The 268,283-nt window shown below is 57.8% G+C and overlaps 8 protein-coding genes, 1 long non-coding RNA gene and 1 other non-coding gene across 25 annotated transcripts; 6 read left to right on the top strand and 4 right to left on the bottom strand.

Moving 5' to 3' along the window:
* The first annotated feature begins 671 nt into the window (after window positions 1-671).
* Window positions 672-7,300, top strand: LOC135281706 (hexosaminidase D-like). 2 transcript variants are annotated; one of them, XM_064390806.1, is made up of 15 exons: window positions 672-828; window positions 3,374-3,578; window positions 3,773-3,878; window positions 4,003-4,234; window positions 4,344-4,453; window positions 4,762-4,849; window positions 4,923-5,087; window positions 5,171-5,354; window positions 5,556-5,627; window positions 5,735-5,939; window positions 6,039-6,121; window positions 6,316-6,394; window positions 6,559-6,660; window positions 6,783-6,872; window positions 6,981-7,300. In XM_064390806.1, the coding sequence occupies exons 3-15, from the start codon at window positions 3,784-3,786 to the stop codon at window positions 7,162-7,164; spliced, it is 1,689 nt and encodes a 562-aa protein (XP_064246876.1). In that variant the 5' UTR covers window positions 672-828; window positions 3,374-3,578; window positions 3,773-3,783; the 3' UTR covers window positions 7,165-7,300. The 2 variants fall into 2 exon arrangements, with proteins under 2 accessions (XP_064246876.1, XP_064246877.1); XM_064390807.1 differs by having other exon boundaries at window positions 6,783-6,864; window positions 6,981-7,154.
* A 2,219-nt stretch (window positions 7,301-9,519) lies between these two features.
* On the top strand, window positions 9,520-41,221 carry CASKIN1 (CASK interacting protein 1). 2 transcript variants are annotated; one of them, XM_064390799.1, is made up of 21 exons: window positions 9,520-9,793; window positions 23,948-23,999; window positions 26,309-26,406; window positions 26,504-26,649; window positions 26,734-26,829; window positions 27,654-27,784; window positions 27,856-27,964; window positions 28,275-28,383; window positions 28,485-28,579; window positions 28,660-28,777; window positions 30,418-30,633; window positions 32,435-32,542; window positions 32,700-32,818; window positions 33,842-33,929; window positions 35,165-35,262; window positions 35,371-35,481; window positions 35,553-35,654; window positions 36,057-36,195; window positions 36,266-38,380; window positions 38,484-38,877; window positions 39,337-41,221. In XM_064390799.1, the coding sequence occupies exons 1-21, from the start codon at window positions 9,700-9,702 to the stop codon at window positions 39,431-39,433; spliced, it is 4,635 nt and encodes a 1,544-aa protein (XP_064246869.1). In that variant the 5' UTR covers window positions 9,520-9,699; the 3' UTR covers window positions 39,434-41,221. The 2 variants fall into 2 exon arrangements, with proteins under 2 accessions (XP_064246869.1, XP_064246871.1); XM_064390801.1 differs by lacking the exon at window positions 30,418-30,633 and having other exon boundaries at window positions 9,522-9,793.
* A 224-nt stretch (window positions 41,222-41,445) lies between these two features.
* On the bottom strand, window positions 41,446-70,991 carry TRAF7 (TNF receptor associated factor 7). Of its 4 annotated transcripts, none has more exons than XM_064390802.1 (21): window positions 70,854-70,991; window positions 61,360-61,478; window positions 61,109-61,166; window positions 59,992-60,083; window positions 55,932-56,048; window positions 54,618-54,710; window positions 52,983-53,016; window positions 51,611-51,794; window positions 50,866-51,000; window positions 49,595-49,812; window positions 49,325-49,398; window positions 48,798-48,846; window positions 48,556-48,683; window positions 47,001-47,083; window positions 45,847-45,886; window positions 45,472-45,588; window positions 44,372-44,494; window positions 43,544-43,663; window positions 42,999-43,130; window positions 42,654-42,773; window positions 41,446-42,144 (listed from the first exon to the last, which is right to left on the bottom strand). In XM_064390802.1, the coding sequence occupies exons 2-21, from the start codon at window positions 61,438-61,440 to the stop codon at window positions 42,130-42,132; spliced, it is 2,013 nt and encodes a 670-aa protein (XP_064246872.1). In that variant the 5' UTR covers window positions 61,441-61,478; window positions 70,854-70,991; the 3' UTR covers window positions 41,446-42,129. The 4 variants fall into 4 exon arrangements, with proteins under 4 accessions (XP_064246872.1, XP_064246873.1, XP_064246874.1 ...); XM_064390803.1 differs by lacking the exon at window positions 70,854-70,991 and adding an exon at window positions 67,702-67,808; XM_064390804.1 differs by lacking the exon at window positions 70,854-70,991 and adding an exon at window positions 66,721-66,741.
* A 275-nt stretch (window positions 70,992-71,266) lies between these two features.
* On the top strand, window positions 71,267-72,057 carry LOC135281299 (uncharacterized). Its single transcript, XR_010347988.1, has 2 exons — window positions 71,267-71,316; window positions 71,537-72,057. It is a non-coding gene; the product is annotated as an uncharacterized LOC135281299 (long non-coding RNA).
* On the top strand, window positions 71,380-71,471 carry LOC135281800 (small nucleolar RNA SNORD60). Its single transcript, XR_010348291.1, has one exon. It is a non-coding gene; the product is annotated as a small nucleolar RNA SNORD60 (small nucleolar RNA).
* Window positions 72,058-72,397: 340 nt separating the features above from the next.
* On the bottom strand, window positions 72,398-100,774 carry RAB26 (RAB26, member RAS oncogene family). The gene is made up of 9 exons (XM_064390035.1): window positions 100,534-100,774; window positions 97,474-97,584; window positions 77,629-77,670; window positions 76,921-76,987; window positions 76,266-76,318; window positions 75,450-75,515; window positions 75,242-75,298; window positions 74,950-75,026; window positions 72,398-74,488 (listed from the first exon to the last, which is right to left on the bottom strand). The coding sequence occupies exons 1-9, from the start codon at window positions 100,750-100,752 to the stop codon at window positions 74,386-74,388; spliced, it is 795 nt and encodes a 264-aa protein (XP_064246105.1). The 5' UTR covers window positions 100,753-100,774; the 3' UTR covers window positions 72,398-74,385.
* Window positions 100,775-109,906: 9,132 nt separating this feature from the next.
* Window positions 109,907-192,505, top strand: PKD1 (polycystin 1, transient receptor potential channel interacting). 3 transcript variants are annotated; one of them, XM_064390079.1, is made up of 47 exons: window positions 109,907-110,296; window positions 143,404-143,475; window positions 143,943-144,014; window positions 145,353-145,522; window positions 147,589-148,257; window positions 148,509-148,689; window positions 151,551-151,765; window positions 152,654-152,766; window positions 152,856-152,982; window positions 153,819-154,096; window positions 154,606-154,806; window positions 155,458-155,982; window positions 156,986-157,117; window positions 158,566-158,741; window positions 159,113-159,246; window positions 159,790-163,412; window positions 164,355-164,501; window positions 165,905-166,048; window positions 166,871-167,150; window positions 169,031-169,247; window positions 170,509-170,659; window positions 171,118-171,276; window positions 173,666-173,810; window positions 174,624-175,226; window positions 175,664-175,820; window positions 176,088-176,340; window positions 176,852-177,047; window positions 177,659-177,829; window positions 178,118-178,261; window positions 178,667-178,877; window positions 179,517-179,643; window positions 180,248-180,364; window positions 180,506-180,555; window positions 180,694-180,896; window positions 181,353-181,452; window positions 181,939-182,057; window positions 182,434-182,636; window positions 183,138-183,332; window positions 183,550-183,689; window positions 184,268-184,395; window positions 185,037-185,202; window positions 185,747-185,872; window positions 186,011-186,185; window positions 186,639-186,926; window positions 187,231-187,365; window positions 187,636-187,950; window positions 188,690-192,505. In XM_064390079.1, the coding sequence occupies exons 1-47, from the start codon at window positions 110,058-110,060 to the stop codon at window positions 189,224-189,226; spliced, it is 13,029 nt and encodes a 4,342-aa protein (XP_064246149.1). In that variant the 5' UTR covers window positions 109,907-110,057; the 3' UTR covers window positions 189,227-192,505. The 3 variants fall into 3 exon arrangements, with proteins under 3 accessions (XP_064246149.1, XP_064246148.1, XP_064246150.1); XM_064390078.1 differs by having other exon boundaries at window positions 148,506-148,689; XM_064390080.1 differs by lacking the exons at window positions 109,907-110,296; window positions 143,404-143,475; window positions 143,943-144,014; ... (5 more) ...; window positions 152,856-152,982; window positions 153,819-154,096 and adding an exon at window positions 155,143-155,248 and having other exon boundaries at window positions 154,609-154,806.
* A 357-nt stretch (window positions 192,506-192,862) lies between these two features.
* On the bottom strand, window positions 192,863-226,124 carry TSC2 (TSC complex subunit 2). 6 transcript variants are annotated; one of them, XM_064390081.1, is made up of 42 exons: window positions 226,038-226,124; window positions 224,255-224,412; window positions 223,644-223,730; window positions 222,931-223,041; window positions 222,194-222,338; window positions 221,948-222,065; window positions 221,440-221,488; window positions 220,954-221,079; window positions 220,557-220,630; window positions 220,086-220,212; window positions 219,312-219,455; window positions 218,957-219,094; window positions 218,662-218,765; window positions 217,765-217,846; window positions 216,766-216,921; window positions 216,517-216,633; window positions 215,922-216,044; window positions 215,554-215,660; window positions 214,677-214,830; window positions 213,803-213,925; window positions 213,370-213,504; window positions 212,717-212,906; window positions 212,246-212,339; window positions 211,671-211,773; window positions 211,395-211,489; window positions 208,861-208,992; window positions 206,854-207,018; window positions 205,941-206,093; window positions 205,670-205,782; window positions 204,939-205,160; window positions 204,043-204,258; window positions 202,457-202,525; window positions 200,243-200,403; window positions 198,575-199,059; window positions 197,587-197,662; window positions 197,252-197,338; window positions 196,813-196,999; window positions 195,849-195,988; window positions 195,579-195,657; window positions 195,027-195,118; window positions 194,667-194,765; window positions 192,863-194,126 (listed from the first exon to the last, which is right to left on the bottom strand). In XM_064390081.1, the coding sequence occupies exons 2-42, from the start codon at window positions 224,390-224,392 to the stop codon at window positions 193,959-193,961; spliced, it is 5,484 nt and encodes a 1,827-aa protein (XP_064246151.1). In that variant the 5' UTR covers window positions 224,393-224,412; window positions 226,038-226,124; the 3' UTR covers window positions 192,863-193,958. The 6 variants fall into 6 exon arrangements, with proteins under 6 accessions (XP_064246151.1, XP_064246152.1, XP_064246153.1 ...); XM_064390082.1 differs by having other exon boundaries at window positions 208,861-208,989; XM_064390083.1 differs by lacking the exon at window positions 202,457-202,525.
* A 1-nt stretch (window position 226,125) lies between these two features.
* Window positions 226,126-232,868, top strand: NTHL1 (nth like DNA glycosylase 1). Of its 3 annotated transcripts, none has more exons than XM_064390089.1 (6): window positions 226,126-226,248; window positions 227,481-227,710; window positions 229,753-229,923; window positions 230,514-230,673; window positions 231,716-231,821; window positions 232,403-232,868. In XM_064390089.1, the coding sequence occupies exons 1-6, from the start codon at window positions 226,188-226,190 to the stop codon at window positions 232,524-232,526; spliced, it is 852 nt and encodes a 283-aa protein (XP_064246159.1). In that variant the 5' UTR covers window positions 226,126-226,187; the 3' UTR covers window positions 232,527-232,868. The 3 variants fall into 3 exon arrangements, with proteins under 3 accessions (XP_064246159.1, XP_064246160.1, XP_064246161.1); XM_064390090.1 differs by lacking the exon at window positions 226,126-226,248 and adding an exon at window positions 227,291-227,306; XM_064390091.1 differs by lacking the exons at window positions 226,126-226,248; window positions 227,481-227,710 and adding an exon at window positions 228,287-229,227.
* A 723-nt stretch (window positions 232,869-233,591) lies between these two features.
* NHERF2 (NHERF family PDZ scaffold protein 2) lies at window positions 233,592-266,222 on the bottom strand. Of its 2 annotated transcripts, none has more exons than XM_064390087.1 (7): window positions 265,901-266,222; window positions 261,751-262,002; window positions 242,716-242,892; window positions 240,179-240,332; window positions 238,176-238,219; window positions 237,681-237,743; window positions 233,592-236,021 (listed from the first exon to the last, which is right to left on the bottom strand). In XM_064390087.1, the coding sequence occupies exons 1-7, from the start codon at window positions 266,108-266,110 to the stop codon at window positions 235,863-235,865; spliced, it is 1,059 nt and encodes a 352-aa protein (XP_064246157.1). In that variant the 5' UTR covers window positions 266,111-266,222; the 3' UTR covers window positions 233,592-235,862. The 2 variants fall into 2 exon arrangements, with proteins under 2 accessions (XP_064246157.1, XP_064246158.1); XM_064390088.1 differs by lacking the exon at window positions 265,901-266,222 and adding an exon at window positions 263,697-263,726.
* Window positions 266,223-268,283: the final 2,061 nt, after the last annotated feature.

Genomic DNA, 268,283 nt, shown 5'->3' with positions numbered 1-268,283 from the left:
ATGGGATATGGAGTATGGGATATATGGGATATACGGGATATATGGGATATATGGGATATATGGGATATGGGATTGGGATATGGGGTATGGGATATGGGATATATGGGATATATGGGATATGGGATTGGGATTGGGATATGGGATATGGGATTGGAATATGGGGTATGGGATATGGGATATGGGATATGGGATTGGGATACGGGATTGGGATTGGGATATAGGATTGATATTGAGATTGGGATTGGGATTGGGATATGGGATATATGGGATATATGGGATATATGGGATATATGGGATATATGGGATATGGGATTGGGATATGGGGTATGGGATATATGGGATATATGGGATATATGGCATATGGGATTGGGATTGGGATATGGAACAAACACTGGGCACAGGGCACACACCGGGTGCCAAGTATGGGGCATGGGACACAGTACACGGGACTGACACTGGGCACAGGACCTGGGGCACGGGACACGCACCGGGCTCCGGGCACAGAGCTGGGCACCGGGCATTGCTGGGCGGGGCGGGCACCGGGCACACACCGAGCCTGACCGGGAACCGACACCGGGCACCGGGCACCGACACCGGGCACGGCGGAGCCGCCCCGGGGCCGCCCTGGTGCCGGTGCCGCCCGGTCAGGATGGCACCGGGGCGCCGGGCACGGTGCCCGCTGTGCGCGGCGGGTGCGGGGCCCGGCGCTCCCTCCGCGCTCGCCGCACCGGCGGCTCCGGGCCCTTTAAGAGCGGCGGCGGCCGTGCCCGTGCCCGTGCCCGTGCCCGTGCCCGCTCCCGGCGGTGCCGCGCCCGCCCCGCGCTGCCGGTAAGGGCCGGGGAGCGGGGGATGCTCGGGGCCGGGGGTGCCGGAGCCGCGGGGGGACCGGCGCCGGGAGGATGCGGGGATGCGCGGGGGGATGCGGGGGCCGGGGCCGCGGGGAGCCCGGGGAGGATGCGGGGGTGCCAGGCAGGATGCAGGGGTGCCAGGCAGGATGCAGGGATGCCAGGCAGGATGCAGGGCTGCCTGGCAGGATGCAGGGGTGCCAGGCAGGATGCAGGGGTGCCTGCGAGGATGCAGGGGTGCCTGGCAGGATGCAGGGGTGTGGTGCAGGGATGCCAGGCAGGAGTCAGGGATGCCTGGCAGGATACAGGGATGCCAGGCAGGATACAGGGATGCCCGCAGAGGCACAGGGGTGCCCGGGGCTGCAGGGGTGCCCAGCCGAGCCCGGAGCGTGCCCTGCAGAGCGGGGCTGCCCGGGGGATGTCCTTGGCGCGGGGCGTTGTGGGGTGTGCCGGGTTTGCGGGGTGCGGGGGGTGCCCCGCAGCACAGAGGGACGGGTGGGGGGTGCAAAGGGTCCCTTGTGCCCAGGGGCTGCTCTGTGTGTGCTGCAGGGCCCTGGCATGGGGTAGGCACCGGTTCTGCCCGGGGATGAGGGAACAGCCCCCTCCCGCTGCCCTGGGGCGCGGCCCCACAGGGACCTGCAGCGGGACTCCCCGGCTGCGGGGCTGCAGCCCCGTGGCCCTGGCGAGGGTCCTGGCGGTGGCACGGGCTGGCAGCACGGGCTGGTGGCGGCCAGGCTGCCCGTGGAACGCTCTGGAAGCACGTGAGCGTGTGCACGTGTGTGTGAGCGTGTTCCCGACGTGTGCAGGGCTCCCCAGGGCTGCCCTGCCGGGGGTGCCGGGACACGGCATGGGGACACCGGGAGCACCGGAGCGGGGCTGGGGGCAGCCGGCTGGCACCCGAAACCCCCGCTGCCAGCCCGGGGAGCGCAGTGGCACTGCCACCCCCGGGCACTGGGCTCCCTCCCCGCACGGCCGTGCCATCTCCAGGCGCAGCTTTGGGCTGATTTCCTTCCATCCTCCTCCTCGGGGCTCTGGGGGTAAGCGGGGAGCGGGGCTGGCTGCGGGGCTGGCAGCAAAGCCCCGGTGGCGCAGGGAGGGGTCGGGGGCCGCGGGCCCTGCTCGCCCCCCGCCGGTGCAGCGCTGTCGGTCCGGACATCCCCGCGGCAGCAGCAGTGATGTTCAGGAACACAGCGGTGCTCGCGGCGAGGTGCCGGGCTGGGGGCGGCATCACCGGCTGAGCCCCCAGGGATGTGCCCACAGCGCAGGGACACTGCCCCTGGCTGTCCCCGGCACCCTCGGGACTCCAGCGCCCACCCTCGCCCTGGCAGTGCCCTGGGAACCTGCCCTATTTAAATGAGATAACGTGCATTAAAAACACCCGATCCTGGCGAGCTGACAGCGTCTGTCTAAATATTTATCCCCGCTCCGATCAGGCGCTGTGTTCCCATGACAGCGCCATTAGCACTTGGCATATTTATGGCCTTCCTGGGTGCTGGGCTCCCCGTGCCCGCTGAGCCCTCCTGTGTGCCCTCGGTGCCTTGCTGTGCAGCCAGTGGTGACCCCAGGGCTGGCAGCCCTCTCCAGCCTGGCACATCCCTGCGGGCTGTGCCGGAGCTGCCAGGAATATCCCGAGCTGGGCACGGCGGGCAGCGGGAGCCACTTTTGTCCCCCGCAGCACCGGAGCTGCAGTGCCACGAGGGAAGGAGCGCAGGGAGCACCCTGATCCCCAAAAACCATCTCCTGCTCCTCCTCCTGCCCCTGGCACCGAGGCCTGGGTACCCGCGGGGATGGAGCAGGGATGCTCCGGCTCCTGCACCGCGCTGTGACCCGGCCTTGCTGGGGCCTGGTGCTCTGGGGACAGCCAGCACAGCGCGTCCCGCTGCCCGGGGGGGTCCCGCACCCGCAGAGGCTTCGGGAGGGCTCGGGGCTGTGTCTGGGAAAGGCTCCCTCGGGGCCACGGGGCCGCCGCTCTGGCAACGCAAACAGAACCCTGGCGATCAGCTGAGCGCCTGGGCACCCGCCGCTGCCAGAGCCTGCTTTGTGCTTCCCCAGAGTGCTGGCACTGAGATCAACCCTGAGCCGGGTGTGTTTGGGTGGCAGCTCGCCAGGGGCTCACCAGGCACTCACCAGGAGCTCACCAGGGGCTTGCCAGGAGCTAGCCAGGAATTCACCAGGAGCTCTCCAAGAGTTAACCAGGAACTCACCAGGGGCTCACCAGTTCACCAGGAGCTCACCAGGAGCTCACCAGCAGTGTTGGTGGCAGCAGGGGCAGTTCCATGGGGCCGGGGGCGCTGTGCTGCCCCTGCCCTCACCGAACACTCCAGAACCAGGGAAACAAGAGGCAGAACGGGCAGAAGTGCCTGAGGGTGGCTCCCGGGAGGATCCGTGCTGCCTCTCGCACAGCCCCTGCGGGTGCCAAAGGGCTCCGGGCTGCCATCCTCCCCCTGCCAGTGCCGTGGCTGTGCCGGTGCCACCCCAGTGCTGGCAGGTGCCCGGGTGGCTCCCGATCACCTCTTCCCTGCCCGCAGGGATGCACCGTGCCCTCCCCGTGATGCCGCCCCACGCAGCCGCCCTGTGACACGGCCCCTGGCTCGGGGGTGACCCGGCAGCCCCTGGGGATCCCCGCGGGGACCGGCGCTGCAGCCACCGCCCTGTTTGCTCGGGCACCGGCCTCACCCCTGCGGGCAGAGCGAGAGGCGGAGCCGGCGCTGGCCCCGCGCTGGGGCACACGAGGTAGGAGGGACACGGGGCACCGCCGGGCACGTCCCCGACGGGCACCGGGCTGGCCAGAGGGGCTGCCCCCATGTCGCCTTTCTCTGGGTGTCACGCTGCCCCGGGCAGGGGAGCAGGGCACGGTACGTGGGGCTGGGTGGGCTCCCCTGTGCTTGGGGTCCCTGTGGAGTAGCAGACCCCGTGTGTGTCCCCAGAGAGCCCCGAGATGGCCTTCCAGCGGAGCCACCGGCTGAACCTGCTGCGCCTCGTCGTGCTGCTCCTCGTGGCCCTGGCTGGCATCAAGTTCCTCTTCCGTGACAGGTGAGGTGACAGCAGGACCCCCGGGGGGCCGGGGGGTGGCACTCCCCGGGCTGTGCTCGTGTGGTGCCTGGTGCTGGGGGCAGCTGGTGCCCCCACAGCCCCACGGACACCCCCATCCCTGCAGCTTTACCCTGGAGCTGCACAAGCACGTCAGCAAGGACAGCGGGTTCTGGGGGGACACAGGTGACGTCGTCCAGGATGTCATCCCCCAGAGCCAGGTTCTGGAGGTCCCTGCGGCAAAGATAATGACCCTGAAGCAAAAGCAGCAGGTCCCCAGGGATGTCAGTGCCACCGAGATGAGGCTGGTCCACCTGGACCTCAAGGGAGCCGCGCCCAGAGTCTCCTACCTGGAACAGGTGAGGGTGCCCAGGGACAGGGAGAGGGGATGCACCGATGGGGCTGGGCCCCTGCTGACACCTGGGCTGTGCCACCCCCACTGCTGAGCCCACGCTGCCCACCCTGCAGGTGTTCCCCCTCCTGGCCCAGCTGGGAGCCAACGGCGTCCTCATCGAGTACGAGGACATGTTCCCCTTCAAGGGAGAGCTGGAAACCCTCAGGTCCCCGTACGCTTACAGGTGAGCAGGGCTGTGTGCCGAGCTGGCTGTGGGGCTCGTGGGCCCTGCAGGTCCCCGTGTGCAGGGGCTGGGTGTGACCCACCGGGCACTGTGCCCACGATAACCACGGTCAGAGTGCCAGGCCGTGCTGCTAGGCAGAGCAGCAGGTGTTCCTGCCCTGACAGGTCGATGTTTGTGCCCCTCAGTAAAGTGCACACGTTTGTGGGGCCATGTGGGCAGGGTGCCAGAGGAGGGGGAGGAGGGGGAAGTGCCCCCACGCTCTGCCCTCTGCCCTGGCATCCCTGCTGAGCTTGTCCCTGCCCTCCCAGCGAGGAGGACATCGAGCGCATCCAGCAGCTGGCGGAGCAGCACAAGCTCGAGGTGGTTCCCCTGGTGCAGACCTTTGGCCACGTGGAGGTACGGGGTCCCAGTCCTGCTCCCCAGAGCTCAGGGGCTCCCCTGGACACCCCCTGATGGCTCCTGCCCGCAGTTCATCCTCAAGCACGAGAAGTACCAGCACCTGCGGGAGGTCGAGCGCTTCCCCAACAGCTTCAACCCGCACGTGCCCGCCACGCTGGCCCTGCTCAAGAGCATCCTGTCTCAGGTGGTGGAGAAGCACCGCCGCTCCACCTGGATCCACATCGGTGCAGACGAGGTGGGCAGGGGCTCTGCAGGGACCCCAGGCACTGGGGGTGCTCCCAGGGCTGCTGAGCATCCCCCTTCCCCCAAACCTTCCAGGTTTTCCATCTCGGGGAGGGGATGGACTCCAAGAACTGGATGAGCCACAACAAGGGCGACGTGGGGACCATGTACCTGAGGCACATCAAGGAGGTCCTGGGCTTCCTCACGGCGCAGTACTGGGGGCTGCGGGTGCTCATGTGGGACGACATGCTGAGGAAGATCAGCGTGGGAGCGCTGCGGGGTGAGGGACGGGGACGGCTGTGGTGGCACCTGTGCCAGGCTCCTCAGTGGCATCCACCCTGTGCCCACCCCGGCATCGTGCCCAGTGCCAGCAAGAGCCCATGCCCTGCTCTGGGGGAATGTGGGTCTCGTGGGGGAGGCGTGAGGAGCCCGAAGCTCCCTCCTGCTGCTGGCACTGATGTCCCCTCTGCTGTCCCCGCAGAGTCCGGGATAGCGAAGCACGTCTCTCCCGTGGTGTGGTTCTACGCGCCCGACTTCGAGGCTGAGCAGATCGGTAAGGCGACGTGCCAGGCCCCCGGGGGCGGTGGGGGGATCCCCCCCGAGCCCCCCGCAGCCTCCTGGGCACGGCGGCACTGGTGGCTCGCGCCTGTCCCGCCGCAGTGCCGTTCCTCACCAAGTACGTGGAGAGCGGCTTCGAGGCCGTGTGGTTCGCCAGCGCCTTCAAGGGCACCACGGGGCCGGCGCAGGCCTGGCCCCCGCTCGGCTACCACCTGAAAAACCACCTGAGCTGGCTGAAGGTGATGCAGGCCGTGCCGCGGCTGGCCCCGCTGCGCTTGCAGGGCGTCGTGCTCACCGGCTGGCAGAGGTAAGGGGAGGTGGGACCCCCGTGCCCTCCCGGTGCCCACAGAGCCCTGCTGGCACGGTGGTGGCTGTTCCTGTCCCTGTCCCTGTTCCTGTCCCGCAGGTATGATCACTACTCGGTGCTCTGCGAGCTGCTGCCCGTCAGCATCCCCTCTCTGGCCATCTGCCTGCAGACCCTGGTGAACGGTGAGCCCCCAGCCCTGCTGGCACGGCCGGGCTCACCCCCCCTCCCACTGCCTGGCACAGCCCGTCCTGCTGGGCAGGGCACCGGGGGAGGAGGGAGCCAGAGGAGGAAGGGCTTCAGCTCACTCCGTTGAAGCTGGGCTGAGCCTGATGGTGACCTGTCCCAAGCTCTTCTGTCCCTTTCCTTGCCCTCCCAGGGGGCTTCACGGAAGAGGCGAAGAGGAAGGTCCTGGATGTGCTGGGCCTGGAGGGCGTGCAGCTGGAGCAGAGCACCTGGTACGTGGCACGGGGTCAGGCAATTGCATCAGGAGGGATGCACTGGGGGGAGGCAGGGGCTTGGTCACCCAAATGCCCTGTCCCAGACCTGCCAGGGTGCTGGGCTTCAGCCAGCCCTGTGCCCGCCACGTGCTGAGCCCTCACCTTCCCCTCCCTGTCCCCAGCGAGGGCAGGGGGGCGTTCCCCGGTGCGGAGATCTACCACATGGTGGAGCAGGTTAATGGGCACCTGAAGGACAGCATCCTCAAGGCGCTGGAGGAGGAGAGGTAAGGGGCAGGGGGAGCCGTGGCATTGGTGCCTCCGGCCATGCATTTCCATGGCAGGGGACCTGCCTGGTGTGCAGCTCCCCGGTGGCCCCCGTGTCCCCATGTCCCTCGTGCCTCTCCAGTGCCATCAAGGGCTGGTTCAGCCCCTACCACAGGAAACGCCAGTTTGGGAACCCCCGCAACATGGAGAGCTTTGGCAGCAAGGTGCTAAAGTAGGTGGTGCTGGGGGCTGGGAGGGGTCTGATGGGGCTGGGAGGGGTCTGATGGGGCTGGGAGGGGTCTCTCGGGAGGGAGCTGCACCCCTGCTCTCGCCCCTCCAGGCTCCACGAGGACTGGGAGAGCTTTGTCCGTGAGCTGCGTGCCCAGCTGGAGAGGATCTACTTCCCTGACACGGTGGAGGAGTGGATGGAGGAGAACGTCAACCCCTACCTGGACCAGCTGCGGGACCTGGTGCGGGACTACCGGGCCATCATCCGCCTCAACGGGCGGCCCAAGGCCACGTAGGGGCTGCAGCCCCGGCTCCCGCTGCCCCCTGCCCTGGGGGCCACCACCGTGTGTGTGTCTGCTGGTGACAGCGCTGCTGCTGTCTGCACTGTACAGAGCCCCTGCACTCCCCCCCGCAATAAAGTATTTTCGTAGATACTGCTGCTGGCTGGGGGGCACGGCTCTGCCCCCCGTGCAGGGACAGGGAGGCTGGTGTGGAGGGCTGGGTTCCACCCAGGGGCAGCTCCCGGGCCCTGCTCAGGCTCGGGTGGAGCCGGAGGGGTTGGCAGGCACGGGGCAGCGTGTGACAGAGCTGGTGGGGACAGCCGTGTGCCTGTGCTGGCCTCGAGGCGGCCGTGCCCTCCCCGCACGGGATCCAGCGTGTGCCTGCTGCCTGCTGCGTGTGCCAGGCGAGGCTGGCACCTGGGGCAGGGCAGGGGCAGAGGGATGAGCAGGGGCCCTGCCAGGCTCGCACCAGCCCCGCTCCCCAGCGCTGTGTCTGCTCAGCCTCGGTGACTCCCTGATCGCTGGGAGGGCTGTGAGCACAGCGGCGGCTCCTTCACCTCCAAACTCTGCCTTCATCTCTTCCTTTTCTCTGTTATTCCAGCGCCCGGGCCCCGTGTGCTCCAGGCCCCCCTCTCCCCAGCCCGGGCAGGGGCCCTGCTGTGCTGCTTTCCCATCGGAAAGGCAGCTGTGCTGGGGGGATGCGTGGGGATCTCCGCGTGGGATGAGCCCTCCTGCTGCTGCTGCTGCTCCGGTTCCCACAGTCAGATTTCCACGTGCCTGTTGCCCACAGCGCCCATCCCAAACCCCCCGTGCCCCGGGCTCTGCCCGTTCCGGGCGCTGGTTTCTCCCGGCGTGTGCAGGGCAGGAGCGGGGACATTTCACTGCACATTCTTCTGCTCTGCAAAGACCAACCCGACTTGGCAAGAGCCCGAGGGAGCCGCAGGAACGCCAGGCTGGAGCTCCTCCCGCAAAGCCCGGCTCGGGCGGGAGGAGGGACAGCGCTGGTGCTCCCACCGGCCCCACGGCGCGGCCCCGCTGGCCCGTGGCGCGCCCCGGTCACGGAGGTGCCGCTGCCCGGTGCCCGGTGCCCGCGGGGGCAGGAGCTGCCCCGTCCGTGTCGGTGCTGGGTGACCGGGCTGGGAGCCCAGCAGGAGGGAGCCGTGGGGCACAAAGGGACCTTTGTCGAGGCGCTGCGGCTGTTCTCAGGTGGTGGCAGATGCCGAGGAAGCCCCCGGAGCCCCTGGCCCAGCCCCCAGCCCCGGGAGCCCGGCCGCGGCTCAGGGCCCCGCGCGGCGCCCGGCTGCGGGATTAGAGGGCAGATTAGACGGCGTTCCGTGCTGGCAACCCAAATGTCCTGGATTGGAAAGTGGGGGTGGGGAGAGGAGACCGACCCCGCCATCCCCGAGGGGGGGTCAGCCCGGAGATGGGCCCGGGCGGGAGCGGGGGGCTGTGCGGGGACTCTTGGGCTCCGGCTCGGGGGGCACCGGGGGCAGCTGGGGTCCCTCCTCCATCTCCCCGTGTGCCACGGGGGCTCACACGGGGCTGCAGCTCCCTGCCCCCGTACCCTGCGGCCCCGTGACCGCACCCTCGGTGCCAGCCTGGAGCAGCCTCCCGGCCCCGTGTGCCCAGCGCCGGCTGGAGCCGGGACCGCGCCAGGCTTTGAGCTGGGAACTGCCCGGGAGGGCAGAGATTTGGGCCGGTTTCGTGGGAATGGTGTCCGCGCTCTGCCCTGGTGGCACCGCGGGGACATCAGCGCCTCGTCCATCACTGGCCCCATTTCCTACCGGGTTCCTCAGCTTCCTCAGCCCCCGGCACAGCCGGGAACCCTGCACAGCTGTAATGTCTCGGTCATTTCAGCCTTAAAAGTGAAAGGGACGAATGTCACCGGCCATTGTGTCAACAAAAGTGGAAAATGACGCGGTAATGAGCGCTTTATTTACAGGAATAAAGGAGGCTGCTCCTGCCCGGTTTCCGTTACCGGCACCGCGGGACGGGGAGCGGCGAAGGGCACCCTGGGGCCGGGCTGGGGAGCAGGGGGTGCCCCGGGAGGGGTCTGCTGGACCCCCCCGGGATCCTCGCCGAGCAGCCGCGTTGCCCCCGTCCCCTCCGGCTGCTGAGACCCTCGAGCTCGTTACACGCCACGGCTGCGCGGCGGCTCCCACCGGGGCGTCCCCCGGGCCCGGCACCGGGGAGGGGGATCCCCGCGCTCCGCCCGCAGCACCGGGCGGCCCCCGCCCTCTCCTCCTCCTCCTCCTCCTCCTGCTGCTGCTCGTCCTCCTCCTCCTCTTCCTCCTCTCCCGCGCTGCCCCCCGCGCTCCCGGTGCGGCCCCCCCGCCCCGCCGCGCCCCGCCCCGGGCGCCCGCCGCCGCCGCCGCCCCCGCCCCCGCCTCCGGAGCGGGCGGGCTGGGCGGGGGGGCTGCACCGTGCCGAGCCGAGCCGTGCCGAGCCGCCCCCCGCCGCCCCCCGCCGCCCCCCGCCCCTCGCCGCGCCGCGCCGCGGAGGATGCTCGGGCCGTGAGCCCGCAGCCGGCAGCCCCGGCGCGGCGCAGCCATGGGCAAGGACCAGGAGCTGGTGCAGGCGGTGAAGGCGGAGGACATCGCGGCCGTGCAGAAGCTGCTGCAGAGGCCCAAGCCCGGCAAAGCCAGTGAGTGCGGCGGCGGCGGGGCCGGGCGGGGGGCGGCGGGGCGGGGGGACATACGGGGGGGGGGCACGCACGGCCACCGGCGTCGCAGCAGCGGGCGCGGCGGCTCGGGGCCGCATCCTAGCGCTGCTCCCGGGGCCCGGCCGCGATGCCGCCCTGCCCGCCCCGGGAGCATCCCCGGCCCTTCCCCGCCTGCGGCTCCTGCAGGCGGGCGGGGACCGTAGACGTGCCGAGGACCCCCGGCGGCGCCCCGGGAGGGGCGGGGGGCGCTGCCCGGCGTGGGTCTGAGCACGCCGAGGGGCTCGGAGCATCCCCGGGCGCTGCTGAGGCTCTGCTCGCCGGTCCCGGGGCACCCCCGGCGCGGTCGGGCTCCGGCCGGGCTGGCCTCGCCCCGTACCCCGGAGCAACTCCGGACCCCCCGGAGCCGGGCCCGGTGCTCCCGGGGGTTTAGGCAGGGTTTGCGGCCGGGCGCGTCTGCGTGTGCGTGCAGCGAGTGTGCCCGGGCCGCGCGGGAGAGCGGCGGGGCTCGGTGCCCGCGCCCCTCTGCGTGTGTCCGCGCTGCCGCGCTGCGTGTGCGGCTGTGTTTGGGTGCGTGGGGTGTTTGCGTGGCGGTGTGTACCCTGGCATCTGCGCGTTTGGCTGGGCTGCTGGTGTTTCTCGCCGAGGGGGTGTTTGGATGTCGCTCGGCGGGTGTCTCCCGGTGTGTCCCCGCGGCTGGCCGTGCCCGGCTCCGCGGGTGTCTCCCGGTGTGCCCCCGCGGCTGGCCGTGCCCGGCTCCGCGGGTGGCTCCCGGTGTGTCCCCGGGGCTGGCCGTGCCCGGTTCCGCGGGTGCGTGGCCAGGTGTGAGCTGCGGGGGTGTGCGTGTGGCTGTGCGTGTGTGTCTCCGGGCGTACGTGTGTGTAGCTCCATGAGTATCTACTCGCTGTAGGATGGAACTGCTCCGTCGAGGCGTTCCGCCCGGGACTGAATAATTCATGGTGCTGATGCAGCCGCAGGTTTCAGGCCTGGTGCCGGGGACGAGCTGGGCGCCCGGGGACCATCCCTGGGCACGGGCAGGGACCACGGGGAGCTCTCGGGTGCCTCTGGGTCACTGGACACACGGTGCCTCCATGGCTGTGCCCACTGCCCCTCTCTGCAGGGCTGGCACCCCCCAGATGTGGGCACCCCTGGAGCTGTGCAGGACGGTGAGGTGTCCCCTGTCCCTGGTCATGCAGGGCTGTTCCTGGCCAAGCGTGGTGCCCCATGTCCTGGTGCTGAGCAGGGTTGGCATGGCACTCCCCATGTCCCAGCTCTGGTATTGCATCCACCGTGTCCACAGTGCCACATGGGGCCAGCATGTGTTTCTTTGTGCCAGGCAGGGCTGGCGTGGTGTCCCCCATGCCCCCAGTGCCACCGTTGCTGTCACTGCTGAGGGACTGTGCAGGGCAAGAAGAACCTGCAGCTCAGAGCCTGCTTCATCCCAGCCCACCCCAGACCCTGCTGCTGCCGTGGCCTCTTGGGGCAGTGTGGGCATGGGGACAACGCCTGGCCTGTGCCCAGCAGTGTCCCCACACACCCCTCTCCACTCCCTGCTGGCCTGGGCACACAGCTGGTGTTGCTGTGGCAACAACCAGAGGTGCTTGAGTGCCACCACCTTCTCCTGCATCCCTGTCCTTCCCAGGGCTGCATCTGCCGGGGCTGAGCCCTCCGGACACCAGGCAGGATGGCCAGCAGTGCTCTCTGTGCCAGGGTCACAGGTTAGGGACACCCAGTGGGGCCGAGCTTGCTCTTGGGGTGGGTGCTTACCCCGTTTGATGCTGGGCTGCCCATCTCCAGCTCTGCTGGACCCCCCAGTGCCAGTGCCAGGCTCATCTGGGGCCATTTCCCCACTGGACCCCGCTCTCCGCTGTGGCAGTGGGTGCCACATGTGCCATGGGTGCCACGCTCCCAGCCTGGGGTGCTCAAGTACCTGTGGCCATGGCTGGGGCTGGAGTGGTGCAGGGAGTGTGAGAGCAGCGAGCAGGGCTGTCCCCACGCCGTGGTGTCCCCACGCCGTGGTGTCCCCACGTCCCCTCCAAGTTCCGGTCCCACGCGCGCCCGCGGCGCTCCCCGCGCACCAGCAACATTTGTAACTTAGCTCTGTTATCTGGATAATATCCTATTCATGTGGGGTTTAATAGACGAGATTTTAAAAATCCTTGTGTGAATTAGCGCGGGTTGCCATGGCGACAGGGGGCCCCGTTTGGTGCGAGTGCGGGTTCGGGCCGGGTCGGCCGCAGCGCGCACCGCGCCTGCTTCCCGGGCATCCATAATTGATGAGGTTGTCTGAAAGTTGCGCAAATCAGATGCAGGGATTTGGCAGCGAACTGTTTCCCTCCCTTTCCCCTCCTTCTCGGTGCTACCTCGAAGAAATGTGGTGACTTGGCGTTTTCCCCTCGGCTCCAGCGCCGTGGGATGGGATGGGACCGTGGGGTGTCTCCAGGAGCACTGTGCCCACTGTGCCACCCCTGTGCTGGGCACCTGGGGCTCCGGGCGGTGGGAGATGAGCTGTGCCATGCTGTGCCATGCAGAGGATCCACAGTTCCGTGGCTGTGGAGGGTTGGAGCAGGCTGGCTCCTTCCCGTGGGGCCGGTGCTGCCAGGGCTCATCCACAGCTCCTGTGCGGTGCTGCCGGTGCTGAGTGTGGGACCTCCAGCCAAGGGCTGCATCCTCTGCTCCAGTTTCTCCTCCTGCCAGGCTGGGGGGCCCTGTAAAGCACTTCCACACATGGCAGCTTCGTGTGGCCAAGGAGATGTCCCCACACGTGGCCCTGCAGTGCCAGGACGAGCACCCAGCATGGCAGGAGCTGGCCGTGTGGGGGGAATCCAGGGCTGTGTCCTGAGGGACTGTGTGCCCTCCCCATGCCTGGTCCTCAGTGCCATCCTGGTGCCCCAGGTTGCCATCAGGACTCATGTCCTGGTGTGCTGTGGGTGTTGGGGTCACACTGCCTGGCTGGGATCAGGGCTGGGCACAGAGCTCTGCATCCCCTGTGTCCTGCCACGTCAGGGTAGCCCTGGGTAAGCCAGCCCAGCCTGGCCCCACTGCCCGGGGTGCTGGTGCCGAGGCCTGGGCAGCTCTCAGTGTGTCCCCACTGGGCAGGAGATCCCCATTCCTGCACTGCCACCTGTGCCACCTGTGCAGGGCTCTGCATCCTGCCCTGTGTGCCACCGGCAGCAGCTCTGGCACCTCAGGGCTTGTCCCATCGGTCCCAGCCCTGCTGCCATGTGCAGGGAGCAGGTCCTGCCCTGCCTAGGAAGGGCCCTCAAAGCTCAGCAAGAACCCCCAGGGTGCTGCTGTCCCTGGGGAGCCATCCTGGGATGTGAGTGGAGCTGCACTGCCTGGGTGGGGACGTTCCTTCACCGGTGCTCCAGGATTTGGGGATGGTGGGGAGCAGAGCCAGAGCGCCTGGGGGCATGGGCTGCCTCCTGCCCTCCGGTGTGTCCTCCTGCACAGTGGCCAGTTAATTCTGGGTTTTCTTGCCTGCAGTTGATTGCATTCATAATCTGCTCTGATAACAGTATTTAATAAAACCGGGCTAATATGGCGCAGTTAGGAAATGTCTTTGACATTTTACAATTCAATTTCCATGCAGTAAAAGGCAGGGCAGATGCAAATCCAATTGTGGTGCAGTGCCCAGGGCACACGTGGCCGGCAGCTGCCGGAGCTGCCCGGTTCCCCCGGCCCTCTGGGAGAGCAGGAGCCTTCCCTGGGAGAGCAGGAGCCTTCCCTGGGAGGCAGCCACCCACCCACCTCCTGCTGCTGCTCCCTGGACTCTGGGCACAACCTCCCTGCTGAGACAGAAACCCAGGCAGAGATGAGCAGATGATGCTCCCTGGAGTGCTGGAGCCCCTGGGTGCTGCTGCCTCTGGAGCATCCAGAGGTGCTGGGCAGGACAATTGGACTGGGGGATGGACATCGGGACTGGGAGGATGGACATCTGGACTGGGGAAGGGGCTGTGGGGCCAGACCATGTGGCAGCTTGGCCAAAGAGGTGCTGGCCCCGTGCATGCCCCGTGGCACGGCCAGGCAGTGCTCCCACGCCTCCCCCTGCCCTTGGCAGGGATGGAGGGGCGGGATGCCAAGGGGACGGGCTGGGAGGCGGTGCCAGCACGGGGAGATGCCGGTGCATCCCAGGCGTGCCCCAGGCACGGGCTGTGCTCGGGGCTCTGCTGCCAGGCCGGTTCCTGTCAGGGCCCAGAGGCTCCTCCACGTGTCAGCGGGTCCCTCATAAACTTGCTGGGGTTTCCAGCCCGCGTGCGAAGCCTCGCTCCCAGCAGGGCTTGGCAGGCGGGCACGGGCTGCTCTGTGCCAAGTTCCCTTCCAGAGGGGCACGGTTGCTCAGCCCGGGGTGGCTTCTCATTATTTCACATTTCTTGTCTCTGTGGCTGGGCCGAGCTGTGCGTGCACACCCTCCCTGCCCCCTGCCCCCAGCACAGCCCCATGCCCGCGCTGGCTGCAGGGTCCCTGCCTGGCAGGGGTGCTCTGGGGACCCGGGACTGTTGGCACTGCCATCGAGGAGCAGCGGGCCGGCGGCTCCGTTCCCAGCTCCCTCGCTGGCCTGGATTTCCTCTCAGCAGTCCCAAATCCACCTGGCTGCACACCAAGCAGCCCTCTGGCAGCCCCTGGTGCGGGGCTCTCCCACGGCCCTGTGCTGCACGAGGACCTTGCTGCCCCTGTGCTGGGGGGCCGTGGCAGGGCCGGGCTGCACCCGGGGGTGGCAGGGCTGGCACTGGGCAGCTCTGAGTGCTGCGGGTGCCCTGCGCAGAATTCTCTCCACAGCCGTCCCAGTCGCTGCCAGCCCATGGTGGTTTCCAGTAGCCAGGCTGGCGTCTGGCTCCTGTCCTCCTCTCTGCACTCCCTTTAACCCTTCCTTCCCCTTCCCAGCTGCTGGGAACGGCTGTGATCAGTCCCCTGCCCATCTCGGTGTGCCCAGGTGCCCCCAGCCCCTTCCCCCTCCCCAGGTGGCTGCAGCAGCAGTGCTGGGGATGGCAGCTCCGTGCTGCTGTGCCAGGGCCCGGGGGGTCCCCGAGCAGTGCTGGGTGCTCCCTGAACACATTCCTGGGCTCATGGCAGGTGGGAGCTGTGGCAGGGCTGGTGGGGTGAGTGCTGGAGGCGAGGGCCCAGCTCTTGGGTGGTGCCTGAGGTTGTTTCCCACATGTCTGTCTGTCCTGGTGCTGGCTGGTGTGTGCTGGGAATGGTGCTCAGCCCTGTTGGGAGAATGCTGGAGAATAAATTTTCTGATTTTTAATGACTGGTGCTGGTCCTGCCGGGCCAGGCTTCAGTTCCAGTGAGGGAGAGGCATTGGGAAGGAAAACTCAGGAGTGCCTGCATGGGCACTGCTGCTCTCTCACTGTTTTGTGTCCTGTTCCTGGCCAAGCGTGCTGCAAGGGTGGGCCATGCCCAGCAGGTCACCGAGCCAGTGTGCAGCGCTGGTGTCACCTCTGCCCTGGCTCACCATCCCGTCCCACACCTGGGGCACCTGGGACTTGCCCTCCTGGGGGGACAGGGCCAGTGCAGCCCCCCCCCCGGCACAGCAGCGATGCCCCCCGCGGGCTGGCTCATCCTGCCGGGCTGAGAGGGATCTTTAAGCTCTAATGAAATGTTAATAGTATTTTCCAACTCAATACGGGAGTAGAAAATGAGGTGTTTAATGCTGGGCTCTGCAGCGACAGGAGCAATCAGCCTGAGAAATGGGAAGCTGGGATGCAGAGCTGGCCTGGCCTCGGCCTGACAGCCCGCTGCTGCCGGGACTGCTCCGGTGATGGATGGCACCGGCGCTGGCACCGCCAGCCGGTGGGGCAGCCCCTGCTGGGAGGGCGTGGGAGAGCACCCGGCCGGGAGTGCCAGCTCTGCCCACTCTCCTTGGGGGTCCCCACCAAGGTCACCGCCAGCGCCTGGAGAGTGCCAAGCAGCCGGGGGTGGCAGTGGGGCTGGGGTGCCCCGGGGCACAGCTGGATGAGGGGAGCCCGGCACTGTGCCCTGCCATGGTCTGTGCCAGCTGGGGATGGTGCCCAAGCAGCCACCACAGCTCTGCTTCTCGGGGCTCGGGTGGCTGGGTGCCCCTCCACACCCCTGTGCTTCCATCGCTGGGCACAGTGCATCCTGTGCATTCCCCAGCTCCTGTGCATCCTGTGCATGCCCCAGCCCCTGTGCATCCTGTGCATGCCCCTGTGCATCCATCGCTGGGCACACGTGCATCCTGTGCATGCCCCTGTGCATCCTGTGCATGCCCCAGTCCCTGTGCATGCCCCTGTGCATCCTGTGCATGCCCCTGTGCATCCATCGCTGGGCACACGTGCATCCTGTGCATGCCCCTGTGCATCCTGTGCATGTCCCAGTCCCTGTGCATGCCCCTGTGCATCCTGTGCATGCCCCAGTCCCTGTGCATGCCCCTGTGCATCCTGTGCATGCCCCTGTGCATCCATGTGAACGCGTGTGTCCGTGTGCCTCTGCCCCGTGTGCCCGCGGCCTCCCCGCTGCCCAGGCCGGCGCTGCTCCTGCCCGGCGGGCCGTGGGGCCGGGCGCTGGGCACGGCGGGCTGGCGGCCGCAGCCGCTGATCCCTTCCAGATGTGGCTGCCCGAGCCCCGCGCCGCCTCCTCGAGGGGCCCCGCGGGTTCCCGGGCCGCGGAGCCGCTGGAGCAGAGACAAAGCGGCGGCTCCTGCATTGCAGCTGGGCTGTTTGCGGCAGGCGCGCTCCTCCAGCCCTGCAGCTCCGCAGCAGCGCAGCCCGCTCCGCTGTGCGCTCTGCCTGCGGCTCCGTCCTGCCGGCCCCGCCAGCCCCCGCCTGTGCCCGCCCTGCCGGGGACACTGGGGGCACTGGGGGTACTGGGGGCATTGGGGGTACTGGGGGCACTGGGGGTACTGGGGGCACTGGGGACATTGGGGGTACGGGGGGTACTGGGGGCACTGGGGGCACTGGGGACACTGGGGGTACTGGGGGCACTGGGGGCATTGGGGACACTGGGGACACTGGGGGCACTGGGGGTACTGGGGGCACTGGCGGTACTGGGGGTATTGGGGACACTGGGGACACTGGGGGTACTGGGGACACTGGGGGCTCTGGGGGTACTGGGGGCACTGGGGGTACTGGGGGTATTGGGGACACTGGGGACACAGGGGGCACCGGGATGGGTCCTGCCATCCCTGCAGCGCTGCCAGCCCGCCGGGAGCCGTGTGAGGCTCCCTGTGCTCCTGGCTGATGCACGGCGTGGCCTGGCTGCTTGTCCCCGCTGTCCACTGCCCATGCCTGTGCCACAGAGCTGCCCATACCTGTGCCCGTGCTGCCCCTCCATTCCCTCCAGGAATGCAGCCCTGAAGCAGAAGGTGGGCACGGTGCACCGGCCGTGGATGAGGACAAACGGTGGCTCTGAAGGCACCACGTTCAAATCGAACCCGGGGCCTGTTTATCTGTGCATGGCTGGGGGCTCAGAGCTGGCGCTGCAGCAGTGCCAGGAGCTCTGATGGATCTGGGCTGCCTGCACACAGATGTGCACACGTGTGCACGCTCAGGGCACACCAGGAGCTGATGTGGGCTGCCTGCACACAGATGTGCACACGTGTGCACACAGAACACACCAGGAGCTGATGTGGGCTGCCTGCACACAGATGTGCACACGTGTGCACACACAGCACACCAGGAGCTGATGTGGGCTGCCTGCACACAGATGTGCACACGTGTGCACACACAGCACACCAGGAGCTCCCAGCGCTGCTGCAGCGTGCCGGGTTCATGGGAGGGCAGCGATCACCGCCGTGTCTCGTTAATGACGCTTGGAGATGCACAAAGCCCCAGGTCCGCCCTGCAGCCGGCGGGGACCGGCCCGTCCTGCCGGGGACCCTGCCCGAGGAGGGGATGGGGAGGGGGAGGAGCTGGGAGGATGAGGATGGGGATGGGGATGGGGATGAGGATGGGGATGAGGATGAGGATGAGGATGAGGATGAGGATGAGGATGAGGATGAGGATGAGGATGAGGATGGGGATGGGGATGAGGATGAGGATGAGGATGAGGATGGGGATGAGGATGGGGATGAGGATGAGGATGGGGATGGGGATGGGGATGAGGATGGGGATGGGGATGAGGATGGGGATGGCCCAGGACGGTCTCTGCCCCGGGCTGGAGGTGAGTGCTGTGTATGCAGCTCTCTCTGCTCCCATGTCCCAAGAGGTGCAGTGCCAGCCGTGCTGGGGTGGATGGCCGGGCAGACACAGGTGACAGTGGCCCTGAGCAGCCGTGCCATCCCTGCCATGCCATCCCTGCCATGCCAGCCTCGCTGTGCCAGCAGCGGCTCCTTCCAGCCGGGCTGATTACCGACAATTACCTGTTTGCCACGGGCTGGCAATTAGGGCTGGCTCCCTGTAAGCGACACCAACATTCATTTCCGCGGAGACGAGAGTGGGCGTGCGGCTGGCAGCGGGCACGGCGGGCGGTGCCGCTGCCACGGGGCTGAGCAGGCCCCTCGTGTCCCACCCGGGGGGCACAGGCGGCACATCCCTGCCCTGTGCGAGCTCCTGCCCGTCCCTGCTGCCGCCTCCCCGCGTTCCTGGGTGCCCTGGGCCGAGTCAGGGAGCCCCTGCCCAGCAGAGCCCCGTGCGGTGCTCGGGGGGCTGGCACTGCCCCAAAGGGGTGCCGCTGATGCAGCGTGGCTTGGCCTGGCTCCATGGCACCACACGGCAAAGGTCGGGTGAGGATGTGGCTTGGGAATACCGGGAGGGAGCGGGGATCTCCACAGGAGCTGCTGGGGGTGCCGGGTCCCCCGCACAGCTCCAGCCCCGCTGGGTCGGCTCTGCCCCTGTCCCCTGTCCCCGCCTGCCCCGGCAGCCCCCAGGCTCAGCCCCTCGCCATCCCAAGGGACTGAAAAGTTTCCTTTTTGTAAAAATAAAAGCATCACAGTGGAGTCCCTGCTGCCTCTTGAAAGCTGCATTTAAGCGGCTTCCTGCAGCCCCAGGGGACAGCGCTGCGCGGTGACTCAGGCTGCCAGAGCCCAGGCAGCCTCCAGTGCGGATTTCAGCCCTCCCTGGAGAGGGCTCTGCCAGGGACGGGCACCTGTACGTGTGCCGGGCACGTGGGCAGCATCCCCCAAAAGCACCTTGGGATTTGGGGAATGCTGCTGGGCAGCGGGGCACACAGCTGTGGGTGTGCAGCTGTGGTGGGCAGTGGTTATCCAGCTGTGGTGGACACTGGGAGGCCCAGCTGTGGTGAGAGGTGTATGTCCAGCTGTGGTGGGCAGTGGTTATCCAGCTGTGATGGGCAGTTGTGATCCAGCTGTGGTGAGAGGTGTATGTCCAGCTGTGGTGGGCAGTGGTTATCCAGCTGTGGTGGACACTGGGAGGCCCAGCTGTGGTGAGAGGTGTATGTCCAGCTGTGATGGGCAGTTGTGATCCAGCTGTGGTGGACACTGGGAGGCCCAGCTGTGGTGAGCGATGTCCATCCAGCTGTGGTGGGCAGCACTATCCAGCTGTGCTGAGTACGGCTCTGCAAGGGCTCCATCCCATCCCAGCCACCTCTTAGCCCCAGGCAATCCCTTTCCCTGTACAACGAGCTTCCCGGTGCATTATTTATACAGTCCAGATCGATGGGAAGATGATAACGGCTTCATTAGCATCTGAGCATCGGCGGCCCCAGCGCCTGACACGACCTTGGCTGCAGGAGTACAAGCTTTTCCCTGTCAGGAGCAGCTCCCCGGTGTCACCGCCACCACCAGACCCAGCAGGGCGGCCGTGGCTGCCCCAGTGGGGTCCCCCCATGGCACATGGGTACCCCATCCTCGCAGTGAGGATAAGACACCCCCGTGCCAGGGCTCCTCGTGCAGTGCCCGTTGTTTGCGTGGCGCTCGTTAGCAGGGATATAATTAAGAGCAGCTATTTTGGATGCTTCCTTTATCCGGCAGCTCGCAGCGACGCCGCTGCAGGATCCTCCCCCCGTCTCTGGAACAGGCGCTTGCCTTGAATGTCTTCCCTGTGGGTATTGGCTGCTTGTGGGCTCCTGTTGTGCTTGTGGGGGGCACACGCGGGGGTCCGGCTGCCCACGTGAGCTGGGAGTGGGGAAGGAGCAGGGATGGGGCTGGAGGGGAGCGGGGTCACGGCAGAGGGGAGAGGGAAGGGATGGAGAGGGGGTTTGGGGGCTCTCTGGCTGATCCGCTGCCGCCATGCTGGGGAGGGGGCAGCAGTGCTTTCCCCTCATTAAGGAGATGTTGATTTAGCGGGGGCTGGAGCCATCTGCTTGGAGCAGCCGCCTGCTGCCTGCCGGGGGAGCCGGGTGAGGATGTGCTTCGTCAGCGGGGGCTTGGCCGGGAGCCCCCACGCTCCGGCCGGGCATCGATCGCCGCTGGCACCGCGCTGGCTGCAGGCACAGGGGCTGGCGCAGGGGCACGTGAGGGGTGCTGGGAGGGGACAGCAGCCCCCCGAGCAGTCCCACCATGCGGAGTCATGGCCTTGGACAGTGTGCAGGGAGGGGCTGGGGCAGCCGGGCACAGGGGTTTCACTGATGCACTGGGGTGCCCAGAGCTGTGCTTGGCCACTGGGCTCCCACCATGGCATACACTGGTCACCTGGGCACAGGCGTGTTCTGGGATACCTGGAGCAGTGACTGGCACAGTGCTCTCCCTGTGGCATGCACTGGGATTCCTGCTTGGGCACGGGGGTCCCCATGTAGCCATGCATTGTAGTGCCCAGAGCTGTGCTTGGCACAGGGGTCTCCTCATGGCCGTGCATCGCAGTGCCCAGAGCTGAGGCTGGCACAGGGGTCTCCTCATGGCTGTGCATCGCAGTGCCCAGAGCTGAGGCTGGCACAGGGGTCTCCTCATGTCTGTGCATCGCAGTGCCCAGAGCTGTGCTTGGCACAGGTGTCTCCTCACGGCTGTGCATGGCAGTGCCCAGAGCTGTGCTTGGCACAGGTGTCTCCTCACGGCGTGCTCCAGGGCACCCAAAGCAGCTGCCAGGCACAGTGCCAGGCGCCACGGTGCCGCGTGGCTGGACCTTGGGGCGGGCAGAGCTGTTCCCCGTGCCCAGCCCTGCACGTGCCAGCGGCTCGTGCGTCGCCCGCGCCGCGGTGCCGCCGGGGCCGCGCTGCCGCAGGGCCGGGCACCGGGGCCGGCGAGGAGCGCGCTGCCCGCGGAGCGCCGCGCTCAGCCCGAGCGTGATTCAGCCGGCAGCGGCCGTGTGTGAGTGAGGGCAGTTCGGGAGCAGGCAGGGCCGCTGCCCGGCGGGGCTGGCTCTGGTGACGGCTGGTGCCCATGGCAGGTGCTGTGGCTCCCGGCGCACACCGCAGCCACGGGGGATGGCTGCACCCCGTGGTGCCAGGCCCTGTGTGTGCCCCCTTTCCTGGGGATGCCATCGTGCTCCTGCCCCAGGGGGTCTGTGGGGTGCAGACTGAGAATGGTGGAGAGCTGGGCCATGAGACATCAGGGGAGCCCTGTGATCCCACACGGCACAACCTGAGCAGCCCACGGGGAGCCAAGAGGGGACATTGGGGTGTCCCAATGATGGTGGGGCTCAGGCTGTCTGAGCAAAGGTGTGCCACCCCTGCAGCAGCACCTTCATGATGGCTCCTGCATGGAGAGGGCAGGATGGTGACTGCAGGTGCTCGGTGGCCCCTGCCACCCCCAGTGATCCCAACAAGGACACACGGGGTGCTCACTGGCAGTGTGGCCATGAAGGAGCTCTGCTCTCCTCCCCACCGTACCCATCTCCTTTTGTAGCCGGTATTTTTAATTGGAAGCACTCAGCTCCCTTCTCTCTCCCTTGTTAGTGGAAGAATGTTCCTTGTCATTAATTCCCAGCCATTAATGAGCTCTCCTGGCTCTTGTTACCCCCAGACAGGCTGCAGATCTCACTGTGGACCTGGTGACCAGGGCACCCATCCTTGTCTCCTGCTCTGGGAGCCGGGGTTTTTGTGAGACCCCAGCTGGGCTCCGTGCTCCAGCTGCCTTCGGCGTGCTGACGGCCACTTCCAGAGCTGTAAGGAAAGTCAAACCACTGCATGGCTGGAAGTCACTGACTAAGCACTTGGCACGGGCACTGATGGAAGTGCTAAACAGATTTTGGCAGCCGCAGCCTCTCCTGCAGGTGCAGGGAGGGAAAATTTGCCGCTACGGTGCACTGGGGCGAGGGTGGGTTGGTGGTGCCGAGGGTGGCACGTGCCTGGGGATCGCCAATGGCGTCACCAACCCACCCTGACACCCTGGCACTGCCCCATCCCAGCCCCTCGCTGGGATCAACCCGTGGGAAAGGCCAGGCACTGCAGACCTGCTGACAGCCGTCTGTCTGTCTGTCTGTCCGTCTGCAAGGAGCCATCAGCGGGAGTGGGGCCCGTCTCAGGGCTGGAAGTTGGAGCCAGTGCCGGGCACGGTGCCCCTCCTGTGCCCACGGCTCCTTTTGTCCACTGGCCTTTACATCCCTGGGAGCAGCTCGGCCCCTTCTCCTGGGGGCAGCTCAGCCCTTTCTCCTGGGGGCAGATCCTGGGGGCAGCTCAGCCCTTTCTCCTGGGGGCAGCTCAGCCCTTTCTCCTGGGGGCAGCTCAGCCCTTTCTCCTGGGGCCAGCTCAGCCCTTTCTCCTGGGGGCAGCTCAGCCCTTTCTCCTGGGATCAGCTCAGCCCTTTCTCCTGGGATCAGCTCAGCCCTTTCTCCTGGGATCAGCTCAGCCCCTTCTCTGGGAGCAGCTCCTGGGGGCAGCTCAGCCCTTTCTCCTGGGATCAGCTCAGCCCCTTCTCTGGGAGCTGGCTCTTGGCGCGGGGCGGCAGCGGAAGCGGCGCTGGGCTCCTCTCCACCACAGCTCAATGGCACCTTTGTTGGGGACGCTGGCGGCAGCACGGGGCTGGCAGGGACTGGGTCAGCCCTGGTGTCACAGGGGCTCTGCCCACCAGTAATGTGCAGCTCTTCGAGGGGATGCTATGGCAGGGGTGGGATTTGGGGGCTCCTGTGGCATTCCTGTCCCCCCACACACACTGGGGACACCAGGGTGTCCCTGTCCCTCTCCAGGCACCCTGCAGTGCTCCTTCTCATCCCACATGAACTCCTCATCTGGGAGGAGAGCCTGGGGACCTGCTGGCTGCAGGGTGGTGGCTGTGGCTGATAGAACCTGTCCTCTGCAGTTGTCACCTGTCACAGCGGGCTGTGTCAGCATTAGCAAATGTCCTGCAGCTCAGACAGCCTGGGGTGCAGGAGGGAGCCAGCTCTGGGTGCCAGAGCCTCTGTCCTGGCCACTCCTGTGCCCATCTGTGCTGCGTGGCCTGGCTCAGCTGCCCCTCCTGCTGCTGGTGCCCTCTGAGCCCCGTGTGTCCATGCGGAGGCTCCCGGGCTGTGGCACTGCCCTTGTGTCCAACAATTCAATAAACACAGGGACACTGACAAGGGGACGTGGTAGAGGGGGAGGGAGCAAGGCCATGGCCAAGGTGCACAGGGAATGTCCCTGTGGCCCCACACTCCCTTTCCCTGCCTGAAGTGGCCCCTTCCAGCCGGCTTCTCCCAACAAGAGCTTGTCCCTGGTTCGGGTGCCTTTGCCCATTCTCCTGCCAGGCCATGCAGCCTTTGGGTCCTCCCCGGTGGGCTCGGGGCCGTGCTGGAGCTGTGCTCGCTGTGTTGGGCTCAGGGGCTGCTGTGTGAGCCCCCCACCCGGGCTCTGCCGTGCTGCTCCCCCCCTCCTCTTCCTCCTGCTCCCGCTGTGGGAAGAGCAGCTCACTGAAAGCCTGAGTGGCATTTTTCGGGTAAATCTTATGTAAATCTGGCTCCATCCTTCCTCGTGCTGCTAATTGGATTGCCCCGGCGTGGTTTAATTTCCCAGAAGCGTGGGGAGGGCAGTGCCAGGGGGGTGGGGGTGCAGGGGAACGTGCTGGGCTCTGCCTGGCAGGGGCTGCACGGGGCTGTTCTGGAGCCTCAGCCGGGTGGAGCAGCCAGGGGGGAACCCCAGGGAAACCAGGGGAGACTGGGCAGGACCTGGTGCCAGGAGGAGCCCCCGGGCTCTGCCACCTTCAGCAGGGACCCCCACCCTGAGCCTCCTGCCTGCAGCACCTGTGGAGCCGCAGGGAGCCCCAGCCCTGGCAGGCAGGGAAACCTGGAGCTGCCACCACGCCACCTCCCTGGAGTGCCCGTGTCCCTGCACAGCCACCTCCTCTAACAGCCTGTCCCCTTCCCTCCCTTCCAGAGCTCCTCGGATCAGCCAAGAAAGTCAATGTCAACTTCCAGGACACGGACGGGTGAGTGGGTGCTGCACCCGGGTGTGGGTGCTGTGGGGGGCTGTGAGCAGGGGGTGCACCTGCTGGGCAGTCCCCAGTGTCTGTGTGGCAGTGCCAGGCTCTCCAGCTGCCAGCTCTGGCCCCCGTTAGCCCACGGGGCTGAGCCCTGCCTGCCCCCGGAGCCGGAGCTGGCCTGGAGCAGCCAGGGCACCAGCGGGGGCAGAGGCAGGGCTGTGCCCCACATCTCACACTTCTCCCAGCCCTGTGGGGCTCCTCGGGAGCTCAGCCCTGCGGGGTGCAGGGTGGGAGAGCCGTGACCCTGCCAGGCACCCGTGACACTCCACAGCCAAGGGAGGGAGCAGCAGAAGGGGCCACAGAGCACCCCTGCTAATTACACTAATGAGGCTGCAGGGAGGCGGGGGGCCCGTGCAGGGGGGGCTGCCGTGGGGCTGGGCAGCACTGCCCCCGGCTCCCCCTGCCTGAGATCCCCCTGGAGCGGGGCAGCAGCACCATGTGATGCCACTGGTTCCCTTGGATGGCTCTGCCGTGCCAAGGAAATGCCAGGGAGAGCAGCAGGGACACCATGGCCCGGGGGTGTACAGCCACAGCAGCCTGGCAGCCTCCTCATCCTCATCCTCCTCACCAGGGTGGTGGCAGTGGGCACCCCCTGGTGCCTGCCAGCTCATGGCTGTGCCGGGGGCAAGGGGGCATCACCCCAGGGGCCACCTCGTGCTCCGCAGGGCCAGCAGGCCACGGGAGGGCTGGGCATCGTGGCAGGGCCTGGCTGGAAGGTTCAAGGGGTGCTGAAGCACGAGGGGAGCAGCCTCCATCCTCCAGCCCTGCTCCTGGAAAGGATCCCCCGGGATCAGGCTGCAGCCTGGCTGTGCCCCTCTGTGTGAGCTCAGCCAGCCCCGTGCCTCAGTTTCCCCATCCCGGCACTGCTGGTTTGTTCCCGGCTGGGGGTGCAGGGTGTGAGCACCGTGCTGGTGTCCCCGTGCTGGTGTCCCCGTGCTGGCCCCGGTGCCCTGCTCGTGGCCGAGGTGCCCGGCTGGGCCATGAGGTGCCCGAGAGGAGCCCCCGAGGCAGCCCCGGGGCAGGGCTGCGATTTGCACCATCTTGAGCGGATTTGAGCAGGGCGCTGGAGCGGAAAACGCTGACATTTCGCGGGCAGACGCTGGGGATCGGCCTCCTGTGCCGGCTGTCTGCTCACATCGGCGCTCCCCGCTGGGAATGGGGCCGGCAGCTCCGTGGGCACGGCCGGGCACGGAGCCTGCTCCCCTGGGGACGTGTGCCCTCAGCAGGGGCCTGGGGAAAGGGCCGGGGGATTGTCACCCACACCTGGCCCTCGGTCACCGGGCTGCCAGGGGGGCAGCGTGTCCTGGGGGCTCCACGGCCCTTCCCGTGCTCCGGGGACAGTGGGGTGGCCCTGGGGAGAGGATGGGGATGCTGTGCTCAGGCAGGGCCCAGAGCAGGGGACGCTGTGCCCGGAGCAGGGGACGCTGTGCCCATCCAGGGCCTGGAGCAGGGGATGCTGTGCCCGGAGCAGGGGACACTGTGCCCAGCCAGGGCCTGGAGCAGGGGACGCTGTGCCCATCCAGGGCCTGGAGCTGGGGACACTGTGCCCGGAGCAGGGGACACTGTGCCCAGCCAGGGCCCGGAGCAGGGGACACTGTGCCCGGAGCAGGGGACACTGTGCCCAGCCAGGGCCCGGAGCAGGGGACACTGTGCCCAGCCAGGGCCCAGAGCAGGGGACGCTGTGCCCGGAGCAGGGGACGCTGTGCCCGGCCAGGGCCCGGAGCAGGGGACACCGTTCCCCCCCAGGGCCCGGAGCAGCGGCACGGTGGGTGCCAGCGCAGTCGCACGGAGGATGCCACTGCCGGGAGCACAAGTAGGTCAGCTCCTGGCCTGCTTCCCAGGCTCCGGGAGCTGTGAGAGCAGAGGGGTGCGGGGCCGGGGGCTTTCCCCAGCCCACAGGCAGGCCCGGCACCGGGCAAGGCAGCGCTGCCATCTGTGCTCATCGGGCTGCTGGGGCCAGGCTGGGGAAGTGGGTCAGTGGGGAGGGGGCTCCCCGGCACCCCCAGCCTCGGTGCCTGCCCTGCCCGGCACCCCCAGCCCGGCAGGGTCTCAGCATTGCCAGCCCTGCAGCAGCTCTCACCCCAAAACCCACGGAGGGACCTGGGGGTGGCTCTCCCAGGGACACACGCATGTGGAGGGCGAGCAGGTGCCCCGGGTGCTGCAGAGGTGCAGGTTTGGGGCCATGGTGCTGAGCAGGGTTGGCAGGGCTGTGGAGGGCACAGGCCAGTGGCCCCTGACACCAGCCCCATCCCCAGGTTCTCGGCTCTGCACCATGCGGCGCTTAACGGCAACACAGAGCTCATCTCGCTGCTGCTGGAGGCACAGGCTGCCGTGGACATCAAGGACAACAAAGGCGAGTCCCCGGCTCCTGGGGACCCCCTGCCCCCTGCCCCGTGCCCCCCGCAGGCTCTGCGCTGGCACACAGAAGGCTCACGGTTCTTCCCCTGCAGGCATGCGGCCCCTGCACTACGCGGCCTGGCAGGGCAAGAAGGAGCCCATGAAGATGGTGCTGAAGGCAGGTTCCTCTGTGAACATCCCGTCGGACGAGGGCCAGATCCCCCTGCACCTGGCAGCGCAGCACGGGCACTACGACGTGGTACGGAGAGGCTCGGGGCTGGCAGGGGGTGCTGCCAGCCCTCTGCCCCCGCCCTCACCGGGCCGGGGTCTTGCTTGTCCCCAGTCGGAGATGCTCCTGCAGCACCAGTCCAACCCCTGCATCATGGACAACTCGGGGAAGACGCCCCTGGACCTGGCATGCGAGTTTGGCCGGGTCGGGGTAAGTTCTCGCAGGGTGGGGTGTCCCAGAGGAGGACTGGGAGGGGACAGGGGCACTGTGAGGTCCCTGGTGGGACAGGGGCACTGTGAGTTCCCTGGAGGGGACAGGGGCACTGTTAGGTCCCGGGGACAGGGACAGGGGCAGTGTGAGGTCCCTGGGGCAGGGACAGGGGCACTGTGAGGTTCGTGGCGGGGACAGGGCACTGTGAGGTCCTGGGGGCAGGGACAGGGGCACTGTTAGGGACAGGGGCACTGTGAGGTCCCAGGGACAGGGACAGGGGCACTGTTAGGGACAAGGGCACTGTGAGGTCCCTGGGGCAGGGACAGGGGCACTGTGAGGTCCCTGGGGCAGGGACAGGGGCACTGTGAGGTTCGTGGCGGGGACAGGGCACTGTGAGTTTCCTGGGCAGGGACAGGGGCAGTGTGAGGTCCCTGGGGCAGGGACAGGGGCACTGTTAGGGACAGGGGCACTGTGAGGTCCCAGGGACAGGGACAGGGGCACTGTTATGGACAGGAGCAGTGTGAGGTCCTGGGGCAGGGACAGGAGCACTGTGAGGTCCCAGGGCAGGGACAGGGGCAGTGTGAGGTCCTGGGGCAGGGACAGGGGCACTGTGAGGTCCCTGGGGCAGGGACAGGGGCACTGTGAGGTCCCGGGGCTGCTGGAGCAGCTGCAGGGGCACAAGGATGGCTGGCACTGGGGTGTGCAGTGCCACCACTGCAGGGAGCTCTGGCTGCTGGCAGGGGGAGGTGGGGCCGGGGGCTGCAGCCCCGGGGGGCGGCCGAGCCGCCCTTGCAGCCCTGCTCCGTCTGTGTTTGCTGAGCCAGGTGGTCCAACTGCTCCTGAACAGCAACATGTGCGCGGCACTGCTGGAGCCCAAGCCGGGGGACACCACCGACCCCAACGGCACCAGCCCCCTGCACCTGGCCGCCAAGAACGGCCACATCGACATCATCCGGTGGGTGCCGCGGGCAGGGGAGGCACCACCAGTGCCCCCCGTGCCCCGCTGACCCCGCTGTGCCCCCGCAGGCTCCTGCTGCAGGCTGGCATCGACATCAACCGGCAGACCAAGGCGGGCACGGCGCTGCACGAGGCCGCGCTCTGCGGCAAGACGGACGTGGTGCGGCTGCTGCTGGATGTAAGGGCCCCCCTCGGCACCCCCCGGTGGCCCCAGGCACCCCCAACCCTGCCGGGGGCTGTGGGAAGGGGGTGACCCCACAGCTGGGGGCTCAGAGCAGCTTGTGCATCTCTCCCAGGGAGCAGAGCTGAGGTCCTAGAAGGGATACGGCAAGGCACAGAGGGTCCTGGGGGGTGAGGGTCACACGGGGGGACACACGAAGGTCTGAGAGCTGTGCCCTCCAGCTGCTGCTCTGCTGGTGGCCTAGGGAGTGCCAGGGGTGGCAGGATGGGGAGCAGCCTCCTCCCAGTGCCTCTCGGTGCCATTGCAGAGCGGGATCAACGCCCACGTCAGGAACACCTACAACCAGACGGCTCTGGACATCGTCAACCAGTTCACCACCAGCCAGGCCAGCAAGGAGATCAAGCAGATGCTGCGGGGTAGGGGGTTGGAGGGCACAGTCTGGCACAAAGGGCACCGGGCTGGGGGTGCCAACCCCCGCGGGGTGAGCTGCCAGTGACGCCCCCGTTCTGCCCCGCAGACGCCTCTGCAGCTCTGCAGGTCCGGGCCGTCAAGGACTACTGCAACAACTACGACCTGACCAGCCTCAACGTGAAAGCCGGGGACGTCATCACCGTGAGTGTGGCCGGGGGGGCCGGGGACTCCCCGGTGGCAGAGGCGGCCCCGGCCCAGCCCTGACCCGGGCTGTCCCGCAGGTGCTGGAGCAGCACGCCGACGGGCGCTGGAAGGGCTGCATCCACGACAACCGCACCGGCAACGACCGCGTGGGCTACTTCCCCTCCAGCCTCGTCGAGGCCATAAGCAAACGAACAGGCAAATAACCCCCCCTACGCCCCCAGCCCCGGGGAGCCCCCTCTTGCTTTGGTGGGGAGCGGGGCGTCGGGGGCTGCAGCGGTGAAAGCAAAGCAGGGCCATGCCCCTCGTGCATGTGGGGTCGGTGTCCCCACCGTGTGCATGGGGACGGTGCCTAAAAGTGTGTGGGGTCAGCGTCCTCCTCGTGCCTGTGGGGCTGGTGCTCCCACTGAGTGTGCAGGGACCGTGTTCCCGTTGTGACTGTGGGGCTGGTGTCCTGGGGGTGGTGCTGGCAGCCCTGGGGTGCTCCAGGGTCAGCTCTGGGGTGTTCAAGGTCAGCCCTGGGGTGCTCGAGGGTCAGCCCTGGGGTGCTCCAGGGCCAGCCCTGGGGTGTTCAAGGTCAGCCCTGGGGTGTTCAAGGTCAGCCCTGGGGTGCTCAAGGTCAGCCCTGGGGTGTTCAAGGTCAGCTCTGGGGTGCTCGAGGGTCAGCCCCGGGGTGCTCGAGGGTCAGCTCTGGGGTGCTCGAGGGTCAGCCCTAGGGTGCTTGAGGGTCAGCCCTGGGGTGCTCGAGGGTCAGCCCTGGCTGCCCTTGGGCTGGGAGAGATGTTTGAGGTGCATGAGGAGACCCAGGGGTGTCACTGTGGTTTGGGGAGATGGGCACAGCAGTGGGGTGGCAGGAGCTGGTGCTCAGGGTCTGTGCAGGGGCTGGGCACCAGTGCCAGGGAGCTGATGCTGCCACACAGAGACTCTTCCCAGCCAGGGGCCATCTCAAGGATTGGCCCCTGCTCCCCTGCCCTGTGGCTGCCCGTTCTCATCCCCATTCCCATTGTCATCCCTTTGGGCTCCTGTGCAGCCCCTTGGGATGTCCCTGGGCTGTGCCCTCGGCCAGGAGAGTCTCAGTGGGGCTGGTGCCTCTGCAGGCAGCACTGAAAGGCCCCACATCAGCCAGCCCTGGGACAGGATCCTGGGGACAGCCACACCACAGGGACATGGGCAGGGCATGGTGGCACTCGAGCAGTGTCTCAGGAGCGTGGCAGCACAAGTGGCTGCCAGGCAGCCCACAGCACCCTGGAGGCACCTGGTGCTGGACAGGGGGCAGTGCCACCCTCCAGGCCTGGGTTGTGTGCCAGTACCAGAGATGCCATCCTGGGATGCCATCCATGTCTCCTGGGCTGTGCCCTGTGGCTCCTGGGCTGCAGCTGGCCCTCAGCAGTGCCAGCCAGGCTGGGGAGTTCTGTAGCCACTCCACTGGCTGCAGTGAGGCAGCAGTTTGGGGTGCAGGCGCTGTGTCACAGCTCACCCCTGGACACGGGGGTGCTGCAGCCCCAGCCCGGCCTGGCTGTGGGACCCCGGGGTCTGACCCCTGGGGCTGTGCCAGTGTCCGTGCCGGCCCCGCGGGATGTGCCCGTGCCCTGCTCCGGGCTGTGCGTGTGCTGAGCTCCCGCTGCCGCCCCTCGGCTCCGCCCCGCACCGGCTGGGCTCGGTTCTGCCTTCTCCACATCCCTTTGGTCGCTTTTTTGGTTTGCTGCCTTTCCCCCTCTTTCTTTAATTTTCATTTATTTTCTTTCCTCTTTTTTTTTTTTTTCTTTTTTGGCGGCACTGAGCGTGTCTCTATCATTTGGATTCTTTTCATTTTGTCTCTTGTTATGTTTTATTATCAGGTTCATGGGAGACTGTAACAATCCCCCAACACTTCCAAAAGATCCCGCTCCCGGCTTACGGGGCTGCTGTGCTAAACGGTGACGCCTCGTCCCATCCGTTCCATTCCCTGCCTCCACCTCCACCTCCACCACCACATTCCCATCAGACTCTTTTCAGTTCCTTTGGCTATCACAGGCTCTCCCCTAGCAGTGCCGACGAGCCGCGTTACGGACAAGGTAGTTCACCGCTCGCTTCGTGCTCTCCATGGATTTTCCTTCCTTTTCCTTTAAAGCGTGTGTCGAGTCTTTTCTCTCTGCTCGGCCTCTCCCCCTCGCCGGGGGCTGTGTGTGCATGCAGCTGTGCATGCGCCTGCATGCGTGCAGTGGGGGCACTGGGGTGGCACACGCGTGCCATCGCTCCCCCCGCAGCCCTCCAGCGCCGCCGGCACTCCGTGTGCCAGGGCACAGCCACCCACCCCACCCCGGTGTCCCCGCGGTCCCTGCGCTCCTCTCCGGGTGCGTGGGCACCCCCAGGGCACTCAGAGCCCTGTGCCAGGGCAGGGCTGGCAGCGCAGTGCCACAGCTCTGTGCCACGGGCTCGGGATGCTCTGTGGCACAGCCTCCCTGCAGGGCCCGGCTCTGAGCAGCCGTGGCTGTGCACGGGAGCTGGAAGGGGCTGCGGCTCTGGGGGCTCTCCCAGGGGATGCTCTCGGGGCTGGCTCAGCGCAGGCAGAGCCAGCTGAACCCTGGGGACCGTCCCCAGGACACAGGCAGGGGTGATGCTGCAGGGCCCTGCGTCAGGAGCACCCAGGGGTTGCAGGGGTGCAGTCCTCGATGGCTGGGGCCAGGGGCTTGGCACATGCCCTGGTGGCAGCGGCTAAGGAGGTTGTGCTGGGGGCACTGGGTGGCCGTGCTGGCACTGGGGACAAGGGAGCACTTCTTTACTCTGGGGCTTTGTCTCCTGCTGGGGTCACATGGAGCTGCACAAGCCCAGGCTCCTCCTGGTGTGACCATGGCAGCTCGGGGATGTCCCAGCCTGACCTGGTGAGGCTGTTTGTCCCCTGCTGTGCTCCTTCAGTGCATTTATCACCTTGTGCCACCTGTCCCCTGCTACGGTTGGTGCTGCTGGAGTGAGCAGCTCCATGAACAGAACTGGCCTGGTTGGCAGTGGGGTGACAATGTCCCTCAGCTGGTGGCAGGGTGGCAGTGCCCCGTGGCTGGCAGTGAGCTGGTAACGCCCCATGGCTGGTAGCAGGGTGGCAGTGCCCCGTGGCTGGCAGGACAGTGGCAGAGCCGTGGTGGGGCCATGGCAGCACTGGCCTTGTAGGGCTGTTGTCTGTCTCACAGGATGGTGTTTTCCCCCCTGGGTGTCCCTGGTGCAAGTGGGACCTGGCAGAGGTGGCCAGCACAGTGAGCTGGTGAGGAGCTGTGCCCTGGGGTGACCCTCAGGCTGTGCCCCAGAGGAGGTCCAGGTCCTCTCATGCACTGCTGTGTCCCCTGTGTGTCACCAGGGTTCCAGCACCTGGTGCCTGGCCCTGCATGGCCCCTGTGTCCCCACAGATGGGTGCAGGCAGCTGCAGGGACATGGCCAGCACTGCCTGGGACAGGGGACAGTGGGGTGGGAACCCTGCTCCCCACTGCTTGAGTTTGCCCAGCTCCCTTTGCTCCTGCACTGGGTCATGTCCCCATCCTGTCTGTGAAGGGATGACACAGTCCCTGTCCCTTGTCCAGGCTCAGCCAGGGCACGGGAACACCCCACCATGGGCCTGTCCCTGGCTGGCAGTGAGGAGGGGACACTCTGCACGACGGGCCCAGGGCTGCTCACTGTCACCTCTGCCAGCTTGGCGGGGGACAGGGCCCTAGGATGGCTCTGGCATCCCTGGGCACGGCCACAGCCTTCCCCACGCCTCCCCTGTGGGGCTGTCCCCACGTGCAGCAGCGCCAGTCCCAGGGCCGTGGTCACCTCCCCGTGCCAACCCGTGCAGCCCGAGGGCAGAGCCACACGCCTGACGGGCACTCTCTCTGCTCTGCCACCAAGGGTCCCGCGGGGCCGACATGAGCCCGTCCCACCTGTCACCATCGCAGGGCGGATCGGCCGCGCCAGCCCCCGCCGAGGAGATCTGGGTGCTGCGGAAACCCTTCGCAGGTACGGCGGGCACGGGGCACCTGCTGGGGCACGGGGCACCTGGCTCCAGTGGGCACGGGGCACCTGCTGGGGCACGGGGCACCTGGCTCCAGCGGGCACGGCCGCGCCGCGGGGTCCCCTGAGGGCTCGGGGCCCTGACAGCCTCTCCTCTGCGCAGGTGGTGACCGCAGCAGCCTGGGCAGCACGGGCAGCGTGGCCTCGGCGCGCAGCTCGGGGAGCGGGCAGAGCGCGGGCAGCGGGGCGCACGCCCTGCACGCCGGCTCCGAAGGCGTCAAGGTAAGGCGGCCGTGCCAGCTGCTGCTGGCTGCAGTCCTGCCTGCCCTGACCTCAGCTGGTGCTTCACCGGGTGCTGTGCACTCTCATCCTTGCCCTGTGTGTCACCAGCTGTGCTGTCACCAACAGCGGCCACCAGCGTGTCCCCTCCACCCGGCCCCTGAGTGCTGCCCCTGCAAAACATTCCACAGGTCCATCAGGGCTGCTGTGCCATGGCTGTGCTGCCACTCGCAGGGACCTCTGCACTGAGCTCTGCCCTGCCCTGCCAACGCTGCTGCCACTGGCATGGCACAGTGCCACCAGTGCACTGCTGCCACCAACATGGCACATTGTCACCAGTGCACTGCTGCCACCAACACGGCACACTGTCACCAATGCACTGCTGCCACCAACATGGCACATTGTCACCAATGCATTGCTGCCACCAACACGGCACACTGTCACCAGTGCACTGCTGCCACCAACATGGCACGCTGTCACCAATGCATTGCTGCCACCAACATGGCACACTGCCACCATGCACTGCTGCCACCAGCACCGCACACCGTGCTGCACGCTGCCCTGCCACCACTGGCACAACAGCCCTGCACTGCCCCTGGGCTGTCCCATTCCTGGCGATGGCACCCACCAGCCCACGTCCCCTGGCCCCCTGCCTGCCATGCCCGCGTGCCCCTGGGCCACAGCACGCTGCCAGCCAGGGGGGCTCAGTGCATGGGCACAGGGACCCCGCAGCCCGTGCCCGCAGCCCGGGCTGGGCATGTGCCAGGCTGGCTTTGGGGTGCGGTGGTGCCGTGGGCTCCTGCAGCCGGCAAGGCACCATCTGCTGCTCCCGCTCTCCCCGCTGCCGCCGAAATCTGCTGCAACCCTCCCTGCCCACCCTCGCCCGAGCTGGCAGCACCCGCAGCGCCCGCAGCATCCGCGGTACCCGCGACACCCGCGACACCCGCGACACGCACCCCCCGGCCCGCGGCGCCCTCCGCCCGCCTCACTCCTGCCTGCTCTCCCCCCTTGCCGGGTGTTTTTCAGCTGCTGGCAACGGTCCTTTCCCAGAAGGCTTCTGCGCAAGAGTCTGCCGTGGGCGATGGGCCGGCCAAGGCGCAGGACATCCCCGCAGGTGCGTGCTGCGGCCGCCCGGCTGCCGGAGCAGGAGGAGCCCTGGCCGTGCCGTGGATCCAGGGATTTGTCTTTTTTTTTATTGCCACGGCACCCGTCGCCAGAAGAAAAACGTGTGGGTAAAAAATGACTCTCTCGCCTTTCGGCTGCTGCCAGGCCTTCTCCTGCCTCGGTTAGTGGGGGCCCGTGGGGGGCGGGGGGCGGCGTGGGGCGGGCAGGGGGGGCACCGCTGCTCCCCGGCCCCTTCCCTTCCCTGGCCCCCCGCCAGCCCTGCTGGAGCCCGAGCGGGGTCCCCCCCCGCCACCGCCGTCCGGGGGGCTGCGGGGAGCATGGCCACGCCACCGGGGTGCCCACGCCGCGGGAGTGGCACGTGCCCGGGAGTCGGGGGGACAGACGGGACACGCACACGCGGGGGTGGGCGCGGGGGGACGCCCGGAGCCGGCCGGGCTGCGGGGAGGGAGGGGGCTGCGGGGAGGCAGAGAGACCTGGGCAGGGGGACGCGCGCAGGGGAGTGGGGTGGGCACGCGGGGAGGGGGCGCAGACGTTGCTAGGGAGAGGGGGAAACATCGCTGGAGCGATGCAGACGCGAGTGGGATGCAGACGTGAGGGAGATGCACACGGCAGAGGGATGCACATGTGAGCAGGATGCCCACGCGAGAGGGATGCGGGTGCCCGAAGGGTGCACACGCAGGGAGGATGCACGCACACACACATGCACACACACACAGAGACACACACACGGAAGATGCAGTTGCTGGTGGTGGGGGGAAGGGGCTTCTCTTGCTCATCCTGATCAGAAACATGCGGGGAAAATTTCAGGGCAGCCCTCCTTACCCTGGAGGGAGGGCACCAAGGGATGAACAGCTCGTATGAGGCTGCCTGGCGGGTGGCAAGGCCACAGGAGTGGGGCCAGAGGGTTTTGGGCATAGAGACCCCCCTGGCTGCTGCCTGGGCTCCGGGGACACTGGCTCAGGACAGGTCTGGCTGAGTCCCTCTGCCCGGGGCCGCGCTGGGTGCAGCAGCTCGCCCGCCCCTCCCCGAGGAGCAGCGCCCTGTCCGGGGCACCGCGGCTGCTCCGGGCTGCTGTGGGCTGGCTGCCGCTCTCCTGCGCCTCCCTTGGCGCTGCCAACCTGGGCTGGGGCTGTGGCATCCCGCCCAGGGCAGGGCTCGGCTCTCCCTTCCCCCAGAGCCCGGGCTGGGCAGCCCCAGCCGCGCTGACCGCTGCCCCTCCGGCAGGTTCGTCGCGGTCGCAGAGCGTGGCCAGCTCCCCCTACGCCCCCCAGCCCCCCGCCGAGCCCCAGCTGAAGAAAATGGAGCCGCCGTCAGAGGGGAAGGTGAGGGGGAGCGCCGGGTGCCGTGGGGACAGCTTTGGGGGACACGGGCAGGAGTGGCGGGTCCCCCTCCCCAGAGCTGCCCCCGTCCATCTGTCCCTCTCGCCCCAGAGCTCGGAGGCCGTGTACCAGTGGCTCTGCAAGTTCCAGCTGCAGCTCTACGCTCCCAACTTCATCAACGCCGGCTACGACATCACCACCATCAGCCGGATGACGCCGGAGGTGGGGCCGGGGGCGCTGGGAGGGGGGCACGGCCGGAGCAGGGCGGCACTGACCCCCCCTCTCTGCCCCAGGACCTCACGGCCATCGGGGTCACCAAGCCGGGCCACAGGAAGAAGATCGCCTCCGAGATCAACAACCTCAACATCCCCGAGTGGCTGCCCGAGTACAAACCGGTGAGGGCGGTGTGGGGCCAGGGGGACAGAAGCCACAGCCGTGGTGACAATGAGTCCCTTCCTGTCTTCCGGGCGGGGTGGCACTGGGCAAGGGTGGGAGCTGGCTCCGTGGTCCCAGAGCTGCCCACGTCCCCTCCTGGCAGCTCCCCAGGGAGCACCAGGCTGCTGCCAGCTGTCACCCCGGTGGATGTGGCACTGTGACACCCCTCGTGCCCCAGTGTCCCGGCACAGTGAGAGGCTTCCATGGGAGCAGGGCTGGCAGTAGCTCACGATGCTTGTGGGGCACAGGGAGAGTTCCCCGGGGCTGGGATGTCCCGGCAGGATGGGATCTCCCGTGGGTGCCTGGGGTGGCGGGGCCAGACCCTGCTGCCAGCTGCTGCTGAGCCCCGCACCCCACCCCAGGCCAACCTGGCGCTGTGGCTCTCCATGATCGGCCTGTCCCAGTACTACAAGGTGCTGGTGGAGAACGGCTACGAGAACATCGACTTCATCACCGACATCACCTGGGAGGACCTGCAGGAGATCGGCATCACCAAGCTGGGTAAGGCCCCGCGCGCGGCGCTGCCTGCGGTGGCCCCGGCGGGGACACTGACGGCGCGTGCCGCCCCCAGGCCACCAGAAGAAGCTGATGCTGGCGGTGAAGAAGCTGGCGGAGCTGCAGCGCGCTGAGCTGGGCAAGTACGAGCCGGGCACGCTGAAGAGGAAGGCGTCGGGGCCGAGCCCAGAGGTGCTGGCCATCGAGTCCCCGCCGCCGGAGCCGCCCGAGTGCCAGTCGCCCAAGATGACCACGTTCCAGGACAGCGAGCTCAGCAGCGAGCTGCAGGTGGCCATCACGGGCGAAGGCCCCGAGGAGCCCCCCGAGAAGGCGGCGAACCCCGCGGCCCCCGGGTACCGCTCGCCGCCGGCGCTGGGCGGCCGCGCCCGGCTGATGAGCAGCTCGCAGGAGCTGCTGGGGGACGGCCCGCGGGGCCCCCCGGCCGCCGCCATCTCCAAGAGCCAGGAGTACCTGGCGGAGGGGGCCGGGGAGAGCCCCCCTGCGCCGCCCAAGGAGAGCCGCCCGCCGCGGCACGGCCACCCCGTGAAGCGCGCCAGCGTGCCCCCGGTGCCCGGCAAGCCCCGGCAGCCCTTCCCGGCCTCTGCCGGGCAGCTGACTCCACCGCAGACCCCCGGCAAGGCACGACCCTCGTCCCCGCAGGGCCCGGCGGCCGCTCACGCCACCGCCAAGGTGAAGCCCACCCCGCAGCTGCTGCCGCCCGGCGAGCGCCCGGCATCGCCCCGCTCCCTGCCCCAGTCGCCCACGCACCGCGGCTTCGCCTACGTGCTGCCGCAGCCCGCCGAGGGCGAGCCGGCGCCGCCGGGCGTGCCCGTGCTGCCCGTCTCGGTGCCCGTGCTGTGCCTGCCGCCGGCGGGCGAGGGCGAGGAGGAGCCGGGCAGGCCGAAGAAGCGGGCGCACAGCCTGAACCGCTACGCCGCCTCCGACAGCGAGCAGGAGCGGGACGAGCTGCTGGTGCCCGACGCGGGGCCCTACGCCACCGTGCAGCGCCGCGTGGGCCGCAGCCACTCGGTGCGGGCACCCGCCGGCGGCGACAAGAACGTCAACCGCAGCCAGTCCTTCGCCGTCCGCCCCAAGAAGAAGGGACCCCCGCCGCCCCCTCCCAAGCGCTCCAGCTCCGCCATCTCCAGCGCCGGCATGGCCGAGGACTTCCCCAAGGAGGGTGAGGGCGAGGCGGCCGTCGCAGCCCCGAGCGCTGAGGGCGAGGGGCGCCGGGAGCAGCGGCGGGCGAGCGACCTGGGCGGCAGCGTGGACACGGGCAGCGCCGGCAGCGTGCGCAGCATCGCGGCCATGCTGGAGATGTCCTCCATCGGCGGCGGGGCCCGCGCCCTGGCGCTGCAGAAGCCGCACGTGGCAGCCGGGCCGGCGCCGGTACCGGCCAAGGCGCCCGAGGGATACTACCTACAGCCCGGGCCGCCCCCGGGCAGCCCCGACCGCGCCCGCGTGGCCACCGTCCTGGCCACCGTCAAGCACAAGGAGGCCATCGGGCTGGACGGGGAGGTGGTGAACCGGCGCCGGACCATCAGCGGCCCCGTCACCGGGCTGGTGGCAGCCGCCCGCCGCGAGCGCGCCGACAGCGTGCGGTCGGAGGCGGCCGCCGACGGCCCCGGCGAGCGGCTGCGGGTGGAGCGCGGCGGCTCCCCCGACGGCATCCCGTTCGCCGAGGACGGCACCCTGACCATCAAGCAGCGGCCGCGGCCCCTGGGGCCGGCCCGCGGCGAGGCGGGCGAGGGGCTGTCCCCGGCCCACCGCCACGGCGACCTGGCCAAGGTGGAGGCCAGCGCCACGCTCAAGCGGCGGATCCGGGCCAGGCAGAGCCAGCAGGACGGCGTGCGCTTCGTCCTCACCGAGTCCGACACCGTCAAGCGCCGGCCCAAAGCCAAGGACAAGGAGCCGGCGCTGGAGCCGGCGGCGCTGGCCGTGTACCAGAACGGCACCGGCACCGTGAAGCGGCGGCCGGCCTCGGAGCTGAGCGGGGCCGAGCCGCCGCCCACCCCGCCGCCCGCCGCCCGCCCCGACGGCCCCGAGCTCGTCCCGCCGCCCGCCGAGCCCAAGAAGCCCTTCAAGCCGCCGGTGTCCCCCAAGCCCGTGCTGACGCAGCCGCCTCAGAAGATGCCTGGGCCGCCGGTGCCCGTCCCCAAAAAGGTGCCCATCCCAAGCCCCGGCAGCCCAGGTAGGTGCCCCGGCAGCCCGCCGGGACGGGCGCTCCGCGGGGCGGACGCCGGGGGTCCCAGCCGGCCCCGCCGCCCTCCTGCCCCTCTCCCTTCTCTCCGCAGAGGTGAAGCGGGTCCATGGCACGCCGCCGCCGGTGTCCCCCAAGCCCACGCCGCCCCCCACGGCGCCCAAGCCCCCCAAGCCCCACGCCGCCATCCAGTCGGTGAGCGCCAGCTCCACGCCGGCCCCGTCGCCAGCCCGGCAGCTGAGCCCCGCGGCCAAGCCCTCCAGCACGCCGCCCTCGCTCTGCTCCAGCCCCGCCAAGCCCCTGTCGCCCGGCGCGCAGCCCCAGCAGGTGCCGGTGAAGCCGCCCCGCTCCACCATCGCCAGCCCGTCCGTGGACGCTGCCGGCCCCGAGCTGGCGCAGCAGAAGCTGGAGGAGACGAGCGCGTCCCTGGCAGCCGCGCTGCAGGCGGTGGAGGAGAAGATCAAGCAGGAGGACAGTCAGGCGGCAGAGTAAGGGGCTGCAGGGGTGGGTGGGGGTCTCGGGAGGGTGTGAGGCGACTCGGTGCCCCCGAGCACGGGAGGCCAAAAGGACCATGCACGGGGGTCAGGTGTGACACCACAGTGGGAGTGGGATGGTGCTTGGGGACACTGGTGGAGCACCAGGGGACCCTGGCTGGAACCGCCCTGGGGAGGTGACACTGAAGGACATCTCGCTGGAGCAGTATGGGCAGGGGGACCTAGGCCTGTGGGTGCCCTGGGGCCTGTCTTGCAGAGGGGACACTGGGGACGTGGAGCTAGAACACTGTCCCAGTTCACCGGGGACATGGAGCTAGAACACTGTCCCAGTTCACCGGGGACACAGTGCTGGGCACCGCAGCGCAAAGGGGCAGGAGTGCCATGCCATGGGGCCCTGGGGCTGTGCCGTGTCCCTGTCCCTGCCTGCCCTGACCCGTCCCTGTCGGTCCCCAGCTCGGCCGTGGAGTCGAAGAGCACCGTGAGCATCCTGGACGACATCGGCAGCATGTTCGACGACCTGGCGGACCAGCTGGATGCCATGCTGGAGTGAGGGGCGCCAGGGCCCCGAGAACCTCAGGGCTTACGTGGGCACAAGGGCACAACGATCCACGACCCCCCGGCCCCGCCGCCCTCCCCCCGTCCCCTTTGTACAGCCGTCCCCTCCCGGACATCCCGTCCCTCGGGGTTTGCACAAAGAAGAAGATACCTCAGGATTGTGCTCACGGACTCGGCGCCGGCTCCGGCAGGACTCCCTTTTGCAGAAGCAAAAAAAAAACAACAAAAAAACAAAAACCACAGAAATAAAACCCAACAGAAGAAACAAAGCAACACGCTCCGGGCCGGGGCTCCGGGGGGCTCCCGAGTGACCCGTCCGGTGGCCGCCCGTGCCCTGCCAGCCGCGGGTCACCGCCACCCGAATGTAGCACAAGCCCTGCCCGGCGGTGGCTCCGCCAGCCGCGTGTCACCCATGGCGTTTGCTGGTGGCGGGGCCGGGCGGGCAAACGCACTTGGGTTTCTTTGCTCCGTTTTTAATTTTGATTTTTAAACTTTGTTTTCTTTCTCGGTCGGCGTTGGCGGGGGGCGGGCAAGGCTGGCGGTGGCCCTGGGGGCAGCGGGACGTGCCCCTGCCCGGCCCCTCCCCGCCTGGGGACAGGACGGTGATAAGCTATAAAATAAAAAGTATTAATTTATTGGAGGGGAAAAAAAAATAATAAAAAAAAAAGATATAAAGCAGATTTCCCCCTATCCCAAAATAATAAAAAAGAAATAAACTTTAACAAATATATATTTAAAAGATTTAAAAATATTAGCAATTATATATAAAGCAGTTTAAAAGAAATCAAGAGAAAACTGGATTTTAGCTTGAGAAAAACTATTAGATTATACTAAGCTGTGTGTCTTGTGGCAAACTCATTCTAAGAGTAGCACAATATTTACCTTTTCTCTGGGTGGAAGGTACGTGCGAGCGGTTCTGGTCGGGTTTTCCGTTGGGATTCAGTGTCGCGTCTTTCTTTTTCCACCGTTCCGAACTCAAAGGATGTGCCTTGTTTTATGGAGGTTTTCGTTAATTCCTACGCTGGAGGTGTTTCATTTCTTTTGGAGTGTCTTCGGGGTTTGGTTTGGTTCCTTTTGTTGCTTTTGCTGTGGTCTGTGTCGGGGTGCGTGTGGGTGTGCGTGGGTGTGCACGCGGGTGCGTGTGCCCGGCGCGTCCCGCGGGATGCGCCGCTGTAAATTCCTGTACAAACTGGAGTTGGAGTCTGGTTCAGTCGCTTGAGTCCTGATGAATGCATTTTTTGCTTGTGGTTTCCAAACAAAAGTGTTGCTGTTCCTTTCTTTCTCTCGAGACGTGGAGTGGTCTCTCCCTCCTTCCCTCTCCCTCCCTGCCCTGTCTCCCCTGTCTCTCCTGTTGTGGTCGCTGATCCAGATGTGTTTGGCACAACTTTGAAATTTCTTTTGGAAAAAAAAAAACCAACAAAACACAAAAAAAAAAAACCTTTAAAAATAATTTAAAAAAATAAATAAATCACCCGCCTGAAAATATCTGTTGAAAAGAAAAAAAATATGTATCTAAAAAAAAAAAAAATCCATAAAGTTCTACATGATGGATATATACATATATATATTTTTTATGATTAAGTTATGGACTCTGTATCGTATCCCATCTGTCCAGCTCTGCATCTTGGTGCTGCTCCCTGCTCTTCTGTGCTTAGATTTCACCTCTACTCGTCTTTATTCTTCCTATTCTGAATTGTAGATGGCTCGTGGTGCTGTGAAGACGTTTGCTCCTATACCAAGTCTGGCAACAAATATTTAAACAAAAATAAAAAAATAAAACCCCTGCCGGGCTGCCACCACTGTTTGTGTCCCCAAGCCCTCCCGAGTCCTCGTGTTTTGCTGGGTGTTTGTGCTGCACAGTCTGTGGGCACCCCTGGGTGCCTCTGTGGGTGCTGGGGCTGGCTGGGACTGTCCCCCATGGAATGTAGGGCCCAGACACTGCAATTTTCACCCCACGGGGCCAGTGCTGGCTGCTGGCTCCCTGCAATAACTCACACCGGGCAGGAACAACTCTTTCTGCTTTTATTGTCAATGAAGAAATAATCAAATCTATATTACAATCTTAAAAACAGTAGAAAATGTGAGTAAAAATGCAACGGAGGCTTTTTGTCTTTAATGTGGAGACCATTATTACAGGGTGGTGAACAATGGGCTTGTGGAACTTGATTTGAGAACTAGCTGTGGCATAAAAATCGTACCTGGCTACTCAAGGAAACACCTCTTCCCACATGGATCGGCCTTGGCAGTAAAATTAAATATCAGAGACAGAAAGGGGTCGGGTGCCCACCCAGGGTACAGCCTAAAGCTCAGTCCTGCCACGGAGAGGGCCCAGCCTGTCCCCACCAGGACACACGGATCTGTCCAGTCCTGGTGCTGGCCACGGGCTGTGCTGGCCTGGCCCCGAGGCCCAGTGTCACCCCGGCCCCAGCCGGGGGGTGCCCCCAGCTGGGGTGGCACAGGCAGAGGAGGGCACTGGCACTGGAACAGCTTCCTCTTTTCCAATCACCTGGGGCAGAGCTGAGGGAACACCTGGAGTGTCCGTGGGGCAGAGGTGCCCGCCAAGGGCAGCAGCAGCAGGCAGTGTCGGTGCAGGAGGAGCTGCAGCAGTCCTTTCAGTGGTGTGGTCACCCACAGGCCGATGGAGGGAGAGTTTTTGGTCTTTCAGTGTGCAGGACTCGTGTGACGCTCTCGTTAGCACGTCCAGACCTGTGGGCAGACGATGGCACCGCAGGCAGTGACTCCTGAGCAGCCCTGTGGGCTCCTCCTCATCCCCCAGTTCCCCTCTGCACTGCCAGCATCCACAACACTGTCAGGACAGAAACCTCCCGCCCGTGGAGAACCTCCCCTTGTTTCAAAGAATCCCAGAATCACTAAGGCTGGAAATGACCTCCAAGACTATCAAATCCAACCTGTGACTGATCCCAGCCCGAAGCACCGAGTGCCACATCCAGAAATCCCCTCCAGGGATGAGGACTTCACCACCTCCCTGGACAGCCCCTTCCTTAGCAGCCCCTTCCATGAAGAGATTCTTCCTGATGTCCAACCTGAACCTCCCCTGGCCCAGTTTGAGGTTACATCCTCTTGTCTGCTCACTTGCTCCCTGGGAGCAGAGCTCAACCCTCACCTGGCTCCACCCTGCTGCCACTCTGACTCCTAACCCATTTAATGCCCCAGTTCCAGCACTGGATGTGCAGGAGAAGCCTGGGCAGACCCACCTTTACAGTGCTGTCCACGGCGCCGGAGAAGAGGCGGCCGCGGGACACGGCCAGCGCGGTGACACTGCCCTGGTGGCGCAGCAGGGTCTGGGTGCAGATCATGTTGTCCATGCTCCACACCTGCGGGGACACGGGCAGCGTGAGTGAGCGCAGCCCGGAGCACCGGGGATGCCGCGTGTCACGGGTGACACACGGCACCGGGGATGCCGCGTGTCACGGGTGACACGGGTGACACACAGCACCGGGGATGCTGTGTGTCACGGGTGACACACGGAGGTCCCTGGGGTCCCCCGCCCTTCCCTCGGGCTCCTGGGCTGTCCCAGGCTCCAGCCAGCCCCTGCTCACCCTGAGCGAGCGGTCGTAGGAGGCGCTGAAGACTTTGGTTTGGTCGGGCGTGGAGATGACGGCGAGGGCGTAGACTGTCCCCACGTGCCCCGTCAGCGTGCGCACCTGCTCCTTGGTCTCGATGTCCCACACCTGTGGGGACAGCTGGGCTTGGGTATCACGCTGTGCTGGGGCCACCCAGCTCTGCCCCGAGAGCTGTTCCTGCCCCCACGCACAGTGCCAGCGGGTGCTGTGCCCAGGGGACAGCCAGAGCCAAGTGCTGTGCCCGAGGGACAGGCAGAGGCAGGTGCTGTGCCCAGGGGACAGCCAGAGGCAGGTGCTGTGCCGAGGGAGAGCCAGAACCAGGTGCTGTGCCCGAGGGTATGGGCAGGGCCAGGTGCTGTGCCTGAGCAGACAGCCCGAGGCAGGTGCTGTGCCCAGGAGACAGCCAGAACCAGGTGCTGTGCCCGAGGTACAGCCAGAGGCAGGTGCTGTGCCCAGGGGCCTGCCCGAGGCAGGTGCCCACCCCCAGCCCTGCCCTGCCAGGCCAGCAGCCCAGCCCGTACGTGGATGAGGTTCTCGTAGGTGCCGCACACGATGTGGTGGTTGGTCACGGCGATGGAGTACACGCTGCCTCCCGACGTCTGCAGCACGTGCACACACTCCAGGTTCCGGATGTCCCAGATCTGAGAGGGATGGAGCAGAGGCAGGATCAGACCTTTCTCCTCAGGGGAGAGCCCTTGCAGCCATTCTGCCACGCACAGTCAGCCTGGCTCCCCGTGGGCCCAGACCACACCTTCAGGGACAAACCTATCCAGCTGGGAATGCTCAGCACCAAAGAGCAAATCCCTGTTATCTTATTTAGCTGCCCAACTTATATCCAGGCTGGAAACATTGTGTGGAGATTTCACACCCTTTGTGTGTGACTGCACACATGTGCACACACAGCCCAGTCCTTGACAGCACTAAAACCCAACGCAGACAAATTAACAGAGATTCATTAACACTGAGAAGGGCAACTTCCAGTTTTCCTGCATTCCCCAGATGCTGAGAGGTGACCTATTCATGAGAACCTGAGCCAGCACAGAGGAGGGGAACCCTCACACGGATTTATGGCAGCTCTGCAGCCAGCCAGTGACCTTGCCCCGTTATCAGCAGGAGTGTCAGTGCAGATAAGGCTGGGGCAGCCTCCAGGCGCCACGGCTGAGGCCCCAGTTTGTCCCAGTGAGCCTCCCCAGCAGCTGCCGAGGCCCAGCCTGAGGAGATGGAATCAGCACAGGAAAACCCCACGTGTCAGCAGTGCTCACATCCCAGCAGCTGCCCCTGGTGCTGCTGCCCCAGTGCAGAGCACAGAGGGGAACACGAGAGGGGCTCAGGGTGTCACCAGGGCCCACCTTGATGGTCTGGTAAGATCCACTGTAGAGATAGTTCTGGGAAGCCACCAGCGCTCGAACCCAGTGGTTGAGACCTGTCAGCTCCTTCTTCAGCTTGAGCTCAGTGCCCACAATATCCCAGACCTGTGGAGACAGGGGGAGGAAGCTCAGTGGGGCTGGGCAGGGTGGACAGCAGTGCCCACCCTCCCTGCCCTCACAGCTCTTGAGGGGATCCTTGTGCCAGCTCTCCTGCCTGATGGGAATTGCCTCGCCACTGACTTGCTGATAAAACCCAGAAGTGCTGAGCAAGCACATTCCCCGGGGGAGCCAGCCTGGAGCCTGCATTCTTGCTGGCAGAGACCCTTCCCTAGCACAGCCTAAACCACAGCTGCAGCAAGGAACTGCCCTGCACTTCCACAGAGCTCCCACCCCTGGCACACAGGGATGGCAGATCTCACTTCCCCCACTCTGAGCCTGCCTGGCTCATGGGCAGGAAGTGGCCAGGGATGACAAACCCAAATTCTCCTTGTGTTGTGTGGCTGCTCCAGCCCTGAGCCCTCTCCAGAGCTGAACCACTCCAGGCCCCAGATGAAGAAAAGAGCACAGTCCTCTTACAGATGGACGGGCCCATAAGCTGTCTCACCAGGAGCTGGAAGCAGAACCACAGGAACCTAGCCAAGGCTTTAAAGGGCAGCCTGAAAAGCTGCTCCTGATTTCTGCATGTTTTAGGTACAGAATGCAGACTCAAGATCCTTTGGAAGCAGTTTCAAAACAGACAGCTTGAATCTCCAGCCAGTTCTGGAGCCCAGGCACAATTCCCAATGGTCTGGGCAGGTCTGTTGGGGGCCTGAGGACACACACACACACGCTCAGGAACTGCCAGGATGCTCCAGCTGCAGCCTCAGGTTTAGAGCTGGGAGATATACAATGTTTTTGCAGCCAGAGAACAGCTTTCCCTTGAGCACAGAGCATGGGCTAAACCTCTGCAGTGCTGGCTGCTCTGTGGCTCAGGAGACCTTAGCAACAAGGTCACCTACAGGTCAAAATGCCACTTCCTTCCTCTTTGGACACTTCTGCCTGAGAGTTTGTACCCCTGGTCCCCAGGAGCCCTGGAGCTGCACCTTGATGGCTTTGAGGGAGCCACTGAAGAGCATGTTGTGTGAGGAGACCAAAGTGCAAACAGGATTGTCGTGTGCTCGGATCGTGTTCACCTTCTGCAGGTTTTGAATATCCCAGACCTGCAAACAAGAGTCATGGAATGGCTTAGCTGGGAAAAGATCAAATCCAGCACTGTGAAAACCACCAAAGCAGAGCACCCATGAGAGGCTTGGCAGGCCACCCTGCCCCAGCCCAGAGCACAACCCCCTGCAGGAGCTGAGAGGGGGAAATGCAGCCTGCAGGAAGCCCCGAGCCCACCCCAGGGGTGGATCCAGCACAGGAGGGGCATCAGTGCCCCCTGGCACAGGAGGGGCAGCCCCTGCTGCTGTTGTACTCACGATGATAGTGCAGTCAGCAGAGCCACTGTACAGCTTGTTCCTGCAATGACACAAAGGGGGTCACCGAGGGACAGTGCCATGGCAGGTGTCACCTCCTCCCCAGGCCCTGGGGACAGGAGCTGTGCCATGGCAGGTGTCACCTCCTCCCCAGGCCCTGGGCACAGGAGCTGTGCCATGGCAGGGTGGCACCCAGCCCCTCCCCAGGCCCTGGGGACAGGAGCTGTGCCATGGCAGGTGTCACCTCCTCCCCAGGCCCTGGGCACAGGAGCTGTGCCATGGCAGGTGTCACCTCCTCCCCAGGCTCTGGGGACAGGAGCTGTGCCATGGCAGGTGTCACCTCCTCCCCAGGCCCTGGGGACAGGAGCTGTGCCATGGCAGGTGTCACCTCCTCCCAGGCCCTGGGGACAGGAGCTGTGCCATGGCAGGTGTCACCCAGCCCCTCCCCAGGCCCTGGGGACAGGAGCTGTGCCATGGCAGGTGTCACCTCCTCCCCAGGCCCTGGGGACAGGAGCTGTGCCATGGCAGGTGTCACCTCCTCCCAGGCCCTGGGGACAGGAGCTGTGCCATGGCAGGTGTCACCTCCTCCCCAGGCCCTGGGGACAGGAGCTGTGCCATGGCAGGTGTCACCTCCTCCCCAGGCCCTGGGGACAGGAGCTGTGCCATGGCAGGTGTCACCTCCTCCCCAGGCCCTGGGGACAGGAGCTGTGCCATGGCAGGTGTCACCTCCTCCCCAGGCCCTGGGCACAGGAGCTGTGCCATGGCAGGTGTCACCTCCTCCCCAGGCCCTGGACACAGGAGCTGTGCCATGGCAGGTGTCACCTCCTCCCCAGGCCCTGGGGACAGGAGCTGCAGCCCTCGCTGGGCCAAGGCTGTGCACAGCCACCCAGGGCAGGCCCAGCTCCTGTGGCAGGCCAGCGTGGACTGGCCCTTGGAGCAGGGAGCCAAGCACCCTGCTGGTGACAGGGGAGGAAACCAGGACACGGGGCAGACCAGACAGACACACTCTTTGTTCATTTTTCCAGAGCAAGGAGGCAAGATGCGCCTCTTTGCTCAATCTGGCACATGCAGGACAGAGGATGGGAATTGTGAGGGCATGCTCAGGGCCCCCAGGGTGTCCCCACTCTCCCCAAGGACAGGTGCCCCTCCTCACTCACCCCTGGATGCAGAGAGCCAGCACAATTCCATCGTGACCCTCCAGGGTCTTTTGGCACTTGTATGTGGTGCAGGTGTCCCACACCTAACAGAAAGCACAGGGCAGAGGCTGCAGCCTGGGCAGGATGCCAGCACCCAGAGGAGGAACAGGCTGCCTGTCCCCTGGGCACTGCCTGCCAGCCCTGGGCACTGCCTGTCCCCTGGGCACTGCCTGCCAGCCCTGGGCACTGCCTGTCCCCTGGGCACTGCCTGCCAGCCCTGGGCACTGCCTGTCCCCTGGGCACTGCCAGCCCTGTCCCCTGGGCACTGCCTGTCCCCTGGGCACTGCCTGCCAGCCCTGGGCACTGCCTGTCCCCTGGGCACTGGCAGCCCTGGGCACTGCCTGTCCCCTGGGCACTGCCTGCCAGCCCTGGGCACTGCCTGTCCCCTGGGCACTGCCTGTCCCCTGGGCACTGCCAGCCCTGGGCACTGCCAGCCCTGTCCCCTGGGCACTGCCTGCCAGCCCTGGGCACTGCCTGTCCCCTGGGCACTGCCAGCCCTGTCCCCTGGGCACTGCCTGTCCCCTGGGCACTGCCTGCCAGCCCTGGGCACTGCCAGCCCTGGGCACTGCCTGTCCCCTGGGCACTGCCAGCCCTGTGCACTGCCTGTCCCCTGGGCACTGCCTGTCCCCTGGGCACTGCCAGCCCTGTCCCCTGGGCTAACAAAGGCAATGCAGGGCAGAGGGTCAGGCTGCAGCTAGCACAGGCAGCAGCTGCTGCAGCTCTGCTCCCTCAGCCCAGGCCAGCACAGCCCCCCAGACACAGGAGCAGCTCTCGGGCTCCTGCTGCAGCAGTGCCCACCCATCCCAGGGCTCCAGAGGCACAGCTCAGCTCCCCTGCCACTGCAGAGGCTTCCCCTGAGCACACAGGGCTCTCTCAAGAGGAACGTGGAACGTGGTGCCCACAGAGGAGAAATCTGCTTTCCTTCCCTAATCTACAGCAATACCCATTTCCTTCCACGTGGCTCTACAGCCAAGGAAACTGAAGCACAGCTCTGCTCCTGGCAGGGCTAGCTGTGGCAGCTCTGGGGTCCCCAGCCTGGCCAGCAGCCACCAGCAGCCACCACGGGGACACTGGGAAGGGCTGCTGAGGCTGCACGGGGCAGTGCTGTCAGCCTGAGTTACTGAAAACAGGACAAAGAAAAACAAACAGGCCATAAAATAGGAAAGGACACTTTGGATCAGGGACAAATGTTTTGTTCTAAGATGACTTTTTCTAACAAAGGAACATAAAATCAGAAGCTGAAATAGTCCTGAATACCCTAAAAGCCACATAAAGCAAACCCAGCAGCTGCAGGAATGAGATTCTCATCAGGGCCTTGCAAAGATCTCCGCTTGTCTCTCAATTTCACTAGCACATAATGTTTCCTTGCAGAGAATTTTGTCCAACTATAATCACAAAGAATCATTTGATTCTTTGGAGGAAACTTTAGGAAGCAACATCCACCCACCCTACAAATGAACTCAGCTTCTGTTCCACGTGCAAATGCAGAAGGTGCGTGGAAGAGGGAAGCTCTTACCTTAATGGTTTTGTCTGAGGAGCCACTGAAGAGCAGGTCTCCTATGGAGTACACACACAGACACCACACGGGGCCCTGGTGGCCCACAAAGGTCCCCTTGCACTTGAAGATCTGCTGAGGATCGTAGGCTGCAGAAAGGAGAGGCAGGTGAGGAGGGAGGGAGGGCAGTGCTGCTGCTTGCAGAGCTGTGACAGCAGCCAGGAGGGCTCCCCACACCCAGCCCCTGGCAAAGGGATACTCACATCCAAGGATGCCCATGTTGAGCCGAGCATTGATGTGGGAGAGCTCATCCTGAAAAACACAACAAGCTGTGTGAGCAGTGCAGCCACCCAGGCCAGCCTGGACATGGCCTCAGGACTGTCCCCTCCACTGCTGAACCCCTCTTGTCTTCTTGACTCCCACAGGGCCCTTCCCCAGTGGCAAACATCCTCTGACCAGAGGTCTGTGCTCTGCTCTGTGACTGCCACATCCCTCTGCCACCTCCCTCCAGAGGCCACAGGGCTCTGACAGCACCTCAGACCTGCACTAAACTCTCAGTATCAGAGAGGCCCAGAACTACCTCTCACAATACACTGTCCTCACGCTGCAGCTCACCAGACTGCTTGGATCTGCTTGGATCTGCTTATCTCCCTGCTTTCTGCAGGCAGGGAGCAGGGGACAATGCCCCTGTAAAAGGGCCAGGCTTTGGAGCAGAAGGCTGTCCCCAAAGCCTCCTCCAGGGCAGGAGAAGCCAGGCAGGGGCAGAGCCAGGTATCTCCAGGGTCCTCACGTTCAGCATGGAGGCGTCCCTGCGGAATTCCATCAGGTCCTCGCTCAGCTTGCTCTGGTTCTCATCCAGCACATCTGTGAGAGAGGGACAGGCCCACGGTCACTGCAGAGCCACTGGGGGCATCCCAGGGAGCAGGCAGAGGGCACCCACTGCCCCCCAAGCCCGGAACACACTGCTGCCATCAGCAGGGAGAGCAACCCTGCAAGGCACCACCCAAGAGCTGCCCTGCCCCTGCAGCTCTGACCCAGAGCTCGTCTGGTGCACACCCACCAAACTTCAGCTCCAGGTTCTTCTCCAGCTGGTCGATTTTCTCGGAGAGCTTCCCCAGCATGGAGCGCAGGAAGGCGATCTCCTGGTCCTTCTGGGCCATGGCCACCTGCATCTCGTGGAAGCGATCGTCCGTCTGCTGCAGGAACTCCTTCAGCCCCTCGAACTTGCACGTCTCCAGGTGGGTCTCGTAGGTGTCCTGGTTTCCTATGAAGGCACACCTGAGGGGAAGGCAGATGCTGGCTGCAGCAGGGCTCACCTGGAGCCTCCTTGCTCAGCTGTCTCCTCAGGGGAGCTCCCAGTGTGTGGGTCAACAGCTGTCCTGCTCCTCCTGCCAGCAGCAGGGATTCTGTGGTTCATGATCCTTCAAAGGGTGGACTTGATCATCGTGGAGGTCCTTTCCAATTTTAATGATTCTTTGATCCTGCTGGGAGAGGCCACTGCAGGACAAGAGGCCAAGCAGCTCCCATTCTTCCAGCCAGGGCACTGGCCCCAAACTGGACTGTCTGTCTGGGAAGTTGCAAGGAAAAGCAGATCTTGGGCAGGAGACAGAGGGTGGTGTCAGTTTGTTGTGTTCACCAGGAGCCATCAAAACCAGTGGAAAAAACTGCAGCTGACCTCAGGACCTGCAGCATGGCACAGTCAGGGCTGCTCTGCCAGGACCTGCTTTACTCTGCCTCTGCCAAGACATGGCTTAGGACCATGGAATCATAGAATTGTAGGAGTTGGAAAAGGTCTCTAAGACCACTGAGTCCACTCGTTCCCCCAAGGCCACCACTAAGCCACGTCCCCACGTGCCACACCTACGTGGCATTTAAATCCCTCAGGGATGGGCACTCCACCACTGCAAGGACTTTCTGTGAACCCTTTTGCTGCACCAGTAAACCCAAGCAGGGGCTGCCCTGGGGCTCGGGTGACAGGGAACCCTCTGAGGAGGATCAGCACCTCCCTTGCCTGGGACAAGGCCTGGTTGGCAAGACACAGCCATGGTGCTCAAATTACTCTTGTCCTCACCCCCTCTCTTCATGCTCTGACTGTCCTCCAGCTCTCTGCCTGTGCCTTCACCCTCCTCCTCACTGTGACCTGCCTGTCCCCACCCCGAGGCTCTGGGGCTGCCTCCTGCAGCCCCTGTAACCCCCAGCTCAGCCTCAGGCCAATGCACAGCCCTGGCAGAGCTGCTCAGAGCCTCGGGGCCACCCCAGGCTGCAGCAGCCAAAAAGCAGCTCAGTAATGAGCTCGGTGCAGTTCCCCACCCAAAAGCATCGGCTCCTTACCCGTATTTGGAGTGGGGACACTTGATGTGCTCACACTCCTTCAGGTGAGCCTCCAGGTTCATTTTGAGGAGGGGAGGGCAGCTGGGGTTGTTGGGGCAGCGCACGGGCCTGTAGTCACAGCTGCTCTCATGATCCCTGGCCAGGGGAGAAGCAAAGGCAGGGAAAATCAGCAATGAGCAAAAATTATTGGGAACAACACAGACTGTCAGGAGAGGAACAAACAGCCCTGTGAGGCTGTCAGATGATCCAAAGCCTCCTGCTCTGAGACTGCAATTCCAGCTTTAGATTCTCATTCGGCCACAAAATTGAGAGTAATAAGAGGCCACATTTTCACAGGGCACATCTACTTCTGCAGCTGATGGGATGAGCCTTCAGGCAGCCATCAACAACAGGCAATGGACAGGGAAAACAGGGAATGCATCCAGGATGGGGAGGGAGGTAGATTTCAAATTCATAGGATGTAACAAAGATAATTCCTCTTACAAAAGGAATCCCAAGTTCTCTACTTGACCTCGGCCATGGAGTTTCATCCCAGATATGAGGTGGCCACTCTCACAATGCACCCCCTGTCCCAGTGCTGGCACTCAGGGAGCAGCAAACAGCATCCTCCCCCCGACACCAGCCCTGAGCTGTCCCCCGAAGCCACCCTGCCACCCCCCTGGCACAGCCAACCAGCTGCACAGGGCAGCTCGGGCAGGCTGGCAGGGCCCTTTCCCCGGGGAGGATCCCTGGCAGCAGCACTCACTTCCTGGCACTCAGCTTGATGGTGAAGGGGCAGCCGCGGGGGTCCACCTCGAAGGCGGTGGGCTTGCTGCTGGCGGCGGGCCGGCAGCCGTACTTGCAGTGGATGAACAGCTCCCCGATCTGCTCGGCCACCGCGATGTTGTTCACCACCACCGTCAGCTTGGCGTTGTCCACGGGGCACTTCTCTGCCAGGGAGGGAAGGAGGGCACGGTCAGTGAGGGCTCAGACAGGGCACCAGTGTGGAAATTGTGGGTTTGTGCCTTCCCCCGTCAGGTGAGCCAACTCCCCAGTGAGTGGCCATGGAAAGAGCCAGGAATATTCACACAAGGTTTGCCAGCCATCATCTTTGCTTTGTCTTGGGGTGTGGAAAAGTTAAGGTGATGTTAACCCATAAGGACTGAGGGAGCTGCCAGTGAAAGAAGCCCACAGCTTCAGACTGCCTTGTGCTGGCTGATAAGCTCCTGCTGCCAGCAATCACTGAAACCCAGGATCTTTAGCTTGGAAAACACCTCCAAGATCATCAAGTCCAAGCCTTGGACTGATCACCACCTCATCAACTGAGCTCTGCCACATCCAGCTGTTCATGGAACACTCCAGGCACGGGGATTGCAATTGCAAAGGCTTTTGCCACAGATCTGTGGGCTGGGGTTGATAGAGCAGAGCATGGTGAGGGGATTAACATGCAAAGCAGAGGGACCTCTTGCATGTGGAACACAAAAATCTTAAGGCAGAAAGAGCTTCTGCTTTGCAGGGCTCCCCAGGGAGCCTCCTCAGGGCTCACTGTTCTGGTAATGCCAATGGTTTGGCTCTGCTGAACAACAGCTTGCCAAGAGGGGCACAGGTTTGTGCCAAAAAAAAAGTCTTTTTTTTGCAGCCAAAGTCCAACCCAAGCAGGAGCTGGTTAGCCCAGGCCAGCAGCCAGGGGCTTGGGCTCTCCCAGGGCTGTGGAAGTGCTGGGTGAGCTAAAGCAGCTCAGTGGAGCTCAGTCAGGGGCCAGAGCCTGGCACTGAGGGGATGGGGGGAAGGGGTTGATGCCAAACATGGGCCCTGCTTCTTTATCCAGGCAGCCACAGAAAGAAAGCTTTCAGTTTGAAATCAGTGGGTCAGCTCTGGGCGAGACATGTATTATCCTGGGATTATCCACTGCATTTCCCAGGATCTGAGAACATCCTGTGCCCAGCCCTGCTGCAGTGCCCGTGCTCCAGAGTGCACCACTGGCCCCCAGCCCCTCACTGCTGCAGTGGCACGCCTGACTGACAGCTTGTTTTAAACCCTTTGGACATTCTTCTGCAGCTTTCTCTTTAGGTGAAAGCCAATCAACCAGGAAATAACAGTGTTTTGGCTGCATCACACAAGAACAGCTCTGTACTCACCAGATGTTAAGGCACATCTCCTGCAAAACGTGTGCTGTGGAGACAGAGAGGAACAGCAGCGTCAGCGGAAAACGAGAGCGGGCAAACGATTCCCCCATGGGAAAGGTGGGAGACACCAAAGCCCGTGCCTCAGGAGCCTCAGCAGCTGTGCTGCCTGTTTTAGCTCAGCAGCACAGGGCAAACCCCAGCTGCTTGCTCAGGTCCTGAACACACACTTTGGAGCTTTGACCTTCTCCCCGTTCATGATTGTGCTGCAAGCCAAAGCCAGGGGCATGTTCTGCCACACTCTGATATTCATGGGATCACAGAATCCTGGAATGGTTGGGGTTGGAAGGGATCTTGGAGATCATCAAGTCCCAATTCCCTGCCATGGGCAGGGACACCTTCCACCAGACCAGGGCTCAGAGCTCCATCCAGCCTGCTCTTGAACACATCCAGATCTTTCCTACCCTCCACATCTGCATGGGGTTTCTGTACTTCACCCTCCACTGTAGCCCCCCTCTCACTCCCCTGAGAAGCCCCCGGGGGAAGGGAAGCCTGGCCTCTCCCTGTCCTTGCCCAGTCAGCCCACCACATCCATCCCTCTGGAGCCCTCTCAAGGCAGCAGAAGCTCCCTGTCCTGCTGCCAGGCAGATGGAACAGCTGCTTTGTAAGCCCATTAAATGCTCTGTAAATTTGAGCACTTTAAATAGCTCCCCTCTCCGTTCTGACAGTTTCACTTGACAAAGTAGCAAACACAGCCTAACACACTAATGAACATCAGGGCTGCAGCATTCCTGGTCCTGATCCTGCCCCGTGCATTCCCTGGAGCCTCCTCAGCCACGTTCCCTGGCCTTGCAGCCAGCTCTTGGCAGGGATGGGAGTCCCCCTCTGGAGCTGTTATCTGCTGCCCTGCTCCCATGGCCTTTTCCTGCCCGGCACAGCTGCACCGAGCTCCCTCCAGAGCTGCCAGAGCAGGACTGCAGATGAAGCCAGGCTGCTTCCTGCAGTGGGCTTTTTTTCCACATTAACCAGTAAATCTCAGGGTCTCTGTGCAGAGCTGCTTACTGGAATGGTGCAGCCAAACTGCAGCAGCTTCCAGCACTTTGGGGGAATGGCACCCTCACTGCAATAAACAATCCTGAGCTCTGCTGCTGTTGCCACAGCCCCATGCTGGTGATCAGATCACGTCAGAAGCATTAGAGCCATCTCAAAGCCATCTTTCTTCACAAGTAGCACAGGAATAATATACAGCTTCTATTACATCCCAGGAAAATGGAATCCAGAAGAATATTCATAACACCCCGTGCCTTTCATTTGAGGATCTCAAATCCCTTTGCAAGCATTAACTAAATGAAGCTTCAAGCCATTCTTGTTTTATAAGCAACACTTCCTTCACAACTGAAGCACAGCCATTCCTGGGGTGCCCAGAGCTCCTGCAGAGCCCTTCAGGAGGAGTTTTTGACCTCATGGAAGCCACAGCAAAGAGACTGAACATGGCCAGGATGGGGTGGCTGACAGCACAGCTCTCCTGGGAAAAGCCATCCCACTTTAAGCAAGCCCTAGTTGTGCTTGACAGTCCCCAGGGAGAGACAGAGGGGCCAGTCCAGGTCTGACTGTGGCTCACAGGGGCTATTTGGGAGAGCCATGCCTTACCCCACAGGTTGTGATGACGGGATCCTTAAACACACTGCAGCACAGCTGGCAGCACAGCTTCACAGAGGGCTGCTCTGCAAACACCAGGGGCTCCTGCAGGGCACACACAGGGACACACACAGCGTGGATTAGTCCAAACCAAGAGCCTGCAGCTCTGCAGAAGGAATAACACAATCCCTGCGTGCTGAGCCTGGGGCACACTGAGGGTTTTATTTAATCAATGTGAAATTCTGTCTGGATCTGCTGAGTTCCAGTAGGGAAAGAATGAATTTGGGAATGGCTGGAGACCTTCAGCTCATCACACACTGGGGGCCAATAGCATCTGGCAGGATCAGCACCTGACAGCAAACTGCACAGACCAACTTCTTTGCCAGTGATTGTCACCAGAACTGCATGAGCTGCACTGGCTGGGACTTTCCCCTTGGTTGGCCTGAGCACAGAGTTGTCAAAATTGTACTAAGCCTGAGCTTAAGAGACATTTGAAAGCAGCCTGCACTCTTGTTTTTGAAGCATTCTGAAGGAAGGGCTCCTTCACTCAGCAAGCACAAACAACATTGTTTCTGCTGCAATGGGCCCATCTCTCCAGTTTTGTTTACCAGCCAGGACAGCCAGCACAGGGCTCCAAGCACGTCCTCCCGGAGCACCACGGCTCTCCATGCTCACATTTCAGAGCATTTCCAATCCTTCTCTGCACTTCCCTCTGTCTTTTCATCCTGTGCTGCCCTCAGAAATGCAAACACGGCCCCCTGGGCTCCCAAATACGAAACAAACTCTTATCCCAGATTAGTGGCAGAACGCCACCTGACCTTTTATTCATCCAGTTTGGGGTTGGTTACTGGGTCACAAGCTAAGCTCAGTTTAAAAGTATCCTCCCCCCGCATGCAGACAATTCCCTGCACCCTCCTGAGGCTCACAATCAAGTCAGTGGGGTGCCACACAGCCCTGAATGGGGATGGGCCTCCAAATCCATGGGGAATTGTATTTTTTTTGCTGCCTGGGGCCAGACCACCAGCCTGAGCCTTGCAACCTGCCCTGCTCTGCTGCAGGGCTGGGGAATCAAGCAGGACTTTGCACAGACTTACAGTTTTTCTGGGAAGCAGAAAAGCCTCACCATTGTCCTCGCTTTCCAGTCAGGGAAATGGTACATGAGGAAGCAAAGTCAGTGGTGGAAACAAAGTTAAAAGCAGGAGCCTGAGCCAGGCACGGCACAAAATCTGCCCCTGAGAGCTCTGTGTACTCCCAACAGCCCACTAAGCTACTCTTTTGACACTGAGCTTCCTAACCCTGCTCCTTCAGGCAATCCCAAATACCTACTGGCTCCTCCTCTTCCTCATGGAGTGAGAACGTGGAGCGCAAGGACATGTTGGACTCGGAGTGCAGGGAGCGGACGGAGATAGCGGAGTCGGAGCGGCGCGGGGTGCTGATGGGGGGCTGCGGACACAGAGCACCTCTGGTCAGAGCAAATCATTCCCTTCACGTTCAGTTTTCCCCCTCCCCAACACTCAGCTGCTCCACTCCCAGCGGCGCTGAGCGGCCCTGCTGCTGTGTGCCCTTCCCTGCACCGTGCCCAGGCAGGAATCACTCGGGTTTAACTCCCCAAGCCAGGCTGCCATCGCAATTGCAGCACATCACCTTCTCCAAGGTGCACTCCCTGCACACTTACCGTGCACACCCGCCAAGCAACGGTCTGGAAGAATTAATCCTTCATGGAAAGCTCTGTAAATCTCCCCCAGAGACTGCTCCAGCTCCTGCAATGTCTGTAATCTCTGCAGCAGCACTTGTTGTTGCACTCACTATCTAACTTCTGCCAAATTTCTTTGCGTAAGTGTGGAGACTTCCTTCTATTGAATTCTCTGTGAGCCCGGCTCTGCCGCTTCCTGCTCGGGAGGGGAGAGCAGGGCAGACACCGTGCACCAATCCAGAGAGATCCTCTGCCATGGCAGCCTTGGGATTGGCTTTGAGGGAGGGCTGCTGCTGGAATACCAACCAGCAGCACGTAGCCAAGGTGCCATTCGGTGTCACAGCACCACTGCAGGCTGCAGACCGTGGGAGACTGGATCTGAGGACCCAGTACAGCTGGGAGCACAGCCACTGAGGGGTTACTCTGGGACAGATGCTGCTGGTGGACTGCAAAAGGTGCAGAGAGGAGGAATAAAGCTCTTCACTGAGCAGAATGCATGCTTGGACAAAGAAATGGAAGAATGAAGCCAGCAGCTTCAGACACTTCAGGCAAGGCGTGATGGATGAGCACGTGCACGTGTCACACTCTCCAAGGCTTGGCTGCAGCCTCTGTCAGTCCCTAGCCCTGAGGAGTGCTGGCTGAAGGAGCTCTGGGGATCCCTGGCTGCCCATGGAAAAGGGACTGGCCCTGGCCCTGGCCCAGCCAAGGCCTGGCACTGCCCAGGGAACAGGGAAAGCTGCAGGGACCAGACTCTGCAGAGCTCCTGTCCTGCACCTTGGGGGAAAAGCACTTTTGCTCATGTTCCATGTGAGCCCCAGGAGCTGCATTCTGTGTGCCTGCCCTGGGTGAAAGCGGTGACATCAGAGCCAGGGCCAGACAAAGGCAATGCAGGAGGGCAGTGGGGCCAGCAGGAAATTCAGCAATGAAAGCTGCAAGATGAGGTGCAGAGGCTGCTGCCCTCCCCAGAGACAAGCATGCTGCAGTCCCAGGGCAGCCTGGCTGGGCTGCAGGAGAGCAGCAGACCAGGATCCTGCTGGTTCTTCACACTGCTCTGCTGCCTCATTTTTATGATCCCGGGCTCCAAGGAACTCAGAAATGCTGCATCAGCTGAGAAGCCAAAGCATAAATGTCTTTCCTTTAAAGACAGCATATTTATTGACTAAATACATAAACCTTAAGGAGGAATGGTCCTAATGAGGTAAATCCATTTTATGTGCATCCATTCATTTTATTATTTTCCTCCACTAGTAGCAGAAATTATTAAAATAACCAGAATGACTGTGCACAGGAGGTGAGGGCAGCAAAGGCAGGCTTTGCAGGGAGGCAGGTTTGTCACCAGCAGCATCCAGAGAGGATCACCAGCAGAGAAGGGGACTGCAGCATTCCAGGAGGCAGGGGTAGGACTCTGGGCTCAGCTCCCTGTGTCCTGGTTTGGATAATGCTGGTGTTAACTGCACAGCAGAGAAGGGGAAGGGCTGAGAAGGATCCTCACTCCCTCCAGGCTGGGGGGAAAACACAGAATGGCAGAGGGTGTGCTGGTTCCAGACCCTCTGGGTATCTGCAGCCTTGGCTTTGCCAAGCAAACAAGGATAAAACTCAAGAGACCTCATTTCTGCACTAAACATCAGGCACACTTTCAAAGAGCCCAAGGATGGAGCACTCAAACACCTGATGGAAGATGGAGAGTTTTCACCTGTGGCTCAGTAAACAACAGACTTTGGACAGGCAGGCAGCCTCCATCCATGGTATCCAACGTTCCAACACTCAGCTGCAGTCTCTAGCTGCAGCTCCCACCACCTCAGCGACAGCAGCAGCCTCCAGCTGGAGGCTCCAGCACAGCCCTGGTTCCAGCTCCATGCAGGCACAGCAAGGTGGGAAGCTGTGGCACTGTGTCCAGGCAGGATGACAGCAGCCACTCAGCAATCCCTGCCCTGCACACAGAGCACACTGCTCTGCTCCTCTTCCATTAACAAGGAAAGAAAAAGGGGCAGTGGAGGTCACAGGAGGGCTCTGACTCGTCTCCAGCTGTCTCTCTGATGGCTGAGAAGCCCTTGGCAGCTTCTGGAGGAGGGAAAACTCAGTGATGAGGAAGGGAAATCCCAGATTATTTCTTGACAAAGCAAATGAAGCTTCCTAAGAGGGTTAGTGAGTCTGCCTGGAGCAGCAGGCAGAGCAGGACCGAGGCGGTTCTGGTTTGTCAGCACCTCACGCTGCTTCCTGAACCACTCATTAATCCTCTCACTATTTTTGCTGAAGAATATTTAACACTCCAGGGGAAGTGGGCTGAGACTGTCCAAGAGGACTGAAGCTGGCTCCCAGCAGAGATCTCCCCCACTCTTGGCTGCACACCCCAGCTTGTGCCAGTGGGGTTTTCAAAGGAGTCAGGCAGTTTCTTTATCAGACCTGGCTAAATGAAATGTTCACAGCATTCCCTCCTCTGGAAAAATCCTCCCCTCTGCCCTGTGAGAACTGCCCAGCTTGTGAAAAGGGCACTGTGAGCCCAGCACTCAGCCCAGAGGGTCTGTGCTGACAGCCAGGGGTGGGCTGAGCTCTGGCCCAGCTCGTGGGGTCACTGGTGGGCTGGAGAGCTGCTCTTGCCAAGGACACCAGGCAAATTTTCAAAGGACTCGCTAGAAAAAAAGACCAACAACAAACAAAACCCCCACGGGCTCACATAAAACACAGCAAGATCTCTGAGCAACAGAAGGAACTTTATAGGATGCTGACAATAAAATTCTTTGCAATCTGGTGTCAAATTTATTTTAAGAAGTGCTGCAGCTCCACACTGCTGCTGACCCCAGTCTCTAACTCCAGCAGCAATGATCCATTTATGCCTGGCTTGGAAATTGGGTCTTGTAACCTAAGTCTACAAATACTTAATTTGAAGTTTGCTACTAACATGTTTAGATCTAGACAGAGCTTGTGGTTGTGAGAAGTGGCTGGAGCACCAGGGACAAGAGAAGGTCCAGCCTCGGACCATCCTTTCATCAATGTTTGCTTTGGGTTGCTGTTCTTTATTTAATTGATTTAGCTAATTTAATTTCTCTCCAAGCAGCTAACCCTGAAGACTGTTGAATCACTAAATTCCTCAAAAAGAACTTAGAAGTGAGTGAGAAAACTGGATACAAAATTAGGAACTGCTTTACCACCAAGGTACTGGGAGACAAGAATGGTTTGTGGGGAAGCCCAGCACAGCCTGTAGTGTCCACCATCCCAATCTGCAGGTCTCAAACCCACTCCCTGTGGTCAGGGGCCCCATCTGGAGGTGGGAATAGGAATGGATTCTATGGCCATAACTGCAGAGCCAGCTGGGATCCATCCAACACGAGAGAGCCCGGCCCCAGTCACAGCCCAGACATCCTGGCAGGGGCAGCTTCCTGCCGAGCTCCTGCTCTCCCAGGAGCCAGTACTCCCTCACGAGGGGGCTCTGGGGTTTGTAGTGCCCAGGCTTTGGACCCACATAACAATCTCTATCAGTGTCTAAAGCAGCAGCAGCAGCAGTTCCAGCCTAAAGCCCCAGGTGAGAGTGAGCTGCTTCCCCACGGCTCCAGCAATGCTGAGGCTGCTCCTGCCTCTGGGGCACACGTTACACAGAGAATGATGAGGGAGGCAGAGGAGTCCAGAGAGCTCCAGACACCTCTCATTTCACTTCTGATCTGCCAAACCAGTCAGCAGGGTGCTGCCAACACCTACCATGCCATCGTCCTCGTCCCGTGGGGAGTAGGTGAGGGTGCTGGAGGAGGACGGGGTCCGACGGTGCTGCTTGAAAGTATTGGTCCCGTCAGCTTTACAGGGAATTCAAAAAGAAAAACAAGCATTTAGGCTCCTCAGAAACACTGCCAAGCTGTGGGACAGCCTCTGTAGCTGTAAGTGTTCCTTAGGAAAGGAAAAGAGTAGGGATTCTCCAATGCTGGTTCATGACTGGACGTATCAGCACAGGCAGAACAACCCTGATCCCTGAGAGCTTGCCCAGAAAAGAGCACAGCTTAAAAATACCATTAAAAGGAAATGTTATACTCCCAGGTATCTCAGTCACCAATAAAAATTGCCTGGATCCAGGGAGGTCTGGATATCCCTGAGGCACAGGGGAGCCATGCTAAATTAAATATGAAATATTTGTATAGAGATCATGTAACTGACTCTTACACGTATAAACGTCTGAATGTAAATATTTGGGAGTCCAAAACCATCCAGAGTCCAGGACAAATGTAATCCAAACATTTTTCTCGGGCAGATGTTCACATCCTTATCAAAATCAGTGTCAAGTCTTCTTGTTTCTATTAAAGGAAGGATGTTTGTATCCCAAAATGAAACCAGGCTTCTTCCTACATTCCCCCAGGTGCCAGGGCTCAGGCTCCCCTCACCTGCTGAGCTCTGAGGAACAAGGCACAGGAATTGTAAATGAGCAGGGACACTTGCATCCCCCCCTGTCTGAGCTAGAAATGGCCACGGGGTTTTACCAAAGCTCCAGAGTGACTCACAGTCAGGCACAGAGGGAAGATGGAAATTTTCAGCACTGGTGATGATTGTCACAGGGATCAATAGGATTTGGTGCTGAGCTCAGCATCAAACCCTGTTGTACAACTCTGTTTTCAGCAAAAGCTTCCCAGTGGTACTGCTCAGTCTGCCTGAGGAGAGAAAATTCCTGTGCCTGCTCATTCCCATCCTGTCAGGACACTTGGGCTGCACAACACCAAACCCAGCCCCTCAACACCTGGTTAATGACCAGAGAGGTTCTCCCAACAGCTTTATGACCTGCAAAAGGACAACAACCACCCTGGGATCACACAAGTACACATGAAATACCCACCCTTTGTGATGGTGGTCACAGCAGAGAAGGCTGGTCCAAAAGTAGTTTCCATTCTTGTCTGAAATGATGAAAAAACAAATGTCAGGGCATTTAAAGCCTTCGGACTTTGCCTGAGCTGGTGAAATGCTGCATACACATTCATCTTTTCTCTGTGAACAGAGATTTTAAGCGGCAGGAAAAGAGGCTGTTTCAAAAGAAAGGATGGGACAGAGGAAGCAGCCTGTCCCTCCGTGGCAGCAGCAGGGCCTTACCCCGTTGGTGTTCTCAGAAGAAGTGATGTTTGTTGTGCCACTGGAGAAACGATTGTAGCGAGCGTTCTTGGCTGAGCTCATAATCTAGGCCAGCATCTGCTAGTCATGGGAAGCTTGCTCTGTGGGAGAAGGAGGACACAAAGGGAGTTAGGCTCCTTGTGGGTATTTCCCTGGGCTCAGGGAACACTCCTGCAGCACAAAGCCCAAGTGTTCACCCAAACTCACATAAACCTGCATTTTCAGAAGCAAGAGGCGAGGGCAAAGTCAGATTCCTTCAAATTGTTCCTGGGTGAGTGTCCAGCATTTTTAAAATATATGATTATCTTTTAATAAGAGCCTCATTTCTCTCCCTCCACCGGTTCATTAGGCTCAAGTTTGCCAAGTCAAGAACTCCACAGCAATAATCTGCAGAAGCACATGGAATTTGCTTTCTTGAACCTCTGCTGAAACCTGATACTGCTTCAGGGCACAATTATGCTGCTGTCCCAGCAAATCTGCCAAGATGCTCCCAGTCTCCTTCAGAGCCAGGACAGCCTCAGGAAGGAGCTGCAGCTCCTCTGCCATCTCACACAGGCGCTCCTGGCTCAGGCAGGAGTTCCCCCAGAGAGGACAAAGCTCAGCCTGGCACTGGGGAGGTGAAGTGTCTCAGGGGTTTCTAGCAATTGGTTTTCTCTTACCTGGGAGTGACAAGTCCTAAATCTCCAAGCTCTTTATAAAAAAAGCACTGTGATTTCTCCACTTTACAGAAAGGGAAACTGAGGCTCAGAGAGAGACAGGATCCCAAATCTCTGGGATTTGTGCAGGGATTCCCCCTCCCTGGAGAGCCTGGCACACGGGGCTGGGCACACCCTGCACACACATTTTGAGCACTGCAAAGGTGACTCCGGGGCTGTCCTCAGGGCCTGACACAGCATTCCAGGGCTCCTGCAGCTCTGGATCCAACAGCTGGCAGGCAGCCAGGAGCAGCACAATCCTGAGCAGGGGATTGCTGCTCAGGCCTAAACTCCCAGAAACAACTATGGTCAAAAATTATTTTTAAAAAATTCCAAAGAAAAACCAACCAAACAGCAAGCCTGAAACCAAACCCAAAACCATCTGAAAACCAGGGATCTGGATAATGTTTTCCACACACGTGACAGCACTGTCCTGGCTGCCTGCAAATGCCAGATCCCTGAGGAGATGCTGAGCACAGAGGCTGGAGCTGGCTCAGAAGCAGCAGGAATGAGGCAGAGTTGTGCTGCAGCACCAGGGAGACATGGAGAGTTTAAAGCTGGGCTCCTGCAAGCCACAGCTTTGGCTTTGGCCACTGGATCCTTTTATTCCTGTCTGTGTCCTGGAGGGCACAGAGAGTAGAGGGAGGTGGGAGTGGACACAGGGCAGACCAAGGGTTTGGGCCACTGGCCCCAGGAGATCTGAGCCCCACTGACTCAGCCTCTCTCCCTCTGGCAGCCTTGGATGAGCCACTGGAGCCCTCGGCTTCCTCCCAGCAAAAATTCCCCCTTCTGCACAAGCCTGAAGATTCCCCTCTTCAGCTACAGAGGCTGAAGATGAGAGGTCTCCAGCTGGGGTCTCCAGATGATGCAGGGCTCATAAATTAAGCAAAGCAAAAACTTCCATGAGTGATGGCACGAACCACTGCACCTCCTGGGATTCCCCATCTCAAGGCTGTATGAGCTCATGTCCAGTGACACATATATCCCTAAAATGTAGCTTCCCTGCATCTAGCAGTACACCTGGGCTCACCACTCTCCTCTGGAAAAGGGATTCAGCACTCTGCTCCTCCCATCATTGGCTGGAAATAGAGAAATATTCAAATTTCCAGGGATATGAATCCATGCAACACCTACCCACACACCCTCTATCCTGCACTGCTCAAAGGCAGGAGCAGGGATCTGCTCCCACCTCATCAGCCATGTCAGTTAAGGGTAAAGGAACCTGCATATCAAATATTCCTCTTGGGGTTCAGGGCAAAGAGCCATTCCCAGATGGAAAGAGAGAAAAGCCACCCTGATGGAGGATTTTGGGCTGTCTGGAGACTCAGGCACAGCTCCATTCCCTCTCACTTTCAGGGTATGTATCACCTTCAGATGGAACAGATGGAGACTCAAGCAAAGGGAAACACTCAGAGACAGGGAAAACAAAAATGGAGATAAACTGACAGTGTGAGGAGCTCTGTGGTACCATTAAAGGCTGGAGCAGATGTGCCACAAGCAGTGACTGCAGCCACCAGAGCCACTGCAAGGACCCTTCAATCCCTGCCTGGAAGCTCCAGTAAACCCAAGGTGGGGAAGGGAATGTGGGATACAGGGATTTCCTACTCACTGGGGAATGTCAGCCATGGGGAAAATGTCCAGCAGAACATCAGCCAGGCTGCACAACCCCAGCAAGATGTGGCTGCTGCCAGACCCCTGCACCCAGCACAGACAGAGCATTTCAGCAGAGCCTCTCCAGAGCATGTCTGACAAGCTCCTCACACCTTCCTTCCCATCTGAGATCCTTTTCCAACTGATATCAAAGAATTTAAAAGGAGGCAGAGAAGAGCTGATGGTGTCAACAGTAATACCAACTTCCTACAGCACTTGCAGAAGTCTCTGCCAGATCTCTGCACCTTTCCTTGGCATCAGAACCCTGCCTGTGCTGTGCTCCCAGGCTGGAGGATGTGTCCCCCTTGGCTGGCTGCTGCTGGTGACCCAGCCTGTGATCCACATTCTCCTTGCCTGCACTTTAATTTTTTAACATGCAACGTCAGTGGTTTTCACAGTAAACAAAGAGGGGGAAATCTCCCCTGGAAAAAGGAAGCTGTGGGGACCCAATATTCAGTAAATCCCACAGCTGATCATAACCAGATGTAGGGGGGGCAGGCATAGGTTTCAGCATTTGCACATCACAGGGATCAACTCGAGGTTTTTGAGACTCAGTGAGAAGAAAAGCCTTAAAATCCTATTTCAGTAATTCAGGCAAGAAAAAATCCAACGAGCAGCAGCTGCAGAGGGAAGCAGTGCTCCCTCTCCCCACTGTGAGGGGAGATCAGGCACAGATCACCCCTGACTGCCCCTCAGAGCTGGGAGGAGAACCAGCACCAGTGGCCTGGCTAACTCCCCCTCCCTGCCCCCTGAAGCTCTCTCCGAGGTTATTCACCCCAGGAAATGCTGGGCTGGCAAAGTGTCCCAGAGAGGAGTGCCTGGCACTGGGAAAGGCAGGGCTACCCTGCTCTGCCTGACTGAACTTCCTCATCTCCCTTCTTGGGTATTTGTGGCGTAAGACACGAGCTTCTGTTCCTCTTACAACACCAGGGTTACACATCCTTCAGAGCTGGCACATGCCCAGGGAAATAGTGCCTCAAAAACACTGACAGCTCCCTGGGACAAGGGCACCCACGCAGGTGCCAAGGGCACGGGGTGATTGTGGGGTAATTAACCACTCTGTGACCTCCTCGGGGGCACCTCAGCAGGGTGACGAGGGCTGGCAGCATCTGGTCTGACCTGTACAGCACAGGGTGTGAGGATGCAGGGCTGCAGCACATCCTGAGACAGCCACCTCTCAGGGACACCTCAGGGACACCTCTCAGGGACACCTCAGGGACACCTCTCAGGGACACCTCTCAGGGACACCTCTCAGGGACACCTCTCGGGGACACCTCTCAGGGACACCTCTCAGGGACACCTCTCAGGGGACACCTCTCAGGGGACACCTCTCGGGGACACCTCTCCATGGGACACCTCTCCATGGGACACCTCTCCATGGGACACCTCTCCATGGGACACCTCTCAGGGACCCTCTCCAGGGACACCAGACAAGAAGCAGGCAGGGAGCCCACTGGTCACTCCCCAGCCCACCGGTCACTCCCCAGCCCCCTGGTCACTCCCCAGCCCAGGGAAGGCCAGGCCAAGCCCCCAGCCTCCTCCAGCCCCCAGGTGCAGGTGGGCAGTAAAAGCCAGCAGTGACAGCACCACGCCTGCAGGTGACACTCAGCTCTGCCCAGCAGGCAGTACCAGCTGGTGGTGAAGAGCTTATGAAAAACCCCACCAAACTAAGGAGACAAAGAGCTAAAATCTCAAGCACCTGACCCAGCAGGACACTTCTTACACTCTTCAGATGTCAGGCAGTGCAGGAGGGACACAAAACACGGAGAGAAGCTCAGCCTCTCTGACAGGACGTGGCACCTCCACCTGATGAATGTGTGGAATGCTCTTGTTACTGTTTGTAAGCTTTTCTTGTAAGTCACACCAGCTTTTCTGAGTGTCTTACAGTGAGACCATAATTGTACTGAGCCGTCATCAATAAAAATAAAAGGGATATTTTTAATTGCTGCTACTTTTACCAGCGCTTGCACTGACTGCAGGACTGAGAGAACATTCAACAGCTGTTTGAACACTGCCATGCCTTTGAACAAATGGAGTTCAGAAGGGAAAAGCATTTCATATAGTGCTTTTCCTGAGGGATAATGAAGCCTTGGGATAGAAGAATATTTGCAATACTTCATGTTAAACCCTGAAGCTTTAGCTTTCAGATGTTCCCATAGCTGGATCAAAAGTGATTGCTCTGGTGAAATGAAGCACCTCAATTTTCCCAGAAAAATAAAATTAAATTAGAAGTTAGAACAGAGGCCAATATTCAGTGCTGTTCCATGACACAAAAGCTACATTTGAAGTTTTTATTTCCATTTCAGGTAACCTGCGAGGATCCACCTACAACACCATTTTTGTTATGCAGCCCAGCTCTGACCCTGCAACCCAAATTGTCCTGTGTGGGCTCAGCAGCTCCTCAGCCACTGCTGGGCAGGAACAGGCACATCCACAGCTCTGCCACACAAGGACCTTAATCAAAAGGTGCTTTAAAGGTTGGCCCTGCCACTGCGCAGCTGCGTGCTGTGCCTCTCACAGCTTGTGCTCCTCCACATCCTCCCTCAAAGCACAGACCCCTTCCGAGAACATCACATGGCTAAATTGTGGATTTGGTGAAGGAAAAAGAACAAAAGCCCAGCCAAGCCCTGAAACCAACAACGGCCTCCCCCTCCAAGGCAAAAACCTCAGTGCTGCTGCAGTTCCTCTGGAGGGAATGGCCAGCTCTGTGCAAGGCAGCTCCTGATGGAAGATACACACTTGAGAAGCTGAGAACAGTCACCCTCACCACTCACACCACAACTGGTGCTCCTCAGAGCTGTCTGACAGGGAACAAGTGGCTGCCAAGACCCCACGGGGTCCTGTGGGCTGGCTCTGCTCTGCTCTTGGTCCCTCTGCTGCAAATCTGACAGAGAGGGGCTTGCAGCTCAACTGCAAACCCCTGAAGACATGGCAGCAAAGACTGGGGATGGAGAACTTGGCCTCTGCTCTTCCAAGGAAGCCAGAATGTTTGTCTCACCTGGACTCTGCTCTCCTGGAGTCCAAAGCAATCAAAGCTCCTCTCTGCTTTATTCCACAATTCCTGTGCCATGCTGAGGCCTTTTCCAGCTGCTTTGCTTTATGGTTGGCAGCACTGCCTCCTCTGGAAAGCTGAAACCACCCCACCACACTATGGGATTCTTCCAGATTGAAGTCAAAGCAAACCTGAGCCCATAGCCATGACTCAAAAAGCACAAAGTAGCACTTCCACCCCCTGTTCCCCCCAACATCCTCCAAAGCTTTGACACCTTTTGACACACACTCTTCTCTGCCCTCTGGATGCAGCTAGAACACTTCAAAGATCCAGCTGAAATGCATCATCTCCTTCAGAAAAAAAAAAAAATCCAGCAAATTCCCATCACCTGCTCATTTTCTGTACAGCACCCTTGGGCTTTGCCACTGAGAACAGAGCAGGCACCTGTAGACACCAACACTCAGCCATCAAATTGGTGATCCTGGGAGAAACAGCACCAGATCCTTGATTCCAAAAGAAATCAGGGCATGTGGACACTTCCACCATGGCAAATCTACTGACAGCTTTGAGACAGAAGCACCACTCAGTGTCCCAAACACAGCCCCAAACACCACGGACTGAACTCTGCCCCAGGGTGACTCCGAATTCCAGGGGACCTCTCCTCAAACGTGGCTCCTGTGCTCCCTGCCCAAGGAATATCGAGGATTTCCCACTTCTGAAACACCAGACCAACCTCAGGACACACTTGCTGCCTTGCTGCAACCAAGCGCTCCACGCCCTTGCAAAGGTCACTCAGAAGGATCATAAAACCAGCGTGACACAGCTGCAGCTGCTGGACGGGCCCCAGGGCCCCCTCCAAGGGCTCCAGGTACCTCCTGCTCCCAGGGAGGGATGGAAACAGCTCCTCCCTCGGCGCTGCAGGGCAGCAGCTTCCCGGGAATGCTGCCTGACACCCGGAGCACACTCTTCTCCTTGGGGCAAACTCACCTTGGCCATCGCGGAGCGGCAGAGCCCGGCGGGATGCCAGCAGCATGCCCAGCTCCTGAGCTGGGACTGGCTTCTCCTCGGCCCAGGCGCCTCTTCCGCTCCGTGAGAGCTGTGGGGATGGCTCCCCAGTGATGCAAACACAAAGGCATGCGGAGCAGTGGGCGATATGGAAATGCAGCTGGAAAATCCCAGAGCTCAGCCAATCTCCAGCTGCCTCCCAGCCTTGCCCCGGTGCTCCGGGTTCAGTTCAGTGCAGGAAAAACAACCCTCTCCCAGCACAAGGATTTATTTCCCTGGCTGGGGAAAGAGCAGGAGACAGAACAGTTGTTAGCTCACTTTAAGGGGAGTTTGAGTTCCTCATCCTCTTTTACAGTTCCCAAACTATTCAGAGTTCTCATAACAAACAGCAAGGAGAGACAATCCAACCCAAGACCAGCCACAAAAGGCAGGGCTGGGGAGCAGGACTCACCCCAAACACAGACACTGCTGGTGGTGGGGACTTCCACTGCCAGGACACCCTGCCAGGGCTGAGGCTGTCCCAGGAGCAGGCAGTGCCCTGCTCCAGCCCCAGGACAGCTCGTTCAGAGGCGGCTCTGCAGCTCCAAGCTGTGCTTGAGGCAGAGCAGAGCAGCCTGAACGGGGGATTTGGGGTGCTGCTGCCTTTGCTGAGCTCAAAGAGGGGTGACACGAACCCCTGTGAGCAACCAGCTGCCTCCCTCCTTGTCCCAGCTGTCCCTACACCCCCTGACCCGACCCAGGGGCACAGGGACATGCCCCACCATGCCCACGGCACAGCAAAGGGAATAAAAACCGGGAGGGAAGAGTTCCAACAGACAGCACAGCCACGTAACCCGAGTGCTGGGAGCCAGCAAGGATTTTCTCTCCAGTGCACTGCTGCTGGCACAGCCGGCCTGGCTGGGATAACTCTGAGAAAGGTACAGGCACCCTCCAGGGAATGTCACACATCCAGCAGGGCTTGGAAGGTCCCTGGGAGCAGGGGAAGCTCTGCCCTGGGGGTGACCCATGGCTGAACCCCTCTGAGGCTGCAGAGTGCCCAGGAGCACCCCCAGGGCCAGGGCAGGGCAGAGCTGGAGCAGCACACGGTGCTGTGCCAGCCCCAGAGCCTGCAGGGCTCCCCGAGGCTCCAGCAGCACCTCGGGATCGTGGGGCCTGGGAAGGGAAGGGCTGGCTTTGGGCAGGGCACACAAACCTCCACGGGGTGCTCGCCATGGCTCTGGGCCAGCAGGGCTGTGCTGCACTGGGGGGCTCACCCTGGGATCCCCCAGCTCAGGGAACCCCCAGCTCAGGGACCCACACCACCCCAAAACCGTGGACTGGGGTTTTTTCCCTTCTCTGAGCCCAGTGGGTATGAAATGCCCTGTGTGAGTGTCAGCAGCGAAGGTACCAGCCTGGAAACACCACCGTGGCTCAGGTTCCCATTTCCACAGGGTGAAACATCCCCTCCCTCAGGCAGGGACACCAAAAACCAGCGTGGAGCTCCTGGTGGCTTCAGCCTGTCCCAGACAGGGGAGCCTGGAGGGAATCCAGCACACTGCAGGCAGCACCTGCTCCTGCAGCCTCCTGCATCGTTTGAGGAATGTCCCTTGCCAGGGGAGGTGCAGGCTGGACATCAGGAGGAATTTCCTCATGGAAGGGGTTGTCAGGAACTGGAAGGGGCTCCCAGGGAGGTTTGGAGTGCCCATCCCTGGAGGTGTCCACGGAATGCCTGGAGGTGGCACTCAGAGCTCTGGGCTGGGATCAGGCACAGAGGGTCTTGGAGGTATTTTCCAACCTGAACAATTCTGGGACTCTGATCTCGCACTGCTTTCACTCATCACGGGCGTTCTGGAACCATTCTTCACCCCCAAACCCTGTCCTGCAAGCCCCACCATCCTCACTGTGCCTGGAAGCTGCCAAACACTCGAGGCCAAAATGCTGCAGCTGCTCAAGAGGAACCCGACTGCAAACACACCCCTGGGGGGAAAAACACCCCGGGAGGCAAAATCACACTGCTGGCACTGCAACAAAGGCACAGCAACGCTGCCAAAGTGCAAGAGACAACTGCTGGGTCACAGCCCTTAACACAGCCAGCCCTGGCGGGGACAGCAGCCAGAGCTGGGCTGCTCTGGACACACCAAGCCCAGCTCCTGGCTGCTCTGGACACACCAAGCCCAGCTCCTGGGCTGCTCTGGACACACCAAGCCCAGCTCCTGGGCTGCTCTGGACACACCAAGCCCAGCTCCTGGCTGCTCTGGACACACCAAGCCCAGCTCCTGGGCTGCTCTGGACACACCAAGCCCAGCTCCTGGGCCATTCTGGACACACCAAGCCCAGCTCCTGGGCTCCTTTGGACACACCAAGCCCAGCTCCTGGGCTGCTCTGGACACACCAAGCCCAGCTCCTGGCCATTCTGGACACACCAAGCCCAGCTCCTGGGCTGCTCTGGACACACCAAGCCCAGCTCCTGGGCTCCTTTGGACACACCAAGCCCAGCTCCTGGGCTGCTCTGGACACACCAAGCCCAGCTCCTGGCTGCTCTGGACACACCAAGCCCAGCTCCTGGCCGCTCTGGACACACCAAGCCCAGCTCCTGGAGCCCTCACAGCCCTGTGAGCCCAGCAGAGCCCAGAGGGAAGCAGAACCCAGGGGGAATCCTCCCAGCACAGCAGCTCAGCGACCCCTCAGTGTGCCCCGGGACAGAGCCCCGGAGCTCGTCTGAAATGAGAGGAGAACGGCAGAAGTGGCACAGAATTTACTGTGAGCTGCCGGTGGCGGTCCGGACCTGCCCGTGCGCTGCGGCAGCCCGGCCCCGGCACCCCGCACTCGGTGTCGATGCTCTGGGAGGGCAGCAAAGGGCCGGCGGCAACAGCGCTGCGCTCGGACAGGGAAGGGAGAGAAAAACACCAAAACGGGGCGGAACACGGCAAAGCCGAGCGCAGACTGCCATGAGACCCAGCGGACGCACCGGGGGAGCCGGGCGGGCCGAGCCGGGCACGGAACAGCGCCGGGGATGCTCGAGCTGCCCCGAGCGCCCCGGCACCCCTCACACCCTCACGGGGCGGCCCCGGCAGCCTCCGCCGGCCCTCCCGGCCCGCGCCCCGGCCCCTCCCCTCTCGGGGCCGCCCGCCCGGCTCCCCGCGGCCCGGCCGTACCTCCCAGCGGCGGCGGCGGCCGCAGCGCCGGTGCCCGGTCCCGGCACATCGCGCCCGGGCCTGCTCCCCGCTGCCGCCCGGCCCGGAAGAGCCGCGCCCAGCGCTCCTCGGGACTTGTAGTCCCGTGCGCCGCTTCCTGCCCGCGCCGCCGAGCCGCCGGGACTACAACTCCCAGCACGCCCCGCGGAGAGTCGCTCCGTGCTACAACCACTGTTGCTACTGGTTCTGCCCGGCCTCCTGCAGTGACCAATGAGAAGGCGGCATCTGCCGCCTCGGGCCACGCTGCGCTGCGCGTCGCCATTGGCAGGGAGGAAAACAGCGACCAATCAGCGCTGGGAGAGGCGGGGCGGTGGTCACGCCAACCGCTGATGATTGGCTATGCTCACAGCAGCCTGACCAATAACGGCGTGGCAGTGGCCATAAAAGAAGTAGCGTTGAGCACATGCGGTCTTTCCAGCGTGAGGTGCGGGACGGGGCGGGCGGGAGGGAGGGAGCGGGGCCGGTAACGGGGCTGTTACCGAGGGCGGGCCGGTGATGATCCACATCTACCTTTTCTGACACCTCGTCTGAGGGCGGCGGGCGGCCGCAGCCCCTGCTGAGCAGCCACGGCTGAGGCCCGCGGTGCCCGCGGCCCGGGCGGGCGGGCGGGCGGGCTCCTCCCCTCACGCTGCTTCTCCCCTCAGGGCTCGGCGGGAAGCGGCGGTGGCGGCGACCCGGAGCCCCCGGCCCGATCCGCGGCAGTGCCCGGCGTTGTGGGCCGCTAGAAGGCGGTGTTCCCTGTCCTGGGGATTGCGGTAAGTGGGGCTGAGCCCTGTGGGGAAATGCTCCTCAGCCCCCTGGGGAAATGCTCCTGCTCTACGACCAGGCGGCTCTTAAAACACAAAGAAGCATCTGCAAAATGGGCTGGAGGAAAGAATTCACCGACTTTTATTCTCCCTCATGGGTTAGCGCAAGGTGAATATCCTGCACGGTGGTGCGTGCAGTAGTGTGAGTAAGTGAAGGGATTTGCACTCTTAACTCTAGTGCTGCAGTGTGTAGATGGAGAATTTAAATTTTTTTTCTATTTAGCTCTGTGGACGATAACAAGCTACTCCCACTCTCAAGACCAGCCTTAATTGTGAATGTTTTAATGTTGTATTTCTACTTCAGCTTCTATATGAAGCAAATTTTGTAGCTTACAGGTGAATAAAAGTTTCGAAAAGTCTGGGGTTTGCTTCTGTTTATCACAGTTTCCATGGGAGATGTGTACCTCCACAGACTGACTGAAATGTGTGGGTACCCAGTAGAGCTGGAGTGCATTAAAATTTAAAGGATTTTTCTCAGTCCCACTCCCCTCATAGGAATCTTGGAGTCACTTCGGTTGGATGGGGACTACAGCACTGCTCCTGTGCCAGGGCTGGACAGCCCTTTTTGGGGAGAAATTCCCAATATCCAGTTCAAACTGTGCCATACCCTGATTCTGCTGTGTGGATCTGGATGGTTTCAAGGCTGGGCTGAAATATTTGAATGACTGAGTGCTGTGTGTTCAATCAAAACGCCGTGGAGATTATTTAAAAATTTTATTAACAGGAATGAACGGAAAGCTGTAAACAAGAGCCAGCAGAAATGGGATGTTGCAGGTGAGGCCGAGTCCCCGCACGTGGCTGGGTGCTCTGGGCAATTAACCGCAATAATTAACGCTGCGCTGAGCAGTTCCGCGTGGTGGCAGCAGAGGCCCGTGGAGAAAACCCCAAACGGCCGAGAGGAGCTGGGGGAAAGCAGTCCCACACTGGGAGAGGGGCTGAGCCCAAACCGGGCTGGGAGCCCTCTGCTCTGGCAGGGTCTCAGGGTCCCCTCAGGCAGGCTGGACGTGCTCTCAAGGGAAATATTTACATTTTCCTCATTTAAAGGGGTTTTTGTTGGTTTTGGACCCACACTGAGCAAGAAGTGAGCAGCTGTCAGCTTTGTAACCCAGACAGAAGCTGTCTGAGGGAGAGGGAAGGTAGCAACCTGACACTGGGAATCCTAATCCATTGGGAATCCTAAATTTTGCCTTTAGGGAGGCTCCTTGTCACCTGGGGATGGGGCTGCTGCTGCTCCAAGGACAGGATGAGGAAACAGCCCTGGAGCTGCCTGGCTGCTCCTGCCTGTGCCAGGCTGGTCCTGCCTCACAAAAGCAAATTCCTGGGTGCCCCCATAACGTGGCTGCTCCTTTGGGATCAGCAGCAGGGTTTGCCAGGAATGCAAACATCCCTGCACAGATGGGTTTTCCACAGGTGATTTTAGTATTTAAATCAGACGATTTCAAGACTTGTCTCTCCCCTAAAATACTGTTTAGGGAAAAAAGCTGGTTCATTTTAAGATCCTTTTTCACCCTGTGAAGCTGTAGCTGCTCGTGTTGCTGGAGCTCCCTGAGGAGTGAAGCTCGGAGCACGTGGGGCTCCTTGTGCCCATCAGGAAGGCAGTGCTGGAGCCAAAATCCCAGGAAAAATGAGGGGCAGGGGCATCTGAGTCAGCAGCTGGGGCTGGTGCTGGCTGGAGGGCTGAGGATGGGTTGTTCTGTTTCATCTGGAGCCACCCAGGCTCGGCGCAGCGGGCACCTGCTGATGTGTGCGTGGAGTTTTCAAAGGGAAAAACTGCCAAAGGCCAAACACTTCATCCAGATTCAAATTTGTACTGAGAAGTGCAGCTTGACAAAAAACCAGCCAAAAGCCTGACACAGACCAAAGGGGTGAGGAGGCCCTTGAAGAGAGCTGGCAGGAGGCTGCAGCCTGTGAAATCACTGCCTGCAGCTTCCCCCCAGCTCTCTGCGCTGAAAAGAAAGAGCTGCCCAAGAGAACTTTGAAGATATCAAAGCGTTGTTGCGGCCTGAAAACACCATCACGCTTACAGAAGGTATTTAGAATAAGCTGCAGTACATTGGGGTTCTTCTCAAAGTACTAGAAAGGGTGGGAGGAGGAGAAGCAGAGCCTTTCCCACAGGGGTGAACACTCAGAAATCTCTGTACAGCCAGGTGTGCAGGAGCTCGCTCGGACAGCCAAGCTGTGCCTTTGCAGGGAGCAATCCCTCACTGTGGAAGCGTGTCCCACCTCACAGGGATGGACAGACAGCAGAAAGCACCTACGAGAACGGCTGCCTTCAAACACATCCTTCCTGCACGCCCCGGGCCAGGGCTCTCAGCTGAATTCCAGGGACACAGGGAGAGAAAAGGGAATTCAGGACCTTCTACCCAGAAAAAAATCACCATTTTTTCCTCCGAGGTGGGGAGAAGGTGTTGGTTGCCCTGCATCACTCCCTGGCTCTCACACAGGTGACAGCAGCCTCACAGAGCAGGCACAGAAGAGACCCCAGCCCCTTCCCACAGCCCCCTCCCAGCCGTGAGCAGGGCAGGAATGCTGGCGAGGGCAGCCGGAGCCGATGGGTGCCAGGGGGCTGCAGATCCCAGAGAGCCTCTCCTGCTGCTCCTGTGCCCAGCTGGCCCTGGGGCAGACACAGACACGACAGACAGACATGCACACACTGCCCAGGGGCTGAGTCTCTGTACAAGCACACGTTAGGACCTGCAGCAGCCCGAGCCTCGCACTTCCTTCTTCACGTAGTCGTGGAGCTTGAATTTGGGCTCGTTGGGCAGCTTCATGGACCTGTGCTTCAGCTCCCTGGAAAGGGGAGAGATGTTACCCTTACACTGCTGCTTCTGGCAGGGAGAGGATTTTGTCTGGAAGGAGCCAGAGAGGGAGTTTGGACAGGGGCATGGAGTGACAGGACACAGGGAATGGCTTTTCCCTGACAGGGCAGGGATAGATGGGTGTTTGGAAGGAATTCTGCCCTGTGAGGATAGTGAGCCCTGGCACAGGGTGCCCAGAGAAGTTGTGGCTGTTCCTGGATCCTGGGAGTGTTCAAAGCCAGACCTGACAGGGCTTGGAGCAGCCTGGGATGGTGGAAGATGTCCCTGCCATGGCAGGGGATGGAACCAAATGGGCTTTAAGGTCCCTTCCAACCCAAGCCACCCCAGGATTCTGTGATTCCAAGCTGCCTTGCCCGGCTCAGTTGATCTCAGCGTGGCCTGGACACTGCTAAAGCTGCTTTGGATGCCAAGGGCACTGCTCTGGTCACTCACTTGGCGATGGCTGTGAAGGCTAATTCCACGTTGAGGCCGCTCTTGGCGCTGGTCTCCATGAAGGGCACGCCATACTCCTGTGGGACCAGACACAGCCCTGTCAGGAGTGCCACCCAGGGGCTCTCAGGGAGCCATTTTTGAGGTGTTAGTAGAAACTTAAAGGGAGAACAGATGAGGAGAAAGGGGAGAGCATGACAAGGGGAAAAAAGCCAAGTGTTCCCAGGTGTATTTTTAGTTAAACTGGTGTCCAGGTGACCATTTCCTCAGGGACATCCTCAGGTACCTCACCTACCTTGGCAAGCTTCTCTCCCTCTTCCCGTTTCACCACTCTGTCCTGGGCTGAATCCACCTGCAATAGGAACGGCAAAGAGCAGTTTGGGGTGATTTGGAAGGCCAGCAGCACGTCCCTCCCTGTCCCCATGCCCAGCCAGGCTCCCCCGCCTGTGGCTCCAGCCTGGGAGGAAGAGGAGGCCCTGGCAAAGCCCTGGGGCCAGGCTCACCTTGTTTCCCAGTAGCATGAGGACCACATCCTGCTGTGCATACTCGTGGATCTCTGTCAGCCAAGCCTGGAGGGACACAGCCAGAGAGAGGGGTTGGCAATGGCTCCAGGAGGGGACTGGGAGTGATGGGGAGCTGCCCCACTCCTGTCATGGACACCCTCAGCAGGCAGTGCTGCCACCCCAAGCAGTGCCAGGGATGTTCCACAGATGATCCCTGTCAGCAAGGGGGTACCTGGGGTTCCCCTGAGCCCTGGGGACCCACTTTGGCTGCTCCAGGTCCCCATTTCCCAGGGTACCATCAGCCTTCTGACCCCCCTGCCCACTCCATCTGCCCAGGGGTGCTTGTAGGGCTTTGACCCCAATTCCCCTGAGCTGGGATGTTCAGACTGAACCTCCTTTCAGAGGACAAGGCCGAGGGCTGGCTCTGGGATGTGCCCTGTGCCCGTGTCCTGCACGTGCTGCCCCCGTGCCTGCTCCCAGCAGGACCTGAACCTGCCTCCCTGAGCTGTGGGGTGGCTTCCCTGCCCTCTGATCCAGCCTAATCCAATCAAACCTGCTCTAATTCCCTGTAATCCCTGACCCCGTGGTGTGAGCAGCTGTCTCCAGTGCTGGAGCAGTGCGTCCATCACCCTTTATGTGCTGTGAAAGGGAAAACCCTCTGTGCCTGTCCCTGCCTGTCCTTGCAGGTGCTCAGCAGAGCCCTTCTGAGGTGCCCACAGGTCCCAGCAGCAGCACACCCCCTCCTGAACCATCCCACAACCACAGCCCAGCCAGCACACGTGGGGGCAGCAGGAGGGGCTGGGGCTGTTGTCAAACCTGGATGTTGTCAAAGGACGCTTTGTTGGTGACATCGTAGAGCAGGAGCAGGGCTGTGGAGAGAGGGACAGGCCGTTAGTGCCATGCCAAACCCAGCCCAGGGCACACAGCCCCTGTGGCAGCCACAGCTGGGCACCTGAGCTCCTGTGAGACACAGAACACACAAACCCAACACAGCAACAACTCATGCTCCTGCTGCTGCCTGCAGAGCCCCCTGCATCCCTGCAGCTGCTCCCACGGAGAGCACTGCAGCGACTCCTGGCTCACCTGGCCGCAGGGGCAGCCCCGGGGCTGCAGGAGGGTCCCCGGGAGCAGAGAGGCCGTGCTTACCGTGGGCAGCCCCGGGCCCCCCGAGCTGAGGAGGGTCCCCAGGAGCAGAGGGGCAGCCCCGGGTCCCCGAGCTGAGGGGGGTCCCCGGGAGCAGAGAGGCAGCCCCGGGCCCCCGAGCTGAGGAGGGTCCCCGGGAGCAGAGAGGCCGTGCTTACCGTGGGCAGCCCCGGGCCCCCGAGCTGAGGGGGGTCCCCGGGAGCAGAGAGGCCGTGCTTACCGTGGGCAGCCCCGGGCCCCCGAGCTGAGGAGGGTCCCCGGGAGCAGAGAGGCAGCCCCAGGCCCCCGAGCTGAGGAGGGTCCCCGGGAGCAGAGAGGCCGTGCTTACCGTGCGCATCCCGGTAGTAGGCGTGGGTGACGCTGCGGAAGCGCTCCTGCCCGGCCGTGTCCCAGATCTGAAGGCACACAGGAGCACAGGGCTCAGAGCTGAGCAGAAGCCACCCCAACCAGCCCAAACACAACGGTGCAACCCCAGGAAGCTCCTCCAGCTTTTGCTCCTGGGGACATCAATAGGAAAAGTGACCAGAGCAATAAATATGGAAGCAGCCTCTTCCCGCTCCTCGACGTGGGGACACAGCGTGGCCAAGGGCTCCCAACACAGCCATTAATTGGCAAATCCATGGAGCAGATGGATGCATGGGGACCTGCTAATGTGATTTATCAGTCCTTAATGCAGCAGGAGGTTTGCAGAGAGCACGCTGTTCCTGGGGGATCTGTGTTACCGAGCTGCGGGCAGAGCGCTCAGAGAAGCTGCCAGGTCTGAGGGGGCTGGAGCAGCTCTGGCTGCAGGGCACACGGGCTGGGATGGGGATCACCATGGCCAGAACAGCCCCCAGCCCTGTGCAGGCTCCTGCCAAGGGCACAGAGCAGCCTGAAGGGGCTGTAAGGCTGTCCCAGGGCAGGAGACACGAGCACAAAGGATGCAGGTGGGGCCCCATTTTGGGGCTGCTCCTCTGCTTTGTCCTCTGAGGGGCTTTGGCCATCCCTGAACACCCAGGGCAGCAAGGGAGAGGCTTCCAGGGACATGGGGACATACCTGCAGCTTCACCTTCACCCCATCCACCGTCAGCACCTTGTTCTGAAAGAGAATGGAAAGGGTGTGAGGGGGGAGTGCAGCTGCAGGATGCCCAGGGAGACACAGCCAGCCCCTGCCCAGCCAGTGCTTCCCCAAACCCTCAGGCTGATCCCCTCTCCTGCTTCTCAGACTCCCATCCATTGTCCCAGCACCTGCAGAGCCATTTTCACCAGGGCCCAGCCAGAGGATCTCTCCCTGTGTGAGCAAAAGTTGCATCTATTTGGGAACCTCAACCCTGGCAATGCCACACCCAGCTCAGGCTGGAGACCTCTGGCCATAATTAATGAGCACCAGCATCCCACATTAATAGCCTTCAAAAGACAGAATCAACCACTCCACATGCAGCCAGAAAATTAAAAATAATTCCTGCTCCTGCCTCTTGGACCTGTTTTACTGCTGGTTTCTCTCTTAGTACGTTTTGCCTCCTGTTTTCCTTGGTTTGAGGAAAGGTGAACTGAGGAGGAGAGGGGGAAGTGTCCCTCCACAATGGGTTCTCCCAAAGCCAACAGGATATTTTGTGTGGCAGGATGCCCTGGCAGAGCTGGGAGCTGTGTGGGAGCCCCTCAGTGCCCCTCAGGGTGGCTGTGCCAGACAGGGAGGGCAGGAGATGGATCCTGACCATGTCCATCCCCCATCCCAGCAATCTCCACCAGCCTCTCCAAACATTAAAGAATGCAATCCTAAAGACCAGGGTCCCAGGGGAAGGAGCAGAGAAGAGATTCATTTGCTTGCCAGATCCACAGAAATCAGCCCAGTAATCAGTGGGAACAGCACAGCCGTGGGACCAGGCAGCTGGTGGCTGCTCTGCTGATCATTTCAATCCCATTTCCTCCATTGCTCTGGAGCTGCTTTGGGATGCTCCCATCTCCCGTGGCACACGGCATGGGATGGCCAAGGCTGCCGTGACCCCAGCTGGGCTCTGCTGCCCCAGACCCACCACCAGCCACTCCAGTGCCACCAAACCCCAGGGATCCGTGCCAGGATCCATCCCTGCACATCCCACACCCCTCCAGGTGCTCCTCACTGATGGTTTTAACGAGGGCAGAGGGGGCATCTCACCTCCTGCACATCCACACCGGGGTCTGGCGGGGAGGAGAGGGCAGAGGGAGCCGGGCGCTGAGTGCTCCGTCTGCTCAGGCAGGCGCAGGGAGACGGCCCCGGGTTATAAATACCTTCAAAGGCAGCGACTGAGAGGGGGAGAGAAGTGATTCACAGCCCGGGAGCTGTAAAAATAGGCAGCCAGGGACTGGGGTGGGGGAGCAGGGAGGTACTCAGGGAAAAGCAGGGGCTCAGGAGCCAGCCGGGGGTTTAGGGCTCCCCACGCGTGGAGCTGAGCCTCTCCCAGGATGTGACACCAGGGCTCCTGAAGTGCCTAAAATCCAGTGTTCCCGCTGCCACAAAGTGCTCCCTGGGCCGTGGTGCCTCTGCCCGGGGCTGCCAGGTGAGCAGGGACTGAGCCATCCCCAGGGCAGAACCACAGCCACAGCAAACAGTGCTGAGCTCACCTCTGCCTGGTCCCACAGGCTGGGAACAGCCCTGACACCTGAGCCAGGTGAGACGGGGCAGGTCTGTGCTTGCAGAGATCCACTCCTCGCTCTCCAGAACCCTGCATGCTCCCCGTGCAGCTGCTGGAGCCTCAGGCTCATCCCACAGACCCCGCAGGAGCACAGAGCCATTCCAACACCATTCCCAGTGCTGGCAGCCAGCTGCCCACACCAGCCAGGGATGGTGCCAGGGATGGTGCCAGGGATGGTGCCAGGGATGTGCCAGGGATGGTGCCAGGGGCTGCAGAGGAAGGCAGAGGCTCTGTGTTTCACCACCAGCCCCAGCCCTTGGCACGAGGGGATGAGGACACTTGGTGTGATGGGTGGTGACAAGGGACAAGGACACAGTGAGTGTCACGTTAAAGCCAGCACCAAACAGGTGCCCTGCCCATGGGCACACGAGCACCTCCAGCTCTGAGCAGGGTGTGGCTGTGCCCAGGACATGGCAATGTCCAAGGCTGGCAGAACACCATGGCTGGCAGGGACAGGGAACATGGCACCGAGCAGGGATCATCCAGGCCAAAGCCACCCTGAAGCATCTGCTGAGCAGCCAAAAAAGCTGAAGCTTGCCCCACATGCTCTGACCTGCACTTCAGGAGTTAATTAACACGGAGCTGGCAGCAACAGGAGCCACACTAATTACGACTGACCTATATTTTAGGGAGGTAAATGCTTGGACCTAATTAAAGTCTGCACAGGGATCCAGGTGCTGCTGGACCAGCCTGGGGGAAAAATTGATTTTCTGAGGACTGGGTGTGGAAGAGAGCAGGGATCCGGGGTGAGAAGCTGTAGAAGTGTTCCTGCAGGCAGGACACACAGCCAGAGCATCACTCGGGCTGGCATCCCTGCCTGCATCCCAAGGAAGTTTGCCCAGAGCAGCCGTGGCTGCCCCAGCCCTGGAAGTGTCCAAGGTGTTCAGATGAACCAGATGCCCAGGTCTCCCCCACACCAGAGCCAAGTGACTTTCCAGCTCCCAATTTTTTTCTTTTTTCTAAGGAGATGCCTCAATTCCCTCCTGCCAGCCCTCCCAAGGCACAGCTGGGGGCTGAGCTCCTAATAAGCATCCAAAGACAAAAGATGCCGTGTGTCAAGGCGCTGGGGTGTGACATGTGCTGCCAGCCCTGCCGGCGAGGGAGGGGCAGTGCTGCTCAGGGCTCCGTGCTCTGTCAGAGCAGGGGTAACGCTCCCAGCAGCCTCCTGCCACCATTCGGGCAGCAAAACCATCCCTGCACCTCAGCTCTGCTCCAATTTCAGCTTTTGTGTCCTTTTTCCTGGGGCAGTGCAAACGTGATTGAAATCTTCTCTAGCAGGGGCCGCAGTGGAATGCCTGCAGTGCCCGGGGTGGACAAACACGATGCTCTGAAGTTAAATAATCGTCAGGACATCAGACAAACAAAGCTGGAACCTCGCAGATGCAGGAAAAATTAAATTACCCAGTGCAGATGGTCCTCAATTAAGAGCAGCATTATCACCCAGCGAGGCCGGGCTGGCTGCAGCCCTGGCACGGCCCCACAGCAGCAGGAGGGAGGGAGGGGAGGCCATGGGGCGATGTGAGACGTGCACAGACGATGCTCCAGCCTGCCCCCAGAGCAGCTGCAGGACGGGCAAATGCCACAGCCTGTGTCACAGGGTCCCCACAGTGCCCCTCAATCCCACCAGGAGCACCTGGCACGTCCCCAGGTGCCTGAGCCCACGGCACCAAAGCTGCAGCACAACCCAGATCAGCACAGCCTCTCCCAGCTCTTACACGCATGGACTCATTAATTAAAGCCTTTAAAGTTAAATTGGATACATGGATTAACTTGCTTTGCAATTAACTGGACAAATGGGAAGCTGCTCAGTGGCTCCACTCAGGCTCCAACCAGGGACCCCCCCCTGGAGCCTGTGACTGGTGCTGCCCAGGAGTGCCCACCCAGGCACCCCTGCACAGGGGCTCCCCTTTTACCGTGGAACAGAAGCCCCTCAAATGTCATTACTGGGCCTTGGAGGCATCTCCTGCAGCTGAGGGGGGGCAAATTCCTGTCAAAATGGGGATAAATGGCATGAGTGACTACAGACCAAAGCAGGCGCAGGCGCTGGGGCAGCACAGAGTTAATTAGTGCCAGTAATGAGCTGTGGGACTGACAGCGCAGCCACCCAGAAATGTCACTAGGTTGTGGTGCCAGCGGGCCAGGCCACCCGGGAGCGAGGGAAGGTTGGGCTGTCCTTTATTTCAGACACCCACAGTGCAGGACTGGCTGGAGGGATGCTGCAGCACCACGGCCACAACAAATCCCCACCTGGCAGAGCCCACCCTGCGAGCACAAGCACTCCTGTGCCAGGAGGAAATGGATGAGTTGTGATACAGCAGACACACAAATAACCACCTCCAATGGCGGCTGCAAAAATAGATCAGGGATCGATATGGAAATCTGCCCAAAACAGCAGGACGCTGCATTAAATGTGCTCGTTAAAACCCTGAGGTTGGTTTTCCCAGACTTGTGCAGCCGGGGAGCTGCTCCTGGTGGCTCAGCACCTCTCCAGGCACAGCACCTCCTCAGGGACATCCCGGCCCCTTGCCAAGGCAGGACCCAGGAGCAGCCCCACTCTGCCCCTCAGAGCCCCAAAAAGCTGCTCCCCCTAAATCCAGGCAGTGCCTGGTCCAGCAGAGCCCAGCCACGGGGAGCTCCAGCCTGGGCAAACCCTTCCAGGAGCACAGATCCTGCAGGAGAGGGGAGGGCACAGCCTGGCACTGAGCTGGGACCTGCAGGAAGCCTCTGGGAATGGGGACAGCAGGGCAGGGATGTGGCTGGAGGCAGGGCTGGGCACGGTGGTGTGTGGGGCTGGAGGATGTCCCAGGCACTGGGGATCACATTCCATGCTCCTCTTCCTCCTCCTCAGCTGTGCCACCACCACAGACACTCACCAGTGGCCAAAACACCCAGCACCATTCCCTCTGCCTCTGCCACAGATCTTCCCTTCACAGAAAAATCCCAACCATCCGTCTCCCGGGGCAGGTGATGAATTCCTCAGCAGCTCTGTGCATTTGCACTGTGCAGCTAAAAATAGAAACTTCTGCCTTGGGATGTTTTCCTCCCCAGGCCTTGCACACTCCTGCCTGCAGCTGCCAAGATCCTTCCAGAGCCCACAGCGAGCTCTGGCTGCTCAGCTCCTGCTCAGCTCCTCGACAGAGCCCGGGAAATGCAGATTAACACCTCAGAGCACACAGCACCTCCAGCCTGCCCTGGTGCCAGAGCCACCCACAGCCCCTGGCAGGGGTCACCCACCCTGCCCCTCTGCCACTTCCAGCCTGGAGGAGCCACCAGCCCGGCCCTGGAGCCCAGCTGGGCACAGCCCCATCCCACAGCACCCTGCAAGGGATGCCAGCAGCAGCAGCCTTCGTCCAGAGCCTGCTCACTACATTAAATCCCAATTAACATCTCCCTGGCTGCCAGCCCTGCCCAGATAAGAGCCCAGGCCCTTGTTCGAGCAGATACACTGAAGATTTACTGACTTTATCATCCTCTAGTCACATCAGTCTGCAAATAAAAGGGTTTTCTGGCAAGAGGAGAATCCTGTCTTAGGGGCAGATTAGAGGTAAGAGGATCTGCTGAGGATCATACATTTTAACTGAGCCCTGCTCTGCTCGGCAGCATTCGCAGTCCCGGGTGGGGGCTGTGTTCCCTCCAGCCTGCTCCATGGAAGCAGCAAATCCTGGGATGATCCACAGGAAGGCTCCTTGAGGGAGGCTCAGGCAGATGAGACTTGGTGCTCTCAAGCCCAGGGGGCTGCTCAGGCTCATCCCAGCAGGATGGAGAGGGGGCCGTGGGAGGCTTTGAGAGTGGGAGGGAGCCTGAGCCCAAATCCCACAGCAGCCACAGAAACCCACCCCCAAATTCCTCAGGGCAGGATCTGCTACAACCATCCTGGAGTCAGAGCCACCAGAAAGCAGCAGGAAGGCTGCAGCCCATCCCTGCAGCTCCAACACCCTGGGATGGTCTGCACAGCTCTCCCACCACCCTGGCCTGCACCACTCACCCCTTCCATCTCTTTTCTCCAAACTTTATAAAAGAAGGGATATTTTAAAAAATATCTCTGCTTACTTCTAGACCAGGAAGCCTCAGAAACAAAGGGGGCAGAGATGGCTGATGCAGATCTGTGCCAGCACGGAATAAGTAACGTGGTGCTGACATATTTATCTTCATTTTCCTCATCAAGGCCATGGCACGCTGCAAAGCTGAGCAGGGATCTCCACGGAGCATTTATTGCTCTATCATTTCTCATCTGTAGCAAACACGGCCCCGTCAGTGCCACAGAGATGAAAAATGGCTCATCAGGTCCTGTTAGACAGGGAATCGTTTATCTGGGGAGAAATAAAGCCCAGCAGCACTTGTCTGCCCTTAAAGGTCTTTTCCAACCTAAACAATTCTAGGTTTTGCCTCAGTGACTGCAGCCAGCCCTGGGCTGAAAACTTGCCTGAAGTTTCTGAGAAGACTCTACAATCCAATTAGAGAAAAATCAGGGCTGCACATCCAGCAGCAAACATTCTGTCAGCAGCCAGCAGCAACACAGCAGCGTCTGCAGACAGCACTGCAAACAGCATTATTAAAGAGCACTTCTCATCCCCAAAGAAAATGAAATCCCCAAAGACCTGACAAAGGCATCTGTAGCTTTTTATCCCAGACACTCCCATCCTTCACCCACAGCTGAGGCAGACAGCTCCCAAAAACTGCTGTGCAGCAAACCTGAGCCCAGATTCTTCGAAGGACTCAAGGAAAAGAGTGACTGAAGAGCTCTGATGAGGTTTTCTGGCTGCCCGAGTCCAGTCAGCCCCCAGGACTGGCACCCTGCAGGTCCCAGTGCCACCACAGCCCCTCTCTGCATGGTGCAGAGGCAGCAGGGCTGAACTGCAGCAGGGCAGGGCCCCTCTGCAGGGCAGGGCAGGACCCTCCTCACCCTGCTGCTCCCCAAAGCCCAGAGGAGCTCTCTGAGGTTTCAGTTCCTCCTCACTAACCACAGTGGTCTCACTTTGCCACGGGTGGCAGTGCCATCATGATCCTCATGCAAGGACAGTCCTGAAATCCCCTGGGACAGAGCTGGGGACACAGAGCTGGGCAGGCAGAGCCGTGCCCATCACTCCTGTGCCAGTGCCAGGGTGGCCACTCGGGAGCCCCACAGGTGGCACAAGGCAGAAGCCACAGCACAGGAGCAGCACCGTGCACTCAAAGCTTTGATCTTTGCAGAGCTTTTCCTTCTCCCTGGCAGCAGTCCCAGCTCTCCCATTTTCTGCTCTGCTGGAGCAGGCTCTTCCCCAGGTTTGGGCACCACTGAAAGCCCCGGAAGATGCAGAGGTGCTGAGCAGTTGCAGCACACTCAGCACATCACTCCCACACCAAAACCACCCCAGTCAGTCCGAGCACTATGGCTGATCCAATTCCACCCTTTGCTCTCCCCACGTGGGGCTCTGGAGCAGAGCTGCAAGCCAGGACTGTGCTGGGAAATCACCCCAGGGAGGCAAAACCCCCCAGATCCCCCCGTGTGGGTGCTGGAGGGCTGGGCAGCAGTGCAGACCACGCTCCTGGGACGCTGCTCCACGACACTGCCAACCCTTCACAAACAAAGCTGAACCAAAACCCACACACCATCACACTGATTTTTTTTTGTTGCACTTTTGGGAAGCCCAGCCTGAGCCAAGAGCTCGAGCTGGAGCAGCCAGGTCCTCAGGAGAGGATTTCTCCCCTGCACTGGGCTGTGGGGCTGGTCCCTGGAGCAGCAGCCCTCCCAGAGCTGCTGTGCCCCCGCTGCTCCCCCAGCACAGCCGGCTGCCAGGAACACTCTGACCTCACGTGTGTGCTGTTCAGGAGAAAAACACATCACATCTGCCAGGCATTGGCGCTTGCTGGGGAACAAAGTTATTTTGGGCGTTGTTGAGCACTTCTCCCATTAGTTCATGCACATTGATAAGTGCAGCTCATGAATGGCTTGAGGAAGCTGGGCTGAGCCACAGAGCCCTCACTGAGCCTTGCCAGAGGCCACCTGGACGTGTCACCCCCATGCCAAGGGGTCTGGGGAGCAGCCCCCCAGGGCAGGACCCCCTCTGCAAGGCCAGCTCTGGGCACTGCCTGAACAGTGCTCTGGGCAGGGAGGGCACCCCTGCCACGCTGCTGCCATGGCAGTGCAGGGACACAGGGCACACCAGGGCTGGCACTGTGGGGGCTGCCAAATCCAGGCTCAGCTCTAAAAACTGGCACCAGGAGCAGCAGCAATCGCCCAGCTCTTCCTCTGAGGAAAACGGGGTGATGCAGAGCCCAGGGGTCACAGCTCGGCTGCTTCCCACAGCTCCCAGAGCCCGGCGTGGCCAGCACAGGGAACACAGCTGAGCTGAGAGAGCCTGGCCATGGGGCTGCCCCACTGCAGGAAGGGTCCCCGTGCCCCCAAAAAGGGCTCAGGACCGACCCTGCACTGCCCGGGGCACTGGGATGGATGGAGGATGGGTGGATGGATGGATGGATGGATGGATGGATGGATGGATGGATGGATGATGGATGATGGATGGATGGATGGATGGATGGATGGATGGATGGATGGATGATGGATGGATGGATGATGGATGGATGGATGATGGATGATGGATGGATGGATGGATGGATGATGGATGGATGAATGGATGATGGATGGATGATGGATGGATGGATGATGGATGGATGGATGGATGGATGGGGATGGATGGATGATGGATGATGGATGGATGATGGATGATGGATGGATGGATGGATGGATGGATGGATGGATGGATGGATGATGGATGGATGGATGGATGGATGATGGATGGATGGATGATGGATGGATGGATGGATGGATGATGGATGGATGGATGATGGATGGATGGATGATGGATGGATGGATGGATGGATGGATGGATGGATGGATGGATGGATGGATGATGGATGGATGATGGATGGATGATGGATGGATGGATGAGGGATGGATGGATGATGGATGGATGATGGATGGATGATGGATGGATGATGGATGGATGGATGGATGATGGATGGATGGATGGATGGATGGATGGATGGATGGATGGATGGATGGGGGATGGATGGATGATGGATGATGGATGGATGATGGATGGATGATGGATGGATGATGGATGGATGATGGATGGATGGATGGATGGATGGATGGATGGATGATGGATGGATGGATGGATGGATGGATGGATGATGGATGGATGGATGGATGGATGGATGATGGATGGATGGATGGATGGATGATGGATGGATGGATGGATGGATGGATGGATGGATGGATGGATGGATGGATGATGGATGGATGGATGATGGATGGATGGATGGATGATGGATGGATGGATGGATGGATGGATGGATGGATGGATGGATGGATGATGGATGGATGGATGGATGGATGGATGGATGGATGGATGGATGGATGATGGATGGAGGATGCTCATCCTGGGACTGCTCCCCTCCAAGGGAGCTCCCTGGACAGGGTCTCCACTGTGACCCCCCAGCAGTGAGGCTGGGCTGCATTATTCCTCCACACATGCAGCTGTGTTTTAATCATCAGCCCCAGGGAAGCAGCAAGGCAGGGAGACACCACTGGGACCGGCTACTGGTGAGGGCCACGGGAAGCAAATCCAACAATTTCCACCAAATTCAGCATCCAACACATAGCAAAGTCCTCAGCAGTGGGTTCCACACTCCCCAGACAGGCTGCAGCTGCCTTCAGCAGCCTCCTGCACTTGTTTTTTTAGGGAAAAAAGATCATTACCAGGGATTCGTTCCAGGGTTGGGAACACAGGACCCTGGGGGATGTGGCAGGCAAGCAGCAGCAGCGTCCCTGGCGTGGGGCAGGACCCGCAGCTCCTGCCCAGCTCCCACCCCGCCGGGCCAGCAGCTCTTCCCGGCAGCAGCGTTAATGCCTCCGAGCCCTCGCCGCGATCGTTGCCGTGGAGATGCTGCGCAGGCAGAGCCGGGAAAGCCAAAGCCTCCATTTCCCCGGTGTGTCACCGAGCCTGGGAGCATCCAGCCTCGGCAGGCGGGAGGGAAACGTCCCGAGGCACAGGCAGGTGGCACAGGGCTGGCCAGGGGGTGCCGTGGCTTCGTGGCACTCCCACCACTCCCCCTTTTCCCATAAATTAAACAGGAAAACCCCACACAAAATGGAACCAAACCTGTCCAGGCGCTCACACCAGGAGCAGCCACATCCTCAGAGGTGTGCTGATGGTTTTGTGGCCCCGAGGAGATGAAGATGACCCTTCCTGCCTGCTGGCCTCCCGCGGGTGGAACTGACTCAGCCCTGCCACGCCAACACCTTCCTCAGGCTCAGAAGCATCACTGAGACCCCAGAGCACCCATTAAACTCCTCCTCACCCTGGGATGGCCACGGCCCAGGGCAGTGGACATCACCCTTTAAAGCTGGAGCACCACGAGCTCCCAGCTCACGTTAGTTATGATCAGGGAGAAACGCTTTTCCCCAGTGGAGGCATAAAGATGAATTATCTGCTGTTGCTTCTGAGAGATCCAGCAATGCCTCAGGGCAGTGACTCGGTGCTGAGCCACAATTAAAAATGCTCTATGTCCCTGGCAGACAAACAAAGCTGTGTGAGCTCCAGGGCTCCTCTGGGATCCCGAGCCAGGGCAGCTCCAGCACCCTGGGACGGAGCCAGGAGCTGCCTGGGCACTGCCCAGCTCTGCCCGTGCTGCCAACAACAAAATATTTTCCTTCCAAAGGCTCTGCAGGTAAAGCCCTCAATCCCTCATTGCCATAGGAACTGTGTGTGCCCCATCACCACCCAAGGACAGGGACACAGCACACTGCAGCTCCCTCCAAACACAGCACACCCCAAACACGGCTCTCACCTGCCTGAATGGGGCTGGTTTTTCCCATTTTTCTTTTTTTTTTTTCCCATTTTTTCCCCATTTTTCCCCCAAGGAGGGTGCCCTGCTGTGCTCACTGTTCCAGGCTTTGGCACGTTTGATTGTTGCCCTGCTTTTGGCCAGGGTGAAGCTCAGTGCCACCAGCACAGGGTCCAGCAGAACCCATGGGTGGGACTGACCCCGTGGCTCAGGTCTCCTTGGGGAAAGGGGAAAAGGGAAAGGGGAAAAGGAAAAGGGGAAAAGGAAAAGGGGAAAGGGAAAGGGGAAAAGGGAAAGGGGAAAGGGGAAAGGGGAAAAGGGAAAGGGGAAAGGGGAAAGGGGAAAGGGGAAAAGGAAAAGGGGAAAGGGAAAGGGGAAAGGGAAAGGGGAAAAGGAAAAGGGGAAAGGGAAAGGGGAAAGGGAAAGGGGAAAGGGAAAGGGGAAAGGGAAAGGGGAAAAGGAAAAGGGGAAAGAGGAAAAGGAAAAGGAAAAGGGGAAAGAGGAAAAGGAAAAGGGGAAAGGGGAAAAGGGAAAGGGGAAAGGGAAAGGGGAAAAGGAAAAGGGGAAAGAGGAAAAGGGGAAAGGGGAAAAGGGAAAGGGGAAAAGGGAAAGGGAAAAATGAAAAGGGAAAGGGAAAAATGAAAAGGGAAAGGGGAAAAGGAAAAGGGGAAAAGGAAAAGGAAAAGGAAAAGGAAAAGGAAAAGGAAAAGGAAAAGGAAAAGGGGAAAAGGGAAAGGGGAAAAGGGGAAAAGGGGAAAAGGGAAAGGGGAAAAGGAAAAGGAAAAGGAAAAGGAAAAGGAAAAGGAAAAGGAAAAGGAAAAGGAAAAGGAAAAGGGGGAAAGGGGAAAGGGGAAAAGGGAAAGGGGAAAGGAAAAGGAAAAGGAACAGGAACAGGAAAAGGAAAAGGGGAAAAGGGAAAGGGGGAAAGGAACAGGAACAGGAAAAGGAACAGGAAAAGGAACAGGAAAAGGAAAAGGAAAAGGAAAAGGAAAAGGAAAAGGAAAAGGAACAGGAACAGGAACAGGAACAGGAACAGGAACAGGAAAAGGAAAAGGGGAAAGGGGAAAAGGGAAAGGGGAAAAGGAAAAGGAAAAGGAAAAGGAAAAGGAAAAGGAAAAGGAAAAGGAAAAGGAAAAAAGGGAAAGGTGTTTTTCAGAGAAGAACAACACACAGAGAGCAGCTGGTGAGCTCAGCCAGAGTCAGCTCCTGCCACTGCAGCCGTGCCAAACCCAGGACTGGCACCTCACCCTTCCCCACAGAGACCATCAACATCCACCCCGGGAATAACCCAACGCCTGCTGGGAGCAATAATTAATTAACAAAACGAGGCAGCAGCTCAGCAGAGAGGCAGCAAGGGCTCAGGGGAGCACAGGAGCTGAGCAAGGCAGAGCCACAGGGCAGGGATGCCCCAAATGCCCATCCCAGGGGCAGAGGGGGGGTCAGGGGCACCCAAACCCCACCTGTGCCCCCTTTCCTGGGCGCTTTCCCTCTGCTTTCAAAGAACAACCCAGTTCTGCACAGCTGAGTTCAATATTTTATCACAAATAAAAGATGAAAGTGAAATTAAGCCAAATGTATTCCATTAAATATTGAAAGCATTTAGACTTACTCTGGCCCCATTTGAATGTTTTACTGAGTATAAAACGCTCCCTCTCAGGCCCTGGCACCGGGAGCAGATCCAGCCCGGCTCGGATCCATGGCACTGGATGCTCCAGTGCCCAAATTCACCTCTCCAGAGCCAATTTCCCACCTGGCAGCAGCCAGGCAGGAGCCACCACAGCCCAGCCGTGTGCCCACAGCCCGAGCTTGCCCACCCTGCTCCTCCACAGGGATCCTGCTGGGCAGGAGCAGGGATCTGACCCACCCCAGACACACTGCAGGGCTGGGAATTGCACTTCCCAGCTGGGTTTCCCGTGGTTCCCACCTCTGTAGGGGTTTTGGGCTCGCACACAGCTCAGACAGGAGGATACAGAGGTAGGTTAGGCTGAGCACCCTCACAAGCTCCCTCCTTGCAGCAGCAGCTCCCAGGTTTGTGTTTGCCTTGCCTGTGTCCTGGCACGCAGCTCCTGAGCAGCCCAGGCCCTCTGCTGTCCCCCTGAGCTAATTAAATCATTATTGCAACCAGCCCAGGCCAGGACAGACCACGGGGACACCAGCTACCAACAGGCACCAGGGCTGCAGGAGCCTGGAGACACTGGTGCCCTTCCAGAAGCATCTTGCAAACCCCAGCGCCGTCATGGCAGCTGGAATGGATAAAAAATTCCACTCCCAAACTATTCTGGGTGGTATTTCTGACACCGAGGAGGTGGAGAAGGCACCTTCCCACCATCCTGCAAAGAGGATTAAGCTGGTTAAGAGTTTTCTCAAGCAGGCTCTGGCGCTGGCTGCCACTCCAGCTGCTCAAGCACTTCTCTGCTTTGAAGGCGTTCATCTCCCCTCTGTGCCTTCCCCCAGGCAGGAATGGAGTCCCTTGTCCTCTGGGATCACCGCCTGCACACGGGGGTTTGCATCTTCCTGCCGTGCTGCACAGCTGGAGGGGTTTTATTTTCCAAAAAGGCAGAGGAGGGTGGGGAACAGCCCGGGAGCTGCGGGGAGCGGGCACCGCTCGCAGCATCTCCTGGCAACTGAGCCCTGCATGCAAATGACAGGCACTGCACAGCTCTGAGCGGCCCTCTGCGAGGCAGGAGCAGCCAGGCAAGAGCAGCAGGGCTTGGCTTCCCAGGGAAAATGGGTGTTTAGTGCCCTGAGAGCCCGGCCTGGGAGCGGGCACAGCAGCTGGGGAGGAGCAGTGCCCTCGGAGCCACACACGGGCACAGGGGGCACAGCCCAGCTGGCCAGGGCTGCCCTCCCTGGGCAAGATGTGCCTCCCCGTGCTGCATTTGGGCACAGCTGGTCCCCAAGCACTGGTGACAGCATCGTGTCCCTGCCCTGGAGCCGGGCAGAGGGGGGATCCATCAGAGGAACCATCAGAGCTCCTGGAATGGTGTGGGTTGGAAGGGATCTCAAAGAGCACCCAGGTGCACCCCTGCCGAGGGCAGGGACACCTTCCACCAGAGCAGGCTGCTCCAAACCCCATCCAGCCTGTCCTTGGACACCTGCAGGGATGGAAATCTGTTCTGGGCAAATTGAGCCCAGCTCTCCACACAGTGAGAAATGCAAAAATATGAAATCAGCTGCTGGCTGCTATTAAAATTCATCCAGCTATGGGAGCTGCAGAGCAAACTGATCTCCAGACAAAGAGCTGCTGGAATCACACAGAAACATGGAATGGTTTGGGTTGGAAGGGACCTTGAAGGTCATTCCAAGCATTTGCCATGGGCAAACTCAAGGTGGGAGCACAGGCACCCCCTGCCCCTCCTGCCCCCCTTCCCCACCCTGGCTGCACCTCTGCTGCCACTGCATGGCCCCATGAGGGGAATTTGGTCCGAGCACCTTGGCAGCACCGAGATGTTTCTCCCAGGAAAAGGCAACTTCCCTGCAGAGCTCCAGCCCTGGAGACCACCCTAAACCCACCCCCTGCAGCCAAGCCCATCCTGACCCCACACAGCAAAGGAGAGACTAAACACTGCCCAGCCCCTTCCCTCTAACACCCAGGGCTGATTTGCACAGAGAGACACTGAAATTAATTTATTTCCTTTTCTTTCTTCTGGCCTAAGCAGCTCCCCTCCCACTTTTTCCAGATTGATCCATCAGCAAATGAGCCCTGCTAATGCTCTGTGCCAACTGCTGAGATAAAAGCCAGCCCTGGCTTTCAGGAGGCTCCAGGCTGCTCCTGCCCTTCAGGGGGAGGCACCAGGAAAAGGCTGGGAGGGCTGGGATGGGATATGGGATGGGATGGGATGGGATGGGATGGGATGGGATGGGATGGGATGGGATGGGATGGGATGGGATGGGATGGGATGGGATGGGATGGGATGGGATGGGATGGGATGGGATGGAATGAGGGCAGGGATCAGATATGGGCAGGGATGAGGGCTGGGATGAGGGCTGGGATGAGGGCTGGGATGAAGGACCAGAGCAGCGCCCCACGGGCAGGGCTGTGGGTGCCCACTGGGGCCCAGCAGATGCTCAGGGCACCCACAGCCCTCTCCCAGCTCATGCACAGCCAGCACCAGCCTGGGTGGATCCAAACCATGGTCACTGCTCCTCTGCACACCCCGCAGGGCTGGAGCAAAGCTTCCCATCCTCCTGCACAGCCCAGCTCGCTGCAGAGCCGGGGCAGCCCGTGGAAGGGGCACACACAAACACAACAAAAAACAACCAGAGATGCGACAAACCTCCCATGTAAAAAAAAAAACAACAAAACCATAAACAAAAAAAAAAAAAAAAAAAAAACCAAAAAAACCAAAAAAACCCCAAACCAAACCAAACAAACAAACAAACAAACAAACAAACAAAAAAAACAACACCCAAAACAACCCCAAAAAAAAGCAAAAAAAAAAGAAACCCCAAAACCAAAACCCAACATTACACAGTGCTGATTGCAGCCCTGAGCCGCACAGGGCTGAGTTAATCAGGAGTCCTTAGAGCTCAGGGCCACCGGGGACAGGTTTTGTTTACAGCCCGTTCCAGATTAAGCACGGCACAACCGAGGCTGGGGCAGAGCACGGGGGCAGTGCTGGGGAGCAGCTGGACCCCCCCAGCCCTGTGGAGCTGTGCACATCACAGCTGAGCCTTCCAGGGCACTGTCCCCTGTGCCAGCCCTGCCCTGGCAGCCGGAGCGGGCCCAGCCCCGGGGCTGCCCCTGCTCAGCTCGGTGCCAGCACGGTGCTGCTGTGCTCCCTGTGCTGGGGAGCCGAGCAGAGACACCACTGCACACCTGGGACAGCACCCAGAGGAGCCACCCTGCTCTGAACTCCAGCAAAAACCTCCCCAGGGGTCTCATCCCCCGATTGACACAGGAACCATCACCCCTGCTAATGCAAAGAAGCTCATTAGCACTTCTTCCCAGGGAGAAAAGGCTCATCCTTAATATTTTTTCTTTTATCTTCTTCTCCTTTCAGGTCCAATTAGTAGAAAACTCTTCCCTTGCTCAATTTCACAAGATAATTGTCATTTCAGTCACCCAACTTGCAACTGCATGAGAGTGGAGTTTATTCAGTCATTGGATATTGGATTACAAGTTCATTTCAGAGGCCAGTTTGAAAATCCAAGAATTTTAAAAAAAATTTTCCTGCCTTGTGGTAGAGAAAAATAAGTAATTTTCCTAGAGTACAGAGTGCTTGGTTCTGCTCACATAATTGCTTGGTTTACATATGAGATGGGCCCAGTTCCACCCATATTCTCCTACTTCTGCATACACACTTTTTGATCAAGCAAGCATCACTGTGCATTTGTCCAAAGATGACTTTTAGAAGGAGCAGTGAAAATACGTGTTCATATCCCAAGGTTGTAGAGGAAAAAGTGCATTCACACTGCAGAAAGTGCAGCAGAAGGTTTCTGCTCAGACAGAGGTTTCTGCTCACACAGAGGTTTCTGCTCAGAGGTTCTGCTCACACAGAGGTTTCTGCTCAGAGGTTCTGCTCACACAGAGGTTTCTGCTCAGAGGTTCTGCTCACACAGAGGTTTCTGCTCAGCCAAAGCTCTGCTGGGAGCAGGACCCTCACCCAGGGGCACCCACCCATCCCTGCACCCCCAGCCAAACCCTCACCTTGGGGACACCCGGCCCTGTCCCAGCTGAGCTGGGAAGGCTGGAATCACCCCCAGGAGCTAAAGATGCTCCCCCAGCAACCCAAATTCTCCCAGGATGGATGCTGAGGACTCAGCACCCCCAAAGCTGGAAGCCAACAGGTGCCATCTTGATGCCTTTTTTAATATTACAATCATCTTTATTTCCCCAGCATCTGTGGTTTGTTTTCCAAACACATTCAGATCAACATCCCTCTTTGTTTAAGAGATGATAATAAACAAACACGTCGCGGGAGGTTCTCCCTCACATAAAGCAGTAGGAGGGAACAAACCTCAGGGGCCATTAGGAACAGTAATGCCAGATTAATTTTAAATGGGTTTCTATTCATTTGCATTTGCTCTGGCCTGTGCAATGCATTAGCCACGGCTTTGGGTGCATCTGATGGTTTGACATCCTTGAACACGAGCAGTGAATCCTGGAGCCCTCTGGGATCAGAGATGGACGGGAGAGGAGGAAGCTGGGCTGGCCTGGGAGACAGCAGGGCTCCATCCCAATCCTGTACAGCTCCATCCCAATCCTGTACAGCTCCATCCCAATCCTGTACAGCTCCATCCCAATCCTGTAGAGCTCCAACCCAATCCTGTACAGCTCCATCCCAATCCTGTACAGCTCCATCCCAATCCTGTACAGCTCCATCCCAATCCTGTAGAGCTCCAACCCAATCCTGTAGAGCTCCAACCCAATCCTGTAGAGCTCCATCCCAATCCTGTACAGCTCCAACCCAATCCTGTACAGCTCCAACCCAATCCTGTACAGCTCCATCCCAATCCTGTACAGCTCCATCCCAATCCTGTAGAGCTCCAACCCAATCCTGTACAGCTCCATCCCAATCCTGTACAGCTCCATCCCAATCCTGTACAGCTCCATCCCAATCCTGTAGAGCTCCAACCCAATCCTGTAGAGCTCCAACCCAATCCTGTAGAGCTCCATCCCAATCCTGTACAGCTCCATCCCAATCCTGTACAGCTCCATCCCAATCCTGTAGAGCTCCATCCCAATCCTGTACAGCTCCATCCCAATCCTGTACAGCTCCATCCCAATCCTGTAGAGCTCCAACCCAATCCTGTACAGCTCCAACCCAATCCTGTAGAGCTCCATCCCAATCCTGTACAGCTCCAACCCAATCCTGTAGAGCTCCATCCCAATCCTGTACAGCTCCAACCCAATCCTGTACAGCTCCATCCCAATCCTGTACAGCTCCAACCCAATCCTGTAGAGCTCCATCCCAATCCTGTACAGCTCCATCCCAATCCTGTACAGCTCCATCCCATCCCAGTACAGCTCCATCCCAATCCTGTACAGCTCCATCCCAATCCTGTACAGCTCCAACCCAATCCTGTACAGCTCCAACCCAATCCTGTACAGCTCCATCCCAATCCTGTACAGCTCCAACCCAATCCTGTACAGTTCCATCCCATCCCAGTACAGCTCCATCCCAATCCTGTAGAGCTCCATCCCATCCCAGTACAGCTCCATCCCAATCCTGTAGAGCTCCATCCCAATCCTGTACAGCTCCATCCCAATCCTGTACAGCTCCATCCCATCCCAGAGCATTGCAGGGACCAGATGGCACCAGGAAGAGTGGGGATGGTAGCCAGGGCAGTGCCTGGAGCTGGGCATGGTGCCCAGGGCAGTGCCTGGAGCTGGGCATGGTGCCCAGGGCAGTGCCTGGAGCTGTGCCAGCCCTGTGCCCGTGGTGCCCAGGCCAGGATGGCCCCAGGGAGCTGGCAGTCCCCGACAAGGCCGGGCGTGCACAGGAGCGCAGCTGCCACCCGCGCTGGCCTTGGGGAGGTCCCTGCAGTCCCCGGTGCCAGCCAGGCTCCGAGCGTGGCACAAACCCTGCCACAGCCCCAGGGTGAGCCCCCGTGCTCACTCAGCAGCCAGGAGAACACAGCAACCTCAGTGACAGCTCCCAGCCTGCTCCAGCCAGCACACCCCTGCCAAACTCGGGGCTGCAGAGAGGAGCTGGGATACGACAGCCCCGTGATTAAAAAGACACAAATTAAAAGCAGCAGAAGCCTCCAGTGCTGCCACCCCAGAGCGTCATCGGTGCCCACGGTGAGGGGGACAATTACCAAACAGGATTATCCTGGTGGGAATGCAGAGGCACATCAAAAAACCATTCCCGCGTCCCCCCAAAATTATGAATGCCCTACAAGGATAATAATAATGAGTTTTAGGGCATACACGTGATCTCCCCCACTGTACAATCTGCCCATTTCAGACACATGCAGCTCTAGCAGCTCTGTTAGAGAAGTAAATTAACTCTAATTTGATTGCTTCTCAGTAACAGTCATTTCAGCGCTCTAATCAATAAGTCACAGGGTTTTATGGCTGCCCTCTGTATCAATCACTCCCATCAGTGATAAAATGCTTTTATTTGAAGAACACCTGAACACTGTGTATAAAATCACAGACCCCAGTGTACCCATTTCACCTGCAGCAGCCCCCAGGCACGGAACATCCCTTCCCTCCTCAGGGCTTCCTGAGCTGTCCTTCTTGTCCCAATGTCACTGCACCAGAGTTGGCATCCACACCCCAGGCAGGCAGCAGCTTACAGGAGACACTCATCCCCCAGAAATCCTCCAAGAAAAGTCAGGATCTGACATCCTGCTGGGAAGACACAGCACTGGTGTGTGGCATCACCAGCAGCTCTTCACTGCACCCACCAGAGCCCCCGTGGAGCCAAATCCATCACAGGGAGAGAGCACAGCCCGTGCCCCGGCAGCAGGGCAGGGAGAGCAGCACTGCCAGACACCCCGGGAGGTGACAAGCTCACAGCACTGCCAGACATGCCAGGAGGTGACAAGCTCACACTTTGAGGGAGCAGATGGTTGGGGCACTGCTGAGGGCCAGGGAGCAGCTGATCCTGGCCAGCCAGGCGTGCTGCTGGCTGCTGCTTTGGTGCCAAAACCGCCTGGTGCCCTGCACAGCTGCTGGAGAGGCTCGCTGGTGGCACCTCTGTAAAGTCACCGTTCCTGTGGCTGTCACACCCCAGGGGTGGGGATCCCTCTGGCAGGGCCTGGGGGAAGCACAGAGACCCCAGGCAGCCCCCCCAGCACGGGACTGCCAGGGAAACACGGCCAAGGAAAGGTTACCAGGGCTCTGGCCTCAGGTGTTCCTGCCTGGCAAAGGATGCCCTGGGCACGCCGGGGCATGGCAGGGTGTGACGTGACCTCAGCCCCGCTGTTGTTCCCCGAGTGGAGCACTGTCCTCACTGTGTTCCCTGAGGTTCCCACTGTCCCCGCTGGAGCTGCACAGCTCTGGCTGCTGCCCCCAGCATCAGGATGCTCCAGCTGCTCCCAACCAAACGGAGACCTCAGAGATCCCTCAGCACAAAACATCCCCACGTCAGCACCCCAAAGCTGTGCTCAGGACACTCTTCCAGGGCATTCTGGTTTTTATCAGTTTTGGCTTTGCTGTTTCCAGAAAAAAACTAACAACTCTTAGAAACCACTGGAACTGCCTCGGGGAAATATTTTCATGGGCAGATGTCAGGCCTCAGTTGTTACAGGAATTATCCCCAGGATGCTGAGCAGAGGACAGGCTGCCCCATCCCTGTGCAAACTGCAACAAAGATGCTGCTGCTGCTGCTGTCACCCCGAGCTGGAGCTGACACACCGGGAGAGCTTCAAGTCCTCAGAGCAACGTTTAGCTCCCCTCTGCAAATCCACGTCTCACCTGCAGAGCCCCGCAGGGCCCCGGCACTCACCCTGAAGTCGATTCCCACCGTGGAGATGAAGCTGCCGGCGAGGAAGGCGCCGTCCTTGAAGCGCACCAGCAGGCAGGTCTTGCCGACCCCCGAGTCTCCCACCAGCATCACCTGCAGGGAGGGAGGCAAGCAGGGAGGGGTGTGAGGCTCCAGGGCAGCCCCACTGCCGCCACCACCCTGCTCCATCGCAGCAGGTCCTCGAGGGGAGGGGGCACCTCCAAGAGCGATGTCCTCGGACCCAGGGGATTATTCACCCCCTGCACCGTGTCACCAAACTGGAGACACCTTCCCCTGACAGGCACTTAACAGATCCTTCATGGGGGCACAAAACCCCTGGAATGCAGGAGTGGCAGAGCTGCCCGTGCTGTCCCCACAAACTGCCCTCCATGTGTGGGGCTTTCCAGGATGTGGCACTGCCCCTGGGGTCCCCAGCCACGAGTGCCAGCTCCAGGGTGCACTCTGCCCTCCTTCAGCCAGACCCACACGTGCCACAGCCACCCTCCCAGTCCTGCACGGATGCCAAGGGAGCAGCTGCGGGTGCCACCTGCCTCAGTTTCCCCGCCCGGGAGCCGCCCTGGGCACACACAGAGCAGGCAGCTCCTCGCCACCCAGCAACCACGGCAGAGCTGAGGCTGCTTCCAAATGCAGCCCCCCAAAACCTCTGCCCACACCAAGAGCCCTGCTGCCCCCAGGGCACCGACCCTGCTCCCCTCGGCAGGATGACACCGAGAAATACGGGACAGGGAGAGAGGCTGTGCCAGCTCCTTGCACACCTGCCGTGCCAGCTCCTTCTGTCCCGAGGCTCTGCCATCAGCCTTCCACGAGCCAGTAACCCGTGACAGGATTTAAATGGCTTTGTGGCAGGGACTGCCCTGGGTCACACCGAACCCTCCCGGCAGCGGCCAGAGGTGGCAAAAGCCACCTCCCCTCTGCAGCCCAGCCCTGAGAGGCAGCAGCAGCCCCAGCCGCGGGTGCAGCTCCTTTTTGGCACTGCCAAGGGGGGCAGGATCTGCCCACGGTGCCCCACACTGGAGTCCCACAGGAGCACCAGGCACCCAGCCCTGGCACAGCAGGGTGAGGGCAGCCAGAGCCCACAGGAGCACCAGTGTGAAGCCAAGGGAAGGGGAGAAAAAAAGTCGTTTTAGTACAAAATATTGATTTTTTAAACATTTTTCCAGACATCTTTTTGGAATAGGTGACCCTCAACAGCAGCACCTGGGCACACAGAGTGCCCAGGGCCAGCCCTGTGCCCAGGACCTGGCCACTGCACCAGGCAGAGATGGGGAGCTCAGGACAGGGGAAGGAGAAAGTTTAATAAACCAGGCTTTCACTGGATACAAAGCAATTTCTGTCTGCCACTGGGTCAAAACCAGCCAGACCATCGGCAGATGTTTTCTCTACCCGGTGCGTTTGGGCTTATCTGAGACACATCTGGCTCACCCTCGGGCCATGGGGACCATCCCTGGGGAAAGCCCCAGCCTGGGCAGGCAGAGGGGAGCTCCAGGAGCCAAGGACCAGTGCAAACACAGAGGTGGCTCCATTTTAGGGAAGCTGTTGAACCATTAATGCAGCTGTATCAGGACCAACCACCCACCGAAGCAACCAAGCACGTTTCTGGAACGTCCCTCTCCAACCCCACACCCCAAACGTGAACACTTCCTACCCTACACCCCAAATCTGAACACCTCCTGCCCCACATCCCAAACCTGAGCACCTGAACACTTCCTACCCCACATCCCAAACCTCCACACCTCCTATCCCACATCCCAAACCTGAACACTTCCTACCCCACACCCCAAACGTGAACACTTCCTATCCCACACCCCAAATCTGAGCACCTGAACACTTCCTACCCCACATCCCAATTCTGAGCACCTCCTGCCCCACATCCCAAACCTGAGCACCTGAACACTTCCTGCTCCACATCCCAAACCTCCACACCTATCCCACACCCCAAACCTGAACTCTTCCTACCCCACACCCCAAACCTGAGCACCTCCTGCCCCACATCCCAAAGCTCCAAACCTCCTACCCCACACCCCAAACCTGAACACCTGAACACCTCCTACCCCCACCCCAAAGCTCCCCACCTCCCACCCCACACCCCAAAGCTCCCCACCTCTTACCCCACACCCCAAAGCTCCACCCCAGGCACCAGGCTGTCCCCGCACACAGCAGGTGGCACCTGCCCCAGCAGAGCCGCTCCCCAGGCTCGATGGCCCGGGCTCGGCACACAGATCGTGTCACAAACACACACAGGGGCTTCACCGAGCCGTGCCCCCCGCCCAAAGCGCTAAACGAGCCCCACAATCGCTGTGCGAGCCCTGAAATCATCAAACGAGCCCCAGGCTGGGCTTGCGGCAGGTCGCAGGATGAAGTGGGGAGGAAGCAGAGACGTTCGCTCCGTGAGCCGCTCGCCAGGCTCGGGAGGAGGAGGAGAAGCCACCAGAGCGCGGCAGGCTGGGCACATCGCGAGGGATGGGTGCCACCAGCCCCGCTTCCCTGGGGGTCCCCGAGGATCCGGGGGCTCACAGAACTGCCCGGAGCAGCCTCTGGCCGCCCCTCGCACCAGTCCCGCAGCCCCAGCCCCGCTGCCGGCGGCTCTGCGGGAGCAGCCCCCGGGGAGCGAGACCCCGACCGGGCTGCGGAGGGGCTGGGAGAGAGGGGAGCAGGGATCCGGGCAAGCGGGATGAAGGGAGGAAGGGATGCGGGGATGCGGGGATGCGGGGATGAGGGGATGAAGGGATGAGGGGATGCGGGGATGAGGGGATGAGGGGATGAGGGGATGCAGGGATGAAGGGATGAAGGGATGAGGGGATGAGGGGATGAGGGGATGAGGGGATGAGGGGATGCAGGGATGAAGGGATGAAGGGATGAAGGGATGAGGGGATGAGGGGATGAGGGGATGAGGGGATGCAGGGATGAGAGGATGAAGGGATGCAGGGATGAGCGGATGCAGGGATGCCCGCCCGGTCCTGACCCCCGGGAACTTCGGCGACGCTACCCGCGGCCCCGCACCCGCCTGACCCCGCACTCCCGCTGCCCCCGCCGGTCCCGCACCTTGAAGGCGAGGTCGTAGAACTCCCCGCTGCTGCTCAGCGAGGGCCGCCCGGCCGCCGCCGCGCCGCCGTTACGGGGCAGCTCGGGGGCGGCGGCGGCGGAGGCGCTGCCCCGGGGGGCGGCGGCGGCGGCTCGGCCGGTGCCCTGCGCGGCGGGGGGCAGCGCGGCGGAGGGCGCGGCGCCGCCGCCCTTGCTGCGAGCCGCCTTCTTGCGCGACATGCCGGGGCCGGCGCCGCCGCCGCGCCGGGCGCTGGGCGGGCGCGGGAGCCGCCGCCGCCGCCCCGCCCGGCCCCGCCCCGCGCCGCCGCCCCGCCAATGGGAGGGCGCGGAAGGAGGGAGGGGGCGTGGTCCTGGAGCTGGCCACGCCCCTCCGCGCCCCGCAGCGCCGGCACCGGGAGGACCGGGGGGAACCGGGGGGAACCGGGGGAGCGGGCACGGCGAGAACGGGGTGCGGGGGGTCTGTACTCCCGAGGAGGGGACACCACTGCCCGCCGTGCCCGCTCCCCGCGCCGCCCCTGCGCGCCCCGGCCCCGCGGCGCGTTACCGTGGGGGCACCGGGAGGCGCCCCTGGGGGGTCTGCAGGAGCGAAGGGAACGGCGAATGGAGGGTGGCACCCGCAGCCCGAGGAGCGGCGTGGGGTGCCCAGCGCCGCACGCACCAGCCCTGAGGGCGGGGGTGCAGCTCCACAGCCCGGCTTGGGGTCCGTCCGCAGCCCGCTTTGGGGTCCGTCCCGCTTTGGGGTCCGAACCGCAGCCCCCTTTGGGGTCCGTCCCGCAGTCCCCTTTGGGGTCCGTCCCGCAGCCCCCTTTGGGGTCCGAACAGCAGCCCGCTTTGGGGTCCGTCCCGCAGTCCCCTTTGGGGTCCGTCCGCAGCCCCCTTTGGGGTCCAAACAGCAGCCCCCTTTGGGGTCCGTCCCGCAGCCCCCTTTGGGGTCCGAACAGCAGCCCGCTTTGGGGTCCGTCCCGCAGTCCCCTTTGGGGTCCGTCCGCAGCCCCCTTTGGGGTCCGTCCCGCAGGCGCCTCCGCCCCTCTCGGGTTTGCGGGGACGGTGCGGGAGGGCCGCTCGAGGCAGTCACAGCCCCCGGCCGCCGGCAGCGTCCCTCGGGGGTGTAAGGGTGGAACGGGGGCCACGGGGGGACGGAGCGTGGGCTGCGGGAGCCCGGGTTCCCCGGTGTGTCTCGGCAAGGGCTTTCAGTGGGTTTTGGCTTCTCTCGGCTCCCGAGTGCCGTCTGAGGCACGGGCGGTCTCCGGGCTGGAATGAACGCCGTGGCTGCTGCCATGTTCCGGCAGCACGGCACAGCCCGGCTGGGATCGGGGGCCCGGACAGGCACAGCGGAGCGGCAGCGAGGAGTGAATCGCTGTCAGGAGAAGGCAGGCTCGTGATGAAGATGGAGTGACAGCGCTGGCACAGGAGTGACAGCTGACAGGGCAGGGATCAGCGTCCCAGAGAGCCTGGGCCAGCACCGAGCTCGGTGACAGCCGTGGTGACGCTGAGGGGTCAGTGTCACTGCGGGCATGGGCGAGATTTTCCCTTTGGGAGCATTTAAATCTGTGGTTAATCCCTGAAGAACCCCGCGGGGAGGAGGAGGAGCAGGCAGCAGGGTTCTGATGGATTTAACCAAGGACGGGAGATGGGCCAGGTTAGGAGCTCCTGGCTGAGATCCCCCGCTGCCACCTTGTCCTGGGCACGGGCACGGCTGTCACGGGCTCCGGGGAACGCCGAGGAGCTCCGGGGCTGCAGAGCTCCTCCGACACAAGGAAAAGCTGTCACGGTGGAGCTCATCATCCCACTGCCCCGATCCCGGCAATCCAGCCGGGAGATGGAAGGGCTGCCTGGGCAGAGCAGACTGGATGCCACGGCTCTGCTCGATAATCTGATTTTCCAGGACAGCTGCAGTCAATAGAGGCCTGGGAACAAAGTGCAGTGCTGGAACCGTGTGTGGGCTGCAGGTTTTCAAGCAGCCCCCGAGGCACGGCCGTGGCGCGGCTGTTCCCGGCGGTACCCACCGGGGGAAGGGGGTACCCGCTGCCCTGGCACCCGCACCTTCGGGGCACTCCCCCCGCTGCGGGAGGACTTTGCCCCGCTGCCATCCCCGGGCGAGGACGATGGAAATCTCCACCACGGCCCCGCGGCCCGGAGCAAACAAAGCCAGCTGTTCATCGCCGCCGCATCGGGGCAACGCCGGGCACGGGAGCAGCAGCCGGGAAGTGCTCCCGGGTAATTCCCGCTGTGCCAAGGGTGGGTGCGCCGCCCTGGCCGACCCCGCTGCCCCCAGCCCCAAAAGCAGCCTGGCAGAGCAGGAGCACCACGGCGGGGAGAATCTCCCGCAAGTTTGTCTGCTGGAGGAAAGGCAGAGGCACAGCCTGCTCAGAATCGCAGTCACGCCTGGAGATGTTGCTCCGCAGATAGTTACAGGAACTAATCAGATAACGGCAGCTGAACTAAGGGGGATATGTTTGCTAAAAATAGCTTAATGGAACAACAGACGCCTGGAGATACGGCGTGCCTCGGGGAAGCGGGGCTGCGGCAGCTGGCACGGCTCTGGCCGCACCCCGAGCCATCTACAGATATGTAAATTTGTCCTGAAAGGCAGAAAAGCAGCTTGTCCCCGTCAGGGTGGTCAGCCCGATGGGGCCGTTGTGCTGCTGTATCCATGCGAGCACGGAGAGGCAGATGGTGCCACCTGTGCCACCTGTGCCAGCAGCCACGGGGATGTCACCTGCCTTTTGCTCAGCCAGCCCTGCCTGGGCACGGAGCTCTGCACAGGGCTGGAGACACCAGGAGCCCACCCGGGGCCCAGCGCCGTGCCCTGCCCAGCTGCTCTGCACAAACACTGCGCCTCAGGCCTTTAAATCTGCCTGTTTGCTTTGGCATGGAACTTGGCAGGGCTCTGTGTGCCAGAAGTTCCATGCCGTGCTCAGAGCCAAGCGAGACATTTCGGTGTGAGGCCTTCCCTCCCTGCCTCCTGCCGCTGCTCCAGGTTGTTCCAAAGCTGGCTCGTGCCACAGCTGCCCCCACACTCCCCAGCCTCAGCTACTCTGTGCCCCGGGCCTGCCTGGGCTCTATCCATCCCTGCCTCTCCCAGCAGCCTGCCCAGCCTGCTCCCCTCCTGGTGCCAGCTCCTGGTGCCAGCTCCAGGGAGCAGAGCTGTCTCTCCAGCAGGCAGCCTGCAAGGACGAGCTATTCCCACCAGGCACCGTGTCAGCTGTGCCAGCTTGGAAGACATTCATCTTCCTTGCATGGTGACTGCAGGAAGGATGCTGCAGGCTCCTTCCCTGTGCTGCTCGTGGTGCCTCTGCTGTCACCTGCTGCAGGGCCACCAGCCAAGCCTTGGGGGCTCCTCTGTCTCTGCTGGGTGCTGGTGAAGCTTTGCCTCAAGTCCTGGGGTCAGTTTTGGGCCCTCCCAGAGCTCAATTCCATCTGGAGAGGAGCAGACAGCCCCCGGAGGGGTCAGGCAGAGGGGACAACCCTGCTGCAGCCAGCACATCCCCATGGAGGGCACGGGGAAGCAGAGGGAGCTGCCCAAGGCAGGGGCACAGCTGGAGCTGGATGCCAGCTCCCTGCCAGGGCGGGCGAGGACTCTGCTGCCTTGGGAAGGGCCCGGCCCACGCAGCCCCGAGCAGGCACCGTTCCCTCCCTCGCCAGTGATTGTTCTTCCCTCCCATCGCTCGCTTACCTCTGAGCACTTCAATCTCGTCGCCTTTGTCAGTGTCGCTGGCTTTTAATTGAAATTCCTCAGACATCTCCTCATCAGCGCAGCCCATCAGTGAGTTTTGTGTGGGAAGTCATTGTTTTCCTTCTGCAGCTGTGAAAGTTAAATTCCAGCGTTTTGCTCGGAGACTGCTTTTGTCTCTTCCCTTTCTTACACTGCCAAGCCCAATCTTACAATCCCAACCTCTTTCCTTTGTCTGGCTATTTCAGTTTCCATCTCTCCTCCGCAGAGTCCCTCTGGTTCCACCTCAGGCTCCTTCACTTCTCTGGCCCATCCTGAGGGGCAGCTCCCACCTGTGGCTCCCTCCAGCCACTGCCAAGTTTTCCCTGGGGAGCTTTGGAGAGCCCAGCCTGTTTCTAACTCTTTATTTCTTGGTGTTCAGATCCCTAAGAGCAGCATCCAGCTCCTCAGGAGGGTTTGGACACCGTGGAGCTGGGCAGACACGGAGCTTTCAGCATGTGCAGCCCAGGGGCAGAGCCTGAGCCCTCCTTTCCCCACCAAACTGCCCCTGTAGCCCCTTCTCCCTCCCCAAAAGGCAAAGGCAGGCAATGAAAACACCAACCCCAAGGGTGTGCAAGAGGAGGACCCACACTGGCAGCAGGAGGATGGGATGGGGGCTCAGTCCCCTCCTCTGAGCAGAGCTTTTCATCCAGGGAACCTCGGCGCTGCCCTGGGCCCCCAGTGCCCCCTCCCACACATAAAAGGGTGATTGTGCCAGGTCCTGATGAGCCTGCCCTGGGCTGAGGCCAGGAAATGAATTTTCCTTGTGCCAAGACAGACACGACCGAGGTCTCAGAGCAGAGGGCTGAGCACAGGGCAGTGCCCAGCTCAGCAGTCACCCACGAGGACCCTGAGACAGGATGAAGAGGTGGGTGTTCAAAAGGCCTTTGAAACAGAGGGAGGGCAGAGCAAATGCCCAGCCTCCCCAATATGTGATATTTTCAGGCTATTTTGTATATTTTAGATGCTTTTCAGACATGCCTCAGCAGCATCAAATATTTTAGGAATATAATATGTCAGCTTGGAAATATCTGAGGTATTTTGTAGCCGTACACAAACACATCCCGAGCCAGGGAAGGGCTAGACTGTGGTTGTGGTTTCAAAAGCAAGGGTGTAAATGTCACAGGTGCCTCTGTTATCCCTGCACACTTGGCCATTTCCATCCCAGAACCATTCACACCATGGCTGCAGCACAGCCCAGCTGGTGGCTCTGAGCCTGGCACTGCCTGGAGCCACCACAGCACAGCCCAAGGAGCTGGAACAAATAAATCCCCAAAAACCCTCATCTTTGGAAATTAGCTTGGCACTGCAGAGCCCAAGAGCTCCCACGGGCCAGCCCTGGGATGCGAGCAGTGCTCTGGGCCCTTGTAAAACAATAAACAGTGCTAATGAGCAGCGGGGAAATGCGCAGAGCTCGTAAAGATGCTGCTCCTGAGAGCCAGTCACCCGCTAAGGGCGGCTGGGGAGGGGCTCCCGAGGGACGGGGGCATGGACAGAGGGCATGGACAGAGGGCATGGATGTGTGGGCATGGACAGAGGGCATGGACGTGTGGCTGCTGGTGGCTCCAGATGGACCAAAGGGATGGATGTGTGGCTGCTGGTGGCTCCCAGATGGACAGAGGGGATGGATGTGTGGCTGCTGCTGGCTCTGGATGGACAGAGGGGATGGATGTGGTGGCTCCCAGGGGACAGAGGGCATGGATGTGTGGCTGCTGGTGGCCCCAGATGGACAGAGGGGACGGATGTGTGGCCGGGCTCTGCCCACAGGCACGTCCCGGGGAAGGAAAGGCAAAGGCAGCTCCTGAGCCAGCCGGGGAGCAGCAGGAGGAGCTGGGCTCATCCCCCTGCCAGGGGACATGCAAATGGGTGCCCGCAGCGTGCCCAGCCGTTCATCAGCGCTAATTGGTGGCAGATGGCTGATGAGACACGGGAGGGATCAGCAGCTTTTGTCTTTCTGCTCTGACACACCTGAGGTGACATTCCCAACCTGAGCATGAGCCAGCGGCTCTGCTCCGGCTAATTAACAACCTGGGTGATGACGACGACGGTGCAGCCCCGAGTTTTAAGGCTGTTCGTTGCTGTTTTCCCAGGAAGGCTGGACATTTCCTCTTAGCAATAATCTAGCGAGCTCGGGCAATTAGTTTTTATTTCAAAATGACAGAGTGCGAGCAGCACGGCACTCAGAGCTCTGAAGAGCAATCCGTTTCCCAATTCCTGATCCATCCCCGCTCCCTGCCAGCGGGCAGCCGTTCCCCTTGTCCTTTAGGAGACGCGCGGCTGTGGCACTTGGGGACACGGGCTGGAGGTGGCGCTGGCTCTGCTGGACTGGGCGGCCTTAGAGACTTTTCTGACCCACCGGGTTCTGAGGTTCCGTGATTACCGGGCTCGTTCCGGGCCTGTGCCCGGTCTCTATCCCGGAGGCGGTGCTAGAGGGCGCCCGGGGCCCGCGAACCGGCCCCGGCACGGGCTGAGCCCGCCGGGACCGGAGCGCCCGGGCATCACCGGGGCACGGCTGGGACGGGAAAAGAGAGAGAAGGAACGGGAAGGAGCCGGGGCTGGGTGATGGAGAGCCCTGTGGGGGTCACTCCTCAGGGAGTGTCACTGCCCCATCCCCGGGGGATGTGACAGCTCCATGGAGGTGGCACTTGGGGACATGATCAGCGGTGGGCTGGGCAGGGCTGGGGGAATGGTTGGACTCGGTGGGCTTGGAGCTCTTTTCCTGAATAATTCCATGAATCTGTGATCACACAAGAAACGGGGGCACAAAATGCAGCCACGCTTTGTGCAACAACCTGCAGGGAGGGACACAGGCACTTCATCCCCGGAGGAGCAGGGATCCCCAGCTCCTGTGGGACCCCTGTGTCCCACCCCACTGCCGAGCCCTTTCCCCCAGAGCCCTGCTGAGCACCAGCCGTGCTACTTCCCCCAGGTTAGAGTTATTTCTGGGCAGGGAAATAACAGCAAATGGAGCTGTTACTATGGCCATACATAACTACAGCTGCTCTCCAAGGGCCCCAGCTCTTGGCAAGGGACCTGAGGGGTTGAGAGGGGCATTTCCCTGCCTTTTGCAGCCCCACACGAGGTACAGTGGATGGCTCCCTGTCCTGGCTCCTATCCAATTTCCAGCTGCAGAGTTTCCCTCCATGGCCACCAACACACCTGGACAAGGAGGTGCCTGCACTGGCTGCTCATGGCCTGCACTGGTGCTGTAGGAGCCAATCGTGTTTCCTGTGCAGGAATGGGTGCTGCAGGGCTCCAGGGCTGTCCAAAGCCATCTGCAGTGCTTTTGGGGTCTGGCTGGGGGAGCTGGAGGCAGCAGGGACATTCCTGCTCAGCCACAGCTGGGTCACGTTCTGCTGAGCACGGTGGGTCTGGGATGTGCTGGGTGCCTGCATGCAGGAGGGGAGAATTACCAGCCTCTTCCTTCACTGGGGTTTTAATTCTGCTTCAAGTAAACAGTGTTGAGAAACTCTCCCGTTCCCGCCAGTGGGAGGATCCAGCAGAATCCCTTCCCCACAACAAGCCATTCCCAGCCCCAGAGTGCATTTTCCACTTCCATCATTTTCCCCAGCTGCTGTTTTACAACCCATCCCAGCTCAGCGACAAGACTTTCCTCCCAGATGAAAAATCGTGATTTGATGTGAACAAATGATTTTTTGCTCTCTCCTTGCACACTCACTCAAGTATTTCCTTGCTCACTGCCCTCATTACAGCTTGGCAGCCCTGGCTTTTGGGGGAGAGCCCTTCACTTCATTCCATCAGCTGGATTCCATTAGCCAGCTAATCTACTGATCACAATCCACACACAGGATATTTTCTCCTTGCTGTTATCTGAAATAATATGGGCATCAGTACAAAAGAAAGGGAAAAGAACCCTACAAAAAGCAATTTACAATTGAGGCAGCGGAAATAAATATATCGTAGTCACATGAGGAAATAGTAACCATGGAGCTATTTTGGGCACAATACATCATGCAGAGGATGATGTGTCTTTCAAGCACAGTTCAAGCCCAAAATTCAAGGCACAGAATGTTTTTGGAAAGTAAATTCTCACATACATTAAGCACCATGCCAAGGAGTGTTGGATGCTGTCAGGCTTTGCATTTCGGGTTTGTTCAGTTTGCATACAGGAAGCCAGAGCCTCAGTAGGACGATCCCAAAGCTGAAACCACACAGGTGCTGACAGATTCTGTTGGATCAGGACCATCCTGGGTCAGTCCCACTGGGCAGAGCCAGACGTGGGGTCTTTTCCAATTTAAATGGTTCTGGGATTCACAGCCCACAGTGGCTGCACACGCAGTGCTGAAGGATCAGTCCCTTGCTCCCTAGAGAACCCCACATACCCAAAATCACAAGTGCCTTCAAAAATCCTACGCGATTCAAACCCAAACCACCACCTTGGCTAAGCCTTCTCTGTCCTGAGTAAACACAGCACAAATCAGGGTGCAATAATCAGCTGTCACAGCTCTCCCACCCTTTCCAGGTGGGGCTGGGGCTGCTTTTGGGGAGATGCCCTCTGTAATGATGCTGCCTTTGGTTGTATGGAGATTTTATTTCAGTTATTATTTTTAAATCAGAAATAATTCAGCTTCCCGAGGAGACGTTGTGGGGTGATGAATTGATCTCACCAGCGAGCCACAGCCAGTGCCCGGGGCCATTGCAGGGTGAAAGTGACATTGAAACCTGACAGATTCGCTGTGTTTGCCGGTTAAAAAATGCACTGCAAAGTACCTGCCTTGTTCTTCCCCTGTCCCCGAGGTACCCGAGCTACCTGCTGTGCTGGGCGTGTGACACACACCCCGCAGCCCCTTCTGCATCCTGCACCAGCCTCGTGGAGGGCTCAGGTGGGCACACCGCCCTGTGTGCCCAGGCAGAGGGTGACAGTTCCCTGCCACATCCTCTGCCCTGCCCGCTGAGCTGCCCCCCAAGGGGACAACCCTTGTTTCCCGGGATTCTCCTGTCCCGGGGTGCTCATGTTCCCCGGGATGCGCTGCTGCCCGGGGGGCTCCTGTCCTCAGGATACCCCAGGACAGCTCTGTCCCCCGGGACCCTCATGGCCCACGGGATCCCCGTTCTCCCGGGACACCTTTGTCCCGTGCCCCCGGGACACCTTTCCCACGGGATCCCCCTGCTCCTAGGACACCCCTTCCTCTCGGGATCCCCCTATTCCTGGGACATCCTTATGGGATCCCCCTGCTCCTAGGATACCCATTTCCCACGGGATCCCCCTGTTCCTGAGACACCCCTGTCCTCCGAGACCCTGCCTGCCCCCGGGACACCCCTTTCCCACGGGATCCCCCTGTTCCTAGGACAACCCCATGGGATCCCCCTGTTTCTAGGACACCCCTTCCCCATGGGATCCCCCTGTTGCCGGGACCCCCCTTCCCCACGGGATCCCCCTGTTCCTCGGACATCACCATGGGAACCCCCTGTTTCTAGGACATCCCTTTCCCACGGGATCCCCCTGTTCCCGGGACCCCCCATCCCCACGGGATCCCCGCGCTGCCGGGCCCGGTGCGGTGTCCCGGTGCCCCGGGCCCCGCCGTGCCCGCGGTGCCGGGCCGGGCCGGGCCGGAGCGGGGGCGGCCGGGGCTGGAGCGGCGCCGTGTTTCCGCCGGGCGGGAGGCGGAGCGGGGGCGGCCGCGGCCGGGCGGAGCACAGAGCCGAGCGGCGCCGGGCCGGGCCGGGGCTGTCAGCGCGGCGAGCGGGGCCCAGCGGGCCGGGCCATGGCGGGCGGGCGCTGAGGCGGCGGCGGGCCGGGCGGCCGGGGCGGCGGCGGCGCGCCGGGGCCATGCCATGCCCGTAGGGAGAGATGCCTTTGGGAAATGGAGACACTGGAGCACCGCGCAAACATGGCGCCCCGCGGCTGCCGCTGCCGGGCTGGTGCCTGCTCTGCTCGCTGCTGTGCGGGGGGCTCGCCGCGACCCCGGCCCCCGCCTGCCGGCCCTGCGCCCCGGGCTGTGCCTGCGCCGCGCCCGCCTGCGCCGTCAACTGCTCGGCCCGCGGCGTGGAGCGCCCGGGGGCCGCCGTGCCCCCCGCCGCCACCGCGCTGTGAGTACCGGGCACGCCGGGCACGGGCGGGGGGCGCGGGGCCAGCGCCGGGCCCGGGCATCGGCCCGCCCGATAACCGGGGGTTCCGAGCGGGGAGTTTGGTTCGGGGCGTTCAGAGCCGGAGTTTGGTTTGGGGGGTTCCGTGATGGAGTTTGGTTTGGGGGGTTCCGTGATGGAGTTTGGTTTGGGGGGTTCCGAGCCGGAGTTTGGTTCGGGGGGTTCCGAGCGGGGAGTTTGGTCCGGGAGATTCTGTGTTCGGGTGTTTGGTTCGGGGGGTTCAGAGCCGGAGTTTGTTTCGGGGGGCTCCGTGATGGAGTTTGGTTCAGGGGATTCCGAGCCAGAGTTTGGTCCGGGAGATTCTGTGTTCGGGCGTTTGGTTCGGGGGGTTCAGAGCCGGGAGTTTGATTTGGGAGGTTCCGTGCTGGAGTTTGGTTCGGGGGGTTCAGAGCCAGAGTTTTTTTTGGGAGGTTCCAACCGGGGAGTTTGGTCCGGGAGATACTGTGTTTGGGCGTTTGGTTTGGGGGGTTCAGAGCCGGGAGTTTGATTTGGGAGGTTCCGTGATGGAGTTTGGTTTGCGGGGGTTCCATGCTGGAGTTTGGTTCGCGACGTTCCATCCTGCAGTTTATTTCGGGGGGTTCCGCGTTTGGGAGTTTGGTTTGGGAGGTTCTGTGATGGAGTTTGGCTTGGGGGGTTCCATGCTGCAAGTTTGGTTTGGGGGGTTCTGTGATGGAGTTTGGTTTTGGGGGGGGTTCCGTGATGGAGTTTGGTTTTGGGGGGTTCCGTGATGGAGTTTGGTTCGGGGGTTTCTCTGTTCGGGAGGTTCATGGAGAATAACGGGAGGAGGGTGTGCAGGGACAAGTTTGAATTAATTATTGGGGGGTTAAACACGCTTTAAAGCGAATCCGAAAGACGCAGCTGGCGAGTAAGAGCCGGGGCGGGATGACAGATGTGTTTGTGTCCGGCTGTTTTGGGTAGGTCACTCAGGCGTGTTCGTGGAGGGGCACTGCAATGGTCCATGTGCTCTGTCACTGAAATCAGCTCGCTGCCTGACGCAAGAAACAGACGCAGGGGAAAAGTTTGGTTTTCCGTAGGGAGCAGCTTTTCAGCTCTTGACGAGACAAAAGCATCGAGTGATTCATGGAAGAAAGATGACGTGGGGCCCGGCGCGGTGCACGGAGCTCACATGAACTAATTTCTGGTGGTATTTCTCTGCTTTAAGGGTCTGCTTTTCTGTTTGGATATTCTTAACTAAGCTTCCACTTTCTGTGTCAACGCAGAGACGCTGCAGAAGTTGTGGAGTACCACAGTAAACATACATTGTAGGTTTTGCAGGCTGTGTCTGGGCTAACTTCAGGAAAATGTGCACATCTCTAAATCCAGCAGCCAAGGTGTTTTCCAGCTCTTTTCTTGCTAGATATATTTAGACTTCTGCAAACAGACCAGCCATTGTTTGTTGCAGAAAGTCCCTGACTGGAAAAGACTGGTTTTTATTAAGGAGGTTCTGGATTTCTGTTATCTGTTGTTGGTTTGAGATGGGGCTGTGCAGCTCCCCAGGCTGCTCACTGTGGAGCAGCCTCCTGAAGGCTGTGATGATCAGCTCTTCATTTGGCTTTTTGAGGATTTGGGGCTATTACAATGTGTTTCTGTGGTTATTAATGTTGGTAGTAAGTGTTTGAGACTATGTTATTGTTGTTCAGAGGCGCTGAGTTGTAAAAGCTCCCAGAATGTTTTGGGTATTGTGCAGTGACACATGGAAGTGGGACATAAAGCTCTTGCAGGTGAACAAAACCATGGGAAGGGAAATGCTCCAGGGAAAAGCACCAGGATGGTGTTTGTGGCACCGTGTTCTGATTGAAAAGTGTTTGTGTAGGGCGCAGAGCTCGTGTTGGAATTCAGGCTGTGGAGTCATCCCTGTCAGGCAGCTCATCCTGTGTGTGCGGGCTGGGAACGTGTGCTGGTCCTGTTCTCAGGGCTGGGCTGAGATGTGCTGAAGTGGGTTTCTTTCAGGTTTACTGCTCTGTTTGGCCTCCTGGTGATGGCAGAGAATGCAGGTGCACCCACTCTCGTTATAACCATGACGAGTTCACAGATTCATTTCTGTTAGGATGGAAGGGACTCTGGCTCATGGCCCCATGAGGTTATGTGAGTGGTTTTGCCTAATAATTTCACATTCCCTTTGTTGAACAGGGACAGATAAATAACGTTTATATATTCTCTCATTAGAGGAAAAATTATTTTTTAATATCTCAACAACCCCTTTTAAAAAATTAATAATTCTGGAATGAAAGCAGCCATTAGGAAGGCCGAGTTCTGAAAATTCCCAGCGCCAGAATTCCCGGCCATTTGCTTGCAGCAGCACTCAGCAACTGCGATTCCGAATTTCAGGCTGTAGAAGTGAGGCCTAGGAAATGAATTCCTCTTGTATCCAATGTTTTAGACAGAGCAGCTTTGAGGCAATAAATGCCAACTGCGGCCGGGCTGTTACCAGGAGCAGGGGAACTGTCCCACCCAAAGAATCGCTAAGGAAATGGGCTCTGCTGCTCGCAGACACCACATACCTCGCTGGAAGCAGCCTCCAGGCAGAGCGAGCGGGAATATTGGCCCCTTCCCATGGCCAGAGTCAGGTTCTTGAAGTGTAACGCAAAGTCTGGCTGGAAGCAGGAGCAAAGTCTGTTTTTCCAAATAATCCGCGGCGCGCAACGCGCGGAACTGAACTGGGGGAGCAACGCTGCGAGGGGCAGCATCTGCACTTCTGAGCTCCTCCGTCCCAGGAATGCTCTGATCCATCTCTTTTCAAGTGCTTTGCCCTCAGTGCTGCCGGATTTCGGTCGCGTTCATTTGAGCCTGAGCAGTTTCTTGAGCTTTCATCGCTTATTTCGTTCCTCAAGTGGAAATAAATCTCATCAGGGCTTTCCGACTTTCCCTTGCAAGTACTGATTCTTTCTGACACGTCTTTGGTGTTGTGGCAGGTTTGAAGTGGAAATTAGGATCTCGATGTAAAAGGATGAGAGTGGAAACTGCCTTTATTTTCCCCTGATTAGGATGGAATAGTGTTTGTGGATGGGTGAGAAGGAGGAGCTGGGATCAGAGGAGCTCTGCTGTCACCAGGCTCCTGCAGAAGCAGATTTGGGGGATCAGAACTTTCACCCAAAACCCAGTGGGGTTTTTTGTGGGTTTGGCAGTGCCCAGCCGGTGACTTCACCTAAATAAACCTTAAAATAAACAGATCTATGATTCAGGAACCTGCAGTCTGGTATTTTAAATTTCAAGGGTTAGCAGCGATTGGTAGATTTTGATATTATTACATGATGCTGGAAAAGCCTTTTCAAGGCTTGGGGTGCCTTCAAAAGCTATCAGGGGAAAAAAAATGTCCAGTTTAAATTAAAATTTAATTCAGGTAAACCCACAGGCAGTGGAGTGTCTGTGCAGTAGTGTCCAGGCCACAAAAGCAAAATAGCTCTATTGCTGTTCCTAGAAAAAATTGAGACAGCCTGGAATGTCATTCTTGTAGGAAGCCATATCCCAGCGAGAACAAGGCTGCGTTTCTCTTTTGTAAGAGATTTTGGAGGGGGGAAAAAGGCCCAAATGAGGTGCTAGATAAATATTTTGCCAGCGAGATTCTTTCAGCCTGTGGAAGGGAGCAGTCCCATAAGCAGCTCGTAGCTATAGTTTGAGTGTGAACAAGGAGGCGATTCTGTGGTCCGCTCTTAGAGAGGGCTGGGTTGTTTATTGTGCTCCTTCCTAAAGCCTCAGAGAACTCTCAGTGCTGTTCCCATGACTGAGAAACTTTTTAAAAATGAAAACTTTTCTCAGTGGTGTTTCAAAGTGTATTGAGAAAAACGTCCCAGCTCAGGAAGAGCAGGCATCCACCGGAGAGGAGGATTTGAAGGCGCTCCTGCTCTGGGGCAAAAATTGCAATTGAATAATCCTGAGCAGCATCAACGTGTCTCACTTTTGTGATCTGTAGTTTGGTGCAGCCAAGCCTAGAAACCCTGGTAGTGACAAACCCCCACATGCTAAAGAACTGCAGTTAAACCTCTTGGAGCCCCAGGAGGCAGGACGAGCTGCTGGTGGAACCCTCTGGGTTTCCTCTGACACCTGGTGTGTTTTTTCCTGCGCACTGTTTACACTGATTTTTCCCTGTGTTTCCTGAAACTTGTAGGTTTCCTGGTGGTCTCTTTCTGTGTGTTGCTTTTTCCTTGTTGGAGTGAAAGTGAGGGCTGATCCTGCTCTTCTCCTGCTCCAAGCCCCCGGCAGGTCTCTGCGTTTCACTCAGCTGCTTTCATTCTGCTCTCAGAGTGGATTTAAAAGAAAACCACTCACTCAGAAGGTAGAACTCATATGGTTTGTTAACGCTCCTCTGCCTTTTGTCCCGTTTTAATGGGATTCCTTGTTTTATCTCTTGTCACGCCGTGTTTTCCACGCTGTGGTTTCCATAACGCGTCTCCGCGTCATCCTTTCTCTGTTCCTCCAGGCTTTGTTGTCCTTTGATTGATTGACGCAGTTCAGCTTGATTTTGTGTTTTATTTACTCCACATGTCCCCAAACATTTATCTGAGTTGTAGTAAGTTACAAAGTGAGCAGGGGCAGAAGGACAGCTCGGGAGCAAAGCCGTGCATTCCAGTGCCAGGGTGGAGCAGGCTGGGAGCTGCCTGGATCTGGCTCTCAATGTGAGGAGAGTGCATGGAGCAGTGTGGGCAGTGGGGTGGGTTTTGGGGGACACAGCATTGTGGGTTAATCCCTCCACAGCCAACAGCACGATTTCAGGCAGTCGCTGTCAGGCTCAAGGGGAAAATTTCCTGTCTCTTCCCCAGTGGAAAGTTGGCAGCTGCGCTCCCGGGCTGTGCTCACGGTGCTGTTGCTGTTCAGAGGAATGGCTGCTGCTGCTCACCAGCTCACCCTTTTCTCCCCCCACATCAAACCACCCTCCTCAGCCTCCCCACCATCCCTCCCTGCTCTCCAGGCCTTGCTGAAATGTGGCTCCAGGGCTGGGAAGCCGCAGTGGCTGCGCAGCTGCCGGCCGCGCTCCCCTTCAGCTGCAGGGACGAGCTGTGCTGAAGGTCACTAGCCTGTCCCAAAGGAGGGTGGTGGTGTTCCCCCAGACCTCTCCAGCCCTCGTTTCTCAGCCTTCCTTTGCAGTAAAGTATGAGCCTGTTTTTCATATCGAATCCCCGTTCTTTACGTAGACAGTGAAGCGAAGTTGGCATCTCTGTTTGCCAAAACTGAAAATGTCAATTGAAACGTAGTGTTAGTTTTTTGCTTTGCAAAGGGCACAAAAAGCAAAACTCATGTGATTGCTGCCATTCACGTTTATTTAAAGGGTAGCTGTCATCAGGAAGAGCATCAAAAACATGCAAACTGTAGCATTTGCAGTGTATTTATAGGAACTGTGACCAGTGAAGAGATTCTGTCAAAGAATTGCAGAATCCTGGAATAGTTGGGGTGGGAAAGGACCTTAAAGAGCATCTCATTTCACTCCTCTGCTACTGGCAGGGACACCTTCCTGCAGACCAGGCTGCTCCAAGCCCCATCCAGCCTGGCCTTGGGCACTTCCAGGGATCCAGGGGCAGCCACTGCTGCTCTGGGCACCCTGTGCCAGGGGCTCCCCATCCTCACAGGGAGGAATTTTTTCCATATATCAAACCTCAGTTTTTCCTCTTTCAGTGTGAACCCATTCCCACCTGTGCTGTCACTACAGGTGCTGATGAGCAGTCTCTCTCTGGCTTCCCTGTAGCCCTTTCAGATACTGGAAGGTGCTGTGAGCTCTCCGTGCAACCTTCTCCTCTGCAGGCTGAACTTCCTCAGCTTTCCAGCTCTTCCCTTTCCCTTGAAAGATCACATCCTTTTTGATAATGTGCAGATAAGCAAAACACATAATTAAAACAATTCCTCAGCCAGCTGTTTCTACCGCATTAACAGCAAAATAGTCGCCCTGAGGTTAGGAACAGGTAAATCTCTTGTTCTTCCTGGCATCAGGCCTTGGAAAAGCCTCGCTGAGCTGAGCTCGGCAGTGAAGTTTCAGACGTGGCATATGGTCCTGTGTGATTCTGTTTAACCTGCTGTCATGCTGAATTGCATTAGCAGCCCGTGCTGAGGCAGCGTGGTGGCTGGGTTGGTGGCAGGACTGGGTGTTATTCACTGCAGGTAGCAGATCTGCCACCCTCGCATGGCTGGGTGCTGGAGCGTGGCCCTGCTGCTCCTCAGCCTGGGGCTGTGGGTGCCCTCTGGCACTGCAGCTTTGGCAGCTGCTGGGATCCTCATTTCTCACTCGTGCTGGCAGATGCTCTGGAGGAGCGTGGGGACAGGGCTGTGCCACAGCCTGCAGCAGCTCGTTCCTGCAGCTCCTTCCTGCGGGGCAGCCTGGAGTGACACGGAGTCTGGATCCGAGCCACTCTGCCAGCCTGTTCCTATTCATCCCAAATTGTCCCTGGCCACCACACCATGGCCTTGTTTCTCCTGGTGACAGCTGGGCAGCTCATTTTCTGCCAGCCTGTGCAGGCAGCTCCTTGTGTGAAGCGCTCTGGGCTCTGTGCAGTGCAGTTTGTGTGTCTGTGATGGAGTCACAGGGTCTAATCCCTCTTTGGAAGGGACATTTCCAGGGTGGGGTTTGTAGCCCTCCCACAGCCTGTGCCCACCGCCTTGAACAGACCTCCTGGTCCTTCAGGAGGGCTGGAGAGGGACTTGTGACCAGGGCATGGAGTGCCAGGACAAGGGGGAATGGCTTCCCACTGCCAGGGGGAAGGGTTGGATGGGATCTTGGGAAGGAATTGTTCCCCATGAGGTTGCCTGGAGAAGCTGGAAGTGCCCAAGGCCAGGTTGGACAGGGCTTGGAGCGACCTGGGGCAGTGGGAGGTGTCCCTGCCTATGGCAGGGGTGGCACTGGATGGCTTTGAGGTCCCGCCCAGAGCATTGGGTGATCCCCTGGTCCTGTGCTGCAGATCCCCAGCAATGGCCTCTTCCCAGCTCCATTGCAACACCCCCTGGCAGCCCCTCAGCCCTGGCTCCCGCAGGATCCCTGTGGCTGCTCCGGGCTCCTCTGCCAGGGACGGCACCAGCATCCAGAGGCACAGGAGGATTTTCCCTGCAGGGACAGCCAGTGGCTCCCCTCCATCCTGCCCCTGGCCTGGGGGCTGGCCCGGGATGCTGTGGAGCCCTGTCCCAGGGCTTGGGGGCTCTGCTCCTGCTGGAATGGGTTAAGCAAGCTGTGGGAATGGGTTCTGCTCCTGCAGGAATGGGTTCTGCTCCTGCTGGAAGGGGTTAACTGGGCTGTGGAAATGGGTTCTGCTCCTACTGGTTCTGCTCCTGCTGGAATGGTTCTGCTCCTGCTGGAATTGTTCTGCTCCTGCTGGAATTGTTCTGTTCCTGCTGGAATGGTTCTGCTCCTGCTGGAATGGTTCTGCTCCTGCAGGAATGGTTCTGCTCCTGCAGGAATGGTTCTGCTCCTGCAGGAATGGTTCTGTTCCTGCTGGAATGGTTCTGCTCCTGCTGGAATGGTTCTGCTCCTGCAGGAATGGTTCTGCTCCCGCTGGAATGGTTCTGCTCCTGCTGGAATGGTTCTGTTCCTGCCGGAATGGTTCTGTTCCTGCTGGAATGGTTTTGCCCCTGCAGGAACGGTTCTGCTCCTGCAGGAACGGGTTAAGCTCGGGCAGAGCCGGGGGAGTGGCGCAGTGCAGAGCGGACCCAGGGTGTGGGCTGAGTCCTGGGAGGGAGGAACCCGAGCAGCAGCTGAGCCTGGGAAAGCAGAGCCCGGCCGGATCGTGTTGGCCAGAGCTGAGCGCTTCTCCCTCAAACCACGCCTGGGCCGGGGGTGGAGTGAGGCCGGGCTGGAGCTGCGGGTTTTGGTTTGGGGCAGGTTGGTGAGAGCATCTGTGTCCTGTCCCGGGAGATTCCTGCACTGACAGCCCCAGGGTGGTGAGCTGGGGGATGATCCCTTGGTCCCCAAAACCGTGATGGGAGCACGTGAATTCCTTTGAGAGCTGGGGAAAAAAAACCTCGCGATTTTTTTTTTTGTGTGTGTATTTTTGTAGTACAGAAATGCTGCTTGAAGAAGCACTACAGAAGTGCCTATTTTTGTACCTCTGAGTTCACCCGCTCTCCTCGCAGCTGGCTGGGTGTGTCTTAGGGCTCGAGTGCAGCCTTTCCACGTGTGGCTTGGGAAATGCAGCTGCTCATTCCTGCCTCTGCTGCCGCTGCTCCCAAATGCCACATTTCCAAGAGCAGGGTGCCCATCCTGGCACAGGGGCTTGGGGACCCTCTGGGGCGTTGGGGCTGCCAGGAGAGGTGTCAAGCAAGCCTTCCCTTGCAGGGGATGCTCGTGCCCCAGGGCTGGCACCGACAGTCCTGCTGGCAGGGGTACAAGTGCTGTCACTCTGGGAATGTTCCAGGTTTTCCCTTCTGGCTTGCTCCAGTGCTGGCCCTCGCATGAGCAGGGGCTGTGTGGCTGGTTGGGAGCAGAGGGAACCATCCAGCCACGCTGTGCAGGCAGTGTGTGGGGTGATAAGAACAAGAACCACGGCCCTGTCCCATGCCACGTGCTCCCAGCTCAGAGCGTGTGCCACATTTCCTCTCCTGGGGCTTGGAGAGCCGAGGGAACAGCTGGAAACCACAATGGGATGCAGAGTGGAGCCTCTAAGAAAAGCTTTGCAGCCGCATTCCCTCCTCTCTGCTGTGCTTTGTACTCCCTCAGACACCTCTGCTTGGGCTGGGTGGTTTCACCAAGGGAGGAGAGGGTTTTTAGGGTGGTGGCTGCCTGGTCACCCCCAGACAGGTCCCAGGGACCTGGTGAAAGGCTCTGAGCTCTGGCAGAGCAGTGTGGTGCTGCTGGCCCTCAGCAGAGCTGGGTTTCACCCCTCCCCAGATGAAAAAAAAAGGGTTGGAAAGCTTTGTGGAAAGAGTGAGCTTGCAAAGGAGGAGTTTGGATACGGAAGGAGCAATCAACTGGCACCTTCCACGTCTCCTCTTGCTGTACCAGCTCTGGGATCTCATGGATTGGTGCAGGCACAGCAAAAGGACAGCTCTCACCTGAGAGCTGCTCGTGATCCAGGCAGTCCTGCCAGAGCATCAGCTTGGAACGTGGGCACTTCCTTGGAGGCTGGCAGAGCTGCTGCCATCCCAGCCTCCGCAGGGATCCCAGCAGGATGCACAGTGACAGATCAGTGATTTGTGTCCCAGAGCTGCCCTCACACCCAAGCGTAGCCCAGCTAAAAAGAAATCTCCCATTCCCTAAAGCCCAGCACAGCACTCATCTGAAACATGATGCAGAGTGATTCCCTGGGAGAAGAGTTTCCACTGGAAAATGTCTTGGCTGCCACCCAGGGCTCTGTGGAGCAGTGTGGAGGACAGCTCGGTGCTGCTGCCTGGGTGATCTTCTGGAAGGGGGCTGTTAACATGAGCAGGAGTTGGTGGAGCCATTGGTCAGGATCCCTTCTCTGCTCCTTCACTAGACAGCAAAAAGAAGATTCCCTGTCCTGCCAGACTCTGGAGACAACTGCAACTAGAGAGCCACTGCCATGAGAAGAGTGGCGTTGGCCAGAGATTCATAAGTAATGAATTAAATCTGTGCAGAGCAAAGGTTTCTGTCGGAGTGTGGGAACGTTATTTTACTCCTACGGAGCGAAAACATGAAGTCAGTGGCTTTATAGACTGAGCTCTGCAACCTCTGATTGCATGGATTGGTGCAAAGGTTGGATCAGAAGTCTTAAAAAAATTAGTGTAGACAAAACTGAGGTGGGAAAACAAAAGCTGGAAGAGGCCAAGGGTTAGGCTTTGTTAGTCTCTGAGTTGTGTTAAGAGAATTCTCTGTAGCTGGTATCTGTGGTGGATTGTGTCCCTGCAGCAGTAAGGGCTTTATTTAGGGAAAATTAAAAGGGAAGGTGCTTCTCCTGTGTGCAGGGCACAGCACAGGTCAAGCAGCACCGTGGGGACAAAGCTGGAGCTCTCTGGGTGGCACTCGAGGTTCTGCTGGGCTGCCACAAGACAATTCCCAAGGTTTAATTGGGAGGGAGGGCACACCCTGCTTTCTGCAGGGAGTGCCAGGAGCATCACTGGCTCCTGAGTTTGTGTTTTATACAGCACAATAACTTCAGTAGCCCAGCAGCCAGACCCCAAAGCCCTCCTGGCACTCCCTGCATCAGTAATTAACCATTACTTGGAAAGCTCTGTGCCTTTCCAGTGCCTGCAGGACACTGACCTGTCAGGGTAGCAGTGCCACTGGCCTTGGGTAGTTGAATTTCTGATTACATGCACAGATGGCATCTGCTACAGCCACAGATTTAGGTGGCATTCACTTGGCTTTGCTTTGCTTTGCTCGTAGTGCCCCGTGCTGTGCAGCCAGTCAGGAGGGAATATTTCTCTCTGGCATCAATTAGTCTTTGCAGCAATGAAAGGGTTAATTACAGCTGGCCAACAGATCTCTCAAAGGAGCCAGCAGAGCCCACTGTTGTGCTCTGTCTTCCTGTGGATTAGCCAGACACATCCGAGGCTGTTGCTTGATCCCATAACTTCAGGGAGAGCCGGGGGAGTTTGGAAATTCCTCTCCCAGCACCCTGCTCCTGCAGGACCCACAGCTTCCCCTGGGGCAGCTCCACTCCGGCTGCGTGGGAAGGACATTCCAGAAGTCACCAGAGGATCTTTTCATGGAATCCCGGGGTCATTTGGGTTGGAGAACACCTCTGAGCTCGTTGAGTCCAGCCTGTGGCCAGGCTGGGCAGCCCAGCTCTGGATCCTCCTCTCACAGCTGGGTGCTCTGATCAGCACCTTCAGCTCCCTGTGCAGCCTGGCCCCAGTTCCTCTGGTCCCACGGAGCAGGGGAAGCTCCTGGAGCTGCTGCTCCCTGTCCTGCCTTGCTGTGCAGCTCCTGGGAGCTGCTGGGTGCTGCAGCAGCCGTGGGGGCAGTGAGCAGGGCCAGCAGGAGCCTCCCTGTGTGCTGGCCTGCAGTGCACACCTTGGCTTGGGAGGAGAGCCCAGCTACTGGGGGCAGTGTTGTCTAAGGGCTGGACGAGCAGGGGAAGCACAACTCCTGCTTTTGTTTTCAGTGTGACCCTGCTGGTGTGGGCTGGGCTCTCAGGGATTCCTCTGCATCCCTCTCCCTGGATTCCTCTGCATCCCTCTCCCTGAGGATTCCTCTGCATCCCTCTCCCTGAGGATTCCTCTGCATCCCTGTCCCTGGATTCCTCTGCATCCCTGTCCCTGGATTCCTCTGCATCCCTCTCCCTGGATTCCTCTGCATCCCTCTCCCCTGAGGATTCCTCTGCATCCCTGTCCCTGGATTCCTCTGCATCCCTGTCCCTGGATTCCTCTGCATCCCTGTCCCTGGATTCCTCTGCATCCCTGTCCCTGGATTCCTCTGCATCCCTGTCCCTGGATTCCTCTGCATCCCTCTCCCTGAGGATTCCTCTGCATCCCTGTCCCTGGATTCCTCTGCATCCCTGTCCCTGGATTCCTCTGCATCCCTCTCCCTGAGGATTCCTCTGCATCCCTCTCCCTGAGGATTCCTCTGCATCCCTCTCCCTGAGGATTCCTCTGCATCCCTCTCCCTGAGGATTCCTCTGCATCCCTCTCCCTGGATTCCTCTGCATCCCTGTCCCTGGATTCCTCTGCATCCCTCTCCCTGAGGATTCCTCTGCATCCCTCTCCCCTGAGGGTTCCTCTGCATCCCTGACTGAGCCGTGGGGCTGAGGCTTCATTGAATTGGGTTGTTTTTATGGGAATTGGGTGCTTGTGGAGTGCCTCGGTGCTTGGCTGCCCCGGGTGTGCCATTCCTGCTTGCCCGCTGCTCTGCCATCCTCGTGGGGAGGCAGTACAACATCCCCTGCAGCTCTTGGGGAGGGGAATCCTCAGCCTGAGCAAGGTGAGCACCAGGGCAGCAAAATGGAGATGTGGGCTCACTTTGACAGGTTCATTGGTACCCTTGGTCCTGCCTTCCCACCCCTGCTTGGGCTTCAGCTTCTTCTTCCTCATCCTCAAACACAGCTTTGTGCTGGGGGAGCATCCTGAGTGGCAGTACTGGAGCAGCAGGGTCCCACTGTGCTCCCACAGCTGGAGAACCATTGATTTTGTTTTAAAGCATCTGAAAAAGAAGCAAAGTTTCATTTTCTGCCCAGCTTGTATTTTTTGTTCAGGGCAGACCCATCAGTTTCCTGCACAAAGACATCCAGCCCCAGCCTGGAGGTCAGAGTTGTGTCCAGTGCAGGGCAGCAGCTCCTGGGAGGAGTGTGGCTGCATTTCAGTGTTCCCACTGGGATTTGAGATGGCAGGGACAGCTCCAGTCCTCCTCCTGGCTGCAGATCCACTTGTGCACTTCTTTTGACTTCTTGGAGTCCTAATTCTGGCTGTGTGGCAGGAGAATCATGGAATAACAGAATTGTTAAGGCTGGAAAAACCCTCCAAGATCACTGGGTCCCACCATTCCCCCAGCACTGCCAAGGCCACCACAAATCATGTCCTCAGCCATTTCTTGGGCACCTCTGGGGATGGTGGCTCCACCACCTCCCTGGGCAGCCCCCTGCACTGCCCGACAGCCCTTTCATGAAGCAGTTCTTGCTGATGTCCAACCTGAGCCTCCCCTTCCTGTCTTCCAGCTGGGTGAGGCTGTAGGAGCTCCCTGCCCGGGGCAAGGGAGTGCCTGAGGTCACCCAGGGAGTTTGTGTGCCAGCCCCTCCTGTGTTCTGGGGTGCAGCAGAGTGTGACACACACGTGGGCTGGCACGTGGGGCCCGTGTGACATGGAGGTCCTGAAGTTTGAGGTGATGGGCTGGGGCTGCTCAGGGATCCAGCTGCCCCTGGAGCATCCTTGGGGTGGTGGAGCTGCATCCCCGGGGTGCCACAGCACGGCTGGGGTGTGGGTTGGTGAGGAGCTGCTCACTGCATCCCTGTGCCTGCCTGGAAGAGCTGGCCCTGCCCCTGGTGTCCCTGCAGGTCCCTCTGTGGTGACCTGCAGGCAGCAGGGTTCAGTGGTGGGACAAGGGGAGCAGCGTTTTATCCAGACCTGTGCTGGGGTTCTGGATTAATCATTGCTGCTCTTAATGAGCTCCAGCTCAGAGGCAGAGCCGTGTTCATCCCCTGGGACTGAGCTCCGTGGGGATCAGGTGCTGGCACAGCTCTGCTGCCCAGTCTGGGGCTCCCAGGAGGCAGCAGGGAACGGAGGCACTGGTTAATAGGTAGGATGGAGTTAATCATCCACTGAATTCCTCAGCTACAAACTCTCTCCTCAGTATTTTTTCTGGTGCTGTTGCTGGAAAGGAAATGGGGGTATGTGGAGCAAAACCACACTTAACAGCTCACAGTAGCCCTGGTGTGTGCAGGATTTCTTGCCTTGTGCTGAGGGTGGAGCTCCCCTCTGAGAGGAGACGCTTGGATGATCTGGCAGAGCTGAGCAGTGCTGGGATATTTCGTATATCTGCACCTTTCCCTTTGGGTGCCTGGGCCAGGCCCTGGAGAAGGAAGTGTGCACTTTCACCTGCCTGAGACCCAGGAAAGATCTGTGTTTTTCTCACAGTAATCAATCCCCAACAACTCAATCAAAAGTGAGAGAACTTATCTTAATTAATAAAATAGCAAGGATGCAATTACGTACAAAAGTCCAGCTCTGCCAGCCCAAACGTGAGTCAACTACCTCTCATAAATCTGGAGATTAAAAAGAAACAAAAGAAGGCCAAATGCTGGTGCCTTGTGTGTTTTGAGCCTGAACTCCCATGCAGGAGACCCCTGGCAGCATCTGTGTCTCACTGAGGAGGTACTGAGGAATAAGGGATTTCAGCAAAATAGAAGGGAAGGAAGAAGTAGAGATTATAATTTAATGTCATGATTCCAAGAGACGTGGGAACCCACCACTTTTTTTAGGACAAAGACTGGGTGTATTTTCTGATTCTTTTAGGGGTAAAGATGTGCGATGTAGAGCCACTTACCATGGGACCAGGCACAGGAATTTTTCAGATGTGAGTGAAAAATAACTCAGTTGGTGTTAGTCATGCTGCAGAATGTGTTACAATGGCCTTAAACACTGAGTGGGATCCAATTTAAACCCATAAAAGTGAGGAAGTCTGGACTTGGAGCCTGTTCTTCTACCTGTGTACGCAGCTGTGCGTGGAGTAGCTGTGGCATAAACAGCACAGGATGGTATTGGGATTTCTTTTTACTCCATTAAACAGTTGTCATTTGTTTCCAAGGGTTTGATTTTATTGCTCCTCCTGTTTCACACAGCAGGAAATTAAAAAAAAAAAGCAGCCCAACACACAAGGAACAGATGCAAATTTTTATTTGCTCAAATTCAGCTGAAAGTAGGAGCTGGGGCTCCAGGTTGCTTCACAAAAATATCTTAATGTCTGATGATTCTGAATAGAATTAAAATACATGGATTTTAATAGACTGACAGAGCAGTGGCACAGCAGTGACACAGAGCAGTGACACAGGGCAGTGACACAGAGCAGTGACACAGCAGTGACAGAGCAGTGACAGAGCAGTGACACAGCAGTGGCAGAGCAGTGACACAGCAGATACACAGCAGTGACAGAGCAGTGACACAGAGCAGTGACAGGGCAGTGACACAGCTGTGACAGAGCAGTGACACAGGGCAGTGACAGAGCAGTGACACAGAGCAGTGACAGGGCAGTGACACAGCTGTGACAGAGCAGTGACAGAGCAGTGACACAGCAGTGGCAGAGCAGTGACACAGCAGATACACAGCAGTGACAGAGCAGTGACACAGAGCAGTGACAGGGCAGTGACACAGCTGTGACAGAGCAGTGACACAGAGCAGTGACACAGGGCAGTGACAGAGCAGTGACAGGGCAGTGACAGGGCAGTGACAGAGCAGTGACAGAGCAGTGACAGATCAGTGACAGCAGTGACAGAGCAGTGACAGAGCAGTGACACAGAGCAGTGACACAGAGCAGTGACACAGGGCAGTGACAGAGCAGTGACAGAGCAGTGACAGGGCAGTGACAGGGCAGTGACAGAGCAGTGACAGCAGTGACAGGGCAGTGACAGAGCAGTGACAGAGCAGTGACAGATCAGTGACAGCAGTGACACAGCAGTGACACAGCAGTGACACAGCAGTGACAGAGCAGTGACAGATCAGTGACACAGCAGTGACAGCAGTGACAGAGCAGTGACACAGAGCAGTGACAGAGCAGTGACAGGGCAGTGACACAGAGCAGTGACAGAGCAGTGACAGGGCAGTGACAGAGCAGTGACAGGGCAGTGACACAGCAGTGACACAGCAGTGACAGAGCAGTGACAGCAGTGACACAGGGCAGTGACACACAGCAGTGGCACAGCAGTGACAGAGCAGTGACAGAGCAGTGACACAGCAGTGGCAGAGCAGTGACACAGCAGATACACAGCAGTGACAGAGCAGTGACACAGAGCAGTGACAGGGCAGTGACACAGCTGTGACAGAGCAGTGACACAGGGCAGTGACAGAGCAGTGACAGAGCAGTGACAGCAGTGACAGGGCAGTGACAGGGCAGTGACAGAGCAGTGACAGAGCAGTGACAGGGCAGTGACAGAGCAGTGACAGAGCAGTGACAGCAGTGACACAGAGCAGTGACAGAGCAGTGACAGCAGTGACACAGCAGTGACACAGCAGTGACAGAGCAGTGACAGATCAGTGACACAGCAGTGACAGCAGTGACAGAGCAGTGACACAGAGCAGTGACAGAGCAGTGACAGGGCAGTGACAGGGCAGTGACAGAGCAGTGACAGAGCAGTGACAGCAGTGACACAGAGCAGTGACAGAGCAGTGACAGCAGTGACACAGCAGTGACACAGCAGTGACAGAGCAGTGACAGATCAGTGACACAGCAGTGACAGCAGTGACAGAGCAGTGACACAGAGCAGTGACAGAGCAGTGACAGAGCAGTGACACAGGGCAGTGACAGGGCAGTGACAGAGCAGTGACAGAGCAGTGACAGCAGTGACAGAGCAGTGACACAGAGCAGTGACACAGCAGTGACACAGGGCAGTGACACAGAGCAGTGACAGAGCAGTGACACAGCAGTGACACAGCAGTGACAGAGCAGTGACAGGGCAGTGACAGGGCAGTGACAGGGCAGTGACAGAGCAGTGACACAGGGCAGTGACACAGAGCAGTGACAGGGCAGTGACAGAGCAGTGACAGAGCAGTGACAGCAGTGACAGAGCAGTGACACAGAGCAGTGACACAGCAGTGACACAGGGCAGTGACACAGAGCAGTGACAGAGCAGTGACACAGCAGTGACACAGCAGTGACAGAGCAGTGACAGGGCAGTGACAGGGCAGTGACAGAGCAGTGACACAGGGCAGTGACACAGAGCAGTGACAGGGCAGTGACAGAGCAGTGACACAGGGCAGTGACACAGAGCAGTGACAGGGCAGTGACAGGGCAGTGACAGAGCAGTGACAGAGCAGTGACACAGAGCAGTGACAGGGCAGTGACAGAGCAGTGACACAGAGCAGTGACACAGCAGTGACACAGGGCAGTGACACAGAGCAGTGACACAGCAGTGACACAGCAGTGACACAGAGCAGTGACAGAGCAGTGACACAGCAGTGACACAGAGCAGTGACAGGGCAGTGACAGAGCAGTGACACAGAGCAGTGACACAGCAGTGACACAGCAGTGGCAGAGCAGTGACACAGCAGTGACACAGCAGTGACAGAGCAGTGACACAGCAGTGACACAGCAGTGACAGAGCAGTGACACAGAGCAGTGACAGCCCTCAGGGCAGTGGCTGTGTGGGCTCCCTAGCCCTGTGCACGGAGCCTGCTGCAGTGAGGCGAGTCAGCAATGTCCTCTTGGATCTGAAGAGGGGTGCTATGGAAACCTGACTTGTTATTATATGGGAATGAAATTTATTATTTCGCTCTTCTGCCTCGGTTTGTGATTACGCCATGCAGCAATTTTTAGCCTTGGCAAGAGGGTGGCTCAGCATCAGACCAAAGATGCAGCTTCACTCAGTGTCTGCTGCAAATCCTGAGAGCGATGCTGTGTCTGGGGCAGCTGGGCAAATTCTCCTGCTGATTTATGAGTGTCATCCTTCTTGACGTTGCTGCGGTGTCCAAAGTTTACCGAGGATGTTTACCCAGAGTGTCTGTGGAGCCTGAGGAGGGTCAGGCTGCACTCTGGTGTCCCAAGCCTGCTTTGGGAGCCCTCCAGTCCCCGCAGGGCTCCGAGCTGTGGCTGGTGCTGGGCACAGGGCACCCTGCATGCCCTGGCTCCTTGGGCCACTCTGTCTGTGCCATTTTATTTGTCTTGGCCTTGCCTTGGTGTTTCCTTGCTCTTCTTTCCCTTTTAAACAAAGCAGATTTGCTGGTGGTTTGTGTGCGCCGCGAACACCCTCTTACACAATCACCCTCGTGGCTTTCTGGAGAATAGGGAAGAGTAATTTTGGATTTAATCATTGAACTGGCACAGTCCAAGGCAGTTACCTGAACCTGAAGTGGAGCATCAGCCTCCCCAGAGGCTCCTCAGCCAGCACTGTCTGTGTTTGAGTCACCCTGTGCCAGGGAGGGGGCTCAGCCTTGGGCTTCTGTTTTAACCAGCATGAATCAAAACAACAACAACAAAATCAGTTTGTTTTACTGTAGGGAAAACTTCCATGAACCAAGGGGTGTGAATTTGTCTTTTTTAAGATGTCTGTGTCAGCTCCAGGTGGGTCTCTCATGGTTCATTTTCCCTTTCTTGGTGGGTTTTTAACCGTGTGATGTGTGGGGACTTTGGGTGTTGGACTTACACCTGGAGTTCAGGTGAATCAACACAGGGTCTGTGCTGGGGAACTTTGGAAAAACTCTGAGCTGAGGAAGATTTAAATTGGCTAATTAAGAAAAGATTTCTAAGAGGAAGAATCAGTACCAGTGTCAGTCCCAGCATGTGCTTGTATGGGGAGTAGGCAACAATTTAATATATTTAATATCGTTAATATATTTAATATATTTATTTACATATATTTACATATATTTAAAAATATGTACATATTTGTAAATAGGAAGATGTCTCTTGGCTATGCACATGCAAAGAAAAAGAGAAGAACCATCACAAACAAGTCCCATGAAACCACCTCAGCCTTACTCTGAGTTCTCCAAAGGAATGGAGTGTTCCAGCCTTGTTCTGGTCCCGTATACAAGGGAATGGCCAGCCTTGGCTGAACCCCAGGCTGGGATGTTTTACCAGCCCATGGCAGATGGAGAAATCAAACAGGAGACTTTGGGATGTGCCCTGTCCTTTCAATGTGATGAAGAAATCAGGGGGAAAAGTGTCACAAAAAGGCAGGGAAGAGCTGCTTGCCAGAGAGGTGGAACAATTAAAGAAAGGGGGGCTGTAGCAGAAGGGGAATGCTGATTGTGAATCACAGCTGTCCGTGCCTTTGCTGCTGTCAGGGGGGAGTGGGCCAGGCTGTGTGTTTGTGCTGGCACCGAGGTCTCTGCAGTCACAGCCATACCCTGTTTAGCTTTGCTACTCTTTGGAGGAGCCGTGCCAGGACTGATTGGAATCCCCCAGGCAGGCCTTCAGAAGGTCTTTTAAAACTGGTGGGATCAGAAACCCTCGCTTGGTCTCCAGAGAAATTGGCTTTGTTTGAAAACAAGATCCACGGTAGGATGCTGAAGTGTGTGAGATGTTTTGTACAGCAGTGTTTAATGGGATCAGGATATGGATACCTCCCAGTAGTATTTGCAGGTATTAAATCGTTAAGAAGATTAGCAGAGTTGCAAGAGCTTTTATTTTTCTCCTCTAGACAGTTTATTCCACATAATGATGTTCTTCTAAAAGGATTAGAGGCATTGGTCCTGTGAGAGAAGGGAATAGGCACTGTGGTGGTCCTCCCTTTAGCAGATCCCTGACAGGACCTGTAGTCTGAAGTGAATGGAATTATCCTTCCTCTGATTCCTCAGAGAAAAACCACAGAATCACGGAGTGGTTTGGGCTGCAGGGGACCTTAAACACCATCTCATTCAGGGACACCTTCCGCTAGACCTGGTTGCTCCACGACCCGTCCAGCCTGGCCTGGGACACTGCAGCTGAGTCTGGATTGTGTTTTTTGTTTGAGGGAGACTCTCTTTCCCCGGGCTGAGCAGGGAGGGCAGCCTGCAGCAGCAGCAGCTCCCCGTGGCAGTGGGATGTGGGTCCAGCACCAGCTCTGTGCCTGCTCTGCTTCCACCAGGAGCAGGCTGGGGCTCCTTCCTCCAGCCTGTGGAATGGCTGCTGTGCTCTCCTCCTCTTTCTGCTGAGGCTGGGTTAAAAAGATGCTCTGGAGATAAGCTGTCCTTGTCCTGGAGCACGTGTGACTTGCCCACAGCTGTGGATAACCTGGGTGCCACACAAGGCCTGGCTCTGCCGGGGAGGGTGGAGGCTCAGAGCCTTTGTGTCCTGCCCCAAGGCAGCGTGGAGGTTCTCGTTGTCCCTGAGGAGGAGCACACCCGTGTTGGCTCTTTCTAGAGCCCCACGTGTCCCCTGAGCTGCAGCACGAGCCCTTTGGGGCACAGCAGGCTCTGTAGATGCTGGAGGGCTGCACAGGAGCTGCACAGGAGCTGCACAGGAGCTCTTTTCCAGCCAGCACAGCCAAGCCCAGCAGGGTCTGACCGAACCAGAGGTCAGAGGTAAATTGTTCCTGTCGCTCTGGACAGGTGGAGATCAGTCCAGGCCAAGGGGAAGGGTTGAGCTGAGGGGAGCAGTGCAAGCAGGTTATCTGGAGGTCAGCTGCATCTTTCCAGGAGAAGCCTGAAGCATTCTTCCAGAGCTCTTTCCAGGGATCTGTCCTTTGGTCTCCACCCCATACCTCCAGATATGTTGCAGAGTGGATTTCTCAGCCCCTGATACTTGGCAGAAGCGTGGACAATAACTCTTCTCAGGCAGATCACGTTAAAGTTTTGGCTCTCTCCTGTCTGGAGTTCAGGTTTTCAAAGGAATGGGTAGAACTGGATGTCCGAGTCCTGCTGAACCCAGGAGATCCAGACCCTTCCTGGCTGTGGGGTCAGGCTCGTGTCATTCCAGCTGTGTCACTGCTGAGGAGTCACTTGTGTCACTTGAATCCCTGGAATTTCCAGGGGCTGTTGGATATTTTAGTGTACAGCACGTGGGTGGATGCCTGCATGGGTCTGCTGGTCAGGGTGGGTCCAGAGGAGGACCTGAGCAGGCTTCTGTGCACTGGAGAGAGCCAGAAATGTGCATCACCTGCACGTGATCTCACTCTGAGGAGTAGATTTAGGTGGGATATTGGGAAGAAATTCCCCCCTGTGAAGGTGTGGAGGCCTGGAAGTGTCCAAGGCCAGGCTGGAAGGTGCTTGGAGCACCCTGGGTTAGTGGAAGGTGTCCCTGCCATGGCAGGGGGTGGAATTGGATGGTCTCTTTTTCATTTTCCACCCAAGCCATTCCAGGATTCTATGAACTTTGCAGGAATCAGATGGTTTTCTGTCTCCCAGACCTGTTCTGCTAGAGGGGCAGCTGAGGCCCAGGCAAGCTGCTCCTTTTCCTCTGTACCTGCTCTGGGGCCTCTGAACATCAGCAGAAATATTCTGACTGCATCACAGAAGACTTTGTAATGCTGAAAGGAAGCAGCCCAACCACACACATTATTAATGCCAGAAACATGCAAATGGCTTTTGTACGGGAACCAGCAGCTCTATATTGGGTTCTAATTGGGTTTTGTTTTCAGAAGGAAGATATTTAAGGTTCTATACTGAACATGCTGCAAAAACATTGAGAGCAGAGCCCTCCAACCCAAACAAGCACGTTGGAAAAAGGCTGGGGAGCTCGGATCATGTCAGCACAGACAGGGGGATTAGGGAGGCCTGTCCTTTGGCCTCTTCAGGCCAGGTCCCTGTGCTCTGTCTGTCCCTGGCTCTGGGGTCTGCCCTGCCCTCTGATTTACAGCACTGAGCATCAACCAGAGCTGCTGCTTATGGAATTCCTCGAGTGTTTCTGTTCCAGTAGGGATTTGTGGGCCTGACTTTGAGTTATGGAGCCTTTGTGCTAGAGAGATGTTTACAGCTACACGGTGACTTGGATTTCTCCCATGGATTCCTGGAAACGCTGTTATCTCAAGCTTCAGGAGGAACTTCTGCACAAAGACCACCCAGGACTCAGAGCTACCTGCCACCAGAGCCCCTCTGCTGCCCCTGCTCCTGCAGGGAGGCTGAAACTGGGCACGGGTTGGGCTGAGCCCTGAGCACCTGGCAGGGCTGGATCCGCTGTGGAGCAGCAGGGATGGAGACATCCTCACCAGCAGAGATTCTGGTACCTTCAGCCTGGTGGACAGCAGAGTTCTGCCCTGGTTTCTGCTGGGGCAGCATCCCTGCTGAGGGCCTGCAGGATTCTCCCTGGTACTGCTGGACTCACTTCACTCCTTCCCTTCCTGCTGCTGGTTCAGGCTGCCAGGCGTTTCCTTCCTTCCTCCCCAGAGCTGGCTCTGCATCCACTGCTGTCCGTGCTCCTGCCTTGCTTCAGAGGCTGTTTTGAGTTTTATTTTGGACACCAGTTGCGCTGTTATCCTGCCAGTTAGTGATCACTGCACGAGGAGAGGACAATGTCCCTGTTCTGTCACCTGCCCCACGGCCAGACCACCAAACCAGTGTAACCAGCAAACCAGTTTAACCAGCAGACCTGTAGGACCACAGTGGGAAGCAGCTCCTTTTGCTGCTGTGACAAATGCTGCTTTTCAGAGGGGATGGAGAAACACCCCTGGTCCTTGTCTCTCCTGGGATTTCCTCTAGCACAAGAAAAAATTGGACACCTGGAAGAAATGTGGGAGCAGTGGGAGCCTGGCTCTGTCCTGGCTCTGGGGGAGGGCAGGGGAGCTGGACATTGGGATGTGGCTGAGCAGAGCTGGACATTGGGATGTGGCTGAGCAGAGCTGGACATTGGGATGTGGCTGAGCAGAGCTGGACAGTGGGATGGGACTGGAGCAGAGCTGGACAGTGGGATGGGACTGGAGCAGAGCTGGACAGTGGGATGTGGCTGAGCAGGGCTGGACAGGGATGTGGCTGAGCAGAGCTGGACATTGGGATGGGACTGGAGCAGAGCTGGACATTGGGATGGGGCTGAGCAGGGCTGGACATTGGAATGGGACTGGAGCAGAGCTGGACAGTGGGATGGGACTGGAGCAGGGCTGTGCTCTGGGCAGGAGCTGGCCCAGCGTTACATAACGCACCAGAGACACGTTCAAGTGATTAATTTGAGGCTCTGGCAGCCGCTTCCCTGTAATAATATTTTAAACATTACTTTTCCACTGGCCCTTGCCAGCGATCGTTATTTTGCGCTGTGGAGGCTGTAAAATTTCACTTCAAGGATGGGTTTCACTCCCGTTACAGAATGTGTCTGGAATGTGCAGATGTTTCCTTCGGGGAATAGGGAGCCAATGGGCTCTAACACATCAGCCCTGCGGGGAGGACTCGGCGTGCTGAGCAGCCCTATTCACAAAATCCCAAACAAACACACACGGGGCCCACGAGCTGCACCCGCACCGGGCACGTGGCTCCCAGCCTGGGCATGGAAACCCGGGCTCTGCTGGGCTGGGATGGTCACAGAGGGGTCCCTCGGGGGTCCTACACAGTCCCACGTATTCCTGATTTCTGGAGGAGTTGTGCAAGGCTTTGGCTGGCTGGGTGCTTGGAATGACGTGGTCGCTGAGGTGCCTTCCAGCCCAAACCATTCTGTTGGTTTTGAACTGGAAGAGGGCAGGGTTAGATGGGATGTTGGGAAGAAATCCTTGACTCAGAGGGTGGCAAGGCCCTGGCACAGGTTGCCCATCCCTGGAAATGTCCAAGGCCAGGTTGGACAGGGATTGGAGCACCCTGAGGTAGTGGAAGGTGTTGGAATTGGAGCTGGATGAGTTCAAGGTCCCTTCCAACCCAAACCATTCTGGGGTTCCATCATTAACCTCCCACAGGTACCCAAGGGTTGTGCATGTCAAGGACAAAGCAGCTGCTGTGGATGTGCCAGAATTAGAGAAAATGGGAAAATGGGGTTTAATTGCACAAAAAATAGTTTGCGTGGAGAGCGGAGAAGACTGAAAATTGCTTTTTATGGAACAGCTTCAAATTAAGGAGCTTCAAATGAAGGCTGTAACCATCCCTGAGGGATATGTGGTAGGGCTGGTCCTCTTTTAATAGGATGATGCAGCAGAGCATTAATTTTTTTTACTTCTCTAATTTTCTCTTTCCTTATCGTCCTCACTGCAAAGAAGGGGAGAACAAAACATTGGGGCATCAGGGCCTTAAGGAGGAGCCTTAAAGGGTCAGCCATGGGCACAGGGAAAGCTGCAGAGGGACTTGGGAGAGACAGGACGAGGGGGAATGGCTTCACACCAGACAGGGAGTGTTAGGTGGGATACTGGGGAGAAATTCCTCCTGTGAGGGTGGTGGAAACACTTCCAGGGCACATGTTGCCCAGAGAAGCTGTGGATGCTCAAAACTCTGCCTCTGGCATTGTGAGAGCCTGAAGGAGAAGTGGAAGCTCGTACAGAAAATGAATATACAAGATAGAAAAGAGAAATGTTGGTTGTGGTGAGCGTGGGCTCAGCTCAGGCCCATTGAACACTGATGAGCAGAAGAATGTTAAGGAAAAGTCTCTGTCCAGCAAGGCTGAGAGGAGTAAAGAGTTTTTCAAGTATATTGGGAATTAAAGGAGTTAGATGATACTGGTCTCTTAATAGATGAACATGGTCAAATTATCAATGAAGATACAGAAAAGGCAGCACAGCTCAGTAAATATTTCTGTTTTCTCTTTGGAAAAAAGCCAGGTGATGTATTTGTATCATATGAGGATGATGAAACACTTTCCACTCCAACAGTAACCGAGGAGGATGTTAAACAGCTGCTATTAATGTTAGACCTTCTTAAACCAGCAAGTTCAGATATTTTGCATCCAAGAATTTTAAAAGATCTGGCTGAAGAGTCCTCTGGGCTATTAATGTTCACTTTTAATGGATTTTTGGGCCTTAGGGAGATTCCCAGGGACTGGATCAAAACAAACATGGTGCCAGTGTTAACAGAAGGTAAATGGGGTGGTACAAACATCTATTAGCCCAGTGTCCTGATTTTCTGTCCCAGGGAGAATCAATGCTGTGCCTAGCATGGCATTAGCTAAAAATTAAAGGGGATGGTGTAATTAGTGGCAGTCAACGTGGAAAATCCACTTATGGAAAATACATCTCCCAAACCTCTGCCCTTTAAGTAACTTTGCAGATGGAGGAGCAGAAGATGCTGACGTTGATGTAATACACATCTGATTTCTGCAAGAAGTCAGAATTTGAATTCTGAGTCAAGCTTTTGAGTTTGACTCAATGTCACATGTATTTGTGACATTGGAATGAAAAAAGTCAACACTACAGATGTTAAAGGGATTAAATATTGGCTTAGAATGTTTCATAGAATGATAGACTTGACCCAAAATTGTTTGGGTTGGAAAACACCTCAAGGCCTTCCAGTTCCAGCCCCCTGCCATGGGAAGGGACACTTCCCACCAGATCAGTTTGCTGCAACCCAAACCTTTCAATGATTCTCACTCTTTATGTGAGATGGGAACATCCTGTGGCAGGCTGGGAGCTGCCTGCTCGGGCTTGGTGCAGGAATAGCTGTGTGGAACCTGAGTGGAACCTGAGGATTGCAGTGTTTGAGCTGTTGGGATAAGCCATGGAAGTGTTTGAGCTGTTGGGATAAGCCATGGGGAGCAGCCCCGACATCAGGGCTGCAGGTAAAGCACCCCTGGGTCGTGCTGCAGCCGTGGTTTGGCCGGGCCTGGGGGTCTTTGCTTTTGCTCCCAGCCCTCCTGCTCTGGGGGTTTTCTGTCACAGGCAGTGGCTGTGGGCTCAGGGCTGTGCTCAGCATCACAGGGCAGCACCAAAGTTTAATTTGGGCTGGTTTTAAACATATCAAGTACTAATCTGACAGCCCCAAATCCGTGAGTTTTCCCTCTGGGAGGAAGATAAGTCAAGAGGCTCATCAGCTCCCCAGCACAGGCTGTGCTGCAAAATCCTGCTCAGAGTTGGTTTCCTTTGCTGACAACGCTCTGCCAGGCCTGGACCTGAGTGGGTTTTCCTTTCTCTTCTCCTTTTCCCCACCAGTGTTTTGAGGGAACATCCCATGCTGGAGCTGAAGGATGTTGGTGAGAGCCTGAAACAGGGAGCCTCTTCAATGAAATGTTGGTAGAACTTATTGGAGGTGAAAATCAAGTGACAGACAGGGCTAAAATAGACACAAAACTGTTTTTCCTCAGCAGGAACGTGGAAAATTGGAGGTGTTGGAGTGGGCTGTTAGCTAAAGGCTGATCAGATTGGGACTGCCAGCTGTGAAGGGGAAAGGTTTGGGTGTTCCCTGCCCTGGGAGGGACAGTGCAGGTCTGGGGACAGGGACAGTGGGAGGCTGTGACTGAGGCAGGTCCTGGCAGGTCAGGGTGGAGCCAGGCTGGTGCCATCCCCATCCCTGTGCTCCATGTGCCTGCAGGTGCTGTGGGCTGGGAATTTGGGAGCAGCACGTGGAGCTCAGGCTTTGCAAAGCACTCAGGGGGAAATGGCCAAACCCCTTTCCTGGTCTGCTCAGCTCTGTGCTGCTCCAGCAGTGGCAGGGCTGTGGTGGCACTGTCCCTCAGCCACCTGGTGGCTTTGCCATGAGGCTCTGCTGTGTTTCTGGACCCTCTGTGTGTCTGCCTTACCTGCCATGAGAGGCTTTGCTGCTGTTTCTCCTAAATCCCCAATCCTTTGTGAGCTCCAGGGCTTGGAGCAGCCTGGTCCACCCTTGGAGCATCCTGTTCCACCAGGAACACCTTGTGGAAGGTGTCCCTGCCTGTGGCAGGAGGTGGAACTGGACAATCCTGAAGGTCCTTCCCACCTACACCATTCCAGGACTCCCTGATCCCCTGTGAGGGCTGTTTTGCTGCTTGAGGCTTTGTTTTCCCTTTGTTTGTGCTGCTGGTGCCTGACAACGCACTGACTGTTCTGTGTGAGGAATGGGAGAGCTATTTCCCAGCTGTTTGAAGAAGTGGCTTTTGATCTGATACTGCCTTATCAGTCTCACATTCTCTCAGCTGGGCTGTGCTCTGAGCTCGGCTCAGAAGTGCCATGAAGGTTTTGACAGGTCTCTCTGTGTTTTGGAGGGTCAGGCAGTGCCTGGTTTGTGAATCTCATTCTGTGTCAGTGATGCCCAAATTGTTCCCCTGTTCCTTTTGGGGTACAAAACACAGATTCCCCAGAAGGTTTCCAAGGAGCAGCCTTTGCCAGTGTTTGCAGATGGGATGTGTGCTCTGGAGAGGCTTCCTGGAGTTCTCCATGTCCCTTGGCTCCACTCCCCTGTCAGCTCAGTGTCACATCCCTGTGATCAGTCCAGCATTACCCCGAGCCCCCTGTGAGCCCTGCCTGTGGACTGCAGAATTTACAGTGCTAGGGCTAAATAGCATTGGGGTTTTACTGTTTCTCACATCCCTAGAGGACAGCTGTCCAAGGAAGAGCTTCACCTACAAACTAAATACAAATTGAGTCATAAAAAACCAGGATACGAAGATTATCTACGCCATTCCCTGTCCCAGTGGTGAGTTAATATCAGCAATACCTAAACATTTATTGAAAACTCTTCACTTTGTGTAAGGAAGATTAAGCACTGAGTGGCTCAGCTGTGTAATCCCTAAATTACAGCTTGCAGAGGGCTCCCTTTTTATGGTGAAATCAAATGTTCCTGGGCTCCCAGCAGGCTGGCTTGGGGACGTGCTGGCTTTTCAGGAGAGCAGAGCTGGGCACTGGCATTGCTGTGTGTTGGCACACAGGACGTGGAGCAGAGGAGTTTTGGGGAAGAGGTGGGGATCTGCATGGAAAGGACTTGGCTTTGGGCTGCCGTGGGATCTGCTTGAGCTGTGCCACGTGTGCTGGGAAGACACTTGGATTTATCACATCTCTGGTCGCTTTGCAGACTTTCCATGAGACAGATGAGTGTTTGCAGGGCTGACATTTCCCTGGCTGGAGCTGCAGACAGCTCGTTTACGTGCGGCGCTAATTATGGACATCAGCTTGATTGCAGAGCTGGGCTGCTGCTGCAGCTCCCTGCTCTTGCCATCTTTGCCCTGGTGTCACAGGGCTGAGGTTTCTCCTTGTTTTGGGCCACATGGAGGCACCCCTTGACAGTGAGGGAGGGAGCACGGCCGGTGCCAGCCCTGCTCGGTGCCAGCCCTGCTCAGTGCCAGCTCCAGGTCACTCAGCTGGCTCAGGAGGTGGGAGGGACCTCTCAGAACGGTGCCATCCCTGTGTCCCCCTCCCTGTCCTCCTGCAGCCCCTTCCTGGCCTCCCCAAGCTCCCTGGTGATGTCCCAGTGCCCCCCTCACCTTTGGGAGTTGGGAATGCAGGGGTGGAACCAGCTCAGGGTGAGGATGACCTGTAAGAGCAGCTGAGCTGTGGGTCCTGCATTTTGGGAGCCCCCTCGCAGCCCCTGGGATGGGAGGGATGGAGCACACGGTGCCATGGCTCCAGGACAGCCCTGCCAGAGCGTGACGTCCTGCATGAGGTCACAGGTGCCCTTGTTCCAGCCCCCAGCCCTGCTGGGCTCCACAGCCGTGTTTGGGAAAGCCTGCAGGAGCTGCAGGGCTGTGAGGAGCTGCTCCTGGAGCACAGGGCCCTGCAGACAGCTCCCACCTGCAGGGAGCCCTGCTCCTGCCCCTGCTGGGGCTGCCCTGCCCGTGCTTTCAGTGCCCTGTCCATGGCTGGGGTGCCCTGGCTGTGGCAGAGTGCCCTGGCTGTTGTGAGGATGTTCTGGCTGTGGTTGGGGTGCCCTGGCTGTGGCAGGGGTGCCACAGCTGTGGTTGCAATGCTCTGACCATGCTTGGGACACCCTGGCTGTGCTGGGGATCCCTTGGCTGTGGCAGGGGTGCCCTGGATGTGGTTGGGATGCCCTGGCTGTGGCTGGGACACCCTGGCCATGGTTGGGATGCCCACTGTGGCACGGGTGCCATAGCTGCAGTTGCAATGCTCTGACCATGGTTGTGACCCCCTGGATGTGGCTGGGATGCCCTGGCTGTGGCTGGGATGCCCTGGTTGTGATGCCCTGACCATGGCTGTGACCCCTGGCTGTGCTGGGGGTCCCCTGGCTGTGGCAGGGTGCCCTGGATGGGGTTGTGACCCCCTGGCTGTGGCAGGGTGCCCTGCCTGTGCGTCCTGCCGTGTTTGCAGCCTCAGCTCCTGCGTTTGCTCCAGGACAGGAGCAGAGGGACTGTGTCACCTGGGGTGCCCCGAGCTCTCAGCTCAGCCTCAGAGCCCCTTTGCTGAGCTGTGGCCCGGCCTTGCTTTGCTGCTGCCCATCCAAGGGTTTTGTTGTGAGGGCTCTGCTCTCTTCAGAGCACAGGCTGTACAGAGCATGGCAGAGATGCTCATCTCGCCTTGCATTTCTTATCAACCATCAGGATTTTGCTGTAGGAAGAAAAGCATTCCATTTTTAGCTGCATTTTTGTGAAAAAGGCTTTTGGGGCAAATTCCTCGGAGAGAGCCAAGGGCTTGGGCCAGCATTTGAAACTCATAAATTCAGAGTGAACAAATAAATTGTCATGGTGCTGTGACAGCCTCGGGGAGATGAGGGTGCTCACAGCTGCCTGCCACCAGGGAAAGGCCCCTCTTGGTGCTGGGCTGCACTCTTGGGGGAGATGTGTGGTGGAGCTGGACTCCTTTTGCTGTGGAAAATCCCTGCTCAGCATGACTGAAAGCAGTAACGGGGTGAGGATCTCCATGAGCTGTTCCCTCCTGTCTGTGTTGAAAGCTCCTGGTGCAGGAGAGCTGTGAGGCTGTTCCTGCCAGGCAGGGTGTCCCTGCCCTGCTGCAGGACCACAGCATTGCTCCCTGTGCCCAGCACACAGGAAAATCTGTGCTTATTCACATTTCCAGAACCATTTGCGGAAATAATCTCTATCATCACCTCTGCACACGAGTGCTGCTGCTTCTGCTCTGCTTCCTTGGAGAGGTGCAAGCCAAAAGACGAAGGAAAAAAGGAATCTGATCAGCAAAAACCTGTAATTTTTCCTGGCTCGTGCAGGCAAAAGCACACAGAGTTTTTCCTGCTCTTTTCTCAAAGTCTGTTCTGTGTGTCAGGCAGGATCAGCTCCGTGCTGCCTTTTGTTCCTGGAGACAGGCAAGTGTTTGCCATGGCAACGTGGGAGGCAGCCCTGGGGCTGTGCAGGGCATCTCTGGGGCGGTTTGTGGGTCTGGCAGGGGATGGAAAGCTCTGGAAGCTTCTCTGAGTCTCACCAGCCATCTCACATGTCCCTGTGTCCCTGTGTCCCTTGTTCCCACTGGTCACAGGGTGTGGAACGGTGCAGCCTGGCTTCTCACAGAATCCTGGAATGGTTTGGGTTGGAAAGGACATCAAAGCCCACCCAGTGCCAGCCCTGCCATGGCAGGGACACCTTTCACTGTCCCAGGTGCTCCCAGCCCTGTCCAGCCTGGCCTGGGCACTGCCAGGGATCCAGGGGCAGCGTGATGGGGTCAGAAATGGGAGCAGTGCTGGGCTGTGCTGTGTTTCCCTGGCCCCTCTGGGGCTTTGGTGCCCCACAGGAGCCTCGTCCTTGGAGGTGGCTCAGCCCTGGAGCTGCTCTGGGCCGTGCTCTGCCCCAGGGCACGGGCTCCTCTCCCTCAGACGCCTCTCCATCTCTGGATGCTTTTCCCATTACTGTTCTGGCAGGGCTCCCTGCTCCGGAGGGGCTGGGGAAGCTTTGCCCTCGCTCTGCCTCCCTCCCTTTTTGTGAGATGGAGGCAGAGCGGGCCCACAAATGACATAATGGGAGCGTGACATCAGGCTTGGCAGCCCCTGCTCCGCCGAGCCCTGTGTGTTCTGTGGAGTGAGGGAGCAAACAGCAGTGCCCAAAACCATGGCAGTGTGCAGGAATAACCCCCGGGCTGGCACTGAGGGGGCTGCTGGGCATCAGAGAGGGATGGAGAGGGTGACATTGAGCCCTCCTGCTCCCTCCTGCTGCCCTCAGTCCTCTTGTTCCCTCCCTCCTCCATCAGCGCTGCTGCAGGGAGATGAGAACGGAGCCAGTTCTTGGTGCCTTTTCCCCCAGGAAATTCCCCCAGAATTCCCCAAGTCCTTGGGCAGCTGTTGGGCTGGTGGATCCACCTCAGGCTCTCTGAGCTGGGCTGTGGGTATGACAGCCTAGGGATGCACCAGCATCACACAGGGAGTGCTGGCAGGGCTGGGATGGAGCTGGAGGCTCCCAAGGCTCAGGCTGACGCCTTCATTACTGAATATTCCCTTATTTCCCAAAGCTTCACCATCCTCACTGAGCCACCTCCCTTTCCCAGGGTGTTTGACTCTCTCCCTGAGCTGGAGGTGGAACGTGGCAGTGTGGGGAGCTCTCAGGGACACAGTTTGAGTCCTGTGCTGTAGCTTGGTGAGTTCTGGTGCCCCATGTCCCACAGAATGACACTGCATGGCTCCATCTTACAGCTGTGGATGCTGAGGCAGGGCTGAGCAGTTGTGGCTGGTGGCTGCTCTTCTCCAGGAGGCACAGCGTGTTCCCAAAGTCCCTGAGCGACAGGAAAGGACATTTTCCCTTCCCCTCACGAGGAGGGCGTCAGGCTGTGTGTGCAGAGAATGTCAATGCAGAGCCTTGTTTGCTGCTGGCTTCGGCTCTGCCTCGAACCTGCTCTGAATTTCCTCTGCCTGGCAGTGGGCTGGGAAAACACACTCGTGGCAGTTTGTGGTGCCGCCAGGCTCAGCTCTGTCCCAGCCTTTGCCTTGGCTTTTATTGCTCAGTGCTTCCTGGTTTGGTTTTTCTCTGCAGCCCAGCTTGGTTCCCGTGCCAGGAAGGCACAAGATGATTTTCCATGCCTGTTGCAGAGGGAGCAGTGGGAGAGGGCAGCTCCACCACCACTCCTCACTTGTCCCAGCTGTCCTGTCACCTCAGCTCTGCTTCCTCTGCACCCAGGAGGTCAGGGAGGGTGAAACTGAGGAGTTTTATGCCAGTTCCTCATGGCATCACGAGGGCAAGCAAACAGCAAGGGAGTCACCCTGGTTTGTGGGTACCAGCGGGTGCCTGGCCGGGGTGGAGCCCAGCAGGGTCTGTGGGTGTGGGGGACAGCTGGGAGCCAAGGGCTGGGGATCCTGGGCACCTCTGAGCTGTGGAGGGGTGGCAGAGTGCCAGGGGTAATTGCAGCCTCCGGGGTGCAGCCTGTGGAGCTGAGCCCCTGGAGCAGCTCTGCACACCGGGCTGAGGCTCAGGGTGGTCAGAGGGGTGAGCTCAGCTCATCTCCCTGATCTGGGATTGGAGTGTGCAGGATGCCAGCCAAGCTCCTGTAAAAGGACAGCAAGGAGCCCTCTCCAGCCGTGAGACACAGCACAAAGACAGCACCGAGTGTCTGACACCTTCCAAGCTCCCCTTGCCCCTCGCTCCCCCTGCAGCCAAGGAACACCTTGGAAGAGGCTCTTGGAAATGGCAGAGCCCTGTTTTTGTAGCAGCTGAATGGTTTGTTTTGGAGGGTTTGCTTGTCTGGGCGAGGAGCAGGAAGGCATCTGAGCTGAAACTCCCATTTCCTGTCCTTGGACTGGGGGTGCTGCCTGAAAACCAAATGGGCGACTTCCAGGTATTTCAGAGGAGAAGGGAAATGTTTGTGCTGGTCTCCCTTAGGGTGGCTGGTTGGAGGTCTGGTCCTTCCCCACGCAGGTGCAGTAGGGACAGGGGGTTCAGAGTACAGAAATGCTCAGGGGAGGTGGATTTGGGGCATCCCTGGGAGGGTCTGTCCTGGCTGGAGCACCTGGGTTCCAGTCCCAGCTGTCTCTGTGCTCATCCTCCAGTGGGAGCTGGAAGCAGCTTTGGGGGTGGCTTTGCTGTCCCTGTGCAGAGGGGTCTCAGCCAGGGATGCTCTGTGCTCCTGCCCTGCTGTCCCAGCTGCTCTGATCCCCATATTTTTGTTAATGTCCTTTTTCTAATGGATTTACTGAGCTGGTATTTTGCACATTTCTTGGACTTCTGTATTGGTGTTGCTGGTGAACTCTTCTGAATCTGCTCTCAGCTTGGCAAATAACTCCCAGGCAGCAAAATCAGGGAAAATAAACCTTTTAAAGAGACATCCATCCCTGTCACTTATCCCCAGTTTCCTGGAATCGTACGTCATTTTCCTGCCAGTTTGGCAGAATTCTTTTCATTTGGATAAATGAAGTTTAAATGTCAGATCAAACCAAGAAATAATTGATTAAGGGGTAGGAATAACAGCTGAGACAGCCAGGAGAAGTGAGGGGAGGTGTTTGTAGGAAAAAAGGTGAGAAAGGAGTATGGCAGAGTGTGTCCAGCCCTGTGCTCTCCTGGGAGCTCAGCCAGAAGCCCATGAAGGGTGAGAACCATCACAGGGGCTTGCAGGAAGTGTTTGGATGCTGCTGAAGGGAAGTTTAGGCCAAAGGAGATTTTTCTGAAAACGAATAGTGAAGTTTGTTGGGAACAAGTGGAGACTGATGAGCGAAACTTTCGCTTCTCTGAGTGACATTTAAATGTGGGGAGGAGGATGCTGCGTGAGGAGAGAGCTGGGCTGGGCAGGGACACTTTGGTTTGGAAGAGCTGAAGGCTGTTGGTGTTACTGGGAGCAACTGGAGACTTTTTTAAGCAGTGTTCCTTTTAGAATGACAATCTGTCCTGATTTCAAATGGAAAATATTCTTTATTGCTACTTCTTCTTCCATTTTAAGCTTTTCCAAAGAGAGACAAAAAGATGTTTAAAATGTGGAGTTGACGCATCAATTGTGTAATTACTGATCAGGGCTTTGGCACCAGAAACACACTTGGAAGTTCATCATAAATTTTTCTCTAAGTTAATTACTACTTGAGTCTAAAGTACTTCTTAATGACTTCTTTGAACATAGATTAGACTTGAGTATCTTTTGAGAGGGTGCATCACATTTAGTACCACGTGTGGCATGGTGTAATTGCTCCAGGTGTGCTGCACACTGGGGCACATCCTGAGGCTCCTGATCTCTTTTTACAGGTTATACGAGCAGCAGATGCTTTATGGTTTTGGGAAAGGTGTTTTCTTTGGCTGGGAAAAATGCTCTGCCTTCAACACATCCCTTTTCCAGTCAGGATCCTGGCTGGGGTTTGGAGAGAGGCTCTTCTGAGCTCTGGTAATGGAGGTGTGACAAAGCAGGTTGAACGAAGGCTGAAAATGGTTTTATTTCTTTCCCTAGGGATCTTTCCAATAACAGGATCAGTGGTTTAGATGTTGAGCTCTTCAGAAGCCTGACTTCTCTGGCAAAGCTGTAAGTACTTGCTGTTCCCCCCAGTCCTCCCAGTGCCCCCAGCCCTGGCTCTGTTGCACTGCTTTGCTTTGTTCCTGCTCCTCCTCATCTCCCCAGCCCCCATGGTCCTGCCCATGGGCTCCCTCCCTGAGGCCAAATCACTCCAGTGATTTGGGAATTACTGGCATTTGGAGCTGGGCAGGGTTTGACCCTCCAGGATTTGACCCTCTGTACTGCTGGATGGAGAGGAGCTCATGGCCAGAAAGCAGAATTATCACGATTGGCACTGGAAGGAACCTTAAAGTACATCTTCCACTATCCCAGATTGCTCCAAGCCCCATCCAAGCTGGCCTTGGGCACTGCCAGGGATCCAGGGGCAGCCACAGCTGCTCTGGGCACCTGTGCCAGGGCCTGCCCACCCTGCCAGGGAAAAGCTGCACTGACAAGGAGGTTGCTTCTAACTTGATGAACTTTTCTGTCTTTTACAGAGATATAAGCCACAACCAGATTTCTACATTAGAAGATGGAATATTTGATAATTTATTTAATTTAAGTGAAATGTAAGTTCATCTTTGTTTCCCAGTTCTTTGTTCAGACCTTTCCTTGAAACGTCCCTTCCTTTCCTGCTGGGTGGGAGGCTGTGCTGACTTGGAGAGATGTTGGGCAGCTGCCCCCCCAAGCAGCTGCTTTTTGGGGTGTCTCCAGTCCCTTCCTCAAGCTGTGTGCTGCTCCTGGGTCCTGTTGTCCATCAGTCCTGACCTCTTCCTGCTCTCTGCCTCTGTCTCCTGGCATCTCCAGCCTCTGCTGTGCCTTCTTGTCTTCCTGGCTTCTCTCCCACAGCAGCTCTGCTGAGGTTCCTGTCTCTGACCATGGTCACACTGTGCTGTTTGCACGGTCACACCTTGGCCCTGGAGCAGCCTGGGAGGTCCTGGCTGAGGTGTCCAAGTCACTTGAAGAGGTTGTCCTTAAGGGATTCAAGTTGTCAGGTTTTGATTTTCAATTGAGGTCTTCTGATGCTAAGTGAAGGGAGGTGAGGGGAAGCCACACATTTCCAGGAGGGATCCCTGAAGTCACAGCCCAAATGGCAGTTCTGCCTCTGGGTGAGCCACAGGATTAATTAACCCTGTGCAAGCCCTCTTGGCCAGAGAGAAAAGCTCAGCCCCACATTGTCCCTGAGGACAGGGCACAAAGAGCACTCCCAGCTTTGCAGTTTGGCTCCCAGGTGGCTCTGGAAGGACAGGGGCCCAGGGAGCTGTCCCTGCTCAGCCTGGTGGCAGAGTGGTGCTCTCAGCCCAGGGTCAGGGCTGAGCCCTGCCAGCACCCAGCCCTGCTGGCATCAGCTCCACACCCAGCCCCAGCTCTGTCCTGCTCACAGCTGAGTGCCGAAGGCTGTCATTTGGATCAAGCTTAGCTGCAATTAAAGTTTCCCTCTTTTCACTGAACTGCTGCATGGAAACATTATCATTGACTTTGCATTTCTTTTTTTTGATAGATGAATTTTATTCTCTTAGCTGTTTTTAATGGGGCTGTAAATAGTCTCCCCGAGCAGGAGAGGCTGCCCTCATACCCTGGGGCTCTTGCATGGCAGATTTTTTTAGATATATGATTGTGCATGGCAGATTGTTTTAGATATATGATTGTGTCTGTCATTTGCTTCTAATTGCAACAATTATTTGTGGAGTTAAAAAAGTACTTGGAGTACTTGCCTAATTCTAGCCTCTAGAAAAATCACGTTAATTATTGCTTGATTCCCTATTCATTAACTCCTCTCCCAGTTATTCCAAAGCCTTTCAGTGGAGTGGCACAGATGGGAGCAGGGAGGGCTCTGCACACTGCTGTAATTAAAGCTTAGCACATGTCACATTAATCCCTAACTTGTTCTGATCTCCCTCTGACAGAAACTTAAGTTGGAATCCATTTGTTTGTGACTGCAAACTGTCCTGGCTGCCCCGCTGGGTGCAAGACAGGAAAGTGAGAGTCCTCGAGGCATCAGACACGAGGTGTGCCCACCCCCCTGAGGTGGCCAACCTGTCCCTCTTCGATGTCCTGTTCCTCAACAGCACCTGTGGTAAGGACAGGCTGAGGGGTGGGGCTGGCTGAGGGGGGCTGGTGGGCTCAGGGGCCTCTTCAGACCTCCAGTGAGCAGTTCTAATCTCATTAATCAGGTGTTGGTCACACACCCTGCTGCCCTAAGGACCAAGGCAGTCACACCAGGGCTGAGATGAGCCCTGGCCACAGAGCAGACACCACAGGACTGTGGCTCTGTGACCTGCAGCCCCAGGATGTCACTCTCGCAGGGTTTGAGCAGGCTGAGCTCAAGCACTGAACCTCATGGGAGGTGATGGCACCCGAGGACAAGCTGAGCTGGGTCTTTGCAGGTGGCAGGCTCCACTCTGGGAGAGAATGAACACTGCCCTGGTCTACAGCCACCTGCTCCAGGGGCACTTCACTGACTGCTTGGCCAGGAGAAGTGTCAGGCAGTGACCACTGGGAAAGGGAGAGCCCTAAGGAGACTGATCCTGCCTGGATGCTCGGTTATTCTGGAATGAGAGAGAGAGAGGGAGAGCAAGGGCTCCCTGTGGCAGGCAGCAGGCATCTCCTTTGATCTGGGGGCTGTGGCTGGGACAGGAGGATGCAGGGGTGAGGACCCAGAGCTGTGTGACAGGAGGATGCAGGGGTGAGGCTGAAGGACCCAGAGCTGTGTGACAGGAGGATGCAGGGGTGAGGCTGAAGGACCCAGAGCTGTGTGACAGGAGGATGCAGGGGTGAGGACCCAGAGCTGTGTGACAGGAGGATGCAGGGGTGAGGCTGAAGGACCCAGCTGAGGCTGGTGGCAGCCAGCTGAGCTGCCTGGTGAGGAACAGTGTTCCCCAGGACCAAAATCCAGGTGGTGGTTGTTCCTCTTCTCCCAACAAAGCTACCCCAGCTTGCAGCATCTTGCAGGAATTATCAAAGGGAAAAACACTTGGCGCTCTTACTGCTCTTGATAATTAGTTGTTCCCTCTTGAACTACTTCAAGCCAGTGTGGAAACAATAATGTGAGGCTGCCTTCTGGGTAATTCAGTGTAATGGGAGTGGGCTGGGACAGCCTGCCAGCTCCTGACAGCTCTCAGCGACCGGCAGGGGATGAAGAATGACCAGGCTGGTGGTGGAAAACAGAGCAGTTCCCGTGCCGTGCTCCTCTCCAGGGACTGTTCTTAGGAGAAGAGGCTCAGCGTTTGCAGGAGGGCCGTGGAGGAAGCTGGACAGCTGGATGGGTTTGATCTGGGAAGATCACACGAGGCTGGAGCTGTTGAGATGTTTGGGGGAGATGTTGTAGCAACAAGCAGCGGCGCAAACGTGGCCGGGCCACGTGGGCAGAGCTGGAGGGAGAGGCCCTGCCTGGGTGTTTGTGGCAGGGAGATGTCCCACCCCTGCAGGCCAGACACGGGGGATGACACTCAGAGGAATGAGCTGTTCCTCTGTGCCCATGTGTGTCCCTGCTCCCTGGCACAGCACGTGCTGTCCCTGTGCATCCTTCCCGTGGGCACCCCTGCACTGGCCTGGCACTGCCCTCCTCTCCAGCTCCACGTTTTCCTGCAGGGAGGGAGACTCTTGGCTCTCCCCATGGAGGGAGGTGCTTCAGGGAGTGGGCCTGGTGGAGGATCCATCAGTGTCTCCCCTGTGTGCCCAAGGGTGTTTGGTTTTGGATTTGCTGCTGGGGGTCCCAGGCAGCTCACGGTGAAACATTCTGCACTGACCACGCCAGGGTACCACCAAGGACATCCTTTTGTCATGGTCTCACTTGGTAGCAAGTCCTGTGGGCTCCTCTGAGTGTCAGGCTCAGTGGCTCCATGTCCCATGGGAGTGTCAGGCTCTCCAAAGCCCTGTTTTATTTACTGAGTGCTGCTGCTCCATAAATCTGTGTGACTGGCTTGTTATTTCTGTCATCACTAATTAGCATAAAGAGTTTGGAAACTGTTGCTGGGGGATTAAAGACTTCCCAGGCAAGTCTCAAAAAGGAAACGCTCAGAGTAGGAGCTGAGCAGGAGAATTCCATTCCCAGGAGTGTGGGGTGGTTCTCTTGGAGGGTCTCACCAATCCATGGCATCCCAGAGCCTGTTTTGCAAGAGGATCTTCTGTTCTGTCCTGCAGGAGCTCAATACATCACGTGTCTGACAGGAAACTACACCGAGGAAGCTGAGTTTATCATCCTCTTCACGTCTGTCCACCCTGGGAACCTCACTGAGGAGACCTGCAGTGCCCTCTGTTACTCCCAAGACCAGGAGTATGGGGCTTTCAGCCCCCAGGGGCAGTGTTTGTGCGGAACTGCCCACGAAACAAACTCTTCCTCCGGCTGTTTGCCATTTTGCACTGAGCATTTGTCTGGGCAGGGCTGTGGTGGCCCCTCACTGGTCCCCTTGCCCTTCCAGGCACAGCTGCCCGTGTCCTTCACAGGACTGCAGCCCCGCTACAGCCTGCAGCAGCCCGTGCTCTTCAATGTCAGTATTCCCATTGCTGCCAGCACTTTACTGTGGGAATTTGGGGACCAGAGCGAGGTTCTCAACACCACTGGACACACGGCCGTGCACAGCTACGCCCTGCCCGGCCACTACAACGTCACTGCCACCCTCCTGGTGGGCTCCAGGCTCCTGCAGCAGCAGGCTGACATTGAGGTGGTGGCTTCACCCCAGCAGCTGGAGCTGCAGTGTCCCTCCCTGGTGGTGGCAAACGAGAGCCTGGACATCCGGATCCGCAACAGGGGCGGCACGGGGCTGGCGCTGCTCTACGGGATCACCGCCGAGCCCGGCCAGCTGGCCAGGGGTGAGCAGGGCTCCTGGGGGGCTGGGGCGGGTGGCACCGCTCCTGGGGTCCCCTTTGCCTCCCCTCCCAGTGAGGGGTGGCTCCTCTGGGGGTGGATTCTGCTCCCTGGCTCTGGGCAGTGTTTTGTACTTTAACAGCGATGGGGTTTGTTGGCTTCAGGACTGGGATATTCCCGGAGTTTCTGTGCCAGCATTGGGTTGGGGTGTGTGGCTCGTAGAGAGGACATCAGCCCTGTGTTCTTTCTGCAGCAGTTCACCCCATGTGCCCCCCCGAGGGCTTGGTTTTCCCGGGAAATAACCACTGCTACCAGCTGGTGGTGGAGAAGGCGGCGTGGCTGGAGGCGCAGCGGCACTGCCAGGAGCTGGGCAACGGGGACCTGGCCTTTGTCAGCAGCCCCGACATCCAGAGCTTCCTGGTCGCTCATGTCATCAGGTGGGTGAGCAGGGGAAGGGCTGCCATCAGCCAGGCACAGGGGTTGGCTTCCTGAGGGCTGGGGGTCTGAGTGTGAGGAGGTGGTGGGGGTGAGGCTGCTGAACAGAGAGGAATGAGCAGAGCTTGAGCTCTTGCTGGACTTGGCTTCTTTCCTTCAAGGCTGTGGAGGGAAGAAGAGGAATGGGGCAGAATCACAGCTGGGAATCACACTGGGAATTGAGATTGGTGGGCTTCGTGTACCCTGTGTTGGTGCCTGTGGATGTCTGAAGTGTGAAAGGGGATCCTGAGCCCTTAGACACGGCTGCAGCCCAAAGCCCAGACCCTTTCCCCTGCTGTCTCTCACCCCGGGAAGCAGCAGTGTTCCTCTCCAGCAGCATCTGTTCCACCTCAGGACTGGGCTTTATAAACAGAGAGTGCTGCAAGTGTCAGCCTTTGATTAAATCCGCCCCTCTGAGTGCCCTTTCTGCAGCCAGTCATTCCGGGGGAGGGAGGAGAACCAGGAGAGCTCTGAGAGCCTGACAGCCCTTGTCAGCACTCCCAGCTGCAGCTGTGGGAGCTGGGCTCCTCACAAGCACATCCCAGAAAGCAGCACGCGGAGGGGAGCAGCTGGTGTGACTGACGTGGGCTCTGAGCGCCCAGCCCCAGGGCTGCCAGCCCCTTCTGCCCAGCCTTGTGCCCTGTTCCCCCCTGTTCCCACCCTCACATTGCACACACGTGTGCCCTGCTCCGGGGAGGGCGAGGGAGCTGTCCCTCCCACACGGCTGCTGGGATGTGCAGGAGTTGCGTGTGGAGCTGCTGGAGCCACGAGAGGCTGTTCCCCAGCTGCTGCCCCACAGCCTCTGCTCCCCAGCCCCCTCTAGCCCATGTGTTTATTTTATTAATCCATGCAGATAAACATGAAGGAGGCGGCTCCGGGATGTGATTTCCCTGGTGATAAAAGGCGAAGCTGCAGGGTTTTGGAACACGCGGCTCCCAGAGTTTCTTGTGGAAGATGGCAGAAGCAGGAGGCTGTTTCCCATTAGGGCACTGGGCAGTTTCCTCTGCTTTGCTCCTGGAGTAGGATTTAGCTTTGGATTTTTGCTCCCCAGGAGCAGCAAGTGCTGAGCTGGTCCCTCCTGCCTGCAGAAGCAGAGGATGGGACCATGCAGGGGACCCCACTTTCTGGGCAGCACAGGGAGCCCCTCTGCCCTTCCAAGCCTCCCCAGGCTTGTTCTGCTCCTCCTGCCCCAGCAGGGCAGCTCAGTCCTTCCTCAGAGGCAGAGGAGAGCTCACATCTTGCTTTTAAAAAAGCTAGTTCAGATCCTCCTGTTCCCCCTGCAGTGGAACGGGCTGGGCAGTGGGGCAGGGTGGGAGCCAGCCAGCAGCTTGTCTTTTACTTATTCCTTTCTTTCTTACTTTTTGATTTTTTTTTCCCTAATGACTTGCAGTTAGATCATAGCTGGAATTAGAAAAGGAAAATCTCCACTGAGCTTTCCTGATGGCAGCAGGCAGGCAGTTTCCTACCCTGCTCTCCCTCACTCCCTGCCAGTGGCTCAGGAGCAGAACACAGCCCTTATTTATTTTTTAATCTCATTTGCAGTGAAAACTACTGATTCATGGAACAAGTTATTTTTGTCATCGTTTTTCAGCGTGACCTCATGAATCATTTCATCTGGCATGAGCCTGGGGGTGGAGAGGCACCAGTTACCACCAGTTATCTCCCCAGTCTGCTTTGCAGAGCTGTGTACCACCCTGGGAGCACGCTGGGGCAGGCAAGGGCATGGCTGGATTGATTTCCACCTGCAGGAGGGAGCGTGGGGAAGGAGCTGGGAGCTTGGGAGGGTGCAGGATCTTAAATGGAGAAGTTAATAGAAGTTAATATGGAACAAATGCCTCCCTTTCTGCTGGGTGAGATTAGCAACGGCTCTCCAGGGTCTTTGTGGCCATGAGAGACCTCTCAGCACTTTGCACCAGGATCTCTGCTAGGACTGAGCCAGTTTCCAGATGGGGCAGGGACATTTCATGTCCTGAAGGAGCCTGGCAGTGTCCTGTGTGGGGGGTTCAGCTGCCTGCAGTGCTCCAGCCTCTGCTTGTCCCCTCTGGCTGCTGCCTTTCCGTGGTGGCTGAGGAGCTCATCATCTCCAGGAGCTGCATCCAGGGGAGCTCCCAGAGCTGGCACTGCTGAGCTTTAATCCTGCACTGGTGCCAGTCCCACCTGCAGTGGGGAATGGGCTGGTGGTGAATCCCCCAGGTGTGCCCAGGAAAAGCACACGTTTCCTGGGGGATTCAGCTTTCCCAGGCAGTTCTGTGTGACCAGATCATTCCTCCTGGGCTGTGACTCAAGACAGGCTTGGCAGAGCCTGGGAGGGTCATTTGGTGACAGAGTGCAAGTCAGTGTGCTGGTCACAGAACCAGGAGCCATGGAATGGTTTGGCTTGGGAGGGATCTTCAAACTCACCCTGTTCCACCCCTTTCCATGGCAGGGACACCTTCCACTGTCCCAGGCTGCTCCAAGCCCTGTCCAGCCTGGCCTGGGCACTGCCAGGGATTCAGGGGCAGCCCCAGCTGCTCTGGGCACCTGTGCCAGAGCCTGCCCACCCTGCCAGGCTCTTGGGACAGAGCTGGGAGGGCTGGAGGAGAGCAGTGCTGTGCTGTGGAGGGGCAGTTCCTGAGGCTCTGCTGGTAGAGTGGAGACTGAAACCCTTCAGTAATTCCAAGGCTCCATGAAAGGCAGCCCATGACACCCCGATGGAGCTGCTGTTATTATTTTTAGAGAGAACCATAGATGGCAGCTGTCCCAGCTCTTTCTAATACTCATGATTTCCTGAAATCCCCCCTCCCCCTTCTTTTCTTTTTTTTTTTTAATTTTCCCTTTTTTTCAGGAGCCTCGATGTCTGGATTGGATTCAATGATTTTGCAAGCTCTGGAGCTCAGCAGAGAGGGGAAGGATTTAATCTGGAGAGCTGTCAGAACTGGCTGCCAGGAGAGCCCCATCCCTCCAACGCCGACCACTGCGTGCGCATGGGCCCCACGGGCCAGTGCAACACCGACCTCTGCATGGCCAAGCACAGCTACGTCTGCGAGTACAAGCCACCAGGTGGGCTCTGCTGGCCCTGCTGCTGCCCCCAGGGCTGGGCAGGGGTCCCCTCCCTGCCCCTGGTGTGGAAAAAGAGGGATTTGTGGAGAGGTTCCTCCAGGGCGTCAGCACAGGGCGAGTGTGACTTGCAGCCATATTCCCAAACCCAACCTCAGCCCAAAATGAAGAGTTTGGCTTACCCCAATCTTTGCCACGAGCAGAAGGAGAGAGGGGAGCAAAGTTCTGAGGCAAAGCACTGGAAACAGCTTTTCCCTCTTTCTTGAGGGAAGCTTACTTCCCTCTTGCTGCTGGCAGGATCTGAGCCCGTGCTGCTGCCTTGGTGTCCTTCATTGTGTATTTTGGGAGCTGTTGGGGTGGCTCGGGAATTGATTAGGTGAGGTGTGATGTGCTGTGCAGGTTTGTGGTTACTCAGCTTTCCAAATCCTCCACACCAGTGTAGGAAGAAAGAAAGAGAAGTAGAATGGACATTAAACAGGGGAGAAGAATTATATAAGCAGGGAAAGCCATGGTCAGAGGGACAGCAGCAGCTCCCCAGTCCCCAGAGAGCCAGCAGTGTTTGCCACTGGTGGAAACCAGTTGGTGGTGGCCACATTTCCCAAAATGTCCAGGGGCACAGGGAGGATGAGAAAGTGCACCTGGTGCTCAGAAATTCCAAGCAAATCATTAGCTGTTGGAAGGGAGAATTCCTTGCACAGTTCCTAGAAGTCAAAATTGCTGAACGTTGCAAATGAAAATGTTATTTGTGCTGGATGAGAAAGAAGTCGAGATACCTGTAAGGAGAAGGAAGCATTAGGATTATGGAGCTGCTGCAGCTTCACAGGGTGGAGGGAACAGCCTCAGGCCCTGCGGAGTCTCACGGGCTTTGTTCCAATATTTCTTTGTGCGCAGGAATTCTCCTGAACGCCGAGAACTTCTTTGAGGGAGCGGCTGAGCTGGCCCCACACGAGGCCGTGCGGAGCCTGAGCCAGGCCGCGCCCGCAGAGCCCTGGCAGCCTGAGGAGGTGAGGGGCTTCTGAGGGGCTTTGCTCCTTCTGTGCCGCCCGGGGGTCCCTGGGGACACGGGCAGGTGAGAGCCGTGCGTGTTCTGCAGGTGCTGCAGTTCCCCGAGCTGGCCTTCAGGCACCAGGGCTTTCTCACTGCCCTGGAGTTCGTGGCGCAGGAGCTGCACCAGCCCGTCCGAGCGAGGTTCCAGGTGCACAGACTGCTGGATGGAGAAGGTGAGGCTGCTCCTCAGCGCCTGTGGGATTGGTGGAGGTGGCACCATCAAACCTGGGCTGGCCTTGTGGCCCCTCTGGTCCTCAGACCCTTAAAGGCTCAGAGGTTTGGTTCTGATTTTGGAGGAGATCAAAGTGTAGGATCCACAGCCTTGGAGCAGTGTTATCCTGGAGAAAATAACAGAGGGAGAAACCTCTCTCCATGCATGAGGAGAGTGTGAGTGTAGGGACCATGTGGAAAAGCTCATTAATCTTCTGAGCTGTACTTTTTGCTTTGTGAAGACACATGTCAAACGGGAATGTGTTCTGGTCCATCTGGCCCCACGGGTTAACAAGGAAGAACATTTTCCTGAGCCCATTTCTTCCTGATGGATGAGATAATCTAAAAAGCCTTTTATTCCTTGTACAACAGCTCAACAGTCACAGTTTTGGCAACAATTAATTCTGCAGCAGAATGTTTGTTGTAGCCGTGGGGTTGGCTGGTTACAAAAGGATCTTTTCTGACACTGACAAGCTGATACTTTGACATGGAAACACTAACTTCAGAAAAGTTGCTTAATGTGTTTTCAGTGTCAAGGCCAGCTCTTGCTTTCACTTGGACTCACTTCTGCCGTAGCACAGATCCTTTCAGAATGCAGATTGGTACGTTCTCGCTGGAAAAGAGACAACTTTGGGCTTAATGATCTTGGTGGATTTTTCCAGTAAAAGAGGACATTTATGTAGCAGCAGGATATGCTGCAGTTGCAGCTTTTGCTAAGAGTGGAGCCATCATCAAAATGGAAAAAAGGGTGCATTTGGAGCAGAGTGGCTATCACTGATTTCTCTTTCACTTCTTCCAGACTACCAGGAGGAAAGCAATGCTACAGAGCCATTCCCCAGTGCTCAGGATGATGGGAACTGGACGCTGCTGGAGTGTCCCCCTGGTTTCCAGTGGTGTCCTTTGACAAATGTGTGCTCATCCCACGACAGCTGCTGCAATGGGAGCGAGTGTGCCAACAGTTCCTCTGGCAGCAGCCCTGCCCCTGGCTCCCTGCAGCCCAACGCCAGCCAGCCCAGCTATGAACTCCTCAAGGAGTTCCTCTTTTTGGTACCAGCTGGCCCCTCCACCCAGTACCAGGTCAGTGTTTGCTGCTGTGACAGTGGGGCAGTTTTCTCCTGGGGGCTCTGGGTAAGTTTGGGTTGTTCCCACGTGGCAGATGGAGCCACTCAAGTCCATTGGAGTGGAAGGTTGTGCCCAGTGGCACACGGGCTGGGGGCTCCCTGCAGCCCCTGTGCCTGGGATGCTGGGAGGTGTCCCTGCCTATGGCAGGGGGTGGAACAGGACGGGTTTGAGGTCCCTTCCCACCCACACCATTCCATGTCTCCATGACAAGGCTGTGCAGATTCCACGGGCTGTTCCCATGGCATTAACACAGTGGAGATGGGAGCATAAAGCTGATTTGGGTTTTGGTACGTTTGATTCAGAGGGGCCAAGGAGGGTGGAGTGGTGAAAGGTCTCCCTGTGCTTTGTTGGGATCTGCACCTTTTCTGTTGGTTCCCACTTGGCAGGAAATCCAGCATTGTGCCAGGGCTGCTGACTGCTCTTAATGTGAGGCATTAACCCAAACCCCTCTCCTCTCCATGCAGGTCTCATTCAGCAAAGAAAACATCTTTGTCAGGGCTGGGGACGTTTTCAGCATCCAGCACAACGCAAGCTCGGGCTCGTTCCTGCAGTGCCACCGCGGTGCCACCTCCCTGGGCAGGGGGAACTCCTCTGAGCGGGCCCTGGGCCTGTCCCCCAGCCCAGGGGATGTCCCCTGGAGCAGCAGCACCGCGTGCTCTGTGCGGGTGAGTGCAAGAGCTAAAGGAGAGATGTGGGATCCAGGCAGCTCTTCCAATGCAGTTTATTACATCCAAGGTGTTACAGCACTCCAGGGTCATGGGTGACAGAGCCTGTGCCTACAGCTGTCAGCTGCAGCTGCAGGCAGGCCTGGAGACCCTTAGCTTAGGTTACAAAAGCATTATATACTCTTCTTGCTGAGCATCTTAATACAGTAGAACCAGTCTATACCTTGACTTTTATCTATAGCCTATCATAACTACTATAATTACCATATTCATGTTACTATTCGCCAATCACTAAAGGTTAGTACATTACAGTTTAAGCTAGAAGTTGTTTTTCAGTTTTCTTGCAGTGGAAAATTCTGAGACCTTTTTTCTACTTGCAACATCTGCTGACTTGTCTGCCTGTGCTATCTTTCTGCTTGGTAAAAACATCTTCTTGTTTGAGGTGGGTTTATCCTTTGCTGTAAGTCATAAAAACCCCCTTGTAACTAACATACCCTTTTCCTCCTTGGTTATCCAGTGAGAGTGGCTCAGCAATTCTTTTCTTCTATATCAAAACTTGCTTCCATCTCTATTCCTTCCTCAGCTTCTGCATTTGAAAACTTCTGCTAACATATGTGAGACTTGTTGTCAAACTGCCATCCTTCCCAACAGGTGCGCTACGCTGAGGAGCAGCTGGTGCCAGTGCTGAGCCCCCAGAACGCGGGGCTGGAGCAGCCCGGGCACTACCAGCTGCAGGCCAGCGTGGACAACGGGCTCTTCCGTGCCAACCTGTCCTGCAGCTTCCGCGCGGCCTCCCGCGTGTCCGGCCTGCGGGTCATCCACCCCGCCCCGCAGGGCTCCAGGCTCTACCTGCCCACCAACCACACCTGGCTGCTGCTCAAGCTCTCCTCGGGGCTCAACGCCACGGCCAGCCGCCTGGGGGACAACCGCAGCGTGCCCTTCGTGGCCACCTGCCCGGCGGCCGTGGCCGCGCTGTGTGCCAGGGAGAACAACGACACCTGGTTTGCTGTGCTGCAGCTGGGCGGCCTCGGGGAGGGCCTCAGCACCCACGTGCTGGTGGCAGAGAACTCGGTGAGCTCCCAGAACATCACAGTCACCGTGAAGGTGGAGGAGCCCATCCGCGGGCTGAGGGCCACCCCCGACCCCGAGAGCAGGGTGCTGCTGAACACACGGGTGGTGAGTGTTTGTTTGTTTGCTGCTGCTCTGAAGCCTCCACTGGCTGGGTGTAGCCCTGCCCTGGAGCTGGCAGGGTGTGTTTGCCTCGGGCAGGGGGGCACTGCTTGCTGCTAAGCTGCCAGGCCGTGCGCTGCTGCAGGCACAGCATGTGGCACCAGCACTGGTGCTCTCCAGCAGGAGGGCAGCTCAGCTGCACGTCCCCCTGCAGCCCCTGAAGTAAGGCAGTGCCTCCTGAGGGGGATCTCTGCCTGTCAGCTCCCCAGGACACCGGGGGCCTTAGGAAAGGCCAGTGTTTACCTTGTTTGCCTTGTCCAGGTAGTCATTCCTTGAGGTGTTTAGATTTGCTCTGCTTACATCAGCTGCCTGAAGCTGTAGAGATGTTTTACCTCTCCATGTCTTGGAGTTCCTCTGGTGTTTGCAGTCTTGTTTTTTCCAGTCCCCCATCCCCAGAGCTGGGATGCTGCTCAGTAATGCCCCAAATGCTCTGTACAAGCTCTGGCTGCTTCTGGCAGATCCTGTGCCTGCACCTCTCAGTCTCACCCTTCCTGCTGCCACAGGCTGCTCAGGAGGCACTGCTGGAGTGAGGAGGGACCTGCCCTGTCCAGCCCCTTCACTCTTTGGGTCAGGCACCATCCCTGGACGAGGGTCAGAGGCTCAGCTTACAGGTGTAGCTAAAGCCAGGCTGTTTCTGCAAAGATTTCAGAAGGTGTTTTAGTCAGCAAGAGGGACCTGATCACAAGAGCAGAGTGCTGGGCTGTGGGAGCAGGGAGTGTGGGGTCTGCTCCCAGCTCTGCTGGGGATTTATGGAGTCAGGGTCTGCATTTCTGCATCAGCAGCAGAGCCACAGATGATCTGTCACCTCTGTGCCATGCTCTGAGGGCACTGCAGCTGTGGAGCCTCCCAGTCTGGCTCTGCTCCCTCTCCAGTTCAGCTGGAGGTCTCCTGGGAAGTGCTGGGCGTGCTTTTCTCTTGCACTAGTGTGAAATGTTCTCGTGCCTTTCAGAGCTACATCCCTGTGATGGAGGCTGGGTCAGATGTGACTTTCCGATGGACAGTAGATGATAAGCCATCTTTCACTTTTTACAATGTTGTCTTCAACGTTATCTACCAAAGCCCAGCTGTGTACAAGCTTTCGGTAAGCCAAGGCCTTTCCCATGACACCATTTCACCCCTGGGTTTCCATCTCATCCCACAAGCTCCTCAGGAAAGCAGCAGGGAGAGAAGGCAGAGTTGAGTTGAGGTTTTCACTGTGCTTGTCTGCTGTTTCTCACGGAGCTGCTCTTGCAAATGCAAATAGTTTCTTCTACCCCTACACTGCTGTGCTGTGTTCCTCTGTGCTTTCTCCTCTTTTCTCCAAGCTCTCCTTTCTGTTTGTGGAGTGTCTGTGTTTCCCCCTCCTCCCCAGCAGGAGTTAGCAGGGAGCCTCTGCTCTGGCAGGCAGGAAATCTGGATTCAGAGCCTGGCAGAGGCAGGATGCATCATAAGACATCCATAGGCAGGCCAGAGCTTCTCCCACCAGCTGCTGTGTCCTCTGCCCTGCTCTCTTTCTCCTGGTGCAGACTGGAGTGCTGGGTTTTGCCGTGGCCCCTGCAGGATGGAGCAGAGTCTGGGCCAGGGGAGCTGTCTGCTGTGGAGCAGGAGCTGATCTCTGGCCAGCACATCTTTATGTGCCATGCCCTGCAGAGCCTGCTCTGCTCCAGGGTGCTGCATCTGCTCTCAGGGTGTCTCTTGGCCTCCTGAGCAGACACCAGCCCAGCCCTGAGGCCGTGCTTACACTAATTTGCTGGGTGCAGCACTAATTTGCTGAGTGCAGCACTAATTTGCTGAGTGCAGCACTAATTTGCTGGGTGCAGCACTGTGCTGAGGGCCTGGGCTGCTTTCACTTGCAGAGCTGCCAAGGTGCCATTAGCCTGGGGGGCTCTGGGTTCAGTGCAGCACTTCCACAGGAGCCCAGGCACGAGCTGCTCTTCCCTGCTGGGGTAGGAGCTCTGTTCCAGTGGGTTTGAGCCACTCAAACCAGCAGCTCAGCTCTGCTGCAGGTGAGAAGGTGAAGATGCTCTGTCAGTGTTACATGCCTAGAAAATCCTGAGGATTCTGCTCTACTTGTGTCATTCTCTTCAGTCCCTTGTGTCCCTTTCCCTCCTCTGCCCAGCCTTGCTGTCCCTCTCTGTGCCCACCACGCCAGGATCCTGGAGCTGCACTTGGTGTGCGTGGTTTTATGAGCCTCTCCCCTCCCTCCTCTGTGCTTGAAGCCATTTCCTGCCACTCGCCCAAGGAAATTGGGTGGCTCTTGTCCCCTTGGTGGCAGCAGGTGCCTGTGCTCAGCAGCTGGAGCTGCAGGGCACATTGGAGCAGGCAGAGGGGCAGCTGGCAAGTTCAGAGCCTCAGGACGAGAAGCTCCTCTCCTTGTCCTCTTGCTGTAGCACCAGCCCTTCTTGGACTGGCTGCAGTGCTGAACATGTGGCCACTCTCTCTGCCCTGACCTGCTCCCGTGCCCCGTGGTGCTTCTTCAGTCCAGCAAACCCCACTCCAAGGGCAGCAAGGGCACCCCAAACCCATTCTTTGTCCCACTGTCCTTCCCAGCTCACCGCCTCCAACCACGTCAGCAACTTCACAGTCAACTACAACGTGACGGTGGAGATGATGAACAGGATGAGGAACCTGAGCGTGGTGGGGGCCCTGCCAGTGGTGCCCCAGAACAGCAGCGTGGAGTTCAGCGCCCGGGTTCACGTGGACTCGGCTGTGGAGGCTCTGTTCCTGTGAGTCCTTTGCTGCCTGCCCAAACTCAGCATCTTTCTGTGCACCTCTTACCTTCAGAGTTTCTCTTCCCAGGGCCAGCTGGTCCCTCTCAGCTGCTGTTTAGTTGTGTGAAATCTCTGTGAGTGGGGGTCAGTCACACACCTGTAATTCAGGCTGAAATCCTTTCCATTTAAAGTGTTACAACACTGGTTTGATTTGGGTTCTTCCTCTACCTCCTCTCAGCACAGCTGCTGCTTTGATACTTGGCATTCTTCTTCCTATGTTTTTTTTTGGGGAACTCAGCCCTGATCTGAAAGCCAAGCCAGGATTCCTCTGGGATTTCTGGGATTCTCCTGTTGTGCAGGGTAACGTGGTTTGCCTGTTTCTCCAGGTGGGATTTTGGAGATGGTGTCCAGGAGACATACCTGTTCAAACCTCCCTACAACAAGTCTTTCCTTGTTCCTGATCCCAATGTCCACGAGGTTGTCATTGAGCACAACGTTTCACACATCTACCAAGACCCAGGTATGCTCAACAAGGCTCTTTGGGGAAGAAGGGGCTCGGGGATTTTTGGTCTGAGGGATGTACAAGGCACCTTCCAAAACAACCAGGGCTTGGAAATCATTGCCTGGTTCCTGAGCAGACGGCTGGAGTGACTGGAAGTCTCCAGCAGTTGCCGTCCTCCCTAACTTTGTTTCCCAGGGAAGCTTGGCCGTGCTGCAAGAAGCAGGTCCACCACACTCAGCCCCTTTTTGGGCAGTCTCAGCAGAAGGACGAGAGGCAGGCAAGCCCCAGGCTGGTGGGAGGGCTGGGCAGAGGAGGGGTCTGTTCTGTGGCTGAGCAGGAAGAAAATCTTTTGTCTCTACCTGTTGGACAGGCTCTTTTCTTGATGCTGGTCCCCATACACATGATCTGGTGTAATTCCTGCTGGTCCTGGGCTGGAGCAGGGCAGCCCAGAGTGTGCACAGCACAGGAGCAGAGTGTCCCCTGCAGCCCCTGTCACAGCACCGAGAAGCTGTTGACAGGCACGTCCTCACCCTGCCCTTCTTCTGCTCTCTCCCAATGCAGGAGAATATGCCCTGATGGTTGTTGTGTCCAACCAGTATGAGAACCTCACCCACGTGAGCCCAGTCCAGGTTCACAGCTACCTGGTTGCCCTGAAGGTGGAGGCAGAGGAGGATGTTCTGGTGGTGGGCCGGCCGGTCACCTTCCGAGCCACTGCCCTGCCATCCCCGTACGGCGTGGTGTACACCTGGGACTTTGGGGACAGCTCCCCCCTGCTCACAGAGCCCCAGCCCACCGTGACCTACAGCTACCCCCGCCGAGGGGTGTACAACGTCACCGTGACAGCCAACAACACCGTGAGCAGCGTGGAGAGAGTGGAGTGCTACCAGGTGTTCGAGGAGATAACGGGGCTCCGCGTCTCCGCCGACGAGGCCGCAGAGCAGGGAGCAGCTGTCACCATCAACGCCTCCGTGCACACTGGGGACAGCATCACCTGGATATTCGACATGGGCGACGGGACGGTGCTCAGGAGTCAGGTGCCAGTGGTAGAGCACGTGTACATAAAGGACATCAACTGCACCGTGAACGTGACAGCTGTGAATCCTGTCAACTCTGTCTCCCAGGCGGTTCCTGTCAGGATATTTGTCCTGGAAATACTCAAAATAGAGCCTACTTCTTGCATCCTGGAGCACCCGGACGTGCAGCTCACCGCCTACGTGACGGGGAGTCCTGAGGAGTACATCTTTGACTGGACTTTTGGAGATGGCTCCTCCAATGTCACAGTCAGCGGGGACCCTGTGGTGATGCACAACTTCACCCGCAGCGGGACATTCCCGCTCACCCTGACCCTCTCCAGCAGCTTTAACAAGGCTAACTACTTCACCAGTGTCTGTGTGGAGCCGGAGATCCTCAACGTCACCCTCCTCCCTTCCAAACGCTTTGTGAGGCTCGGGGAAGAGACCTCCTTCCAGGTGAGTGCCGTGCCTCCCTACCAGTACCGCTACCGCTGGGATTTCGGCAACAACGAGTCCACCAGGTCGAGTGGGACTGAAGTGACCTACACCTACAAGAACACTGGGGTCTTCCTGGTCACAGTGACCGTCTCCAACAATGTCTCTTTCAACAACGACACGGCGTTTGTGGAGGTGCAGGAGCCAGTTGGGGTAGCAAAGATTGAGTATAACGGGACGGATGTTCTGGAGCTGAACCAGATCTACCTGTTCTCTGCCAGCATGAATGGAACCAAAGTGAGTTACTGCTGGGACTTTGGGGATGGCACTGTCCAGCCTGGGCAAGTGGCCACCCACTCCTACAACAGCACGGGCCACTACAGCATTACAGTGATGGGGCAGAACGACGTGAGCTCCAACGAGACCACCATCGATGTCACCGTGAAACGGCGGCTCCTTGGCCTGACCGTCAATGCCAGCAGGACAGTGGTGCCACTGAACGGGTCGGTGAGCTTTGTGGCCACCCTGGTGGCTGGCACTGCCATCCGCTACTCGTGGATCCTCTGTGATCGCTGCACTCCCATCCAAGGCTCCTCCACCATTTCCTACACCTTCCGCTCCGTGGGCACGTTCAACGTCATCGTGACGGCCGAGAACAAGATCAGCTCGCTGCAGGACAGCATCTACGTCTACGTCCTGGAGCAGATCGAGGGCCTGCAGGTGGCCAGCGCTGACCTGGTGGAGGACATGTATTTCCCAACCAACAAAACACTCCATTTGCAGGCTGTGGTGAGAGAGGGCACCAACATCTCCTACAGCTGGGTGGTCCAAAGGGATGGCAGTGCTGTGCAGACCTTCACTGGGAAAACCTTCCCCTTGAGCATCCTGGAAGCTGGGAATTACACTGTCTACCTGAAGGCCACCAACATGCTGGGCTGTGCCACTGCTAACAGGACACTGGAGTTCATTGAAAGCCTAGGTGTCCTAAAGCCCTATGCCTTCCCCAACCCAGCTGCTGTTAATGCCTCTGTGAACATAAGTGCCACCATAACCAGTGGCACTGGTGTCACGTATGTGTGGTACCTGGAGGATGGGTCCTCTCCTGTCACCTCTGAACCCTTTATTGTACACTCCTTCCAAAGCCCTGGAATGATTGAGGTCATCGTTGGAGCAGAAAACAAGCTGAATTCAACCAATGCCACTGTTTCTGTGTGTGTGGAGGAGGCCATCGAGGGGCTGAGTATAGGGACAGCAGAGCTGGACTGTAGGTATGTCTCCTCAGGCTCCACAGTGGTCTTTGAGGGGGAGCTGCAGAGGGGGACTGAAGTGACCTGGCTGTGGGAGGTGCCAAATGGCACACTGAGTGGCCAGTCCGTGGCAGTCACATTCCCCACGGCAGGGTGGTACACGGTGCATCTCAACGCCTCCAACCACATCAGCTGGGCTCTGGCCAGCAGGAACATCTCGGTGCTGGACAGGATTCAAGGTCTGGAAGTTGTCGCCAGCAAGAAGGTGGTGGAGCCAGGAGAACAGGTCACCTTTGAGATCAGGATGCTGTCAGGTACCTCTGTGAGCTACCTGGTGAGCATTAGTGGGGACTACTCCGTGGTGCTCAACAGCTCCAGGTACAGCCATGAGTTCTCCAAGAGCGGCGATTACCTGGTGACCGTGACCGTGCAGAACCAGATCAGCATCGCCCACGCACAGGTGCTCATCTCTGTCCTGGAGCCCATCCGGGACGTCAGGCTCCTGAACTGCTGCGAGGAGGGCATTCCCACGGGCACGGAGAAGAGCTTCAGCGCCCGCGTGGGCAGCGGCTCCCGCGTGTCCTTCTCCTGGCAGTTCTGCCTGTGGAAGGAGCGAGGCCGGTCCGTGGTGGCTGCGTCAGGAGACAGAGTTTCCTATGCTCCAGAAGCTGCAGGGCTGCTGGAGATCCACCTCACTGCCTTCAACGACTTGGGAAGTGTCAACATCACCAGAACCATCCAGGTGCAGGACCCCATAGTCCAGGTGTCCCTCAGTGCCACCAATGCCTTTGTCAACAGGACGGCGCTGTTTGAAGCCGTGGTGCTGCCCAGCAGCAGGAGCGTTGAGTTCTTGTGGAGCTTTGGGGATGGCTCTTCCACTCAAACCACCAGGACTGCAGTGGCCAACTATTCTTACCTGAGCCCCGGGGATTACCTGGTGGAGGTGAACGCCACCAATCTCATCAGCTTCTTCATAGCCCAGCTCACTGTCACGGTCAAAGTCCTGGAGTGCGAGGAGCCCGAGGTGGAGCTGGCCCTGCCACCGCAGGTGGTTATGAAGAGATCCCAGAGGAACTACCTGGAGGCACAGATTGACCTCCGAGGGTGCATCAAGTACCAGACAGAGCACCTGTGGGAGATCTACCGAGCCCCCAGCTGCATGAACTTGGATGACTCCAGCAGGATCCGGCTGCCGAACGTCGACGTGAACAGGCCCCAGCTGGTTATCCCAAAGCTCGGCCTGGAAGTTGGGAACTACTGCTTCATGTTTATTGTCTCCTTTGGAGACACCCCGCTGTCCAAAAGCATCTTTGCCAATGTGACTGTGATCCCGAGCAAGCTGGTCCCAATCATCGATGGGGGGTCATACCGTGTATGGTCCAACACCCAGGACTTAATCCTGGATGGGGAGAAATCCTACGACCCGAACTTGGATGATGGGGAACAGACCCCGTTGTTGTACGAGTGGTCCTGCACATCCTCCTCCAAGGTAAGAGCAGCCTTGCCCATCCAGAGTGAGCATTTGGGAGCTCCAGCTGCACCACAAATGTGTCTGGGGTGGAAGGGTATCGAGGGAAGCTTTTGTGAGCATCTTTAACTGAGCTGCTCTGACAGGAGGGTTGCAAAGGTTCAGTTCCCAGCTCAGGATGGTGATACAGAAATTGGGTGAGGTATGGTGCAGGGCAGAAGGGCTGGCTCTGGGAGGAGGGCGTGGGCATTGCTGCTTCCCTGGCATTCCCTCTGCTCCCCGGTGTCAGTGCTGCTGCTTCCATGCACTGGGGGTGTTATGGAGGTGCTGATGCAGCCTGGGAGCTCAGGGCTCTGGTCCCTCTCCCATTAACAGTTAAATGTCTCTAATGCCATCAGGGGACAGAGTTAGACTTCAGAGAGGTCAAGTGACCACAGCTTGTGGTCACTAGCAGGTCACTGTCCTTGTGCTGCAGTGATCTGACCCTGCACTGATGGAAGGGTGAGGGAGAACTGCCTGGCAAATCCCGATGGGAATCCACCTCAGCAGCATTTTTGATTGAATGTGGAACTCTTTTGCTTGTACAATATCATGTTTTCTAGCTTTGTCTCAAAATAGCAAATTTGAAGTGTGTGTGGATTGGACTTTCTTGGTTTAATGTGAGCTTTTTGTGTTGCTTGGCAATGTTTGTAAGGTATTTAATGAAGAATTAATTGCTGTAAACTACAAATATGAAACTCAAATGAAATACAGGAGTATTCCAGCTACTGTTGACTAACCTGAAGAGTAGGATAATGTGTTTTATTGTCCACACACGCCCTGTTTCTCCCACCCCAGTGGTGGCACTGCACAGCAAGCTCTGTGACAGTGACTCTGTGTGGACCTGAATGTTTTGGCTGTGGACTAACCCGATGTGCACCCTTACCAAGGAGGGTTTGAAAGTTCTTTTCTCCTTGCAAGCAGAGCTCGGCTGCAGGGTGCTCTCTGAATTTCAGTGCCAAGGAAGGAATTGTCACAATTTCCAAAGCTCTATTAGAGGCAGATGTGGAGTACACGTTCGACCTCACCGTCAGGAAGGAAGGCATGAGTCCCGAGGCCACCAACCAAACTGTACGTACCACACACAGCTGTCACCTTCTCTGCTTGGCACAGCCACCTCTGAGGCACAGAGTCATGGGGTGGTTGGGGTGGAAGGACCCTAAAGATCATCCAGTGCTGTGGGCAAGGACACCTTCCACTATCTCAGGGTGCTCCAAGCCCTGTCCAGTCTGGCCTTGGACACTGCCAGGGATCCAGGGGCAGCCACAGCCTCTCTGGGTGCCTGTGAGGGCCTCCTCACCCTCACAGGGAAGAATTAGTCCCTTTCCCAAGGAAATTTCTATAGGAGAAAGGAAACTTCCTTTCCCATTCTTTTGCAATCCCAGCTCTTCACATGCCACGGGCTCTGCCCTCACTTTACCCAGAGAGCTTCCTAAGAGCCAGGGCTCACTTTTACTGTCAACAGTTCCTCTGTTCCCACCTTCCAAGTTCTTTTAGGGGAGGATTTTTTCAGGGCACGCTGTTTATGTCCCACGAATCCCAACGCCGAGTCCTGTCAGGAACATCCATCGTGGTGCAGCTGGCAGTCGGAGATGGGCTCGGGCTGGAAGTGGAAACTCTTACAGCCTGGGTTTGAAACCAGAGCTGTGGGATGAAAAGAAAAAAATGAAATTGATAGTCTTTCAAGGACATTCCGTACTATCTGGTTTCCATGCAGGAGCACAAAACAATGCTTCCAGTGTCGCAGGAAATCTGCAGATACTGGCGGGGTGAGCGGGGCTCCGGCGCAGTGCTGGGGAGTATTCATCCCTTTTTAAGGGTCTGCCATGTTAAACAATGCCTTCATTACTGTCTTTGAATTCATAACACTCATTATGCCAGGGCAGAGGGCTCAGTCCAGTGCTGGACAAGCCCATTTCCTCAGGGATTAGAGGAATTTAGACAGCACAGGAGTCAGAGTTCAGCTGCTGTTGTGTCTGAGCCACCGGTGCCTCCAGAGCTCTGCGAGTGCTCTGCCAGGAAGGTGTGGTGGATGTCTGGAGATGTGCAGTCAGATTCCAGCTGGAAGCCTGGAACCACATGCTGCTCCCTGGAAAAGGTGGTTCTTCCATCCATCCCCACCTGGCAGCACAAGCAGGGTTTGCTGGGAATTCAGCACCAGGGACCAGAGGGACATTTCAGATATCATTATGTTGTTTAAAAGTGTAAATAAATAATCCAGAACAACCTAGATCAGCCCAGCTTGGTGTTGGGTGGCTCTTCCAAACATGATGGAACTGTGCAGTGTCAGAGCAGAGATGCAGCTTAAATCTGACCCCAAATCCTTTGGGAATCCTTCCTGCTGTTTCTTAGCACAGACTGGGCTGGTGTAGAGCAATTCCTCTCTGCAGCACCAGGTGCTGGAGTGTGTCCTTACCTGTCAGGTGTCTGTGTTTTGGTGTCAGACCTTCTGATGGAGCCTCCTGCCTTCCCAGGTGTTCATCAAGAGGGGAGGAGTCCCCATTGTGTCCCTGGAGTGCGTGTCCTGCAAGGCTCAGTCTGTCTACGAGGTCAGCAAGAGCTCCTATGTGTACCTGGAGGGCACCTGCCAGAACTGTCACAACGACTCCAAGCTTGGGGTAACGTCACAAGGCTTTGCTTCACCTCTGGGGGGCTCTGGGAGAAGGGGCAGGCAGAGAGGTCAGGGTGAGAGACAAGGAGGGGAAGCAATGCCTGGCCACAAGCAGCAGCAGGTGGGCCTGGCTGGGTCCTTGTGGGGTCATTCTAAGCCAAAGCCATGACTGACCAGGTCTTTCCACACAAAAACCACTTTTTTTTTCCTATAAGAGATCTGTAAAGTGTTTTTTCTCCCTGCTGATTGGCATTTTGCCCATTATTCTGGTGGTTCAAGCAGAGGTGGTTCAGTCTCTCCTCTTGTGCCTCTTCCCCTGCAGCCTGTGGAGTGAGGCTGCTCTCAGAACTGGAAGTCCTGTTGCTCCCAGCAAGCCCAGTGTGTCCTTGCCTGGCATTTTCTGCCTGGTTATCTCACTGTTTCTCCTGTTATCACAATTGTAGGTTTGTGCTATTAACAGTAACCACCCAGGCCACGTTCAGCTTGAAGCACATAAAACACGGTATCCCGTGGAGACTCCACCAGTCCTTCATTTATTTCCTGTGTTTTGTACTCTGTATTATGAAATATTCTGTTGGAGGGTGATGTAATTCCAGAAACTAAAGTAGATCTCACAGTGGAAATATTCCCACCAGACATTTTGGAAAGGTTCCAGTTCTTGTTGCTGTAGCACACAAGACTAAAGCTGAATTATCAACTGCAAATTTGGCAGACGCTCCCACTAGAAATCTGTTACTTTTTATAAAAGACTCAATCTGAAAACATTTTAAGGACATAACTTCAGCTTCAAACCAAACCTCTCGTGTCTCTCCCCCGTCCATCCCTGCAGAGGTGGGCAGCTCACAGCTTTAAGAACAAGTCCCTCATCCTGGACAAAACCACCACGTCCACCGGCGACACGGGGATGAACCTGGTGCTGAGGCCAGGGGCCCTGAGGGATGGCGAGGGCTACACCTTCACCCTGCACATCACAGACCTGACCACGGGGGAGGAGGGCTTTGCCTCCATCGACCTGCTGCCCAACCAGCCCCCCGTGGGGGGGTCCTGCCGCCTGTCCCCCGAGGGTCCCCTCAGGGCGCTGGAGACCAAGGTGCACTTCGAGTGTGCAGGTGAGAGCACCTGCCAGCCCCCCTGCTCCTCAGCACAGCTTCCCCTCAGCCCAAACTCCTGCCCCGGGCTGGGCTCAGCAGTGCTTTGGACCGTGAGCAGCTTTGAGTGCCCGAATTGTGGAGCTCCCAGACTCCCCAGAGCGGGCAGGCAGTTTAAAAATTCCTAACTCATCTAGCTGAGTGGTGATATGCAGGCCAGGCCACTTCTTGTGGGTATTTCAGTGCAGGAAAAAGAAGATGGTGCCCAAAACTGAGTCACAGTGTGTGGGAAGAATCAAAAGGCAGAGCAGTGGGGCCGTGTCTGCTGTGTGGGCTGGATGTTCCCACCAGAGCCACCTTCCCAACCAGCTGCAGAGACAGCAACAGCGAGCCCAGCTTTGGAAAAGTGGCCTGGCCAGTGTCCCGTAGCCTTGGGCCAAGGACTAAGTGCCTCTGGAAAGCAGATTTCCCCAAATGATCAGTGGTGGAGATTAGAGCTGTTTGTGCACAGTGCCGGGAAGCCACGCTGGGAGGGGATGAGCCCTGCTGCTTCCAGGGGCTGGGCACCAGACTGGGGGAGCAGCACAAACGCCTTCAGGGTCATGGGGGTCTAACTTTGGTACGTTTTGAGCTATCCAGAATAATGCTGGAATCAGTTCCTCTTTGGAATGGTGGGAATTTCAGCCCTCAGTGATTGTTTTTAAGCTGAAGTGACAGACACAGTGGCAGTGCCAGCACCTTCACTGGGGCTCACTGGCAAACACACAGTGAATTTCCCAACTGCCCAGCTCCCATGAAACTCCCAATAATTTCTGGCAGCTCCAGGAAAAACCTTGTGCAGATTTTATCCTGACCCAGTTGTTTCTGAGATGCTGAACTGCCAGAGGCTGGGCCTCTGTCTAAAGTCAGGCTTTGCAGGGCTTGTACAGGAGCTGTGGCTTTTGTCAGTGCTGTTCCCACTCCCAGCAGAGTTATTCCCCCTTTTTATTTCGATCGTGAATTTTTCATAATCCCTTTAAACGTTACAGAACCCAAACACCCAAGGAGAAACCCCTAAACATGACAAAAATTCAGAGGGAACAGAGGCACCCATCCAGCCTGACGGGAGTCCTTGAGCTGTCCTCATTCTGGGGAACCCAGAACCCAAGGAGAAACCCCTAAACATGACAAAAATTCAGAGGGAACAGAGGCACCCCTCCAGCCTGACGGGAGTCCTTGAGCTGTCCTCATTCTGGGGAACCCAGAACCCAAGGAGAAACCCCTAAACATGACAAAAATTCAGAGGGAACAGAGGCACCCATCCAGCCTGACGGGAGTCCTTGAGCTGTCCTCATTCTGGGGAACCCAGAACCCAAGGAGAAACCCCTAAACATGACAAAAATTCAGAGGGAACAGAGGCACCCCTGCAGCCTGATGGGAGTCCTTGAGCTGTCCTCATTCTGGGGAACCCAGAACCCAAGGAGAAACCCCTAAACATGACAAAAATTCAGAGGGAACAGAGGCACCCCTCCAGCCTGATGGGAGTCCTTGAGCTGTCCTCATTCTGGGGAACCCAGAACCCAAGGAGAAACCCCTAAACATGACAAAAATTCAGAGGGAACAGAGGCATCCCTCCAGTCTGATGGGAGTCCTTGAGCTGTCCTCATTCTGGGGACAGTGTGCCCGAGCAGGGGACCCTGGCTGGGACAGCAGGTCCATAGAACCATCAGAAGATCCTGGAATGGTTTCAGGTGTTCTTTAAAGCCCATCTTAGCCCTTGCCAGGACACCTCCCACTAGTCCAGGTCGCTCCAAGCCCCGTTTGTGCTGCAGGGCTGAGCAGGATGGGCCTGCCCAGGGCAGGGCAGGGGCAGTGCCAGCTCCCCACGGGCCCTGGCAGAGCTCTGTGGGCTCTCCTTGCAGGCTGGCGGGACACGGAGGACGCGGAGGGGCCGCTGGTGTTCATGCTGCTGGCCTCGCGCCGCCGGCCCGGCCACTTCCACGAGTTCTGCGTGTACAAGGGCAGCCGGGCCGAGCACGGCGCCTTCCTGCCCCCCGGCTTCCGCGAGAGCGCCTTCCAGGTGTCCGTGGCCGTGCTGGTGCAGGACCAGCTGGGAGCCACCGTGGTGGCCATCAACCGGTAAGAGGCTGCTGGGCTGGCCCCCGGCCCCTGGCCAGCCTCAGCTCCCCGTGCTGGGTGAAGGGATGGGCTCCTGGAAGGGGCTGCTGGCAGGAAAGGGAGGGGAGCTGTAATGGTGAACAGCTCATGTGTGGGGACACGAGCCTTGACTCCATTTTGCTCAGAAGGCTGATTTCTTATGTTAGATATTATATTAAAATACTACATTAAAACTATACTAAAAGAACAGAGAGAGAAGAAGGATCCAAGTGTGAGGACACAAGGCTTGACTCCGTTTTGTTTAGAAGGCTGATATATTGTGTTAGATATTATATTAAAATACTACATTAAAATTATACTAAAAGAACAGAGAGAGAAGAAAGATCCAAGTGTGAGGACACGAGCCTTGACTCCATTTTGCTCAGAAGGCTGATTTCTTATGTTATATATTATATTAAAATACTACATTAAAACTGTACTAAAAGAACAGAGAGAGAAGAAAGATCCAAGTGTGAGGACACGAGCCTTGACTCCGTTTTGCTCAGAAGGCTGATTTCTTATGTTATATGTTATATTAAAATACTACATTAAAACTGTACTAAAAGAACAGAGAGAGAAGAAAGATCAGAAGGTTACAAAGACCAAGAATAGAATAGAATGGAATGGAATGGAATGGAATGGAATGGAATGGAATAGAATAGAATAGAATAGAATAGAATAGAATAGAATAGAATAGAATAGAATAGAATAGAATAGAATAGAATAGAATGCATAACAAAATCCTGTGACTGCTCACAGCCTTGGCACAGGTAGCTGTGATTGGTCATCAATTGAAAACAATCCACATAGACTAATAAAAGATGCACCTGTTGCATTCCACAGCAACAGATGGTTACTGTTTATATTTTTTTCCTGAGGCTCTCAGCTCCTCAGGACGGGAAAAATCTCAGCAGAGGATTTTTCATAAAATATCATAACTACAGGGAGGCTCAGCAGAAGTGCACACAGAGAGTTCCAGGCTTTGTGGGTTGTTGCTTGATGGGGAGGTTTGCCCAGGAGTTCACTGCTTTTGTGTGAATTGTTAAGTGGGAAAATACTCCTGGGGTCATGCAGTCCCAGGGCTGGGCTAGTGAGGAGCCAGGCTGCAGGTCTGGGGTGTTCCTCATGCATGGGGCACCAGGGCAGCAGCAGCAGTGCTGCCTTTGTGGGTCACCCACCTGCCTCCCCTCGTGTCCCTTCCCAGCCCAGCCTGCACTTCACCCACATCCCTCTTTCCTTGCAGCTCCATGGAAATCGGCCTCCCCGAGGGCTTCCCCAGCCTCTCCCACTGGCTCTACAATCAGACTGACACCGTGCTCCAGGGCTTGGTGAAACAAGGGGACCCTCAGCAGGTCATTGAGTACTCCCTGGCCCTCATCACCATCCTAAATGAGGTAACAGCTCCTTCTGCCCAAGTGGGGCCTCCAGAAGTCCTTGCAATCACCAGGAGAATGGTTGGGCCAGATTTTGTACAGTGATCTCTGTAGGCAGGGCAGGAATTTGGGGCTATATTCCTGTTTCCCTGCCCAGGAAGAGGCTGCTGCACACCTGGAAGGCAGGCAGGGATGATCCCCCTGGGCACAGGCACCCTGCTTAGTGGATAAGAACTGCACTCCAGGTGCTAGTTAGCTGCTGAGTGCCAGGATAATTGCTTGGAGAGCAGAAGTGACACTGAGGAAGTTCTGCTGGAAAACCAGCTCATTAGATCCCTCTGGGGAGGAGCAGAGGCGGGAGATGCGGAGTGCAGGGAGCGGGTGACTCCAGCTCAGCTCAGCAGCCTCTGAAGCAGCTCCTCGCTCTGTCACTGTCACTGCAGCTTCCTCAGTTCCTCCCGTTGTGTTTTCCTCCCCAGTACGAGCGATCCGTGCTGCTGGAGCCCGAGGCTGGAGCTGGGCAGGAGCTGGAGCTGCGCACCTGGACCCGCAACAACATCACGGAGACGCTGAACGCGCTGAAGGTGAACACGGTGGATGACATCCAGCAGATCTCAGCTGCCCTGGCCCAGTGCACGGTACGGCCCGGCCCCTCCTCGGCCTGCAGCTCCTCACCCACCCGGCTCTCTGCACGCACACAGGGGCAGTGTCACTGCCCACCCTCTCAGCTGACGTGCTGGGTGCTGCCAGCTCTGCCCCTGGCAGCTCTGTGCTGCTCCTCTGCTTGGCAGCTGCAGGAGAGGCCTCCACAGGCTGGAGAATTGGAGAGCATGGAGTGGTTTGGGTTGGAAAGGATCTTAAAGCTCATCCTGTGCCACCTCCTGCCATGGCAGGGACACCTCCCACTGTCCCAGGCTGCTCCCAGCCCCAGTGTCCAACCTGGCCTTGGACACTTCCCGGGATCCAGGGGCAGCCACAGCTGCTCTGGGAATCTGTGCCAGGGCCTCCACACCCTCCCAGGGAACAATTCCTTCCCAATATCCAATTTAATCTACCCTCTTTCAGCTTAAAGCCATTCCCCATTGTCCTGGCCCTCCATCCCTTGTTCCCAGTCCCTCTCCAGCTCTCCTGGAGCCTTGAGGCACTGGAAGGGGCTCTGTGGTCTCCTCAGAGCCTTCTCTTTTCCAGGCTAGACACCCCCAGCTCTCCCAGAGCAGAGGGGCTCCAGAAACATTGGAATTGCTTGGAGGAGTGACAGAACCTGTGAGGACAGGCTGGGCTCCCATCAGGAGTAACACAGGTGGAGCTGCTTTGGGCCAGGGGCAGTGCCCAGGTCTGATGCTCCTCCCAGCCCTACAAGATGAGAAACCCCTCTCTGCTTTGCTCTGCTGCTCACTGAGCTCCTTTTGCAGCCCCCATTCCCAGTGCTGGGGCTGGTGCCTGGTGGATTTAGGAGGGAAGAGAGCCCAGTTAGGTAATGCACTTGTGCTTTGGTGCTCAGCCAGGCTGCTCTGGCTCCTCCTCCTCCTCCCTCCCTAATCTTTGTTTTGGGACTGGTCAGTTCCTTGGCCCTGGCTGTGCTTTCCCTGCAGCCAGGTCAGTGGTGGGCAGGCACTGCATCCCACCCACAGAGTCCTGAGCTGCTCCCTTCCCTGCTTCTGAGCCTGCAGACCTCAAAAATCCCCTCTTTCTGTTCCCCTCTGCCCGGGGTTTGGGGTTGAGCACATCCCATTCCATGCTGGAGCAGTTTGTTTCTGTCTCTCCCACCTCCTCCTGCCTCGTGACTTGGTGTTGCTGTGGGAGCTTAGGTCTAGAAATAGAATTTTTATTCCATGGGGAAAGCTGACATTCCAGGATTACTTTGTGCTCTGGGCTGGAATGAAAAGCTTAGGAAAACAGTACTCCAGAAATTCCCAGGTGGCTGAGACAAGTGGAGCTCACACATTCCTTTCCTGCACAAGTGTCCATCAGGGCTGGTACATTTGTGATTTTACCTACAAGGGAGGGGAAAAAAATCAGAATTAGTTTCTCCTGGAGGGATAAAAAAAGAATCTTGGACTTTTTGGTTGATTCTCCTCCCTGAGTAGGAGCTGCCCTTGGGTGGTTCCTCCCCATAACCCAGTGTCTTCCCCACCTCCCTGATTCCTGACTCCGACTCACACAGTCTGTCCTGCCTTCTCAGGGCTTACAAATAAAGCAGAAAAGGGGGAATTCGAGACCTGCAGATGCTGTTTTGATTCTTCACCAAAACATATGGTGAATCACGGCTGAATCCTATGATGATTAAAAGAAAAAAGATGAATAAGAGCGAGGAAGGGGGTTGTAACAGCTTCCATGTGTTCCTCAGTCCCTCCCATCCAGCCCTGGAGAGCGCGGGAAGCTCCAGGCCATGGCTGGAACATTCTGTTTCTTGGACACATCTGGGAGCAGAGGGAGGGACATCCATCACGCCTGAGTGGCAGGATTCCTCCCACAGCCTTCAGGAGGATTTGGACACCGAAATGGACTCAGTTGGGGCTGAGTCCTGCTTCCACTGGAGGTCAATGGAGGAATCCCATCCAGCTCCTGCTGGTTGGTTGCTGTGTGTGGTCCCAGAGGGGAGCTGTGCCTGGTCCTCACGAGTGCACACCAGGGAGCAGGAATTTAGAATCACAGAGTCCTGGAATGGCTTGGGTTGGAAGGATCAGGTTGCTCCAAGCCCTGTCCAACCTGGCCTTGAACAGTTCCAGGGATGGAGCAGCCACAGCTTCTCTGGGCAACAATTTCCTCCCTTTATTCCTCTTCCCAAAAGCATCCTCTGCCAGGCATCCTCTGCCTGCCTGTACACTGGCACTTTGGAATGTCATGGGAGGCAGATGGAAGAGTCTTGGGACCACCAGAAAGTTGCTGGCCACTGTCAGTGTGAGCAGGGCAGCTTCTGCAGGCCCCTCCCAGGGGCACTTCCAGAGGAAAAGGTCTCCTGAGGGCAGAGCCAGCTGGGCTTTCCCTGGGCTGCCCCTGCTCTGTCAGAGCCTGGTCCCTTTGCAGGTGGTGAGCAAGGAGCTGGTGTGCAAGTCATGCCTGACAAGGACCCTGAACAAGCTGGAGACCATGATGACCATCCTGCAAGGGGAGACCACCCAGGGCACGGTGACACCGACCGGCATCGCCGACAACATCCTCAACATCACAGGTGAGCCCTGTCCTCTGGGTGGGGACAGGGGGCAGGGGCAGGAGCAGGCTCAGGGGAGCTCTCAGACTCCCTCCTCTGCTGTTTGGGCTTTGGCCCAAATTTTTAGGAAGCTACTTCTGCCATTTGGAGTGTGGCATCCCAGCGCTGTCTCCTCCCTGCGCTTTTCCCAGGCTTGTCCTGGCTTTGGCAGCTGCTCTGTGGACATTTCCATCTGACAGTTGTTAATATAACCCACTAATACTCCTAATAAGCTCACTAATACACCAGGGGATTCTCTTTTTAGTAAACAATGAGTAACAGCTATGGCTTCCAGATGCTTGTCTTCCTGGTTGGAGTCCAAGGAGCCTGTCAAACCTCACTGGGGCATCTGGGAGCACGGTGTGGAAATTCCCACCTGGGTGACCTGGGGGGAAGCAGAGACACCTTCTCTGCACCCCTTGTTACCCCTGCACTCCTTTCTGAGTGTTGTGCACTTTATAGTGCAAAAGCTTAGGAACGTATGTTTGTTTTATCCATTCCCTCCCTGTTTCCTGAGCTGTGGTTCTCTTCACCACACAGGAGGGAAATCAAGTGTGTGTTGATTAAATATTCCTCACCAAACCTGGTAGATGAGAGAGGCTGGAGGAGCTGCTGACAGCTTTGCTTTTAGCTCTGGGCTATGAACACTCCAGTGAGGAAGGTCATGTGCAGAAGAGCAGTGAGAAGACAGCAAGGAAAACCTTGTCTGATTGCTTTGGGAAGGTGTCAGGTGTTCTCTGACCGTAGCAGTTATCCAGGCTATTTACCACTTCCTCTTCATTTCTCTCCTGGCAGGTGACCTAATCCACCTTGTCAATACAGTTTCACAAGAATCCAAACCCCAGGAGCTGCTGGCTGATTCCCACAATTTGCTGCTGGCTCCCAAAGCCTACAACCTGTCTTCCAGCCTGATGCGAATCCTCATGAAATCCCGGGTGCTGAACGAAGAGCCCCTCGAGCTGGTGGGAGGAGAAATTAAGGCCACAGGCAAGAGGTCTGACCCCTTTAACTTGCTGTGCTACGAAAACACACCGAACTGCCAGTTCTCCATCCCCCAGGCCTTCAACTCCACCCTTTCCAACCTGACGGATGTCATCCAAGTCATGTTCCAGGTGGACTCCAATCCCTTCCCTTTTGGCTACATCAGCAACTACACTGTGTCCACCAAAGTGGCCTCCATGGAGTTCCAGACACACAACGGGGTGCAGATCCCCATAGGGAGCCTGGACTCTGAAAAAGCCATCACTGTGATGGTCTCAAACAGCACAGAGCCCGAAAATCTCGTGGCTGGCACTGAGGTCATCGAGGCAAGAACGTCTGTGAACCTGATTGTGATCATGGAGAGCAACAACAGGGAAGCAGGACTGCACTTTCAGCTCACCTACAGAGTCCTCAACGGTAGGGCAGACAAATCCATCTCTTTGTTAGTCCTTCCTATGGGAGAGGAGGGGTGGGTGTGGGGGATAACCACTTTGGGGGGATATGCTGGGTGGCAGCAGCAGGTTCCACACTGCATGGTCCAGGTTCTGGCTGCCCTGACAATCTCCATGTCCAATGTCATCCTTTCTTGTGGATTCTGGCCTTGAGAAGCATTTTGCATTTCCCAGCCCTCCTGTTGAGCCACATTAGCCCTGGGAGGCATTGCCCAGTCCCTCTCCCAGGCAGGCCCAGTGGTATCCAGTGCTCAGGGATCCTCTGAGGGAGCACAGGCTGGAGAAGCATCTCCCACAGCTCTCTGCATTCCTTCTTGCCTGAGCCCCAGTGCTGACAGCACACCTGTGGCTGAGCCTGCCAGGGGTTTTTAAAGCCCTTTGTGTTCCTTCCCCTCCCCACAGAGCATTACCTGGCCAGTGAGCCCGAGCCCTTCATCATGGCCTATCTCCATCATGAGCCCGAGCCCAACGAGCACAACTGCTCTGCCTCCAAGAGGATCAGCCTGGATGCCCTGGCTGGAAGTGACCACAAGCTCTACACCTTCTTCACCTCACCCAGGTAAGAGCAGCCTCCCTGGAAGTCCCTGTCAGCCTCAGCCTGTGCTGTGGATGTGTGTGAGGGGTGCTCAGGTGGTCTGTGGTACCCCTGAGTACCTGCACAGCCAAAGGGTGTAAATTACACCACGTTCACTGGGCTTTTCCTCCTTTCTGAGTGCATCCCTGCCCCTGTGGCTGGAAGCTTTCCATGGGCACACCTCCACCAGAATGGGGCTGGTGTCCCTGCAGGGAGCAGGGGAGTCATCTCCTTGCTCTTTCCCTTCTCCAGAACGGATGACCCCATCCAGAAGTACTACCTGAACATCACCAACCACTTCAGCTGGTCGGCAGTGGAGGTGACCCTGGGGCTGTACACGTCCCTGTGCCAGTACTTCAGCGAGCAGGAGAAGCGCTGGAAGACAGAAGGGATTGTCCCCCTGGAGGAGACCAGGCCAGACCAGGCTGTGTGCTTGACCCAGCACCTCACAGCCTTTGGGGCCAGCCTGTTTGTGCCCCCAAACTCTGTCCAGTTCATCTTTCCCGTGAGTACAACAAAGCAGAGGCTGTGCAGTGCTGTCACACACAGAACGGGTTGTTGTCACCTGGAGCAAAGCCATAGGCTCCTGTTGGTTTCATGTCCAAGCTGGCACCAGTACAGGCATCTGGGAGCCTTTGGGAGGTGCAGATGGGCACAGCTCAGGGGAAGCTGTGTCCCCTGGGTGGGAATCCTGGCTGGAAATAAACCTTTGCAGATGGCTTTAGTCCCTGGCCCGGACACCTCGCACTGTGTCTACACAGTGTGTCTCCATCTTAGGGAGATGCCAAAGGTTCCTCCCAGCTGTCACCCAGCACTGTCTGATCCAGGGAGCTGCACCTGCCAGCTGCTCCCTGCTTCCCAGGAGCATCCAGCTCTTCCTGGCTGTGTCCCTGTGACGTGAGCAGGAGCAGGGAGCTCCTGGCAGCTGCTGCTGCCGGCTCTGCGGCCAGGAAGGAGGCAGGGAATGGGAACAGGATCCCCCTGGCCTTGCCTTTCAACGCTTTTCTCTCCTGCAGGCTCCAGGCCCGGGGCTGAACTACATCGTTCTGCTGACATGTGCTGTGTGCTTTGTCACCTACTCGGTGGCCGCGCTGATCGTGCACAAGCTGGACATGATCGACATGAGCCGCGTGGGGGTGATCCCCTTCTGCGGCAAGAACGGGATGTACAAATACGAGATCCTGGTCAAAACGGGCTGGGGCAGAGGGTCAGGTGAGCCCACGGCCTGCTCCCGTGCCGGGTTCCCAGGGGGACACCTGTAGCTCACCCGAGGTCCCACCTCAGCACGTCGCTCTCTGAGTGCTCCCCGCGGGGCCCAGAGCTGAGCTGCAGCTTCAGGCCAGGGCTTCGCACAGTGTTCCCAGGTTTTATTGTGTGATGAGGGGGCAGGTCAAGAGAATGGTTTGGGTTGGAAGGTTCCTCAAAAACCTTCAGGTTCCAAACTCCTGACATGGGCAGGGACACCTTCCACTAGCCCAGGCTGCTCCCCTCTGGCTGTTGTGGTGGGACAAGCAATTGCTGCTGGAAGGAACCGCCAGGAGAGGAATTCCCCCATCCTGCCTTCCTTGCCTGGGCTGTGGTTGTAGAGGCAGAGGTTGTTCCTCACTTCTGACCCTCTCCTGCTTAGCTGACCCTTGGGATGGCTCCTTTTGCTGTCCTCCAGGATCCATCACTTTGTTCTGAATCCTCCCCAGCAGAAGGCAGCCACAAAGTCTGGCTTCCCTTCGCGGGCTGGGTTTGTAGCTAGAGCTGCCACAGGCAGGGCTGGGGAGCAGCTGCACCTCGGGTGGGCTTCCCTGAGGGAGCCCCTTCCTCTCCTGCAGGTACCACAGCCCACGTGGGCATCGCCCTCTACGGGGTGGACCACAAGAGTGGCCACAGGCACCTGGACGGGGACAACGCCTTCCACCGCAACAGCCTGGACGTGTTCCAGATCGCCACGGAGCGCAGCCTGGGCAGCGTCTGGCGCATCCGCATCTGGCACGACAACAAAGGTGGGGCCTGCACAGGGGCAGCTGGCCCTGCTGACCCCTGCATCGGGGGACACTGTGGGGGGACTTACAGACTGGCCAGGTGCCACCCCAGACACGGGATGCCACGTGCTGTGCACCGTGACCATCAATGTCACCTCAGCCGTGCCACGCTTCTCTCATGGGTCCTGTGCAGTGCCCATTGTGTCACTGTCCTGCAGTGCTCATGTGGCCCCTCAGCATCACAGGGTCACAAGGGAATGTGTGCCATGAAATAATTGCCATGAAATAATTCCTTTTCCCCCCGTTCAGGCCTGAGCCCCTCGTGGTACCTGCAGCACGTCATCGTGCGGGACCTGCAGAGCAGCAAGAGCTACTTCTTCCTGGTGAACGACTGGCTCTCGGTGGAGAGCGAGGACAACGACGGCCTGGTGGAGAGGGAGGTGTTTGCTGCCAGTGAGTGCCCCCCATCCCCTGGCTCCTCCTCACCCCTGCTGCCTGGGCCCCTCCTTTGCTTCAGGCTGAGCCCCTTTCCCAGCTCCTTCAGCCACTCCTGGTGCTCCAGCTCTTTCTTGAGGTTCCCAGAAGTGATCCCAGGACTGGAGGTTCCTCAGCAATGCCCTGCACAAGGGACAGGCACTGCCCTGGGGTATCAACCAGGTGCCACTGGCCTCTTGCCCACCTGGGCACAGCTGGGCTCGTGTTCAGCCCCTGTCACTGCCAGATCCTTTTCTGCTGGGCAGCTTTTCCAGCCCCTCATCCTCAAACACGGCATGGGGAGGGACCCTGTGGGTGGAGTGTGGGTATTCTGGAGTTTCTGGGATGGATGTGGCCGGCTCAGCAGTGTCCCTTTGTCCCCAGGTGAGAGCGAGCTGAGGAGCTTCTGGCGGATCTTCGTGGCGGAGCTGCAGCGTGGCTTCTTTGAGAAGCACGTGTGGCTGTCCCTGTGGGACCGCCCGCCCCGCTCCCGCTTCACCCGCGTCCAGAGGGCCACCTGCTGCTGCCTCCTCATCTTCCTCTTCCTCTGCGCCAACGCCGTGTGGTACGGCGTGGTGGGCAGTGTCCACCACAGGTGTGTAAAGGGCAGGGTGGGCAGTGTCCACCTCAGGTGTGTGCCTGGCAGTGTCCACCTCAGGTGTGTAAAAGGCATGGTGGGCAGTGTCCACCTCAGGTGTGTGCATGGCATGGTGGGCAGTGTCCATCTTGGGTGTGCCCATGGTGTGGTGGGCAGTGTCCATCTCAGGTGTGCCCATGGCATGGTGGGCAGTGTCCACCTCAGGTGTGCCCATGGCGTGGTGGGCAGTGTCCATCTCAGGTGTGCCCATGGCGTGGTGGGCAGTGTCCATCTTGGGTGTGCCCATGGTGTGGTGGGCAGTGTCCACCTCAGGTGTGCCCATGGTGTGGTGGGCTGTGTCCACCTCAGGTGTGTCCCCAGCCAGTCCCACCCTGCTCAGGGCCCTCCTGCCTGTTCCCTTGGGGCAGGACACATCTTCCATCTGCTGGGAGGAGCTTCCTTGCTTGTGCCCTGGGTGTGCCCTGCCCGTTCTGAGGAGTCTGGACCATGACATGGACAACCAAAACCAGCCTGATTTTGGTTTTCAAGCCCGTTTCCTCTCTGCACCTGGAATTCCTGGTTGTACGCTTAGCTTGCTTAGCTGGCACCCCCAAAGCTCCTGCTGACCCTCTCTGTGGTCCCCTTGCCTCCCTGCAGCAACGTGGCCGTTTCCAGCCTGCTCCCTGTCAGCGTGGACACCGTGGCTGTTGGCCTGGTGTCCAGCCTGGTGGTTTACCCTCTCTACCTGGTCATTCTGTTTCTCTTCCGGATGGCTCGAGGCAAGGTAAGGAGGGGGGATGGTTGCAGGCTGCTCAGGGGGGTGGGAAGCACCAGGTTTGCTTTGGGAGGCAGAATTCTGCCTGTCCTGGGACCTCTCTCCTCCAGCTGGGCTCTGCTCTTGCCCCCTGTGCTGCACCAGGGCCTCTGCCCCCCTCCCTGAGCTCAGATCACTGCTGGCCTCTGTCAGCGCCCAGGCACCAAAAAGCAGATTTTAGAAGCTGTTTAGGCACTTCCTCCCTCAGGATTTCAGCACCCAAATGCCCAAGGCAGGAGCCCAGGAGCTGCTCAGTGGAGCCTCTCTGATGTGTGCCCTGGGCACAGCTCAGCTCAGGCAGCTGGGCAGGGATTAGCTGGGGATTTTCCGACTAGTTAAGCACAATTAGCAGCCCCATTAAGTATTGCAGCCAGCTGCTTGGGGACTGAGGAGCAGCTGATGTGGCTGATACTGCTGAGAGCACACAGGAAAAGCTTCCAGACTGGGGGCTTGTAGCTGGGACAGCCTGGGTGGCCCTGGTTGTGGCACGTGTGGCTACCGGTGTCTGGGAGGCAGAGGAGGATGGGCAGTGGCTGCTCTCAGTGGCAGTGTCACCTCTGTCCCTCCTGTGCAGGTCTCCATCAGCCACACAGTGACTCACTCAGACCAGCAGTCCCTGGAGATCGACAACTACCTGGACTCCTCAATCCTTGACAGCTCCTTCCCCACCTTCCCCGGGCTCCAGGCAGAGGTCAGTGCTTCCCTCCCCGCAGCTCCTGGAGCTGTGGGCCCGGGGCCAAGAGCACCTCAGTGACCCCTGGTGTTGCCAGCCCTCTGCTCTGAACAGGCTCAGACCCGTGCCATGCTCCTGACACTTTCCTGTTCCCCACAGGCCTTCTCTGAGCAAACCAAAACAGATCTGTTCCTGGAGGACTCCAAGAGGTGAGTGGGTTTCTGGACATGGAGCAGGCAGCACTTCAGGCTGTGCTGGGCTGGGCTGGGCTTGGCTCCCAGAGCTGTTTCTGCAGTCCCAAAGGTTCCTTTTCTCTGCTGACTGCCCCCATTGCTGTTTTCCCACAGCCTGGTGCCCTGGCCCTCCAGCGAGGCCCTGCTCAGCTGGCCAGACCTGCTGAGTGACCCCTCCATCATGGGCAACACCATCCAGAAGCTGAAGAGGGGCCGGGCCAGCCGCCACCTGGGGCTGGAGGCCCCGCTGGCCCCCGAGGAGGACACCTTGTCCCTTGGCATCCACCAGGGACAGCCCCGCTACTTCTCAGCCTCGGGTGAGCCCCCTGGCTCGGGCAGAGCTGCTGCCATCACCCCTGGCTGCCCTCTGGAGGGCAGGGCAGGGGGGCTGGGTCTGCTCACTGGGGGTTTCAGTCTGGAAAAACAGAAATGCTGGTGGGCAGCAGGCTGGGAGCCAGGTGAGGTGTGTTCCCGTGGGAATGCTGCAAGCAGCCAGCACTTCCTCACTGGGTTCAAAGCCACAGGGTGTTCCTGAGGGTCTGGAAGTGGCGGGAGAAGGAGAGCTTGGCCTTCTGAGCCAGTTCTGTCTGCTCAGCTCCGTGGCCAAGATGGGAGAGACAGGAGCTGGAGGACAGGGAGCAGGGGAGGGCTGTCCCAGGGACAAGGACGTCACTGTGATCCTCCTCCCCAGTTGCCCAGGTGGCTGAGCCGTGCCCTGGCTGGTGCTGGGGTTTGAGCTCCTGCCAACACTGTCTGTGCTCTCTCTTTCCCAGACGAGGATCTGATCCGGCAGATCCTGGCAGACGGAGCCAGCGGCATCTCCCAGGAGCTGGGGCCGTACATGAGGGCAGAAACAGATCTCATCTCAGGCCTGTGAGTGTCTGGGGAGCCCCACGGGCCCAGAGCCTCCCTCTGTCCCTGCTGGCTGTGACTCCTGCAGCCCCCACAGCCCCAGGAGGGCACTGCCACCCTGCCAGGACCCACCTGGAGCGTCCCCTAAACCACAGCTGTGTCTCCAGCAGTTTTGGGCAAAGTGCTGGGATGAGGGCTCCCTTCATGGCACTGATGGGAGGGAGAGGGGGATTCTACCCAAATCTCTGTGGTGTTACCAAGCCCAGGGCGCCCTGCTGGCACCCTGAGCAGCACCCCCAGGGCTGGCAGCCCACCAGCCACTGCAGGGGGGCAGCCAAGGGAGGGGAGGGACTGGCCACGGGACACACAGCAGTGTCTGTGCCTTGGGGACGTGTGTGATGTCCCAGCACTGCTGCTGGCACTGCAATTCAGCCCCTTTGGTGCCAGCCTGCTCAGCACAGGGCCGGCAGTGGCACAGCTCTGAGCAGCTCCCCCTGTGCCTGGCAGGTCCAGCGTGTTTGGGGACAAGGTGGAGACTGTCATGATGCAGAGGCTGAACGACAAGGGGCAGAGCATGGCACCTCCTCCCAGGGAAGTGAGCAGATCAGCCAAGTCCACCTGGACAGGTACCAGGGCAGTGCCAGGGGTGTGAGGGACGGGGCCCATCCCACACTACAGCCCTGTGGGGTAAATGGTAAATAAAGCAGAAAAGGAGCCTTGGGAAGGGCTGCTCCCTGCTCCTGCCAGCTTCTCTTGGAGCCTGGACCTCAGTAAGGCCTGGGCCAGCACTTGTGCTGTGGCAGTCCCTGCCGTGTCCCCTGGGGACCCTCCTCCCCCAGTTGCTCTGCTCCCTGCAGCCAGCAGTGCTCGAAATGTGTGGGATGGTGCCAGTGTCTCCCAGGGCTGCTGGTGGGCTCTGTGCTGGGTGAGTGCTGAGCCCAGCCCCTCCTGTGCCCACGGGGATGCTCACCCTGCTCTCCCTGGTCCTCCTGCTGCTCCCAGTTGCAGAGCAGGCGTTCAGGAAGCGCCTGCTGCCGCCCTGGTGCTCCCTGCTGGCTCATGGCATCAGCCTCCTGCTCCTGGCCGCCGCCGCCGGCGTCTCCGTGTGGATCGGGGTGGGCTTCTCCTCCAGCGTGGCCCTCATGTGGCTCATCTCAGGGATATTCAGCTTTCTGGCATCGTTCCTGGTCTGGGAGCCCCTGAAGGTGAGCGTGGCACCAGTGCAGTAGCGCTGTGCTGTGTGTGGGGTTAACTTGTCCAGCTGCTGATCACTCATGGAATTGTTAAGGTTGGAAAAGCCCTTTAAAATTAACAAGTCCATCAAGCACCACCCCCGTGTTCTCCACTAAGCCATGTCCCCAATGCCACATCCATGTGGGTTTGGAACACTTCCAGCCATGGTGAATCCACCACTGCCCTGGGCAGCCCCTTGCAATGCTTGGCAACACCTCCCGCAAAGAAATCGGGTCAGAGTGGGCACTGTGGGCACTGAATGGTCTCTCCCATCCCCAAATCCCTCAGGAAGGGTAGGATGTGGGCACCAGCAGCAGTAGGAGAGGCAGGACTGGTGGCAGGGCTGGTGGCACTTGGTTTTGAAGGTCCAGGTAGGAGCTGTGCCATGCTGGCTGTGCCAAGGGGCCGGTGGGAGCTGCTGGAAGAATCTTGGCACAGCTCCCTGCAGGCTCAGCACTCTCCCTGTGCCCCAGGTGCTGCTGGAAGCCCTCTACTTCTCCCTGGTTGCCAAGAGGCTGCACCCAGAGGAGGATGACACCTTGGTGGAGCAGCCCTGCGTGGAGCACGTGTCCGAGAGGATCAGCAAGGTCCGGCCCCCGCAGGGATTTGCCCTCTTCCAGGCCAAGGAGGAGGCCAGGAAGGTCAAACTGCTGCACAGGATGCTCAAGGTGGGACATCTCCTGCTGCCTGGTGCCCAGGGCTCAGACAATCTGTGTGTGGGTCCCCCCAGTCTGGCTGGGGTGCCTGAGTGCTCGGCTCCAGCTCTGCCTCAGTTTCTCAGCCTCTGGCTCTGGTTCTGTTGCATGGCTGTGGACAGCACTGCTCTGCTGCAGGACTGGGATCCAGCCCTTCCATGCAATCCCATTTTTACTCTTTGCTTCCCAGAATTTCCTCATCTACATGATGTTCTTGCTGGTGGTCCTGCTCACCAACTACGGCGACGCCTCCCGCACCAGCCGGGCCTTCCTGCTGCAGAGCTCCATCAAGCAGCAGCTGGGCAGCAAGGACTTCCTGCTCATCAAGAGGTGCCTGCCAGCCCTGGGGGCGTCAGGGGGGTCGGCTCTTGGGCTTGTGCTCCACAGTGTGTCCAGTAAGAGGTTCCTTGGTGCCCATGTGGAGCTGGGCACTCCACAGGACAGAGCAGTCCTGTTTGTTTCTGTGGTTCTGCTGCTCCCCTGGAGAGCAGGGGGCCCTCTGGGGATTGAGAGGTTTAATTTCTCTGAGGTTTAGTGATTTTCCCAGTGGGAAAGGGCTGTGGGAGCTGATGTTGATCTTTCTGGAGCTGCTCTAAAGCACAAGAGGTTCTCTGTCTCCAGAATTTACAGCCTCAAGTTGTAGTTGTGAACAGGGTCACAACAGCCAGAAATGGCATCTTGGCCAGAGTCTGCCTTTCCTCACTCTGCACATGAGTTTAACTGGATTCAGTTTCCCCAGCTGATTTTCCACAGCCCTGGGAGCTCCCAGCAGCCCAGTCTGGCACTGGGATCACTGGGCTGAGGGTGTGTCCCTGCAGAGCCCTGGGCTCTCTGTGCCCATCACTGTGGCTTTGTGCCTCAAAGTCCCCGGAACTTTGACTCAACCATCTCACACCTTCCCCCCGCAGGTCGGATCAGTTCTGGGTGTGGATGTCTCAGGTGTTCCTCCCTTACCTGCACAACAACGGCTCTGGCCAGGAGAGCCACAGCACCACGCTGGGGACAGCGCGGCTGCGCCAGCTCCGCCTGCAGGGAGGTACGAGGCTGAGGGAGCCCAGGGACGGTGGCTCTGCTGTCACAGCGCGAGGTGACAGCCCTGGAGGGCTGAAACGGGCAGCTCTGGGTGCAGCTGGGCTCAGGGGAGGCAGCACAGGCTGGGGAGGCAGGGGTTCTGCTCTGCAGAGATGAGCTGGGGCAGTGGATTGTGGAATCCTGGAGTGGTTTGGGCTGGGAGGGACTTTCTGGGGACACCTTCCATGTCCTGGCCTTGGACACTTCCAGGGATCCAGGGGCAGCCACAGCTTCTCTGGGCAGCCTCCCCACCCTCACAGGGAAGATTCCTTCCCAGTATCCCATCTAAGCCTGCCCCTGGCAGTTTGAAGCCAGTGATGTATGCAGGGAGCGGAGTGCAGGTCCCCAGTTACCCAAGGCACTTGGGATGTCTCTGTTCTCCACTTGTACCCAGCTAATCCACTCTGACCTGGAGGCATGGCTGTATCATGACTCCTAAATTGGACAGCTATTTTTGTTATTAATACCCATCCTTTCCTGAATCCCTGACTTGTGCATGCCCATTCCCTCACCCTGCTGCAGTGGTGGGGATGAGTGTGGAGGGGTTGGGAGGGAAGGTGAGCTCTGTGCTGGCTGTGCTGGGCTCACAGGGTGGTCTCATTGCAGCTGAGTGCCAGCAGAGTGCCCAGGACATCCTGCAGGGCATGGGCAGTGCCCAGAGGAGCTGCACTGACCAGCACAGCTTTGCCACTGCTGACTATGGAGTGGGCTGGGAGAGCACAGCCAGGAACGGGACGGCGGCATGGGCACACTCAGCACCCGACCTGGCAGGGTAAGGGCTGCCCTGCCTGCTCCTCCCTGCTCCCCCCCCTGCTCCTCCTCCTGGGACCCTTACAGACCTCTCCAGGGTCTTTTCAGGTGCCCTGGGTTGTTCCCAGCCCTCACCTCAGCCCCTGAACCTGTCAAAGGGAGGATGGACATGGAAATTCCAATGCCTGAGCAGCAGCGTTGTGCTGAACTGGGGTTCAGCTCTGCTCCTTCCAGGGCACACACAGGGCAGGGGAGCCCAGCACCCCAGATTTCTGCTCAGGGGGTGACAGCAGGTTGTCCTGCACCCTGGGCAGGACATAAATCACACTTGGTTTCTTCTCTGGTGTGTCCCCAGAGGCATCATCTCCATGCAAGTGTGGGCCACCACAGGGCTCGGGGCTGTTCTGAGGTTGGGAGCACTGAGGTGGATCAGTGCACCCCTGTAATCTGTCTTGTGAAATAAATCCTGAAGGGCAGGGTCTGCATCTGCACACTGATCCTGGCCTGCCACACAGGAGAGCAGGCAGTGTCCTTCAGCCTCACCCACGGCTCCTCTTCCCCTGCAGGATCTGGTACTGGGGCTACATCTCCTTCTACGACAGCAGTGGCTACGTGCAGGAGCTGGGCCCTTCCCTGGAGGAGAGCCGGGCTCAGCTGGAGTTCCTGCAGCAGCACACCTGGATCGACAACATGTGAGTGAGGCAGGCCAGAGGGACTGTCCTGCTGTCACCTGGGCCCCTCAGCAGTGCTGGAGTGTCACCGTGGCACCGCATCCATGTGCCACCCAGCAGTGCTGTCCCAGCCCCTGAGGTGCTGCTGTCCCCCTGCAGGAGCCGGGCAGTGTTTGTGGAGCTGCTGCAGTACAACCCCAGCGTGGACCTGCACGTGGCCCTCACGCTGCGCCTGGAGTTCCCCGGGGCTGGCCAGGCCATGGCTGCTGTCACCATCAGCCCCTTCCCCCTGCTGCGGCTCAGCGGGGGCGTCACCCTGCAGCTCCTCATGATGGTCAGTGTGAACCTCCCCTGACCCCCTGCCCGCTGCTGGGGGGCTCTGGGACCCTCACCCAGGCTCGAGCTGCTCTGCATGAGGCCACTTGTCCCCACATCTGTCACCCTGCCTGGGTGTGGTGTCAGCAGAGCCCTCATCCCCTGGGCACTGCCCCCCTGCCACAGGGGCACTGGGTGTGGGCACTGGGTGTGGGCACTGGGGCCCTTCAGGAGGGTTTGGGGTGCTGGATGAGCGAGGAGGGCAGGGCAGGATGCAGGGGGTGCTCCAGGGGTGCAGTGGTGGAGCTTGGCCTGGTTTGGGGGGGTTTTGCTCTCCTGGGGTGCTTCAGGGTTCCCCAGTGCAGCACAGCAGTCAGGGTTTGTCCTCTCATCTCCTGGTAACTTCTCCATTCCTCCTCTCCTGGTAACGTCTCCATAACATCTCCTGGTGTCCTCTCTGTTCCTCCCCCAGGTGTTCCTCATGCTGTTTGTGGTTTACTTCGTGGTGTCAGAGTCTCTGGCCATCAAGAAGGAAGGCAGAGCCTACTTCACCCTGTGGGGCAACTACAGCCAGTGGCTTTTCATCCTGCTCACCACGTGCACCGTGCTGGTGCACCTCAGCCAGGCCACCCTGGCTGACCAGCAGTGGCTCAGGTACCTCAGCAACCGCAGGGGCTTCACCAACTTCTACCAGGTGGCCTTCCTGAGCTCCGTGTTCAGCAGCCTGGCCGCGTCCCTCCTCTTCCTCCTGACCGTGCAGGTACGGGGGGCTGGGGGAGCAGCAGTGGGTGCTGGGTGCTTTGGTCCTGCTGTGCTGGTCACCCCTGCACAGCCCTGCCAGGGGAGGGGGTGGCAGGGAGGCCACCTGTGTCCCTGCTGGGCACTTTGGGTCTCTGAGGCCTCTGGACCCTGATTCCCTTGGGGAATTCAGTTGGATGGTTCTGTCTGGAAGGAACCTCAGGCTGGGGTGTTTGTGCTCTGCTGGGGTTTGGGTTTCTCACGTGTTTTGTCTCACCCTTCCTGGGCTGGGGGTGTGTGTGTAACTCCCTCCTCTCCCCTCCCAGGCTGCCCAGCAGCTGCGCTTCGTCCGGCAGTGGTCGGTGTTTGGAAAGACCTTCCAGAAGTCCCTGAAGGAGCTGATGGCTGCAGGGGTGGCCTTCGCCCTCCTCCTCCTGGCCTACGCCCAGCTCGGCTTCCTGGTAACCACCCTGTCCCCGTCCCTCACAGAGGGGCTGCTGGTGGTCCTGCTGCCCCTTTTCCCTCAGCCTGGCATGACATGAGCAAAGCCCCTGGGTGCCCTGGGTATGCTGTGCCCATCCTGCCACCAGCACCTTTGGCCAGGGGCTGTCCCCGTCCCAGCCCGTTTGTGGGGGACAGGCCACCCCTCAGGGCCCTTGTGGAGGGGATATTGAGGGTCAGGGGAGCACTGTGCTGCTGCTCCCTCCTCACACCTCTCTGTCCCTCCGCAGCTCTTCTCCTCCTCCTCCGAGTCCTTCCGCAGCGTGGGCAGCAGCGTGCTGCTGCTGCTGGCCCTGCTGCGGGGCAGCGCCAGCCTCCGGCCCTGCCTGCCCGAGGCCTCGGGGCTCTGCTGCCTCTTCTGCACCTCCTACGTGCTGCTGGGGGCGTGGATCGTGCTGCGGCTGCTGGCGGCGGTGCTGCTCCACAGCTACCGCGAGATGCGCTTCGAGCTCTACCGGCCCGCCTTCGAGCCCCAGGACTACGAGATGGTCGAGCTGTTCGTGCGCAGGCTCAAGATGTGGATGGGCTTCAGCAAAGCCAAGGAGGTGAGGCCAGCCTGGGAGAGGCCAGCCTGGGGGCTCTGGAGAATGGGCATGGTGGCACAGAGCAGCACCCACCATTGTTGCGGTGAACCATCCAAGTGTGGGGACACGAGGCTTACTCCATTTTGCTCAGAAGGCTGATTTATTGTGTTATATATTATATTAAAATACTACATTAAAACTATACTAAAAGAACAGAGAGAGAAGAAGGATCAGAAGGCTACAAGGAACAAGAATAGAATAGAATGCCTAACAGAATCTTGTGACTGCTCACAGCCTCGGCACAGGTAGCTGTGATTGGTCATCAATTGAAAACAATCCACATGGAGCAATGGAAGATGCACCTGTTGCATTCCACAGCAGCAGATAGTTATTGTTTACATTTCTTTCCTGAGACACTCAGCTCTCAGGACGGGAAAAATCCTAGCAGAGGATTTTTCATAAAATATCATAGCTACACACCATCCTTGGCCTTTCCCTGCCTCTGGCTGCTTCCTGCAGCTGGGTTCCTCTGGCAGGTGATGGCTGGAGCAGTAACCACCCCTGGGGACCCAAGAGAGATGGGGAACTGTACAGGCATCAACTGCCCATTCTCAGCCCCACAGTCCCACGTGGCTTTATCTGGGATCCAGCCCATGCCTGTCACACCAGGAATGGCTGGGAGCAGCCCTGGAGCTGTTTGGAGTGTTCCCCCTTCCCAGCTCCTGCCCTAACCCTGCCCTTTTCTCCTCTCCCCTCCCAGTTCCGGCACAAGGTGAGGTTCGAGGGGATGGAGCCGCTGCCCTCCCGAGACTCCAGCGACTCCAAGTCCTTCCGTGGCCCCACTCCCAGCGCTGCCTCGGACAGCTCCAGGACCTCCACGTCCTCCAGCCAGCTGGACGGGCTGAGCCTCGTGCTGAGCGCCCGCGACAGCCTGGAGGTGGACGCCGACATCCAGCGCCTGCTCTCGCTCTTCGAGATGCTCCTGGCGCAGTTCGACCGCGTCAACCAGGTGACGGAGGACGTGTCCCGCATCGAGCACCTGCTCGAGTTCTCCCGCAGCCGCCGCGCCCGCAGGAGGCACCGCGGGCCCCCGGCGGGCAGCTCGGAGCAGGGCCCGTCCCCGGAGGAGCCGGGCACGGAGCCGCTGTCGCCGCGCTGCGCCGGGGCCGTGCCCGTGCCCGGGCGGCTGCTGCGGGCCAGCCGCGGGGTCAGCGCGGGCACCGCGGGCAAGCCCTGCGCGGCCAGGAGGAAACGGCCCCTGCGGGCCAAGAACCGGGTGCACCCCACGGTGAAGTAACGGGGCTGCGGGAGCCATGCCCTGGCAGGGCTGTGTCGGGTGGGCTGTGCCCGCCCGGAGCTGCCGCGGCGGCTGGGCCGGCCGGGCACGGGGACGCTCCGGCCACGCCGCTGGCACGGCCACCGGCCCGCCAGAAGTGGCCCCATGGGAGCGTTCCAGGGGTAGAGGTGGAAGGGGAGAAGGCCGAGCCTTTCCCCAGGGTGTGAGCAGGTGCAGGAGATCCCTGCTGGCTCACAGGGAGCAGCTGGGGCTGTTCAAGGGCCCCGGCTGCAGCCGGCCACAGGTGGGACTGGGGTGGGTACAGGGGGACAGGACAAAGCTCCCTCCCTTCCCTGCTGGCTGTGCCGGGTGGGAAAGGGAGAGGAGAGCCCCAGGCCTTGAGGGTTTGAACCAAGTCTTGGATTTTTGTCGACCAGACGCACTGTGGAGGAAAGCGACAGCTTTCGAGAAGGTATTTAACCCACCTTGTTTTTTAAGCATAAATAGATATATAGAGAAATGCTATCTACACCCAGAGCAGTTAATTTCCAGTATTGGCTACTTTTATCCTCCAGAAATTGGTACTATTATTTGTATTTAAAGAGATCCAATATTTAAAACAAAGGACATTGCAGCGAGCTGGGGACGAGAGACCCCTGGGCTGCCTCAGCCACCTCCCAGCGTGGGGCTCCCAAACTCCCAGCGTGGGGTTCCCAAACTCCCAGCGTGGGGTTCCCAGCGTGCTGGTGTCACTGCGGTCCCCACCTGCCCTGTCCCCCCACTGTGGCCCCGGGGTGCAGGCGCCGCTGGCTGCTTGGCTTCTCTAACCCAAGGAATGTATTGCCCTAAGTATATGTATTTTTTTTTTTGGTTTACTTGTTCCTATGTACTGCCCAGCACTTTAAACAAGGCTTTCCTCGGCTACCAGTGACACGTGCGAGCTAAGAATGGGATAATATATCACAAGAGCAGTATTTTGTTTGTTTAAATCATAAACTGAAATGGGCAGGGAGGAGGGGAGCGCAGCCCCAGCTCAGGCAGCAGTGCCAGCACCTTCCCTGAGCACAAAGGAGGCAGGTGAAGCCTTGAGGGAGCTTTTTTTGGGGTCCCTCCAGCCCTGCCAGCTGGGATTCACCATGTGCTGGGCTGCAGCTGCTGGGCTACAGCTGGCCTGTGCCATGGGACCCCCAGATCACAGCCTGGGGGTGCCTGAAGCCCCCCCAGGGGCTGCCTTCCCCTCCCCAGCCCCATTTCACCTTATGGCTATTGTAAGTAATTTATACGGGGTTTGTTTGGTTTTTAAATGTATATATTTTTGTATGTTTGCTATATTTTCATAGCATCGGTACCGTGTTTGAAACATGTAGATAGGAGACAGAACACTATTGTCAGAGTTATTTAAAGGATGTATTAAGTGCTTCTTCCTGGGAATGTCCCGTGTATATAAGGATTGGGTGTCTGTGTGTGTGTGGTGCGTGTGCTCTCCTGGGCTGGCTCGGGGCAGTGGCCACAGGTGGATGGGGAAGAGCCCCCAGTGGGCTCCTCCGTGTGTTCCAGAGCCTGCTCCATGCTTTGGACAGGTGAGAGGGTGGAAGGGAAGGCTGAGGGGGCAGAGCTGCAGGGCAGGGAGACTTTTCCAGGTGGAGAGAGGAGGCTCCTAAAGCACTTCCATTGCTCCATCCCCTCCTGAGCCTGCCCTCCAGCCCCCAGATGTGTTGGACACTTGTGAAGATTTCATTCCAGCATCCGTGTGCCCCCTTGGCCACGTGAGTCAGGCTGCAGGGGGACACTGGCTGCTCTGGGGTGCCTTTGGGACAGGTCTGAGTTACCTTGGGAAAACTCAGGAGCTGTGCAGGACGGATGTTGTGGAAAGGTTGCAGAGGGATCAGGGCAGGAGAGGACAAGTGAGGTGGTGCTTGGTCAGCATGGAGGTGTTGGAAGAGCAGAGGGCACAGAGGAGTGGAGTGCACAGGGGAGAAAAGCAATCCTGGTGACCAGGACAGGGGGGGGAGAGGGCAGAGAGGGGCCCAGAGGGCAGGAGTGGGGCAGGGAGGTGCCTGCAGCAGGCAGAGCCCACAGCTGGAGGCTGGGACCAGGTGCTGGTCAGCTCTGTGCTCAGGAAAAAACCCTGGTTTTCAAGCCAGAGATGTTTGCCTTGGATTTTTTGTTTCTTTAACTTGCCAGGCAGCACAGCACCAGGCTCAGCTCTGGCACGTTTCCATGACTCCTTTTTGGTGACAGGGACAGTGCCACGTTCCCAAAGCCAGGCAGTAAGAGGAGCAGTGGTGAGGTGTCCCAGAGAGCTGGGATGTCCCCAGGGCTGGAGTCCCTCCAGCTCCAAACTCCTCTCCCCACACACCTGTCTCACCTGTGTGGAGCACCAAGGGTGTCAATCCAGCCACTCCAAGGGCTCTCTGGGAACATTCAGTGATTGAAAGGTCCCAAATAAACCAAGCAGGTCTTGGAAGTCTCTTTGAAGAGCCAAAAAGGTCAGTTCCTGATGGTCAGTTCTCAGCTCGAGTATCCTCATTAGAGGAGGTTGGGAGTAGGAGGACGGGCCAGAAGTGCCCCAGATGTTTTTGAGCAGCCATTCCTAAGCTAAGGGGCAGCTGGAACAAAGATGCTCCCCAAATCCAGCTGGATTCTTGTTCCCAAGTGCCTGTTCCTTGCCCTGCGTGTGTGTGTGAGTGTGACTCGGTGTGTGTGACTTTTCCAAGTGCTCCTGCTGATGCCAGAGGAGCAGAACCGGGATCAGACAACTGCCCTACTTCCCTGAAGTACGGAGAGCAGCTCTGCCCCCCACAGTCCCTCGAAAAGCCCAGCCCTGCGTGGTGGGCAGCACCCACAGCTGCCAGCAGCTCCTGTGCCAGCTCCAGCAGTGTCCCAGGGTCCCCTCCCTGTCCCAGCCAGAGGGATTCAGTCATGGACTTACACCCTCACAGCAATAAACTTGACTCAAAGCCCATAAATCCCCCTGAATGTATATTTTTGTGTTTGTAGTCACCGAGAGATGGTGTCTTATTTATTGCCTTGAATCTCACAGTGATGTATCAGGATCAAGCTGCTTAAATGAAAAATGAGGCCCCCATGCATTCGTTCCAAGGGAGAGGGAGGGACTTCTGTAAGTGCCTTATTTTTTCTAATTTTTGGGGTTTTTTTAAAGAACAATAAGATTGTGACCAAAATGCCAACAGTTGCTGTCTGGTCAGCATTTCACTGCAAACAAAAATGGTGTATTTTGTAACTGTGGGGATGTTTCTTACAAAGTGACAAAGTCAAATAAACACTTGACTGCTAAAACCTGGCTCAGGTGGTTTTGTCCTGCTCCAGATGCTCCTCTCCACCCCACCCTCATTCTCTTTGCAGCCATAATTTTAATTAAGGTCTCCTGCACAGGACAAGACACTTCCTAAAATCCTCCAGCTGGTGTTAATGAACGAGCTCACCTGTGGTCACCGGGGGTGGCACAGGGACAAGGCTGGCAAAGTCCCCTCCCCAGCACAGAGGGAATATCCCAGTCCAGGACTGGAACACAGCCAGGAATCTGTGTCCAGCACTGGGAGGGGTGGTGGTTCCATCAGCAACCCAGGCTGGGAAACTAAACCAGGACAGGAGGAAGGATTTATACTGAACTTTCCCAGGACAGCAAGACCACACTGATCAGACAAACATTTTATTTCCTTTACAACTCAAACACTCGAACACAACAGACACTTGGTGTTCCCACACACCTGCACAGGCGAGGGCTGTCCCTTTGTCCCCTCACCTGTCCCTTCACAGTCCCACCCTGTGCACATTGCACTTGTCTCCATCTCCCTGCTGGCAGCCATTCCCAAAGCCACGCTTGCCACTCGGGGGCCAAGCAGGAGATGAAGTTCTCACAGTATAGTCCAGCTTATGAGGTGCCTCCCAGTTGGGTGCTGTAGTGTCTGGTGCCCTCCTTGCCTCAGGACGGGCTGCAAGTCCCATTCCAGCTGTGCCCAGCTGCCCTGGAAGCTCCAACTGAGCTGCTTCAGTCTCCCCTGAGAGCCTCCCTGTCAGGGAATAAACAAAACTCCTGGGGAGACGATGTCCCAAGACTTGTCAGCAGTCAAAAATGGATTTATCAGGTGCATGGGGAAGGGTGAGACACCCCAGCATTCCTGCAGCCAGGGAAGTTCTGCAGATGGCCAAAATGAAGACAAACCTTGGGAGCTTAAGCAGCATTTTGGGCAGGAGAGAACTCAAATTAACTCTTTCCAGAGCTGGCAGCAGAATGAGTCAGAACATGAAGAGTCCAAGTGCTGACAGCCCTGAGGTTCAGGGAGGAGCTGGGATTCTGGGGTGCTCAGAAATAGCAACTGGATTTTCCATACTTCATATTTCATTCCCAATAAAGTCCTCAAAAATCCCACAATTCCTGTACCTTCACATGAGGATGTGCAGAGTATCATCCTTTGTCTGCTTCCACCAGGAGCTGGTGTGGAAGGAGTCCAAAGAAAGGTTCTGCAGGGAATTTCCCAACAGAGAAGCTTTGAAACAGCTCAAATCAAACCAAACACGGTGGGTTGGTCCTCTGGGAGCTCCTGCTGGACATCCAGTGTCGTCCTCAGGGGCACCCAAAGCTCCTGGCAGGTTCAGTGCCAAGTCCACATGCAAGGAGCAGCCAGGCTGCGCCTCCCACTCCCTGTGTCCATGCAGGTGCAGGGATCAGCAGGCAGGGAACACAATTCCGTGGCCTCAGTGTCCCTGCAGGGACACCCCGAGCCCGGCCCTACACGAACTCAGTGAAGTCGTCCACAGAGGAGATCAGCCTCTTCCTCTGCCCCGTCTCGTAGGTGGGAGGGGGGTCCTGGGGCATCTGGGGAGGGGGCTTTGAGGGGGCAGAGGGGTGCAGCTGCAGGGGAAGGCCAGGGCTCTGGTACTGTGTCTCTTCACGGAGCTGAAAGGCAACGGAGAGCAGGTGAGCTCCATTCTCTCCAAAATTCTTCCCAATCTCCATCTGGGCAGGGCAGGTTACCAGGACACTGTGGCAGTGCCACTCTGTGTCCAGGTATTGGACATCAGGAGGAATTTCCCCATGGAAAGGGTGGTCAGGCACTGGAAGGGGCACAGGTTTGGAGTCCCCAAGGAATTCCTGGAGGTGGCAATCTCCGGGCTGGGGATAAGGTGGGCATTGGACACAGGTTGAACCTGATGGGTTTGGAGGGCTTTTCCAATATCAGTGATTCTGGGATTCCAGGATTAAGCTTCCCAAAGCCCTTACTGCCAGTGAAACTGTTTGACATTGCCACACTTGAACTGGACGATCCTTAAGGTCCCTTCCAACCCAAACCCTGTGATTCTGTGACCAGCTGGACTCTGAGCTCTGCACACACAGCCCTCCTCTCACTCAGCCAGCTCTGACAGCTGGCTTCACCTGCCTCAGCTGCAGGAAGGCTCAGGGGAGCCCAGTCCCACCCCTGAGAGCAGCTGCACTCACCCGGTGCCGCAGCCTCTTGATGTGGCGCAGCCTGGCGATCCACTTGGAGGGGTAGGTGTCCGTGGGGTTGGATCTGCTGTGGTGGACCTGCGAGGCCATCTGGGTTGGGAAGGGTGGGGAGAACAGGGAAAGACAGGAGCCACATTAACATAACCACAACAATAAAATTAATCAAAATTTTCAGAGCAGTTTGACGGCAACTGCAATCCAGCTCTGAGTTAGCACTGTTCAGGTGCCAACTCTGGCTTCAAGGTCAAGTAGAAAAGTTTTTCTTTGCTCCAGCAGGCCCTCCCTGTTTCCTTGGAAGCTGGTGATGGGCCAAGGCAGCAGCTGGGAGCTCAGGGAGCTGGGGGTACTCACATTGGCATGCAGGGCCATCTGACGGGCCACGAAGGGCAGGTTCTTGTCAGAGATGATCTTGGCAACACTTGTGTCCACCAGACCCTCCATGTCTTTAATTTAAAGGAATAAGAAAAAATTCTCATAAGACAGTTAAGAAGAAGCCAAAGGTTCCCAGTAACTAAATATCTAAGTCAAATAAACCTGAGGAATTGTATCAACCAAGTCCCCACAAGCTCCATAGCTCCTGCTCTAACAGAACCCGCTCTGCAATTCTGGCTCCCAAATTCTGGCTGCTCCATAAAGGTTTGGGGGCTCTCACATGAACCAAGTGTGAGGCAGAAACCTGTGGTAAAACTGCTGAACCCTCCATGTCCTCCAGCATTCCCAAGCAGCTGTTGGAGGGAGGGATCTGCTCTGCTGCTGGCACTGGGTCCTGAGCACGAGCAATCCAGAGAGGGTACATGAGCAGAGCAAACCCACATCTAACTGGGCAAACTGGTTCCAGAGGGCTTTTCCTGGAAGTTTTAACTTTTGAAACATGAAGCACAGCACAGGCTGAGGAGTTCCCACCTTTCCGGCACTGCAGCGTCACCAGGTTACAGTCATAGTCCAGGGGGGTGATGATCACATGCACAAAATTGAACTGCCCCTGAGGAGAAGCCAATGAACCAGTCACAAACATTTCCCTGGCAGCACTGTGGTTTGAGAATGCCATAAACACCCACCACAGCCAACAGTTCCCCCCACAATCCCCACACAGCTTTTAGGGGAACACCCACATACATGAAGGTTACAACCCTGTGCTCCTGCTGTAACACACCCACGAGGAAAATCCCCTACCTTTATTGTGCCCAGTTTAAAATCCTCTCCAGAATCATTGTAAACAATGGAAACAAAATCATTCCCCAGGTGCCTCTTCTTGTCACAGCGGTATTTATCCAAATCCTTCGTGGGCATCAGAGTAGCAATGTGGAAAATGGCTGGAAGGGAACACAGAGATGCTCAGGCTGCGCTGGGAAAGCAGCAATGGTCACATGCAGTACTAAAAACACAAACTGTGCTCCCCCAATAGGTCTGTCCCTGTTTGTGACAGCTGAATCCAGTCCCACGGGATGCTCCAGGGGTCCCTGGAGCACAGAGGGCAGCAGCCAGTGGGAAGGACCACAGCAGTACAGGGAGGAGGCCCTCGGTTAGGGAGGAAAGAGGCAAAAGAGCTCAAACCAGGACTCGCCCTAAGTGAGCTCTGCAGAGCCCCAGGAACCTGCAACCACCCCAAGGAACTCCATGTGATGAGCACAGAGCTGTGCAGAAAAATTTGGGAAGTTCACCATATCCTGCTGGATGATTTCTGCACTGCCTGGTGCTGCAGGAGCTGGGTGACACTGCAGTGACATGAGCCATGCCTACAGCAGTGTCACCCCCTGCTCTGAACTGCTCTTCAGAGAAACACAGCAATACTGACACCACCCTCAGTGAACAGCTTTTACAGCAGCTGGGGACAGCAGCTAAATCTGCAAACCAAACCTTGCCAGCCTTTAAAGAGCTGGTAATTTCACAGATTTACAGGGCAGATCTTTTCACAGAGCAGACTGTTTTACACAGCAGACCATTATAAACTGGTGTGATGTTTTCTTGTTAAGTAAGGCAGGTGTGTTTTGGCCTGAACTTTATCCCATGGCTTGCAGAGCCACCAGAGAGAACAGGAGGGGATCAGAGCCCAGCCCATCCTCACCACCTCCCTGGGATGGAACACGGAAAGCAGGCCAGCTAAGGTGAGGACACACCATCCACCCTTCCAGCTCACCCTGCATGATGTCATCGTGCCAGCAGTAGGTGAACTGCCCGTCCTCCCCACACACATCCAGGCCGCCCAGGTAGATCTTGTCAGGCTGGCAGTCCTTGAGCTCGATGAGCTTGCCCAGGCCCGTGAGGAACTCGGTGTAGCGGTAGGAGCCGTGCTCGTTGGACAGGATGGCGATCTCGTTGTTGCTCTGGGACACAGGGACATGTGTCACACTCAGTGCCATGCCAGCAGCACTGCACCAGCACCACAGACCCTTCCTGGGATCAGGTGATTGCCCTCTCAGAAGGGTTTCATGCAGGAGCTGATTTTTAGCACAGGAAATGAAGGAAAATGAAGGCTGCTGCAGGAACAGGGCAAATCCCACAGCTGGAGCAGGGAAAGCCCAGAGCTGGAGAGGTTCCCAACACCCCACAAGCATTCAGGCCCTGCACACACTCACCTGGCCCTCCCCAACGTAGAGCACTGCAATCTTGTGTGTGTCGTAGGATGGGATCTGATCCAGGAGCTGCACCGACCTCTCAAACGTCTGCAACCAAAACAGGGACACACCTGAGCAGCCTGGGAGGTGCCTCCCAACCCAAACCAGCCCAGCATTCTGCCAGCTTTAAATAATCCCCTCCACAGCCCCAACACAGAGACCTCCCACCTGTGGCACTGCTGGTAGGAAACACCTGTAAACTGCAGCACCTGAGCTGGATATTTGGAATTATCATCTGAATTCCAAGGAAGTCATGAGGTTAAAAAAATTAAGGATTTATACAACTCCTTGCCTACCTCATTTGGCAACAAGAGGGGTTTGTTGTTTTCATCACCAAAGAAGGGGGAGTGGTACAACTGTAAAAACACAAAGCTGAAGGAGAGAGGGAGGGAAAAGTCTGTTACCATAAGAATTAAGTCAGTTTTGATCTGTTGGAGGTAAGAACGTTATGTACAGCAGAAAAATGGCAGGAATTAAAATGCTAACAGGGTATTATTCATCTTTTAGAGACACTCTGAGTGCCTGGACTACCTGCAGTTTGCAACAGACCCCTGTCAGAAAAACAATGATGTGTCAAACAGCAGCAGCCACACAAATTCCCTGCTCAAAGGCAGGGAATGGAGGAGCAGGAATGCCCTCCACAGCCCTGGGGACATTTCTAGGCTCTCAGACACATCATTGTACAGACATCTGCATTTTACCTGCGCTCAATCAGATGAAAAGCAATTTTGGACAGCTAACAATACCCCAGGTTCAAAAAGCAACTCTTAAAACCCTTCCACTCCTTCTTAGGATTTTGCACATTGTATTTCTTGAAATGCAGAACTAGCAAACCCTGTTCACAGCAAAATTAGCTCTGGCTAACCTGCGGTCAAACCACAGCCCCTAAATTAAGTATGTGAAGCACAGAGGAAACTACCCATCTATTCCTTTCACCATTTGGGAGTTCTGTCTCCTAATCCCCAAGTTCATTCAGTGGCAGTGTGGTCAGCAGGTCTGTATCAGCTCCTGAATAAAGCAGGTAATTAATATTTTAATCAGATGCTGTGCAGCCCCTGCGAAGGAGCCCTGCTGGAGCAGTACGTGAAGCACAGAGGAAACTACCCATCTATTCCTTTCACCATTTGGGAGTTCTGTCTCCTAATCCCCAAGTTCATTCGGTGGTAGTGAGCTCAACAGGTCTGTATCAGCTCCTGAATAAAGCAGGTAATTAATATTTTAATCAGATGCTGTGCAGCCCCCACGAAGGAGCCCTGCTGGAGCAGCTCAGGGCCCTGCACCCACCTGGGGTTTATCCCAGGGACTTTCTCCGCGTTGGACGCTGCTGCCCTGCCCTTGAAGGCGTCCCTGTCGATCCTCTTGCCCCTCCTGGACGGCGCCGAGTCGGAGATGGTGTAGCCGCGGGGCCGGTGGCCCGAGGGCGAGCGGGGCGAGGCGACGGCGGCGCTGCCCCCGCCGGGCCCGGCGGCCCTGCCGTCCTCGGCCCGGCCCGGCCAGCCGCCCAGCCCTTCCCCTTGCAGGTTCCCCGACTGCGATTTGGATTTCACTTCCGTGCTCAGCCTGCGCGGCGCGTCCCGCCCGTTGGCGTCCTTGAGCACCTCCTGCAGCGTCTGCAGCTCCGGGGAGGAGCTGGACTTGCTGAGGGGCTGCGAGGGCTGGAAGGAGAGCTCCTCCAGCGCGCCGCCCTCCTCGCGCCCGATGGGGATCCCGCCCTCCGCCAGCTCCTCCGCCCTCAGCGACTTGTCCTCCTGGCTGGACGTGGAGGAGGACTGCGGAAAAAACAACAACAAAAACAAAAAACAAAACAAAACAAAAAACCCCAACAAAGAAAAGAAAAGAAAAGAAAAGAAAAGAAAAGAAAAGAAAAGAAAAGAAAAGAAAAGAAAAGAAAAGAAAAGAAAACCCAAAATAAACAAAAAAAAACCAAACAAAAACCCAAAATACCCCCAAAAAAATAAAGGAAAAAAACCCAAAACAAAACAAAAAATAAAACACACAAAAAACCCCCAAGAAACACAACACAAAAAATACCCACAAAAAACAAAACAAAAAACAAAACAAAAAACCCCAAACCAAAACAAAAAATACCACAAAACAAAAAAAACCAAACAACACAAAAAACCCCAAAAAACACAACACAAAAAACCAAAAAAACCCAAAACAATAAAACCCAAACAAACAAAACAAAAAACAAAAACAAACAAAAAACAAACAAAAAACAAACAAAAAAACCCAAAAAACAAACAGAAAACAAACAAAAAACACAACACAAAAAAACAAAAAAAAATCAAAACAATAAACCCAAAACAAACAAAACAAAAAACAAAAACAAACAAAAAACAAACAAAAAACAAACAAACAAACAAAAAAACCAAAAAACAAACAAACAAAAACAAACAAAAAACCCCCAAAAAACACAACACAAAAAAACCCACAAAAAAAAAACCAAATACCAAAACAAAAAAAACCCAAAACAAAACAAACAAAAACAAAACAAAAAAAACAAAACAAACAAACAAACAAACAAACAAATTAGTAGTTTTAATGGAATCAGAGCATCCCGGCATGGTTTGGGTTGGGACAGACCTGCATGCTCATCCCATGGTGGCTCCCAGCCCCAGTGTCCAGCCTGGCCTTGGGCACTGCCAGGGATCCAGGGGCAGCCCCAGCTGCTCTGGGCACCTGTGCCAGCCCTGCCCGCCCTCACAGGGAATGATTCCTTCCTTTCCTGACAGCCAGAATAAAAGCTGCCAACAGCAAGGCCCGAGGCACCCCAACCCTCCCAAGGAAAGGTGGGCAGGAAGGAGCACAAAGCAATGTGGATCGAGTCCCTGATAAACCAGGATTTTCGCCCCCAGTGCCACCAGCGAGCAGTTTTGAGGGCGCCATGAGGGAGCTCGTGGCCAATCCCCCCCGGCTGTCCCCCCCTGCTCGCCCTGGGCCTGTCCTTACCCTGCTGTACGAGTCCTGGGCTTTTCCAAACCTCTCCTCGCTCAGGACGTGCTCGGAGCACGAGGTCTCCACGTCCTCGCTCTCGGGGGACTCGGCGGGGGACTCGGCCTCCCTGAGCTCCATGTCGGCCGGGCTGCCCTCCTCCAGCACCACGGCGGATTCTACGGAGACACGGGCACGGCGGCTGAGGAGAGGGCACGGGGGCCAGGCCCCCCAGCTCTCCTCTCCTCGCAAGCACCAGCCTTTTCCCTACGGGATCTCAACGGAAGGCCATGCCGAGTGAGTGCCCTGGCATCTCTGGAAACGTCAGACTCGCTCCTGGCTGCCCTTTTTTCCAGGGAATAAATCACCTCGCCCTCACAGCCTGCCTCGGGCCAAGGAAGTGCAGATGTTTTTTCCAATTGTTACTGGTGGACAACAGGGCACGGGATGAGGAAACAGGACGTTGGACGTGGGTTACCAGGACAGACAGGAACTACAGAGATATAGGAAAGTCTGGGATAAAAGCTCACTGGAGACATCAGCTCTCAAAGGGAGCTTTTCTTGCACTGAAATGCAACGCTCCCGTGCCTTGAGGCCTACAAGGAGATAAGAAATTTTCCTAGGAGCCATTTCCTTGCAGTTTGGCAGCTTTCCTAGAACATCTCGGGAGAAGCAGAACAATTCAGCCCTGACCATGTGGAAGGACGAGAGCAGGGGTGACAGAGGCACTGGTGGCATCTGCTCAGACACACAGGGAGTGGAACCACACTGACAAAAAAGCTCCGTGGAAGCCCTGCCTACGTGGAGGATTTAACCTTGGATCTGCTCCAGGCACTGACCACAGGGATGAGTCTGACCAAAGGCTCCTCCTGGCCTTGCTTTTTGTCCTGAGGAAAAGGCTGGAGAACAGGAGGCTTCCCATTATGCACACAAGGGACTGGAAGACCAATCTGAAAGGCCAAGATTTGTTTTCCAAAATAATAACGATAAAAGTAATAAAACCAAAAAATTAGCACACACAAAAAATATAAAGAAAATCAGCAAAATTAAAAAAATATATACAAAGAAAAAAAATCACTAAAGCAGCTTTTCCTGGATTGATTTCAGCTCGCAGGACCAAAGTTATTTCAAAGAAGCAATTAAGAGTTAGCATTGCACACACAAACCTTCTAAAAATACAAAACAAACCAAAAGGAACCAAAACAACGTGCTGATCTGGTTAGCTGTCCAAGCCAGAACACACCTGCAGATACCCAGTGCTGCCAAGCTCCCCTCCTACACCACTGCCACGATTGCTGGTGCTTTGAAACAACCCAAGCACTAATTATTCCTTAGGTGGGAAGAGAATAACAGGAGCAGAGGGAAGAACAGAAAAATATTGAACTGCAGCAGCTTTGTGTTGCTTTGAGAGGGCTCTGACAGCAACCAGCAGCAGCTCAGAACACCCCACTGCTCTGCTGGGAGTTTTCCAGTGAAGGAAAGAGGCAGAAAGACATTTGAACCCTCTAATTAAAATCACAAAGCATTGCAGGTTATCAAAGCAATGCAGGTGTTGTGCTCATAAGGTGTGTAATTTGATCTCCACTTCATTTAATTATGAAATAAATTTTACTGAAGTGGAGAAAGATTTTACGTTATTACAGAGCTTCTAAAAGGTAGAATTTAGCAGGTTTTCTGCTGCAATATATTTCTTTTTTTCATTGAAAAAGCTCTTAGCCAGGCTCCATGCTGGCTGAACGTTATCCATACATGAAATATATACATATTATCAGCTGCTTTCATCTTTCAGTGCCCGATTCTGGCAGATGCCTGTGGGCTGAGCAGCTCCAAGGGGAGCCTGTCCTGCAGCACACCCTGCTCCCCTCACAGCTGGGAGCTTTTCCACTGGGCAGAGCACAAAAGCCAATTGGAAAATGCAGCTGCAAATGAAGAATTAATTAATCCGGCCACGTTTTGACAGGTCATTTAACACTGGCCTCATGACTCACGAGCCACCCCAGCTAAAAGCAAAGTTGCTTTGAGGAACTGTCTGCACTTGCAAATGTTGGATCTGGCTTGGACTTCTTCATGCTAGTCAAGATCCCATTTGTTGAGAGTGATGAGACTGGGGACAGACAGGAGACATGGAAGGGGAAAATGAGGCATGAGGGATAACATTTTCTATGAATCAGAGGTGTTCTTCTATGGCAATACTGTTTGGTTGGTTTTTTCCTTAAAGATATATAAATATACCTGCCCAGGATATGCTCCTGTGCAACTTCCCTTGACAACTGGACTGGTACATGGAAGAGAAAGAGGCCACTGCAAAGGGAAATCAAGTGAGCAGCTACATCAAAAGGAAGGAGAGACTATATGAAAAAAATATAAAAAAATTAAAAAGCACAGAGTTTAAAATGTAACCAAGAGCCTAGTTTAAAACAAACAAATAAATAAATGAAACAAAGGAAAGAACAAGCTGGGATAAGCTCACCAGATGCCAAAGGGATATTAAGGGCACAAGGTCTCAACATGAATAAGGAGGAATAAACACATCCAACAGTGCAGGCTCCAACTGCTCCCTTTGCAGAATGCATTTTGTGAGGCTTAGGAACAGAAAATCCCTTCCTGATATCCCAGCACACACAGGAATCCAGGCTGAGCCTTTCCTGACCTGCATAAGGTCACTTTCAAACCCACAGAAGAGTCTGAAAAATCTGGGTAAAAGACCCACAGAGGTTTAACCTCTAAAGGGGCAGAAAGGCATGTGACAGTGGGACAGCAAAACTCCTTCCAGTCACTGCCCAGCCAGCTCCAGCAAGTCTGGTTAACAAGGATGTGGCCAGAATGACTCCCAGACTGGCACAGGAGTGGCATTCAGGTGGCATGGGTTCAGCTCTCCACTCAATATACCACACATTTTTAGTCACAGAAGTGTTTATGGAGAATAATTTTTTTGTTTGTAAGAGATGATCATTTGATTTTGACTTCAATTTTGTATTTACATGTTCTGAAATACTAAAATACACACCCTGCCTTGCTTAAAACAAAGCTGAAAACTGGCATTTTTACCAGATTCCCAGACAATCCATCCCATTTTCCCCAGCAAAGCCTGGCCTGCTGGTACCACTGCTCAATTCTGATGGTGCCTGCAGTGCTCAGAGCCTGAGTGTTGGATATCACTGCTAAGAGCTCGAGCAGGGGCTGCAGAAAGCTTTAAAAACTGCAGCTGTTGGTCAACACCAACCTCCCAACATTAACAGCTTTTTAAGAGGAACTAGCAGCACATTAAATAGAGTGAAAATCCTTGGCCACTGTGTTAAAATCAAGCCAGCAAATGAAACTCTGAACAGTCCTCTTCAGAGGTGGGTAAATCCAAGAGGATTTGCATTCTGCTGTGAAAGGCAGAGGCAGCCAGCTCCTCCTGGCTGGCAAGGGCTGGAGCAGGCCATGCCCCAGGAACCCGCCGCTCCGAGCGCCCGACACAGACTCCCAAACTGAAGACAAATGGAAATGGAAACGCTGCATGGAAAGATCCATCCACAAGTGGGATGCCCAGATCAGCCCCAAACGTGTGGGAGAGGAAACAGATCCATGACTTTGTTCATTTTCATTTGGGGAACACTCCAACCACACGACTCCTCCAAAGCAGCTCCGCTACTCCCCCGTCCTCCTCTTCCCCCACGCGCCAGCAGAAGCGAGGAGGAAGGGAATCCTTCACCTCTAGGGACAAGAGCTGATTCTCTTTCTCACTGCTGACCCCCTGACAGTCCCAGGTGCTCTGGCAGCCCTGCAGGGACCCAGCAGAGCCCGCAGCTGTCCCGCCCTGCCCGCAGCCCCACCTGTGTTGGAGCGCTGCAGCAGCGAGGGCTTGGCCGTGCCCGTGGCCAGGCTGGAGGAGGGCACGGACAGGGATTTGTACAGAGCCGTCTCCCGGTGCTCCTTGAAGCGTTCTGCAGCCATCAGGGCGTTGGAGAGCTCCTGCAGGGGCATGTTGTTGATGTCTGAGGAGAAGGGGCTCAGCGGGTTCTCCAGGCTCATCAGCCAGCTCGTGTTGCCTGCACCAGACCAGGGGGGAAGTGGTCAGTACTCCCAGCTCTCCCACAGGTTACAGCTTCTGAAATGCTCAAATTGGTTTGGAATTTGCAGGTAAAAAATCCAAACTGAGCAAGTTCTGGGCTTTTCTGCAGAATGACTCGATTGATTTGCTACTCCCAGTGCTCTGCACTTCTTCACCCCAAGCTCCTCAAAACCCACCCCTGGTAACTCACTGCTGCAGCAGATTCCCAAAGCCACCCAAAACACTGAGGTGTCCTAATTAACACCAGGCCAATTATTTTCTCATGAAACAGCTTTCAGTTGAAGCAGATAATTCCTGTTAATCTCGTGGAACACATTGGTGTTCAAGCATTTTGACCTTGAACAGGTTGTTATTCCTTCCCTAAGAGCAACCACAACTGAGCTGCCCAGACTTGTGGCAGCCCCTGGATCCCTGGCAGTGCCCAGGCCAGGCTGGACAGGGCTTGGGGCAGCCTGGGACAGTGGGAGGTGTCCCTGCCATGGCAGGGGTGGCACTGGATGGGCTTTAAGGTCCCTTTCAACCCAACCCATCCCACAGTTCTACAGTTTCAAAAGGCAGTAAGCTATAAACAGATTCATTTACAACTAAATATGGGTTTTTCTCCTTCCCCCAGGCTCTGGTCCCTCCCCAGGATCCACCCCACACTCAGGTACTCACCTGTGGGCCTGCGCACCAGGATCTCTGCCCAGCCCTGGGTCAGCAGTGGCACGTAGGCAGCCAAGTTGGCTTTTTCCTTCTGCAGAGCTGTCTGTGGAGCAGGACTGGCCTTCTCTGGGCGGGCTGCAGCAGCAGGAGGGCCCTGTGTCCCTTGGGAAGTTGAGCCACTGGGAAAATGGGAGGCTGAGCTGTCTAAGGCACCAACACGTAAGGCATGACCACCTGGCAGGACAGACACAGTCCAAGGGAGAGACAAGCTTAGTTAGCCCCAAAAATATCTCAGGAATGAGGCTTTTAACCTCTTCTACCAGCTGCATACACAATATACTGGTTTTATTCCCCTTGTCATTATTACAATTATTATTGTTACTATTATTTCATTTTAATCATTAAACTTGCTCTTCTCTCAAGCCACGAATTTTCTTACTTTTCCCCTTCCAACTCTCTCCTCCATCTCCGTGTGGGGGACAAAGTGAGCACCTGGGTGGGGCTTAGCTGCCAGCTAGAAAATTTGAGGTTCCATGTGTTCCTTATAAACCAGTTTATGTGATCATCAAAACTCTCCTGCAAAGACAGGGAAGGAGGAGGAGCTCCACCACACCTAAAGCCAACAGCTCCTGCTACCTGCCCCTCACTAAACAGCAGACAGCTCCAGATCTCCAGTTAGCTCAGACACAGGAGGCACCTGCACCTTCCAGCTGTGGCAGGGAGAGCCCAGGATGGGAACTCACCCGACATGGATCGGACTCTGTTGCGGGAGCTCCTGCAAACCTGCTGCCCAGCCTGGGACTCCAGCTTGGCTGGAGCCTCCTTGGTCTGTCTCACTTGCAAAACAGGGTCTGAGCTGTAGGAAAGGAGATATTGGTGATGTTGAGGGAGGAATCAGCCGTGCTGGACAACTAAAACACTCCTCTTATGCCAAGAGGAAGAACTACAAAGATGTAGCAGTGGTTTAGGTGACTCTGTCAGCTGGAGATTTCCAGAAATGGGAGCAACACCTACCTTGATTCTGGGGTGCTCTGGAATTCTCCAGAGTCCAGGCCAAGCAGGGACCTTGTCCCTGTTCCAACGCTTGTAGTGATGGTCACCAGCTTGTTACCAACCAGCCACGTCTTGGTCCTTCCTCCAGCCAGCAGAAACTCCCCCACGGGAGACCTGGGAACACATTTGGGATGAAGATTCCTCAGGAGGCAGAGAACAGAGCTGGTGCCATTCACCCTGCAGGAGGTGCTGCCTGCTCTCCTTCTTTACACAGTATTTGTGCCACCCCCTTGGCTGCCACATCCCTGTTATCCATCAGGATGAGGGACGAGCTGCTGCAGCACACTGGGATTACCCTGCAAGGACATGGAGCAAAGCCCTGCTCCCAGACCTTCAGGGCATCTCCTCCAGACAGCTCCAGGCTGAGGCAAAGGCTGCTTCTCTCCAGTGGATTTGACAGAGCCACTGAATGGTCTGGGTTGGGAAGAACCTCAAAGCCCATCCAGTGCCATGCAGGGACACCTTCCACCATCCCAGGCTGCTCCAAGCCCCATTCAGCTGGCCTGGAACACTTCCAGGGATGGGGCATCCTCTGGGAAATCCATTCCAGGGTCTCACCACCCTCACAGGAAAAAAAATCCTTCTCAGTATCCCACCCAGTCCTGCCCTCTGGCAGTGGGAAGCCATTCCCTGTGTCCTGTCCCTACACCCTTTGTCCCCTGTCCCTCTCCAGATCTCCTGGAGCCCCTTCAGGCACAGGAAGGGGCTCTGAGACCTCACCACAGCCTTCCCTCATCTCACCTCCTTTTTAGGCAGGATTTTATCAGTGAGGAAAGGCTTCAGAGCCTGAGCCTGCCAGAATCCCAACATTTTTCCACTAATGAAGTGAAACATGAACCTGAATCCCAGCCCTGTGTCCCTGCCCCTGACTGACCTCTTGGGCACAGCGGTGAAGTTGGAGAAGACATATCGAGCCATCATGTCCAGGCAGGTCTCTGTCAGCTCCAGGTGCAGGTTCTTCAAGTTGTCATCAGCCTGAGCCATGGAGTTTTCATCTGCAGAGCCCAGGCTGGAGCTGGTGATGGACGTTTGGATGCGGCTGGAAGAGAAAGAGCCCAGGTGAGACCGCAGCACGTCCCCGTCCCACAGGCGGCGGGACACAGCCCCTGCTCTGCATGCACGTGCCAGCCAGCACACCCAGGCCTCGGGAAACAGATTTTGGGGTCAGCCTCGTGCTGTGCCTCCCAGGTTGTCGCTGCAGGAGGTGATTTTCTCTGGAGAGGCTCCAGTGCCAGCTGGCCAGGCCAGCCCTCTCTGACCCGTGGGCAAGTGCACCAAGCAAGGGGCGAGTGGCAGCTCTGAGCTCCTGATCTATGCTGAGGGCAAGCATCCCATGACCAGCACCAGCTTCCCAGGCAGCAGGTTGCCCATGAGCCAGAAGCTGGGGGACTCCAGACTTCACTTTATAATCCTGTGGTTTGCTTTTTTTCTCTGTTGCATCTCTTCCGTATATTGTTTTTTTTCCCCTCCAAATTCAATAGCTACATAAAACCTAATTTAACTTGAAATAGGAAAAAACATTGCACTCTGAACAGGAAACTGGCACAAGAATAGAGACAAGGTCTGCCTTCAAATCAGCCAAATCAGCAAAGCAGTTTAAAACCATTTCTATTTTAGGCTGGACTGCAATATTTTATAAAAACAATTCCTTATGTCACTGTAATACAAACTAAGCTGAGGCACAGCCAAAATTGTTATCATGTGGCAACTTCTTTGACTTCATTAAGGACAATTATCTGAACTTTTTGTGCTACCATTTACATGGAAAGGCAAGAGAAGAAAATCACCTCATGATTAATGGGGAAATCAGAGAATCCTGGAAGGGTTTGGGTTGGAAGGGACATTAAAGCCCATCCAGTGCCACCCCTGCCATGGCAGGGACACCCTCCACAGTCCCAGGCTGGCCTTGGGCACTGCCAGGGATCCAGGGGCAGCCACAGCTGCTCTGGGCACCTGTGCCAGGGCCTGCCCACCATGCCAGGGAAGGATTTCTCCCATAACATGAAGTGTCAGAATTTTAATTGCAATTCAGTCATTTCAGCCTCTCTCCCCCAAACACCACATAGAGCTAAAAACAAAACAACAAAAAAAAACCAAATCAAGTTCCACTGACAGCATTCCCACAGGTTAAGGCACAAATCTTCAGGTTCAGCAGTTTAATACTCAAGGGAAGTGATCCAGAAATATGTTTTAAAAACTGGCATCAATTATTTCACATCTTTCATTGGAGCAGATCAATGCTTGCCATCAAAACCTGTCAGTCAATCAAATCAATCTCTGAAATCAAATGTTGTTTTCCTTAGCTGTGAAAGCAACAATTCATATGGGCTGAGCACACCCCTCACTGCTCTCTGGAAAGACAAATCCAGGTTTTTCATGGCATCATTCTTGAGACCAGGACACTTCAGAAGGCCACTATTCCTCCTAGACTGGAAGGAGGGCTCTCCATGACTTTGCAGAGTTCCAAAGGCTCTCCTGAATCAAACCCCTGCTTGAGAGGCTCAAGTTTTAGTGAGCTGTACCCAGGCTTCTCACTTGTGCAGAATGCAACCTTTTTCCTTTTTTTGTGTGCGAGTTTTTTTGTTTGTTTGGGTTTTCTTTTCCCCTTCACCACCTTTACTTTGAGAACAGAATCTTTCACTGCTAAAGCACCAGAGAACGTGGCAAGGTGACCACAGACAGCCAGGGTGTGGCGTGGCCTTGGGAAGCCTCGGGATGCTTTCCCAAAACCCCCGCCTGGGGCTGAGGCTGTTTTTTTCATGGGATAACCAAGTCATGCAAGCATCCCACATGCAAATCCACCCTGCTTCCACCCACCCTCGCAGCAAAACCTCCAAGGGCCCAGCTGCCCTTGGATTGTCCCCATCCAAAGTGCCTCTACCTGCGGACCACATGTTCAGACACACTGATGCTGCGGGATCGGAAGGCATCAACTGCAGAGGGTTCTTTCAGCTCTTTCACTGGAGGAGAGTTATTCAAGCCTTGCTTTGCATTTTTGGCTAGTCTTAAACTACTATGTGGAGAAGCACCAAGCCCCAAAAGAGGTCACAGAAGGGAGGAAACCATTGTAGGGATGTAGGTTGAAAGGTCACAGTCACAGGGTCAATATTGGGGGATCCCGGAGGGTGATGGAAAATAAAACAAATGCCAAAAAAAAAAAAAAGGGAAACAAAAATTAAAACATACAAACAAGCAGAGCTGAAAGCATTAAAAAGACAAACCACATTTTGAAAACAAGATTTTAAATGTGCTACAAAACAAATGAAATTAGTACAAGTTAAAAGAAAAAAACTGGTTGAAATGACAGTTGGAATACTGGGCTGTTCAGCAAAGGCAAGGGCACCTGAGGGCTCCCTGGGCACAAAGTCCTCAAGGCTGAGGAGTTTTGTGCCCTTCAACCCCCTCTTGTGTTGCCCCAACTCACCATGACTCAACACCTGAGGGCTTCCACAGATCCTAAAAAGCTTTACCTGGACTAGGTTGCAGCAGTTTTTAATAGAGACAGGGACCACAACACCCATCTCTGTCCCCACTAAGCCTGGCCCAAAGCTGAGCTTTCCCCCAAGTCACAACACACCCCTCAGCCCAGCTGGAGGCCCTGGGGACCCTGAGCCCCTGTTCCAGACCCTGCCACCCTGCAGAGCCCCCAAACACCCTGGGGATGCTCCTGTGCCACCCCAGCTGCCTCAGCCCGGGCTCCAGGGAACCCCCTGGGCTCTGGGCTGGCACAGAAAGGAAATTACTGTGCACACTGGCAAGTGCCAGGAACACGTGGGAGATGACAGCAATTAAGATCCAAGAGGCACTTTAATTAGTCACTGAGATGCACGCCAGGCTCGGGGCTAATTTGGGCAGAACAGTTGGTCCAGCAGCTCCCATCCCCAGGGATGAAATGCAGGCACTAATTTAACCCTTCTGGCTCTTCCTAAACACAAGTTGTTTGCCATCCTCATCTCAGTGAGCTCTTACATCTCAGATTGCCACCTGGTAGGACCAGAATTTCTTTGTCCTTCTCCCAACAACCTCTCCCAGATCACTTTTGGCCACAACTGCTGCAGAGAGCACAGGCTCATGCTCAGGGACCATCACCTGCACCAACATCAGGACACCCAACAGCCCTGGGAACTGCTGGGATTGTTATCCCTTGGAGCACCCAGCACCTCAGCTATGGCAGGGAAACATTCTTTGGGCTTCAGGACTGAAAACCAAGCCCAGAAGCTTCTCAGGCAAGGAAACTGGAATCTGCTCCAGGCCCTTCCTCTGTGCCCTGGCCAGAATCCATGCTCAGCCAGACCCAGAGGCAGGGGCATCCTGCTATTCCAGTGCCTGAGTACAGCCACACTCCTCAGCAGAGATTTCTGTGGAAAGTGATCCAGCAAAAGCCTTTAGAGACAGTAGTATTCCAACCTGGTAGAATTTAACAAGTTTCTTAGGGGGGAAAAATAAAATAAAAAAAAAAAAAATATTAGTTGGATTTCTAATTGGAGAGATGAGTGTCAAAAGGCTTCTCTTCCAAGTTTCTGGATGAAAGAGGAGGAGATGGGAGAGATGCAACACAACACAAGGTTTACAGCTGCAGCAGCAGGGCAGGGATGGTGTTTCTGCATTGCAAGACTCTGCTGCAGCCTTGCAGGTGAAGTAGAGGCACTTTCCCCAGGGCTCAGATGCCACCATGTGCTCACTGCTCACAACACTGAAGCAAGTTAAGTGAACCAATTTAGGTAATCCCTGCAGGTAAAAGGACGTTGGAGAAACCCTGAATGCCTTCCAAGGAATATCTTCCTCCCCTGGCAAACGTTACTTTGAATGACTGCTGGTAAGAAACGCTCTAACTTCTGAAGGCTTTGCTTAAAACTGTCATGATGGCTTCAAAAATTCAAAGAAAAAAAGGGATTGGGACATCCAGACAGACAGAAAGCAGCTGTGTGCCAGCAGGGCACTGACCTGCCTGGGAACACCATGGAAAAACACAGTACTGGCTCTCTAATCTATCCAGGTCGTTGATCACAACCATTTCTCTGGCAATCATCTGACAATGACTCGTTACAGATCACTCATCAAAAGGAGTTCACACTGAACAATCCACATGAAATGGATTCTGTTATCTCTGGTGTTACCCTCTTCTCTCATCTCTGGTACCACTGCACTGACACACCCCAACCTGACACAAGTGCTGGTTTTCAGAAGTGAACACCAAAAAGGCTGCAGGACAGGCAGTGCTGCCTCAGCTGCCCCACCAGGCTGCCAGCCTGGCTGGATCCCAGCTTCTCACCAGCCTCATTTGTCTTTGACCTAAAGAGGTTTACTTTGCTTGCTTACTGCCCTGCCAGAGGGGGATCACCACACCCAGCCTCCCCCGGGGACACGCAGGGGAGCAGGGAACACCAAACCCTGCTGGGGTCCAGGAGAATTTACCTCTTTGGCCTCTCATTGAGGCTGGTGCTGCGAGCCCTGAAGCTGTCCTTCTCTGGGGTGTCATCAAAGGACAGGAGCACGTTGGAGCGCAGGCCCTGTGGGGACAAGAGGTGACAACGTGAGCCTCAAAACCTGCAACTCAAAGCACGAGCGCTCACAGAGATGCTGCCAAGAAAACCAGAATTCTGCTGGCTTCAAACAGAACCTTTAAAGATCTCAGGTTAGTTTTGATCAGTCGGGGCTCCTGAGTGCTGCTGGACTGAGCAGTGCCATTACCTTGGTGATGTAGGGGACGAAGTCCTTGCGGAAGGGCAGGCGGCAGCGGATGAACCACATGGCAATCACGTGGTGGGCCAGGCACACGATGTACTGGTTAAACCTGCAGCAGCAGAGACACCCACAGCTCAGTGTGCACTGCTCAGCCTGGCACACAGAACTGCTCCTTCACCTACTCAAAGTGTAAAGGAAAAAAAAAAAAACTCAAAAATTCTGTTCGAGAAAAACAGGTTTTTGTCCAAGGTGACGATGTCCTAGAATTGTATCATTGAATTACAGAATGGTTTGGGTGGGAAGGGATCTTAGAGATCATCCAGTTACAGCTGCCACTATCCCTGGTTGCTCCAAGCCCCATCCAACCTGGTCTTGGACATTTCCAGGGATCCAGGGGCAGCCACAGCTTCTGTGCCAGGGCCTCCCCACCCTCACAGGGCAGAAATATCCCTTCCTCAGGAAAAGCCTGGTGACACCAGAATGAGCAACATCCTGTGGATAACCTTGAGCCAAAAACACAAGTAAAGGCTTTCCAAGCTCCCAGTGTCACAGATGACAGAAGCACACTGCTGTGGCCTTACTTGGAGGGGTTTGTGTAGGGCAGGGAGATGGCGAAGACGCTGGCGTACTGCTCTGCCGCGAAGTTCCGGTACAGGTGGGGCAGCCTGGCCAGAGCTGCAACAGTCCAACAGCAAAACAGCACAGGTGAGCCCTCAACACAGCCCTTCAACACAACCCTTCCACATCCCAACTCCCTTTAACTTCTAAATTTTTGGTTTCTTCTGAATGATCAGTGACACGGAAGTTAAAATCACGTCATGCAAGGAGAAGAAAGCAGCTCGTATTTCCATATGGCTGCACGGCACAGAGTGTGTTTCTCTCTTCAGAGCAAGAGCTTCATACAGAAAACTTGTAACAAATGAGGTGATCCAACATTTATAACCTGAGCAAAGGCATCACAGTGCATTCCATATGACCAACACCATCAAACCCTCCCATTCCACACAAAACCCACAACTACAGAAACCAAAAAGAAGACCATCACGACTTACTTGACAGAAATTCCAGCAGGGGGATTGCCATGTTGGCTGTGGCAGAAATGTGGGTGAGTTTGACGATGAGGACGGGCAGTGCCTTGATGATGATGTCGGGCATCTCCACGCTGCAGACCGACAGTGCCACCACGCACTGGTTGGCGCAGCGGTAGATGAGCCCGTGCTCCAGGCAGTACACGATCTCACGCTGCCAGAGCAGGGAAACACTCAGCACACCAAGAACAGCCTGACAGCACCTCCTGACTCCTGGCAGCACCCCAGAACAGCCTGCAAGGCACCCCTGCTGCTGTGTGTGGCACAGCTCAGTGCTAACACTGAGCTTTAATAGCGCTGCAGATACCCCAGGCCAAACTCTTATCAGGGAGCTCCAATCAAGTAGGTAGTTGAGACTTTAAGCTCCTGATTTAACAGAAATTTTGTGTTTATAAGGTCTTATTGCAGAGGGTAAAGTCACTCAGTGACCTGTGAGGTGTGAACCCACAGTTAATCATACATGGAGTCACCAAAGGGTTTTTTCACCCCAAATTCAGCAGATGCAGCACTTCCCAACAGCAAAGGGCAGTGCTGCCTTGCACTCCTGTCTCCCAACCAGCTCCCAGGCAACACCATACCCTACTCTGCCCTCCTGCAGCCTCCCCTCTCCCCCACACCTGCTTGGCCTTGTCCAGGTAGTTGTGGTAAGAGATCAGAGCCGTCAGCACGGGGACCACAGCCAGGTGCAAATCCGTGCGGGAAAAGCCTTCGGGGGTCCCGTGGAGCCGGTCCGTGGTCTTCTTGTCTGTGAGCTGACACACCACACAGCCAGTCAGGGCAGCTCTCACCAAAACCCCCTTGAAAGGCAGCTGAAGGCACTGCCCACAGCTCCCCAACACCTGTATGTATATATATATTCATATACATGCATTAAAACACACAGTTATTACCTGCTCTGTACCTAGAACAACACTCACCAAAAGAGAGGGTGAGTGAGGATTAACAACCAGCCTGCTAATCTTTAAAATATTAATCTGAAGCCAAAAAAAGCATGCAAAAATCCCCTCCAAGCAAGCCAAGGAGCTGGGGACTGTGCCTCAGTGGCATTACCATGTAGCTCAGTGCAGAGGCCAGCTGGTCTATGTTGCAAGGAGAAGTTAAAAATAGCACTTTATAGCGGAGGGACTCGGGTAATTTGTTGAGAACCAATTTCAGCACCTTCCAGTCTGTCTCCTGCAAAGACAGAAAATGTTAAGGTTGAAAATTTTTTTGCATGATTTCACTTGAGTTTGGAAGATCAATCAAATTGCAGACAGTGTGTCATTTCCTAGGCACTTGTAGGTCTTGTCGTGGTTGATACAGAAAAAGAAGTGGCATTTAGCTGTCACAAGTTTCTCCCAGTCTGTCACCCAGCTCTAGGTGCAATATTGGCACCACAAACTGCAAGAGAAATTATATTGGGATCTGACAGCCAGAATCCAATCCTCCTAAGCACCAGCACCAATTAACTCAGAGCAAGTGGAGCCCTCAGCACAGAACTGTGTCCAATGCCACCCTCAGGAACAATTCCTATTTAGTTTATTGGTGATGAAACACTCACAAAGTCTCAAAACACCTCACAAACTCGCAGTGGGAGAGGTTTTAATTCCAAATGTCCTTTCAGAAGCAGGATGGCTTCCTGGATCTTGTTTACCAAGCACAGCTTTGGCCCTTGCCTGCTCTGAAGCAGTGAAAGCCGTGCTCATTTCCTGAAGAGCTGGACTGCTGCTCCCACTGGTGGCTGTGAAGCTGCACAGTCACAGCCAGATTTTGAGCAGGAGGAGCAGAAACTGCTTTTCAGGATTTATTTAAGAACTGTGGCTGGAATTTGACAGGCAGCTGGTGCCAGGAGGGGACACGAGGATGCCAGGAGGGGACAGAAAGATGCCAGGAGGGGACACAAGGATGCCAGGAGGGGACACAAGGATGCCAGGAGGGGACATACCTGCTTCAAACACTGCAGGAGGACCCCAAAGACCATGGAGTAGGGCAGGTGTCCCACCCGGACGGTGGCACCCTGGGAAGGCACACTGGGGCTGCCTGAAGGTGGGGACAGGGTGCCAGGGGGTTTTTTCTCAGAAGCCCTCTTCTCTGCCTCTCTGCAACACAGAAAGGGAGAAAAATACATGTAATTTTCACAGCTTGTTCATGTGACCTACAGCACCACCCTGTTTGGGAGCCAGGTTAAAGACTGACCAATATAATCTGCATTTTCAGTTTTAAAAAGCACTGGATTGCCCAGCAGACAAACTGCCTTCAGCCAATTTGATCAATGAAGGGTTTTTATATCTAATTTAGGCAGATACCTTTTGGGGTGTGTTACAGAACTTTAGACAAGCTATACAATTAAAACTAGCCACATTTGTACAAATCATTGAATCAAATTCAGTGCGGAACTGGCTTGAGACAAAAAAATTGTACTTTTTTTCGGGAAGCTTTGTGAGCAGGAACTTAAATTTCATGTCTGAGATTGAGAGCTCTGCAGGTAAGTGATTTGTAAGAACAGTTCACCAATGACTTACTGGTTCAGACAGTCCTAGGCTGTAACTACAGACTGGTCCAGGATTTGGAAGATTTAGAAAAACTGCAGATTGCTACTGATGAAATATAAAGCTTAGCACACAATTCAGTTTGGAAAACAGCTTTTTAAAAATAAAAGATAAATTAAGAAGTGTCCAAGGCCAGGTTGGGTGGGGCTTGGAGCACCCTGGGACAGTGGAAGGTGTCCCTGCCATGGCAGGGGAGGCACTGGATGAGCTTTAGGGTTCCTTCCAACTCAAACCACTGTGATTTTCTTTTGCCTGACACAACAAGAAACCTACACAAAATCACAGAGGCAGTAGGGGCTGAACCTCACTGCTCCATCCTTGTTGGACAGGCCCAGGCGGTGCAGGGAGTCAGCTCGGAGCATCAGCAGGAAATCAAACACCTGCAACAGGGGAGACACTGGAGTCACTCAAACCCCGAGCCACTGCCATCCTCTCCCACCCCCACACGGCATTTTTCCAGGTGCTAAAGGATTTTTAAGAGATGCCACGGCTAGTTCTGCAGGAGGCATCACACTGCATTTACCGTGTGAGCCAAGGAACATTTAATTCTAATTCTTGCAAGTTCCTGAGCACCCAGACCCCAGGTGGCAGCAGGAATCCCAGAGGGTTTGCAGCTCTGGGAGCTCAGGGGCTGCTCCTACCTGCAGCCTGATGCTGCTGGCCACGGGCAGGCTGTAGGAGTAGATGTAGTGGCGCTGCACGTGCTGGATCAGCATCTCGTAGACGCGCGTGGCGTGGCTGGAGGGCAAACTGTACAGCTTGGTCTGCAGGCACAGAAACACAGCCCAGCCCCAGGGCTCCGTCACACACCTGGGGCTGCACTGCCAGCTCCAGCAGAAACGCAGCAAGAACTTCATCCTCAGTGTGACATCAACAGGGGGCTCTGGAATTGACCTCTGCAAAGAGCCAGCTGCTCTTCACCTCAGCCCAGGACATGCTGCCCAAGCACAGCAGATCTGTTAAATCTATTCAAGGTTATCACCTCCTCCTTTCTGCTAATTTATGGCCACATCCTCCCTCCACACAGGAAAGTGTGCTCATCTGGGCTGTACAGTGGGAGTTAAGAACATACAACACTCAGCAAACAGTCCCACAGTGCTCAAATTCAAAGGACTGACCAAAACAATATAAAGTTAAAAGTCAGAGTATTTAGTAGTGGGAGAAGCATTATCTAAAAAACAAGTCCAGCAGAAGGGCATCATGAACAATCTGTGTTTAATGCTCTGCAGCATTTACCTGAAGTATTATCAGGAGCCCAAGAACTGCTGTCTTGACATCCTCCAGAGAAGCTGAATATGACAGCAAGTCCCTCTCTTCCAGCTCAGAAGGGGATGACAGAGAATGTGCAGCCACCTTTGAAAGAGAAAAGCAGCACGTGGTTTACACCTGCAGCACATCCTTTCTGTATTTCCATGCTGGAAGGGAGGGCAGCCTCAGGAAGTCAGCTCTGCTGGGACAGCTGCCAGCCCTGGAGGTTTCACTCACCTTCTCGATGATATCCAGCAGGCTGTTGAAGTGGTGAGTGTTGCAGCCCTCAGCCAGGTCCACCAGCAGCTGGGTGGCCAATTTTCGGACCTGATGGTCTTTATCCTCTGGGATGTGAGCCAGCTGGGAGATCACCACCAGGTTTATCAGCTCTTCCTGCAAGAGGACAGACCCTCTAAGCTGTCAGGTGTTCAGCACGTTAGAGAAAGAATTGCAAACAAAAGAATTCAGCTGTTCTGGTACCAGGCTTGCTCCTCCACTGCTTCATCCCTTCACCTCCTCTTCCATCCAACAGGTGTTTCTGTCTGCCATCCCTCCAGATATTTGTGACTTTTACTGAACTTTTCAGCACTTTAGGTTTTGTCTGTCCTAGAGATTTGACAGCCCAGGCTCAAACAGACAAGAGAGCTCCAGGCCTTGGTTTTTTGAGAGAGAGAGAGGAAACACTAACAGCTTCATGTTTTCACAAATCTTGAATGAATCCAAGGAGCATCTCTGCCCCTTCCTGCCCTCTGACACTTTGGGCACATCCTGAGGAGATCAAGATATCCCTGGAGCTCTTCCCTGACTTCTCTCTCACAGTTTCCATCTTGGACAGAAATTAAATTGTAAGCACCAAGACCAGTCACTGCTCAATATGTCCAGTCCCCATCCTCTTACAAAGCTTTTAAATCAGCTTTGCACCTCTCACATCGACTGTCAATTCTTCCAAAACAAAATAGACATGGAATTAAGCTTTAAAACAGGGAAGCCAAGACACAGCCAGGTCTGCCCTCAAAACCCAGCAGCTCCCACTGCAAATTGCCCATTCCTGTATCCAGCTAAGGACAAACAGGGGCAAATCCTCCCACAAGCATCCCAAAGAAACAGCTCTGTGTGGGTGAGATTTAGAGCCCAGGGCTGTGCCTTCCCCATGGGCAGAGTCTGGGACCTGAAACCCCCAGGAAAATGTGCCCAGCAAAGGCTTTCCCCCCACCTGGGACCCCAGCAAACACCCACCTCATAGAACTGTCTGTTGATGCTCAGCACAAAGGACAGCACATCCAGAACCTTGATCCTAACAGCACTGCGGCTCTCGTTCCTAAAACAGGAAAAGCAAATCCAAAATGAGAAAATGAGCAAAATAAGAGTTGCTGGTATTTAGGGAATGGGAGAAAGAAAAGTAAAACTAAAGGAAAATAAGAAACTTATTCAGAGTTGGAACAGTGAGTGTGAGAGATCAGCTGAGCCCTGAGTTAATGTCTCTATACCTGAAATCAGATTCAAAACAATTGGAAATTCAAATCCCACTTCAGCTTTTACTCCTTCTGCAGACCTGTAATTGCAGCTTTCCCATTTCCAATCCAAACTAGGAAGCACAAGTCAGAAGAACAAGTGCTTTGGTGAGCAAATTTAAAACCAAACACATGGCACTGAGGAAGAGCTGCTCTTTGGCAGCGTTTCACAGAGGAGACAGAAGTTTGTTGTTGCTCTGTGTTGATGTTTCAGAGCACAGGATCCCTTAGGGAGCACCAATTCCAAACCAGATAACTGGAATACTGGATAACCATATGCAATCCTAATGCTTAACAGGAAAATCTTGTTTGGTGTCAGAACTACAAAGTGCTGTGGAGTGGAACACAACTGCCTAAGCTAATTGGAATAGTATTGAATGGAATGAAAGAGAAGAAGAAAAAAGCAGCATAAAGAACTCAGTGGAAAGCTTTTCTTCTGTTCCATAAGTCCTTTCATGTGCTCTGCCCTGGGACTACCACACTTCTCAGCAGCCACTTACTAACTTAGAACTTCAGAATGTTAGAACTTCAGAAAACAAAATTATCTAACATGACAAGGTGGCAAGAAACGCTTGGAAATGCTTCTTGAAAGTAAGAAGTCCCCAAAGTTATGATTCCCTACCTGAAGAATCTCTCCATTAAGAGCTGCAGGTTGTGGATCCAGCCATCTTTGGCAGGGTGGATGGACTGAGCTCTGTATGTTATCAGGTTTAGCACAGAAGATTCCTTCATGGAAAGACCAAGAAACGTTTTTAGTGCACAAGCAAACAAAACAAATCCATTCCCCCAGCATCCTCCATGGGAATGAGGCTCACGGAAGTCCTTGCTGGGATTTTCTGATAATTTCCCATTTTAGGACTCTCAAATTCCAGCTGTAACAGAACAGACCCAAAAGGAGAACAATACTAAAGCCTTACTGGTCTCTGATCAGCACATCTTTCCACCAGCTCAAAAAATCTCTCTTCAGAGCCATGAAAATCATTCTGGTCACAGAGCTCTTCTACTGTGGTCAAAAGATCATGTACAATGGACTTCAGTTCTTGGCTCTCCAGAACCTGAGAAGAGACAAAACCACCCCTGAGAGAGTTCCACCTTGCCAAAAAGCGCTAATCTTAAACACAAACAGAAAACTCAGAGAAGCACAGCAGTGAGAACTGGGCTAAGCCTTTCCCAGGTTCCATTTCCCCACGGTGCACAGAGAGATCCCTCTGCAGAAGGATTTATGGCAAAGCCTTGGGACTGAAAGCACAGCCAGGCAGGCCCAGCACCCACCTGCAGCTGCTGCAGCAGCCTCTCCATGATGTCCAGCAGGATGTCCCAGGTGACAGCCTGCAGCCCCTTGCCATATTTCTTGATGAGGCGTGTGATGGACAGAACGATCTCGTAGGACACGACGGCGTTGGGACAGGTCATGGCCTGGGAGCCAAAGCACTTCAGTCACTGAGCAGGGGGGGAGCAGAGCCCACAAACCCTCTGCACCCAAATGCAACACGCCTCATGAATTAGGAAATCAGCCTGGAGGCCTGAGATAAATCCATCTGAGTCTCTGCACACAAAGCACACAGCACAGAGCCACCTTCTCAAAGCAGTTCTGCTCTCCTGCAAGCAGCTGTGGCTCAGATGGCAGACACAGCCCCATCCTACAAGGGGATTAAAGCCAGTAATTCCTGCTGGAGGCACTCAGATGAGGAAATTTTGAGAGCTCTGAGGCTTCCCCTGGAGACACCGTCCCTCACTTTTTGTACCACCCACTGAGAAGAGTGAAAGTTGTTGCTTTGTATTTTATTTTTTAAGGCCAAGTACCCACAATGTAGGTATTTGCTAGAAAGGATTCAGACTTTGCTTTTCTGGCCAAAGATATGTGAGGAGGAGGCCTCAGCTAGAGATATAAATCTTCCTGTTTTACTGTTTCTCCTTGCTTCACCCCACACCCAATTTCTCCCTCTTGTCCTCCAGGCCTACAAAGATCTCTTTGGTGTAGGGGGCCACATTTTTGGTTTAAATTTATCCAAGTAATTAAGAAGTTCCCCCAGCATCCCAGCCTACCTTGAGGAATGAAGGCAGCACTGAAGTGGGGGAGTTCCTGAGGGAATTGAGGCGATGAGCCCCCCACAGAGCCATCCCAACAAAGAACACAGCTCCTCTCAGCAGGGCTGCATCTGCCATGTAGGATCTAAGGACAGGGAGAGGGAAGATTCAGACCATGCCACAATTATTTCAGCATACAAAGTCAACAGGAATATGCACTGTCCCAACAGGAATTCCCAGCTGTTACACATCAGGGCCTTGCACAGCAATGGCCAAACATGAAAAGCAGAAAATCATTCACCACAACTTTAAACAGAGGGAAATTAAATTCAGAAAAGCCCTAAATGAGCACTTCAGCAGCACAACTAGAAAGGGAAATTATTTCTAAGCACCAGAACCTTCAGCTTGTCCTATTGAGGCTGGTGACTCCCCATGTGTCTCACCAGGCCCCTGCTGAGCTCCTTGGATTTGTGGATCCTCCTCCCTTACCTGTCTTCCATGATCCTGCACATGTTGTAGATGGCACTGTGTCCCAGGTGAGTCCCCAACAGGTTGCGCATGAGCTGCAAATCCAGAGAGAACACCTCAATCCCCAGAGTTAAAACACTCACAGTTAAAATTCAGTAACCTAAACACGAGTTTAACTGGCCGTGCTGCTGGAGTAAGTGTGTCCTGCCCTTCCCAAGCAGGACAGGAGCTGTCACAGCAGCTGAAATCCCACGGACATGACACGACTTGCACTAACGAGGTGCTGATCCCTCAGCACTTCAGCAAGTTTTCATTTGAATTACTCTTAAACCCAAGCTGAAACTGGTGGCAGATGTGCCCAGGTAAGTGTGGCACTTCCTCCAGGAGTGAATTCGTGAAAGCAGGCAGGGTTTCTGACCTTCCAGCAGGGCTCACAGAGCTCCTTCACGTTGATGGTGCGGCACAGGGTGATGATGAACACGGGCAGGTTCTCCGAGGGCAGGCAGTTGTAACAAACAACTGCATCCAGGACTTGCAAGGAGATCTTTGGGAAAGGGAAAAAAAACTGATTGTACACTTCCGTGTGAATCAACCAGGACAAATCCTCGCCTGGCACATCCAGGAAATCTTCTGGAAGTCAAAGGGATGAAGATATTTTTGGGGTTTTTTTGTTGTTGTTTTTAAAAAGTACTGTCAATTCATTTATCAAATTGATTAATGCTCTGTTTGCTTTGGAATAAATTAGTGGTGTATGAGATTTACTGGCTTACAACTAACACAATATTGCATCAGCTCTCTTGAAAGATGAGAATAAACCCAGGGTCTGATGATCTGATTTTGTTTGTAAAAGTTACAAAGAACTTCAAAGAGTCCAGCAGTACTAAAAGAAACTCAGATCACTGACCTCTATGTCCATAGATGATGAAGTCTGAATGCACAAGAGGCAGATCTTGCTGTTAAGAGAGAACATTTAATTAGAATTGTTTGCTCCACATGATTTTAGGCAAATTACAAAGAGCCAGAACAGTCAGGTTAATTGCCATGCTATTTAACTCCTCACTGCCCTTGGCAATCTTGGGTGACAGCCCAAGGGACAATGAGGTCTGCAATCTCTTTTATAAAGTCAAAGGGAGACTTAAATGCAGCTCAGGTAATGCAACAGCACAGACCCTTGTGAGACCAAGCAATGCAAACAGGCCCACCCCATGGAATGGGAATGGGAGAAGCACATTTAAACGAAAACAGATCTGAACACCACAAGAAATGAAAATCAAATATTTGTCAGAAATCACCTAGGACGAAACAGATCCAGATGGGGACAAAAAATATCCCAGTTGTCTGTATATTGATCTGCAACTTCCTCTGTAATTTACCAGGAATAAGCAGGTAGGAGTTAAAAAAAACCAACTTACTGGACCATGTCAGCTACGTAGTCTTCCAGATAGCAGCTGTTGAATTTCACCAGGTTCACCAGAACCAGGAGGAACTCAGAAGTCAGCCCAACATCCATCCACTGGAGCACAAAATCAGCTAAAAAAGGGAAAAAAACTGTTAGCCTTCTACCCAGGAATGACACCACTACCTTCTCCTGTTATCAGTGGGTGTCTCTGCCTGCATTGCTGCCCCCCAGACTGAGGAGGGGCTGGGACAATGCTCACCCAGCTCCTCCTCCAAGTAGGTGATGTAGCGTCCGTTCTCCGTCAGAGCCTTGAACACCTCCAGCCTCTCGTGCAAGTCTTCATTGGAGGGATAATCCTTAATCACCTTGAAAAAATGGGCTCTGAGGATGCCCAGCCTCTCACCCTGAAATGGAAAAAGGGAAAGGGTTAAGGGCTGGCCATTATCAAGGCATAGCTCAGTAATCTTCATGCTTTAAATCAGCTTTTTGTTGAATCAATGCCTTCTCTCTTCATAAGCACCCACCCCTGCTTTCTCATAACACTGAGAATGACAACTTTGGGCTGATTCAGACCCATGTTTGTGCAACACGTTGGGAAATCTGAAGAATTCCTTGTGTGCTGAACTTGGCCAGGCTAGAAGTGTCTCACACAGAACCCTCTGCATACCTGAAACATCAAAACCAGCTGCAAATGGGGACTAGAAGGTCTGGGCAAAGACCACTTAAAATCTGCTGAATTATGCTGAACTTAACCCAAAGTATTTCCTCTTTCTCAAGAACGTTACCCCACACCAGAACAGCTTTCTATGAGTTGTATGAAAAGTTTTGCTACGAGGTCAAACCAAGACTTAAAACCGAAACGCTTCCTCTTCTCATTTACGAGCCAAAATTACAAATATGAACCTTTGCAGGGAAGAGCTCCCTGGTGCTTTTCCCATTCCCCCTGCACAAAGCCACTTTAGGTCAGTGTCCCCTGCCCCATGGGGCTGTTGTCACCTGTCCCTGGACGATGGACTTGAGCAGGTGGAGCACGGCGTGCCTGGCCTCGGCGGGACGCTCCGGCTGCAGCATGTCAGCCACCACCTTCCACACGGCCTCCACGGCGTGCTGCGAGCAGAACAAACCCCAAAACCACAGCAAAAGCGTGAGGCAGCAAAGCCCAGCTCCTCCAGGGTCTGCAGCCAGCAGGGTCACACAGAATTATGGCAATTGATGGCTAAGATGCAGGGGCTCCGTGTGCGCAGTTCTCTGCTCTGAGGGATGCTCACCCAGCTGGGCACACACCCAGCCCAACCCCAGGAGACACCAAATCCAGCCCCACGCCCCAGGAACTGCAATTCCTCACTCCACACTCACTGCAAGTGGGAATGTTTGTGCAGAAGCCTTCACCCAGCTACAAGATGAGTTCAAAACCAATTGGGGGATGGTTATTAACAAGCCAGGATAAGGAAACCTCTCTAAACATCATCTCCCATGAGCTGTCCTGAACATCCCCAGCATTCTCCTTCCAGGAATCCCAACAGGGATCCATCCCCTCTGCTGCAGAGCTGGAAGGCTGGGCAGACTAATTCCCTTTTACAGCACAAAGCAGCCTCTGGGATCACCCATTTTAAAACGCCTCCTAAACAACAGGAGTCCCTTACGACAGTTTGAGAGCTGCTGCTTAAATTTCCATCCTTCCAATACTCACTGAACACTTTAGAACTCACCTCTTCAATTTTTTTGGTTTTTGCCACTTCACAGATTTGACTGATTGCTCGTATCCTGTTACTCAATCCACACTCTATGCTCAGTTCCTGGAAAGAAATGGAGAAACAAGCTAACAGTTTATCTTACCAGAAACACTTATCCATTTCTCCAAGGGGAGAAGGAATTCTGGTCTCCTTCTCCCTTTTTTTGGTATTTTCCTCCTCGTGTGCCAACTATTCTGCTTACAGACTTGTGGTACCAATTACTGGAATCAATTATTTTATTTTTCATTTCCACAGAACCGTAAGGTTTTCATAAAACAGAAACTATTCCCAGCTTGTGGAAACTGCCACCACAGAAACTTCATCAAGCTCAGACTATAAAAAAATCAAGGGGACAGGGAAATAGCCTGTAACCCAATATAACAAGTATCTCCAAAGTATTCAAAGAGTGAATAACTCAAATGCTGGAGTGCAAAGTAGGTGAGCTGTACATCCAGTTCACTAGAGAATGCAGGAGAGGGAATGATGGAGAGGAACTGAGAGCCAAAAAAAACAGGAAAGGAGCAAGGATCCCCTCAGCTGACGTACCCCAGGCACTACCCCACCTTCACTCCACTCAGTTCTCACACCTTGAGTATTTCTGCAGTGATGATAAACTCTGTCTGCTTGCCCTCCGACGACTTGGAACTTCCCCGGGATGTTCCCAGCCCCAGGAGGTTCCTGAACTTCTCCTTCAGCCCGGAATCCTTGCTCTGAGGCTTTGCCATTGCTGCCCAGCGCCGAGGCCCTGCAAACACAGAACAGGGACCTGCTAAGGGAGGCCCAAGGGGAATATTTCAGCAGGAAAACCCCAAGAACAGCACCACACCAGGGCTCTTCCAAAGAGCCTTGAGCCTTTTCCAACACGGGAGAAGCCCAGCACTGAGGAAACACAAGGAGCTTGTGCTGCTCCTGCCTTCAGCACCTGCATCCCCCATGGAACACGGGCCTTTGGGATACCCTTTCCTGGGAGCCCTGAACGCCCAGCCCACCACACAGGCTGATTTTTGCAGGATGCCCACGTGCACACACTTTTGGAGAGTGTGAGCTGGATGTTTGTTCCCAAGCAAAGGCCAAGCACAACGTGCTGTGCTGTCGATGTGGAAGTGAGGAAGAGCTCACAAATCTGAGTGCTGGAACAGCCAAGTGCTGCCATGGCAAGGAAAGATGGGGCAAGAACAGGGATGGCCATCACAACAACAACAACTCCAGACACTGCCTCCCCCTGCCCGACCCACTGTCCCTTGGGGACACGACCCTGCACAACGCCAGAGCCCCAGGGACATCCCACGGCCTTCCCACAGCCTGGCACAGCAATCCCTGCTGCTCCCAGGGGTGCACCACACAGCCTGTCCCTGCATGCCAGGGGACACGCCACGGGCTCTGCCCAGTGCCACCAGGGACACGCCATGGACCCAAATCCAGTGTGACCAGGGGACATGCCATGGGCTCTGCTCAGTGCCACCAGGGACAGGCCACGGGCTCTGCCCAGTGCCACCAGGGACAGGCCACGGGCTCTGCCCAGTGCCACCAGGGGACACGCCATGGACCCAAATCCAGTGTGACCAGGGGACAGGCCACAGGCTCTGCCCAGTGCCACGCCATGGACCCCAGCCCACCATCCCCGGGGACATGCTATGGACCCCAGCCCTGTGTCTCCAGGGACACTCCCACCCTGGGGACCCCCGCAGCCCTGACCCACCCTGGGCGCTGGCACATTGTCCCCTCGCGACCCCCGGACAAGCCCGGACACGCCACATCCCACCCCAGGCAGGGATATGGCACAAGCTCTTAGGGACACAAGGGGGGGTCACAGCCCGGACCCCTACAAACACCATGGGGGTCACACTGCAGACCCCAACAAACACAGCGGGGGTCACACCGCAGACCCCAACAAACATAACGGGGGTCACATTCCAAACCCCAACAAACACCGTGGGGGTCACAGCCCAGACCCCCAAACACAAAGGGGGTGACATTGCAGACCCCAACACAGCGGGGGTCACACCGCAGACCCCAACAAACATAACGGGGGTCACATTCCAAACCCCAACAAACACCATGGGGGTCACATTCCAGACCCCCAAACACAACGGGGGTGACATTGCAGACCCCAACAAACACAAATGGGGTCACAGCCCAAATCCCAACACAACGGGGGTCACACCGCAGACCCCAACACAGCGGGGGTCACAGCCCAGACCCCCAAACACAATGGGGGTCACACTGCAGACCCCGGACACAGCGGGGGTGACATTACAGACCCCAACAAACACCACGGGGGTCACAGCCCAGCCCCCCGGACACACAGCGGGGTCACAGCGCGGCCCCAGAGCGCGGCCCCTCCCCGGTGCCGGGTGCCCCGTCACTCACCCCGAGCCCGGCCCGGTCCCGCCGCCCGGCCCGCTCCGCTCGGGGCCCGGTGCCCGGTGCCCGGTGCCCGGTGCCGGCCCCGCCCCGCGCTCGCCCCGCCCGTTCCGGCGGCCCCGCTGCGCTCCGGGCCCGGTAGTTCGCGGCGCCGCCATGAGCGCGGCCCGGCCCCGGCTGCGGCTGCGGCGGCTCCGCTCGGCCGCGGGCAGCGCGGGTACGGGACGGGGAGGGGGTACGGGATGGGGTACGGGACGGGGATGGGGTACGGGATAGGGGATGGGGTACGGATAGGGGATGGGGTACAGGCAGAGGATGGGGTACGGGACAGGGGATGGGGTACGGATAGGGGATGGGGGTACGGGATAGGGGATGGGGTACGGATAGGGGATGGGGTACGGGACAGGGGATGGGGTACGGGATAGGGGATGGGGTACGGGATAGGGGATGGGACAGGGGATGGGGTACAGGCAGAGGATGGGGTACGGGCAGGGGAATTGGGGTACGGGATAGGGAATGGGGATGGAGATGGGGATGGAGTACAGGACAGGGGATGGGGTACAGGCAGGGAATGGGGTACGGGCAGGGGAATTGGGGTACGGGATAGGGAATGGGGATGGAGATGGGGGTGGAGTGCAGGACAGGGGATGGGGTATGGGCAGGGAATGGGATATGGGCAGCGGGGGTACGGGATAGGAGATGGGGTACGGATAGGGAATGGGGATGGGAATGGGGATGGGGGTACAGGCAGGGGATGGGGTACGGATAGGGGATGGGGTACAGGACTGGGGATGAGGATGGGGTACGGGACAGGGCATGGTGTATGGACAGGGGATGGGTTACAGGATAGAGGATGGGGTACGGATAGGGGATGGGGTACAGGACAGGGAATGGGGTACAGGACAGTGAATGGGGTACAGGTCAGAGGATGACGATACAGAACAGGGGATGGAGGGTATGAAAGAGGGATCATGGCTTCCTGGGGTACGGGAAGAGGAGATCGAGGACACGGGGTGTGCAGGAGAGCGGGAATCACTGGCACGGGAAGGGGGGATCGGGGCTGTGCTGAGCACAGGGAGCTGCTGGGCTGCACCAGGCCCTGGCATGGCTGGGGACAGGGGCTGAGTGTCCTTGTCACATCCCCCTCGGAGCAAGCGATGTGGCTGTCCTGGGCTGGGGATGCACCTCCAGCAGCCTCACCTGTGTTTGGGACACCTGTCCCCATCGTGTGACATGTGACCCCACTGTTGTCACCTGCTGCCACTTGTCTCGCAGGTCCTTCCATCCCTGCTGGCTGTGCTTGGGGCAGGGGATGTGCGGTGTTTGGGTTGGGATGAGGGCAGGGAACTCGCCCTGCTCGGGCTCCCCTGGGTGGCTGGTGGCACATGGGGCTGGCTTTCCTGAAGGCAGCTTTCCTGACGCCCGGAATCTCTGTGCCACGCCGTGCAGGGAGCCAGACGCCGGGCACGGGCGGCGTGCCGAGGCAGAGCAGGAGGAGGAAGAGCGTGGCCATCGCCTACGAAGCGGGGCAGGGCGGCGGGGCCGAGCCCCGGGCGCGCTGGGAGCCGCCGCTCTGGCGGGAGCAGCTGCAGCGCATCCGCCGCATGAGGAGCAGCAGGGATGCTCCCGTGGATGAGATGGGAGTGCACCGGTGCTACGACAGCACTGCACCTCCTGAGGTAACGGCGTTCCCAGAGGAGTGGCATTCCCATGGGGAACAGCATCTATGGGGAGCAGCATTCCCACAGGGACCAGCATTGCATTCCCACAGGGAGCAGCATTGCATTCCCACAGGGAGCAGCATCTATGGGGAGCAGCATCTATGGGTAACAGCATTCCCACAGGGAGCAGCATTCCCACAGGGAGCAGCATCTCTGGGTACCAGCATTCCCACAGGGAGCAGCATCTATGGGTACCAGCATTCCCACAGGGAGCAGCATCTATGGGGAGCAGCATTCCCACAGGGAGCAGCACCTATGGAGAACAGCATTCCCACAGGGAGCAGCATCTATGGGGAGCAGCATTCCCATAGGGAGCAGCACCTATAGGTACCATTATTCCCACAGGGAGCAGCATCTATGGGGAACAGCATTCCCATAGGGAACAGCATCTATGGGTACCATTATTCCCACAGGGAGCAGCATTCCCACAGGGAGCAGCATCTATAGGTACCATTATTTCCACAGGGAACAGCATCTATGGGTAACAGCATTCCCACAGGGAACAGCACCTATGGGTACCAGCATACCCACAGGGAGCAGCATCCATGGGTTACAGCATCCTGCTGCCAGCTCTGGCAGGCACAGGAAAACACAGCCTCCCTCACCCTGCTGCTGCCCCTGGATCTGTCCCACTTGGGATGTTTCCAGGACAGAAACTGGATCAGGACTCCGGGCTGGGATTGGTCCCTGAGGATGTGATGAATGTGAAGGGCAGCGCTGCTTTATGGAGCAGGCTGGCAGGGCGTGAAGCCATGTTCCTTTTTTCCTTAAAATCTCTGTAGAAGTCCAGGGAAAGTATCCAGCAAGGTGGCTGTGGGATGCTGAGGAATGTGGGGAGCGCCCAGGGCAGGCTTGGAGGAGCAGAGGGAGCCACTGGAGTGGGAATGTAGGGATCACAGAATCCCAGAATTGATAGGGTTGGAAGTGACTTTGGAGACAGCTAATTCAACCCCATGGACCTGGAGCAGCAGGAGCCTCTGGAGTGGGAATCATCCAGAGGAGCAGTGGGACCTGCTGGGCTCTGAGGGAGGGCTCTGGAGGACACAGCTGCACAGCCTTGGCACAGGGAATGCTGTCCCTGCTGCTGGACACTGCCCTGGGCAGGAGGATGAGCTGTGACCCCGAGCCAGGGAGCATCACACGCTCTCAGCCACGTGGGCTGGCAGCTGTGGGGCCAGGGGACCACATGGAAATAGCTTCTCTTCCCTGGGGAAGCTGCCTTGTTGCTTCCCAGAAGAAGTGGATGTTGTAATAACCTCAGCTCCTCACACCATTTCTTTGTACCCTGACATTATCCTGCTTCCACGCATGCAGGGATTTTTCCTGGTCCACCTGTGGTTTTGTAAACTTTGCAGGAGAGCTGGAGGGAGGATTTTGTCCCGTGTTATCCCGGGTCATCTTGGGTTAGTTGCATCATCCTTCTCACTCTGGTGGCATGGAATCACATTTGGGAAGAAAGAATTGGGAAATAGGAGGTGAGGACCTGGATAAACCCTGCATGGCAGCAGCAGAGGAATTCCTGGGATTTGTCCTTCTCCCAGTCTCTGTCATCCCCGTTGTTCAGATTTGGTTCCCTGAGGAGCTCACTGGGGCCAGACACCCAGTTCCTACTGAAGCCTGGTGGGAAAGGGTTGGGATTTTCAAAAGCTGCTTAGAGCAGACATTGCATGAAAAATCACTGGGTGTTTGTGCATCCTATGGCTCTCCTGGGAATGCCATCCTCAGGAAGAGCTTTGTCCAGCCCTTTGTGGCTCTGCACTGGTGTGAGATCCCAGCAGCAGAGCTGCTCCCTGCCCTCTCTCAGGTACTGACAGCTGAGCTTGAAGGTGTTTCTTCCTTTGTTGTGTGGTGGAATGAAAAGGTTGTGGATTATTCCTGTTGCAGCCTGCCATTCTCTTGGAGGTGGATTGGGCAGGAGGGTGGGAGCACACCCTGCACCGAGGGAGGTGCCAGAGCTGCTGGGTCCCCCCAGGGCGTCTCAGTGTCCCCTGTGTCCCCAGGTGATGCGCTACCAGGTGCTGCTGGCCCTGATGCTGTCCAGCCAGACCAAGGACCAGGTGACGAGCGCTGCCATGCTGCGCCTGCGCCGGCGCGGCCTCACCGTGGACAGCGTGCTGCAGATGGATGAGGAGAGCCTGGGCCACATCATCTACCCCGTGGGCTTCTGGAGGGTGAGTGCAGGACACACAGGAACCCCCTGTGCCTTCCTCTCTCCCCTGGAGCCAGGCTAGAAGCTGGATTTTACACCAATGTTGGTGTTTTGTATTGCCAGCAGGATGGGGTTGTCGGCTGCAGGGCCCGCAGTGTGCAGGGAGCCTGGAGCTGCAGGGCCTGCAGTGTGCAGGGAGCCTGGAGCTGCAGGGCCTGCAGTGTGCAGGGAGCCTGGAGCTGCAGGGCCTGCAGTGTGCAGGGATGTTGGAGCTGCAGGGCCTGCAGTGTGCAGGGATGTTGGAGCTGCAGGGCCTGCAGTGTGCAGGGAGCCTGGAGCTGCAGGGCCTGCAGTGTGCAGGGAGCTTGGAGCTGCAGGGCCTGCAGTGTGCAGGGAGCCTGGAGCTGCAGGGCCTGCAGTGTGCAGGGAGCCTGGAGCTCCCAGCTCTGAGCGTTTTGATTTCATGTAGAAGTCAAGGCTCTGTCTCCTCCAAGCTCCCATGTGTGGCCTCACCTGTACCACACAGGAATGGTTGGTTTTCTGGGCTGTGTGCCTGTTTTCCCTGTGCTGGGGGGCAGCTTGGACTGTGTGCCTTTCCCCTTGGTTTTCCAGAACAAGGTGAAGTACATCAAGCAGACCACGGCCATCCTGAAGCAGAAGTACGGGGGGGACATCCCGAGCACTGTGGAGGAGCTGGTGCAGCTGCCAGGAGTTGGGCCCAAAATGGCCCATCTGGCCATGCACATCGCCTGGGACAGCGTGGCTGGCATAGGTAACCTGGCCCCTGCTTTCCCACCCCTCTCCTAAATCCCACTCCATTCCCCAGGCAGAGGGGAAGCGCTGCAGCCCCAGCAGCCTGGTAACACCCCTCTGGTTCAGTAGCTGCAGAGGATCTGGGTCGGGGAGCAATGTGACCCTCAGGGAGCTGTAGGATTTCAGCAGCTGCTGTTTCTCCCCAGATCTGACAGCAGAAATTCCCAAGGGAAGTCACAGCTCTGGGGAGCTGGGGACAGATGGGGCTGGACCATCACCTGCAGGTCCTGGCCTGGGGCCCCTGGGGACAGATGAGTGTTCCAAAAGGATGTGCTGCTTGATGGGAGAGCCCTGGGAAAGCCAGGAGGAGCGAGTGGGTGGGAGCTGGATCCTGCAGCCCCTCTGGTGACCACCAGCTGGACAGGCCGTGGCCCCTGCCCTGCATCCAGCAGCCCTTGGGCTCTGTTGTTCTCCTGCTGTGGGGGAGGGAAGTCCAGAGGCAGCCAAAGCAGCCAAGTGCTTTCCAAATAATTGTGTGCTCGGTTTTGATTTGGGAGGCAAGGCTTAGTCTTCCTGTTTACAGCAATTTCCTGGGTTTTGCCCAATTAGCCCCAGAGACAGGTTTATCACTGCTGATCTAACAATAATACACTTTGCATTCAGAGCTTTTGAGCTCAAAGCACATTATAAACACTGCTTTAAGCCTCCCAAGCCCTCTCTGCTGGTGGGTATTATGAAATGTGTTTTCCATGCGGGCAGAGGAAGGGGCAGAGATCACAATTTGCGTAACTCCAGCTGAAACTGCAGGAGGATGAGGAGAGGGAGCAGGGCCCAGGCCCTGTGCCTGCTCCACGGGGCTGGGGAGAGACAGACAGACACCCCAAATGCTTTTGGCTGCAGGCCTGGGAAGAAATTGTTTGTTCTTGGAGTGAGCCTCCCCTTGCTGTGCTCCTGTCCCAGCTGGCTGCTCCTGCTGCCCTGGGGACAGCCTGGCCCTGGGCTGTCACAGGCAGCTGTGGCTCTGCTCTCTCCCACCTCAACTCTGGGCTCTCCCTCCCCAGCTGTGGACACCCACGTGCACAGGATCTCCAACAGGCTCCAGTGGGTGCAGAAGGAGACCAAGAAGCCCGAGGAGACTCGGGTGGCACTGGAGGAGTGGCTGCCCAGGTGAGCCCCGAGCCCCTGCTGGCTGCAGGAGCCATGTGTGCACAAAGCCCTGCCTGGGGCACTTTCAGGGACTGCATTTTGGCTCCTTCCCCTGCTTGGGGCACTTTCAGGGACTGCATTTGGGCTCCTTCCTCCTTCCAGGGTCGCAGGTGTTTCCCCTCTGCCAGGGCCACAGCAGCAGCAGCATCTTACCTGTGTGGTGGTTCTGCTGCTGTCAGATGGATCAGTCACCACCAGTGGAGCTCTTGATCCCTGGTTTTTGCCTTGCCAAGTTTACCATGACCCAAGCCAGGTGCTTTTCCACAGAGGGCCTTGCTGAGCCCAGTGGTCACAGCAGCATCAGCTGGATCCTGGCTTTCACTGGTGGTTAATGTTCAGTATCAAACACCAGCTGGCACTTACTGAGGGACATCCCCACACCTGGCACGTGCTGAGCACAGGCATTGCTCCCAGGACCAGGAAAGGTTGGGAGGGCTGGGACTCACCTCCAGGAGGAAAGGGATCCCATTAACACCACAGGCTGTTCCTCATCCCTTCCAAGCAGCTGCATGGCATCAGTGCTGTTTGTCCCCCCACTGCAGGGACCTCTGGAAGGAGATAAACTGGCTCCTGGTGGGCTTTGGGCAGCAGACCTGCCTGCCTGTGAACCCTCGCTGCAGCCAGTGCCTCAACCAAGACATCTGCCCGGCTGCCAAGAGACTCTGAGGGATCCTGCAGCCTTGGGAGAGCCACACAGCTGCTTGGGCTGAGCCCTGCTGCAGCTGGGCCTGGCACAGGGCTGGCAGGTGACTGCAGGGCACAGGAGCCTGCTGCAGCAGCTCAGGGAGCAGCCCCTGGCACTGGCTCAGCTCTGCAGAGGAAAAAGGGGCTTTGAGAGGCAGCAATCCTGCTGGGACAGAGCTGAAGACTCCAGCCTGGGTGAATGGCTGGGCACGGCCCAGCTGTGCCACGCTGAGTCACTGCAGAGAAAAGCTTTGTCCTCAGGGGGCAGCTGCTGCTTGTAAATACTTGTTTAATAAAGGTGGTGAGGGCTTTTTGCACCCACGAGCTTTGCTGGCATTTGTGTGGCACTGGCTGAGGGGAGGAGGACGTGGGTGACCTCAGCAAGGCTGAGCCATGGCAACCTGCCCAGCCCTGCCCTGCCACACAACAGGACAAGAGGTGGCCCAGGGGACAGCCAGGGTGGACACAGGAGGAATTCCTTCATGGAAAAGGTTGTGGAACACTGGCAGGGGCTGTCCAGGAGGTGCTGGAGCTCCCATCCCTCAGGGCAGGCCTGGACGTGGCACTCAGTGCTCTGGGGATGGGGCACAGGTTGGACTTGATGATCCTGGAGATCTCTTCCAGCCTTGATGATCCTGGAGATCTCTTCCAGCCTTGGTGATCCTGGGACTCTGAGGTGCAGCTGAAGCCTTCCCAAGGCAGGAGCAGAGGAATCACTGCCTGCACCATGACCTGTGGGTCCTGGAGCAGGACAGGGGTGGGTGATGCACAGCAGGGCCAGGAGCTGAGCCACTGCCACTCTGTGTGTGCCACAAGGGTTACAGCAGCCTCGGGAGCCAGGCTGTGTCCCCAGGAGCTGACAGAGGCACAGCACCACCCCTGTGTTTTGTTCTTCAAAGAAAGGGCAGTGCTGACTTCATTGTGGAGCTTCAAAGGCGTAATTGCAGCTCCCCTTTCCAGAGGAAGCAGAGTTTACAATGTGCTGGAGGGCTGCAGTTCCGCTCCGGGCTCCCCGAGCAGCTGAGGAAGGAGCAGATAAGTGCTGGGTACATGGCAAACCAAGTTTATTACTGACATTACAGTGTACATGGTGGGTTTGCAGTGCTGCTGCCAGCCTTTGACTTTATTGATTTTTCTTTTCCAAGTTAAATGTACAGGAACTGAATAATTACTACTGAGCTACAACAAGATGTCAGGAATGCAGTAATGCTTCAACCAGGAGCAGTTTCCTTGGACTAACAGATTAAGATTTGCAATCTTACCAACACGGATTTGCACACCTGATTTCTTTTGATCTACATTCAACACTACACAAGTTTTTTTTCCTTCCTTCCTTCCCCCGCCTCAATTCCAGCAGTCTGGGATGAGAAATGGGGTGTTGACACCAGGTCTGTGCTCTCTGAAGAGCACCAGGGACTGCTCTGCCCCACAGCCTGGGCACTGCCAGGGTTTGGCCACGCGGGCACGGGAAGCAACGTGCACAGCATGGAAAAGAAGGGCTCCTTCCAAACACGACCCAGAGAGAGAAAACAGTATTTTTGGGGTCAAAAAGAGAGCAGGTAGCTTGAAGTGGGATGAGGAAGAGGTGTCTTGTTAATGGCAGAGCCCCGAGGGGAGGCAGCCTCTCCACATCCCCCCTCACCCCAATGTCCTGTCTCACCACCCACAGCCAAACACCTGCACCAGTTCCTCTCCAAAGTCATTATTTTCGACCTGTTCAGCCCATCAACAATCCTAAAAGATAACTTGCATAAAGAGAACTCATCTCCTTCACCCCTGAGGCTCTCCACACTCTCCTGCCAGCAGCGTAAGGCCACGGGCACCAGCTGGAGCCAAACACCCTGTGCTGAGCCCCAGCCCGCTGCTGAGGAGAGCAGAGGCTGGCATAAGGCACCTTTTAGCTCCACAATCTGGAAATACCTTAGGAAATCCGTGCAGAGCCATTCCCACACGCACAGCACACTGCCCAGCCAAGGGTTCCATCCCAGAAGGGCTGGGTGGGGCAGGGCACAGCCACAGCTCTGTGCTCGCCCCTCATCCACGGCCAGCTGATGGCTGGGAAGAGGGGCTTTGTGTTCCCAGTCCCTCCCCAGAGCAGGGCTGGGGTTGGGAGGGAGTGGGGCAGCCCCAGCCCCTGCCCTGGTGGCTCAGCTCTGCTCCCTGAGCCACCTGCACCCACAGCCAGAGGGAGAAACAGAGCTTCAAGGGACTTCACCTGTAGTGCTTGAAAGAGACACTCTGAATGGCCAGAGTGGGGCTGTGGAGGAGGCCAGAGGTGCTGCCCACTCCCTCACACCCCTGCCTGCTCCACCTGCAGCCCCAGGGTCACCCCCATGGCTCTGGGGGATGTCCTTGGTGACACTCCCTGGGGACACCAAACCCAGCCCAGGTGGCACCTGGAGCAGCCCCACTCCCAGTGCTGAGCCTCAGTTAGAGCTGCATCCCTCCTGGAAGCAGATGTTGGCTCATCCCCACTGCCAGCTGTGTCCAAAGGGGTTTTGTAGCATCTCATGGGTCTCATCTTCGTGCTCCTCCTTCCTCTGCCACATCCACGGCTGCAGCTGGGGAGAGCTGTGGCCTTGGGCTCTGGGGTTTGCTTTTAAACCCCACCCTCTCCCTTCTGCAGAGCTGCTTGGGGTGAAAAATGGGCTTTTACTGCCTGGGCAGGAGCTGCTGGTGAGGGGGAGGTTCCTAACTAACTGGAAACACATGGGACTTCATTAAAAAAACAAAACAAAAAAAAAACCAACAAAACAAATGTTTTTGCTTCAATAGCAAAGCCAACGAACAATTTCCAGGCACAGTCCATTTTCCCATGCTGGGAGCAGCTCATGCTGGGCACGGGGAGCTGGGGAGGGGTCCCTGGCACCCCCACCACGAGCTGTGAGATGTTTCCACAGGGGCACAGAGCATCCCACGGGGCTCAGTCTGGGACACCCACAAAGCCAAAATACCCCACATAAAAAGTCAAAAAGAAGTAACAGAAGCCTAAATGCTGCAGGTAAGAAACAAGAGTTAAAATCCTTCCAGTCCTTTCTCATGGGAACAGGGACAGCAGCCCGAGCCAGAGCAAGCAAGAAAAGGAGCTTTGGTCACATTTTTCTTATGAGAATCGCTGGTGAGTAACAATAATAATAATAATAATAACAACAACAATAATAATAATAAAAAATAAAAATAAAAAGGACTTTAAAATACGCCTTGTAAAAGCAACCAGTGAAGAGCAGAGCACAAAGCATCTCACGTGGACACCGAGGGACAGGGTGTAGGCACCTCAGAAACGTCCGGGCTGGGCGGGAGGGGGGCGGCCAGCGGGGCTCAGAAATTGCTGAAAATCTCCCGTTTCTTGTTCCAGTCCATCTGGGGCGCTCTCTTCTTCACACGCTTGGCCCTCACCTTCTCCTTGGCCTCGGCGGCCGTGGGGCTCAGGCTCAGCCCGCTCTCCTCAAAAGGGTCCTTCTTGTCTGTGTCACCGTCCTGGGGGAAGGGACAAAGCTGCCAGCACTGTCACAGCACTGCCACAGCCCTGCAGTGCCCTCAGGGCACCCCGAGGCTGGAAACCCCTGGATCACCAGCTGTGCCCCATGCCCACCTGTCACCAGCCCAGAGCCACAGCCAGGTGTTCCTCTGGGCACCCCAGCGCCTCCCTGGGCACCCCCAGTGCCTACAACCCCTGCCAGGAAGGATTTCCTCCAGCCTGCACAACAAACACATGCTCTGGGATGTTTTTTTAGCTCGAAGCCCCTTCCCCGTGCCGTGCCCGTGGTTTCACTGGCAGCAGCACCCGTGTGGCCACGGAGTTGATTGCAACACTGGATTTTGTGGGGGTGCTGCTCCTGCCTGAAGCTGGAAGGGGAAAAGCAGGACCACAGAGGTGCTGCCCAGTCAGGAGTGGGTGAACACACACCTCTGGCTTTAGGGGAACACTGCAGAGCTGTCCTGCTGGCCCTGCTGCCCCAGCAGCATGCCCAGCTCTGGAGCAGAGGGCAGACCCTGCTGATGTCCCTGGGCAGGGCTCTCCACCAGCACTGAGACAACAGTGCCAGCCTTGCTGGGCTCAGCCAAACCAAACTGAGCCACACTGAGCCCAGGAAACCCCCACCACCCCACAGGGGCTTTGCCTTCTTGCCAGGACAGCCCTGAACAGCCCCAGGGTGTCTCCATGTCAGGAGGGCTCCAGCACAGCCCCTTCTCCAACCTCTGCACCCCAGGGACTGACTGGTGCTGCAGTGACCCTGCAGCAGCCCAAGGGTGGCTCAGGGGGACAGCACAGGCAGGGCAGGACACAGCCTGGCTCTCCCAGGGCAGAGCAGGACATGCATTATTCAGGGCTCACAGGGGAAGTGGCAGATTGCAGGCGCTTGGCACAGCTGGTGCCCGAGGGGCTCTGGGTGCCCAGAGAGGCCACCTGAGCACTTGGTGCTGGCACATTCCTGCTCCCAAGTGTCCTGGGGCAGGGGACAGCATGGCAGAGACCCCCCAGGGCACCTGCATGGAGACTTTGCTCTATTTATGGCAGAACCTTGGGCTAAAGATAAATTTTTGAGCACTTTGCAAATCCCCACTTCTTATTGTAACAGGAAAAAACCTGCTAAATCATTAACGCCTGGGAATGCCAGTCTGTGCCCTGTGTTGACTTTTGGTTGCCACTTCACCTTGCCCAACAAGTTTTGCCCCTTTCCAGTGCTGAGCCACACCACTTCAGCCCAGCCTGCCACCAAAAACAACTCCTCCCCTCCCTTAAACGCTGTGATAAATTCACTGCGCTTCAAACTAAAAGAAAAATAATTTGCTTTTTTTTTTAATTTTAGCCTGTCCTGCTAGCAGCTCTTGAGCCTCACAGCTGTGTTCCTCACAGATCCCCAGCCTTGCTGTGGCTAATTACACCTCAGATCCCAAATCCTACAGACATCCCTTCACCCCCCAAACCAACCCAGCAGGAATCACTGCCCAAGGAGCTGAACCCCCACAGTGCAAGGCACGAGAGGAAATCTGGGTTTTGTTTTGTTTGGGTACAAGTGAACCCAAGTCTGGGAGATGAACTGAAAGCTCCTCACCACTACACAGCACTGTGGGGCAGGACTGCCCCACACCAGGGTGCAGAAGGGACAGGAGGTGTTTCTTTGGGGCTTTTACCTCGGATTCCTTCCCAGGGCTCTGCAGGTCGCTGTGAGATGAAGATGTGGATCCTCCGTTCAGCTGGAGGAAAGGAAAACATCAGTGTGCTCTGTGCCAGGCAGAGTTAGACACAACAAACCCCAGGGCTGGGCTGCTGCAGGGATGGAAAGGAGCCTGGAGGGAGGGGATGCTCCTGCTGAGGGGACCCTGCCCCCGGGGAGCCCCTGGGATTGCAGCAAACCCCACAGCCCCAGGCAGAGCGTGGTCCCACCCTGCCCCAGCTGGGACACTCCTCTCCCCTGGCATTAAATGGGGCTGAAACTGCCCTTGTTCACCCCCTAAATTAAAGCTGCAGTGGGCACTAATTAAAACCTGGCAGCAGTAAAGCTGAGCTGAATGAGCCCTGGGGCATGCAGGCTCAGCTGGCCCAGGGGGGAGCCAGGGCCAGAGCCTGACCCCTCCTGGGCACTGCACCCTGAGGCTGCTGCCTCTCTGGGGCAGGTGAGGACTCACCTGAGTCTGTGCAGATCCGTTTGTCATGGGCTGGGGCAGCACACCTGCACACAGCAAACACACGGTGAGCACTCAGCTGGGACCCCAGCCCTTCCTCCTCCTGCCCAGCCCACCAGCTCCTCCTGTCCCTTCACTCTGTGCTGCTTCCAGCCCACACAAAAACCTTTCCCCTCTCCCTGTGCCCTTCTAGAACCACATCCCTGCCAGACCCCCTGAATTCACTCCACCCTTTTGATCAGAGGAAAACACCTGCCAGGAGGAGGACCAAGTAACCTCCTTCTAGAGCCACTACCCTGCCGCCCCCCCCCCTTTTTTTTTTGACCATTAGTTTTTTTCATAAGTCCTTTAATCAAAAATCTTAAAAGTCAGCTCAAAAATCTTCATCAAAAGCCCCACCATGGTGTTGTCACAGCAGTGTCTGCCACACACCCTGCTCTCCAGGCACTCTGGAATTTTTGTTTTGCTCACTTCCAGTGATTTACTCTAACAATAGCCCACACAATGGCAAATTTTATGCCTTTAAGCTGCCAGTCACCACGATCAAGTCATCACCCCAGGCATTACTGTGTCTCACTGTCCCAGACTAACAGATGTGTTAATTGGGACAGGATTAATAACTGAATCATGTCAAGCATGGATGCTTTCCCTAGGGACTGACTGGGGGCTGCATCACTGCAGACTGCAGGGATTTCTGGGGCAAAGCAGAAAAATAAACCTAAACTGTGATTTTCAGAGTGTGCTGGTACAAAAACCTCTGTGTGGCTTTGGGATGCTTAAATATTTGATTGCAGTGAATGCTGGACTCGTGTTTAGAGTAGGATAAGCTCTGAGCAATGGGCATAAGAAGAGTCAGCTCGCACACATGGTTATGTCTCTGCTATCATAAGGAGCTAAATTTTAAATTATTTAAATTAAAAGCTTCAGATGACAAGGAACAGAAAAGTGGGACTGGACTTCAAAAACAGATTAATCATATCTAGGAATGCTTAATCTAAAAGCCACTCATTTGGTTAAAGGCTGAGGTGCTCAGGGTGAGCTGCAAGGCTTGGGAAGTGTCAGTGTGAGGTCAAAGCAGGTCAGCTCAAGAGGACAGGCATGATTTCCTCTCACCCAGCAAACAGCAGAATTCACCAGAGCCCTTTGGCACCTGGCAGGTGCCAGGCAGATCCGAGTCCTGGTGAGCACAGGGCCCGGAGCCCCAGCCTCCCTGCCCAGGGCTCTGTCCCCTCCTGGAACAAGGGCTCCTTTGTGGCAGTGCCAGCAGCCAGCCCCGGCTCCTCCTGGGAGCATCTGACACCCTGTGGCTCCCCAGCAGGGCCTGACCCACTTCTGGGGACAAATCTGCCCATTGACACCCCGGGGATCAGATAAGGAGCAGCTGTGCTGGCAGACAGAGCTGCCCATTGAGCAGGGGACAGGCCAGCCTGGGAGCTGCGTCCCCTCCTGAGCAGGGGGCAGCGGGTGAGCAGCTTTCCCTGCCACCTCGTGATTTTGAGAGTGTGCTGGTACAAAAACCTCTGTGTGGCTTTGGGATGCTTAAATATTCACCTGCCTCAGGTGAACATTTCCTGCCCCAGCCACGCCATGATCCGCCGGCGTGGAGCCCTTCCCTCTGCACAGGGACGCTGCAGGTGCCCACAGGCTCCTTCCCTGGAGCAAAGAGCCACCAGAGCATCACAGAATCCTGGTGGAAGGGACCCTAAAGCTCACCCAGCCCCACCACGGGCAGGGACACCTCCCACAGGAGCAGCCCAGCTCCCAAAAACCCCACCACACCTCAGGCCCACAGGGGCAGCGAGTTCCACAGTTCATTATTCACCGTGGAGTTCCACAGTTCATTATTCACCGTGTAAAAGCAACAAAGTGTTTTTTGGCTGGGTGGGTGTTCTCAGTGTTTATAAATAGCTGGGTGGTGCTCAGGAAACTCCTGAGGGATGAGGCGGGAGGGAAAGGCGCCTCTCCCCCGTGAGCCACAGGCCCGGCCTGGGAAAGCACGGCCTCACCTCTGCTGTGCTCCTCCGTGGGGGTCACCCCCAGCTTCTTGAAGTACTCGTCTGTCTCGGGGTCCACCACCAGCAGCCTGGCCTCGCTGTCCCTGGCCTTGATGTGGGACACCACCTCGGAGTGGCGCAGCCCCTCCACGTTCACCCCGTTCACCTGTGGGGACACGGCGTCACAGCCCAAAGGCAGCCCGGGGGGCTGCTCCCGGCCCCAGACCCCCTCCTTCCCCAGGGGGTGCCATTTGCCTTTCTTCATTCCTGTTGGGATGGCATTTGCCTTTCTGTATTCCTGTTGGGGTGACAGGAAGGCTGCAGGCTTTTTTTTGTTCCCCCTCTCCAGCCAAGCATGGCCTCCTAACCGCCCCCAGAGCATCCTCTCTGGGATTCCCTCTCTGGGATTCCCTCTCTGGGATTCCTTCTCTGGGATTCCCTCTCTGGGATTCTCTCTCTGGGATTCCCTCTCTGGGAATTCTCTCTCTGGGATTCTCTCTCTGGGAATTCTCTCTCTGGGATTCTCTCTCTGGGATTCTCTCTCTGGGATTCCCTCTCTGGGATTCTCTCTCTGGGATTCTCTCTCTGGGAATTCTCTCTCTGGGATTCTCCCTCTGGGATTCCCTCTCTGGGATTCTCTCTCTGGGATTCCCTCTTTGGGATTCTCTCTCTGGGATTCCTTCTCTGGGATTCTCTCTCTGGGATTCCCTCTCTGGGAATTCTCTCTCTGGGATTCCCTCTCTGGGATTCCCTCTCTGGGATTCTCTCTCTGGGATTCCCTCTCTGGGAATTCTCTCTCTGGGAATTCTCTCTCTGGGATTCTCTCTCTGGGATTCTCTCTCTCATCCGTGTTCCCTCAGGCCTCTGGCTGCATCCCAAACACATCCACGGGCAACCACACACCCCAGGCTCCCACCCAAACCCTCTGCCTGCCCTCTCTGGTGCTGTGAAGCCCAGCCTTCCCCTGGGATGTGCCCAGGAATCTCGGGCTCCCCGTGGGCACAGTGGGCTGGGTGCACCCCCGTGCCATCCTCCATCCCTCTGCCAGGGAAAACCGGGGGTTTCTGTGCCCCTGAGGGCGAGCCCCTGTGCCTGGGGCAGGGATTCATCCCTCCCTGCCCTGTGTGAGAGCCAGGACCTCCGGGGAACGTGATCCTGATTGTTCCCAGCCAGGGGACAATGGTGACTCAGGACATTGTTCGGTGGCAGTGAATCACCCTTTGTCCCACCGGGAAGGGGACAGCCTCAGCATGACCCAGCTCTCCTCCTCATCCAAAGGGATGAGCAGAGCCTGGCTCCACACCCTGGGATCCCCTCTGCAGGGAAGCAGGCTCCCCTGCTCCTCAGGGCACAGCTGCAAGGGCTGGGATGAGAAGAAACCCCTTCCAGGCTGTGCCAGCCTCAGCTGCCAGCTCACAGCCCTGCTCCATCCCTGTCCTGCCACTCCAGCTCACCCCAATCCATGCCCAGGGCTGCTCTCCCCCCACCCTGGCACAGGCCTGGGGGGGCATCAAATATTTATGCCAGCCCCAAAGAGCAGGCAGGGAGGGGATCAGGTTTCTGAGCTCAGCAGCTCACCCCGAGCTGCTTTGTGTGTGCCAGGCCCTGGGCCAAGCCCATAAATAAATAACACGACCCCTGGATGTGACACCAGCCAGCCAGTGCCACCCGTGCCCCGGCCCCACGCTGCTCCCAGCATTAAACTTTCAGCTGCTGGCAAGAGGCAGCAGCTCCCACTGCCTGGGGAATAATTCTTCATTGGCCTGGAAAGCAGCAGAGTGCTCTGCTCTCGGGATCTACCCAGCTCACAGTCCTCCAGGGGTGCAAACCCCATTCCTGCTCTGAGCTGGCAGTGAGAGCCACAGCTCAGTCCCTGTGGGGTGGTTTTGGGGTTCAAGCTCCTGGGGAACAGCCCAAGCAGGGGATATCCATGTGCTCCCACAGGGAAAGGGGGGCTGTGTCTGCCCCTCTGCCCAGACAGGCAGCTCTGGATGGGGGAATCTCCCTCTCCAGGAACAACACAACACACAAGCAAAGAGAGGGCAATTCCCAGCTCCATCTTGGGCAAAAAGTGCTGTCCAGCACATGGCAACCAGCAAGATGCTTCCAAGAACACTTTCCCCCCATCTTTCATAATTTTGTGTGTTAAAAATCTCTGCAAAGCCTCTTCTCCTATTTTTCCAAGCAGTTCCTGGCAGGGCATCAGCTCAGCTGGGCAGCACCAACCTGGCCTTATGCCCACAGTCACCTGCCCCACCCTCCCAGGTGCCAGCCAGAGCCAGCACAGCACCTTGGGGACACGGGTGGCCTTGGCAGTGCTGGGGAAAGGCAGGACTCAGTAGTCTTGGAGGGCTTTTCCAGCCTAAAAACAATTCTAAATTGTAATTCCACCCGGAGCTCCCAAACGCCCCTTGGCAGGAGAGCAGCGAGCAGAGCCAGCCTTGGGACTCCGAGATAGAGGAACACAGGGGGATATGGGGGGGAAGGTCACGGGCTGGGGGTGTCCCAGCTTGCCCAGGGTCCCACCCGTGCTGCTGGCCCCCCGTTACCTCCACCAGGCGGTCCTGGGGCCGCAGGCCTGCCCGGGCTGCCGGCGAGTCGGGATCCACGGAGCGGATGAACTGCCCCGGCCGCGACTTCTCGCTGTGCAGGTTGAAGCCGTAGCCATTGGGGCCTTTCTTCAGGTGGCACAGGCGTGGGCACAGCTCCTTCTGGCCGTTCAGGTCCTGGTTCATGGAGGAGAGAGTGGGGGAGACGAGGCACGGGGGTTAATTGATGGCTTTGGGGTGGCTCCGGGGCAGATGTGACCGTAAGCCCCGAGGAAGCGCCGTATCTGCCGCCCGTCCTCAGCACGGGGACAGGTTAACAAATGCATTTCCTCTCATTGAGTCTATTTTCGCAACTCAATTGTCCAAAACCACTCCAGAAAAATGAAAACAAAACAAAAAATGCATTTCCTTCAGCAGGAGTGGCTCAGATTAATCCACCCATACACTGGGACCCCCCCTGGCAGCAGCCCAGCCCCAGCCCCGGGCAGGGAGGAACCAAGGCCCAGTTGTGCTTTGGCCAGGCCCACCCAGACCTGGGATTAACCTCAGGCAGGTATTTAAGGCAGGGCCACTCCCTTGGTCTCGGTGATACCGGCATCACCCGCTGGTGCCATCCCCTCCCAGCGAGGAGGGACTGGGGTGATGAACCTGAACAACCAAGAGCTCCTGGGATGATGGACCCAGACATCCAAGCACTCCTGGAATGATGGACCTGAACATCCAAGAGCTCCTGCGATGATGAACCTGAACATCCAAGAGCTCCTGGAATGATGGACCTGAACATCCAAGAGCTCCTGGGATGATGGACCTGAACATCCAAGAGCTCCTGGGATGATGAACCCAGACATCCAAGAGCTCCTGGAATGATGAACCCAGACATCCAAGAGCTCCTGGGATGATGGACCTGAACAACCAAGAGCTCCTGGGATGATGGACCCAGACATCCAAGAGCTCCTGGGATGATGGACCTGAACATCCAAGAGCTCCTGGGATGATGGACCTGAACATCCAAGAGCTCCTGGGATGATGGACCTGAACATCCAAGAGCTCCTGGGATGATGGACCTGAACATCCAAGAGCTCCCTGCAGCTGGGGAAACCTGAGGTGGGCAGGATGAGCAGCACAGGGGCACGGGAGGAGTTCAGTGCCTCCCCTCATGCCATGGAAAATGCTTTATGGCTCCTTGGGTCAGCCAGGGAGCAACAAATCCTGGTTTTCTCCAGGTCTTCAGGACCCACTACATTCCCTGGGATGCTGCTCCCACCACGCAGCTCCAGCTCGTGGCACAGCACCACATCCCAGCCAAAGGCACCTTGGAGCTTCAGGGTGTTCATTTTCACCCAGGCTTTAAGGAAAACATCCCCCCTGGAGGAGTTTTAACCTTCCCTGAGCAGGAGCACCACTGCTCCCTGCCTGCCCACGGAGAGGATTTGTCTGGGATCACATTCACAGGGAAATCTCTTACAGCCTTTCCCTCCAAATTAAAAATCCAGGCAGCAATTTCCTCCCCCTTCCTCTCTTGGCTGAAAGGCACCATGAAACACCAAACCTCCCAACTCCTTCACCCCCTCAAGGAGGGATTTTACAGAGTAGACAAAGTGGGGACACAGAGTGATCTACCAGGGATCCCTGTGCTGGGGGAGGGAATGTGCACAGAATTCCAGATGGGGTGGAAGGGACCTTGAAGATCACCTTGTCCCAGTCCCCTGCCATGGCAGGGACACCTCCCACTGCCCCAGGTGCTCCCAGCCCTGTCCAGCCTGGCCTGGGCACTGCCAGGGATGCAGGGCAGCCCCAGCTGCTCTGGGCAATTCTGGCTGTGGTTGCAATGCCCAGGGGGACAGACATGGACCAGGGCCCAGCACCAGCCTGAGCAGCTCAACCCCAGCACCCAGGAAGAAACGGGGATGCCAAATGAGCAGCCTGGATGCACAGAATGGCTCAGGTGGGAAGGAACCACTGAGGGTCAGCCAAGTCCAAGCTCTCTGTTCAGGCAGCATTCCCCAGAGCCCAGCACTCAGGATTGTGCCTTTCCTCTGGCACCTTAACCACCAAATTCCCCAAAAACTGCTCTCACACAAGGGTCACCACCAGCAGTGCCCATCACAGGCATTGGGGCACACTCCAAACTCCTCCTGAATTTTACAGAGATTCCCGTAGCAAATGAGTTTTTTATTAAAAACCAGCTCGTGGTGTTGGCATCTGGTTCTTAAAGGGGAAAAACTTTCTATCAGTGAACAGCCCCAGGCAGGACAGAGCTCCAGGGCCCTCCTGTCCCTGCTCACACACCGGGGCAGCCCTGCAGCCCCCTCCCCTCCCTGTGCATGTTTAACCCTGCTGCACTTTTCCCATGGCCCCAGAGCAGCCGGTTCACCCTATCTGCAAACATTTCCAGCCTGCCTGGAGCTCTTCAAGCACTGAGGAAAACAGGAAATGATTCAACTGGCCCAAGAGGGTCGGGCTGAGTGACCTTAAAGGACACACGGGGCTCTGTGTGCAGGACAAGGGGAGCGCCTCTGGGGTCACCACAGTGCAGCTGGCATCACCCAAATCCACCTGGGATCACCTATTCGGGTTTAAAAAGGACCTTTTAAAGCCATTTTCCCCTTGCCCCATCTGTACAGAGTCAGAGCTCCTGCAACAGTGTGAAAACACAGAGAAATCACTGAGAATCACCCAAAAATCTGTGCTGGAGGTGCTGTACCAGCCTGGGGATCCCTTGGGGACACCCTGGCAGGGTCAGTCCCTCCTCCTGCTGGTCCCCTGGGATCAGCAGTGAAATCAAATGACTCACTAAACAAACCCCAGAGTTTGGGAGAAGCTTCCCTGGCTGGGAGCTGCTGGCTTGTGCCACGTCCTGCGTGGGCTTGTGCTGCTTCCCCTGCACCATCCTGAATTTAAGGCCCTTAACTGGAATGAAGCCAAGACATTTATTTTTAAATACATACATATAAAAAAATAATCCCAATTCAGCATCTGTTCTGGGCAGAAACCCTCGGGGAAAACTGCTTATCCTCCTGCAGAGATGATCCAGGGCTTTTGCTGGGCTCTTAAACCTCCCAGCTAACGCAATCCTTGGCTGCTGGAAAAAACAGCTTTGGAGCTGAGCTCTGCAAAGCCCCTCTGTGGGATTAAGCAGAGCTGACACTCCCCTCAGCCCTGCTCACACCCCCAGGACACGGAGCTGCTGCCTCTCCTGCCAGCCCCACTCTTTATTTTCCCTCTTACCCGTGCCAGCGTTTCCCTGCTCGTGTTCTGGGAAGAGATTTCCCCAGCTCCCGGGGGGATCTGGCCTTTGTGAAACCCAAGTTCCCCTGGAAGAGCAGAGTTATGGGGGCTTCCCAGGCTCCCTCCTGCAGCAGGGCTCCGGAGGAGGCTGAGCCCCAAAGCCAACTTGGATTGAGTTACATCCACATGCATGCTGGAAAGCAGCAAAATTCAGCTCCATTTTTTTGTCTCAACAAGCCAAAAATTGCCCACACACGCAAAAAAAAAATCTGCAAAATGGATTTTTTTCCCCCAGGAATCCAGGCACTTCCAGTGGCTGCTGCTTTTATGAGCTGGATTAAGCAGGGCACCCTCCATCCCTGGCTGTGCCATGGCCAGGAATGTCTGTGCAGGTAAATGCTGCCTGCATGATGAGCTGCACTCACACCCAGCCCTGGAGCTGCAGCTTGGGGCAAAGCAGCTGCATTTTCCAAGGAAAAGGTTTCGGAAGCCCAGCTCAAGCTGGTCCATTTAAAAATGCACAAACAAGACATTAAATAACAATGAAACGCTTTCAGTAAAATTTAAAAAAACTGATTGGGTGTTGCCAGCTCTCACAATCTCATGGCAACTCTTTGCAGCATCTGATTTTTTATTTCCCTTGGAGTTTCCAGCGCTGCTGATGGGAACTGGGGTCCCTCAGGGACACCCCCTGGCTCGGGGGGTCACCTGGGGGCACCCTGGCTCTTCCAGAGGTGCCCCTTGGCCCATGGGTGCTCTGTGCCACCTGTGCAGGTCCCTGCAGTGACCAGGGCTGCTCCCATCTCGGGGCTGGTGTCACAAATGTCACCAGCTCTGATTAACCGGGGCTTTCCACACCATTAATTAGCACGTGGCAGCCTCCAGGCAAGCAGAACCCACTCCCAGAGGCACCAAAGGAGCCAAACTCCCCTCCTGGGTTTTGAGGGGCAGCAGAGCAGCCCCCAGGCTCTGGTATCCAACCAAACCCAAAGCCCCTCCCCAGCTCAACGCCACCAGTGCCACCAGTGCCACCAGTGCCACCAGCTCCTGCTGCCAGTGCTGACCCAGCCCAGGACAGGGCTGTCCCTGCTCCCCACAGCCCGCTGTCACCACTGTCCCCAGGCACTCACAAACCAAGCTGCACCTTCACAGCTCCCCCACCTGACCCTGAGCAGGGACAGGGACAAAAAGGGCACTTCAGACCCAGCCCAGAAAGCTGCAGGAGCACCCAAGGCCTCTCCACACCCAGGGTGGCCAGCTGCCAGCACTGTCCTCAGCCCCTCTGCCCCACAATGGGCTAAAATGCCTTGAAAGCCACTCAGGGCTTTGTTCAGGAATAAAATAAATATTCCACACCAGTGCCAGCGTGGACATCAGCTCCCCTGGGTCCTGCAGGAGAGGAGGAGCAGGGAGAGGAGGAAGAGGAGGACACAGACACACACAGAGCTACTCTAGAGGCCAAGGTACCATGCCCTGGGTCCTGGTGGCTCCTGCAGTGCCTCGGCCACGATGTCACCCCAAACCTCCTCCCAGCCAGGCTGGGAGGGCAGGGTGGCCCTGGGGGTGTCCCACGGTGGCAGCAGCAGCTCCAGCCCTGCCCGTGCTCCAGGGGGATTTGCTGGAACATCTCCTGGGTGTGCCCCCCTTCATCAGGGGATCAGGGCTCTAATCGGCTCAGCCCTGCCTGGGACCACCTCTCCCTGCTCCCAGCACCAGCCTGGCCCCCTGCCCATGCCAGGGCTCTGCCAACAGGCTGCAGGTGCCCTGCTGGGAATGGCAGCACCTGGATGCACTCCAGGAGCACCCAGGACAGGTCAGACCTTTCCATCCCCGCTTGGCAGGGCTGCAGAAAACCCAGGCAGGAGCACTCCTGCCTCATTTACATTGCTGACATACTTTCAGGCAGCAGCCACGGTGTTTCCTCTCCTTTTCCTGTGGTTTTGGTCAGAAAATGGCTCCTTTGCTCCCTCCAAAGCAAACCTCAGCTGCAGAGCCCACCAGGGCTGGGGGACACCGGGCTCTGCCCTGCCCTGGGGACACCTGGGGACAGGGAGGTGTCCTGGGGGGACAGAGAGCACTGCTCAGAGCCCTGGTGTCCATTCCCACCGGCTCAGCTCCTGCTGGGACCCCTCCACCCCCTGCACTTTGGGCTCTGCAGCACTGAGGGATGCAGGGCAGGGCATGCACAGCCACCTCCGGGGCTGTGGGGCAGAAATTCAGGATCCTGACCCCAACCCAACCCCCAGCAGGCACAGCAGTGAGTGAGGGGCACCACTGGGAGCCTGGAAAGAGCCAAGGAAGGGGAGAACCCAAGGCAGGAAAAGGGCCCAGGGCAACACCAGAACAAGGGACCCATTTAGAGCCCCTGCCAGGGCAGCCTCCCTTGGCAGGACTGGTTAGACTGGGAGCTGAGCCCAGCCTCGGGCCAGCTTTAATTGCCACTATTATCACCACAGCCCTGCTGGGAGCTCAAAGGCTGCTGCCTGTGCTCGGATTTAGGGACGTGCTTCACTTTAAGCAGATTTTTGCCACCACTCTGCAAGGGGAGGGGTGAAACCCCACAGTGCTCCTCACTGCAAAGATGAGGAAGCTGGAGAAGCAGGAGCCCCAGTGCTGCCAGCAGTGCCCACAGCCCTTGCCATGGAAGCAGGAGGTTTGGGATGGTGCCACGGCTGGAGCAGGATTGCTGCCTCCATTCTCCTCCCCCTTCCCCCAGGAATGACTCAAATTCTCCCCTTAAAGCAGCACCACAAAGGGGCTCTTGCAGCCCCGCATCCCCCAGGGCCAGGGCACCTCGGGGACACTTGGAGAGGGGACAGCAAACCCCAAAGGAGCCTCAAACCCACCCGGAGAGCAGGACTGGGGCTGGGGGAGGCAGAGCAGCCCGGCCCTGCACCGTGGGGAGGGGACACAGCAGCTCTGCCCCATGCCCAGGGCTGCCAGAGCACAGCCAGGATGCTCCGGGGGCTTCCCAAAGCCTGGATGGGCCTCGGGTCCAGGCTGGGATGCTGCAGCCCCCCACACACTGCTGGGAGGGCTGGGGGCTCCTTCATCCCTGCTGGGAGGGCTCAAGGTTCATTCCATCCCTCCTGGGAGCTCCTTGCATCCCTCCATCCCTGCTGGAAGGGCTGGGGGCTCATCCATCCCTGCTGGGAGAGTTCAAGGTTCATTCCATCCCTGCTGGGAGGGCTCAGGGCCCATTCCATCCCTCCTGTCCTGCTGGGAGGGCTGGGGGCTCATCCCATCCCTGCTGGGAAGGCTCAAAGCTCATCCCATCCCTCCATCCCTGCCTCCATCCCTGCTGGGAGGGCTGGGGGCTCATCATTCCCTGCTGGGAGAGTTCAAGGTTCATCCCATCCCTGCTGGGAGGGCTCGAGGCTCATTTCATCCCTCCATCCCTGCCTCCTGTCCTGCTGGGAGGGCTGGGGGCTCATCCCATCCCTCCATCCCTGCTGGGAGGGCTCAAGGTTCATCCCATCCCTGCTGGGAGGGCTCAGGGCTCCCTCCCTCCCTCCCTCCCTCCCTCCCTCCCTCCCTGCTGGCCGCACACACACGTCTCCCCCAGCCCCATCCCCCGGCTGGAGTCAGTCAGAGCCCGGCTCAAACTCCAGATGTTGGTGAAATGCTATAAATAACAGAGGGGGAGGGGAGACGGGGCTGGTGGGATGCCAGGCCCACCAAACACAAGCAGATGTTCCTCCCCTTCCTGCAGGGCCAGAGCTGGGACTGGGCAGGAGGGTGGAGGCTCCAGCATCCAGAGACACCCCCAGGTTTTGCACCAGCCAGGAATGAATCCTTGGGCAGGAGCAGAAAACGGGAATAGATCCTTGGGCAGAACCAGGAAATGAGAATGAATCCTTGGGCAGGAGCAGCAAACAGGAATAAACCCCTGGGCAGGAGCAGCAAACAACTGCTCCCATTTTCAGGCAGCCACAGCTGTAATTACCACCCACCCTGTTCCCAGGAGGTGTTTCAGCCCTGGCACCAATGGTCAGAAGAGGAAATCCTCCCAGCACTGCCCCAGCACACACCTGGCACCCAGGGCCACTCAGGGAATGCTCCCTGTTCCCAACACCTCCCACACTCAGCAGGACAAAGTTCCAGGGCTCCCAGGGCCTGCCCGTGGCCATCTGTACCCCGCAGAAAAGGAGGAGCTCAAACGTGGCTGAGCTGCCACCAAAAAGCTTCTAGCAGAGCCCGTGATCACCCTAAAGTCAGCAGGGCTCCCTCCAATGTCCCCAGGAGGAGAGCTGATGGTGACAGCACAAACTGTGTCCCCCCTGTGCCACAGCCCTGTGTCCCCCCTGTGTCACAGCCCTGTGTCCCTCCCTGTGTCACAGCCCATGTCACAGCCCTGTGTCACAGCCCTGTGTCCCCCCTGTGTCACAGCCCTGTGTCACAGCCCTGTGTCCCCCCCTGTGCCACAGCCCTGTGTCCCCCCCTGTGTCACAGCCCTGTGTCCCTCCCTGTGTCACAGCCCATGTCACAGCCCTGTGTCACAGCCCTGTGTCCCCCCCTGTGTCACAGCCCTGTGTCACAGCCCTGTGTCACAGCCCTGTGTCACAGCCCTGTGTCCCTCCCTGTGTCACAGCCCGTGTCACAGCCCTGTGTCACAGCCCTGTGTCCCCCCTGTGTCACAGCCCTGTGTCACAGCCCTGTGTCCCCCCCTGTGTCACAGCCCTGTGTCCCTCCCTGTGTCACAGCCCGTGTCACAGCCCTGTGTCACAGCCCTGTGTCCCCCCTGTGTCACAGCCCTGTGTCCCCCCCGTGTCACAGCCCTGTGTCACAGCCCTGTGTCCCCCCCGTGTCACAGCCCTGTGTCCCCCCCCTGTGTCACAGCCCTGTGTCACAGCCCTGTGTCCCCCCCGTGTCACAGCCCTGTGTCCCCCCTGTGTCACAGCCCTGTGTCCCCCCCTGTGTCACAGCCCTGTGTCCCCCCCTGTGTCACAGCCCTGTGTCACAGCCCTGTGTCACAGCCCTGTGTCCCCCCCGTGTCACAGCCCTGTGTCCCCCCTGTGTCACAGCCCTGTGTCCCCCCCTGTGTCCCCCTCTGTGTCACAGCCCTGTGTCACAGCCCTGTGTCCCCTCTGTGTCACAGCCCTGTGTCCCCCCCTGTGTCACAGCCCTGTGTCCCCCCAGGCCCTCACCTGCTGCCCCAGCACTGGGCTGCTGCAGCTCACTGAAATCTCCTGCATTATTCAAATTACTGCCATTATTTCAATTGCTCCAGCTGAGATTGAGTGACAGAAACATTAAAAAAAAACCCAAGGTATTTATTTCCAGGGCAGCAGACTCGAGGTTTGTGCTGCTCCCACAGCCAACCTGGGGGCTGCACCAGCACACACCCAGTGCCCCTTGGATGCATCCCTGCCTCCCTCTGGATGCATCCCTGCCTCCCTGCCTCCCTCTGGAGCCCTCCCAGGCTTTCTGTGCCAGCAGGCAGCACCAAGGCAGCGGGTGAGGATGGCACAGAGTGACTCCAATTAGCAATGGAACACGTCCAGCCACGGCTCCTCAGCAGGACCCACGGCCAAGCTGCTGCTGATAGGGTAATTGGGGTATTCCTGGGATTCTTCTGGTGGCAATCCCTGGGAGGAGGAGGAGGATCAGCCATGCCATGGAAAGCCCAGAGGGCACCAAACCTCAGCAGGGTCCTGCTGGCCCCAGGGACACTTCCCCTGAGCCCTGCAGCCCTCCTGGGCACAGTGGGGGTCAAAAAGTCACCACAAAAGGTTAATGAGGCCCTTCACCAGCAGAGCAGCAGCAAGAAGAGGTTGGCACTTCCCCGTGCCCTCCACCCCAGTGGGCAGCTCACCCCAAGGCTGCTCCGTGCCAGGAGCTGTGGGATGCAGAGCTGTGCCAGCACCCTGCCAGAGCAGTGCCCCAGGGGGCTGGGAGCCCTTCTGATGCCAAGAAAGTGCCAGGCAGCAGAAACCAGGATGTGGAGGGTGGGGAGGTGCCCGAGGGGCAGCCCACGGTGGCAGCAGTGCCAGGCTGTGGGATGGCACCACTCCCAGCCCAGCACTGGGAAAAGCACTTCCCTCAGCAGGGAAAACCTGCTGCCAGAGAAATCCCAGCTCAGCCTCCCCGGGGGTAAGCCTGGATTTGCCCCTCTCTGCCATCCCCGCAGCTTTAGGGAAATCCCTGAGCACAAAGGGGCCTCTCTTTGGGGCTGCAGGGCCACGTCCTGCCTGGCACCCCGTGTCCCCAGCGGGGACAGGCCCAGTGGGGGTCCCTGAGGTGGGGACCCAGCCCCACAGGGTGCAGCAGGGATGGAGCTGCCCCACATCCCCTGGCAGCCCCACAGCCAGGGAGATTCTCAGCCACAAGCTGTGGGAAGCAGCGATTCTCCCCCTCTGGAGCAGAGTCAGCAGCAAAGCAGCCACGCTGTGCCTGGGCAGGGCTGCAGCCAGCAGCAGCAGCAGCAGCAGCAGCAGCAAGGCTTGGCTGGAGCAGGGAGCAGCTGGCCCAGCCCAGGGAGAGGGAGGGAGGGAGGATGGAGCAGACAGAAAGCGCCACGTGCGCGTGTTTTCATGGAGAGAGACAACTTTTCCAGCAGGCTCTGCCAAGGGAACACGCAGCCAGGGCACCAGAGAGCTGCTCTGCTCCACGGGGATCAGCTCCAGGGTGATGGGAGGCAGAAATGCGGGCTGGGGTTTGTCCAAGAGGAGAAAGATGGAATCTCCATTCTGGATTGAAAGGGATCTCAGCAGATCCACAGGGATCTGTTCACAGGGTCAGTGAGCAGGGCTCGAGCTGCTGGAGCAGGGGAAAAACTCCTTCCCACGCTCACCATGAGCCCCCAGGCCAGAGCAGGGATTGCTCTGGACCATGGGAAGGCAGAGGGAGATGCTGGGAATAAATTCCCCCATCCCACAGTGCTCCCTCCCTCCCTCCCTCCGTCCACAGGGGCTGTGCAGCAGCACAGAGCTCCTGTCCCAGTCTGTGACACCCCAAACCAGAGCGCTGCCACCCCAATGGCACATCCCAAATGGAACCCCCTGCCCAGCACGGCTCCCAGCCCAGCCCAGCCCAGCCCTGCTCTCACCCAGGGCTGTGCTGGAGCCAGGCACCTCCAGGCTCTGCCCAGCCCCCTCTGGCCTCCCCAGCTGCTTCTGGAGGCCTTGAGCAATCACCAAACATTTTGGCTGAAGCTGGCCCCATTCCTGGCCCTCAGTGACCCCGGGCCACGGCAGGAATCCAGTCCTGCAGCTTTGTGCTCCCACGGCCCTGGCCTGGCACCGCAGCTCCCAGGAAAACCCCTGGAGGAGGAGGGGGCTCTGAGATGCACCAGGCAGCACCTCCACCCCAGAACACCCCGGGACAGGGAGGGTTCTTGGCAAAGGAAAGGTATTTTCCCAAGGACTGCTCAGGCTCTGTCCTGCTTTTCCCCGTGCCAGGCTGTGGGACTGGGTGACCATGGCAGGGACACACAGCAAACCCCAGCAGGGCCAGCACCGACTGCTCAAACCACCAAGACCTGATTTTTAGGGATAGGGTGCAAGCCCAGCACCCTGCAGAAAGCCAGCATCTTGCAGAAAGTCAAGGCATCTCACACAGAAAAAATGGGGAAAACTGTTCTGCACCAGCAAGGACCCAAATCCTGGTCCCCTCCAGGAGCCCCCAAAGCCCAGAGGAAGAGGGCAGGGGGGCTACACTCAGCCTTGCAGAGCCCAGGAAAGCACAGGCAGGGTGGGAAGGAAGCACAAGGCATGCTGCTGTCCCTTTGGGGCTGGTTTTCTCCTGCTCTGCCCACCTGGCAGCGAGGGGGGCACCGGGCACAGGGACAATCTGCGCCCCCAGGCCGGCCCCTGCCCAGGGAGGGGAGAACAGGGCTGCTCTGTGAGTGCTGGCCCAGGGAAGTTCAATAGTTTACTCCCAATATTTGTCTTGGCCGGGCAGCCCAGCTCGCTGGAGGAAATGGGGCAGGGGGAGGGCTCCAAACATCCTCTGCATTCCTTGTGTGAGAGCAAAAGCAGCGCGGGGCACGGCGCTCGGGGTCACCAGTGCGAGCCAGGCCTTTTGTGTTTGGAAACCCTGCAATAAAACAGCCAGGGGTGCCATTTTCCAGAAAGCACCAGGGGGGTGAGGGGCCTCAACCCCACTCTCAGCTCCACACGTGAACTGCTCCCTTCTCCCAAAAAGTCACAGCTCCTGCACAAAACCTGAGCCGGGCACGGCACCCAGCTCTGCTGCCCTTGACCTCCCCAGCCACGACTCAACCTGCTGCCACTGCCCCCATTGCACAATGCTGGGACACTCTGATCATCCTGGGACCTGACGGGACCAGGGACCAGCAGGGCTGCCTTGCCGAGCTCCAAAAATGATATTTTTTAACCCGAGCTCCTTAAAACGAGGGATGCCCCTTGCCAGGGAGCTGAGCTTATCTGCAGCTGAGCAGGGCAGGGCAGATAAGGGCTGGGGTGGCCCCTGGAGGCCTGGGCAGCCACACGGAGCTTCCTGGGGCAGGGAGGATCTCCTGAGATAACCCCAGAGCCAGGCCCAGCTGCTCCTGCTGATAAAGCTGGGCTGAGGGGGTGCCAGTGCCTGGGCACGCTGCCATCCCTGCCTGTGGCGAGGGCAACACAGAGCCCCCAGAAAGGGGGAGCAGCCCCAGAACAGTGCTCACAAAACCCAAAGAGGGGTTTGGGGGCCCAGCACAACCCGTGAGGCACTCCCAGGGGGATCCATGCCCACGTTCCAGCTCTCCCACACCCCCTGGCTCAGCCCCCCAGTGCCAGCACAGCCCAGCTGCCAGGCAGGAGCAGGGAACTCTTCCAGGCAAAGCTCACCCGCTTACAACTAATTAAGGCTTGTCTTAATTAAATCCTGCTAACCACGAGCAACGCCAAGCCAGAATGAAGTGATTTACCTGGGATGGCCTCTGGCTGCTCCGGGAGGAAGGAGCCAGCCCCGTGCTGGACACAGGGGCTGGGAGGAGCCCCTGGAGACCTTGCCCAGGGCACAGCATCAGTGCCCAGGGAGTGCCAGCTCAGCCAGGTGCCAGGGCCACACTCCCAAGGGTGGGAGCTCGAGGCTGGAGCAGGGGGATCAGCCCTCCCACCACCTTTTGTGCTGCTCATGTCTTTAAGGGGATTATCCCTGTAGTTCCAGGAGGTTTAATCACAGACCAGCCCGGGAGCAGCGACCCCACTCCCAGCAGATGGGGATGGAGACGCCCAGGAGCACATTTGGACAGCCAGGCACTGCTGCTCCTCCCTCAAGCATCCCTGGGACAGCTCAGTGCCAGGCTGGGGACCCTCCCAGGGGGAAGACCCACAGCCAGGCAGTGCAAATTGTACAGCCTGGAGAGGAGAAGGCTCCAGGGAGAGCTCAGAGCCCCTTCCAGAGCCTAAAGGGGCTCCAGGAGAGCTGGAGAGGGGCTGGGAACAAGGCGTGGAGGGACAGGAGCCAGGGAATGGCTCCCACTGCCAGAGGGCAGGGATGGGTGGGAGATTGGGAATTGGGAATTGCTCCCTGGCAGGGTGGGCACAGCACCCAGGGTGCCCAGAGCAGCTGGGGCTGCCCCTGGATCCCTGGCAGTGCCCAAGGCCAGGCTGGACAGGGCTTGGAGCAGCCTGGGGTGGTGGAAGGTGTCCCTGCCATGATTAACTGACCTGCCCCTTCCAGCCCAAACCATTCCAGAATTCTCTGCCCACTCAGCAGCCTCTCACACTTTCACAGCACTGGCACCTGCAGGGAATTGTCTTTCTCCCCTTCCCAGAGCTCATAAAATACTAAAATTTGGCTCTCACAGGCTCACCACTAACAAACATCCCACACCAGCTTATTGTACCTGGAAACAAACTCCTGCAAAGCTTTAGTGGGAAAAGAGAGACACTGAGCCAACAAAATCCAGCTCCACGTCTGGATCTGGCCAGAACGTGCACAGCAATGGAACCAAAACATTCAGGAGTCCAGGCAAAATGTAATGAAATTAAATTACAATATGGGTCTTGCCAGAACGAATTATGTCAACAGCTTGAGGTTCAATTCCTTATTTACAGAGACCTGTGGATCTGGAGAAAGCCTCTACTGATTACAAGTTTAATTTTTGCTCTCTCATATCCAGCCTGGATATCCCACCACCAGTGCCTGTAAATCTCCAGATCCAGAGGCAGAGCAAAGGACTGGGAGACAAAACCAGCTCAGAACAGACCTTCACTTCCACCCTGAGCTGTTTTACAGTGCTGGGTACATCATTGCCTCCACTCCCCAGGCTGGAGGGCAGGAATGAACAACACAGAAGCGATGCCACATCTCAAGGGCTGTGAGCACTCAAGGAACGGCGCTTTAGGGGTTAAAAGGAGCTCTTCAGAACATCTTTTGCAAGTCAGGTGTGCCTGGAAGCCTTGCCCCCTCCAGCCTGGGAGCTCATAGTGGAAGGCAGCAGCCCTGGCAGGTTTGCCCTCCTGTTTCCATTCCCCAGCAGCAATCCCACAGCTCCAGAACCTTCCACCCAGGGGCTGGGCAGGGGGAGCTGGGATTCCCCCACAGCCACAGGTCCAGATCCACCCCCTGGCATGATTTATCCCTGCACACAGCCCCGGGACAGCCCTGGATGAACAGCTGGGGATGTGCAGCACATCCCCTTCTCCACAACTCACTGGGCTCTCGGGGATAAACAGAGCATCCCAAAAAAAACCCAAAAACCCAGCCCAAACCCAATATTGTTTTAAGGTTTCCTCTGCCATGTCAAGCCCACGAGGCCAGCAGGCTGGAGCAGCTCCAGGGGACGGAGCAGAGGCACAGCAGAGGCTCTGTGCAGCTGCCAGGGCACACGCTGAAGGCCCCGCCGCTGCCAGAAGATTTTTAATTTATTCTAAAGCATTTAATAGCCCTGCCATTGAACAGAACCATCCACAGCTGGCCGGGAGCCCGCTGTGAGCGGGGCTGGGTTTGAAGGAAAGCTGCTGGAGCCCGGGGGGCTGGGGAGGGCTGCACTTCCAGCAGCTCCCAGTTAATATCAGCTTCCCAATCGTTCCGAGGGAAAGCTTTTCATTACTCGAGGATGCAGAAGGGATCAGCACCGGCTGGACCACCCGCAGCATCCCCAGCGCCCTGCAGCCAGCTCCGGGGAGCTGGGGGGTCCCGGGGTGACCCCTGCGGCCCCCGGGCAGCGTGTGGCTCCGGGAACAAAGGCTCTTGGCAGGGCACGGCTCCTCCCGATGCTAATCTGCCTCTCGCCTCCCCCCCCCCGGCTTTGTGTTTCACTAAAAATACCGCGGGGAGGAAGTTCGTGCCGCGGGGTGGATGCTCTCCTCCCCGGGAGGGGCTTCCTGAGCTGCCCGGCACCAAAATAGCCCCCAGCCCGCTGTGCGGGGCCAGCCTGGAGCGGGGTGCCAGCCCGGCCCTGCCCTGGCCATGCCCAGGGAGCTCCGGGCATCCAAACCCCGCAGCGCCGGGAGGATGCGGGACCCCCGCCCCGCCCGGCTCCTGCAGCTCGCAGCCCCCGGGAAACGGCCCAGGCAGGACGGGGAGCAGCAGGGCTGGGCTGGGGTCCCTGCCAGCCCCTCCTGCGGGTGCTGAGGTGGTGCCCAGCACGCTGCCCATCCCAGGCAGAACAAGAATCCCGCGGGCAGCCCCGAACTCGCAGCAGAGGGCACAGGGACACGGGCTGGGGCTGTCCCACCCCGCAGGGCTGGGGGATTGGAGCCCCCCAGCCCCTGCAGCAGCACCCCAAAACCATCAGGGAACCCTGGGATGCGACGGGAGCTCCGGGTCCCTCTCACTCCCTCACCCCCTACCCCAGACTGCCCCTGTGCCCGGCCCTGGGCACTGCCAGGGATGAGGACTCGCATCCCCCCGTGTCCCAGCCCCCACTGCCGGGGAGCTGGAGCCGCTCCGGGGCCACCCCCAGCCCGGTGACACGCGATGCCACAGCCCGGCGACATCAATAATGCAGCGGGGTCAGCAGCGCGGCCCCGCAGCTCCGCCCGCTGCTGCGGGATGGGAACCCCAAAACCGGGGACCCCTGCCCGCGCCCGGCCGAGCCCCCAGCCCAGGCACAGCCTCAGGGCAGTGCCCATGGCAAGGACTCGGGGGTGGCAGAGGCTCTGCAGGCACCGTCCCTGCCTCAGCCATCCCATGTCCTCAGCCAGGAGCAGCTCACGCTGCAGCGGCACGGCTGGCTTTGAAAAATGGTTTTATTGAAGCAGAAATGGGCAGAGCCCCCGGGGGTGACACATCCCTGCTGCCCCCGGGGTGGCACAGCCCTGCTGCCCCCGGGGTGGCACAGCCCTGCTGCCCCCCGGCTCTGCCCTCTCACAGCATCCCCAAACCCAGCTGCTGTGGGAAGGGCAGGGAATGCAGGGGACACAGCCACACTCTGTGCCCCAGGGCTCCCCACACCTCTCCCTGCACAGCAGGGGCATCACCAGGCCGTGCCAGGGCTCAGCTTTGCCATCCCTGCCAATGCCAGCCCCCATGGGCGGTGGAGGATGCTGCAGGGAAGTGCTTTAATTCAAACCAGCCACTTATTTATTTATTTTTTCAATTGCATAATTGCTGCAGACATTTCTGCTCATGTTAGGTTTTATTACATCTCTGTGGTTATTCTACAAGCCCTAAATTTCGGGCCTTGGCTGAGTTGGCCAAGTGCTCCAAAGCCATCTGTCCTGAGTTCCTCCCTCACAGCAGAGACACCACAGCACCAGGGGTTATTGGAACAGGCAAAAGTTCTGCCTCCTGGCCCAAAGAGAAGGTAAATATTGACAGCCTCGAGGTCAGCACTGACCCCACACCTGGTCCTGCAGAGCAGCACAGCTGTCCCCACACACATACGGGGCTCAGGAGCTGCCACCACCCCCGTGTCACCCCAGGACACCAGCCTGCTGCCTCCAGCTCCTGCCAGCAGTGACCCTGAGGTGACACATCCCTCCCCAGTACAGCACAACCAACAACCAGCCACTGATCCCCCCCATGAAGACTCCCAGACTCCACAGGCTGGAATCCAGCAGCTCCAAGGTGTGGGTTTGTGCTCCAGAGGATAAACCCTGGAGAAGTTCATCCTTCTCAAAACTTGGACAGGTCCCTTTGCACACCCACCCCCTGCAGACCAGAGCACGAAGGAAGGGAATTGCATCACCCCCAATTCCTCTCTGGCTTTGCTGTTCTTGTTTCTCCTACAAACACACCTGGAGAAGGCAGCAAGTCCCAAGGACATCCCTAATGGCCATAACGGGGTCCCAGTGCCCAGCAGGAACGGGACAGCAGAGCCACAGCCCCTGCAAAGGTGCTGCCCCCTGCCAGGGGACAGAGTGGGACAAACCCCCCAGCCCAGCAGACACAGGAATGGGCACAACTCTGTGGGACAGGGCAGCCCTGGCTCCCTGTGCCACCACGGCCACGCAGGGCACTGTCCCCACAGCACTGTGACAGCCACAGCTGCTGGCTGCCAGCCCTGCTGACCTGCTCCCCGGGCAGGATTTTAAACACATGCTGAATTATTCATGGCATCACCGAGGTTCCTGGAGCACGAGGTTCCTGGTGCAGGGTGACCTCCCCACCCACGGCAGCTCTGGGGGGTGGCAGGGCCGTGCCCCCCCTCCCTGCTCCATCACAGCCACCAGATTTCCCTCCTCTGCTCGTCTCTTCAGGCTGCCCTGAACAACCCCGGCCTCCAATGCAGGAAAACTCCAGCCTTTCTATAAACAAACGCTGCTGACAAAAATGCAGCTCCCTGGAGCAGCGGCCCCATTCCCACAGGGGCTGCAGGGGGAAGGAGCTGCCTCCTCTCCTTCACTGCACGCCTCCAGGAAAGCTCAGAAAAGCCCTAAATCTGGCTGGGGCCAAATCTCTGAGTGTATCCCAGCTGTCACAGCCTCGCTGCAGCAGCAATCTCCCAAAAAACCCCCACCACACTTGGGAGCTGCACATTCCAGTGCCTGTATCTCTGGATCAGGGTCAGGCTCGAGCTGCCCCATGGGGGGACACAGTGCAGGGCAGAAATCGGGGTCCACCACCCCTTCCCCACCACGCCCTGGCCTCCTGCTGCGTTGGCAGCCAGCAGGAAGGACACACGGACCAGACCAGGAGCCTGGAGCAGGTTTCACCACCTTGAACCAGGCAGGACGGCAAGGCACAGGAGCAGGATGCAGGTCCTGCTGCTCCAGCCACCCCTGACCTCACCCCAGAGCCACACAGGGCCCTGGCAGGGAGGAGTGACCTTGGCAGGACAGCTGGCAGTGCCCAGCTCTCCCCAGAGCTGCCAGGGCAGGAGCAAACACCCCAAGGTGCTCAGCAGCCTGACCCCATCCCCAGAGGGGGGATCCCCCCCTGGAGCCAGCTCCCCTGGTCCAGCACAGTGAGCACTGAAGGAAGGAATTGTGCCTTCAGGAAAAGCCCCTCTGGGGGGAACACGGGCTCTCCTCCCCGCTCCCAGCCCTGCTCTCCCTGTCCCACCCTCTCCTCGGAGGAGCCAAAGCCCAAAGGCCGGAAAGAACCGTCCTGTTCCCCCGGCCTGACTTCCCGTCAGCTCCCGCTGCTGGAGCCCGACCAGCACGGGGAACAGAGCAGGAGAGGAAATGCCCCGTGTGAGAGACACCCTCTTCTTGGGAACGGCTGGGAGAGACACCCTCTCCTCGGGAAGGGGTGGGAGAGCCACCTTCTCCCTGGGAATGGGTGGGAGAGCCACCCTCTCCCTGGGAATGGGTGGGAGAGACACCCTCTCCCTGGGAATGGCTCCTCTCCCAGCCTCGTCCCAGGGGGGCTCCAGGGGAAACACAGCTTCAAATCAGGTAATAAATAAAGAAAAATAAAACACTGTCTCCGAGCCTGGCCCAGGGAAGGGGGAGCCTTCTCTGCAAGACTGCCAACAGCTCCAGAGGGAAGCAGCAGAGGTGAGAGCCCCTCTGCTGCCGGGCTGTTCCTGCCTCACACCAGCATCACCCCTCCTCTGCAGGGGATTTCTGCACGGGGGGCTCCTGAGCACACAACGCTTTCCCGACTTCCATGGACCTCCTCCTGGCAGCCCAGTGGCCACCTCTGGGCCAGCACTCGGCCGCCAGCCCCGGTGCGAGGGGACAGAGACCGAGCTGGCAGGCAGCCCCTGCAGGGCCCCAGAGAGGAGGAGGAGGAGGAGGAAGAGGAGGAGGAGGGGGATGCCCTGCAGCTCCGTGCCGAAGAGGCTGCACAGGACAGGGGGACACGAATGGGAGGGGACAGAGGGCCGAGGGGCAGGGTGACACACACGCAGCCACCTCCTGCCGCTCGCAGCCGAGGCAGCCCCGCTATCAGCCCCGCACCAGCCTGCGCCGGCTCCAGCCCCGCAGCCATGGAAACTGGCCGTGTTCCACCCCGAATTCCTTCCCTTCTGGAAAGGAGTTTACCAATAAAAGGCACTTAGCGCTGAATCCCAGTCCAGACCCAGGCTGCTCAAAAAGAGCCAATTAACTTCCTATTTCAGCAAAAAGCTGCGAACATGTTCAACCCAGATGTTCCCTCCCTCCTGCTAATAATGGAGGGAGAGAAGCTCATTCATGAGCTCCAGCTTGGCCCCAGCCCTGCTCCGGGCAGCCTGAGACCCCGACTGGCACACCAGCCTTGGCTCAGGCACTGTGGGGTCACTGTCCCCAGCACTGGCAGCCCCCCAGAGCCCCCCAGCAGCTCAGGAGACCCTCGGGAGCACTGGAGGGGAGGGAAAGCACAGCCCCCAACCCCAGTGCTGCCTGGAATGAGAGATTCCACAGGGCAGCCTGGGACACCCCAAGGTGACAGTCACACACAGAAGGGCTTTCTCTGATGGGACAAGCCATGCTCAAGGAGGAAGAAGACCCCAGGGGTCCCACAGCCCCGCCGTGCCCTCACCTTCCTGCTGCCGTGCGAGGAGAAGCTGTGGGAATGCCTCTGGAGGCTGCCCCCGCTCAGATCCAGCTGTGGCTTCCAGAGCTCGCCGTTGTCGCCGGCCTTGGCAGGGGGCAGGCCCGAGCCCAGCAGGATGCCGTTGTGCACCATGTCCTCGGTGCAGGTGAGCCGCAGGCTGCACAGGTACTCGTCGGTCTCCTTGTCCACCACCAGCAGGCGCGTCTCCGTCTCCACGGCCTTGATGCGCTGCACGACCTGGGGACGGCAGGGACGGCTCAGCTGCAGCCATGGGGACACTGGGGGTGGCACCCAGGGGCCGCCAGCTCCCCACAGCGCTGCAGCTCCAGTCTGGGTAAGGGGTTATGGAAAGGAGTTTACAGCCAGCACCGGTGATGGGGCAGAAAGGACAGGAACCCAGCTTTGGGAGATCCCTGCAGCCCAGGTCCTGCAGCCACACATCAGCTCTGCCCTAGACCACCCTGCCCAGCTACCTGGGATGGCCTCCTGCTCAGTCAAGCACTTCCAGAGGCTGTCACTGCCCCTCGAGCACCAGCAGCCCTCTGTGCCACCAAGCAAACACCCTCATCTCCCCAGTCCAGGGTGTCCTACTCCCATACCCAGGGCAGGGCACAACCCAGGGGGCACAGGAAGGCCCCAAGCACCAATGTGGGTGCTGGACTGTCCCCCAACACAGCATTGTGCTGGTTAGGGGTAGATTTAGGAAGGAAACAACCCAAACCATGCATGCATCCCCAGAACCAGCAGAGAGGAGGGGAGCCAGCGCTGGGAACAGGAGATGAGCCCGTCCCTGGCAGGATCCAGCTCAGGCAGGGCTGAATGGGGACATTGTCCTGCCGTGCCCAGCTCCTTTGCAGGGATCAGGGACTGGCAGAGGCTCTGACACCGCAGAGAGCCAGGAGAAACTGATCCCACAGCCAGGCAGGGGGTAAATCCCACCGGAGCGGGCTGGGATGGAAACAGGGAAAACCCCAAACATCCACAGGGAAACCACCTCCAGACTGACTGCTGGCAGCTGCCGAGGGCACCTCCTCCCTGCACAGCCTTCATCCCGAGGAGGAGGAGGAGAGGTGGCATTGCTCAGCCACCATCCCCAGCCATGGGGCGGCCCTGAACACCCCAGACATGCTGGGAACCCCCCAAAAGCAGCCTGGGGCTCCCGCTCTGATCTAGGTCACAGTGGCCAGACACGCCAAGGTTAGAGCGACAAACGAGCCTAATACGCAATTAACCAGCGTTTATTTACTCCCTGCGAGCTCCACTCAAGGTCAACAGAGCCGGTATCTGCAAACAAGGAAAAAAACCAGCCTGTAAGAAATGCCCAGGCTGCAGACAGGCTGAAGCAACCCATCCACTGCAGCCTCTGCCTGCACGGCAGCGAGCCCGGGCTCCCAGCCTGGAGGGTGCTGATCCATCAGGCCCAGAAAATCCATCTGCTCCCGTTCAGATCCGTTTACACCTGACATCAGACGGTGCTGCTGACACCAGCAGGGACACTTCTCCCAGAGGGGAGCTGGCAGCAGCAGCCAATGCACAGCAAAGACGCGGACAGGGAAGGTGCTGGCCCTGCAGTGACACCCCCAGAGCCTGAAGTTTGGGTGCTCCAGGCAGCACAGGGGACCACAGGGGTCCCACAGACTGCAGAGAAGCTCGGAGGGTCCACAGAAGGGTTCAAAGCTGGCGTGGAGCAGTGCTGGGCTCACCCCATGGCCGAGCCCCCCGACAGCCACAGCGAGAGCAGCGATGCAGCAAAGGTCCCACGAGTGCAGGGGCTGAGCCAGGCAGGGATGGAGAGTGGCAGAGCAGCCCCTTGCCCCTCCCCACGAGCAGGATGAGCAGAAGGGGCTGTGAGGAGCCCCCCAAGGCCGCAGGTCTCCCTGAGCTGGGAGGCAAAGCAGCAGCTCCTGGTGGGCTCCTGCCCAGCGCCGTACCCGCTTCCGAGCCATGCTCCCAGCCCGGAGTCCCGCAGGCTTCTGGAGACAATGCAGCCCGCCCTGCTCATCTGGGACCTCCTGAGCACCCCACCCAGCCCCACGATTTCCGCAGCTCCACCCAAGCAGACTTTACCCCTGGTGACAGCAGCGCCAGCCCGGCAGCGCCGGCCCTGCCACCCTTGCCAAACAGCAGCGCCCAAGGACTCACGGTGCCACCAGCAGCAGCTCCCACAGAGGTGCCCGTGCCCAGCTCCATGCTGCCAGGCTACCTGGGCACCAGGAGCCTTTCTGTGCTCAGGAGCTGCGGCTCTGCCGGGTTCTGAGGAACCCAGGATGCAATTCTGACACAGAACACGCTCTGCCTTCGCTCCATGGGCAAGGCCAAGGAAAAAAAAAGAGAACAAAGACAAAAATGCTGCCAGCTTCAGCTGGAAACACAGTTACACCCAAGCAGCAAGGCCTGGTGTGCTGCGGGCTCCCCTGTGCACATGGAGAAGTGTTACTTGTTCAAGGCTGGGCAAGGAGCAGCATGAGGAGTGCCACGGTGAGGTGGCCGTGTGACCCGCCAGGGCATCGCCCTCGCCACGCTGGTGCTGGGTAGTTTTTGGGGGAAGGAAGAGGTTCTTGTGGTACTGAGGCAGGGAGAAGGGTGATCCCGGAGCAGGCAGGGCTCCAGCAGTGGCACTCTCACAGATCCCAGTGCCACGGCAGGCGGAGCGGGCACCGAGCTCCTGGACACCCCGTTCCAATCACTGCTCTGCAGCAGGCGGCCAGTGCCAGCGCTCCATCCCGCCGCCAGCAGCAAAAACAAACAACAAAAAAAAGGAAGAAAGAGAACTTTCCCCCTCCCATTTCGCTGGACCCACTGGGAAGCCCCAGCACGTTTCAAAGGCACAGCTGGCTGCGCTATCGCCCGGCCCCAGCGGCAGCAGGGAGCTCGGGTGGCTTCCAAGGCACCACAGGAACACAGCCCTCCTTCCTGCCCGCCACATCAAAGATGGGGATCCTCCTTCAAGGGGTTTGAAATCGCACTCAGGACAAACATCAACTTTCACACGGCTGGCTCAGAGCATCAAAACAAGCTCAGCTGGCCACCAAACCCCACCAGGCTCGGGAGGGGAGTCCACGGGGCTTTACTGGAGCCACCTGGAAGGATGAGCTTCACCTTCAGCACGGCAACATCCACACCTGGGCCGAGGTCTGGGAACACAGAGCCCCCCAAAACTCTGCGGGGTCCAGGCACATCCCAGCTCTGTCCCCTGCAGCGCTGGCAGCCGGGCTGAGCAGATGTTTCAAGTTACTAAAACACCAAATCCTGCAGAGCCCCACAAACCACGAGGCAAACTGTGCCCCTGCCAGGCTCCGAGTGTCCAGCAGCACTGGAGTAGCTTGAACCTCGCTGCTTGTTTGTTTTCTTTCTCATTGCTTGTTCTTTTCCGCATTTTTGGGGTTTTTTTAGACTAAATTGTTTGACAAATGCAAGTTTCAGTTTTACAGGGAGAAAATGCCACAGCCTGAAACAGCTTCTGTGGGAGAGCAAAGAAAGAGCACCCTCGGACCTGCCCAGTCCCAGCGTGGCCGGGAAGAGCCACGGCTCCCCTCGGAGCCCTATCTCTCTCTGGCCAGCCCAACCGCTGAACATCTGCACAGCTTTATCTGGAGATTTTCAGGCATCTTCCCACACTCCGGGCTCCACAGGCAGGCGCAGCTCGCCCAAAGCAGCCAAGAAAACCCACAGCAGAGCCGGAAATAAAGCCCTGGGTCTCCCCATTCCTTTCCACCACAGATTGCATAACGCGGCAGAGCCCTGCCCAGCCCCACACACCTTTCTTCGCCTTTCCCACCTGGACACGGCTGCAGCGCCCTGCGCCCAGCGGCGCGACCCCGCACGGGGCTGCGGGTCCCGGGCCACGCAGAGCCGGGCCCCGGCAGCTTGGGGGGCACCCAGCCCACCCTGCACCCACCTCTGCACCCACCTCTGCATCCACCTCGGCATCCATCCCACCTCTGCAGCCACCTCTGCACCCATCCCACCGCTGCATCCACCTCTGCATCCACCCCGCCGCTGCAGCCGCCCCGGGCCGGGGATGCTCCCGCGGGGATATTTCGGGTGAAAGCCCGCTCCGGCCCGCCGCAGGGCGGCTGGAGCGGGCACAGCCCCGCTCGGCCCGCGGTGCCGCGGGGCCCCGGCCGGGCCCTACCTGGTGGTGCGTCTCCTGCTCCACGTTGAGCCCGTTCACCTCCACGACGCGGTCCCCGGCGCGCAGCCCCGCCGCCTCGGCGGGCGAGCCGGGCTCCACTTTGCGGATGAACTGGCCGCTCTTGCCCTTCTCGCCGTGCAGGTGGAAGCCGTAGCCGCTCTCCCCCTTGAGCATTCGGCACAGCCGCGGCTTCAGCTGGTCCTTGGCCATGGCCGGCGGCGGAGCGGCGGCGGCGGCGGAGCGGGGCGGGCGCGGGGCCGCTTTTATGGGCGGCCCGGGGCGGGCGCCGAGGGGCGGGCCGGGGCCGGGGCCGGGGCCGGGGCCGGCGGCGGGGCCGGGGCTGGGGCTGGGGCTGCGGCCGGCGGAGGGAGCGGGGCAGCGGCGGGGCGAGGGGCCGGGGCCGGGGCGATGCGCAGCTCGGCCATGCTGCGGCTGCCCCGCGGCACCGGGAGCGCGGCGGGCGGGGACGGCGGCGGGACGGGAGGGGACGGGAGGGGACGGGAGGGGACGGGGCGGAGCCGCGGCGAGGGACGGGGCGGCACCGGGACCGGGACCGACACTGACACCGGCACCGCGACCGGCACCGAGACCGGCATCGGCACCGGCACCGGCATCAGCACCGGCATCAGCACCGGCACCGAGACCGGCGTCGGCACCGGCATCAGCACCGGCATCGGCACCGGGACCGGGACCGGAATCAGCATCGGCACCGGGACCGGCACCGGGACCGAGACCGGGACCAGCATCGGGACGGGCACCGGGACCCGGACCGACACCGGGACCGGGACCGACACCGGCGGCTGGTGGAGTCCCGGGGCCAAACCCCTGCCAGCAGCGGCGGTCTGGTGGATCCCGGTGGCACAGGGTGTCCAGAGAAGCCGTGGCTGCCCCTGGATCCCTGGAAGTGTCCCCAGGTTGGACGGGGCTTGGAGCAGCCCGGGATAGTGGAAGGTGGCCCTGCCATGGCAGGAGGTGGCACCGGATGGGTGGCACTGGACCTTGAAGTCCTTTAAGGTCCTGTCCAGCCCAAACCGTCCCAGGAGTCAATGGCTCCTGGTGGGGAAAGGCTCCGGCTCCATCTGGGCTGACCCTTGGAGAGGCCACCCGGGTTTCACCTGGGCCGGGTTTGTTTGATGAAACACACAGATCCCCGTCTTCACCTTTTGCATTCCTCGTCTTCACCTTTTGCATTCCTCGTCTTCATTTCCTTGAAATCTCTTACAGGGAGGACACAGCCAGAGCAGCTGTCACAGTGATGGCCCTGAGTGTCACATTCCTTTGACACAGGTTCTCAGGCCTTCTTCTGCAGCCTCCCCTTCCTCAACAGCTTTCCTTCCAGATTTCACAGTGCTGAAGCAAACACAGCAGCCAGCTGGAGGCTGGAAATAAAAATTGATAATCCAGAAATTAATATTGATTTACTTTTAATGTGTAGTTTGCTTAAAAAACCCTACTTCCACTGCAGTTATGCATAAATCCACCCTCAAAAACCCTGGAACCAAACACATGCTTGGAGACCGTATCGTGAAACATGACAGCATTATTTATCTCTGCCAGTCCTCCCCCTCAGTCCCTGCAGGCAGAGTGGCTCTGGGAGCTGCAGCCAGGGGCTGGCTGGGGACACTGGCTGCTGTCCCTTGGGGTGTCTGTCACCGTGGGCTGGGACGGGCTCAGCCCCTGGCTCCGGACACGCTTGGCAGCCACCAGGTCCCACCAGGAGGATCTGATGTCCCACCAAAGCTGGATCTGATGTCCCACCATGAGGATGTGATGTCCCACCAAAGTTGGAGCTGATGTCCCACCATGAGGATGTGAAGTTCCCCCAGGAGGATGTGATGTACCACCAGGAGGGTCTGATATCCACCAAATTTGGATGTGATGTCCCTCCATGAGGATGTGAAGTCCCACCAAAGGAGGGTGTGAAGTCCCCCCAGGAGTTTGTTTTAGTCCCCCCCCAGGAGGATGTTTTATTCCCCCCATGAGGATGTTTTAGTTCCCCCAGGAGTTTGTTTTAGCCCCCCAATAAGGATGTTTTAGCCCCCACATGAGGATGTTTCAGTCCCCCCAGGAGGAGGTTTTATTCCTCCAGGAGTTTGTTTTAGCCCCGCCATGAGGATGTTTTATTCCCCCCATGAGGATGTTTCAGTCCCCCAGGAGGACGTTTCAGTCCCCCAGGAGGATGTTTCAGTCCCCCAGGAGGATGTTTCAGTCCCCCAGGAGGATGTTTCAGTCCCCCATGAGGATGTTTTATTCCCCCAGGAGGATGTTTCAGTCCCCCAGGAGGATGTTTCAGTCCCCCAGGAGGATGTTTCAGTCCCCCCATGAGGTGCTTTGGCTCCTCTGTGTCACTCCAGCAGCGCCAGCCTCAGCACAGATCCTGGGT

Source organism: Passer domesticus, chromosome 15 (genome assembly GCF_036417665.1).
Source record: "Passer domesticus isolate bPasDom1 chromosome 15, bPasDom1.hap1, whole genome shotgun sequence".
Classification (NCBI taxonomy): domain Eukaryota; kingdom Metazoa; phylum Chordata; class Aves; order Passeriformes; family Passeridae; genus Passer; species Passer domesticus.
The sequence above is the reverse complement of the archived record's forward strand: the minus strand, read 5'-3'. Positions and strand labels throughout refer to the sequence as shown.

Excerpts from the sequence above, each read along its gene's own strand:
- CASKIN1 (XM_064390799.1), top strand. The coding sequence starts at position 9,700 with ATGGGCAAGGACCAGGAGCTGGTGCAGGCGGTGAAGGCGGAGGACATC. Across the intron at positions 27,785-27,855 it reads GGCCACATCGACATCATCCG|GCTCCTGCTGCAGGCTGGCA; the intron begins GTGGGTGCCGCG and ends GTGCCCCCGCAG. Across the intron at positions 35,482-35,552 it reads TCAGCCGGATGACGCCGGAG|GACCTCACGGCCATCGGGGT; the intron begins GTGGGGCCGGGG and ends TCTCTGCCCCAG.
- NTHL1 (XM_064390089.1), top strand. The coding sequence starts at position 226,188 with ATGAGCGCGGCCCGGCCCCGGCTGCGGCTGCGGCGGCTCCGCTCGGCC. Across the intron at positions 227,711-229,752 it reads ACAGCACTGCACCTCCTGAG|GTGATGCGCTACCAGGTGCT; the intron begins GTAACGGCGTTC and ends CTGTGTCCCCAG. Across the intron at positions 231,822-232,402 it reads CTGGAGGAGTGGCTGCCCAG|GGACCTCTGGAAGGAGATAA; the intron begins GTGAGCCCCGAG and ends CCCCCACTGCAG.
- LOC135281706 (XM_064390806.1), top strand. The coding sequence starts at position 3,784 with ATGGCCTTCCAGCGGAGCCACCGGCTGAACCTGCTGCGCCTCGTCGTG. Across the intron at positions 4,454-4,761 it reads AGGTCCCCGTACGCTTACAG|CGAGGAGGACATCGAGCGCA; the intron begins GTGAGCAGGGCT and ends CTGCCCTCCCAG. Across the intron at positions 5,628-5,734 it reads CTTCGAGGCTGAGCAGATCG|TGCCGTTCCTCACCAAGTAC; the intron begins GTAAGGCGACGT and ends GTCCCGCCGCAG.
- RAB26 (XM_064390035.1), bottom strand. The coding sequence starts at position 100,752 with ATGTCGCGCAAGAAGGCGGCTCGCAGCAAGGGCGGCGGCGCCGCGCCC. Across the intron at positions 76,988-77,628 it reads GGGTGAAGGTGAAGCTGCAG|ATCTGGGACACGGCCGGGCA; the intron begins GTATGTCCCCAT and ends GTGTGCCTTCAG. Across the intron at positions 75,516-76,265 it reads CGTCCTTTGACAACATCCAG|GCTTGGCTGACAGAGATCCA; the intron begins GTTTGACAACAG and ends GTGTCCCTCCAG.
- NHERF2 (XM_064390087.1), bottom strand. The coding sequence starts at position 266,110 with ATGGCCAAGGACCAGCTGAAGCCGCGGCTGTGCCGAATGCTCAAGGGG. Across the intron at positions 238,220-240,178 it reads CACGGAGGAGCACAGCAGAG|GTGTGCTGCCCCAGCCCATG; the intron begins GTGAGGCCGTGC and ends TGCTGTGTGCAG. Across the intron at positions 237,744-238,175 it reads ACGGATCTGCACAGACTCAG|CTGAACGGAGGATCCACATC; the intron begins GTGAGTCCTCAC and ends CCTTTCCTCCAG.
- TSC2 (XM_064390081.1), bottom strand. The coding sequence starts at position 224,392 with ATGGCAAAGCCTCAGAGCAAGGATTCCGGGCTGAAGGAGAAGTTCAGG. Across the intron at positions 219,456-220,085 it reads TGCTGCCTTCATTCCTCAAG|GCCATGACCTGTCCCAACGC; the intron begins GTAGGCTGGGAT and ends TTTGGCTCCCAG. Across the intron at positions 219,095-219,311 it reads GGCTGCTGCAGCAGCTGCAG|GTTCTGGAGAGCCAAGAACT; the intron begins GTGGGTGCTGGG and ends GTCTCTTCTCAG.
- PKD1 (XM_064390078.1), top strand. The coding sequence starts at position 110,058 with ATGCCTTTGGGAAATGGAGACACTGGAGCACCGCGCAAACATGGCGCC. Across the intron at positions 163,413-164,354 it reads CCTGCACATCCTCCTCCAAG|AGCTCGGCTGCAGGGTGCTC; the intron begins GTAAGAGCAGCC and ends CCTTGCAAGCAG. Across the intron at positions 185,203-185,746 it reads TCAGCACCCGACCTGGCAGG|GATCTGGTACTGGGGCTACA; the intron begins GTAAGGGCTGCC and ends CTTCCCCTGCAG.
- TRAF7 (XM_064390802.1), bottom strand. The coding sequence starts at position 61,440 with ATGAGCTCAGCCAAGAACGCTCGCTACAATCGTTTCTCCAGTGGCACA. Across the intron at positions 61,167-61,359 it reads CTTCTGAGAACACCAACGGG|ACAAGAATGGAAACTACTTT; the intron begins GTAAGGCCCTGC and ends TCATCATTTCAG. Across the intron at positions 45,887-47,000 it reads CTGGCTCTCTGCATCCAGGG|GAACAAGCTGTACAGTGGCT; the intron begins GTGAGTGAGGAG and ends GTGTCATTGCAG.